The sequence below is a fragment of the Triplophysa dalaica genome, chromosome 1, assembly GCF_015846415.1.
Source record: "Triplophysa dalaica isolate WHDGS20190420 chromosome 1, ASM1584641v1, whole genome shotgun sequence".
NCBI classification, from domain to species: domain Eukaryota; kingdom Metazoa; phylum Chordata; class Actinopteri; order Cypriniformes; family Nemacheilidae; genus Triplophysa; species Triplophysa dalaica.
Window position 1 is genome coordinate 25,400,013 of NC_079542.1, and position 240,729 is coordinate 25,640,741.

General features: G+C 40.0%; 7 protein-coding genes and 1 long non-coding RNA gene across 12 annotated transcripts; 4 read left to right on the plus strand and 4 right to left on the minus strand.

Moving 5' to 3' along the window:
• The first annotated feature begins 19,579 nt into the window (after positions 1-19,579).
• nlgn2a (neuroligin 2a) lies at positions 19,580-198,936 on the plus strand. Of its 4 annotated transcripts, none has more exons than XM_056747239.1 (9): positions 19,580-19,644; positions 102,180-102,964; positions 138,108-138,161; positions 158,242-158,391; positions 189,126-189,311; positions 193,368-193,633; positions 193,923-194,082; positions 195,023-195,389; positions 197,257-198,936. In XM_056747239.1, exons 2-9 carry the CDS (start codon positions 102,493-102,495, stop codon positions 198,086-198,088), a joined length of 2,487 nt encoding a protein of 828 aa, XP_056603217.1. In that variant the 5' UTR covers positions 19,580-19,644; positions 102,180-102,492; the 3' UTR covers positions 198,089-198,936. The 4 variants fall into 4 exon arrangements, with proteins under 4 accessions (XP_056603217.1, XP_056603200.1, XP_056603226.1 ...); XM_056747222.1 differs by lacking the exon at positions 19,580-19,644 and adding an exon at positions 25,772-26,392; XM_056747231.1 differs by lacking the exon at positions 19,580-19,644 and adding an exon at positions 73,214-73,345.
• Positions 198,937-204,497: 5,561 nt separating this feature from the next.
• Positions 204,498-207,324, minus strand: si:dkey-85k7.12 (interferon-induced very large GTPase 1). The gene is given in 8 exon segments (XM_056742664.1): positions 204,498-204,623; positions 204,625-204,750; positions 204,752-204,788; positions 204,790-205,182; positions 205,184-205,318; positions 205,320-205,734; positions 205,737-205,901; positions 206,901-207,324. Coding segments are annotated over 8 exon segments (1,821 nt in total).
• A 1,370-nt stretch (positions 207,325-208,694) lies between these two features.
• On the plus strand, positions 208,695-212,399 carry si:dkey-85k7.10 (uncharacterized). The gene is made up of 4 exons (XM_056742680.1): positions 208,695-208,865; positions 208,994-209,531; positions 211,307-211,578; positions 211,818-212,399. Exons 1-4 carry the CDS (start codon positions 208,695-208,697, stop codon positions 212,397-212,399), a joined length of 1,563 nt encoding a protein of 520 aa, XP_056598658.1.
• Positions 212,400-212,679: 280 nt separating this feature from the next.
• On the minus strand, positions 212,680-214,416 carry ufsp1 (UFM1-specific peptidase 1 (non-functional)). Of its 2 annotated transcripts, none has more exons than XM_056749621.1 (2): positions 214,317-214,416; positions 212,680-213,752 (listed from the first exon to the last, which is right to left on the minus strand). In XM_056749621.1, the coding sequence occupies exon 2, from the start codon at positions 213,714-213,716 to the stop codon at positions 212,964-212,966; it is 753 nt and encodes a 250-aa protein (XP_056605599.1). In that variant the 5' UTR covers positions 213,717-213,752; positions 214,317-214,416; the 3' UTR covers positions 212,680-212,963. The 2 variants fall into 2 exon arrangements, with proteins under 2 accessions (XP_056605599.1, XP_056605600.1); XM_056749622.1 differs by lacking the exon at positions 214,317-214,416 and adding an exon at positions 213,828-213,896.
• Positions 214,417-220,388: 5,972 nt separating this feature from the next.
• Positions 220,389-225,830, plus strand: epoa (erythropoietin a). The gene is made up of 5 exons (XM_056744645.1): positions 220,389-220,750; positions 223,640-223,770; positions 223,873-223,959; positions 224,264-224,428; positions 224,660-225,830. Exons 1-5 carry the CDS (start codon positions 220,735-220,737, stop codon positions 224,810-224,812), a joined length of 552 nt encoding a protein of 183 aa, XP_056600623.1. The 5' UTR covers positions 220,389-220,734; the 3' UTR covers positions 224,813-225,830.
• Positions 225,831-226,294: 464 nt separating this feature from the next.
• pop7 (POP7 homolog, ribonuclease P/MRP subunit) lies at positions 226,295-227,711 on the minus strand. The gene is made up of 2 exons (XM_056744659.1): positions 227,613-227,711; positions 226,295-227,344 (listed from the first exon to the last, which is right to left on the minus strand). Exon 2 carries the CDS (start codon positions 227,324-227,326, stop codon positions 226,880-226,882), a length of 447 nt encoding a protein of 148 aa, XP_056600637.1. The 5' UTR covers positions 227,327-227,344; positions 227,613-227,711; the 3' UTR covers positions 226,295-226,879.
• Positions 227,712-227,905: 194 nt separating this feature from the next.
• Positions 227,906-232,170, plus strand: mettl3 (methyltransferase like 3). Its single transcript, XM_056744632.1, has 11 exons — positions 227,906-228,157; positions 228,497-228,684; positions 228,808-229,260; positions 229,353-229,528; positions 229,612-229,825; positions 229,960-230,147; positions 230,525-230,563; positions 230,645-230,753; positions 231,542-231,607; positions 231,765-231,877; positions 231,970-232,170. Exons 1-11 carry the CDS (start codon positions 228,043-228,045, stop codon positions 232,079-232,081), a joined length of 1,773 nt encoding a protein of 590 aa, XP_056600610.1. The 5' UTR covers positions 227,906-228,042; the 3' UTR covers positions 232,082-232,170.
• Positions 232,171-232,452: 282 nt separating this feature from the next.
• LOC130418482 (uncharacterized) lies at positions 232,453-236,817 on the minus strand. The gene is made up of 3 exons (XR_008906347.1): positions 236,635-236,817; positions 234,605-234,697; positions 232,453-234,188 (listed from the first exon to the last, which is right to left on the minus strand). It is a non-coding gene; the product is annotated as an uncharacterized LOC130418482 (long non-coding RNA).
• Positions 236,818-240,729: the final 3,912 nt, after the last annotated feature.

Genomic DNA, 240,729 nt, shown 5'->3' on the forward strand with positions numbered 1-240,729 from the left:
TTCTTAAAGAACCATATGCAACTAAAATGACATCAATTAGTTTTGTAATACAGTAGTAAATGTTTCTTTTGTGAATTCTTCATTGACATAATTATTCAACCCCTTAAAGACTACCACTCTGAAGAACAGAGGTTCAATGAATTGTTTTCAATCAGGTATTGAAAACACCTGTGGATATCAGGGAGCAGCAATAAAGCCTAATAAGCACCAATTAGGCAGCTTTAAAATGACTGTGATACTCAGCTCCTTCTAGACATTTACTGGTGTGGTTACAAACATGGTGAGGTCAAGAGAATGGTCCAGGAAGACAAGAGAACAGGTGATTACTCTCCACAGGTGCCTCTTTGATTTAATTGTAAGCAGGATGACTGAATGATCATAATCAATGTCAAACCGACCAAAACAATCAATTTCAGTGGGGGTTGAATAATTTTGAACAACTGTATGTTCAAAAATTAGGAACAAGTGTCAAGGGTTCCATGTTGTACGTGTTAGCGGACAACTTGGGGGAGCCCACTCGCAAGCTGGTTTCCAAGAAAGTTTCAATATTGATAGATTCTGCAGATTTTGACAGCTAGTCGCAAGGATATTGACTTGCATAAGGTCAGAGAGGGGGTGTTCCCACTCAGGACGATTGAAAGTCACAAACAGACCCTTGAGGAATTGAAGACAAATTCACTGGTTTCCATGGCTGGAGTAAAGAGAGACTGTGTTCTTGAGAAACTTGATTTATTTCCACACAGTTCAAGGGTTTCCTCTAGATTTTACGCATGACCTGTTTGAAGGTATAGTACCAAGAGAGTTAAGTCTTTGCCTAAAGTCCCTTATTTCCAAAAGGTACTTCACATTAGATGACCTTAATGCTGTCATCAAATCTTTTCCTTTCAAGTTTACTGATAAAACTAACAAACCACAACCAATTTCAAAGACATTTGTGTCAAAACATTCCATTGGTGGAAACTGCCATGAAAACTGGACTGTGATAAGGTTTCTGCCATTGATGATGGGTCACAAAGTTCCAGGAGGAGACAAAACATGGCAAATCTTACTAGATCTGAAAGATATAATTGAGCTCCTAGCTACTGGACAATTTTCTGATGAGACATTGTGTTCCTTGGAGTCCACAATATCAGAACACAGGTGCTTGATGAAAGAGTGTTTCCCAGATTTCCACATTCTCCCCAAGCATCACTTCTTGGAACACTATCCTGAAATGATTCGTAGATTTGGGACTGATTTTTGGACTATTCACTTTGAGGCGAAGCACAACTTCTTTAAGAGAGTTGTACATGACGGTAAAAACTTCAAGAATGTCTTGCTCACTCAGGCCAAAAAGCATCAGCTTGCTTTGGCTTACTTCCTAGACTTGCCAAGTGTTTTCAAACCTGATTTAGAAGTAGGAGGCGCTGCTGTCGTGTCACCTGACACACTTGAATGTTCAGTGAGGCAGGCAATTGAGCATAAATATGGAAACATTAACACTTTATTTCTTTCAACCCATGCATGCATCTATGGTACAAAGTACTCAGAGGGAATGTTTTTGTCTGTAGGGCACACCGGTGGACTGCCCGACTTTGGGGAGATTGTTAAAATGTTAATTGTGAACAATAAAGTGTCATTCATCTTTAAACCTTTCAAAGCCTGCTACATGGAGCATTTGCAAAGTTATGAGCTGACGAGTAATTGCACTTCTGAACTACAGGTTGTGGAACTCAATGGATACCATCCACTTTATGTAAGAGCTGGCAAGCTATACGTCACACCAAAAACCTTCTTGCTTCACTAAGATACATTTGTTGAAATGCACATGATTTTTAAGGTGTTCACATTATTATGTAATTGTCAATCAATGTACTCTTTTTACTTTATCACCAGTTGCAGAGAAACCCTTGAATTTTGAATTCCCACAACAAAATGCTGTTTCGTGTAATCATCTCCCCACAGAACTTTAAAAAAGTTAGACTTGATCCTGTTCCAGATTCTGTTGATGGCCTCCAATTTGAACTTAAAAGCAGGCTCCAGCGGAAAGACCCCTTTGACCTTCAATATGAAGATGAAGACTTCAAGGATTTCTGTAATCTTACATGTGTAGCTGATCTGCCTAAAGACAAGGTGACACTGAAGGTTCTTTCCACCCCCTGTCCAGATACATTGTCGGACTCCAGTTTAGACACTGCAATTTTAAGTGAATCTCCATCAACTTCTTCACCCAGCACCCATTCAGAGCCATATGCCGCCCGTTCGCAGCCATGGCCAACCGCCTTTCCCATTCCACTTTTTGCGTATGATGTTGAGCTGAGGCTAAGACAAGGTAATGAGGCACTTCAAAAGGATGGAACACTTCTGTCAATTCCCAAAGACATGAAGATTGAAATTCTTGAGAAACTTGCAGAAACTATATACTCATTCAAAGCCTATCCTGGCAATGAAGAGATTGAAATTGCAGCATCTGCCTTAAATGAAAAACACCCCTTTCTCAAAGAGCCAAGCTCCACATCTGGATGGTATGGATGGAAAATAAGTATCAAGTTCAAAATTGGCAACTACAGACAAAAGCTGAGAGATGCAGGTTGTCAGGAACTGAAAGTAAATTCTGAAAAGAGGTCTTGGGGAGACAAGAGGAAAGCGAAACAAAGTTAAGAAACCTAGACGGTGTGAGACCAATTTTCTGCCAAATCTACCTCAGGGCAAAGACCGGGAAAGTCTAGACAAGGAAAGAGCAAATAGCGGTGGAGATGACGAAGAGGACACCAGACATCACCTTTGTTGATGCTGATATGAGCAGCACGTCTTCTCAAAGAATACAAGAAGTCATTGAGGATGAGCCACCGGTGTCACAAATGAAGGTCCGATGGCCAGCACTTTTCACAGAGAGACAGGTAAATTGTGTTGATTCATTGTGCTTTGAATTTATCAGATAATCCAGGGCAATGAAAGTTGTACTGCTCTATTACAAGATATGGGCAGATTTAATATCCTTAGATTATATAACCGGTTCTGTCAAATTGAATGAAATTAAAATGTTTTAACTTCCTGCACAATATTTTAATTTAGTACTCTTAAAGACTGTCATTGAGACCCTGGCGCTTTGTTAAATTTGTAAATATATTTGTTTTTATAGATCAGCAAAGAATTCACCAGGCTTGTGTCAAAGGACCTGAGCAAGTCCTTTTTTGAAGGCCTAGATGGTCATCTCTCAAAGCTGATACAGTTATTTAGGTCAAAGCGTTATGAGGACATTCCAGAAGTGACTTCAATACTGGAGAGCCTTGATAAGGATGTGAGTATATCTAGTTTAAGCAGTCTTTCTCCCCTCAAAATGACAATTCTGTGATCATTTACTCACTTTCATGTTTGTCCAAACCTCTATAACCTTTTTATTCCATAGATCATAAAACTAGTGATAGTGAAATATTTTCTTACAAAAACAGATCCAAGATCCTGCAGAGATTAGCTTTAACCTCAATTAAAAACACCTAAACCAGCTAATCCTGGTGTTCAGTATAAACTTCTCATATAAATGTTGAATCAGGTTGGAGTTAAACTCTGCAATACATTATTGGCCCTCCAGAAGCAGGATTAGACGCCTCTTATTTAGGTGGCATAAGAATGTTAGATCCACTATTAAATCTTATTTTGGTGCTGAACAAAAAAGGTAAAAAACAACTGTTGTTGCATCACATCACTGGTTATTTATGTACAACCGAAGTATACAAGTGTAAATGTGCAAAAATTTGAAATTTATGCTTTTTGGAAAAAATAAAAAGAATCAGGATTGAAGGAACCATTCTATATTTTACAGAAAACAAACCATAGGATGAGGACTGCAGCATTGCTGGGCCTGCCGTGGTACATGCATGAAATTCCTTCAAAATTCATGAAGATTTGCGAGGTAAGATGAAACGTATAAGGGAAAATTGGACATTAGATCTCTTAATATGCAGGGGTCTTAGAACCTTATTTGTGTAATTGCTTGTAAGTAATTGTAACTTATTTTGTTTACATTCTATAAAACCAAGTTTATTAAAAATAAATTTCTGTCATCGTTTACTCACCCTCTTGTCATTTTAAACCTATATGACTTCTTCCGCAGAACACAAAAAAAGATATTTTGACGACTGTTGTTGACAGCCCTCCTATTCCCTTGCATTGGTTACAATAGTAGTGAATAGAGTGCTGTCCCTTCTATTGTGGTTCACTTCTATTGTAACCAATGCAAGAGAATGGGGGTCTGTCAACAACATTCTTTACCAAAGTTTTTCAAAATAAATGTTGTGTTCTGCAGAAGTCATACAGATTTATAATGACAAGAGGGAATGTAAATAATGACAGAGAAATGATTTTCATTATAAAGGTGAACTACTGAATTTTTTTTCTTACCTTTTCCTGCTTTATCTTTCCTTGTCATGTTTCCACGACTCGGAATTGAAGACACCGTTAACTGTCCAGTTTTAACAGCTTATTGTGAGTTCATGTATTCAAAATGTCTGATGAATGCAAAATAGTACAATATGTCTAATTGTCATTAAGATGGCTTTGTGCATGCATGGAGAAGTTTTTGTTTGAGCTGTTTTGGCTCTAAGAGGAAATTGTGCATAGAGAGTATTTTTTCTTGTTTCTATATCTTTGGCTAAATTGTATCTTGTTTAAAAAAATAAATGCTGAGATTGTCAATTTGGCTGTTGTGTTAATTTCTTAAAAAATCTGGTTCCAGATAAATAGCCTGAACTTCTCATCAAAGCAATTAAGTCCAGTTAACTAAATTAGTTAAGTTATGGTGTTGAACACAAATTACTATTTTATGTCAATAAGACTTGGTTCGTGGTTGTGTGAACCTGAAAAATTAAGTAAAAATGTTTTTTTAGTTGACTTCACTAAAAATTCTAAATGCTCATTAATTGATACAGTATGTTGGCTCAATTAACTGCAAGTTATTTCAACTACGACACATAAGTCAAGAGAACTTAACACCTAATGTTTGCCAAACTTGACTAAGTCAATGCAACAAGATGACTTGACTAAGTCAAGTTGGGTCAACAAATCATTTTTTACAGTGTACATCAAATGAACCCTAAATTAAAACTTGTATATCTAACAGTTAGAGACGATTTAAAATGCACGAGCGCCAACACACAACCTAGACATTTAGATAAAGGATAGTTTAAATCACATAAGTTCCTATTTGTTAGAGAAGCTTCTCGGGTTAGCCTCAGATGTTAAGTTCGAGATGAGACAGAAATTTATCACCAATGCTTTGAAGCCTAAGAGTCGTAAATATCCTACGGAGAAACCAAATGGTTATCACCACTTTGTGAGAGTTCAAAACCTAAAACAAGACCCCATGGAGCCAGGTTTGCTTTGGTCTTTTGATGCTGGTGTCTAGAAACCAGGACAATAGGGAGTGAGTCTTTTCTCTCTATGATCAGTCACTACAATACCCTCTTGGGACCTTAATGTGGTCCTGGCAGGCCTCTCTGGGCCCCCCTTCGAGCCCCTCGGAGGTTCCGATCTTCCTCACCTTTCAAGTAAAACGTCCCTCCTGATGGCGCTCACTCCCTTCAAGAGGTAGGGGACCTTTAAGCATTCTCTGTGTCCCCAGATTGATTTTAATTCGGCCCTGGCAACTCTCACGTTATCCTGAGACCCAGGCCCGGATTCGTGCCTGAAGTTCCCACGACTCTCTTTCTGGACCAAGTGGTGAACTTGCAGGCGCTCCCCGTTGGTGTTGTGTCCCGTACGCACACTGTGCCTCTACTTGGACCGCACACAGAGCATCAGCTCTGACCAGCTCTTTGTCTGTTTTGGATGACAGCAGTAGGGAAAAGCTGTCTCCAAACAGAGACTGGCGCACTGGATCATGTGGATGCCGCCATGGCGGCATACCGATCACAAGCATACCCATTGGCAGTGAGGGCTCACTCCACACGGAGAAAAGCCACCTTCTGGGCACTGGCCAGAGGCGCCTCTCTGGCAGACATATGTAGAGCTGCAGGTTGGGTCAGTGTGCTATCTACCTCTCTTCTTACCCAACCACTTGGTTAAGAATAGGCATCCCATCCACCTCCCTTCTTACCCAATCACATCACTATGAACAGACATTCCATCCATCACTAAGCAAGCAACCCCCGGTGGTCAGCTGGGCAGAGCAGCCTTCCCCCTTAGGCCGGGAGAACATATGAACTATGCACTATCACCCCCTCCGTGGGCTGTTCCATCTGATGTATCCTCATGAGATGGTTCCCACTCCTGGTAACCCATGAATTCCCCCAGGTGGACCTCAACCTCGCGGTTAACTACTTAGTCCGCACGTTCCATGTGATCTCCTCCAAGGGCGAGACCATATTATATTCACTGTATTCCTCCCCCCGGGTAGGATGTGGCCTCTGCAGCGCATCCCTAATTAAGGAAGTCGCGCTCACCCGGTGTAAACCCGATCCGGACGGCTTCTCGCCAGTAGAGAGATAAGGCCTCTGTCCGTGAAAGCTTACTGGTCAGGGCTGTACCCATCTTTCTCCAAGAATGCACTGGGACCCCCCGACCATCACACTGGAAGGTTACAGTTTCGCGAAAGCCTCGTGCTGACACGCCCAGGCCTGTAAAGCCGAGAGACCGACAGAAAGGGTACGTCTCGGTTTCTTCTGTAACCTCAGTTTCCTAATGGAGGGAACAAGACGTTGTGTCCCTTATGCCACAACACGTATCGTCCTCTGCTGTAATCGTGAGAGCCTCTCAGGCTCTTCAGAACAAAAGGTAAATGAATGCTGCACGCAGTCTTCCTTTTATATCGGATATCCGGGGGCGGAGACCGGCATGCAAATTTCATTAGCCAAATTTCATTGGCCTCTTCTATAGTAGTCAGAGTTGATAGGTTCTCAAGGGCGAAACCCATCTGTCGGCTCGACACAACGTCTCGTCCTCCATCAGGGAACTGAGGTTACAGATGTAACTGAGACGTTAGTTAGCATATGATTGTATGGATAGACAGATAGATAGTCTTCTTTCATATTCATATTTATCCTTGGTAAAATTTATCCTTAATTTTTTTGTGAATTTCACAACACCCATAAATCTTCATCCTTAAACCCGACAGCTTTTTCAAAAAGAGAGATTCAATAATAGATCAAAAATGAGGCGCAGTCACTTTTTTTGTGGCAGTTCAGCAGATGTGTGAATTCAGCCCCTTGTACAGCGTTAAATTATAAAGAGCCCTTGCAGAGTTCAGGAGACAACTCTGACCTCCTGTAACAGTAGGTCTGTGAAAGAGCACCACATGAGTTCTGCCGCAGAATCATCATAGTGCCAAGAGCTAATTCCAGATCAGTGGATTGTTTTTTAGCAGGCAGTGGGTGACTTAAATAGATTGGTGTGTCTCAGGTCTAAAATCAGCATTTTCAATTTTTTGTTACGTGGGAATAAACATTGGAGATGCACTGTAAGTAATCTGGCTTTTATAGTTTTGCTAAATCAAGCTGTGTCAGAGCTAGAAAGGATACCGCATATCAGCACGGCTCGAGCAGTTGCTTATTGGCTTGTTGCATTCTGATTCTAGGTTTTGAGCTTAATAACACAACATAACATCTGCTTTTTAAAGCGTCCTTTTGGGAAAATAATATAATGAATCCATAGTCTGCTCATATGATCATAATGTACCTTTTAACTGGATATTATAATATGGAATATCCAGGGATAAATACATTTAGAGATATTTAAAACCTGAGGAAAACTTTCCATTATTGTTTCAATTTAAATCAATGACAGTTACTCAGCTGGCGCTGGACTCGTGGAAATACTCATCTTTATTAATGACAGTTTATCACTTAAGCCATAAACATTCTTTACATATTAAATGATATTTACAGTTATTCACTTAAGATGGAAGCCTTACAAACTTTCGTAAGATCAAGATCTTGCTTAAACAACTCGGAAGGAAACAACCTTAACCTTTGCCGTGATGCCTTCTACAAAAGTATATTTAGATTTACTTTTAAAATTAAAGAATTTAATTGGCATTCACAACCATTTCAATTATGATTTAGATTACACACACACTGAGAGTGAGAGAGAGAGAGAGAGAGAGAGAGACTAGAGAGATTCAAGTAATACACTCTAATTCAAGCAATTCAAGCACTGAAATGTCAGATCTACAGCATAAATGTTACTATAAGTTAAAGTAGGAAGTATAAAAACAGAAAGATGTTAGCGATGGCGAGCAGAAAATAGGGGAAGTGATCAGTGGCGTTATTAGCAAAGCTTATCAGGCTCATCTCCATCCATCTTCAAAGGCAACTGATGCAAATTGACTGAGTTTGCCCAGCAACTCCATTCCGAAAGGTTCAGTGATGCACACCGGCCTGTTACACTCTAAATGCTGTTTAAATGTTTTTAATAGAAAGTTTCTAAATTTTATAGCAACATCTAGTATTCTCTTCATCTTCAAATTTGTTCATTATGGAATCTTGTCGCAAAACTAAACGAATGTGACATACAGTGAGTCTTTACAAAAATAGCTATTTATTTATGACGTACTGTAATTGTTAATCCACTCTGGAAAACAGTCAACTTCCTATCTAAATCTGAATATACACATGTACAAGACTTCACAACATACTTCTCAGACATTAACATATGATCATCATGTGAAGCACAGGGATTGCCACAGGGGTGGCACCTGGTTGCAGCTGCCACCCTGAAAATGTGCTTTGCCACCTATGTTGCCACCCCAATGACTTGGGTACTAATGTAATGTACAAATTTTTTTGGATTAGGTTTATGGAGAGCATTATTTTTTCGCAAATTGCTAATATAGAGACGCGTTTCTGTCAGCGGTTGAGCAGGCTGATCACAGGGTGTATCCTCAGACAGGAGTGGCAACTTAATTGCAGCGGAGTCAAAAGAAAAAGTTTCTTCTCCAGAGGCAAGTAGGTGAGAATGTAATTCATCAAATATTCCAAAGCAATAGTAGCAGGAAAACCTGTTAACTGTTACAATAAAAGCTGTGGCTGATCTGTGATCCGTATGGGACCCCCCAACTGTTCCAATGCTTGTGACCTGCGGATTAACTGCAAAGTCTCAAAGACAGTAAATGCGATCTCCCTACCTCAATGCGTTCAGTATGAAAGGTCATTCTCGCATAGCCTACAGTATTTCTTTATTGAAATCACTGCGTAAGGCACTGATCTTTTGGATCGCCATATTCTCTTGATTTCTTCCCCTTTAAATAGTCCTAATGTTTCATTGTCCTGTGTTCGGTCATTGTGTGTTTGTATGCCTTGTTTACCTGTGTCCTTACCGGTGTTCACTATGTTCATGCTCGTGTTCCTGCTGTCTAGATGCAGTTTAGATTATTTCAAGGGTTGTTTTGTGAGTCCCAATGCAATCCCCAATGTGGATTGTATTTTATCCAGTTTATTATTAGCTTTCTTGTAGCTCAGTGGTAAGAGCATTGCGTTAACAATGCAAGGTTGTAGGTTCTATCCCAGGGGATTGGACATACCTATGTATAAATGTATTGGATATTGCAATGTAAGTTGCTTTCGATAAAAGCGTCTGCCAAATGCATACATGTAAATATCTTTCTTTGTTTAATAAATCTGTCTTCCCTTCATTCCCTGCTGCCTGCAATTGGGTTCTTCCACACCGTTTCATGACAACTAAGTAGTTAGGCATATTTCAATTTTCTGCAGTTGTCTTTCAGAAACAACAATATAAATGACCTAAATTTTGATTGAATTGTTCTGGGAATCAGACTAGAGAGGTTACTGTTTATTAGGCACTATTTGTGACCTTTGTAAAACTGCTTTGAAACAACATGCGCAAATCCTCTGAGGGGTGAACACTTTTTATTCCTTTACTATTGTAAGAAAGAAGTCATCATCATAACCATCACCTAAACCCTCTGCATTTTTAAGGCAAACCTGGTAAAAGCTAAATGAAACTATTTTTCAGAAATGCTAATCATAAAGAAAATTTCTGAACCAGACTATAACATGGATCAATAATATTAATATTCCTAATCCTGACAATGCAACAGCAAAAATGAAGATTAATATGTTTAGATTGCCACCCCTCATTGTGCTCTTGTCCCCCTTTGCCAACCCATGTATAAAATCTTGGACACGCCCCTGGTGAAGCACACATATGTAGACGCTCGAAAAATGCATTTATATTTTAAACCAGCATGCAGACTTGCTGTGTGTTACAAATTAGCAATAGCACATTGACAGTGCGTGATCTACGTACTAATAAAACCAAAGACCCTCCCTTCGAAATCCAATCACAAGTGGTCACAGAGGGATGCGTGTGAGATGCATGTTAATACCTGATGTAAACAGTAATGCTTCTCATGACCACTTAAGACTGGATCACCCCAAGATGGATGTTTACACCAGGTGTTAACAGGGTCCAGGGATTCAGCAGTTGCCACTTGTATTTGTATATTGTCTGCCTCTCTTATCAAGATTATGTGTCTGTGAAAATAATGTACACAGTTATACGTGTGCATACTAATGGAATTGTGTTAATTATCTAAGCTCCAAAGTCACATTATATTGCTATAACAGAAATTTGCCAGCTGTTGCCCGGTGTTTTTCTGGCGATAATGCTGTATTGCCAAGCAGCCCATTTTGTGATTCTAAGAATATTTGGATGGTTGCCAGGTGACACTCTCCCCTAATCCTAAATGGTGCACCTCAGGGCTCTTAGAGGAAGGGTTTATTGCTCAGATGTTGCCGTTACTGTGAGTTTATGTGTGATGGGGCTTATTTTTTATGAGAGGACTCTTTAAGATGTGGCCTGCTATGCTATTCATTATGAACTCAACATTGAATATGAATTCTAGCAGAAATAATGTAAAAAGCAGACATATACATTTTCTTTTATAAGGATCTGTTTGGAGGTCATCATCTATATGATCTGACAAGACATACTTCACAACTCAGCCTGTACTTAACACAAAAATAATGACGTCCCTGCTGAGTTCTCACCATCTCTAAGATAAATTCAAGTAGAATCTGAAATTGATACTCTCAGATGATTGCCTGGGCTGTGAGGACCTCTTAAAGTTCTGATGCAGCCTCTCAGGCAACACGCTATTATCATTTGAAAAATAATACAAATCAAAGCAGCTTTGCTGCACCTTTCATCCAAATGGTGACTTATTATCAAGGTTAATTAATAGAGGAGAGAGCCTACTGTGTCCTGAGGCGTGCATGGATCATGCACACACATATACAGTAAACACACATTCATTAAACACACCTAACCACCAAGCCCACAGTACATACCAGAGGGGCATTTGCGGATTTGGAGAAAAAACATATTGTAACATGGGCAACAATCAACACCTTGTTGTTTTTAACCAATATAACTCTTCTACATTTTGTGAGCTCTGACATCAGCAGTTAAATTCCTTTCTGTGGTCTCATGACATATTTCTGTCTTTAAATTCATCCTATAGAATTTAAAGACAGACTTCTCATACCTTTTCCCCAGTTTTATTTCTGTTTTTTTATTCTTACATGCACCGACTAATCCCTCTACTTTATCTTTTATTTGAATGGGCACAGTGTTAAAATCATTGTTTCACTTTGTCATGATTTGTTTTCGACTGCTGCTGCTTCATTATTCATTCTTCTCTCAATTCTCCTTTGCATGCCTGTTTACTATTCAATTCCACTGTGCAGTATTGTGAATTCATCCCACATCGCACAGATGCAGTTAAGTGATATCACCAACTATATTAACAAATAAATAAATCAATTCTTGGAAACACGGGTCTAAACACGGGTTCAAAACAGTCACATGCAAATGTAAAAATAAATGCATATTTTTAGGAACACTTCTACAAAACTATGCCTGTATTTCAAGTTGGTAAAATATTTTTGGTTTATTTGAGCCCGCGCCCTCCCAGGAGTCTCTAGGCCACATTCCAATTTTAAAAAATCACAACCGCGCGAACTGCTGCATGAGTTGTCGAGATAGATCCTGAGAAGTTGAAAAAAAAATAGCTAGAGGAGATTGTAAAGTTGTCGACAATACTTCATCAAAACTCAAGTCCAGTGTGTGGTAGAAATTTGGAGTCATCTCAGATGAAGAAAGCAATATTGTGAAAGGCATTGCTGCATGCAAAACCTGCCTTAAAGTTTTCATTTTCGATAGCCGCAAATGTGGAACTTCGTCGCTGAGGAAGCACGCAGATACCTGTGCAGGTAACAAACTAATCACCAGTTCTATCGAACAGTATCTTTCAAAGGGGACAGAACTGAAGGTGCCTCGTAGAGATGATAAGGACACCACAACCAGGCTGTGTATGTAGCGTTTGTTAGGATTCGCATACAACTGGACTTTTCTTTCATTTAAAAGTAGCCTATCACATAGTCTACACTGTTGTTGTTATTGTTTATTTTAACACTGTTAAGTAGACTATGTGTGGTGTGCTGGGCGTGTTTGAACCCGAAATTGTCTGATGTAGGCTAGACGAAATTGCGTTTCTCAGTTTTGTGGTAACGTTAGCCATGTTCTTTATGTACCGGCTTTTTGACAACTTCGGCTGAGGTTGTCCTTGTGTTAAGGCCAAAGGCCTTGTAATAACTTCTGTATGACCTGGCAATAAAAATTTGAAAAAAGTGTGTCTATAATGTGATTGGCTAAACTGATTTGATTTCGGGTGCGGATCGGGTGTAGGTTCTATTTTAAGCGGGTCGGGTGGGGTGCGGATTTTAATTAGTGCTGCTGTCGGAAAACGGGTCGGATGCGGTTTTAAGCACTGCGGGTACAGGCGGGTGCAGATTTACAAAATCTGACCCGTGCAGCTCTCTGGCATAAAGTCTTTGTCAGGTCTACAGTAGTTTTACTATGTTTGTTGCTAATTCCGGCTTTATTTACTCTTGGATGCTCCCTTTTGTGTGGGTATATTACCTGTGGATGTTACCTGTTGTTCCTATATACCTACCCGTGGATGTTAACTGTTGCTGGATTGTCACCTGTCATCGGTTCACCTGTTCCCTACAATAAAATCATCATCTGTTTACGTCAGCTCCTCGTGTGTGGCAACCCGCCCTGTATCAATGACTAGCCAGCCACCACCCCTCAGCTCGGAGCGCTCACCTGACATCACTGCAGATGGAGAGCTTGACCCCACAGTGTCACCGATGCCAGCACACGACCCAGCAGCTGAGCGTGCGTTCTCCTTGGAGCTTGAACCCCAATACGCGTCTGACCAGGTGCGTGAGCCTGCAACACCGTGCGCAGCCAATGGGAGTTCTGATGGATTTTGAGGGAGGCCCTGCCCATGCTCCCCCTGCTGAGGGTGAGCTGCAAACGGCCTCTGGTCTCATGGAATGGACAAATGCCATTGATTGAGGCTGCTCCCTCCCCGCATGTCCCGCCCAGCCTTTTCATGCCCCCGCTAGTCCCGCCCAGCCTTTCCATGCTCTCGCCAGTCCCCAAGCTCAGGCCCTCCCTCCCACTGCCTCCTCAGCCTTCATCAGCCAGTGTGTCAGCACTGGGCCTGTTGGCACCCGGAAATCTCTCCACTCACCCATAGCACGCCAGCGCCATTGGGTCGGATGAGTCTCTGGATCTCCAGCCGCAAACAACCCCTGAAATGGAGTATCCCATATCTCCGCTTTCAGCCTCCGAGACCCTGGGAGGAACTAAAGCACGAGCACACAACACATCATCGCATTATCCCTGCATAACTGTTGATTCACTATACATTTGTGTTGTATTCCTCATGTACATACACGCCAATTGCCAAAAAAACAAAGACATTTGACATTTGGTTCACTTACCGGGTGCGGTTCATGTCTGGCATCTTCAAGCGTTGGTGCCACTCCATCTATCAGTTTCAAACGACATCCAAATCCAGCGTTATATCCACTGTTTACATAACATTCCTTACTGAAATGCAGTTAACAAACAAACACAACTGAACTTCAGTGAAGCACATTGATGGGCGTGATCTGGCACACACACTCGCGACAACGCGTAAACCAGTATCAGCCCGACTCCTGCATGGCCATGTGAAGGACCGGCAGCCGACTGGGAGTATGCCTGCAAAAGCACCTTCACACCCTCCCAGTAGGTTGGATCAGTGTGCTACATATCCTCCCCTCATGGTAAAGAACAGGCATTCCATTCATCACTAAGAAAGCACCCCCTGCGGGCGGGCTGGGCAGAGCAGCCCTGCCCCTTAGGCCGGGATCCCATATGAGTATAACTCTGACCGTACCTAGTGCTACCGGACGACTTTAACACCCCCCTTTGGGCTGTTCTGTCTGACGTACCCTCATGAACAGTTCCCATCTCTGGTGACCCATGACCTACCCAGGTGGACCTACCCAGGTGGACCTCCACCGCGCAGTTAACTGCCTCAGTCCGCACTTATTTCATGAGATCGCCCCTAAATGGCGAGACCATGTTGGTATCCCACTAAATTTTTACCCGCCGTTTTTCATGGGAACCCCATCTGTCGGTTCGAGACAACCTCGAGAGATCGACAGAAAGGGAACGTCTTGGTTACGTCTGTAACCTCAGTTTCCTGATGGAGGGAACGAGACGTTGTGTCCCTTATGCCACAACGCGTATCGCCCTCTGCAGCAGTTGTGAGAGGCTCTCAGGCTCCTCAGAATACAAGGTGAATGAATGAAGCACGCCGGCTTCATTTTATACCGGACATCCGGAGGCAGAGGCCGGCATGCAAATTTAATTTGCCAATTTCATTGGCCTTTTATTAAAGTAGTCAGTGTTGATAGGATCTCAAGGGCGAAACCCATCTGTCGGTTCGACACAACATCTCGTTCCCTCAATCAGGGAACTGAGGTTACAGACGTAACCAAGACGTTTCTGTTAAACTCTGATGAAGATTAATTATTCACTTTATATCTTTGAGACTTAAAATATCATAGTTTACATCATGATCACTGTGCCTGTATTTGGGTGCTTTAGTTGCAAAACTTTTATGTAAGAAATGTGTTGGATCATGACGATAATGTGTTCACTGACATAACTAAAATTACCGTTTTATATATTTTAATTTGCTGAGTGTATTTTAATTCCAGCCGGCTGGGATGATAGACTTGACACGTTACGTCATGGCGATTGACGTCATTACATCAGGGCGTAAAATAATCTTTGAACCGGTCTTTTGAACCGTTTCATTGAAACGAACTGTCCAATAGATCTGGTTCGCAGAAAAGAGACGGATTTCCCATCACTAGTGTGCTCTTTCTCTCGCCCTCGCTGGAGGATGTGTGGGCGTGCTTTTCCGGTAGAATTGCCCAATAAGGGACTAAGAAAAGTTGTTACGTTCTGTAATATAAACAAGTCTAAAAGAAGATAAATAATTCCATAATCTATTTTTTCTCACTTGCAGTATGTTAGAACACAAACTATCTCACACACTACTGTCTTATATACATCTTATATAATACCTAAACCTTTTCATTCATAAAAAATGACCATGACAAATAGATATCTTTCTCTCCTGCTTTATAATGATCTCCAAAGTCATCTGTTTCTTCTTTAGCTCAGAGCCTCCGTTTCGCTTCTTTGTCCTGCTTTCCACTGTGTGTGTATTTTGAGACCTTGTGCATATCAGTATTCATGGATCCACTTTCTATCTTTCTATTTTCCTCATGCCATATCCAAAATGGACTTCAGTTATAAAGTAAGACATTTAGTGTAAAACAAACACACACTCATTTTGGGTTTCCGTGTTTTATGGGGACTTTAGACGTAGGTTTTTAAATACTGTACAAACTGTATATGCATATACAGGCATATATGTATAGTATTGTATACCCTTATGCTCACCCTTCCCCTAACCATCACAGAAAACGTTTAGCTTTTTACATTTTCAGATAAACATTATTTAGTTTGATTTATAATTTCTTGTCATGGTCCAAAATTATCTCTGGTATTGTTATCTTTGTGTGGATACTTGGTCCCCACATTGTAGGGTTTACCAGTGTAACCGGAACGAACCACACCTACACCAGGCGGGCTTTGAACCGGGTCAGTTCGGCATGGGAGTCAGGCACTCTAGCGTGGAGGCTTAAGACCGCAGTCTCTAGCGTCTGTCGCTAGAGAGTCCTTGAGGTCGGGAAGTGAGGTTTACATACTGCACAGCTCTACACTAGCTTGCCTCCGTTACATTCACCCCCCTAAACCTCACTCCCAATCCGGGTCACGGCACCAAGTGTAACCGGTGGCTCGCGTACGTCCAGCGACACCAGTTATTAGAGACTTGGTCTACTTTGCGTTGTGTGGAAAAAAAACAGACAGGGGGCTGCAGGCTTCAGTTCACTGGATCTTTTAATCTGATCGACAAAGAAACATACAAGCAGCCTCTCAGATTTAAGGCTCTTATGGTACTCTCTCCCAATTGAACTATGTAGTAGAGTAGGCGGGGCGAGACCGTGGTTCGAGTCCGGTGAGTAATTGTGAATTAGCGCCAGCTGTGCGCACACCGGCCTCGAATCACGTAGGAGATGGGAGAATATAAAAGGAACGAGCGACCGGACCGTCGAAGAGAGAGGACCGGGCCTGAACTTGTGTTATGTTTGTATTTATATTATGTTTTGTTCGCCGGCGGTCGTCCGTGAGGGGCCGCCGGCTGTTATATTACTTTATTAAATGGTTAAATGTTTGCCGGTTCCCGCCTCCTTCCTTCCCTTTTATTGAGATTTGTTACATTGGTGCCGAAACCCGGGAGGAAGGAGAGACATGCTGTCGGAGAGTCCTCGCCGCCGAGTGGCCTCGCGGTGCCGGAGAGTTCGGGCGGCGCGGACGAAGGGCGTCCGCCAGTGGTTGCCCGAAGCGGTGGCTCTGGGGAAACGGAAGTGCACAGTGCGGCCACCGTCAAAACTTCGGTGGAATGGCGACCTTTGCTGCCGCGCCCCTGGGTCGAGGTGGGGTGGCTTTCGTCCAAGTGGGAGCGGGGGGGTTGCCGCCGTCCGCCAGAGGCCGGAGCCTGTGTCCGTCCCCCGAGGGGGAGGAGCAGGGGGCGGAAGTGCCGGGTGAGCCACCGCCTGCCAGAGGCCGGAGCCTGTGTCCGTCCGCCCAAGGGGGAGGAACAGGGGACGGGGAACCCGCCCCGACTCCCGGATAAAGGAGGAGCCACCGCCGGCCGCCAGGGGGCGGACGGTCGAGCCGTCCACCGAAGCCCCAGGGCCACCGCAAGGCACCGCGAAGGAGAGTACTCCGGCTGGTTGAGGAACGAGCGGCAGCATGTCGGGGAACCGGATTTTTTTTTTTTCTCTCTCCCCTCTCTCTTTCCGGTCGCTCCGAGGGCTCCCGTCTCCGTTGTCTCGTCTCGTCGCTGCATACCCCTCTCCCCACCCCCCCCGAGGGAGGGGGAGGGAGCTTGCACAGTCGCGGGGGTACCCCCCGGCCTGTGAGGGGTGATGGGGGTATGTAGTAGAGTAGGCGGGGCGAGACCGTGGTTCGAGTCCGGTGAGTAATTGTGAATTAGCGCCAGCTGTGCGCACACCGGCCTCGAATCACGTAGGAGATGGGAGAATATAAAAGGAACGAGCGACCGGACCGTCGAAGAGAGAGGACCGGGCCCGAACTTGTGTTATGTTTGTATTTATATTATGTTTTGTTCGCCGGCGGTCGTCCGTGAGGGGCCGCCGGCTGTTATATTACTTTATTAAATGGTTAAATGTTTGCCGGTTCCCGCCTCCTTCCTTCGATTTTATTGAGATGTGTTACAGCCATCCCTGAGAACTTTTACATTGAAAAAGTAAAGTAAGCGATTACTCTTATTTTTTCTGTAATTTAATTACAGTTTCATTTGACGTAATTAAATTAAGTACTTTGTGTAAAATTAACATGTGCAATAGTGGAATTGACATCAAAATTCAAAGTCTAACTTTAAAATCCTTGATTTATTGTATAATTCTCACATTTGTAATACTTTGATCAGTTAATAATACTACTTTATATAGTTTAATATTATTTATTTGAATGAATTATATAAGCCGTTTCAATCAAGGGTGATATAGGGTATAGAACGTAATTAGTAATAGGTCACTAAATACATTTTGGAGAGAGTCATTTGTACAGTAATCTAATTACACTATTTAATATGTAAATAGTAATTAATTATTTTTACAGAGTAACTTACCCAACAGGGGGGCATGGTGGCTTAGTGGTTAGCACGTTCGCCTCACACCTCCAGGGTTGGGGGTTTGATTCCCGCTTCCAACTTGTGTGTGTGTGGAGTTTGCATGTTCTCCCCGTGCCTCGGGGGTTTCCTCCGGGTACTCCGGTTTCCTCCCCTGGTCCAAAGACATGCATGGTAGGTTGATTGGCATCTCTGGAAAAAATTGTCCGTAGGGTGTGAGTGCGTGAGTGAATGAGTGAGTGTGTGTGCCCAGCGATGGGTTGGCACTCCATCCAGGGTGTATCCTGCCTTGATGCCCGATGACTCCTGAGATAGGCGCAGGCTCCCCGTGACCCGAGGTAGTTCGGATAAGCGGTAGAAAATGGAATGGAATGGAATGGAACTTACCCAACACTGGATGTCGTCAGTTTGTCTAAAAGAATACAAAACGTTACGTGCTGATTTGCGCACTGTTTACATGTGGTACGGAGCATGTGTACATTTATTTTGTACCAGCTAACATTTTGAAAATACGAATATGTTCATGAATCAAAAGATTTATATCAAACCGACTTTACGAACAACTTTACGTTCTGCCTGTGTTTAGTGAATGAGCCCCGTTGTGTGAACCTTGTTATGGAATGGTTTGTAACCTCACATCTGAAATATATAATTTCAATATTTAAGTTGTCCTTGCGAAGATTGTTCTGTTCGAAGTGTAAGAAATGAAACATAAGAAATGAATGCATAGGATTTCAATCACAATAGTGGTTTAATATCAATGCCTGTGGTTTAATATCAATCCCTAGGGAATAGGGACGATTCGCAGTATATGATGAACAAAAAAATTACTTAAGTATTATTATTATTAAAGTAATTTAATAATAAGAATTTGTTAAAAATTATTGCTGCAGATGATATTGATAAAAAAGGAAATGATAAAAATATGTTTATGCCCACAATAAAACATTTATATATTCAAGCACTATAATTTTTTATAAGATAAATACAAATAGATGTATATGTATGCGGTTGTACAAAATAAATATATACAAGTACAGTCATTTGTGCACATGTATGCTTGTGTGTATGTCCTTTTGTAAAGTAAAGCTCCCTCAGCTTTACTGTGCCCCAACATCACTGACATCAGTGAAGAATCTTATGAGGCACTTCAAAGATACTGGACACTACAGAGATTGAGACACATCAAAGTGAAACTGCATGAGAAAGAGAGACCATTACATATTTTTTTATAGAATGTGCTGATACCTAGGGATTTCCTCTCTGGTTGCAATTACATCCAATTGGAAAAATTGTGTATGTGTGTGTGATGCATGCTTGTTAATTTGCTTGTGTGTGTTGCAGATATAAAAGAGATTGTTTGACAACATTAACTCTGGCTGTGGAAAGATGTCAGTGTTGTCTGGTCTGGCCCATTACCTTTGATGGCTGATCCTTATCCACTGAGAATTGTCAACCTCCCCCCACTCTGCCCCCTACCTTGTTTCAGAGGAGAGTGGACATGTGAAACAAAGGTAATATGTCTCAGGGACATCAGGCAGCTTTGTTTCTGTCTGGGGTAGTTTCTTTCTTGTCACCATCTTGAGCAGTATAAATCACAGTCAACCATACTCTATATAGCCTCCCAAACCTATTTGCTCATTTCATGTCATCCATTTAAATCCATCAAACATCCTCTTCCCTTGTCCTTCTTGTTTTTCTTTTTTTTTTCATTAATAATCAATCATTGGTAAAAACATTTAGGCAAAAAAGCTATACTGTTACTAAACTATACTTGTCTTGAAAAATCATGTAGAGAATGACACAGTTCCCATAGTTATCCTGTTAGTGTTTACAGCTGAGAAGCCAACGTTCACGGTTATGTTCCTGTACACACATTCCTGTACACACTGCACTATTGTGTGCCTTTACATTTATGTTAGCTCATGCTGATCCTGGTATTGTATTGTAGATAAATGATTGTTTTATATGAACAGTTCAGGGAACTGCCTTTGTTGTTTGTGTAGTGTATGGATTTGTAAGGTGTGATACTGGTCAAGTTAGGCCAGAACGGTCCCCCTCCTGCTGCGAGAAGCAGGACGAATGAGTCCCTCCTCTGCCCACAGCAGATGTTATCGTTCCTTTAACAGATTTAGACACACCTGCTGTCTTCAGCTTCAGTTCTCCTCAGAAGATCTGTTTCATGATGAAGTGGATGCTTCAAGTTATTCAAGTCTTTTCACAACATTCTTAGAAGTATAAATAAATACACTGAATAAACTGCTGCTTTCACATTAGATGACCCCGACGACCTCAATAGTGAGGTAAATCTATTTTGAATATATTTATCGAATGAAAAACCTGGTAATAGGACCTAAAGCAGCAGGAGACTGCATTCATTCATTTATTTATTTATTTATTTAGAAATTAGATGTTATTTATTAGAATGAACTTACTCGTTGTATAAATACCATGCACTGTGCTGTGTTTTAACTTTTCTGTTTTTCCTGTTTGCCCCTGTAAAGCTGCTTTGAAACAATACACATTGTGAAAAGCGCTATATAAATAAACTTGAATTGAATTGAATTGAAAGCATATTGCACGCAGTGTTGGGTTAGTTGTAATTTAATTACTATTCCCTTGAAAAAGTAAAGTAAGGGATTACTCTTTATTTTTTCTGTAATTTCCTTAGTTACTTCTGATGTAATTAAACTAAATACTTTGTGTAATATGTGATTGTGCACAGTGGAATTGAGATGCTTTTATGTATAATTCTCTCAACTGCCAAACTTTGGTCAGTTAATGTACTATTTATTTAAATTAATGAAAAGAGCCGTTTCATGTCTATCCTTGAATCAACTGATCCAGGTTGATATGTAGAATGTAATTAATTAAATACTTTTTGGAGAGAGTATTTTGTGTCACGAATAGAGGACAGACCCAAAAGCAGATCCGTTTGAATAGTCTTTAATAAACTCAGAAAGTTCAATAAACAAATATAAACACTGCCTTAAAAGGCTAAAGTTAAACAGGAGAGAGCCAGAATCCGAGTAAAACGGGCGAAGGTCAATTGAGGAGCCATCCGGATCCGTGGGAGTGAAAAGAAGTCGGTGTCAGACAGGCAGGGTCAGGCGAGGCGCGAACGTCATCCAAGTGGAAATAGCAAAGCCGCAATAGAGCTGACAGAAAGTAGATTCCAAAACGGGTAACTGACGGGAAAGAAGGCCCGGAAGGAGGTGCGTTCAATGACTTGCTTTGGCCACAGACCGAGCACGCATTCACGAACCGGTCGACATCCTCCGCCATGCCTGGCCACCAGAATCGCCGATGGACGGCAGCAAGCGACCTCTTGATACCCGGATGGCAAGTGAGTCTGGATGAGTGGCATCAACGGAGAACGGCGGCGCGGACCGACACATGAACAAAAAGGAGATTCGCTGGACAATCTCGGGGAACCTCGACTCTATTCAGAGCCCGTCTGACGCGGTGTACGATTCCCCAAGTGACTCCCCCCTGCACACACCCCGAAGGCAAGATTGTATTGGGGGGAAATGAGTCACCCGGGGAAGTAAAGCATCGTGACAAGGCATCAGGCTTCCCCTTCTTGGAGCCCGGTCGATAGGAAAGAATGAAATCGAAGTGCCCGAAGAAGAGAGCCCAGCGAGCCTGTCTGGAATTCAGCCGTTTAGCGGTCCGAATATACTCCAGGTTCTTGTGGTCAGTCCACACAACGAAAGGGATGGTAGTTGCCTCTAGCCAATGGCGCCACTCCTCCAGAACCAAGTGCACAGCCAGCAGCTCTCGATTGCCGACATCGTAGTTTCGTTCTGCGGGAGACAATCGATGGGAAAAGTAAGCGCAAGGATGCAACTTATTGTCATGAGAAACCTGGGAGAGAACCTCCCCAACCCCCACCTCAGATGCATCAACCTCCACCACGCACTGCCATGCCGGGTCCGGGGTTACAAGGATGGGCGAGGAAACAAACCTTCTCTTTAGCTCCTCAAAATCCGCCTGGGCCGGCAGCCGCCAGGCAAATGTAACGTTAACGCAGTCAGAGGAGCCGCCACCTGCCCGAAGTTCCTTATGAAACACCGATAAAAATTGCAGAAACCCAGAAACTGTTGTAAAGCCTTACGGGAATCAGGTGTCGGCCAGTTGGAAATGGCTTTAACCTTCTCTGGGTCCATTAGGATCCCCTCAGACGAAATGATGTGTCCAAGAACGAAACCGACTGGCGATGGAAATCACACTTCTCCGCTTTAACGAACAGGTGATTCTCTAACAGTCCGTGAAGCACCCGTCTGACGTGCTGAATGTGCACCTGGAGCGAAGAGGAGAAGATTAAAATGTCATCCAGGTACACAAATATGAAATCAAATCACGGAGCACGTCGTTAACAAATGCCTGGAAGACATTTGAAAGTCCAAAAGGTATGACTAGATATTTAAAATGCCCCGTGTGTGTATTTAACCCTGTCTTCCATTCGTCCCCCTCTCTTATCCAGACCAGATGGTAAGCGTTGCGGAGGTCTAGCTTTGTGAAGAACTTTGCGCCCTGCAATAACTCGAAGGCCGATGACATAAGCGGCAATGGATACCGGTTTTTAACAGTTTTGTCATTCAGACCTCGATAATCTATGCAGGGACGCAAAGAGACGTCCTTTTTCTTCACAAAGAAAAACCCCGCACCAGCCGGAGATGAGGAGGGACGAATAACACCGGTGGCCAGAGAATCACTCAAATATTTCTCCATGGCTGTCCGCTCAGGAGCAGACAAGGACAAAAGCCAACCGAGCGGTGGAGAAGTGCCTGGGAGAAGGTCGATGGCACAATCATAAGGACGGTGAGGAGGAAGAGACGTGGCCCTGGAACTGCTGAAAACCGTTCATAGGCCGTGATAAACCTCCGGAACTCGAGTCAGGTCGAGTTGTTCATCCTGCAACAGAGAAGAAACTGAAGAATATGCAGAACCAAGACAATGAGCGTGACAGTACACGCTCCACCCAGTGATAAAGTTATCTGCCCAGTTGATGACAGGGTTGTGTAAGGAGAGCCACGGGTGGCCCAGAATAATAGGAGCTACGGAAGACTTAATAATAAAAAAATGTAAGCTCCTCTCGATGATTACCGGAGGTGATGAGCCCTACCGAAGTGGTGATGTAGGAAACCTCGCTGATAACCTTGCCATCAAGCGAGTGAGCGAGCACAGGTGGACGGAGAGGAAGAAGAGACAGCCCTCTGTCACGAGCCCAAGACTCATCAATGAAGTTGCCTTCCGCCCCCGAATCAATGAGAGCAGACTCACGGAAGCTGACATCATTAAAGGTGATCACGACAGGTAGAAGGGTGCCGGTTCCTAGGCCAGGAGAGATTGAAGTGCCGCTCGCCAGGACTCCCCTGGTTACTTACGAGTGTTGGCTTTTAGCGGACAATTAGCAGCTTGATGGCCTTGATCCTCACAATACAGGCACACACCATCATTGATGCGGTGCATCTTATCTTTGGCAGAGAGACACAGTCTAGCTAGCTGCATGGGTTCAGACTGACCCAGGGGAATCGGAAGATTGCAGGGAGGAGACCAAGGATCCATTTGAGCATTTACAGACTTAGCACGTTGGCGGACCTCCTTTCTAGCGTCTAGCCGAATGGCCAAATCAAGCAGTTCGTCGAAATCACCCAGGGACTCGGTTAGTGACAAGACACGACAAGACACGACAAGACACGACAAGACACGACAAGACAAGACACGACACGACACGACACGACACGACACGACAAGACACGACAAGACACGACACGACACGACACGACACGACAAGACAAGAGGACTAGTGGTAACCATGAGAGAATTAACACACTGGCAACGGAAAGGAAAGCAGAGGCTGACTATAAGGTGTAGGAAGATGATGAGAAAATAACGAACAGGTGTGCGAGAGTGTGAGTGAAAACAGCTGCGCGGAGATCGCCAGGAAAAGGAGAGGAATGTTAAACCCGAGACCTGACAAGTTTGTACATTAATCTAATTACACTATTGAATATGTAATAATTGTTTAGTAATTAATTACTTTTTCAGAGTAACTTGCACAACACTGATTGCAAATAATGCTATAAAAACCATAAATAAACACTTAGGTCGGCATACGATCGTCATGTTTATATTAAGCGTGTTTCCATCACATCACATATGGTTTTAATCGCATTTTGAAGTTTCGCATCAGAAACGAGCGATGTTAACGCTAAATTTCGAATGAAAAACCCTGAATTCGCCAAAAAAATACGCTCTTTTGAGGTGTTTTTTATTTTTGCATGACTCTCCGCAGCGCAGCACGAGCAAGTCAGGTGCACACAGCCTTGTTTTAAAGGTTGGTAAGCGATCAAGTTTATTGAAGCGTTGTGCATTTCGTGTTAATAGTTTTGATAAAAGTAATTTCAAGTTGAAACTGCGTTTAGAAGAAGACAACGCTATTCTCGCATTTTACCTTAAGTTTGGTAATTATGGCTCTTGCATTCATCCATGATTTAGCTAAAGACAAATAGTAGGCTTATTTTTTTGTTTTCGATTTACAAAAAATACTTGCTTAATCATATTTGCTTTCATAGCCAAAGTAATTACGATTTTTGTAGATGCGTGTCATCACTACATGGCTTTTACGGCATTGTTTCTGCCTTTTGTTTACACAGGGCGCTTAACGGGGACTGATCCCTTTCATGTTAATAGGTCCCCTTTCCGTAATCACTTCACCCTGGCCATTTTGGGCAATTTTCTGGGATAAGCGGTCTGTGTGAATAGAGATACAACTTTAAAGATATTTATATATATTTTTTAAGATAATACAATATTTTGTATTAGTTACTGTAATTTAATTACTTTTCCCTTGAAAAAGTAAAGTAAGGGATTACTCGTATGTTTTCTGTAATTTAAATACAGTTACTTTTGATGTAATTAAACTAAATACTTTGTTAAATATATGCGTGTGCAATAGCGTAATTGACTTCAAAATTCAAAGTCTTACTTTAAAATCTGTGCTTTAATGTATAATTCTCACATTTGTAATACTTTGGTCAGTTAATAATATTACTTGAATGAATTCAATAAGCCGTTTCATGTATATTCTTGAATCACTTAACTAATCAAGGTTGATGTGGGATATAGAAAGTAATTAGTAATGAGTAACTAAATACTTTTTGGACAGAGTAATTTGGACAGTAATCTAATTACACTATTGAATATGTAATGAGTAACTAGTAATTAATTACTTTTTCAGAGTAATTTACCCAACACTGGTCCTGACGTCATCATTGAGATGCAGAGCTGAAGATGACCTAGTGCTAAAGGAAGGAGAGAGAAATCTAACGTGCTTTTGTAATAAAATTCACCTTTGGTGTATTGAGAGCATCGTGGCCAACATCACGCCTTAATATGGTCGTCTGCTTGGAGCGTTCACTTCCGAAAAGCATTAAAGGAATGCGCGGATGCTGAGAGGCCGGATTGTGGAATGCGCGCGTTGTCACAGCGACAGAGCGGCTTGGATACAGAACGTCACGGAATGAGCGTGAGCGCGCCTAGGAAGGAAAGAGAGATAGCGAAATGAGCGCGCGAGGAGAGAGAGAGAGAGAGAGAGTGAGAGAGAGAGAGAGAGAGAGAGAGAGAGACGGGCAATCAAAAAGCACAGCATCTCTTCCAATGCAAAGGCTCCCGGAATCACGGGACCGCTGTAACAATCGCTGTCTCGGAGCACTGGAGCCGATGGTGGGCACCATGACCACCTAGCAGGACTGAGATGCTAAGGATTCCGATAGATTCACCTCAAGTCAGTGTGTAAAATCAGCTTTGAATAACCGTGACAATCTGAAAATAGTAATAAATGTCAGGAGAGTGCTGGTTAGACACATAGAGGATAAAAACAAATCGTGGACGCGAATTAATCTTCTATGCTGGGATGGGAAAGACAAGCTGTCGTTTGCTAACAGCAATTTCAAAGGGACAAATTCAGCTAGACTTAATTTACGTAACCTACACTTTGCGTAAATCGAGCGGCGCACGTACGCAGTTCTTCATTTCAACCGTTTTTTTATTAATGTTTCCGATGTCAGTAGAAACGGTGAATTATTTACAGCTGTTCTCGGAAAACGGAGAATATATTATCTTTCAGAGTGTCTGCATATAAGAAAATGCAGCTCATGCTGATGGAATTGCCCTGACAAAAACCGAAAGAAACGAGGAAATACCCAGATATCCTTATAAATTAACCGCGGATTTCTGCCTGCTGGTCATACCCAGGTAAGAACATTTATGAATTTAAATTTTTACGAAGTCTGTACTGTTTCAACGAAAATGATTTGTTTTTATTCAGTAGGATTTTTTGTTAGAATCAACCAGCACAGGTTAAACACATCATGTGTATCCATCCTATTGCATGTTATACATATACGTACACATATGATAGCATTATTTTTTTTGGGGGGAATGATATGATCATTTTTGTCATTTAATGTGTAGCATGTAAGCAACCTGTTCTGCTTTTCCGAGCATCAGACGTTTCATCCGCGCGCGTTTGAACTGGGGCAGTACGGGGACGCGCGAATGGTGCTTTCACATGCACGATTGTGTGTGTCGAGAAAAATGAAACATACCCATTGAACCATTTTAATACGCCCATCAGTAAAAAAGGATTTATATCTTTGGTTTATATTCTATTCCCGGGTAACACCTGTTTGTGTTTTGTGACGTCAGAAAAAGAGAAATTGGCAGAGAATCACTTTGTATCCTACCCCAAGAACAAGCTCTGTCTTTCTAACTCTCTCACACACATTGAAACTTAAACCTATCACCATTTATCAAAGAGGAATCGCTGGTTCACTGATGTAGCTACTGAACATCAGATGGGAGGAGAGGTCGAAGTAAGAGCTACCACACACACATACACAGTCGAAAAGAATGGGCCACATTTATATGCTATCCTGGTGTGGCCATTCCAAACCTAGTGGATAGCAGAATTGAGAGAAACAGAAGCTCTCTGTTCTGTGAATGGGGTATGCTGAGCTCTTTCTTGCTCAAATAGCAAATATGGCATGTCATTTAGGAGCTGTGAATGTTAGCAACTGTTACTATCCTTATGTTGTACTGATTTGTTACTGAAGATGTAGTGAAAACTGATTGGAAAGTGCTGAAATGCCCTGTTAACAGTGTTTTTGTTGGAATCTCTCTTTTGCACCGAGCAGGCTATATGTGTCTTCAAAAGCATATGTATTATTGACACGTCATTTCTGGTTTGCCTGTGTTGTCAGCAGACATCCTGTCTTGATTATTCATACAGAAGCAGTTGATCAGTGAGCTCTAATTGATTTCAATGGACTGTTTGAAGACGGAGAGACAGGAGTCTGAGAGAGGATTTATGAGTGTGTATGTGCATGTGTTTAATGCCTTAGTGGCATATAGAGTCAGTGATCTGACTGTGATTCAAAACCCAAGCATATGGGTGTAGGTGCACACACAACTGTGTGTATGTGTGATGGTCTCTTACCCTGTAACAGATGGGCGGGACTGAGCCAGAGAGAAAGTTGGACAACAGGCTCTTGAATTTCCATGTGTTGCTGATTTCACTGTAATCTAATGCTGAGATTTTGTACATATTTACCTCAGCATTTGTTTTTTCTGTGTGCCCGGAATCTGCTCATTCAGAGGAGTTTGATGGATTCGTTTATGCTTGGATGGAGCTATGACATGCATGTGAGTGTGTGTGTTGCATTGTTATGGAAGCATTACGATGGGAGATAAAAGGTAGTTTTGACAAAAGATGCCATTTGATGGTTTCTCTTGGTCACATATTTTTTCATCAGCCATTTTGGAGGGGGGTTTGGTCTGCTGAACCAGGCGTTTAGTGGTCTTAGATCATTTAAATAAGGAGGACCACAATGTATTCAGAGTATTGCTCTTTTTTTATATGCTTCATTGGAAGCGTTTTACCAAAGGGACTCCGGATTATGAGCAACAACGTCACGAGTGAAATAAAACAGGACTATATTACCTAGACTTGACACATACTAATCTAACATACACACACATACTGTTTAGCATTGGAAGAAGGTTGAAGCTGATGCAGAGAGGAGAATAGAGCATGGATTTATGGCAGTATATTATATTCAGAAGATCAATAGCCTGAACAAAACATCAGTTTCTTCTTGTAAAGCAACGTTGTTAAAAGGATTATTGATGCCCTATGTTTCCATTACTAAGACTTAGTATGATACTTGAATGTCTTGCCCATCAAAAGAAATAAACTGTCCTGATGCAGTTTGTTGAGGCTCCAGTTGATCTTGGCTGGAAGTGATCTGAGAGAACCAGTTTTATGCAGAGTATCTGTATCTGGAAAGACGAGGCCGCAGCCTGGCACAAACTTAGGGTCAAAGGTGAAATCTTCTTCTATTCCATCCTTTAGAGATGCCAAATGCAAGAACAGAGAGGAGAGAAAAAATGAATCCCCACAAACCGAAAAAACCTCAAGCGAAGAGACTCTTCTAGTGGTCTCTTTTAAACTATAAAGTTTCACATCCTACAGACGTGACTGACCCAATCAGGAGATGGCAACTTTGGAGGGAAAGTTAAATGTCTTTGTTTTCCAGCATGGTGTTTTGCATGTGTAAGCTGATTGGAAAAAAGAGTTTGATAAAACTAATATGAAAAGAATTACCAAAACACAATAAAGATTAACATTAAGGAAATCACAAATGCTCAGTGTTAAGAGTATTGCGTTAACAATGCAAGGCCGTGGGTTCAATCCCAGGGATTCCACATACTAAGAATCAAATGTATGGGATAATGCAATGTAAATCGCTTTAGATAAAAGCGTCTGCCAAATACATAAATGTAAATCTACTTATCATCTTGGTTAAGTGAGTTACATCTCCCTACATTCCATTGGGTCGTAAAATAGTCTTATCTTTATGGTTTGGTGTGGGTTGCTATGATCACCAGAGATCTGGACCTGCGCCTAGGTGTTAGTTGCGGATTGGGGGTAGACACCCTGGTGTGTAGCTAGCTGGTTGGGTGAGGGGTGTTGTTGTTATAATTAAGGATTATAACTAGTTATTACGTGTCGGATCGGTCTCAGGCACTACATATGGAATAATTCAGGTATTTTGAAAGTAGCCTGTGTTACCATATGTTCTTCAGATATCATTACAAAGTTTTGTGCATTGTTACTCCATAATTTACTACTATAATGACAACAAAGAACGGTAGACCCATTTTTTTGCGTGCATACGTTAGTTGTTCTTGTGTATGTGACGGATGTGTGTATAGGAACGGATGCATTCAACCTAATGCCATGCTGCGCTAATCTGTTGGTTACAGTATGTCATTAAAGTACCGCAAGAGTGATTCAAGTGCAGACTGCTCCATATGCAACCCAATAGCTCTCGCGGTACTTTAATGCCATACAGCAAGCTATTTGCCCAGCCCTGTATTAAGTGGAACACGTCTGTTACTAAAGCCACTGATTAGCTTGTTCAGATGTGTTTTATCAGTAATGGGGCTAAACTCGGCAGAAAAATGGATATCGCGGGCCAGGGTTGAGAACCACTGCTATCAAATTTCTGTTGTTTAAACTTGGCGAAGTGATATGGAAATGTAATGCGGTCAGCAGACCTGGAACACCTTCATAGGTGTGCAATTAACTGAAAGTTAATGGATACCCATAGAACGTTTGTCAACCAATCAGATTGAAACATTCAACAGCCCTGTGTTATAAACTTTATTATTAAACACCTGTTAGCCAGTTCTTCAAATAGTTTCTTCATTTTGTTTAAAAGAAATGCTTGTATGATCTAATATTTGAAAATGTAAACGAGCGAGTTTGGTGAATGGGGGGTTCGAACCGTGATAGTGTCAAAACTACTTATCAAACGTCTTACTCACAACACCATTTAACTATTGTGTGCCGGTTTTACACTGTTAAATACACATGCTGTCTAAAATATTTTGATTATCTTTAATGAGCATTACTATGCACACTTTGTTTCCACTATTTGTCTGAATGCTAGGGTATGACAACTGCCATAACAATTGGTCCTCACAAACCTGTGAACACACGCACATATATCCTGCCGTTAGTCTGATCATGCATCTCAGAGCTTTGAGTCAACGCTGGCCATCATGTCAGCACTCGGCAGCCATTTTAATGAGATTTGTGTCCTCACAGGGGTGTGATGATCCTCCTGTCTCCTCTGGTTTGTGTTTGCCTCTCTCGACCATCGGTAGATTGTTCCAGTTTTTTGTTCACAGCACCTCACTTATCTCTTTCTCATGGGCTATCCTTTTGAGGTTAAAGGAAGGTCAGCTTCTCAAAAGAGTCTTTCATGAAAACATGCACATCCACAGAAAATTTGACATCTAGACATCCAGACATTGATGTCCTTTCGACCACCAAAACACACCCACAATTTTGCACTTCATCAAATCACCATTATTTTGATCAGTGTTTGCTTTAGTTGGGCTCTTGACCCTTGTTTATCATTAAAGGGATAGTTTAGCCAAAGACTCCAATTTGCCATTTATTTACTCATCCTCAGGCGTTGAGTAGAACCATAAAGAAGATTGTTTGGTAAATCCGCAGCCCTCTCTGCTTCATATAATGGGAGTCTATGGGGTCCACCTGTCTAAGAGTTTCAAAAGCACATCATTCCAAAAAGCGGCTCCTGGCGACATGTTGATGTTTCGTGTAGCGAATCGTTTAATATTTTCATAAAACTGAACGTCATTTTTAATAATATTATCCATAATGTGTAGCCTCTACACACAATCACTATCTTCTTCTTGTAGTATTTGGTGGTGGATAGCGTTTAGCACCACCTGCAGAAAGGGAGTGTTGAGGCTGTACAGTATGGTTAATATTATTAAAATGATGTTCAAATTTATCAAAATATCGCGCGAGTCACTTCACGAAACGTCAACATGTCGGTGGGTGAGAAAACCTGTTTTCCAAAGCTGCTTGGTTGTTAAAATTGATCAGCGTTAAGGAGCCATCTAAAAATATGAACACTCAGGTGAGGCAGGGATACATGAATTTGTTGATTGTTGTTGTTTGAAAAACTGTTTAAAAAAGCAGTGGTTAATTCATCTAACCATCTGTTCAATGGAAATCATGTACATGTTGCAACGGGAATTGGTGCTTTGTCGAATGTAAATATATTCATTCTTTGCCCCTGTTAAATATTAAATATCTTTAAATTGCATTTATATGCACTTATGTTCTGTTGGCCATTACCCATTTCATCATGTGACCAGCACAATGGCACTGCTTGTCTACAGCCTCATTTTCTGATGTTGAAGGGATTTTAGTTAATCTACAGGGCATGATGATGCTCTGATAGATTAGTAGATTTATTATGTAAGAGACACACACACACACACACACACACACACACACACACACACACACACATGCAGTGGTTACATTTGTTACAGTTAAGTCTTAAAATTACAATCCATTTTGCAAAAGGATGACATATCAGTGTGACAGGTTAAAAGTGTATTAGTAAACCATTTCACACACACGGAATTAAGTTATCACTGTGTGCTAAAACAGATTTCCTGCAGCTCCGTGGTTAGAGCATGGCGGGCAAGGTAATGGGTTTGATCCCAGGGATTGCACATACTAAGAAACAAATGTATAATAAAAAACAATGTACGTCGCTTTGGATAAATGCGTAAATGCTAAATGACATTTTTCCTGGTTACTTCTGGTAACTATCATCTGGAATATTGATGATATTCTGGTTACATCTGATAGATGACATCCTGATTAGTGTTGGCATGATTCTACAGTTTTTTTGTATGGGGCGCATCACTTTGTGCCTCCCCCCAAAAAAGACTTAATAATATTAAACTTACAATGTTAATTAAACAAACAAAAAAATATTAAATTATACAGTGCTGGAACACCTATTATTTTGTTTTAGTTTTCTGATGTTTGATTACACAAAATGTATGATACATTTCTATATTTCATAAAATGCCATAAAAACTGTGCTCCCCGTCTTGGGTGGAAAAAAATCCTACTCCCCACATACATGTCAATTAACCGTCTTCCCTTGTTCACATGTCATGTTTTATGTGTGAAACTTTGGACTTGCGATATATCAAGGTGGGCAGCCCAGTGTGACACCTCTGAAGTAAATACCATTTGACCATCAAAATTAAGTTCTGGTTTTTGCTGTCGTGGCTGGTTAGACCAGAAAACTCAGGATCGAAGCGATAACTTTTATCTTTAATTTGTCGTGTCGGACCTGGTTAGGACACACCGCTACCCCCCCCTCTCTCTCTCTCTCTCTCGAATCAGGGTGCTTGTGCAGATAGTACTGTGTGTTTAACTGTTTGCGGTGGGTGCCTGGGTATGTCTGTGCCCTTGTCTGAATGATAATGGATAATAGGAACTGTTAGACAGCACACAGTAAGTGCCACCATCATAACAGCTAGCGATATGACAACCGACCGCCACAGACAGGTGTTGCCGAGGACAATAATGAAGCCCTGAGAATTCTATCTGTCTCTTATTATCGCCTAGCTCAGTCTCTCTCTCGCTCTTAAACCGAGACATGCATACACATGCTCACAAACACACAGTCCGCTCTAACATTCTCTCTCTCTCTTCCATTTCACTCCTTTCCTTTCTCCTGCTTTTTTATCTCCCTCTCACGCTCCATTCCCCCCTGCCTCTGTCTGTAGGCATGTCCATGCTCAGGACATGACTGTGTGTCATTGGCTGGCTGGTATGTAGGTTAAGGAGGGTAAGGAGTTAGGGCTGCAGTGCTGCATTTTAGGTGGATGATGTGATTCCCCCTCTCTAACTCCCCCTCCCCTCGCTCCCTCTTTCCTTTCAGAGCACTGCTGGTCTCAATACTCCTCGGCGGTACAGGGTTGGCCACTTGACCTTTGTCAATATTAGAGCACAGCAGCTAGTCCCAGATCAGTGCAGTAGGTGTATTGGTTGAACCTAGAGAGAACCATTACAGGAGATGATGGAGAATGGAGCAGCTAATCAAGGATCTGCACTCACTCTCTGATGTGAAGTGCACTTTGAGAAAGTACACTTTTAATGCTCTGTCTCTCCGGTTTCTCTGTCTCTTGCAGTTTTTCTCTCTTCTAAGCACTCTTTCTCGCTTTAGGGGGTGGCTGTTCTGTATCGATGAATCACACAAAGCGAGTGAAAGACATATCAAGGTGATATTTCATCAAAAAAAATGTTTTTTACCTAAAGAAAATTATTTATTATTAATTATGATTGCCTTTCTCAATAATTCTGAAAGGAAATTATATAATTCTGATCATAAAAATAAAATAAAAAACAATTATTAATTATTTAAATTGTAACGTCTGTGTACATCCTGGTATAGGATATGTTAAATACATGTTGTATTTGTGCCATTAATCTATGCTAATTTTTATGAAAGAGTTGTGATTGAAAAGTTCCCTTTCTGTCAGTCTCTCGACATTGTGTCGAACCAACAGATGGGGTTAGGAGAACATCTTGAGAACCTATCAACTTCTGACTAGTTTAGAAAAGGCCAATGAAATTGGCGAATTAAATTTGCATGCCAGACTCCGTCCCCGCAAATCCGGGTATAAAACGGAGACGGCGTGCTGCATTCATTCACCTTTGTTCTTCGGAGCCTTCACACATGATTGAACTATACACTGAATTACTGCTGGAATCTTACGACATGGTGCAGTGGACTGTCCCTTCCTGCAGCGACTTCCCCTGGGCATCTTGGGACTTCCAGGAGCATTCAAGTTTTTTCTCTCTATAAGAGTTAATATCTCTAGCATGGCGTCAAGCATCGATGAGTGCAACACACTCATCGAGAAGGGGGACGGACAGGATGTCTGCCTCAAGTGTTTGGGTTTCCAGCATGCTGAGGAGGCCTCCGTGGATACGTCGGGCAGGTTACGATTCAGATGTTGCATTCATAAACTCATCTGCATCCCGTTCCATGACAGCACTCGCTACGTCCCTGCTGTCTGCTATGGCGAGCAACGAGGGTGATATGAGGATTACTCTGAGCGTTAATCCGTCAGCCACTGGCTCACAGACCATTCGCACCTCGTCTCACTCGTCTGACTGTCCCCCAAGAGACAGTCCCACCCTGTCTTGTTCCTCAACCACGTATTTGGTAACGGTGCGTGATGATGATATGACCTTGCAGTATCGGAGGGTGACACTGCTTCTCCCCCAACGCTCGCGTCTGAATACATGGTTCCTCGGGTTTGAGCGCGACACCAAGCTGCGCCCGCACCAGTGCAGTGTTTCCCGGAAGTGCGTGAGGAACTCCGTAAGTCCTGGAACGCCCCCTTTTCAGCGCATGCACGTCAAACTAGTTCCGTCTCCCTTTCTTCCCTCGATGGTGCTCTTAAAAGATTAATTAATCAAGAGGCTTCTTCGTTCCCTCAAGGCTAAATACATCGCTCTGTAAAAAGAACAGAAAGCAAAAAAAGATGGGCGGATACATACAGTGAGCTGTTGAATAGAAGAGTTGGCACTACGTTAGAGATTCCCATGTCACTTGAGTATATAATGTTTTAACTTTGATAGTTACAGCTTTATTTAAATTACAAAAGAGACTTTGGAACTGGAGCCTCATGATTAGTATCTGTGGATTGTATTTGGTTGGCCACCTCTCCCTGTCATTTCTTGTTTTCCCTATCAACAATACTATATATTTTTCAATATTTTTTTTACATTTTATTCGACAAATAGGGTTTCTTGTTAAAGAAGCAATTTTAACCCGAGCTTTTGTTATATAAGAGGGAATCATATTCACGCGAACATCATGTAAGTGCTAGGTATGAAAATGCCCTTGTTACTGAGATTACATCTGTTATTGACGCCAGGTTGTGGAATGCACCCATCTATGACGATATTGATGGGTTGGATACCGCCTCAATAAAAAAATATCAACAACTACTTCTCTAGCCCCGCCCACTGGTTCGCGCATGACAATTCTGAAGTGGTGCGGAACTAGATAGAGCGAGCAAACAATAAACAAACATGCCGTTAAAGATGGCTAAATATGGTAAAGAATACAGTCACTGCATAACCTTGCTTCGGATTCCGACATTAGTAATGCGGGGTTAAAGTTTAATTCTTAAGAAGTTTCAGCTCATGTGGGAAAACATGAGGCATTTGTTCATTTCATTTCTCTGAGGATTCCTTTGTGAAGAAGGCAGAGATCGACACTGGATTTGTGGAATGACTCAAATTTAAAAGCAGTGATGTGTCGTGAATATTGGATCCGATAGGAATGGTGCAGCAATCTTATGTCAGTAAAATATATTTGTACTAAGTGTCACTATGCTTTGTTAGAGATCGCTGGATGTGCCCTGAGCACTATCTCATGAGATTAGTATTACCTGGGGACCTCTAGTCATTTGTAATACTTGCAGAGGTCGTCTGTGATCTTAAGCCAGTGCGAATCGCCATCTCTGTGATTTGGTGGGCTCACATATAATTTTTCAAGGTTTTATCCACCGTTTGCGAATAATGGAGGATGTTCTTAAGTGCTTTGGTATTATTTCAGGTGCTTGGTGATATCCATAAGTTACCGGGAGTCTCCCGTTTCTTTATTTATCATGGAAACTCTCGTAAAATTGAAGACCCGCAATCGCGGTGATCTTTTTTACGGTTCAGGATCACAGGTCTCAAATGCAGACAGGTACGGTCATATATCAATAAACGAAATACAACTATATGTAACGGGTCTTTACCCACTTACTATTAGACCAGACAATATTATCAGAAGACTACAAGGTACGCAAAAGGAGGTGGTTGTGGTGTTGAGAGATAGACAGAGGCAGAAGGTAAGTTTAACCATGAAAGATTTCTTTACTTTTCTTACTACTTTCTATACTAGTTTTTTGTGTTTCTTTTCTTCTTTGCTTTTTTTAATACTTAAACATAACAACAATGACCAGAGAAAACACAATAACTATATATATATAAACATACATTGGGTGTACCCTCTAATAGTAATTACAATCACAATCACTGTAATCAAGTAAACACATAAAAAAAAAAAACATTAAATCAATAATGTATGTTACCCACACTGAATTCAGCTTTCAAATAAAACAATACCTTTTTCAATAAGAACTCCTTAACTACTTTAGTTTGTTCCTTGATCGGTTCAGTCCCATAAAGTAGAAAAAACAGTCTCTGTGAATAAATTCTCTTGTCTGGAAAGAAATGATAAAATAAGAAGAAGTGTCGTTTACTCCAGGTCCGTCATACTTTCCACATCAAGGTGGGATGCTCGCCATCAATCAAAAGAATCCAATTCAGAAGGATATCCACACAGAAAAAAAACCTGGCCTATCTGCGGACCAGAATATATTTTCAATATAATGTAGCAATAAATGATTTACTACAAGATGTACAACACAAGGAACAAATACAACACATACATGTATATCATTGCCATATCAAGTAATATTCTGTTCAATTACCTGTCCATTCAAGTTCTCTCTCTTTTCCTTATTTTTCTTTACAGACACATGTAACCAAAATGGCGTCAGCCACTGCGAACATGCGATACACCATGCGGTCCGGCCTGCTCACCGTGTAATAACAAACCATCCCATACACAATCACAATATTGCATAATTTTCTCTTACACTTACAACAGATACAATACTAATAATCCTAATAATACTAATATCATTAATTTTTAAGGATAGCTATATCAGTGGTAAACTCACCGAGTCAACACATCAGTTTTAGATTTCCCGATTAACACCTGATGATCCAAAGTCTTGAAATGACAATTCGATTCACTCAGTTTATATGCAGTTTGCACGGTTTATGAGTTAGATTAGATAAGAACATGTCTCTCTGTCACTCTGTGTCTGTCTTTTAACTGCGCAACGCTATCCGTAAGCAAGAGGGCCGAATGCACTGCTCCCACTCCTTGTTGCTCAGATGTTCAGAAAAACATATTTATTTATGAAAAATTTACGATATATAGATGGGCATACTATTCTAGTCAAGCAATCTTATAAACCATATAAACAATTAACCAGGGTTACATATAGCCTATACAAAGTATACGCAAAGCCTTGCCATCACATTCGGGAAATAAGTCAGGAAGTTTGAGTAAAATCATGCCGTGCAAATGCATCACATGAAATACTGATGTGTGCAGGTCATTTATGATTCACAGGAGGTCTCCAGATAATACTATTGCCGTTCGAAAACTGTGAATGGTGCTAATGTGTAACCTAATGTTACGTCTCCAACCAAATTCACTGAAGGCTCCAACTTACCAAACTGCTATCAAATCAAAGCAGTGGTGGTTTATTCAAAAGTCTTCATTAAAATCCCATTAAAACCGAGCGTTTGCAGAGCTTGCCTCAAAACCTGTGTAGAAAATAGCCTATCACTTATTGATTTTGATGTTTTTGAATGAAAAAAACATGCAAACGTCATAAGTAGACCTCATATAACAGTATAAAACAATAAACAAGCACATTTCATGAGACCTTTAAAAAAAACTTATGGCCATGATTCTGTGGTATTGTTTTTGTTATTGTATATTTATTGTATTTGATATTTTTGTCTCTAAATGTGGCTTGTATTTGTTTTAAATGTAACTCTTTTGGACTTTTATTGGCCCCCAGGTAAAGATTATGATTGTTTATTAAAATAGCATACCTTCCTTGAGTTATACTTGATGTTACCAGTACAAACTAGTGCAAGATATGCTTTATGCAATACTAGGTTAGAGGATAGAACAAAGTTAAGTGTGAGCAATAAAAATAGAGATGCTTGCCTCAGGAGCCTTTTCACCCTTTTTTTCTGAAAAAAAGGGTGAAAAGGCTCCTGAAAATGATCAACGTACACTCATTCACCCCCACAAAGTCTAATGGATGTCTGGCAGTTAGTTATGGCATGTTAGATATTGCAGCTTGTCTTGCTAGCACAGCCAATTTTAGTATGACAGTCATTTGGGACCAGGCGTGCTTCAGAGACACAGACAAGTTAACACCCTGCTGGACAGCCGAGGATGTTAATGTCACTCACTGAAAGCTCACAGGAACACACATATGCGGTACATACTGTGATACAGGTTTTTTATTAGTAGCAGATCTGCACTACGTGGTGTCACTGATGCTGTCTCCTGGGCAGTCATGGTCCATTAAAACAAAGCAGAGTAAAAGGATGAAACAGATTAAAATAATCTTTCTCAGTTTCCAACTCAGATAATGATTTATGACAAAAATACATTTTACGAAAAAGAAAGTGATTTATAGAATTACACACTACATTTTATTTATGTATTTAAATATGAGAAAATATTTTACTCTATAATGATCTTTCTGTAAGTCATGAGTTTATTCAAATTTTATGTCATGTGGGCTTTGATGGAAGAAGGATTTTTCTTTCCTCCTACATAACCCATTTCAATTATTGAAACCTTAAATTATACATTTCTTGTAAGTTAATCGCGCAAAAGAGCTTCATACGTCGAGGAAATACTCAGGCAGCGACCTCAGAGCTTTGGGACGTAATTAATCATTTGTAATTCTTTTTAAATGACAGCCTGGTAATACCAAACTCTGCTACTTCGATTCTGTAAAGGCATAATTGACAAGCGTTCACTTTGTGGTGGGGGGGCACTTGTCTGAACCCGTAAGCCAATCACATAACGTTTGGTTATGACGTGTGTTATGCGCCGGCTCAGCCGCCTCGCACTTCCGCTGTAAACAAAGGTATGCGGCTAAAACAAATCCATCGAGCGAAATGCCGGAGTGAAGATGGCTGAGAACGACTTTTGCAGATTAGGTGAATTAAATCTACACATCCACGGTACAATTAGTGCATCTAAACCAATATTTGACAGTAGAGACAAACCAGAAAATATTTGCAGCCAACTGTTAAAGTTAGGATTAGTTCTGTTAAACACAGCTCTTCGTTCATTTCGAGTCTGTCGGAAATGCTGCAATTTAATTGCTATATTACACTACTTGAAAAGAACGGAGACACTTACCTGTCAAAAGGGTGCCAGTTCAAGCTTGACAGATAAAAGAGACAGAGATACAACCTCTAAAACTCCAAGGACCATAAAAAAGCAGAGGAAATCACCTTCATTCAAAATGTGAACCAAACACTCTTCTTGTTCGGCCTTCAGTTGGCAAATGCCGGGAATATTCTCCACAACAGAGCGTATAGCATCCCGTGTCTCCATGTTCGCTGTCGTTTTAGATTTCCTTAACCTAAACTACAATCTTAAATTCACGGCTCTCAACCAGCCCTCTTTTCATTGGTTGGACGGCTGGTGCGGAGCCAGAGATAATGTGGGAGCTGGTTTGCTATATCAGACTGAGTACAGAGGCGAACTGAAATTGAGCGGAAGTACGAAGTCTGAAGTAGTCAGGTATTTGAATGAAGCCCGTCAAAATAAATGTCAGCTGCTCGGTATTCATTTCAATGCCGGTACTGGCAATGTAAAAGATGTTGTAATTACAGAACACTACATTTCCCATGACCACCACACAACCTTGTAGCTTTTTCTGCGTTTCGCCTTCATCCTTTGTGCACTGTGCCCAGTCTCTCTCTGCTTAATTAACCATTGATCAGCATGCTCATAAATTAGACCTCTAGAGAAAGGCGTTCTAAGCCTCCTTCAACCGTTCTTCGCTGTAATTCAATAGACAGGGCTTGAACCACTGTGTTCAACTGTGGAAGTGTCATTTTTAATGGACCGGGGGACATTTTTTACTTCATTAAACTTTTCTTGTTGTCTTTGTTAAACCTTGTTTGTTGTTTATAGATAAAGGTACATAACTACAGGGGACACAAAAGGTTAACCATCAATGTTTTAATTCTTTCCGTTTTCTCTGGGCGCTGAGATGGGGGTTGGGGTTTGTGCTTGAGTCCAATTAGGATAGATCGGGCTAATCACAAAGGGAACCTGAGCACCCTCTGAGTCCCTCCATTTTATTCCTACTTAACTATTACCGTATTCTTCACTCACACACACATGCGCGCATGCACGCGCATACACCAACACACAGTTGTGTCAGAACCTAATGAGCCGAGCTGGTTGCTAAATGGATCAGGACCAGGAACATGTGTCTGTGGGGGCAATCAGCAGACATGATTTAGTGGGGTGAGCCCTTCCGGAGTTACTGAACTCAGGGTCTGACGCTCAGACTTCCTCGGAGAGCAATACAGCGCCGCCAAGCACATTAACAAGTCCATGTCTCTGAGTCTTTAATAAGGCAAATGTATGACAGTGTTGCTGTCATGTGTGAAGCAGTTATTTTCTTCAGTCCGGGAGGCAATTTGGAATGATGTTCGGTGCTGTTTATTGATCGTTGAGTTGGACCGTGCAAAAATATAATGAGTAAGCCTTGAGTGAAGCATTCAGACTGTTTCTATTACCACACAGTAGAGCACACGCTGGATATTTTATTTTCATTTGTTTATTTTTCTCCCGCAGAAGGATGTTATCTTGAGTACAAATGAGGGCGGTTCAATAAAAGTCCTATGAGTTGCCCCCTCATTGATAATTTCATTTCTTAGAGCAACTATTCAGTTCTGGAGAGTGCTAACTAAACATTCCGGTTAAGGAGAAGTATTATTTTACTTGCCGAATAGATTGGGCTGTTTGTTTTCTGAATTGTTGAGATAACTGAGGGAACAAATTATTTTCTTTAACTCCTCCTGTGAGTTGTAATGGCGTTCTGGAAAGAGTATAAATCTGTTGTGGCAATAATGTATGTAATGCTTCTATTATGGCATGTGTTAATTTTTTCTTTCATTGAAAATAGAAAGTGAGCCATACAGGAAAACAAATCAACACTACACACTGCATGTATACTCACATTTTCACATGTTTGATTGTTGGCAGGGGCAAAGAAGCTAAATTAAATCTGTCAAATAAATTCTGCATCACAGCTTTTGTTTGTGTTTTTAATGCAACCTCCCCCACTATACTAAAGCTCACACAGTGGAACCCTTGTGATGTTATTGCACACCCCAGCACTCTGTCCTAACCAGGCACGACATGGTAGAATTGCAAGCAAAAGGAAAATTTGTTGGTTGCTTGTTTTTTATTTGTATTGGGTAAATCCAACTCCCCTGAAAACTCACAGGTCGAAAATTCACGCCATATAGCTTCCTATTAAAGATATAGTTTACACAAAAAGTACAATTCATTCATCATACACAATTCGTTCCTAAACACTCACCCTCTTGACAGTTCAAACCTGTATGACTTTCTTCTGCAGAACACAAAAGATATTGTTGGCAACCAAACAACTCCGGTACCCATTGACCAATTTACATTGGTTTTGTGTCCATACAATAGAAGTGAATTGGTAGCACCATTGTTTATACAGTTATACAAGTCTGAAATGAGAAGGGAATGATTAAATGATGACAGAATTTTCATGTTTGAATGAACTATCCCTTTAATCATAACCAATGTTTAAAACAACTGTTACCGTGTCACCTTTTTGCTTTTAGTGTGGAAATTATGTGTTGCTTCTCTACTTTTTTGGACATGGTGTACCACACGTAATCCCTCTTCTCTCTTTCACTCCCTTACATGTGCCCTGCTGCAGCCCATGTTAAATGTCTGGAGAGTTGCCCGTGTCTCTGGGGAGCACTGTTCACTCTTTCATTCTTGTTTACTGCAGAGACCGGAGCAGGGCCACTCGCCTTCCATTACCAGATTGCTGACTGGTGTTGGAGAGGCCAAAAGGTTGAGATCTTTCCCAAAGATCTGTAAAGACATTATTAAAAGCACATGCTCTGGCTCTGCCCAACTAGAGGCATGTTTAAGCTTTAGTTTAATAAGCTTCCATAGAAATTGTAAAATTATGCTAACAAACAAACAATAATGAAATCAAATGGAATGTCAAAGTAGTAATGTGATCGATTTCAACATCTTTTATTGGCTGATGTCACCAAGACTAAAAAACGATAGCGATTCATCACTGGCAGTGTTCTGGGGCCTCATTTATAACCGTTGCGTACGCTCAAAACATGCCCTGAGAGAGGCGTACGCCACTTCCCACCCAAAACATGGGATTTATAAAAACAAACTTGACTGAAAAATTTGCGCACCTGCATGCAAACTCTGACCCATGCTTATGGACATTTTGGAGACAGAAGAGTGGTGAGATAGTGAACTCAAGTTAGATTGTATAAAGTAAGTGTGATAAAAACGATTATGAGCATTAATGCCTCACAGAGATTTAAATTTACCCTTAAATATCCTCATTATCATGAAGATTAAACTTAGAGTTATTTACTCTTGAATTGATTGATAATTGTTTCATGCACCATCTTGTTAAATCCAACTCAAATCTTAAATAAAAATTAAATCAAATATTTAATCAGCGCTGTCTCACCATCACACTATGAGCACATGAAGAGGAGATAATCCAACTGCGTAGAATATAGGACAGCATCAAAAACGATAACTGCAGAACACAGTGTAAATAATTAGGTAAACATATTTTCATTAAATACTGAAAATATAATCATCAAATGTCAAAGTCTGGAAATACAGCCAATAAGCTCTAGCAATCGTTTCAATAAATATCCTCATTATCGGTTCTAACTAAGTTCATAACAAAACCGGAATGAAGAAACACATCTTTTACAATTATGTCTTCAAATTTTATCTCAGGTGAAGGACACCACTAATGAATGATGTGATTGTTATGAGGTGTTAAGCATCAGTCTAAATGCTGTAAACATTTAAATGCAGCAGAGACCTTCTTTGGCTTTAATATAATTATAATAATAATTATAACAATTATTAATATAGAAATCTCAGTGAATCTCAAGTGTGGCCATTCGTGATTTCTTTACGGAGATAAAAGGATAGGATCAGGGATTTTACATAATTTTTTACATTTTCTATGGCATCTGAAGCGGTTGAACCTGGATATGGTTTACGTCCATAATGTTGCGTGACATCAGGCTCAACAAACGTATTGGATGCCATGCTTTTTAATATACGAATAAGCATTAATGAGGTGCTTTGCCTTGATTATTTATGGGTAAACTGGGATATGTACAGGGCAGGATATGAGGCTGATTCACATAAACACACTTGCAGGTAATCTGTGCATTTCAGGATTATAGGCGTACGTTCACTTTTAGGAAGGTTTCTACGCACAATTTTATAAATGAGGCTTCAGGAGCAGTCCTCCGTTCTGGTATAAACCCCACTTTTCTTAATGAATATTTTTTTCTCATTAAATATAGTGTTTCACATATTTGTTGTGAAGCCTCTTTTGTGGACATTAAGGAAGCCATTTTGAGTATTCGTTGTCATTATCTAATTTGTACTTAAATGACTGTTTGGGCCTATTGTTTTTCATTTGATTGATGTTCCGTGGATGCATTAAAATAGACCTAGTTGTTCTTGGTAAAACCATTTACTGATAGTTCTTATTGGCAGTGGTAATCCTGTTTTTGAGGGTCCGGTATTAGGTGAATGTGAACATATGGCAGACAGACTGCTCGTCATTGGACAGAACTGAATTCATAGCCAGTCTGCCCTGAGGGGGATTTATAGGAACCAACCCAGCATTACCACCTACAACCTAAAAGCATACAGGCACAGGAGATTTGATGCTTCATTGCTTAAATCTTACCAGATACTCGCATTTCTGCTGTCTACACATGCTTTCTGTCTTTATTTCTTTCGGTTGCAACAGTCATTGCAATGATGAATGAGTGTAATGCTGTATTGTACTGCAGGGTATTGGACAGTGAAGTTTCATTTGCTCATATGAATCTATACCACAGACTGCCGGCATGGGACAGGATTATAGCACATTGCTGTCAACTGAAAAAAACACTGGAATGAGATTGACTCTGCAAAATAATGTTCCCAAAGGTAAAGAGGATTGTTGTAACAGACCAAGACCCTGATGAAAGTTGTAAGGAAGAGAAGAAAAATGCTACTTTGTTTTTTTAGGGTGTATTAATATCTGTTAATGGTATAAATATCTGTTTATTGGTTCACTTAGCATTCACACTGACATTTTAAAAGTAACCCTACAGTGAAGACACTGAACCTGATTTTTTATGTGTTTTTTGTTGCTAAACTTACCGGATATGCAAAACAAAGTCTAGAAGGCTGTTGGATATTTTCAGTATAGCCCTCCTTTTCTTGTTTATAAATTCATGAAATCCTGAGGTAATTTTATATATGTATTTAAAGTCTAGAGTTGTGGGTAATGCATGTTCACTTTGGTGTTTAAAAACTAAATAAAAAATTGTAAATTACTTTTATAAAGCAGTAACCACATTCCAAGTTTAAATTAAAATTTTCAGCCTTAAAGTTCTGCATTTATATTTTTACTCCAGCTTGTTTCCCCTCACTGCACCATATTGACAATCACACACTGTCTTAACAACACACACACACAAACAAACGCACAAACACACACACACACACACACACAGGAAATTCAGTCTTTATGAAAATCATCATCCATTGAGTACCCCAGAGATGATTGTATGCAAACTGTTTTTGATGCTGCTAATTGTGTCTTGAAAACGGTGGTCGCTAACAAGTTGCTAAAAGAGACTACTTCCTTTGGCGGGGACGTTAGACATCATGGCGCATATAAAGCTCACAAATAGTGCAACATGGGTTAGAAATCCATTAAAACTTAGATGCGGATTCATTCACAGGTAATTATTTACCAGGGAACACATTTTTTATAAAGTTTGAAAGAGTTGTTGGAGGCTTGGTGGTGGTGATATCGAGCGACCTTAACTGTAGTCTGTAGCATCGTGTTAGCCTTTTACTTCTGCTGACTGTATTTCGTCTTCAAAAGTAACAAATGTTGTGTTCATTTGTAAAGATTATCTTGATAGACAAAACGTGTAAAAATAAACCTCTGTGTTATTCACAGAGCTTAATTTTTGCGATCTTCCAAAAGTCTATGTAAAAATACATAGGCTTTAGGTCGAGGGAACCATCGTGGCGCTTACTTTCGGGATAGCCTACAAAAATACGTCATCTCTGAGGTACTGGATTCATCTTAGAGTGGCTGGGCAGAGGAATTGTGGGTAAAGGAGTGCTTCCCTGTGGGCGTCTCATCTGTCATCCCTTGCATGCCAGTGATGGAGAAAGCGTGTGTTGCCGTGGAATCGCACGGGGCACGTGTCCCATACCATCAGCACGGCTTACAAAGAAAAAACAGCCCGGCACTTAGATGAAGAAAAATGAGAAGGCATCTTGAAGTGAGGGATTTAAAAAATGAACGAAAAGAAAGCAAAAATGAAGGGAAGAGATGTCCTCAAAGAAAAAAATACTCAGTGTCATGGTTTTGTTTATCGCATCATATGTAAACATGTAAATATAAACATTGAACATGATGTTGGTTTGCATGCTGAATATGTTTCAGTTCGGGCAAACACGCAGGCGCTATGTTAACACATTTCTAGGGATGTGTCAGACTAAATATAGTCAAAATTTAACAAATGCATATTGAGACCCCTACGTTCTGTTCTCTCCTGTTGCACTTTGTCTAGCTGTTGCAAAAGAGTTTTACATGTCTCTTAAGAAACTCAAATGACCTAAAACTTAGTTACAAAGAATGTCCGGAATGGTTTGTAGACTGGGTATACTATAAGTTAGTCAGCAAGTTGTTCAGGCAATCCGCTGACTGAAAACATAAAGTTTCTGTATTATGTACTCACATACTGTTGCACAGACTGAAGTGCATTTTAAACATTGATGCGGTTGACTGTTCCATAATTGTTCAATGAAGCAGGTGGTATTTTCAGTGCTCTTTCAATGCCAGGGCATCTCATAGAAAATGAGCAGTCTGACATGAGCATGATTCGCCTGCGGTTGATTGGCACTAATTATCCACATCTCTTTTTATTTATTTATTTTTTAAGGCTCTTGGACTAAATGCACCTGCCAATCAAAGCAAAATAACATCATGATGGCATTTTCAGTTGAAGCATTTAGTCTGCAATGAGATTAAAATTATATTTAATTTAACACACACATACATAAGATCACCCTCTTGTGCTGTCCTACATCTGAAGTGAGCTTCAGACAGGTGCAGCAACAGAGTCTGGAAAAGTGCAGTTTTGGTGACTATTTCTGGATACAGGTCGACACATTCAGACAAAACAACATATGATTCTCGAGAGCATCCATGCGTTTTGAGGATATGTGTGCCCTCCCTGTCTATCTGTCACACATATTCTATTTCTATTGCTTTTTTCTTCTCTCTAACCACATACAGCCATGGAAAAATTGAAGAGAGCATTCCAAATTTTCAATTAATCAGCATTTTTCTAGATGTGGTGTGGCCATTTCAGTCCAGTATCAATTGTCCAGTTGAATTTCAACAAAATCACACGTCAAGAGTGACAAAGTGATCCAACAGCAACATGAAAGACTGACAGCATGATAAGACACATTAAAACTGTAATAAAAATCAAGGTTATCACGCAAAAAATTATTGTAGAACTTTTCCTAAATACATGTAGAAATGTTATTACTTAAAAGTGAATATGAACTTGTTTTCTTTGTAGTATTTGAGGTCTGAACAAATACAGAGCATATTTTCTGTTATTATCACTTGTTTCTCCAGCTTTCATTTTCTGCAAGTAAGGAGTTCACAGAGCGAAACAAAAATTATTATTTTTAAACGTATAAATAATACATTCGTAAAAAAAACTTTGTAAAAATGGTTTCCTATTTTTTTCTGCGGCTGTAAAACCCATAACTTTGTGCTAAACACTATTTGTAGCAAATATGAATGTTTTTTTTTTTCAAACTGCCCAGTGGGGAGCGGTGACTTTTTTTAAAAAGGTATGCTGAGTGGTAAGACCAGTCACCTACTTTGCTATGTTTCACATGAAAAGATTCCTGCCCCTCCCATCAAATTGCGCACACACCAGTTTGAAGAGACTTAAGGCAAAAGTTTGATCAAAATTATATAAAAAGTAATTAATATTAAATTAATATTTATTTGAACAAAAAATTAAGTCTGCGTGTTACCTTGTCGTTACCAACGAAAATGTCCACACCAAGCCAGCAGCTGATGGTACCACGGTCTTCGAGCAACAAACAGCAGTGTTCTGTTACTGATTGATCAAGTGAGTCAATGATATAAATGCAGTTTGATCATATCAGTGGAATGAATGAGCTGGCGACAACAACTGGTCAGTTTAAGGGTCATAATTAAAATCAGGTTTTTTATCAGTATTTAAAGGGGTCATATGGCGTGAATACGTGTTTTTCTATTTCTTTGGTGTGTTATAAGTTGCCCATGTATGTATTAGACACATACAATTTCAAAAAATGAAAGTGTTGGAACAAAAGATGCATTCTATCTAACAGTGAATGCGAACCCAGACCTGCCTGAAACGCCTTGTGTAACCACACTCCGCGAATGTACGTCACTTCATAACATGATTTGACTAAGACCGCCCAAATCTAAACGCACTGAGGTGGGCGTACTTGTAAATCTCATTGTATCGTCACTAGTGGTGGGCGATACTGTAAAATTGGGTATCCAATACCAAGTAAATGCAGGGCCAGTATTGCTTTAAAATATACTTTTAGAAGCATTTTATTTTCAGTGGATAGTATTAAAATGTCTTATAAAATCTGATATAGTGCAAACTATAATAAATACCCTGTGAGTTTTGAGACCCCTGTATGCTGTATGTTGCGCTGGGTAAGCAAAAACTCACTCTCGCTGGGCAGTAGAAGTGAAGCAGAATGTTTTGGTTAATCGCCAAGGCTTATTCCGAAAGTAGCTAAATTTGTCGTTATCTAAAGGGGTCTAAATCTAGCGACAAAGTCACCAAGTTGGCAAAAGTGATCATAGCAATAGAGCAAAGGCGCCAAAACTGCTGTGAATCCGCTTTCGCGGAACCTTCCGTACATGGCACAGATTTACAAAAATGTACTGTCATTTGGCAAATAATTAACTTTTCTTACTTATTCACAACATTTCATCATGTAAGCTTTAAATTACAAGGATTCAATTTATAAACATATTAAGTGTCAGTCCGCAAACTCATTTTTGCAAATGGCCTGGGTATGAGGAGCATTAGCATATCTGGACGGATTGTCACTGACAATGCAGTATGAAAGTTCCAGCTAGTGTGTCTGATACATCCTCAAAAGATATGGATTTGTTTGCTGCTTTAGTATGATAACTTCTGCAACTGGTAATTTTTTTGAATGATTTGTTAAATAAATAAGTCTTTTGAATTATTTGATAAAAAATCGGACAGGCTTGGTTGTGCTTTGTTTGTTTTCATGCTCAGTGAGTGAAAACAAAGTAGAAAAACATGATTTCTATTTGTTATCTTTGTAATATTTAATACCACCGAGTCTTTTTATTATCCCATCACATTCAATTCATACCACAAAATTCCAACGTTGGTAAAATATCACTTATTTCTTCAGTAGAGCTGCAAACACACTTTCACTGAAAAAAAGTGCGTGAAACAATGCTTTTGTCCATTTACACACACACTGCTTCTGAAAACTCATCATGTTATTTTGTGTTTATTACGAATTCTCCATACAAGTGACCATTGCACGCTTAGTCATTCCAAGTTTGAAAGTAGTTTGTAATGAGAACTAGCATTTTAAAATTGTTGCTGTATAAAAGCTCTCCAGACTTTATCTTACTGACATTATGTTCACATTACTCTCCAGCCTGAGATTACATTAGATTTAGCAAAAGCAATTATCATATCAGGGGGGCACGGTGGCTTAGTGGTTAGCACGTTCGCCTCACACCTCCAGGGTTGGAGGTTCGATTCCCGCTTCCGACTTGTGTGTGTGGAGTTTGCATGTTCTCCCCGTGCCTCAGGGGTTTCCTCCGGGTACTCCGGTTTCCTCCCCTGGTCCAAAGACATGCATGGTAGGTTGATTGGCATCTCTGGAAAAATTGTCCGTAGGGTGTGAGTGCGTGAGTGAATGAGTGAATGTGTGTGCCCTGCGATGGGTTGGCACTCCATCCAGGGTGTATCCTGCCTTGATGCCCAAAGACTCCTGAGATAGGCGCAGGCTCCCCGTGACCCGAGGTAGTTCGGATAAGCGGTAGAAAATGGATGGATGGAATTATCATATCAAAGATCTGGCACACAAGTGGGCTTTAAATCTGCAAGCATGATCATTGGGACAAGGGAAATATGTAATGTCACACCTGATTAAGGGGACTTGGATATCATAAGTGAAGACGGCCGTTTTGTATTATGGTTGTACGATGGAAGCAAGTATGGCTGAAAGTTTGCAACTATGATATCACATTTTATCACATTTTCTAAATGAAGTATTCCTTTAATTCATACAGTATGTCCCTGAATGGGCTGTGTGTGTAATGTGCATAAGCGGGATACTCTTTAGAAGGGTATTTAAAATTTCCTAGTATTTCAAACGAGTCTTAAATCACTTTATTGAAATCTTTGTTGAGGAATAGAAATTGTCATTTAGAAGCCTGGAGTGCACAATAAAGGACATTTAGCATGCCATATCAGTTGTCACAAAATGACAATTCACTTCACAAATCAATTGTTGAATCACGCTAGAGTAAATGGTACCCCCTGAGGTTGTTTTAGTTTCTCCAAGAGCTATTCAGGATTGGTACTTGCTAATAGCTTTAGCATATAAAGCCTCCAGTGGTAACATACCGTGGATAGCCCCACCAATAAATTAATCCAGCAAACTAAATTAGCATCAAAAAATGTTTCTACGTGCTGTGATAAACTGTTTAAACTCCAACAGTCTAAATGTGCCAAAGCCTTCATGTTATTGTTCCTAATTTAAAAAAAATTACATTGGTCAAATGTGATTTAAGGAAGCCGATTTCCCAGGGTGCTGCTGTGGATTGCATTTGAATTTAAATTAGGTTGGTGGGTAGAGGATTGGTTTCGGCTATTAAAAAATGGAAGTAAATATAGAGGTTGAATGAAAAAGGATTATACTCCTTTACCATGACCTGTTCAGGAAAGGTTTGAAATGTGGGGACAGAAATGTGAAGAAAAGGAACATAACCTGGATGTGTGGGGAGAAAACAGAAAAATCTGAAGCTAAAGGTTAGAGGGTGTTAAAAAGTAATAAAAGGGGATTGTAGGAAAAGCACTTGAAAGACGGAATAGTATAAAGTGGCTTATCCACAGAATCTGATATGAACATTTGTGTAATTGACGCAGAGAATATATATTTTGTGGGTGTATGAATTTTAAAATGTAATTTAAAAATAACAAGTAAATAGTACTTCTCACATATACAGTATGTCACATATATGGGCATATTACCGTAATATTAAAGTGATGGTTCATCCAAAAATTCTAATTCTGTCATCATTTACTCCCTCTTGTCATTTAAAAAGGAAGATATTTTGAAGAAAGTCAGTAACCGAACAGCACTGGCCCCATTTACTTCTATTGTATGGACTGAAAAAAGAATGCAATTGAATGGGGACCAGTTAACAACATTCTTTAAATATATCTTCTTCTGTGTTGTTAGGAGGGAAGAAAGACATACAGGTTTGAAATGACAAGAGGATGATTCAAATACAGAATTTAACATTTTGGGTGAACTATCATTTTCAGGCTAATTCACAATGATCCAACAAACATAAACAAACTCATTCATTCTAGGTGTCATGGATCTCAGGTGAGGTGAGAGACAGAGGACTCAAGTGCAGGTGTAAGGGTACAAGACTTTAATAAAACACAAAACAAAAACCCACAAGGGGGTAAAATAAAATAACATAGAGTAGACATGAAAAGCAACAGGAATGAAGACTAACTTAACTAACAGGACTAGACTAGTAACACATCATCCATCCATCCATCTTCTACCGCTTATCCGAACTACCTCGGGTCACGGGGAGCCTGTGCCTATATCAGGAGTCATCGGGCATCAAGGCTAGTAACACATCATATAACTACAAAATAATTTAGACATACTGACATGAGAGGAACACACACACATGTCACAAACACACAGAAGCAATGAACCAGCTTAAGACAAGACACACAAGGTTAATATATAGGGAGATAAATCAAGAGGGGACAGGTGTGGGTCTTGAACAAATTAACAACCAATAATGAGACGAAAGGGCGGAAACAGAGACGAGACCTGGAGAGAGCATGTGGAATTCCAACTAGGACAAAATGCCTCTCTCCACATAAAACATGAGGTTCTGTCATGATCCTGCCTCTCCTTGTCATGATTTTCAGGACTGATGGGACAGAATCATGATATCTATGTATTTTTTGGTGTTCGTGGATCAGAGGACTGTATAAGTGAAAACTTTTTTTTTTTTTTTATTAGAATTTTATATAAATGTTCAAATATTGGATTCCTAAAAGGGTTCAGGAAAGAACCTGCAAATGAAAGATAGCAAGAGAATTTTAAAGAGAGGAGTACATTACTAAAGGGTTTATGGGAAAATTAATAGTGGAAGGAGAGAAGATGGACGAAGAGAGACAGTGGATGATTCAATCTGAGGTACTCGGGTCTGTGTCACTAGGTTATTCCTGACTATTCAGGATTTGGGTGGGGAGAGGGGTTGAATCATCATCGATTGTTACATGAGCACTCTGCAAAGTGCCCCGTACGATTCATTTTATACAGTAACCTTCACTCGTTTTAGTGGTTAATAGCCTCTTCAAACATGACCTTGGATACAGAAGAGAACCTACAGTTGTGACGATAAGTGTTATAGAGAAAATATAGACTATTCAGCACCTAGCTTGTAAAATGGCTAATTTGTTGGCTGGAAAGTTATTTTAAGTAACCTAGGTCATCTTTTTGTTAATACAGATTTTATGTTGTGCCGTGCTTTAAAGGACATTTTCATGCTGTTATAAGAGGTAAAGGGACACTTCACCAATTAACTCACATTCGAGTTATTCCAAGTCTGTATAAATGTTCTGATGAACAAAGAAGAAATATATTCGGAAGAATGCTTGTAACCAAACAGATTTGACTGTTTCAGAAAAAAAATCTTGGTGGTTTAGTGCCTGCAAATGAGGCAGTGCGATCATTGGCAATCTTTAAAGATTGATCTTCGGTGTGGAGTGCACCAATTAATCTTACCCCCAATGAATCCATCAAAGAGAGCACTTGAGCAGCCAACAGAGTCTCAGACTCATGATATCTAATATGAGAGCTCAGCATTGGTCATATCACTTTCTGGGTAGTTCACAACTGCATTATGGTTGCTTTGATCTCTATATTGGCTGAGAAACCAATTCTAATTCATTTACATATTGCATGCTGGTTCTCTCCGATTGTTCTACTATTTAAATTATCATGACTTTTAATGGTATAAGTTATAACTGTATTGTCATTCTATTAACTATTGTCCCTGCGACATTTATTACTTCGTTCAACATATACAATTTTATGGTTATATTCTTGTTGGAATTATTTCCAGTGATGTAAGCAAAACCATAAAATTAAATAGCTGTTCATTCTAATTGTTTATGAGCGTTGCATGAGACAATGGCACATTATAGCATGGCACCAGAGGAAATAAAAAAGTATCCACCTCAGTGTCTTACGCATATTTTTTTGTTCATACATCAATTTGTATTCAGAGGATTTTGCATTGTGGGAACATTTGAAGTTTAAAGCATTGAGATCATGACCCTTACTTATCCACAGGTACACCAGAAGCCATGGGAACCGGTTAATATAATCACAACTCAAATAATTACCAAGCATAGATCTGTGTCCAACTGAATAACCTTTGTTTGAATTTAGATCCTTCTGTAGTCGGACCAAAACTAGCCAGGCCATCTTCCAAAAAATTATGTCAGTGTGTGCAAGATATAAAGGAAGTCAATCAATAGAAAGAAAGAAACCAAAGAGGATATTGTTTAGACTTTAAACCTACTCAGAGGAAAATGTTATGGCTCGGATGTTGCTCTTTGGGGTTGGTGAAAGCTATGCACGGTCCTTGGGGACCTTGAGAAATGTTACTGAATCTCTTGCTTTTGATTACTGACTTAACTATGTTACAAATCAGAGCACAAATCAAGACATTTCCTTCAAAGTTCTAGTGAAAATGCTTTTTTTTCAGAAACAGGAGACTTAATTAAAGTGATAGTTTACCCAAAAATAAATTTCTGTCATAATTTATTTACCCTCACCCTACAAACTTGTATGACTTTCTTTCTTCAAAAGAAGATATTTTGAAGAATGTTGTTAACTGCCCCCCATTCACTTGCACTGGAAGTGCTGTTCGGTTACCAACGTTCTTCAAAATATCTTCTTTTGTGTTCTGCAGAAGAAAGAAAGTCATAAAGGTTTGAAACGAAATCAGGGTGAATAAATGATGAAAGAATAAAAAAAATTGTGTGAACTATCTCTTAAAAGCTCAATTTTCTCTAAGTTAAATGTCACTGCTGTCTAGGATAAACTTTTGAGATAATAAATTAATTTCTACAGAAAATGCTATCTTGACATGTGAAATATCGCTTATTACATAAAATGTAATTTGATTTAATTTATTTAAATTTACGGGTAACTCAAGGAGCTTATCCTAACAATATTTTTTCTGCCCAGGTGCTATTTATTTCAATTCATAAAGATTTCCCTTGCTCCTATTTTAAACACAGCATGTAGAGCATGTAGAGCTCCACCGCTCCATCCTGAAGGGGGTTTAATGGCCTCTTCAAAGCTCTTTTGCTTCTTCTGAGTGTGAGGTTTCAAATGGATGGGGGGGGGTTGGGGGGTGCTTAGGTTAAGATGACAGGTGAAGTAAATTGTGCAGAAGTGGCCATTTATCCTCTTTAGCAGTGATGATAATTATGACCAATTGACAACCTCCGTACCTCTGGAAACCATCTTCTCCAAACCCTCGTGAACGGCGAGATAGACATCTCATTTTCCAATGAAGACATGTTAAATTACATCAATGGTTTAGGGTCTTGGGATATAGACTTTTCTCCTTTTGTCAGTTCAATATTTCAGTTAGTCAAGAAATTTGACAGTTTTGGAAAAATAAATGCGAGAGTTTCAAGGTGTGAACCTCAAGAGCATGAACAAAATTCACCCAAAGTGAGGATGAAATGTTCTGAATATTTTCTGGGTTTTGTACCTCATCTGTTTTTTATTCATTATAACAGTTTGTCTCCTTCTGTCACATTCTATCATTGTATTCCTCACTCACTGTACAGCTCAATCTCTCTCCGCCATATGTCTTGCCCGTTTGCTCCTCCACTGATGATTTAGCTGGTGAATTTCTGTCAGTAATGCAATAGAGAGCGTGGTCTGCTGATTATTCTGCCATATTGACTCAGAGGTGTGCTTTAAATCAAAACAGCCTGTTACCATGGTGCCATCACTTGCTTCACCGCAGGGCTCTACCTTTTCATGGAGTCGCTATTTTTTGCTCTCTTTACCTCACTCTCTTTTGCTTTACTTCCATGTGATTTTTTATTATGTTTATATTTTTACCTAAATTATTTTTTTCGGACCAAAAAAGGTATATTTGTCCACATAGATTACTGTAGTATACTTTAGTGTTATGTTCAGTTCCTATATACTATAGTTTTCAAACCTTACTATAGTACACTACAGTTCTATTTCCGTCGGTCTCTCGACGTTGTGTCAAACCGACAGATGGGGTTCGCCCTTGAGAACCTATCACTTCGACTTGTTTAGAAAAAGACCAATGAAATTGACGAATGAATCGCATGAATCGAAAATTGCATGCCGGACTCCACCCCCAGAGTTGTGCCGTATCACAATCTCTAGCAAAGCGACGTTGACTGGCCTGGGTGTGTCAGACGTGAGCGCTTTCGTGAAATTGTAATCTTCAATTGGATAGGTAAGCAGAGGGTCCCAGAGCTTTTAGAACTGGTGGGAAGCCTATACCTTCGGTCCTCACGTGCGGCGGCCTTAGTTTCTCTAACAGCGAGAAGCCACCTGGTGCCGCAAGGCCACTGGGTAAGTACACTCCTCGAATGGGGAACGCACTACAGACACCACTTCCTACCATCGGGAGGAGTTATAGTGGGGACACCCACATGGTCTCACCGTCAGGGGAGAGCTCATGTGAAAAATATACAATAATTGAAATTACTTTAGCAAACCAAGACTAACACACTTAAACGCCAAGCCCTGTTTTTTTGAGTCACTCAAATATGGTTATTCATAAAAGATTTTCTTCAGAGAGTTTAGATGTGAATTTGAAAATGGAGATAGACCAGATTAAGAAAAATTACATTAGTCAATATTGTGGTTGTGTGTGGAAATCCTGCGTAAAATTCTTTTTTGACTTGTCCTAAATTGTTTATGCAACCATCTGTTTACTGTGTAATACTGCACAGTACTTTTAGCCTGACTTGAGCTTAACAAACTATATTTATTATCAGTGTTTGGGAAGCTACTTTTAAATTGTAATTAGATAAACTACAAGCTACTCATTAATAAAAGTAGTTAAGTTATAGATCAGCTACCTATCTTAAAAAGTAGTTAGCTACTCTACAAGTTACTATAAAAGTATAGCCTCTTTGAAACTACTTTTTATTTTTATTATCTCACATAAAAAGGTTGGTATTTCCCCCTCTTTCAAGGATAGTCTTTTAACATTGAACCAAGATTATTGAAGCAATCTTCGGTTAAAACCATTGTTTCCTCAGAAGTTCTTCCTTTGGTAGTTTAAATAAGATGCACTTAGTTTCCCAACATAGAACACAGGTTCTAGACGACACACGCATCACGAACGAGCTACAGTGTTTTTGGGGAGGAGAGTGATGTTTTCGCGGCAGTGCCAGCAAAACATAGGCGGGGACTATGTCTAGTGACGTAGATACGTGGCGGTACTAGTTCACGTCTCGTTTGCCTGATTCAGAGTCGACTCCCTTTTTTACAAGCCAATAACTTTATTTATTCACATTCGGGCTTTCAACTTGGCAGACTGCTGACTTTCAAACACGGCAACATAACACACTGTATGAAATGTAATTTTCATGATCTAATGCTACTTACTCTTTAAGCAATTGGCATGATGGAGTGCTTGGCTCGAAATTGCAACCATTTTAGTCGCATATGCTTCCTAAATTTAACCTGTGTGACCTCAAAATGTATTTGGGAGCATTTATGCGAGTGCACATTTTGTTGTGGTGCAACTTGTTTTGATTACTGTACAGAACACTCTAATAAATGCACAAAGTAGCCTATGTGCGTGCTGTGAGCTACAGTGACGGGGCCAGGCCATTCATAGACATGATTTTCCATCCTGTGGTGCTACTTTCCCAGTGTAAAAAAGCACTAGACGGACAGGTTTCAACATTCGTGCATGGCTCTCGCGTCAGCAGCACCTCACACATAAGCACAAGTGTTAACGGCAGTTCGCACTCGTCTATTGTACCACAAGTACAGTTCAGCAATTATAAGTTCACAGTACGTTATTTTAAATACATTCACAGGCAAACCTCTTTAAAATCGGATCATCTGTCTCTTACATATGTGCAATGTAAGCATAAAACATGATGTGCTTATTTAGGTTTTACTGTTTCTCTGAAGGCTATGAGGGTTCAGTCATTGGAGGAAGCAGAATTGACATTGTTATATAATTGCCACTTCTGCTAACACAAGCACTATGCAAAATAGAGAAAACAACCACAGCTCTTTACTAAAAGCTATGCCTCTTTACAAAAAGCATACATTTTGTGCAATTACTGCCTGTCATTTGAGTTTGTGACAAAACATTTAGCAGTGCTAACATATTGTTTATCACTACATAATATAATTAATTCATAAAAATAGAAGTTGAATGTGTTTCATAAAGTACAAGTTGTTTTTATAATGCCTAATTTTTTTTGCATTTGTTGTCAAAGGGGTGATTTTTATTCTAGTTTTACACAAGTGTAATATAAATCATAGGGGTCCACATAATGTATCTGTGAAGTTTCAGCTCAAAAAACACCACAGATCTTTTAATATACCATGGGCTACATACCCACTTTTGCATGTGAGGAGAAATGCGCTCTTTTGGTGTGTCTCTTTAAGTGCAAGGGAGCTGCTAGTCTTCCACTTTTCAGCAGAAAACTAAGCCAGCGCTGTGAGCCTGTGCTTCCAGCGACAAAACAATAAAGTAGTGTCACATAAAGCGCATGCGAAACAAGGTCTCGTCTTTGAACACCAAGCACATTGTTTTCAATAAGCACACTGGTTTACCCTGTGGCCGTTTGCAAAGCCCCTCCGGTCCCTGTTGGTCCCTTCACGACTGCTCGTAAGTTCGTAAGCTTTGCTACTTTTGCCATTGGAACTTCACACATGTGAAAACAACAATGGCTGCGGCGCAATGAGTGGACACTTTTAGAACAAGGGGCGGAAATATTATAATAAGAACGACTGTCTACGTCAGTAAGAGAGCGATTTTTTGTAGAGATAGGCTGAAATAAAAATAGATAATGATTTGTCATTTTTCATGTTTTCTGAGTTGGCAGATGCACAATAGACCTGATTTTAGCATTTAAACATGGAAAAATATGTTTTTCATGAATTCACCCCTTTAAGGTGAATAAAACTTAATAAATCTTGTATCTTTCTTGTGAACCTATAGTCTCGTGTTTTGTCTCGTGGGATAAGTGTCTCATCACACCCCTAGAAGCTAGTTTAAATTTTGGTTGATTATATGTGACACGTAACCGTAAAACCACTTAGTTGGCGAGAACCTAGAAGTAGCTTGAAAGTATCTTGGTAGCTTGGAAATCTACAACTTTGTTATGGCTCTGCTTTATTGTAAGCGCGCACCCCACACAGCTCAGTTAAGCAGATGAGTGATAATTCGAATTTTGCCTAAATTGGCTTTCATTTCCTCTATACTCGGAGCTGCATGTTGCAAAACAAGCCCAAAATGTCAAGATTTATGAAATGTGAGAGCATTAGCATAAATCTGCATAAATTTGAGCATCACCATGCTGTCGCAGTCTCTTTCCTGTGGCACTACAGTAAACATCACTGTGTGCTAATCTCATTGCCATTGTGTGGGTTTTCCTGTTGAGGATGTGAGATCATAAAGTAGTCATAAAGTGATCCCAAGGAGTTCACTGTGGTACCAAAATTATCATTGTTTTCACCTATATCTATTTAATAGGTTAAATAGACCAGTTTTGCCACTGCAATGAGTAACAATGCTTGCACCTTTGAAACTGTGGTTTGCTATCCTGGATAGTTGTGATTACTAAATTACAGTCTAAATTACATTGTGACATAACAGTTACAGTCTCTGTTCATAACAATTCATGCTGAAATGTGCTTTCCAAACAGTAGTCATACTGAAATAACTATAGGGACCTAAACTTAAGCCATTCTTTTTTATTTTGGTCTTTTGGACGGCTGTGCAGAACCGTAGGGGTTTGACTCTCTCAAGGGGGTCGATGATAAGCAGCGTCTAGGACAACTCACGGGTATTGCACACTGGTCTTGCACATTCTGTAAAAAGTGTACCCTGATGCAAGATGGGGCAGTTTAACTTAATTTTAGCTATATTTGTTTTCTTTTATCGGTTATTAATGTGGTAGAATTGAAAATCCTAAAAATGCTTTTTTGTCTGTAACAATGGACTGTGTTCACATTCTATGCAAAGAGATCATTGTGTCTCAAAGCTCAAAGTTAAGTCCGTTTGTAAATTATGAATTTATTTCATTTAATCTTATATTGAATTTATAATCACGTTTGCAATGATTTTAGCAATATCCATGGTTGAAGCTTTTTTTAAGATGCGATGCGGCTCTGCACATCTCATCTGGGTTTGCGGCCTTCTTCAAAAATTAGATTATTTATGTATTCCTCCTCTGTTTTTAGAAATAAAAGTGTGTGTAGTGTATTCTCCTTGTCCAACATTCTGCTTCCATTATTCTTCTACTGTAGACCTTCTCAATAACTATTAACTTTCTGTTTCCGCTCTACACTTCCTTTAATCTCTGCCCGGCTCCTAAAAATCTGAGATGAGTTCTGCAGTGGTGCCTCTCCTCTTTCCTTCAGCTCTGCAATATGTGTGTGTCTTCTAATACCCGTGAGCACAGGGCTGTTTCATCGACCACAGCAGTCACTCGGGAGAAGCCTCTGACGGCATAATATAGGGAGTGAGGTGGTAGGGTGTGTGGGGGCGGAGGGTTGTGGGTTGAAGGCCTAAAAATAGAGAGGAATAGAGAGACCAGTCGCTCAGAAATGGAATTGAGTAAAGACGCATCTGCAGGTGAAAGTGGGGTAAGAGAGAGAGAGTGCGTGAAAAATAGAGAGAATGAGGGATGCAGAATAGAGATGATCGGACGGCCTTTCTACTAATGTATGTGTTATATTTAGAGAAGAAAAGTGCAAAATAATTCATGAGTTCAGAAGTTTGTTGTGTGTGTGGGGGTAGTTGAAGTATCCAGACCAGGAATGCACAAATATTGAAATATTGCTGAAGTTTCTTTAATGGTCCAATGTATGAAATTTTCTATCACTGAGGTTGTAAATTGAAACCACCCCTCCATCCCGCCCTTTCAAAGCACCAGTGTGGCTGACACAGAACTAAGGCGTCATCACCTCGTTCAGCCATTCCCTTAATGAATCTATTTTTAGTTCTGGGACATCATCCACTACAATAGTAGAAACATTTTTTTTTTCTGTTCAACACGAAATTAGATGTTTTGAAGAATTCAGGAAAACGGTTCTGGGGCACCTTTGGCTAGCATTACATTTTTTTCTACTATGGTAGTCTATGATGTCCCAGAACTGAAAATACATTCTTTCTCTGTGTTTATCAGAGCAAACTGTTTATACAGGTATTAAATTACATTAAAGAGTACCTAGCATATGGTTTTTTAGGCCCTACTTTAGTTTATGGAGTGTCCAACAACAAGTTTATGTACATACAATGTGTTTAAACACTATAATGTCGTAATAATAGGCAGTTATTCGTACCTAACTTCTTGACTGACTCTCAAATGATTCGTTCCGCGATTCATCCGTCTAGGCTCCGCCTTACCTTGTGCCATGTGATTTGTCAGATGGTGTAGTCTGTTGTTATTGGTCAAACGCATTCATCATTTGTCGCAAATGGAACCCCACTACCATCATTACAGGAATAAGGTTTACATGTGGTTGGATGTCATGTACATTATATGTGTAGCTAGAGATGGAAGCGATTTTACCGTGCCAATTTGAGCACGAGTCTGACGAGGAAGCTTCAGAAGACGCTAATTCACAACAAACTCCACCACGACTGGAGCAGGATGTTTGTCAGTGGCAGGTGACAACTCTTATAAAAACTCCCAGTGTGACAACATGCATGTTGTGATTTTTTTTTTCTTCTTAAAATACTGCTAATACATTAGTGATACTATTATTTCGTCTTAACTGTGTGTTGTCATGGTTCATAGAGCATTTCAGAAAGTTGACGTTATGAAAAATGATATATATGAAACCCAAATATATCTATATAGGTGCACGTGCGGCAAATGTGTCAAAATGCAAAGTTAATAGCCAGATAAACAAACTGTAACACCCCAGAAATAACGGTACATACTAATGTTAGCGTTATATGCATAAGCTAAACACAGACATAAGGTACAAAAATATTTCTTGAAGTTAAGACAAAAATCAATAGTCACACTTACAGGTTTGGATTTGGTAGAGCTAACAGGTCCAAATAGAGTTGGTATTGTCCCCTCTTTCAAGGATCATCGTTTCACATACCCTGCAGTGAATGCGCCAATATTATTAAAGCAATCTTTGGTGAAATGGCGAGCGCACAGTACAACCCTGGGGTTATACTCCTTTGGTACCGTTTGAAAAATGAATTGTAACCATTTTTCCCTCAGACGTTCTTCCTTTGGTAGTTGAAATAAGACTGACTTAGCGTCACACCGTAGAACACAGGCTCTAGACATGATACACAGGCATCACAAACGAGCGACAGTGTTTGGGGGAGGAGAGATAAGTTTTCGCATCAGTCTCAGCAAAACTTAGGCGGAGACTATGTATAGTGACATAGATATGTGGGTGAACTATTCCACGTCCCTTTGTGTGATTCAGAGTCGACTCCCATTTTTACAAGCAAATAACTTATTATTGTTATTTCTTCACCTTCGGACTTACAACTTGGCAGACAGCTTACTTTCAAACACGGCAACATAACAGACTGCATAAAATGTCATTTAAAGTTACTCTTAAAGTTAGTGAATGATGGCAGATTTTTCGGGGGATGAACTATCCCTTACATATACTTTAAATCATACCTGTCAACACTCCTGTTTTTCACACGAGTCTGCTGTTTTTCACACCCATCTCCTGCCACCCTCACGTTTTGTTATTTCTCCCATGAAACTCGCATATTTCAGTTATTTCTCCTTCGAAAAACTGTCTCTTATTACAAGGTCCACATATTCCCCCCTTCCCGGCGGGTCTCTCGGATTTTGATACAAAAATGTTGACAGCAGTGGCGGCTGCTGATCTTTTAAAGAGGGGAAGCTCATTTTCGTCCTAAATCATAAAAATTGTCCATTTATTTATATGTAAATTCTGCCCTACGTCCCTTTTCAAGAAAATGCTCTGTAACCCTGTTGTACCAACTAGGCGTCTTTTCCAGTGACTTGACCAGTGTCCTCTCAATGGCCAGCAGAGCTAGGCTGCTTAAACGGCCTTGGCCCATTGTGTTACCGGTGTAGGACTTGAGCCGCTTTAAACAGGAGAAGCTCCTTTCTACACCTGCAGATGTAGCTCCAATTGTTGCCACTAATGAGAACAGTTTGTAAAGCTGAGGCATTGCACTGTCCAACTCCATGTCTTTAAGGAACACCAAGTAATCACACAGCTTTCCCCTGTTACTCTGCAAGTCCTGATCTGAATACAGGACTTGAAGTTCAGACCTCAGTCTCCCTGAATCAAAGTGATGGCCATAACTTTTCCGGACACTTTGGAAGGCCTCCTCTGGAAATGCTTGTCTCATGTCATCAAATTTCCCTGGATTGACTATTCTAATTCTAAGAAAAGCATACTTTCCAAATTTGAAAAACGTCGAGGAATCTGCTTTGATAACATCATCGTAGATTCGACAATGGATGACGATACACTGGATTGTGCCAAAGGCTTCGTGTGGAAACTGGAGGATTTTGAGTTTGTGTTCATGTTGTATACATATGAACAAATCTTCTCTGAGACTGATGTTATCAAGGATGGCCATGTTCAGATTTCTGTAGCGCTCTTGGGGATCCTGCAATTGGGTCAGACGGCGCTTTCTCATGGGCTCATCTCTTGGGTCTGATGTGAGATCTGCTGCTTTGGCATAAACAGCTTGGAAAGCCCCCTCTGACCTCTTCTCTTTGACAAATGCAAGAAGAGACTCAATTCTTTTCTTGCAGTAAAGAACATCCATCGCTCTCTGCTGGACAATATCAAAGACCACATCAGTCTCAGAGAAGATTTGTTCATATGTATACAACATGAACACAAACTCAAAATCCTCCAGTTTCCACACGAAGCCTTTGGCACAATCCAGTGTATCGTCATCCATTGTCGAATCTACGATGATGTTATCAAATGTCTGCAGGTGGCCATCATAATTGTTTGCCACAGTGCTCACTATCCGTGATGTGAAATTCCATCGAGTAGGAGCGTTTCTGGGCAACCTTGAGCAGCCTGCAGACTCCAGAAAAGACGTCCTCTTTGTGGATTTTGAGAAAAATGTGGCAAACCCAGAGAGTTATGCAAAAAAATTTCTGCACTCAGGCAAGCATTTGGCCCCCTGTGACAGCACCAGATTCAGTCTGTGTGCATAGCAATGCATAAACATTGCACTGGGGGCTATTGCTTTCACTTTGGCCTGCAGACCATTGAGAGCTGAAGCCATGACAGCAGCCCCTTCATACGTCTTAGCCACAAGCTTATCCTTAAAATTGTAGCCCTGCATGTTCTCATTTAAAACATAAAAAACGGACTGAGCATCTCGCCCCCCAGAAACATCAAAAAAATCCAATGAAACGCTCCTGAATTTTACCTGCACTATCCACATAGCAAACAATGACAGAGAGTTGGGCACGGAAGGATATATCAATGGTTTCATCCACCTGCCATCCAAAAAAGGGAGCATCCTGAATTTCATCTCTGATCTGATCAGAAATGGTGGCTGCAAGAGCAGAGATCAAGTCATTTTAAATAGTGTGTGACATACCAGAAAACACAGTTGAGGACTCGAATTGTGTGGACAGGACAGAGTTATATTTAGCTAATGTTTCTGTGAACTCTCTGTAATTCCCCTTGTTGGATGATTCACTACTCTCATCTTGTCCCCTAAATGACAGCTCCTGCCGGCCAAGCAAGGATGTCACATCAATAAGGTGGTTTACATTTACATGTACATTTAGTCATTTAGCAGACGCTTTTATCCAAAGCGACTTACAAGTGGGGTAGATAATGGAAGCAATTAGGACAGCATAAGTACAACAAAAGCATAAGTGCAATCAAAAAGAAGACTAGTCTCATATAACCTAACACAGTATACGGAACCATTCATTCATACTTTTTTTTTTTTAGAGAAGAAGAGTAGAGAAGAAAAGAGTAGAGAAGAAAAGAGTCAGAACAGATCAGTCAGATGTTGGCGGAAGAGATGTGTTTTCAGGCGTTTCTTAAAGATGGCTACAGAATCTGCAGATCTTGTAGCAGCGGGCAGATCGTTCCAAATATGTGGAACAGATCCGGAGAAGGTGCGCGAGAGAGATTTTTTACCTTTATGGGATGGCACCACAAGACGTCGTTCGTTTGCAGAACGTAGGGATCTGGCGGGTACATATGTCTGCATTAACGATTTAAGATAAGGTGGTGCCGAACCAGTAGTGGTCTTGTAGGCCAGGAGCAGAGTCTTGAATTTGATGCGAGCGACTACGGGAAGCCAATGTAGCTTAATGAGTAGAGGAGTGACGTGTGCTCTCTTTGGTTCATTAAAGATAACTCTTGACGCAGCATTTTGGATCATCTGTAGAGGTTTGGTTGTGCAAGCTGAAAGTCCTCCCAGTAGTGCATTGCAGTAGTCCAGTCTGGCCAGGACAAGAGCCTGGACAAGGATTTGTGTAGCATGCTCTGATAGGAAGGGTCTAATTTTCCTGATATTGTAGAGGATGAATCTACAGGACCGGGCAGTGCTGGCAACTTGATCAGTGAAGTTGAGCTGATCATCGATCACCACTCCCAGGTTTCTTGCTTTTCTGGAAGGTGTGATGGTTGATGAGCCCAGTTGAATGGAAAGGTTGTGATGAGTCTTCGTGTCAGCCGGGATTATTCTGTTTTTGGAAGGTTCAGCTGCAGGTGATGGGCGTTCATCCAGAGCGAGATGTCGGCTAGGCAAGCTGAGATGCGTGCAGAGACAGTCGGATCGTCAGGGCGAAAAGACATGTAGAGTTGAGTATCATCCGCATAGCAGTGATAGGAAAAGCCATGTTTCCTAATGACAGAGCCAAGGGATGTCATGTATACAGAGAATAGCAACGGACCAAGCACTGAGCCCTGAGGCACACCTGTGTCGAGATGATGGGACTCCGACACCTCACCTCTCCAAGATACTCTAAAGGACCTACCCGAGAGGTAAGACCTGAACCATTGTAGCACCATTCCAGAGACCCCCATTGCCTTGAGGGTGGACAGGAGGATGTGATGGTTAACGGTGTCAAAGGCGGCAGATAGATCTAGTAGGATAAGAACAGATGAGTTAGAGGAGGCTCTTTCCAGTCTCAGGGCTTCAATAACAGAGAGCAGCGCAGTCTCAGTGGAAGGACCGCTCTTGAACCCAGACTGGTTGCTGTCCAGGAGGTTGTTCTGGGTGAGGAAAGATGAGTGCTGGTTACAAACAACACGTTCTAGAGTTTTAGCAGCGAAGGGGAGTAGGGATACTGGTCTATAGTTTTCTAACAGTGCAGGATTAAGAGTAGGCTTCTTTAGTAGTGGGGTAATACGGGCCTCTTTGAAGAGTGTAGGAAATGTGCCAGTGGTGAGAGACGAGTTGATAATGTGAGTCAGAGAGGGAACAACCGATGAAGAGATGGCCTGGAGGAGATGGGTGGGGATGGGATCTAGAGGGCAGGTAGTCGGGTGTTTGGAAGAAATTACCTTGGAAACTGCCTCTTCAGATAGGCAAGAGAACGAGGGGAACAAGCATGTGTCAGGGGATTGACTGTGGTCCAGAGGCGGTGGCGCAGAGAATTGATTGCTGATGGTGCTCGTTTTCTTTACAAAGAACGATGCGAAATCGTCAGCTGTTAAGTCTGATGGAGGTGAGGGAGAAGGCGGGCAGAGGAGAGCAGAAAAGGTTTTAAAGAGAGTACGAGGGTCAGGAGAGTTGTTGATTTTAGTGTGGTAGTATTGTGTTTTCGCAGAGGAGACATCCGCAGAGAAGGAAGAGAGAATAGACTGGTAGAGAGAGAGGTCAGTGGGTTCTTTTGATTTGCGCCACTTTCTCTCAGCAGACCTGAGAGATGTGCGATGCTCACGGAGAACATCAGATAACCAGGGGGCAGAAGGAGATGCACGAGATGGTCTAGATCTAAGAGGGCATAAGATGTCTAAGCAGGAGGTTAGTGTGGAGCAAAGGGTACTGGTGGCAGTGTTAGCATCGAGGAGAGAGAACTGTTTAGCGGGTGGGAGAGTAGCAGAGACTGCAGAGGATAGGCGGGAGGGAGAGAGTGATCGTAGGTTGCGTCGGAATGTGACCAGTGGGGAGGCATGTGTAGTGTCTGGAGAAGTTAAGTCAAGATCAAGAGTGATGAGGAAATGATCCGACGTGTGCAGTGGGGTTACCTGGGAGTGATGGGTGAAGCAATAGCGTGTGTAGATGTGATCAAGTTATTTACCAGATTTATGGGTTGCTGAAGTGGGGACTCGCTTGAGGTCAAACGATGCAGTCAGGTTGTTGAAGTCAGCAGCCTGTGGTTTTTCCGGGTGGATGTTGAAGTCACCAAGTACCACCAGAGGAGTACCATCCTCGGGGAATGATGACAGAAGTGTGTCCAATTCCTCCACGAAGAGTCCAAGGTGCCCTGGGGGACGATATATAACTACAACATGCGTTTTAACAGGGTAGATGACAGTGACAGCATGAAACTCAAAGGCGGTGTTGTTGCATGAGGGTGCAAGCTGTTTGAATTTCCAGTCATTAGGAATAAGTAGACCAGTTCCTCCGCCCCTCCCTGATATGTGTGGGCTGTGGGAGAAAGTGCAATTATTGGAGAGTGCAGCCGGTGTGGCAGTGTCCTCGGGTTTGATCCAGGTTTCAGTAAGTGCTAAAAGAGAAAGACCCGAATGTTTGGCAATAGCTGTGATGAAATCTGCCTTGTTTACAGCGAATTGGCAGTTCCATAAACCAATAGGAAAGGTAATAGAGGTAGTGCTGGATGCTGAAAGAGTGCGCAGGTTGCTAGCATTAGCCATGCGTGGCCTTCTGCGAGTAACCGTTTGTGTACGAGATGTAATGACAGTGTGGATTTGGAAACACATAATAAAAAAGGAAGGAATGTACAAGACAAATAAAGATAATAGATAAGTGCAATAGTCAAAGTGCAGACAGTAATACTCAAGTGCCTTGTCTGTGTCGTTGCTCGGTGGAGTCGCACAGGTAGAGTCGATGGTCTTTACTCTCTTCGGTCTTCACACGATGAGGGCTGCACGCGACCGCTGCACGCGGTGGATAGTCTTACTTATATACCCGTTTTAGTCTAGCACTTGAATTCAGCAGGACACGCCTTCCAAAATCTCCCAATAACACGCCAATTAAACGCAACTGTTAACACGTGACTCAGCGTGACTCACCGGACGCACACAATGGAAACGGAACTGCGCTAGATTTGATAAGACACTCACAATAATCAATTAAACTTACGACTTTCAGATGATTCTCAAACTGCAACAAACTGCTTCTCCCACGAACTGGGCTTAAACAACAGTTTAAATACTTTAGCTGACGTTGGACACGCCTTCCAAAATCTCCCAATAACACGCCAATTAAACGCAACTGTTAACACGTGACTCAGCGTGACTCACCGGACGCACACAATGGAAACGAAACTGCGCTAGATTTGATAAGACACTCACAATAATCAATTAAACTTACGACTTTCAGATGATTCTCAAACTGCAACAAACTGCTTCTCCCGTTTAGGAAGGCCCTGTTTTGTTTAACAGTTTCATTATGTTTAGCCACTTGAATGCGAGCACCTTCATTGATTGCATGCTCAACCCTGATCCTGCCCATGCAACTTAATCTTGCACATGCACTCACATGTTCATTGCTATTTTCATGCCTTTTATATGCCCTGTCAAAGTTTGACAGATCTCCAATCCCCAATTTTGACCAAACAACACATCCATGAGATGGTTTCATCAAGAGACATGGCCAGCAGTACATTTTCTTTTTCACAGCACTTTCAGGCAGCCAGCTAACTTTGTCATACGAGGAGAGCTGAAAAGACCTGTTACTTTTCCCTATCTTTTGCACTAAATCAATCTTAGGTGTTGATCTGCCCTGCTGTTTAATTCTAAGTTTCTCCTCGTAAGGAAGACTTTCTAATGGCTTTGCCAAAATCAGGTCGACAATATTAGCACTGTCTGCCATCGTGTGAAGTTTGCTAGCTGGCTAGTTCAGACTATATGAAATAATGAACAAACGATCTAATATATATATATATATTTAACTCAACGGGAGGAAATGTGGGAATTATGTTAAACTGAAACAATGAATGTGGTGTGAAATTGTGTGAAATATATACGATGAAGGTTGCAGCAGTTTGTCTTTCAACTACACATGCAAAATCCGCAATGGGACTGAGTTGGAAATGGAGACACAGAGTGATACGCGTCATAATCTGAAGACCACACCCACACCAACCGTCTCTTTGCATTGCGAGAAGCTGCCGCCTCCTTGTCATTTATGATTTATAAAAAAAAAAGTGTCTAAAAGCTGATATGTGACAATGTGTATAGCAAACAAGCTAAAAAACCCCAAGAAATACGTTTTTATAAGCTGTCGACCCCCCAAAAAAAGCATTTTAGGACATAAAAGTGGATTAAAAAGAGATGACAGACCCTCCAATTATCACGCAGACGCTCGGAGTCCGGGCCGACATAATCGCAGCATTATCCAATGACCTTCTTGTTTCTAAGCACTGAAAAAAACTGTTTAAAGCAGCCCCATTGAAGTCAAATGTTAACATAATAGTACATATTTTTGACCATTCATTTTTTGACAATTATAGGGGAAGCTGAGCTTCCCATGCAGTCTTAAAGAAATCGCGTCTGGTTGACAGGTATGCTTTAATTACACTTTGTGTTGAAAGAGTGTTAGAAGAGAGTTTATTTATAAGCAAAAAAATCAATGATCATTATAATCATAAACAGTAATTTTTATTTGGTTTAGTAATGTATTAAACATGTTTGGATGTAGTTTTAGTGTTTCTTTTTTCTTGCCTCACCCCATGACTACTTCTTGGAAATGTGAGTCTAGAGCCCTGATGTAGATAGAAATCATTCTAAGTTAATAAACACATTACACTTCATTATGTAAGGTCTTTATATATGGAGGACCAGAAGAGTCTTTTGTAAAGCAATAAAACATTTCATTGTTTTATAACTAATTCTACAAAATAGGCATTATTCCATTTGTTTATTCAAATATAAATAGGCGCAATGATAGTCATTTATTATTTATTGTTTTGATGGGCAATACATTTTTTTTTGTAAAAATAATTTATAAATGAAGTATTAATCTATCAATAAATACTTCAAATTAAAAAGGGACTTAACAAAAACAAATTAAACAAGATAAATATATAATTTTAAAGTGCATTAATTCATTCCTTTATAAATAGTGGAATTTCAAAATGTATTTGAAAATGCAATTTAAAAGAGGAATAATGTTTTTTTTTTTGGAAAAGCAAACACACACCATACAGTAGATGCTACAGTGTACTGTCTATGAGGGACATTTTCTCCAAGAGTAGCGCACCACGCACCCTCTCGCGTTCCGGTTCCCCCGGTCTGCTTATGAACAGGGGCCCAACGGTGCTGAGGGAAGCAACTGTATCATGCTATCAATCCAAACTAAGCAAATCCTTGTCTTTTATTGTAATCTTTAGAAAACCACCACATTTACACGTTTAATTTGAAATTCCACTATTTATAAAGGAATTCATTAATGCGCTTTAAAATGATGTATTTATTTTGTGTTTTATGTTGTTTTTTAAAAGTCCCTTTTTAATTTGAAGTATTTATTGATGAATTAATATTTCATTCATTAATTATTTTTACAATCACGCTTTTTATTGCCCATTAAAGCAAAAAATAATAAATTACTTTATCATTTCGCTTATTTGTATTTGAATAAAAAAATGAGGTTAAAAACAAATGCATTAATGCCTATTTTTATTGTAGAATTAGTTATTAGACAATGAAATGCGTTATTACTTTACACAAGACTCTTGTGGTCCTCCATATTTATACACCTCAGAATTTCTGTCAAAAGATCCCCTAAAAATACACATTGGAATAAAACTGACCTGTTGCATGCACAAAGATTTCCCACATTTCTCACATTACAGGCACCGCAGCACACACATCGCTCTCCTCTCCTCTTGAAAAGGAAAAAAAACATGTTTTGTGTAATATGGCTACAGAGACAGTGAGGGGTTTATTGAGAACACTTCAGTGATCAGAAGCGGTGATCATACGCAACTGCCCTCTACCTTTCACTCCCTCACACACTCACTTCCTGTTACTCTGCCACAAGCTGGAGTATACTTAAACATGCTCCCTTGAGTATGCCCTACAGAATGACAGCTGCTTCAAAGGTTCAAGGGTACTCACTTTATCCCAGACGGACTGTTGACAATCTCAGATATTCAAACATTAAAAAATTCAGATGGTCCTTTCCTTTTCTGTTGCAATTTGTGATTCTTCCTCTCTGTGTCCCTCCTTCTCTTTTCTGTGTAAATCCTTTTTCTCCAAAAAATATTATATAGACTCAATTTTGAAATGTGATTGCATTGTGACCTTTAAACAAAGAAACAAAGCAAAAATAAAAATACAAGGGGAAAACAAATACATTGTTATTACTTTCGTTTATTTGATACAGAGTTAGCGCAGAGCGCTACTTCATTGGAAAAAAAAGCGAAAGACAGTATATATACAGTTGTGTTCAAAATTATTCAACCCCCACTGAAATTGATTGTTTTGGTCGGTTTGACATTGATTACGATCATTCAGTCATCCTGCTTACAATCAAATCAAAGAGGCACGTGTAGGTCAGACAAATATAACATAACATTTATAATGAAATAACCACAAATGTCTTTTCTGAGCTCACATCATTATCAGTTTTATTCAACCCCCAAGTGACATTCAATCTTAGTACTTAGTACAACATCCTTTTACAGTTTTTAAATGTGAAGCATAGCTTGACACAAGTGTCTTGCAGCGATCTACGGGTATCTTCGCCCATTCATCATGGGCAAAAGCCTCCAGTTCAGTCACATTCTTAGGCTTGCGCACTGCAACTGCTTTCTTTAAGTCCCACCAGAGGTTCTCAATTGGATTTAAGTCTGGTGACTGCGATGGCCACTTCAAAATGTTCCAGCCTTTAATCTGCAACCATGCTCTTCAAGCCCAAATCATGATTGACCCCCCGCCATGCTTCACAGTAGGCAAGGTGTTCTTTTCTTCATAGGCCTCCTCCAAAAATAGCGTTGATCCATGGGCCCAAACAGTTCTAATTTTGTTTCATCAGTCCACAGAACACTATCCCAAAACTTCTGTGGTTTGTCCACATGACTTTTGGCATAGTGCAGTCGACTCTTCTTATTCTTTGGGGACAGCAAGGGGGTGCGGCTGGGAGTTCTGGCATGGAGGCCTTCATTACGCAGGGTGCGCCATATTGTCTGAGCAGAAACTTCAGTACCCACATCTGACCAATCTTTTCTCAGTTCCTCAGCAGTCACACGGGGACTTTTCTCCACTCTACGCTTCAGGTAGCGCACAGCAGTCGAAGTCAGCACCTTCTTTTTGCCACGACCATGTAGCATTTCTACAGTGCCCTTTGCCTTGAATTTGCGAATGATGCTTCCTATGGTGTCTCTTGGTATGTTTAACATCTTTGCAATCTTCTTATAGCCATTGCCCTTCCTGTGAAGAATAATCACCTGTTCTCTTGTCTTCCTGGACCATTCTCTTGACCTCACCATGTTTGTAACCACACCAGTAAATGTCTAGAAGGAGCTGAGTATCACAGTCATTTTAAAGCTGCCTAATTGGTGCTTATTAGGCTTTATTGCTGCTCCCTGATATCCACAGGTGTTTTCAATACCTGATTGAAAACACTTAATTGAACCTCTGTTCTTCAGAGTGGTAGTCTTTAAGGGGTTGAATAATTATGTCAATGAAGAATTCACAAAAGAAACATTTACTTCTGTATTACAAAACTAATTGATGTCATTTTAGTTGCATATGGTTCTTTAAGAAGTCCTTGTAGGATTTCATTCTGAATACAATTACAAATGTACACTAAATTCCCTAAAACCATTTACAGCATTGGGGGTTGAATAATTTGAACACAACTGTATATATATATATATATATATATATATATATATATATATATAAACACACACGCATATATATATATATATATATATATATATATATATAAAGTACAGTATATATATATATTTACATGTGAATGCGCGTGTGTTTGTTATCCAAAATCAAGGGACTTTGTTTACAGTCTTTTTTAACACATAAAGATTCATCCTTCACCTTATAGACCTAAATTTACAAACACTATATACACATACATACTGCATCTACACAGCACACACGCAGAGTCAACTTTTATTGAAACGCTGTGCTCTGATTTTGTATAACCATGTTTTTGAAAGTGTATTTCACAGCCTTCATTATATACATACATACAAGTACAATAACGCATCCTGGGGCCATTTACACAGGTTGCTCTCATGTTCAACGTCACATCCATCTCTGTTAAAAGCCTGAAGTTGATGTATCTCTGCGTGTTATCCACCTAAATACGCTGTCAATATGCCACCATTAAACACATCAGATGAGATCAGACCGAACAAGAGAGATGGTAAATTATTGTTAGATGGCCAGGAATAGCCATGAAGCATTGGAGAGGATGAAAGTGCCTGTTATTCTCTTTGCATGCACCCACACATTTTCTTTTAACATTCACTCGTGGTAGCCAGCAAATGGGTTGAAAACCATTTTGAAGGATGTTTGTGTTTATGTTTGAGTGTGTGCGGGGGGAGCGTTAGCTACATTGTGGGGGTCTGACTGTTCCCACGAGAGAAACAGATTAATAAGCATACTTAATAAATTTGTAGTAAAATGCAAAAAGGTTTGTGAATAGGGTAAGGGAACGGAAAATATAATTAGCACGGTATTGAAACCCTAGTGAAAAATAAATATACTAAAATGTTTTTGAAATACATTTATTTCGTGCTATGGATACTGCAAATCCATTTACATCTTATGTACTTAATGAAAATGCACTGCGATTGTATTTGTGGTATACTAAATTGCTAAAATTGAGTAAAAAACCATATAAAAGTGACATTAGAACACAGGCTTATTATGAAGAAATGTTCATTTTGTGTAAATAGTACTCAAAATAAATGATAATAATAATATAGTTATTATTTATAAATAAAACAAGTTAATTATGATTTAATACAGTAAATCTGGTAATACATTTAAACTATACTTCGTAGTAATAAATGCATTTTAAATTAATTGATTGTTTTATTAGAGAACACATCAAATAAATGTGTTTTGTTTTTAGTGGGTATTTTATGCTTATAAGGTTTTTCCTTGTGAACATATGCACACAACCTAGTGTGCTGTTTGTTATAAATACTTGGGCCTTTGTGTTTATGTGTTTTTCACGTACTTGCTGCATTTCTTCAATGGGTCTTTAATGGCTGTGTTGCCATGGCCACCTCCTGTCTGCACGCTTAGAGCAATGGATTTTTTGTGCGACCGCTGAGAAAACAAGCCTTTGGAAGACATTTGCACGCATGGAAAATATTAAGACTAAATGACGACCCAGCACCAGAATGATTATGCATTTATCTATTAGAATTGCATAACTCTGAAGCATACACAATGTACAGCAGTGACATCTCAATGGATCAAAGATATGATTCATCAAAACGTAAGTTTTGCCTTTTTATTTTCTAGATCAGTGACCGAATATAACAATCAATCACAAGCCTAAAGTACAGCTTAATGGTTTTGTAAATCATGGCACATGGCAAATGAATTTGTAACTGAGATACCCTGCAGTAAAACAAGCTTAAATTGCGTTCAGATCGTCTCTTGTTGTTGATGAGATAGTAGCGATCCCGAATAGCTTGTGTAGTTGTTATTATTTTGCGAGTTTATTGGCTGCGTTTAAATTCATGACAGCTCATTATTGCAAAGAAAGTTGTTTGCTATAAATGAAAATAGTTCTTGTCTTTGTATATTCTGGCATCAGTTGAGAAGAAAGCCTGGGAGAGAGATATTTTAATACCGCGTAAGACAGAGTGTCTGTAATGAAATTTGCAACTCGTGTTCAGACGGGATCTTTAGGGAAAAGAAAATATTTAGAGTAGCTTCCTGTGCTTCTCTTGAAATAGGCCATCTTATAAGATACCAATTTAGGAAAACACATAAGCATTTGCACCGATTCACTTTCTGACGAACGAATGCCAAATACCATTAAGTCTGATACACAGACTGGCATTTTATTCCACAAGGGCTTACTTCTATGTGTGCCTTTGATTTAGCTGTATGTAATAACACGCTGGATGAAAAAAGCCACGAGGGCTGTGATCTATGGTCGCCTGCATCTGAACAGCAAGATGCATTTGTCTCAATGATTTTTTACTCTTATTTAGAGTCGAACTCCAATGGCCGTTCTATACCAGCCACGTGGAATGAATGGACCACATCGCCATTGTCGGAATACGTGCCAAGTCTTTGGCAGAAGTTTTCCTTTCTTTTTTATCTAACTTTTAAGCATCCCATAAATAGTTTTGCACTAGGGATAGAGTTCTCATTCTCAAGGAAGAAAAAAAATCTGTTTTATGGCTACCAGAGGCCAAAATGTCTGCTTAATGACTAAATTTAAATGTCAAATGTCAAACACATGCAGGGAAAGGGCGTTTAATATCTCGCCGTAGAATTTTGACCCACCGGCTGAAATACAGGTATGGTAATTCAATTTGATATCCAGTTTAGACAAGTTTTAAAATATTTGATTTATCAGAAGCTCTTCCAGCCATGTAATAGCGGTGAAAGGGGGTCTTGTTGCCACACAGGGAAGTTGTCACAGGGGCTGTTGCTTTAAGGCCCTTTTACATTTATTTTTGTGTTTTCTCCTTTGAACAATAACTGCACTGTTTGTTTTTGATATTAGTGTCTGATAACAAGTAAAAGTAAAAAGGGTAAGTTAATCTCAAAATCAAAATAGTGTTATTTTTTACCAACCCACATGACGTTCAACATGTTTTAAGACCTCCCATCGTCTTGGGAACACTAATAAAGATATTTTAGGTGACACCCTAGAGATTTCCATGCATCCTCATAGACATCATGGTTAAAGTTGTTGTCAAGGCCCAGAAAAGTACTAAAGACATCCTAAAGTTGGTCCATTTGCTAATAGTGGCTCAATAGATTTTTTTTAATTGACGTCAATATTTTAAGTTCAAAAAACAAATTAATATAACAACTTTTTGCTTGGAGAACTAAAGCATGTGTGCACCCATTGCTAACAAAACATAAACATATGACTCAGTTTCACTTACCATGTGCATTCATGTCCAGTATCTTTTAGCGCTAGGACCACTCCATCTATCAGTTTCAAACAATCTCCAAATCCAGCTTTGCGAACCCATTGAACTTTGCTAACCCAGTGCTCTCTCTCTCGCTCTCCCTGGTTGTATCTCTGGTTGACGTGTGGGCGTGCTTTTCCGGGAGAAAAATTGTTAAAGAAAGGTTTTTTTGTGTTTGAAAAAAAGTTTCCGAAACCTATACAAACGCTGGGGGAGTGTGTCGAGCACAGAAATACTACGACATGTCCAACTCGTTTTTTGACAAGTTGACCATGTTAAGCATGAGAAGTCAGCACATTCAACATTGTAAAGAAGTCTGAATGAATGTAACACGCTTGCACATCCACTTTAAGTAAGTCAACTATTGATTTTATATGTTTTTCGTACAATATATGATTTTAATTAAGTATGCATACACTGATACAAAATTTCTCCACCATAACCGATTGCCATTGCCGATTCTGAAGATCAATTTAATGTTGGTTAACCCTCTGAATGTTATTTATTCACATAATGACCGGGCCCGGTTCCTGCAAGGTGCAAAAGGGTGGGCTAGCAGATATCCTGGGTGGGAATTTACCACAAACATATAAAGCCACAAAAAAATTAAGAGACCATATCATGTTTTTTGATAAGAATGTGTTTTGGTAAAATCTAAATTTTTGTTTATTTCTGTGAACTTCTAACAACATTTCCCCAAATTTCATATAAAATGTTGTATTTTTTGCAGAAAATGAACTGAAGAAAAAAACGTGTGAACGATCTGAGCCAGAAAACGACGATCTGCGTTTTTAAAACAGAAAAATTGCCAAAAATCTAAACAAGATCTTATTTAGTTTTAAGCAACACAAAACTAATGTTTGTGAGTGTTAGAAAAAGTAACAAAAATATTTGTAAAATATTTTGTTTATCTCCATAAAATGGAAGGAAGGAGGCGGGAACCGGCAAACATTCAAAACATTTAATAAAGTAATATAACAGCCGGCGCTCCCTCACGGACGACCGCCGGCGAACAAAACATGAACATAAATATAAATACAAACATAACACAAGTTTGGACCCGGTCCTCTCTCTTCGACGGTCCGGTCGCTCGTTCCTTTAATATGCTCCCAATCTCCTACGTGATTCGAGCCCGGTGTGCGAGACCATGGTCTCGCCCCGCCTACTCTACTACAATATTTTTTTATGAAATAACCCTGTTTTTATTATTAGTTTATTGTCATGCTCTCAGGCTTTCATATTGCTCACTGTCACTCGTAAGGTTTACTTTTGTTGGAATTCAACAAACACTGCAATATATGACTTCAATACATGCAGGATTGAAATGATTTATGATGTTATAAATATAAAAAACACAGAGAGATTAAAACAAAAATAATTACCTTTAATAATTACCTAAATTATTTTAATTACCTTTTATAAAATAATTGTGTGCGTTTGATTTTACTGATGTTTTACGCATAAAGCGGTTATGTTAACTGGACACTGTTTATAGCAAAAAACTCCTGTTTTAATGAATGAATTTTATAACACTGCACAATGCACTTTACATCATATCTAACTTTGTTTATGATGACTGTGCCTGCTTAAAAAAAAATATTTTGCACAGTGTTTGCTACCACGTGCAGCATGATGTTTGAGATTGAGGGATATTTATTTCTGAAGCGGGAGCTTTGGAAGATGGAGTTTTCAGTCATTACTGATGGTCAACAGGTTAAAATCTAGCCTATTGCAACCAAATAATAGCGGTTTGTTAACGACACCAAAATAAGACCGTAAAATCTCCCGTTATAATAAATTAATCAGACTTTACTGCACAATTACTTTTACATGCGGTTTATAATAAACTAAAAGCAAGCGTGCAGTGTACCTAAGATTCCTTTTGCACAGTAATTTTCTTCCACAATAGCATTTACCATACTTCTCTGTTACAAACTAAAGCCGCTATGTGAATGAAGAGTGGCATTGCTTACAGCCAATAGAAAAATACTGCACTTGTTGTTGTTATTTTATTATTCTCATTGGGTGGGCAAGACAGACGTTTAGGTGGGCTTAACCCACCCCTGCCCATGCCTGGAGCCGGCCCTGATAATGACTTTTAATATTGAACAACAAACTGGGGATGTTTCTTAACATTTCTTTACACAGAGCACAACATTTCATGCATTTTCCTGTCCTCTTTTTTGATTGACAGGATATATTCCCTGAAGATGTAGTAAAAAATATTAGACCCAAATTAACTCTTTCACCACCATTGACGAGTTACCTTGTCATTAAAAAAAAGTTCCCCGCCGAAGATGAGTTATTACGGCAATCAGTGTTTGTACTGTTATACAGCAGGTGGTGCTGTTACACACCTTTGGGAAAAAGTAAAGAATCCCAGAACTTAGAATGTTTATTTCTTATCGGTTTTTAATGATTGGTCTGAGTGTAATCTGGGCGGAATCTTTGACAAAAAACGTTAATTATCTCAGCTGTTTAATCAAAGTGATGCATTTTCGAAGAAACCTACAAAGATCTTGTTCTAAAAGAAAAAATGAAGATTTCTTCTACGGTTTCTTTTGTTTAAAAACAGAGACTTTCATTGGACATATTATTTGTCTATATATTCTTTACAGAAAATTTACTGTGAGCCATTAAAGTTTGGTGAAAATGTTAAAGAAAACGCTGGCGTAGGCTGGCAACATTTTTTTTAAAAGCTGGCGGGGAAAGAGTTAACACAACATCTGTTTTTTCTGCGCGTCACATTATATAATCACACATATTTATTCATATAAATTGTACCGTGGCCGCTAGGTGTCACTGCGCTGCAACAGAAGAAAACACATGCAAACACAAAAAAACACAAGCAAATTCAGAAAGCATCTTCATTAGTTTGGCGACACATGCCCTGCAAGTACTCGAAACACAAACAAACACAGAAACGCGCTGCAAATTCTCGCAACACAAACAAACACAGAAACACGCTGCAAATTCTCGCAACACAAACAAACACAGAAACGCGCTGCAAATTCTCGCAACACAAACAAACACAGAAACGCACAGCAAGCTGCACGGACGACAACAAAAGTATTTCCGGGGGCCCCAAAAACTGATGCACCTGATTGGGTCGCGCTTCATTTTGACTGTTCAAATTCGTTAGTGGAGTCTGACTTTTTTAAACAAACACAGAGCCAGAAAAATTATATTTTATTTTCTAGAATATGACACGTTTATGTAGATTAAAAAATCCCAACAGTATATACAATTAACCAACTCCAAATAAAAAAACACAATCATTTACCAATAATGTTAATTCACAACATCATATATAATATTAAAACACTGAATTGACCGTTTTTGTAAATTACATACTTTTATTTAACAAAAGTTTTGATAGATGAAGCATATTGATGCTACGCGATCTGGTGTCATGAGGTATGGAGTCCCCCCTGAAATTCATTTCCCTTTAGGACCCCAACTGGTACAAAAATTCAAATTTTTGTGAATGTTCGGTAAGCGCTAGGGCTAGCTTTTTTTTGCAAGCTCTAGCTAACCACAAAGTTCTATGCTATGCTAGTGGATACGTAAGCTAGTTTAGTTAATTAGATTTCTTTTATCCACATTTTTCTGTTCTCTATCTGTAACACGAGTCATAGACCGATAAAGTATATGTTTCTGTGAGAAGAGAATATTCAATATATATATACAATATATATACAATATACAATAACAATATATATATTGTTTAATTTCACTATATGTGTGCAATTAATTTCAGTTAATCACACCAAAAGGGTGCAATTGATCGGAATTCAAATTTGTTTTATCTTTTGACAGCCCTAAATATAAGGTAACACTTTACAATAAGGTGCTATTTATTTACAGTTAGTTAATGCATTATCTCAAATGAACTAACAATGAACAATACTAATACAGCATTTTTTTTAATGTTATTTCATGATCATTTCGAAATTTACTAATATATTATTAAAATCAAACTTTGTCACTGTTAACATTAGCTAATGCAACATGAACTAACATGAATAATTGCATTGACGTAACATTAATTAATATATGCTGAAAAACTACATTGTTCATCGTTATCTAATGTTAGCTAATGCATTTTCTAATGTTAACTAATAGCATCTTATATGTTACTTTATAGGAAAATTATTTTAATGTTTAATTTATATTCATATGAATTAATTTTAATATTTTATTCCATATAAATAGTTCCCATAAATACTCTAAATGTCAAACACTCAACAGTTATTGATTCTTTGCAGAGGTCTACCGGAAGTTAAGTTTGGGCCACGTAACGTTTGTTTATGTTGTTGCTGCCTAAACAGTCTATAGAGAATGAAAACATAAATATTAACCTAATATGACAACTACCCTTAGTCTCTATTCAAAATCGTGTCCTTTACATATTAAAATAATTTGCATTTTAAATCTTTCTCAGTTATATCAGTCTATAAGAAGTATCAGTCGTCGACGGCAGGACGAGAACATACAAAATTTTACTCAGATTTTTTGAAATACCCAGTATCTTCACAACCCCATTTATTTTCTTTTTGATACCCTTTATTTCCCATCCTTCTTTCCCTGTATGATCTCTAACTGAACGAATTTGCAGTGCTCATAAAACAGTGGGCTGCTGTGTGTCTTGTCTTCTGTCACCAGGGAACATCTATAATATGACACCCGACGTTGCACTCCCCAGCGAAACCATGTCACAGCTCGGCACTATCTAATAAACACATGTCTTTATTGATCCAAAGTGCCATATCCCTCTCTTTCCCCATGCACTCAGCTGAGAAAAACTTTGTTAGCAGGCAGAGTAAGAGTCACGCTGGCTTAGACTTTCATATCTCCAATAACAGAGGAGAGTTGAGGTTGAGGTGCCGCTGTGTATTCAAAGGTTTTGCGGGGTCGGGACTCAGCAGAGATGGGTAGGTGGGAACTTAATAACTATGTGTGGTTATGACTCGGAGGCAAGGATATCGTCGAGTGGGTGTCAGCGTGACAAAACTGGAGATTTTTGTAGAACAGATGTGACTGCAATTTTGAACTGTGTTTGGATGTTTGGAAGGGGACTTTATGTGGACTAAAATAAATTTAAACTTCATGTATCGCCCAAAATGTAGCTTTTATTATTATTATTCTGACATTTTTCTTTAAATGAAATATACGTATAGACATGTAACATCTGTTGACACATCGTGTGATGTTGCTTAGGGCATCTGACATGTTTTTTAGAAGTTTATGATGTGTACACGTGTGAGTGTGTACTTGAGATGGGTGAAGACAAACCGTGCTAAGAAATGTTCAGGTTTATCATAATACCACAATAATTTTAGAACCCTCACAAATCAAACTTAAACCTAGCTGAATTGCACTGTACCGGGCGAGAACGAGATTTTTCAACTTGCGTGATTCGTGCAATTCGCGTGATTCGCGCCGCCTCATCATCCCATGACCAGGGCTTCATTCGCGCGATTCGCACCTCAAGTAGGTCTATCGCGTCTTTGCATTGACTTAACATGTAAGTCACTCGCGCTTGACGCACCATTCGCGTTTGGTCTGAACACAACATAACGTTACTGTGAAATTACCACATCAAACGTGACGTGCTAACATGGATGCAGCTTTGAAGCCGCCGGGTTTGCTTCAGGGAAAATTTATTTTTAAGAAGCTTCACAATGGAAACATCGACAAGACTAAGGTTGTTTGCACCTTGTGCAATGCGGAATTGGTTTAAAAAAAAACTTTCTCTCAACAGGTAGTGGTCTAGCTTTAGTTGAAACCAGTAAATTTGCATTGGCACCTAATGTATAATGGCTCCTGTATGACATATCGCTTGTTGCTCCCTAACTCTTTGTAAGTTGCTTTGGATAAATGCGTCTGCTAAATGACTAAATGTAAATGTACTGTAGGAGCTCTTCCAGTCTCAAGTACCACCTAAACGCAAAGCATCTCTTAGCTAATGCGGAAGTAAACACAAGTACATCTTATTGAACATCATTTATTTTCATCACCAATTATCATAGTAGAACAGCTTTCTCAAGCAGTTTGTGATGCATTTTGGAAACAGGAGATGAGCCCCTGGTCTAATGCGCCACCAGGCTTGAGACATCGGTTCTCAAAGACTTACTTTTAGTCATTATTTGGGTAGCACACATATTCTGAATGCCTTTGGCAGAATTCAAATGAGCCATTTTAATCTAGATTAAAAAAAAAATCTATGCCCACCACTTGTCTAAATGGAGCTATTTTGTTAATTGGCTATTAATTCATACAGACAAACAATTTAAAACTTAACCATTACTGGTCTGCTACTAACTGGCCACTTCAAAGGGCACTTCAGAATGAAGGATTTCGAAGGGTATGACTGATGGTCACTTCTGGCTCCCATGATTCTTTGCGCAGGTTCTTTGCGTGGTGATGCCCCCTCTTATGGGCGTGGGAGGATGACGCAGAAGGGCACTTTACGAAACAGTTGTTTGGTCCCCTGCACCCTTTAACCCTTCAAAGCTCTCACCCCTGAGGGTAAACCTTTCGAAGGGCTTAGGGTACAGGGATTAGCCCTTCGAAATGGAGCAAAGGGTTGGACTTTTGAGGCTGCGTGCTTTGAAGAACAAGTAATTACATTTTTGAAACAATTTTAACAGAGGGACGCCCTATTTGTCCTGCACAACCAACAAAAGAAAATCAAGCCTCAGGTTCACATGCAGCCGAGGGATAAAGGAAGCTAGACATCAACGTTAATTGCGCTCTCAATTTGAATATTTCTCCTAAACAAATGCTTTGATTCGCCTCAAAAGACCTTTGTTAAGGCCACATAGCTGTGACAAGGAGTTCTTTGATTGACGGATGCACATTTTGGAGCTTCAAAAAGTCGACTCCCATTCACTCACATTCTACAACTTGGAAGGAAAAGGATACGTGGTAATACTTTGACTGCATTATTCTTCAAGAAGAAATATTTAGTCAGGCATTGAGGGTGAGTAAAACATTGGGAAATTTTGATTTGATTATAGATATTCTTTAGCAAGTTTTCCCCCAAAAGTATAACTAGATCAGAAAAACAGAGCTAAATTCTAGACCAATTAGATTCTGATCTGTGAGGCAACACACAGACACAGACAAATACGAAGAACAATTTTTAACAATTAGACCCTGCCCTATTACAGATCCGTGACCAAGGTGAACAAACAGCCATCAGATGATTTCTCTAGTTAATTTTTACTATCATTAGACAGACAGAAGCTTTTACCGAGCGTAATTTGCCACAGTGATGTTTTGAAACAGGTCAGAACGTGTTGCCCGGATTTTGTGGGTTTAGCTACAAGTGTGTACTTGCTTTGCACTAATACCATAATCATGTGATTTATTCTGTGTATGTATGCGTGTGATGCTTTTGTAACTCTCTATTTCCTATAAGCAGCAGTGTCAGAAATGTTGCCCCACAGGTTATGGTTACAACGACAAATGCTCCTAAAAATACATAAGAGTTACTCCACAGTTAAAATAGGATACTCTCTTTAGTCTGTCCTAGATACTAACCATCATCTTGTTAGCGCTACAGCAGCTACTTTTAGCAAAGCTGTGACACGGATACAGTATCACGGATGAAGGAGGAGAATGTTAAAACCAGGCTAGTGCTAGTGAGCAGCAATGAGCTGAAATAACGTAGATCAAAAATACGTTGTAACGGACCAGCTCACGCATAGATTGGCATGATAAGTCAAGCAGCTGCAAGCCAACTACTGTCGTAAAAAGATCATACGATAATAAAAACACCATTTGACACAAACATTTATTAAATTAGATCTCTACTCGTATCAACCAACCAACGGGACTTTACACGCGGAAGGGGTGGCCCCCAGACTAGCTGCACAGCGGTACGCAGGCACACAAGAATGCCCGAACGTTCCCTTTTTATACGTTCCAGGGGGGCATGTGATTGGACGAACAGTACGACAAGCGCGGGAACTAGTTAATAGACAGCCCATGCTGTTTGTCCCACTACAATCTATCCCCCCTCAAGGATCGTCGCCCCGACTATCCAACAACCGGATCAGCTACTTAGTCCCATGGCCTAGAAAGGGCCATACCATACTTCCGACCTGCTGACGAGAAGCTTCCACCATGCTCGTCTTGGTGACAATCTTGTAACGCTTGGAAAACTGAACGTGGAGCATCAGCAACCTGCAGGAAATGTGTCCCTAGTAGGCCTTGACCACCAGTACGTTGCATCGAGGCACTACTTTCCCCACAAAGCTCCACGTCCAATTACACGTAAACTGCTGTTAAAGACTGGGTCCCGCGGAATAAAGACCAATCTATCTATCAATCAAAGCAACAGCAGTACCCACAGGGGATTCTGCAGAATGCAGATCCCCCAGAAGGGCCAGCCATCGGCCTAGATGAAGCAATAAGGCCTGGTTCTTGACATAACTGCTTGTGATGAGATCTCTCAACTCTCACAATTCGTCCTCCATCATAAGGTACCCACAAAGGTAAACACACAGGTTTGTTAGTGTAAGTCTCTTTTAAACAATACATCCATGCATGGACTACTTAGGCACATAATGCACACTTGCATTCACACATACACAATAGCAAAGTTTTCCAGGGACAGATATGCTAGCGACGGAGCCTGAGATTCCAAGTCACACTTATTACATAACCAAGTGCACAGGTCACACCACATAGTACATAGTAAGATCACATGGCAATCCACGGCACTCTGTGACATAAGGCGCACCACCATACGAGGCAATTTGTATGCCCAGGGCCAGTGAATCAACACTTCTGCAAAAACGCAAATATACTGTATAACAACAAATGAAAAGAAAAATAAACATTTCTAAACTAGGAATGAACAACGTAAATAAGCAAAATAACAAAATTCTCCACTGGTTTGCAGCAAAGGGAGAAATTAACAGCAGAATTGCACAGCAGTATTGAGTCCATGGAATTAATGAGAAATGTTTACAAAATTCTCTACATTTTGTTATAAGAATAAACCTTCTTGGTTTTGGGATGAATAAGTATCCTTTGTTTTATTCAGAATAGTACAGAATGATTTTGGCTACAGTATAAGAAAGTAAAAGGTGCAAGATTTTTCTTTTCGTGTTTCTGTTCATAGCATTGTTTTGCTATATCCGTAAAATTAGTATTAATTTAATTCAAGTTTATTTATATAGCGCTTTTCCCAATGTGCATTGTTCCAAAGCAGCTTTACAGGAGCAAATAAGAAAATCACAGAAAGGTAAAACACACCCCAGTGCATGTTGTTTTTATAGAGCAAGCAAGATCATTCTAATGATTAATATCTAATAAATAAATGCAGTCTCCTGGTGAGCAGGCCACCACTGCCCTGCTGTGGCGAGGAACCCAAACTCCAATGATTAATTAATGGAGAAAAAAAAACTTGGGAGAAACCAGGCTCAGCCGGGAGGGCCAGATCCCCTCTGACATGTCATAGCTGCACTCAGTGACCCCGATCAAAAGCCACCTAGCAAACATCCACGAAGATGAATGAGAGCCCACCACCCGCAACCCAGATTTAGATTTATTTTGCTTTCTTTCGTTTTTGAGCACAGCTTTTATACGTGCGCATCATTGCGTATATCTGGTGTCTAAATCATGTGTCAAATAAGTTTACCACTTGTAGCCACAAGGGGGCCCCCTACGCGTTTGCGTGGTGGTTTACAAAGCTACTGTGTGTGTGGGTGCCACACTGCAGTGTCGACAGTGTTTTTGCATTCCTTCACACACACACCTGCCAACTTTCGGATCACATAAAAAAATCATCAGACATGTCATAGGCAATAATATACTAATATACAGCCTGTTTTCTGACATTCAGCCACATTTGTTTGTGTGGGAGGAGACTGTTTGTACACTTCATATCCATTGCTTGGCTCAGAGATTGTGAGATGACACTGGTATGCCTCTCATTGCATACATTTCCATAACCACAGTTTATATGGCTTCTCACAGTGTGTAATATTAGTCTATATGGATGTTTGGGTGGGTGTCAGGGTGGGGCGTAAAATGCGTGGGAGACAGAATATTAATCAGATGATAAATTGAAATTGTGCCTACAGGGTGTGTGTTATTGCGGTAAAGATGGAGGATATGAGAGATGAAAGTGTGTGTAAGTGTGTTTGCATCTAAGCCCATCCTGTGCTGGTTAATAGAGCGTTTACTGGCAGCATTTGATCCCAGCAGAAACTGAAGGGCCTCAGCAGCAACCAGGTCACCAAAATTATGAGATTTTGTCGTGCAGTCACACTCCAGGTGACAGTAAATCCTTTTCACTTCCTACTGAGTTCAGTCTCGCTGGACCTTTTAAGTGAAAATTACATTACTGATATTCCACTCTCTGTGAGACGATACCCCACACATGACAAACACTTTGAGAATCACAATCACTTTCAAATGGTATGTTGCCTCCATCCTAACATGTTTTTACTTAACAAGAAAACTGTGGTAGAAAGTCTCCAATTGTGTCTACAAGGCAGTTACACTTCACAGCGATATATTGCTAAGAAGTTGCTCTTTCATAGATCGGGAGCTCTTTTGCTTCTTTAAGTAGAAGTGCTCTCTCAGATGTTTCTTTTAAAATTCCTTAAAATAAATTATATTTCAAGTTTTCCAGCCAATTGAAACAGTTCTTACCAGTTCAAGAAAACACGATTACATGTCCCCAATTTTATCATCGCTTCACTGGCTACCCATTAGGTATCGTATTGATTTTTTTCCCAATTTAAATCTAGATTAAAGACACATCTTTTTACCCAACCTTTCACTAATGCATAGTAAATGAACATCAGCGACGCTAATTATTCTCTTTCTGCCTCCGCCTCGGGATGCCCATCCTGAGGTAGGGAGAGATTCTGCCAGGCCCAGATGAACGACATATGCACATGCCCAACCATCCCGGCTCCATCTAAGGCAATTCCATCACCAACCAAGAGCAAAGACGGACTACTTGTCACATTAATGCTAAAAGTTACAATACTTGGTATTTAATGCTAAACTTACATCACATGACAGCAGTTTGAAGTTATAACTGCATTCAGTGGCTCTGATTGGAGGTTGCTGGGTGGGTGTTTGTAGGGAGTGGAGGTGCTCGTTGGTTGTGGTTGGGGTGATTTTATTTCTTGGGGCTGTTTGGTCTTGTTTTGTGGTCGATGTCGGACAGCAGAGGAATAAAGTTACATTATGTCATTACTATTTTCCCTGGTTGTTCCTCTGTTTTCTTGTGAAGATCGGTGGGACCAGGTTGGACCTGCATGGTTTCGGCGAGTGGGACTTCCTGGGGACTTCCTGGGTTGCGGGTGGTGGGCTCTCCCTATTCGTCGTGGATGTTTGCTCAGTGGCTTTTGGTCGGGGTCACTGAGTGCAGCTATGACACATCAGAGGGGATCTGGCCCTCCCGGCTGAGCCTGGTTTCTCCCAAGTTTTTATTTTCTCCATTAATCAGTCATTATAGTTTGGGTTCCTCGCCACAGCAGGGCAGTGTTGGCCTGCTCACCGGGAGACTGCAGTTATTTATTAAATAATTTATTTATTTGATATTATTTATTAGAATGATCCTACGTGTTTTATAAACACTAGGCACAGTGCTGTGTTTTACCTTTCTGTATTTTTCAGTTTTTCTTATTTGCTCCTGTAAAGCTGCTTTGGACATTGCACATTGTGAAAAGCGCTATATAAATAAACTTGAATTGAATTGTTCATCACACAGATTTTGACATTGATATCTCTTCTGAAACTCTATATTACACAAGCAAAGTTCACTAGTGTCTTTTAGTTCCTGTCTCACACAATGGGATCCATGATATATGTGGGTGTATGTGTGTATGTTCATTACTTTGGGATTGTGTAGTCTCATAGCTCTTGCCATTGTCAGTCAATTGCACAAATTCTGGGTTCACACCAAACGCGAATTAAGCGATACGAATGCCATGAACACGCATCAATTGCGTCTTCTGCGAAAGTTGAAAATATTTGTCAGATCGCGTCACTCACTTGAAAATAACTAACTTTTCCCCCCCCGAGTAATAAAGTGTGTGGAACTCGATTGTTTGCATTTGGTGTGAACCCAGCATAAGACTCCCTCATGGCCAGAATATTGGTGGAATGTCTAAAAATATGTCAAAAAGACGAGAGACACGTCTACCGCCATATCTTCACCTTCTCTCACATCGGCACACACTGGCATGAATATTATTAAGTGCCAGATTGACTGAATAAATTGTGTGATTTCTGGATGTGTAATGATGACACGTACACAAACTGTACACTCTCATTGTTTACCTCCAGGCCTCCACCATACAAATGCTGTGGCCATGGTGGTTAACAACCACTGCTCTGGCATTTAGGGCCGACTTTGTCCGGGCATAAACTGTCATAGTTAATATTGGTCAAGGTGACAATAGTTGGCGATCACGTCCAACCTTTCCTGGTTTAAGGCAACCCAGCGGCCCTTGTAATTCGAAGCACAAACCTCTGCTGTTTGCAAACTGGAGCGTACTGGCTGCAATCTCTTTCACAGAATCTTTTTGTTTTCCTACTATCCAAATGCTTTTAAATGAAAATCCTAACGCCATCAGTAAAGAGAGCTTGTATTTTTGAGATTGAGCACCCTGTGATCATTCTGTTAGTAGATGTATGTAACTAGGACAAGTGCTGGTGGGGCGGCTGCCTGCTTCTCTCTGTCTCGGGAGCACAGACTGTGATGGATAGACGTGACGAGAGATTGATGGACTGATCAAGAGCTATTCTTTCTTTGTCAAGAGGAATGAATGTTTAAAGCTTCATCAAACACCTACTCCCATCACCTGTATACTGCAGTATCTCTCCACACCTGGAAATATTTAGGTTTGTGCATTTGGGCACATTAAAACGGAAGAGTTCACAAACTAGGTTTTGAGATTTAAAATGCGTCTTTATTTATTCAAGAGTGTGTATCCTATAGGGGCATACTGTGTGTTGAAAACATAGGGTTTTATCTTCAAAGTTTAAGGACTAAACAAAATGAAGTCTGAATTAATTTAGGTGAAGACCTTATTGATAGTCTTTCACTTGATTGCCTTTTTGTTCTTTCTCGCAGGCAGCTGTTGTCAAGTCGTGTAGTATAGATCTATTTCACCAAAGCCTGTTTTTAAGCATAGATTTTGTCTCGTCTAAAGATATTGTGCTTTTATGTAGGTCCAGGTAATGCACAACAAGTTCTAGAGTGCTGCAAACCTCTACATTCCCTAGTTCATTTAAAATGCATTTCTTTCATACTAAACTAAGTAGTTAAATGTATTACCATTTACTGACAACTTAAAATTATAATCAAACTTTATTTGGAGTACTACTTGGACACAATGCACATTTCTTAATATTAAGGCTAAAATGAGTTTTAATGTCACATTTTATAAGGATTGCGTGATTTTTTTAATTATATCAGTCTTTCTCTGCAAGATATTGAAATGTGCTTGAAGTAAACTTGCAATGTATAGATGTATTTTACTATATTTATTTTTCACTATGGTTTTAGTATGGTTGGTGTATTGCAAGGTAGCATGACGGCCATAATCTGACTAATGACAGTTTTAGACAACTGAATCTAGTTAGACTTTTAGAGATTCAATTTGCTGTATTTTGAATTAATTTTAAACTGATCCCAGCTCCTTTCATATTGTCACAATGCATCATGTGCATGGTTTGTGTGTATTAGTGTGTGTGTGTGTGTGTGCTTGTCAATGTCAATTTCAATAGGAGCATTTGTGCATGCTGTCTGAATTCCTGCTATTGATTTTGTTAGTATTTAGACTGTCTTCAACGTTATCAAACTCAACCACTTTAAAAAGGACTATTGTTCGCGAAATGCTGTTTTAGCTTTGCAAACCTCCCGTGTAGCACAGCGAGCAAAATATACTGCCCATCATTTGGTCTTCATAAAAGGCTCTTTGGCTTAATGTGCTACTGGTGCTTTTTCTGCATTCTGCTGCTACCACACAAATAACTTAGTACAATGCACATAAACACAAACTCCAGTCAAATGTTCTCTCTTGCCCAATTCCATCCCCTGCTTGAGCTTTAGGTCTGTCCAGTAATCGTTTTTGGCCACAGTGATTCATTTGTATTGCGGTGGCTGTTATTGCATGGAAATGGAAGCTGAATGTGAGGGAGTATATTGATGTGATAGAGGGATGAAGTGAAAGTGCAGAGCGAGAAACTGCTGGAAAAAAGCATTAGGAATAATATATTGAGAAACCCCACATGGTGACAAGAGGAACACACACACACAGCAAAGGTTTAGAGTTGGGGACGTGCTCATAGCCTGTGCACGGCTTTGATATCGGTTTCATGGAAGGAGAAGAGAGGAATGAGAAGATGAAGGGAATGTGAAAAAGGGAGGGAGGACTTCGCTCTTTGACAGGCCCTCTCTCCTCTGATTATGCTATTGCTGAGTGGAGCACACATGAACATTTCTTGTATGGCACTGATCTCACAGAGTCTTTTTACTGTTGACATGAAATGTGGTCCACTTTTTTGCTTAGTCTAGTTTAGAATACACACTTGTGCTAGAAGATTCCTAGTTTACTGTATCTGTGTGTACGTCGTGAACCTTGAAACTCTGTAGTGGCTGTTGCTAATTCAAGCAGCTAGGGAGCATGACTTTGTTTTTTGCAGGGTACTTATAAAACTGGTGTGCACCCCAACTTTAAGGCGAGATTTAAGATGCTCTTGAAGTTCTGGTTGCAATTTTTTAAAAAGATGTTATAAAAGGGAGTGTGTAAATATAATTTTGGTATTTGCAATTGATTTTGTGAGGAGTATGGCTGGGACCTTGATTCCGCGGTTTTACCACATGATCATTACAGTGCAGACTCTTGCTCCAGGATGGGAGGAATATGTCAGCAGGCACTTCTGGGATATTTTGTCTTAATTTGTCTACAATGGAAGTGAATGGTGACAAGTCAGTTTACAGTCTATGGTCTGGTTAGCTAGCGGAGACTATTGACTGCAACATTGTCCTGAGTCTAAGCATGGCACCAGCAGTACTTGATGCATAAGCCACATCACTTGCATCAATCTTTGTACATTTGTCACACCATCTGACAGACAGCTAGACAGAGGAATAAGGGGAAGATAAAGAAGTGTGGAACTTACTGCAGCATTGCCCTCAGCCTAAACATGAACAGCAGCAACGGCAGTGCTTGATGCATAAGCAACATCATTTGCATCAATTTCTGTTCATTCCATCTGACAGACAGATGGAGAGAGAAATAAGAGGAAGATAAAGAGCGTACAACCTACAAATGACTGACAAACAGAAACACATTGCAAAACAGCAAACCCGCATGTAATGGCACAGTTTTGCATACTGTATGTTCACTTTGACACGTTATACACGAACTTGGTCATTTATCATTGATTAAGCTCTTGGGTTGTGTGAGCTACCCTGAGGCCTAAACAGTGCCATAGTCAGAAAGGGACATGAAAAGAATCTCGGTCTCTCTTTCGTGCAGTCTCTCACACAAAAAAGCATTTATCATTTGACTCTATACAGGGAATGTGGGGATTCTCACTTAAGCTCTATTCGGGTGGGACTGGTTTTCCCTGAGGAGGTCAGTTGAACTTTTATTTCACACACATACTTTGTGATTTTAAATCCCCCTAAAACAAAATGTGATTTTTCACACAGACAAATTCTGGAGTTTATTTCTTTTTCGTAGTTTGGCATTTAAGAAATAGGGATGTCTGTGATGCTGGTGTGTAATTTTTTAAGCAACCCTTCTTTTTTAGTTGTCTGGTGCATATTTATTCTCGATTTGGATCTATTTGCCTGAGAATGAAAACAGTAAGGATTAACAGCCACCCCTGTAAAAGCAGTGTTGGATGGGATCTTCATGTTACCTCTGTGATATCACTTAACATTTTAACAGAAGTAACTTGATATGGCATGCATTCTGACTTCTTAACACATTTGAACGTGCTGGCTTTTCATGCTTAACATGGTCAACTGTTTTGTAACGGGGATCATATTCCATTTATTGGGCAATTCTCCGGGAAAAACAAGGCAAAATAAATATCCCGCCCTCGCGCCAGCCGACGAGCATAGGAAGTCCCACTTATCATGATTGGCTGTGCTGCGTCAAGATTGGCTGCGCTATGTAACTCCAGCTACAGCTTCTTACTCTTGCGCTAGGCAGAGAAGTTTGAGGTGTGTTTGTTTGATCACTGCATTTCAGTGATGGATGTTTTATAAACGGTGGATATAACAATGGATTTGGAGATCGTTTGAAACGGAAAGATGGCACGATCCCAGTGCTAAAAGATTCCTGACATAAAAAGCACGCGTAGAGTCAAACTAAGTCATATGTTTGTTCTTTGTTGGCATCAGCGTGTACGTGCATAATGTAAAAAACACGAAAGGATTACTGCGATGATGTGTTGTTTGCTCGTGCTGTAGTTCCATCCCACTCCATGCCTCCAGCAGTTTGTGTTTTTCCTGAAATAATCGAACAGCTGTATATCTCATTTATAAATTCGATCATACTGAATACTCTTTGAAGATACAACGTAAGCAATACTACTGTTTACTGTGAGTACTCAAGATTAATATGAGATTGGCAGAAACTGTGTGTGTTACCTGATCTTTAAGTGATTCATTGTTTGGAAAGCAAGTCTCCTTTCTTTACCTCATCTCAGTTCTGCTCTAGATTCTCTCTTTACAGAAGACATTGTAATGGGCCAGGCTCTGTGAGCAGCACGTGTTGAATATGCATCATTTACAGGCTCTCTTGCCTTTAAATATTAATCAGGGAAATGAAATCGTGGTGACAGCTTCTATGTTTTTAGGAACTGCTGTTCTGTTGGTTCTGTGAGGAAAATAGCAGAATGACTGGAAATATAATTTCAGTTAAACATATGCACACACAGACGCACTGCAGCAGGCAGTGATTGAGCAGATATGACTGATGGTGAGTAATGCTTTCCGGGCTATGTAATTAGGCTGGCTCTGACCCTTCACAGGGCTACTGTGCCCCGGTCCACATTAAATCCCTGTTAATATTTGCTTTTAACTCTTTGTCTTGTATTGTTTCCAATTTTGTGGTCTGGTGGGCTGTGACAACTCATTCTTTCCATGGTGTGTTTGCCCGTGCATGCATGTGTTTGTGTGTGTGTGTTTGTGTCCCCTGTGCCTAGACAAAGGTTATACTCTTTATCACTCTAAACTGCATGGACAAAAATTAATTTAGGCAACAGACTGTGAGTGATCAGTTGGAATGAAGCCTGAATTTCAAACCTACAAATCTGAGATTGGCCAGCAAGCTGTGTGCTGGTTGTACAAATCAAATGTATATACAAAAATAATTTATATATGTAAATATACAAAGCTTTAAAGTTCTCTCACAAGGCCAATGTATCATAAGTTAGCTTACACACTTTCGACCAGTTAGTTTGCTAGCCTAGCTTGTACACCTCAGTTGCACTTAAACTACATATTCACAACAATCTGTAATGTATTTAAATGATAATCACAATGTTGTAATTTGTTGAATTATTAATATTATTACTAGTTATAATACTGTTGGGATAAATTTTGTTCGGACATTAAAGTTAGTGTTGCCTGTCTTCATTTACTCACCCTCAGGTTGTTCCAAGTCTGTATAAATTGCTTTCTTCCAATGAACACAGAGAAATATTTTGGAAGAATGCCTGTAACCAAACAGTTATTGGACACTATTGACTACCATATTAAGAAAAATTACAATCTTAGTCAAAAGTGCCCCAGAACTGTTTGTTTTCCTAGATTCTTTGAAGGTCTTCTTTTGTGTTCAACAGAAAGACATGTTTCCTAATATGGCAGTTGCACAATTTTAAGGGGGACTCGATTTCTCATGACACTGCTTCATAAGTACTCTTATATCAAACGTATAGTTTTTCTTAGAGGTTGACCGGTATGCGAAACAGAATATTGCTTAAATTAAACATTAATTGAAGACATGTCTCTTCAAATCAGTGCACTGATCGGCCACAACAAGAGATAATCTTTTAAAGCGGCCGTAACACACAGGGTTTCTGCCAATCGCATAATAATCTTGAGTACCTATAGAGTGGTATTGCATACGTCGTATCTTCGAAAATAATTTAGTTTGATCCCATTTATAAAAGTAAGATACAGCTGTACGATTACTCCCGCAATCATACGGCGTGTGCGGGGGGGAGGGTCGGGCTAAACTAAAGCACATTGTCAACAAAACACAGACATCAGTTTCACTCACCGCATTCGGTTTATGTCCGGCATCTTTTAGCGCTGGGATGGCTCCATATACCAGTTTCAAACAATCTCCAAATCCAGCATTACAGAAAAATCAACCAAAATGCATCTTAATAGTAAGTATAAACACAGTCCAACCCAAAGACACATTCAAGCTTTATTTTTAAAAAAAACAAATCGGCACGATTAATCGGCCGGGCGATCAATCTTTTGACCTCTAGTTTTCCTAGCCTGTAACTTTTTCCGAGTAGCTCTTTTGCCACCCCATCCCATTTTTGTTTGCACACCCACTAGAAGCCACACATTGTGGAGGAATAATCTTATTTTCAACGGTTGTAAAGTAAAATGAGTCCTTAAATATATGCAAAAAATCTAATTATACTCCACTATGTATTTATTCAGGAAGGCCATTCAGGATTGTAACCCAGGTCACTGTGATTTCATTTCAAGAATCTTGCCAATTATCATATAGTGAACGTCTTTGATCAGGCCGTCAGCAACTGTGTTCACAGTTGGCTGTTGTTTAAGACACACATACATGCTTTACACTCATTCTACCTGCTGTCATCTCACAGGGTACTGCTGAGCTGTTGCTGCAAAATGTTGAGCGGCTGAATGAGGTTGCTCATCAGAACCACCCACCCACACGCACACACACATCTGTCCTTCTTTTTGACACTCGCTGCAGGTATCTGTTCTCTCAGGCCTGGTGCCAGCATCTCGAATTCACACTTCACACTGTTCCCCCTCAGTGTCTGTGTATGAGAGAGAGGGAGACTTTTTTGCTCTGTGTTTATTTCTTCCATTCATCACTCTCAGCTACACCCGGAGGGCACACAGCAAGGCCACAACTGCCTAGTTTAAGCCTTGTAACGATGCCAATTAAGCAATTAAGGGCCAAACAATCTGAGCTCCTCCCCCCAGTCGCCCCGTCTGTGCCAGCTTTGTGCCCGCTCTGGTCACCCTGCTCTCTTTAGTCTCGCTCTCGACTGGGGGAGCATCAGCGGCTGCTGGACCGAAACAGTCATCTGATTAAACACAGCACACACTGGCTCACGATCAGGGCAGAAACAAGCTCATTAGCCTGACATAATCCTTAATAACTTTAGCTGCTGATTCGAGATCAGTGTGAGATGACACCGAAGATAGATATATTGGAGTGATATCATACAGTAGGGGAGTTGATTGGCATATGTCATGAACTGTCAGAGGGTAAATGCAGTGGTTCGGCTGAGATATGATCCACAGGATCTCTAAAAGGTACAACAGTTATATACGGTGACTGTATCAAAGATGTTCCGCCTTTCAGTAAAAATAGCCAATCATCAATTGCTAAAGACTAATGATTCTCTGTACAGAGTCGTATAAACCTTTTTGCATGCACAGTAGCTGGAGCAACCGGGGAAAGTGTTTTTAGCACAACTTATATAATATATATGTAAAATATAAGGTGGAACCATAGAGTAAGCAAACAGTTTGAGGCCTATTCTTACAAATCTGAATGTGAAGTACTACTGCGATTGCAAAATGAAAATAGGGCATCTCCGTCCAAGAGTTTGCACAGGAATAATCTGTAATTTTGATAAAAACTATATATTTTTAATTTTAAGGTTATATAAATTGTCCAATTGTTTGAATAAGAAAATCAAATTAGGGAAATTATAACTATTACAATGTCCTTCAAATTACATGTCATGCAGTGTGTAATGTTGCTGTTTGTAAGCAGTCGGCCAAGTTGTAAAGCCGAATGTGAACGAACAACAAAGTTATTGATTTGGGAAAAAGGAGTCGACTCTGAATCACGTGAACGAGTCGACTCGTCTGTCATTCTAATTTCAATTCCAGGACCAATTTGCGTTAATCCGTGTAATGCCATCTGCGACCCTGCACGCAGTAGACCAATTACAGCAGACTAGACCATCTGACCAATCAGATCAGAGTAGGCTGACAGAAAGGAGGGGACAGATGACAGATGAATCGACAAACAAAAAATTTGAGAGTCAGTCAAGAAGTAAGGTAATAATAACTGCTTATTATTAGAAAATGAAAGTGTTTTTACACTGTTGCAGTTTACTGCAAGGTGGAGGTCCACCTAAGGAAGGTCATGGGTTGCCAAGGTGGGAACCAATCATGAGGATACACCAGACAGAACCGCCCTTTTGCTGACCTCCAAAACAGACAAAAAGCTACGCAGAGCTCCTGAAGCTCTGCGTGCGGTTCAAGTAGAGGTGCAATGACCTAACTGGACACAACACAGATGGGGTTGGGTCTTCCTCCCCGGTGAGAAGGATGAGAAGAGGCGCCAATTATAGGCGTATAGCTGCCTAGTGGCCGGGGCCCTAGCCTGAGGGATGGTCTCAATCGCCGCAGGGAGTAGGCCACTCAGGATCTCATCGTCCCGTCCAGAAGCCAGACATGGAGATTCCACAGGTCATAACGTGCCCTTCCCCTGAGAAAGCAGGTCCTTTGTCAGGGGAATCGGCCAGGGGGAGTTGTCGTCAAGAGTATTAGCTCCGAGAACTAAGTCCGGTGGGCCAGTACGGCTCAACTAGTAGCACTTGATGCTCCTCTTCCCTGACCTTGCACAGGACCTGTGCAATGAGGCTCAATGGGGGAAGGTGTACTAGAGCATCCGTGCCGAGGGGGGCCTATGACAGGGATTACCATAGCGGGCAATGGGTAGTGTCCAGGGAGGCTAACAGTTCTACCTTACCCTGCCCGAACTGCACTCAAATGAGATGGACTGTGCGGAGGTGGGGTCGCGACTCTCCGCGAGGCGTTGACTGATGAGTCAGCTGTCTGGTTCAGGTTGCCTGGGATAAGTGTGGATCGCAGGGAGCGGATCACCTGCTGACTCCACAGGAGGAGGCGTCAGGCAAGTCGTGTTAACTGCCGTGAGTGAATGCCAGCCTGGTGGTTGATATATGCTACGGCAGTTGTGGTGTCCGACCGGATCAGCACGTTCTCTTCTTGCACGAGAGGTTGTAGCCTCTTCAGTTCAAGTAGCACAGCTAACAACTAGGCAGTTGATATGCCAGGGCAGGCCGGGGCCCATCCATCGCCCGACACTGCTTGCCCGTTGCACCCCAACCCTGCAGGGAGATGTCCATCATCACCACGATGCGCCTCGTAACCTGCCCAAGAGGGACCCATGTTGGTAGAAAGTGCACTGCAGCCCAATGCTCAGGGCTGCCCTAGAAAGCATGGCTGACATCGTAATGTCTGACTCTTCCTGGGCTCGACCCCCCCAAGAGGAATCGTCGGGATCGGATGCCAGCAGGTCGCCCTCCGATGCTGAGATAGACATCTCATCAGGATCAAGATGGAGTGGGACCGTATTCTGGGGAACAATCAGATGAGCTTGACGGGGTGCAAGCGGTCTGCGAGCGCTTTGCTTGGCAGATTTACACTCCCAACAACCCCCATATCACCCCAGCTGCTCGCAGTAGCGGACGGCAGGGTCTTAGCCACTTCTATAGGGTCTTAGCCACATAGGCAGGACCAGATCTCTGATGAACAAAGCAACCCACACCAAACCATCAAGATAAGAGTATTTTACAACTAAATGGAATGTAGGGAGCTGAACCCTCTTCACTCACTTTGGGGACATACATACAATCCTAAATACATTTATATGGAAATATATTCATTTATGACCTTTACATGAATTGATGTTCTTGTTGTTATGTTTGTTTTAAACATTAATCCAATTATCCAATATGTAGATCATCATTTGTGTCTATGAGCTACATTTGTGATTTTCTCAATGTTAATGTAAGTTGTGTTTTGGTAACTCTTTTATATTAGTTTTATTAAACTCTTAGAGGTTTATTTAGTGAACAACCAATCAGCTTTTACATGCAAAACACCATGTTGGAAATCAAAGACATTTAACTTTCCCTCCAAAGTTGCCATCTCCTGATTGGGTCAGTCTCGTCTGTAGGATGTGACATACTTACAGTTTAAAAGAAGCCCACCAAAAGAGTCTTTTAGTCGTGTTTTTCCAGGGTTTTTCAGTTCGCGGGGGTTCTTGCGTTTTGCATCTCTAAAGGATGGACTAGAAGAAGACTTCACCTTTGACCCTAAGTTTGTGCCAGGCTGCGGCCTCGTCTTTCCAGATACAGATACTCTGCATAAAACTGGTTCTCTCATCACTTCCAGCAAAGATCAACTGAAGCCTCAACAAACTGCATCAGGACACTGGGTCACCATATCTGGCTAATCGGTCACTTTCATTTTCAACATATCATCCAACCATACGACATACGAAGGCCGTTTGTCCCTTCCTCAAATACGACAAATGAGTGTTTACTAAATTAGCGCCATATCCGGCTGCACTCAAAACTATCACCTACCGTCATTATTAAATTTACATTTTGGGGGTTTATTTTGCAATAATAGCATGTGTTGTGGTTTGATTTTCATTTAAAATGTCGTGATAACTGTATTTACATTACAGACACACACATTTTCAGGAATTTTGAGCAAGTAACGTAACATTTTTTTATTAAATTTAAAAAAACACATGATACAAATACAAAACAATTAAAATGTTTAAAAAGTACAAATATTCCAAGTGTACACAGTAGATTTATATGAGGAACAGAAGCGAAAGTGATCACGATCAGCTGTCCCCGGTTTCGGCTGTGTTTCCTGATTTTCAAATCTGGCGTCAAGTAACATTAGCCTTAATAGAGAAATAACATTGGCTTTCGTCTGTCTCGTGACAGACAGCGTCATTGCGTCAGCGTTGAGTCTGAAATGCTACTGGCTCTCGTTACAGATTACGTCATTCTAATGTTCTGGTTGGTTTACAGATGTGTTGATGTCCGTTTTTGCATATCCATGTATCTGCGTATACTAATGAAGCTGGTTTGTACTTTCAAGCTATTTTAAAGTAGGAAAATATATTTTTCTTTCTCATGGATTGTACGGCTGCATGCGCATTACAGCATTGCATAAAAACAGCAATGTCTCGCTTCACTGCTGCTTTTTAGAAACAGTTGCACTACTGTGACGCTACTGAGAAATGTAGTTTAGTTATTAGTGTTGCTACTTTTAGTTTTTTCCCCTCAAACATTGACCAGAAGCTAGTCGTGACAGAGCACAACATTTTTCTCTCTCAAATAAATGTTTTTTTTCTTTGATCTTTTTCATGTTGCTGTGTTTCACTCAAGCCTTTTCTTCTCGTGATCATCTCCCATGTATGATTGTGTAAAGACGGAATGCTCGCTCTGTGCTGTGCAGTCTGTACTGTCTCTAAGGTTTAATTAAGGAGCAGAGAGACAATCTTGTCAGTAGTCCCAAGACCCTCTCTCTGTACCCCAGAGACACCTCCTCGATTTTACACTCCACAGAACACAGAGGGAGAGAGAGACGGGGCTGATAAAAGCTGGTTTTTAGTTTTTATTATTTATTGCATAAAGAACATAAAATAACGTAAATGTTATTGCCATAGAACATTTTCTCCTCGTGCATATTATAGAAGGGTATGGATGGGTGAAGGAAGACCCTGTGGCCTTGCATTAACATAGTTGCTAAATTAAGAGGGTGTCTTAACAACTAGTCTCACTGACTAGCAATTAGTTAGGACTAATAAGTTTTTCCTTTATAATTTTACTTCGACCAATCTACATTTTTAAGTGACTGATTTAAAGAAGATATAAAAAATTGGTTTGCAACTTGTAATACTAGTCAAAGCAGTTTATGCAACTGGCCCCAGGGCTGCGAAGACTTATAGTGTGATAATAAGACGGAAGGACAGTCTGTCTGTTTAACTCACTTCCGTTTTCTGTCTTACTTGTTAAATAGCACATTAAATATTCTCAAGCATTTCACAGACACCTGCCTGAATGACCCCTCGACAGAGGCTATGGGCTTAGTATATTTTATAACACAGTGTATATACGCTAAGAATTCTTTAAGTCCATTAGACAGCAGAATTAATTTTTCCCTGTTAGGCTATAGCTGCAGAACAGTTCTAAGAAAGGTAATAGACGGTTATAGATAATATTTCCATTTGTCGATTACAAACCATTCCTCACCAAAGTTGTCTTACCGTGCTAAATCCTGCTAGTTGAATGAGTGTAGTGACGTTGTTACTAAGTATTGGTCTGTTGGCTGGCTACCGGTTTCTCTCTTGCTGATCAAGCATGCTGTTTGGGGAAACACAGATCAGGTAAAGGGAGTCCTAAAAATAGAAATGTCTGATGCCGACTATTTGTACCAGCTGGCCTGATGGTGGAAAAGTGGCTCAAGTCTATTAGGTTTGAAACCATCTGTTCTCAAATTATATTATCAAAGTTAACTTTTAGTGTGTACACTAAAATGTTTTTTTTTTTATGGAGACAGAGGAAAACTGACGACAAGTTACGGTACAGTACACACTTTTATCCATCAAATTATTTTTTGAACGACAATGTCAACCCACAACCCTAATTAGTTCATGTAAAACCAGGGGTGAGCCCTTCAAAATGCAGAATCTTCCTGGTGCAATATGAAATACATTGACACAGGAATTTTCAAATTGAGTTGCTTTAAAGAACGACCACGCTCGAAAATATATAATTTATAGTTCACATATTACCTATCAAATGTTTCTCTTTCTTTCACAAATTGGACTCAATTGCATGCTAAAAGAGAAATACAGAATCGTTCTAACCATACCATGAGTAAGCGAGCATTCATGGTGTGCACAATGCATACACCTGCAGATGCCACTGTGAACACTGAGGGATTTTTTATAGCATTTAACCATTTATACGTGATAGAACTGTTCAGGCCCCTGAGCTGAATACTCATGGAGTCCTCACACCTTTCCTATCCTTTCTCACTCGCTCTCTCTCTTTCTTTTCAATTATATACCCAAATTTCAAATAGCTTTATTGGCACAACAATAGGACAGACGCACACACATTAACACAACGCTGTGCTAGAAGCACTAATGGCCACATTAAACAAGACTATTATAGGATAGTGATAAAGTAATATTACCTTAAGAGTCCATTCACCATGATGATTTTTGCCGCATTTACACTGATTATAATAATGATGAGAAAGCATTGTTTTGCGTATTAGATAGGCTGCCTTCCACATTTATGCTACATCCTTTTTCTGCCTTGCTGGGCGTGCACCTGTTTGTGTTTTATAAGTGCCATTACACAGCGGGGTCCAAAAGTCACAGACTACTAGAAAACAGTCTTATTTGGTAATGTAACATTATTTTTCTTTACACATTATTATAGCGGCATATCAATATGTGCAAAAAACTTTCTTGAAAAAAAGCATATGGATTCTAGAATGTATCTTGCTTTAATAATAGTGTGCACTTTGGTTGGCATGGATTTCACAATTAAAACTAAGGTTTCAAGTATATAATTAAAAATCCCAGATTGACAGAGTGGGCTCAGATCTGCGGACCTCATTATATGGTTTCTACCATCTCAGATTTGCTATGCTCTTCTTAGTGTTAGCCTCGGAGTAAACAGCTTATGCACAATCTTTTGCCCACTAACTTGTCCTGACTAGAAATCTAAAGTCACATTAAATCCAGTCGCATCGTATAAATCTCTCTCCTCTGTTTTTGCAAGCCATTAAAATGCTAACATACCTTGGTTATACACTCTTGACTAACTGCTAGCTCTATTTAAAATGAACATCAAAGTTTTAAAACATCAATCAGTTCGCCCAGCAATTAAAGGCTTTTAAAAACAAAAGATGTCTTCACGGGCGAAATCTGTGGTTCTTAATTAGACTTCATATCCTCACAGATGATATCCTTCAGGTTGTGATAAAACATTTTTAGTTTGTTAGTCATAACTGAGTGGTAGAAGCTCTTTGTGTGGGTGTTTTGAGATGTTTTCCTTTAAATTGCTGGCCCCATCTCCTATCTCGTCTCATTGTGTTTATAATCCGCATAATGTCTTGTACATGTCATCTGAGCTGTCATTGCCTGAAGTATGCCTGTTCTTCACAGGCTTTACACTTAAAGCTCTATGGGAGAGTCACTGAATATTTTAGCAGACAGACGAAACATCACTGAAGATATTTTTACACTTAAAACCTTTAAATAGTTTTTTTTTTTCGAATGCATAGCTCTTTTCATCAAGACCTGAGATGGTAACTAGGAGGTTGTAGATTCAATCCCAAACAATCCCTCTTGTGCCTTTTGAGCATCATTTAGAGTTCATAATGTCTTATAAAATCCAATTCAGTTTCTTAGTGAGGACTGAATTTGAATTAAAATGAAAGGGATGTGAAATTTCATATGACATATGATTCATTTTCTGTAAACGATTTAAGCATCTGCTAAATGTATTAACTATTAACACAAAACACTACATGGGATATTTCCAAAAACATTACATGATAATAATAAAAGTTTGTTTTTTATAGTCGTTTTTTATTTTCATTTAATGAACCACTTCCCATAATTATTTCATATTCATGCCAGTATTTATTTCTATTATGATGTATTCTAAAGTCAATATGGTGGATATTTTGGGATGTTGTTATGCATCAATTTGATTCAATTGCTGTGTTTATTGGTTTGACAATATCAGACTTAATTTGGAGAAATCTAATCAAATTTTACATACAGTGGATAAACAGACATAGGCCTACTTAGTCAAAATTAATTATTGTTTTGATGGAGAAGTTTTGTTTCAGTGTTGGATTTCTGCAAAATGAAAATAAAGTAGCTTTCTGTCATTTAGATTCAGTTCTACCTCATGAATTTAAAAGGGGCTAATTCATAAATCCTGCCTTTGTGCAAGACCTTAAACCTGGTTCAACCTATTCTTAAACCTATTTGATTTTTGTCCTATAGGTGATATGTAGAGTTCAAGTTATCCAAGTTAACATTTGACCCTCTCTTTTTTTTCTAACAGGCTCAACGATCATCTGCGTGGCAATTTTGACTGACCTGATGAGGACAACTGAGGGAGATGGAACGTAACAGACTATTCAACTTCACTATTTGCCTCATTTCAAAGATAACCCACTTGTGCTGAGCACGACTATAGCCGCTCGTCCACCCCAACCTTTTCACAGCCCCCATTCCTGTCCTCCCATCTTGTTCCCTCCTCTGAATCAAACAGTTTCACTTGTTTGTCCTCTATGTTTTAATTTACTTTACCCTTCACCTGTGACGAAACACAAAGGAGGTTAACCGGTGAAGTAAATAAGGAAAGAGAAAGAGACATGTATCTCACCTATTCTTGTAAACGTGACTGGGGCCATGCCCGCAATTCAGAAATTACCCACACGCTCTTCATTTTCTGGTTGACACTTTGGATCACAGTGGCCTCATGCCAACGCATCGATCCTGGTACGAAGTATCCCACTGTGACAACGAACTACGGCAAGTTGCGTGGGATCAAAAAAGAGCTCAACAACGAGATTCTGGGTCCAGTAGAGCAGTACCTGGGTGTCCCATACGCCACAGCGCCGATCGGAGACCGCCGCTTCCAGCCACCTGAAGCTCCTGGGTCCTGGCAGGAAGTGCGTAACGCCACGCAGTTCTCCCCTGTGTGTCCGCAGAACTTGCATGGTGTTTTGCCTGAGATTATGCTGCCCGTTTGGTTTACCGACAGTTTGGACGTAGCCGCCACCTACATCCAGAATCAGAGTGAAGACTGTCTGTACCTCAACATCTATGTTCCCACAGAAGACGGTAAGTGTCTCACACAACACAGCAAAGTATCATGGGAAAAATGGAACCATGTGGAACCATAATCTCAGATTAGTATCAGATCCTGTAGAAAACATGATTCTCTTGCTAGGAGTCACAATACAATTCCTGTTTTGCCTTGTAAATTGTAAAGATCAACATTAATACTACAAAGGACAGAATAATAAAAGTAGGCAAATTGCTAATATTAATGGCTTTGAACTACAGTGCAGCATTACCAGACCTTGACTAAGTGCATGTCTTTGCCTATACACAGTTATGATCAGCCCAATGCACTAAAGATCAGTATGTCAGAAATAGTTTAGCCTATGCTTTGCCTTTAGACATTGTCCTGATGGAAAGAGCAAAGTGTTGTGTGAAATGACTTGTGCCGCAGTAAAAGATATACATTTACAAAATATTGCAGTAAATTGACCAAGAGTAAAGAATTCAAATAAGTGAGTGACTTTTGAGACTGAGGTTAAACCCCTCAGTGTTTCCTTTTTCCTTCTTCTTTCTTTCTTTCTTGTACTTTTTTCTTTTTTCTTTTGAGAAAGAGCAAAGTGGACAGAGAGTCTCTGAGGATGGAAAGAGCTGATTCGCGAGAAGGTGTTTTTCTCTCGCAATTAAGGTTCCAGCCATAGAGTTGCCAGGAGAAACAAATTATTAGACATCAGCAGTAATTTGCCATCTCTGAGCCTTTTTCTGCTCCATTCCTCTCAGTTCTTACCTGTTTTTCCACAGCCAGTTGTTTTGTGTTTACAATGGTAATGACCCTATTCAAGCAATTTTTTGTTTGACAAACAAGTTTTGTGTTTGTAATTTGCAACCGGTTTGCAGGCCTGTTCATAGCATTTCAGTATCAAATTTGAAATATTTTCTTTACACACTTCAGCCAAACCGATCTTCAGCACTGAGTATCAATATTCCACAATAAAGGCTTGTTTAGCAACCAACCAAGGTAAATGTAACTGTCTATTAATGTACCCATAAAAAAGGGGGTCCCACACTAAACTTGAAGATGGCCATGTTTATTGTACATCAGCATCGACATGTTTTCTTTGTACACAGAAGTCAAACAGAACTTCTGCATAGGGCCATGAGTGTGTGTGGGAGTACGTGTTCACAGTGAAATGCCAGTGTTACTGTATTTTTATTTCATTTTGACACCACCAGCAATGTGATGAGTTTGCTTTCTTTTTCCTCTCTTTTCCTTTCTTCTCTTTCTTTTTTCGGACACTCGCACACATGCTTACATTACATAATTTCTCTGTGCCATGTTTCTTTTCCAAAGCCCTCTGCAAATCTGCCTATTCCCAAATGTGCTTGTTCCCATTTTCCCAAATTCTCTTTAATCCACTCAGTCGTTATTTGTAATAAAATATGTTACCCATCTTTCTGCACCAAATGGTGGATTAAAACCCAAATCCAAAGTAAGATGCTCCTTAAAACAGAGAACTGTTTAGAGCTAAGTAAATAGCTTGTTTCAGTGTTACATATAGTGGGTGCACTGCAGTATAGATTTAAATGATTTATATATTGAAGAAGAATTTGGATGCAGAACAAGAGATCAAAGTCACCACATCAGTTATTGTATGTAGGGACCTACATCCTTCCGCACTGCCTCAGGCGATTTACAAATTTTTCTCCTACTGTTTCGTCCTCAGACCTTATATTGGTTATGTATATAACTGGTTAAGCATCTAATGCACCCTTCGATTCAGTTTTCCTCTGACACATTCTCTGATTTCACAAGATATGCGTCAAAACGTTTTAATGGGGTGAAAACGTTTCGGATTAAATTTAATGCTGAAAGTGACAATCCAATTCTATCCGTTTTAGACACTTGTAAATGGTCTCAATAACAGTGTCTCCTTTTCATAACTAATTGTTTTCATACACGTTTAGTGACAATTAAATTATACCATGCAGTGACTTCCAAAGATTTTTGTTAAATGTCCAAAACATAATATACCACTGTAAACTAGAGCCGTACTATTTCAAGTTGGACGTTTGTCGCCATGCTCAATACAAGTAGTCCATTTATCAGCTTCAGCACAGGATCACAAATCTGTGGCTTGTTGCCAAATGTTGTGTAAAAATTCCACAAAAATATGTTTGCTTTAAAATAGCGGTAACACCTTACATTAAGGTTCCCTTTATAAAGCATTTGTAAATGTGTTCAGTAATGAATAATAAGACATTTACAAATGCATTAAAAAGCCCTTATAACTGCATAAAACATAAAGGGACTCTAACGAAATTCCTGCAAATAGTGAAGCATTTTAAACTCACATGTTATAAATGCTTAATAAATGTATTTATTTGCAAAATAGGCTGTCAAACTGGAGACTGTAGGGTGTTTTAGTTGTGAATGAATACTTCACAGGCATCCAATTTTCTTTGAAGTGCACTTTCATGGGCTGTCAATACTTCTAAATGTATGATTCACATTACTGATGTAGCCTTGTGAGCATGCATTCTGTTTCTACAATAAATATTAAATAAATGTTTTCTGGTTTTGATTAACTATTGGAAGTAATTGAATCATTAATAAAACATTGTAAACAAACAAGTTTACAACAACCTCTGAGCATTTAGTATTAAAAAGTTATCGAAAGTTTGATGAATTTATCTTGGTAAGCAAGAAAAAATCTGCTTTGGGAAAGTATCATGATCTGAAGGCATTCTGGAGCGCACCGTAAGACATTCGGAATCGGATCAGGTAAGCAATGTGGTTTGAAAAATGACATAAGATGTGAAATATACAATAATAAGAAAAACCAACATAACACCCCTACAGGCTCCCATCTGACAGCCTATTTTGCAAGCAACATCAAGATAATAACGAATCTGCTATCGAGTCAAATAAATAATGATTAAATACATTTATCAAGCATTTTTAACATGTGAGTTAAAATGGCTCACTATTTGGCAGGTATTTCGTTAGAATCTCCCTTGTTATTCATGCAGTTATAACTGCTTTGTAATGCATTTGTAAATGACTTTTTACTCATTAGTGAACACATTTATAAATGCTTTATGAAGGGAACCTTAAGTGTTTCCAAAGTAGCTTAAACAAGTATAACAGCCCTGTGTCATAGGCTGCTATGTGACAGTTTAATAACAGTGAAAAAGTTCCAGACGCATTGTGTTTTGGGATTTCTGGAGAAAACAATTTTTTCAGTTAACATAAAGTTTATGACACAGAACGCTGATTGTTTGTTTGTAAGATGTAATAAAAACGCTTATTCAGCCATTTTGTCTGTGACTGTAACCTATTTGAAGGCCCCTGGATATGTTCAAAAAACCCATATGATGACTACAATTTCGAGGACCGTGACGTCGCCCGGTATGGCGCAGCCGGGGCCCCACCCTGGAGCCAGGCCCGGGGTTGGGGCTCGTATGCGAGCGCCTGGTGGTCGGACCTTCCCTTATGGGGTCCGGCCGGGCTCAGCCCGAAGGAGCGACGTGGGGCCACCCTCCCGTGGATTCACCACCTACAGGAGGGACCGTAAGGGGCCGGTGCAAAGTGGATTGGGTGGTAGTCGAAGGCGGGGGCCTCGACAACCCGATCCCTGGACGCGGAATCTAGCTCTAGGGACATGGAACGTCACCTCTCTGACGGGGAAGGAGCCGGAGCTTGTGCGTGAGGTTCAGAGATTCCGACTAGAGATAGTCGGGATCACCTCTACGCACAGCTTGGGCTCTGGAACCACACTCCTCGAGGGAGGATGGACTCTTTACCACTCTGGAGTTGCCAAGGGTGAGAGGCGGCGGGCTGGTGTGGGTTTGCTTATAGCCCCCCAGCTCAGCCGCCATGTGTTGGAGTTTACCCCGGTGAACGAGAGGGTCGCTTCCCTGCGCCTCCGGGTCGGGGATAGGTCTCTCACTGTCGTTTGCGCCTATGGGCCAAATGGCAGTGTAGAGTACCCGGCCTTCTTGGAGTCTCTGGGAGGGGTGCTGGAAAGCGCCCCGACTGGGGACTCCGTCGTTCTGCTGGGTGACTTCAATGCCCACGTGGGCAGCGACAGTGACACCTGGAGGGGCGTGATTGGGAACGGCCCCCCTGATCTGAACCCGAGTGGTGTTCTGTTATTGGACTTCTGTGCTAGTTACAGTTTGGCCATAACGAACACCATGTTCAAGCATAAGGGTGTCCATCAGTGCACATGGCACCAGGACACCCTTGGCTGGAGGTCAATGATCGACTTTGTTGTTGTTTCATCTGACCTACGGCCGTATGTCTTTGACACTCGGGTGAAGAGAGGGGCGGAGCTGTCAACCGATCACCACCTGGTGGTGAGTTGGATCCGATGGCGGGGGAGGAAGCTGGACAGACTCGGCAGACCCAAACGTACTGTGAGGGTCTGTTGGGAACGTTTGGCCGAATCGCCTGTCAGAGAGATCTTCAACTCCCACCTCCGGCAGAGCTTCGACCAGATCCCGAGGGAGTCTGGAGATATTGAGTCCGAGTGGACCATGTTCTCCACCTCCATTGTCAACGCAGCCACTCGCAGCTGTGGCCGTAAGGTCTCCGGTGCCTGTCGAGGCGGCAATCCCCGAACCCGGTGGTGGACACCGGAAGTAAGGGATGCCGTCAAGCTGAAGAAGGAGTTCTATCGGGCCTGGCTGGCTTGTGGGACTCCCGAGGCAGCTGACAGGTACCGACAGGCCAAGCGGACTGCAGCCCGGGTGGTTGGGGAGGCAAAAACTCGGGCCAGGGAGGAGTTCGGCGAGGCCATGGAGAAAGACTATCGGTCGGCCTCGAAGAGATTCTGGCAAACCGTCCGACGCCTCAGGAGGGGGAAGCAATGCCCCACCAACGCTGTTTACAGTGGAGGGGGGCAGCTGTTGACCTCGACCGCTGATATCATTGGGCGGTGGAAGGAATACTTCGAGGATCTCCTCAATCCCGCCGCCACGTCTTCCATTGAGGAAGCAGAGGCCGAGGGCTCAGAGGCGGACTCGCCCATCACCCGGGATGAAGTCACCGAGGTAGTCAAGAAACTCCTCGGTGGCAGGGCACCGGGGGTGGATGAGATCCGTCCTGAGTACCTCAAGTCTCTGGATGTTGTGGGGTTGTTTTGGCTGACACGCCTCTGCAGCATCGCGTGGCGGTCGGGGACAGTGCCCTTGGACTGGCAGACCGGGGTGGTGGTCCCTCTTTTTAAGAAGGGGGACCGGAGGGTGTGCTCCAACTACCGGGGATCACACTTCTCAGCCTCCCCGGGAAAGTCTATGCCAGGGTACTGGAGAGGAGAATCCGGCCGATAGTAGAACCTCGGATTCAGGAGGAACAGTGTGGTTTCCGTCCCGGTCGTGGAACACTGGACCAGCTCTATACCCTCTTCAGGGTGCTGGAGGGTTCATGGGAGTTTGCCCAGCCAATCCACATGTGTTTTGTGGATTTGGAGAAGGCATTCGACTGTGTCCCTCGCGACATCTTGTGGAGGGTGCTCCGGGAGTATGGGATTCGGGACCCTTTGCTAAGGGCCATCCGGTCCCTGTACGACCGGAGCAGGAGCTTGGTTCGCATTGCCGGCAGTAAGTCAGACTTGTTCCCGGTGCATGTTGGACTCCGGCAGGGCTGCCCTTTGTCGCCGGTTCTGTTCATAATTTTTATGGACAGAATTTCTAGGCGCAGCCAGGGGCCGGAGGGCGTCGGGTTTGGGGACCACACGATTGCATCTCTGCTCTTTGCGGATGATGACATCGTGCTGGCCCCATCAGACCAGGACCTTCAGCATGCACTGGGACGGTTTGCAGCCGAGTGTGAAGCGGCTGGGATGAGAATCAGCACCTCCAAATCTGAGGCCATGGTTCTCAGCCGGAAAAGGGTGGCTTGCTCACTTCAGGTAGGTGGAGAGTTCCTGCCTCAAGTGGAGGAGTTCAAGTATCTGGGGGTCTTGTTCACGAGTGAGGGAAGGATGGAGCAGGAGATTGACAGACGGATCGGTGCAGCTTCTGCAGTAATGCAGTCGCTGTACCGGTCTGTCGTGGTGAAGAATTTGCTGAGCCGCAAGGCGAAGCTCTCGATTTACCGGTCAATCTACGTTCCTACTCTCACCTATGGTCATGAGCTGTAGTTCATGACCGAAAGGACAAGATCCCGGATACAGGCGGCCGAAATGAGCTTTCTCCGCAGGGTGGCCGGGCGATCCCTTAGAGATAGGGTGAGAAGCTCTGTCACTCGGGAGGAGCTCAGAGTAGATCCGCTGCTCCTCCACATCGAGAAGGGCCAGCTGAGGTGGCTCGGGCATCTTTTCCGGATGCCCCCCGGTACGCTGGAGGGACTATGTGTCCCGGCTGGCCTGGGAACGCCTCGGTGTCCCCCCGGAAGAGCTGGAGGAAGTGTCTAGGGAGAGGGAAGTCTGGGCATCCCTGCTTAGACTGCTGCCCCCGCGACCCGGCCCCGGATAAGCGGTAGAAAATGGATGGATGGATGGATGGATATGTTTGTTTGCAAATTTTTTCATGGTTTAGTCAATATGCTTCTCTATGCCAGTTTTTGCAGCATTGCTGTATCTTATATATTTATGCTTTATATATAATATATATATAACATCAAGATATATATATATATATATATATATTTCAATGTTTGTAGACTGATCCAGAATCATTTGAAAAAGATCATGATTGCAGAATTGTTTTTTTTCATTAATTGTATCTCTAATATTTATGTCCTGATGTTTATCGAAACACTAGAAGAATATCAATATAGAAATGTTTCAGATGTTTCTGTCAAATCTGAAGAAGAAACACAGAGTAAGCCTTAGTTGTATTTTGCTTAGTTGTGCACTTTCACTTGATTTTTTTTTTTTCGTATACAATGTTATTAACATAACTGTGTTTGTACAATTTCTAACTGCTTATCAAATTTTTATCATGTGGCTTCACACAATCTTTTCACCTATATGCACATCTTACATACAATTACGCTTACAAAACACAAACCCTAAGTAATTGAAGGGATAGTTCATCCAAAAAAGAAAATTCTGTAAGCAATAAGAAAGTCTGCAAAATTCATTTGAAGTACATATTCAAGATGTGAAAGTGACCCAGAATAAAGTTAACAAAATAAAGATACAGCCCTTTGTTACCCTACTGTGCTTGCTGTAACAACATAACGTCTGGATTCACTGGACGTTTTGCTGCCGGCGCATAATCCAAGTGGATGCTGCACATTGGTGGAGGTTGAGGAGATTCCACCTTCCATGTAAAGCGCTTTGAGTGTCCAGAATAGAGCTATATAAATGTAATGAATTATTATTATCATTATAGGCAATGGGTGAAACTGTTATTCATTTTCAGTCGGTCTCTCTGCGTTGTGTTGAGAGACAGAATAGGGTTTGATCTTGAGAACCTATCACCACCTCGTCAAGCTCCTTAATTGTTACTATAGAATTGATAAAATCCGAAGTATTTTAAAAAACTTACCCTCGCAAAAAATGGGACGGGATATACAGGGCTCCAGAATTTAGTAGTAATTTTTGTAGAACCTTCGTGATGTTTTACAATCTCCGTGTGGCACCAGTGTCAGCCCGTGTTTTACATGATACTAGCAGGTGAGACCGGCGACTGGGTGGGCCTCCGGTGAGTCAGTGCGCTATTGAGCCTCTCTACTTCCCCCACAAACTGACATCGCATCCATCACTAAGCGTTGGCAATATTGGTAACGGACCATGCATAGTAGTCTATTATACCAAGTCCGGTAATAGTAGAGTCACCCCTATTCAGGTCGAGCCCTATATTTGGACTGTGTCCCCATGCGTAGTTACTCCTCTGCAGGGTCTTCTCGTATGTTGACTTCCTCACTCTCTGTTCCCCTGTTGTTGACCCTGTGGCCACCCTCCCAGTGGGTCAACCCACCTGGGTCATGTGCTCGCTACTCGGGCTTGCGCATCATATCCCATGTAGTTCTCTTGACACGATTTTTCTACAACACTTCAAATGCTATTAGATTGTTCACGAGTTCACCTGAGCCGATAATGAAGATAGCAGGGTAGTAAAAGTATGCGTGTTTGGCATGCTGTCTGGGGAGCAGGTTCCGAGCTCGCCGATTCCATCAGATCCCGGAACGCTCCCGCTCCCCAGTAGGGGCGACTGCGCCGAGCTCGGAAACGGCCGAACCCAGAACTCACCCCCCGGAGTTCTGCTATCGACAACAGCTCAAGTAGAGGGGCCGGGAGGAGGTGGGATGTGTAATCCTTGAGAGATGGCTTCGGGTAAGAATCTTTCTCTACTTATGTGCTGGTTCGCTTGAGCTGATAGGGTAGAGTCTATGATTGCTGATTGCGAAGCAGCCGGTCTTAATTATATGCTCTGGCTTCTCCCGAACTTTGTTAATCTATAGTCATCCATTAACATCATTTCACGAGTTCACCTGAGGAGATAATGAAGATAGCAGGGTTAGTAAAAGTATGCGTGTTTGGCGTGCTGTCCGGGGAGCAGGTTCAGAGCTCGCCGATTCCATCCGATCCCGGAACGCTCCCGCCCCCCAATAGGGGCGAGTGCGCCGAGCTCGGAAACGGCCGAACCCAGAACTCACCCCCCAAAAGTGCAAGGATATGAGTTGGACAGCAGCCAGGTAGTGCAAACTCCCCAAAACAACTACTGAGAGGAAGGCTTCCTGGATGGTGGCTTGCGGTCGCCATGGGCTGGGGGGTCGTGCAGGTCCTGATGTAGTAGATGTTGTCATGGCCTCTGGATGTAGATTTTTGAGGGAGTTCTTCTGTGATCGTGAATTAGGATCATGTTCCTGGGAGCAGCAGAGCTGGATGGTTGGCTAGCTTAGGCAGGATGACTTTGCCTGTCTGCTGTGGCAGAGCATTAGTTGGAAGCACGGGCTTCTGCTGGGTGGTTGCTGTGGCGATGCTGGCTTTGAGGATGAAAGGCGTTTTGCCGAGGCAGAGTGTGGGTATGAAGCAGTGGTCCCCTGCGGGGCATTGCTTTTGCAATGTTAGCTTCAAGATGCGTGACATCTGCTGCGGCAGAGTAAAGATTGGGAGCCCTGGGGTGGTCACTGCGGTGACTCTGGCTTCTAGCATGGGTGGGGGTTTGGAACACGTTCTGCTGCGGCAGAGAGAGAAGTATACATCAATGTGCCCCTGTGGGGGTGTTCGCTGACGCGATGCTGTCTGCGTGCTGCTTGACGTTAACTGCTGTAGAACCATTGTTGGAAAGCTGGGAGTGATCACTGCGGTGACACTGGCTTTAAGCTTGGGTGGGGGAGTGGAACACGTTCTGCTGCGGCAGAGACAAGTTTTGAAGCCATGGTCCCCTTCTAGTATTGGGGGGGCGGGGGGGTACACGTACTGCTGCGGCAGAGAGAAGTATGAAGCTCGGGCCCCTGGTGGAGCGGTCGCTGCAGCGATACTGGCTTCGGGCATGGTAGGGGAGGGGAGAAGCACAATACTTCGGGGGAAGGGGTAAGGGAAGCATGCGAGGGATTCTATCAGAGGAAAGACATTCTGCGGCGGCAGAGTGAGGGATGAAGCACGGGCCCCTGCGGGGGCGGTCGCACAATACGATACTGACTTCGGGGGAAGGGGACAAGGGGAAGGAAACATGCAGGGAGGGGTCAGCTGGGGGTAGGAAAGACGTTCTGCAGCGGCAGAGTGAGGAATGAAGCACAGGCCCCTGCGGGGGCTGTCGTGTGGTGCGACGCTGGCTTCTGGGGAAGAGGAAGGGGTAAGGTAAGCATGCAAGGGGATTTTGGGAAAGGGAAGACGTTCTGCTGCGGCAGAGTGAGGGAGGAAGCACAATCCTTCTCGGAAGAGGTAAGGGACTCAAACAGGGATTTATCTAGGGCAGGTGTGTCCAAAGTCAGTCCTGGAGGGCCTGTGTCCTGCAAAGGCTTCAACCCTAATCAAACACACCTGAACAGCTAATCAAGGTCTCACAAAGTTGGCTAGAAACTTCCAAACAGGTGTGTTGAGGCAAGTTGGAGCTAAACTCTGCAGGACTGTGGCCCTCCAGGACCGACATGGGACACCCCTGATCTAGAGGGAGGAAAGAACATTCTGCTGCGGCAGAGTGCGGGATGAAGCTGTCTGCTTCTGGGGAATGGGATGGGGGAAGGGGAGCATGCGAGGGAATGATTTACTGGGGGGGGAAGGGTAAGCTCTGCTGCGGCAGAACATGCAGGAGCAAGTGGCATGGAGTGAAGGTGCCTCTGGTGAGGGGAGGCGCAATGATGATGCTTCATCTGGGAAGAGCTGTTTGGTGGGTGGGTGGAGGCTGATGTTGAACGAGGTGGGTGAGGAGAGTCCGGTGTGCTTTTCTGATGAGGGCACGGTCGGTCCTGATATAACGTTTGAATGCTTCAGAAGACCAACGGCCGAGCGCTTGGATCTGAGATTGCATGAGGGCCTTTTTAGGCGGCAGTGGTTGCCGCGCAAATGCGGAATGAATGGGTGGAGAATGGATCCGCTGGGATGCCTAGTTGTAACAGCACCGATTTTAGATGTTTTAGATGAACCTGTGACGGGGTAAGAGAATACGACAGACAAAACTGATAAGGCATAGCAACCCCGGTGGGGAATTTATTATAAAACATAAAATAATGTCCAAAACTGTGATGTCCGGGGTGCTCGTTGTGTGCTGTCGTCCGATCCGTGCTCGTGCAGTCTGGTGTCCTGTGTTTCCCTCGCTGGCCTCTCGCACACTCTCTCGTGGGGGATTTAGAAAGGACCCAGCGTTAGGCGTCTTATGAATCGGGACCCAGAGTGCTGGGAGCACGCTGCTTTTATGCCCGGCAGCTAATCGTCATCAGGTGATCTCAATCAGCACTAGCTGCCGGGCCGTTTCCCAGGTGACGCTGATCCCAGAACGGCACCTCGTCACATTCCCCCCCCCAAGCGTCAACCTGGTCTCCGGGCAGCTCCTGCAGGCGCCTCGGGAAGATAATCAGGGTGGGAGGGAAAATGCCGCCTGACAGTCCGACCCATACTGACTGGAAGACGGACTGTACGACGGGCTGGAAGACGGACGTGGTCGCTGGCTGATCCACGAAGGGGACCTCCACCTAGGCAGCGCTCTCGGACGGCTGGGCAGCGTCCTCCGTCGGCTGGGCAGCATCCTCCGGCGGCTGAGACGAACTCTCTGGCAGCTGGGCCACGCTCTCTGGCGTCTGGTCCGCGCACTCGGGTGGCTATACAGCACTCTCCGGCAGCTGGGCAGCTCGGTCGGTCGGCTAGGCAGCGGTCTCTGGTAGCTGGGCAGCTCTGTCGGGCAGCTAGGCAGCGCTCTCTGGCAGCTGGGCAGCGCTCGCGGTCGGCTGAGCAGCATTCTCTGCCGGTGGGGATAATCCCTGAACTTCGGCGCCAGCGATTTCTCTCTCGTCCTCGACTTACTTCCTCGTGGACCGTGGAGTGAGAGAGCGTGTCCGTCCTTCCTCCGATGCAGGAAACACGAAAATTAGGGGAAACCAGATAGCCGAGACGGTCTCTTAACTCCATGCCCGCATTCTCCACCAGTTGTGACGGGGTAAGAGAATACGACAGACAAAACTGATAAGGCATAGCAACCCCGGTGGGGAATTTATTATAAAACATAAAATAATGTCCCCACCGGGGTTGCTATGCCTTATCAGTTTTGTCTGTCGTATTCTCTTACCCCGTCACAACTGGTGGAGAATGCGGGCATGGAGTTAAGAGACCGTCTCGGCTATCTGGTTTCCCCTAATTTTCCACCAGTTGTGACGGGGTAAGAGAATACGACAGACAAAACTGATAAGGCATAGCAACCCCGGTGGGGAATTTATTATAAAACATAAAATAATGTCCAAAACTGTGATGTCCGGGGTGCTCGTTGTGTGCTGTCGTCCGATCCGTGCTCGTGCAGTCTGGTGTCCTGTGTTTCCCTCGCTGGCCTCTCGCACACTCTCTCGTGGGGGATTTAGAAAGGACCCAGCGTTAGGCGTCTTATGAATCGGGACCCAGAGTGCTGGGAGCACGCTGCTTTTATGCCCGGCAGCTAATCGTCATCAGGTGATCTCAATCAGCACTAGCTGCCGGGCCGTTTCCCAGGTGACGCTGATCCCAGAACGGCACCTCGTCACAGAACCAAAAAAAAGAAGCGGGGCGATCAGAATCGTCCATGAAGAGAGGGTCAGATGGAGATGTAACCTGTGACGTCCTGAAGGGGATGTATGCTGCCAGGGTTTGGAACGGCTGGATAGGTGAGCAGATGACCTCGTCTGGCCTGGTCTGTCTCGCTTGCTTGCTATTCTTGATCAAGAAAGAGATTGTGTCAGAATGGAGTATGGACAATTCAGAAATGGTAAAATGAACTGAAGGGTCGAAGTGAGATGTTGTAGTGAATTCCAACCTTGCGAAGATTAGAGATTAATTTGGTTAGGATCTCTAAGGTGATGGGTTGTCTGGCATCTCGGGGAGTGGGTTGGGTTCTCTGGATGGCCTTGAGGAACATGGATATCTGAGAACTTCCTATATCTGTGGAAGGTGTGTTGAACATTAATTGTGAAAAATTGGATCTCACTTAAGTAACCTTTGATGGAGCTGGCTTGGAGATGCTTCGTGTTATTGAGGAAGGATATGAATGACGTGATGGAGAGGAGAGAAGAATCTGGGAAGGGGAAGTTGTACGAGAGGTGAAACGTTTTGAAGTTCTTCCAAGCCGTGAGGTATGTCCGTTGGGTCCTGTGAGAAACGGCATGGATGATTGAGTTTCTGGAGGCTGTTAGCAAGGTATTTAGAGGATGATTTAATTGAATATTAAGGGCCGAATGGGGAGGGACCGGCGTTGGTGATTGGTCTGCCTTTGGTATGAGCCTCTCAAAGAATGCTTCTAGTTACCGATCCCACTGGAAGAATACGTCTCGCGGTAGTGCTCACTTGTGACTCGCTAGTCCAGTCAGTGTCGGTCCACTTGAGGTCATGATACGGTTCAGCACCGTGGCGTGTTGTATAGGACCCCAGTCTGTCTCTCAACACAACGTCGAGAGCCAAAGGGAACATCTCGGTTACAATTGTTACTTTTTTCCCTAACGGAGGGAGTGAGACGTTGTGTCTTCAGGTCACAGCGCTTCGCCGACCCATTGCAGTGACTGCAATGGTTCCTCAGGTTCTCAGGTTCCTCAGCCCAAACTAGAGGAATGAATGGGCACAGCAGTCTATGTTGTAAAACTCAGGACAACTCTTCTTGTATGAGTCTGTTTCAAGAAGTCTTCATTGTACATTATGACAACTAAGATTCAACAGTGATGTAACTTTTACCTGGGATCATGTGCGTACAGTGTGACAGCCATCAACATTTGTGAAGGACTTTTAAAAAATGCATAATGTGCAGCAGCGTGTTAAACTCTATGGTTTGATTGACGGACAAAATGACAAATAGCAGGAAGGGTCGCATAATATCGGCGTTATGATGTGCTGGGTGGGTATAAAAACAAAATGGCTAATTAAAACAGATTGGCAATACATACTGCAGTAAGAACATAAAACTACTCTCTCCTTAAAAAAGCAACAATAACATTATATAGTGAAGTATCCCAAAGGCCACAGAGGAAGAAATGAAAACCAAAGAATGAAATGAGAAACACTTCAACAAACTGAAATAAAGACAAAATTTGATGGCACTCTGTTTTCTATGCAAGTGATTTTGAGTGTTGGTGTGAAGGGTGATTTTAATTAGCTTGAGGGAGCTCGAAGGTGTTCTGAATATAGACGGACCTTTCTGCTCCTCTTTGAAGTTTTCGAAATGTGAGATAACACTGCAACACCTGACAAAAACAAATAATGCAAACACACGTTTCTGGGCTACAGGCAAAAGCTGGGGAATTTGAAATGTTACTGCTTGGTTTTCCTGTAACAGCATCAGTAGAGTTTATTTTTTTACCAAATAAGTGTTTGGAGGGAAAGCAGCTACTTATTTAGTTTTCCCATAAAGTATGTTTTTTTTCTACAGTATGTCCCTGTAGTTCTGTAAATGAAAGCCAAAGGGAGACTTAAAATTTGGCAGCAGTTTTTAACTACAGGAATCTGTTAAGGTCAATTTTACAGCAAAGAGATTTTGTGCAAAGTAATGAGAACTTTCCAGCAAAGTGTGTAATGTGTGCAGGCTTACGATATTTGCAGTTTTGTGTGAGTGTGTGTGCAGTGTGTATTTCATGAGGATTTTAGCTGTAAATATAGTGCTGTGCTAGAGTAAATGGAGACCTGAAGTCGTCCATCGTAAATCTGGGGATTTCTTTTTGATTTTAAAAGTTGAAGACTTTTTCCACGGGAACAAGAACTTTTCCAGCACACTCAGGAAGCCAGTGCAAGTATCTCAACTATATTCTAAATAGCTGCGTTTAAGCTATAACCCCTAAAACTAAGGAGACTGTTATTCATGTTTCATGCAGATGTAAATAGCTGTTTGTAATACTGCCACTCTTTGCTTTGTCTATTTCTTGCATTTCTGTACTGCTTTTGCGTTTCATGTGTTGTTTGTTTAGTGTTTGGTATTTGTTAGTTAGTTGATATGTTTTCCCTTTAGTGTGGTTGTAATAAGGTTCAATAAAAGGAAGGAAGGAAGGAAGGAGACGGGAACCTGCAAACATTTTATCAAAATAATAACAAAGTAAAAAGACAGCCGGCAACCCCTCATGGATGACTGCTGGCGAATAAAACAAACCACAACAAAAATCCAGGCCTGGTCCTCTCTCGTCAGCAGTCCCATCGCTCGTCCTCTTATGCTCGCTATCTCCTCCGTGCCATATGCAGGACTGGTTTGCGCACAGCTGATTCCAACTATCTATCACGCCACTGGCCCCGCCTCACGGCTCCCGTCACGTCTTCCTGACCACATACCCCCATCGCCCCTTACAGGCCGGGGGGTACCACCCTGTATGCCCCTGGAGGTATGTACAGACGAGACGAGAGAACGGAGATGGGAGCACCAGGAGCGACAGTGATGAGAGAGGGGAGAGAAAAAAATTTGGTCCGATTCCCCGACATGCTGCTGCTCGTTCTCAACCCAGCAGTGAGGGTCTTCCTCGCGGTGCTATGCAGTGGTGCTGGACCTTCGGTGGACGGCCTGATCCGTCTCCTGGCGGTTGGCAATGGCTTTCTTGCTGAGGGTAGCCGGCAGGAGTATCCTGTTTCCTGCTCCTCCCCTTTATATGGCGGACGGCAGCAGGCTCCGGCAGACGGAAAACAGAGACAATTCCTCCACTCCCTCACCTTAAACTGCAGCCATCCCACCTCGGCCCCAGAACGTGGCAGCAAGCTCTCCATTCCAATCGAATCTTCACTCCAGAACCACCACCTCGGGCAGCCGCTGGCGGACATCCCACTGCCCGAACTCCTCAGCACCGCGAGGCCCCTCCACAGCGGGGAACTCAGACAGCATGTCTCTCATTCCTCCCAGGTTTCGGCACCAATGTAATAAGGTTCAAAAAGGAAGGGAAGGAAGGAGGCGGGAACCGGCAAACATTTAAACATTAAATCAAATAATAACACAGAACATGCACACAGCTGATTCCAACTATCAATCACGCCACCGGCCCCGCCTCACGGCTCCCGTCACTTCTTCCTGACCACAGTGGTCAATAAACCTGCATTTGTCTCCACGCTCTAATTGTCTTTGTGTTTACTTATCACATATTAACGTCACTTAAACTGCTTGATTTCGTTATAATTTTTGAGCAGTACTGCACAAAAGTAAGAGTGTTATGTTTCCAAGGCCAGGAAAGTAGTATTTCTTAGAGTTGATATACGATCTGCTGATCACTCGCTGGACGAGGGCATTTAGGTGTTATTAGGTCTACTGAATCAGGTAAAGTGTGTAAAAATAGTTATGGTTAATCACCATTAATTCTACGTATTTTACTGTGGTTAAACCCATAGTTTTCCCCGAAATGCAATACATAAATTGGTGGAGAATGCAGGCTTAATTTTAAACGCTGTTGGTGAGCAAAGCCCAGTATCAGTTCATTTGTGTTGGCATTTGTGTGTAACGGTGATGGCGCTGAGCGAAACTCAAAACTCGCTCTTTTTATGAATGAATGGTGAAGTTAATGCGCCGAAAAAGACTTTGAGTTCCTATCCAGGAAGCCCCAGTTACTGTTATTGATGTTCAAGCTAACTGCTATTTTAAATGTCCCCATATAAAACGAAGAAATCTTTAATAGTGATTCACGAAATTGTTGATCGCCCTAATCTGAGCGAAGAAATCCTCTGTTAGAGCGAAGTAAATAGAGGAGCGGATTTCCTCCCTGTTTCATGTACACGATTCCGATAGCCTAGCTAGCTAATGCGTGCTTTTTGTTTCCTCGTAGACAAGGCGGAAGGATATTGTGTTCACTGTACTTCAATGTATATTGTATAGTTGTGTACAGTAGATGACTACCATTAAAAGGGAAGTGTTTTTAAAAATCTTGATCAAGTTAATTGTACGACGGCGAAGAAATCCCGTCGTGTTTGTCTTGTGTGTTATTGTGTGTTTTGAACTCAGTGTTTGGGCAGCGAAGAGATCCTGCCGCACGCGTGCAGGTAGTGAACTGACGTGTAGCTCAGATCTGCCAAGATCGAACGTCACCATCTGTGACGCCACCAAGCTGCCGATTTGATTTGAAGTTATATCAATCTGACATCAAATGCTGTAACATAATTGTCTTGTAGACCCAGTTCGGAAAGTAATTGGTTGCATTGTGTTTTGACGTTTATTTTTGATGTAAATTCTTTTCTACAAAAATTGCCGCTGGAATATTCAAATTTAAGTGATTGTTAAAGTCTTTGTGTAAACGAGAGACGTTTATCACATTGAAGTCGAGGATATGGTGTTATAACTCACTAACACCAGAGGGCAGTGTAGTAAGTGATTTGTTGATTTGTGATTTGTTGTTTGATGATTTGATTTGAAGAGTTATTCTCCCCTTTACCGTTTTGGTTTGCTCTATATGTGAGTTTCCAGCTGTGCCATTAATCCTACCCCTGTTCAGCCTTCGTGTTCCCTTATAGGGAGCACTTCCTGTAGGGCACCTGGGTAGCGAAGTGATGGCTCTCTCCTCAGTGGCACCTGGTGAGTGGATCCGGCTGTCTTGGGGTGCCTGGCTTTGGCGGTGGATTGCCTGGATACCTCTGTCCCCGACTCTAGGTGACGGCACGCAGGGAGACTTCAGCCACTGGCACTCCAATGTTAGTGGGGACCAATAGCATTGGCTAGTGCACTTCAGCAATTTTGGGCTATATAACGCCGGGAAGTCTGTTATGAGTGGCACCTACGGGTAAAACCCCAATTTTCTCTGTGCACACCAGTCGGTCACCCACTTGGTATGGCCAGGTTGGGCTGAGAGTTGCAATTGTTTGAGTGGTCACATCTGAGTGGAGTGTAGGGCAAGGGATCGGAGGTGTCCACCGCTGTGTGTCCAGAAAGGCCAGAGAGTAGCACCTGCCTAACTGGGACCCACCTGGAAGCCCTCACTTCATGCCCAGGTCTATTCAAATAAGGAACAGCCCCTACTGAGTTGCTATAGGCAGAAAGAGAAGCAGGAACGCTCCCTTCTCCCGCTTTTAAACTGTTTTGTTTGTGCCTGTTGTTTTGACTCTATCCGCCTCCCTAGGCTATATGACACAATAGCGCCCCCTACCTGCAGGCCCCGTCATAACCCTAGTGTTGCCAACCAGCGGGGCCAAGTTAAGCAACCCTCTCTTTCCCCTTTTCTATCTCTTTTATTTTTTTATTTTTGTTTTGTTATTGATTTAATTCTGTTTTACTTTTTGTTTTCTGAAAGACTGAATCTGCATGAGCCAACAGGGAATTCTCAGTAATATGTTGATGAAGTAAACTCCCCGGTCATTAGAATGACACCCTAAGTTTAAACCCATTGACACATTTACTCAAACTCTTTCCCTGTGCCCACACACTCACTCACACACCTTCTATCCACCCTGCCAATTCACTGCTAGGATAAATAGGTGATTGAGTTATGCCACTGACTGTTCACCCCAGTTAGCTGCACAAAACATAGCATATAAGTGTTATAGAGCTATCTGAATTTGTAGGGACTTGCATTGGCCTTTTGTGCTCTTCTCTCTCGACCCAGTGTGCCAGCATGTCCAGATCATCCAGCCCTGCCACCCACTGGGGCCAGCTAGAGGTCTGGCTGACCGCAATGACGGAGGCCCTACTTCACGAGGTGACCAGGGAACTGCAGGACCTGAGCCGTGAGCAGCTGGATGACGACTTGAACCGGCTGATGGCCCCCGATCCAACACAGAGCTACAAACACAATTAGCTTGCCAGGATCATCGGTGCCCTCGCCCACAACCTTATCGTCCAGTTGAAGCTGAGCGACGGAAACGTCACACTCCTGGAGCAAAGACAGCAGCACTAAAGCTTCAGAACCGTCTAGATCAACTGACCCTGGAGGCCCAGGAGCTGGCAACGGATGAGCGAAACCCAGCGCAAAAGGAGGAGGTGCAAAGGCTACAGGATACAGTGACCGGCCTCCGTATAGATGCTGAGCACAGAGAACGGTTGGGAAAGCAGGCCTGCGAGGACCTGGAATGCAGGCTCCTACAAGCAGAGACTCTTTTAAAATGGGCTGAATCCGAATTGAAAGAGAGAGAGGCAAAAACCAAAGCCTCTGAAAAACACCTTCAACCAACCCGAACTGAAGCCCAAGCCTTGGCTCAGCAACAAGACCTATCAATTTCAAGCTGAACCAAGGGGGGGTGGAGGGCCACCACTGCACTTCCCCCGACAAGCAGGACCACACTTCCCAGCCAAGCATCATCCGGGAAAGTGGAAGCTGGTAAGCCACTGTTTAAAGCATCACCCACCAGCGTCCAAGAGCCCCTAAACGCCAATGAGGCATGGGAGTGTCTCCAGAGAACCCCTACAATGACCGACGGCATGGCTCCCAAGGACCTTGACAAACTGGTCAGAAACATCCCCACGTCTACCCCAAACCCTGCAGGAGGACACGACGTACACGCCTACCTGCAGGATATTGACTTTCATTTGCAAACCATGGAAAAATGTTTCCGCCAGAGATGCTCTGTACTTCCTCAGGATTACCTCCAGCCGCGAGGTGCGCAGCTTCCTGGAGCGGCAGTCAGACACTGTCAAAGGGGATTACAAGCAACTGCATCAGACTCTAATAAAGGAGTTTTCAGACCCAGAGTCTGAACAGGGACTGGTTGCTGCCATGGACCTTAAACAGGGCCGTCTCGAAACCCCACAGGCCTATTATAACAGACTGAGATGAACCTACTTTGGGACCAGAAATGGAGAAGGAATTTAACTTTAGAACTCTTTACCTGCGCAACCTGGATCCTATTGTGAGTCACCACTTAGGAGTTATGGCATGCCCCGCACCATAACCACTCAACAGCTGCGGGACCAAGCCCATAAGGCCTATGCTAAGCAAAAGACTGTTAAAAATCCTGTTATTATCCCTGTCTCTGGACACTACCCAGAGCTGACTCTAGAGGGCACCCAACCGCATCACAATGATAGGCCTGTCTACAGAGAGGCAAGGGACTTTACCCCCACTCGTGAACGGTATGACTACACTGGTGCTCGACCCACGCATCCGACTGGACCCCCCGAGAGACCCTGGAGCAGACCAGGCTGGTCGGACACCCCAGAGGGCAGCACTGCATGGGAAACTAACCTGATCGAGCTCGACCCACTGCCAGTGCACCACAGCACTGAGGACCAATAAGACCGACCTGTCACCTTGACTATTACGATCCAAACAACCATCGTCCACCTAAGCTTCTACGCAAACCCTGCCGTCTGAAGGGGGGAATATGTAGGATCTGGTCGGACCAAAGCTGACCATTTGGGCATCGTAAAACACCATGGGCTCTCAGCAGAAATCTATCCGGCGCCAGCAAGTCTGATCCAACTGCCCTCTCTTAAAGCATGCATCATTTGAGCAGGATAGATTCCAACACACTCTCCTGGACTACAAAGGAGTCCCAACGAAGAGGATGGAATGCTCCCCGACCAAGAAGACCATATAGCCCAAAAGGAATGTGGCAACTAGTTTCATTCCTCTTGAATTTGTCTTTCTTTCTCGTTAACCACAAAAAAATGGTCTAAAGGGGTATACACCTATATCTCCACATTGTATGCTTGTCCACATGTTATTCGGCCTCACCTATAACCTCAATGACATGTGTGCCTAGTTGTATTCTGTTTATATTTACATTCTTCAACAAACTATAGGTCAATGTACTTATAATCCTTGCATGTTTCATATCTAAATGTTTCCCTTTTCATTCCTTACATGATGGTGTATAGCACAGTAATGTATTTTATACCATACTCATCTTTTGCTTATTCTAAGGCTAATACAGCGCCAACAGAACAAACCATGCTCAAAATCATGTTCTCGCGCTCCTTCCCGGAACGTCATCAAGACCTGTCTCTCGCCTTGGAGACAGCTTCTTCCGACTGCGGCTCAGGTGCATGGTAAGCTTTTAACAGGTTAACGTGACAGAGCTGTGTGCGCTTCCTACGGTCAGGTGTCGCAATGATAAAATTTTACTCAGATACCCATTCCACGGTCATATAGGGACCTGCAAACTTGGCCTGAAAAGGAGAACTCACTATAGGGAACAAGGCCAATACCTTGTCACCAGGACTAAACATCCGGCGCTCCGCACTCCTGTCATACTATGATTTCATTTTCTCCTGCAACAACACCAACTTTTGTTTTGCCAGCTCGCCTGCGGCATAAAGGCAATGTCGAAAACTGTTAACACAATCTATCAGGTTTGTAGGAGGGTCAGTATCCTTCCAGCTATCTGCCAACGCTGCCAATGGTCCACGTACTTTAGTGCAAAGATGAGCTCATTTAGGCAAAATCCCAAACTCTCCTGTGTCACCTCTCTGGGCGCAAGCATCAACCACGGGAGACCTTTCTCCCAGTTCTTACCCAGCTCAGTGCAATAGGCTGGTAATAAGGATTGGTGGAAACGTTCCAATGTTCCTTGACTCTGAGGAGGATAAGCTGAAGCTGGACATGACATATGAGAAGAGAAATAACTCCCTCGGTCTGATTAGATGGTCTTTGGGATTCCAAAAATGGAAATAAACTGTGAAAGAGCACGAACTACAGCTCTAGTTGTTATCGTGCGCAATGGATAGACTGCTGGATAACGGGTGCTCTGACAAATCACGGTAAGCAAATAATTTGTACCAGACCTCGACCTAGGAAGGGGACCTACATAGTGAATGATAAGATGATCTAACGCCTGGATCACTGCTGGAATTGGAATTAACGGAGAAGGTTTTAACGTTTGATCCGTTTTTTCTGAAAGTTGACATGTATGACACTTTTTAATATAGGCAGACAGATCTTTTTTAACACAAGCGCAAAAGAAATGCCTCAATACCCTGTCATATGTTTTATTAAAACCAGAATGACCGGACTCATTATGGGCCACTTTCAAAACTACCTCACAAAATTTTAATGGCAACACCACGCGGATAATAGAATCGCCGAGAACATTAGCTTTCTGGTCCAGCCACTTTCTCACCAACAGTGAGTTCTGAAGAAAATATCCACTTGCGCTGTCCAGTATCTCAGAATCGGGCTTGACGTGTTGAAACAACTCGCTGAAAGATGAATCAGACAGCTGCTCCGAAACTAACTCGCTGTGGGACAGAGACAAGGGAAAATCAGACAAAGGCAACGGAAGTTTCCCTAAGAATTTACCCGAACTAGACTGCGAAACAGGATCAACATCGGTTTTACTGCGCAACATAGCGCGCATTACTGCACAGGCAGTAAACACTTCCGTCAAATCTTGATTACACTCATCCAATCCCTGATCAGACAAAGCCACTGGGTCCATCGCCACAGACGGATAAGCCTCTGACCACATCCCAGCACCGGCTAACTTGTTTCTGAGAATGATTGAAACTCCTTCAATGGGCAATGCCAGACGTACAGCTAGCACCGCTTCACCCTGAAATAATTTGCAGTCAAGCGCCATTCCTCGAACTGGTACTACACAACCCAACTCACACTTCTCTGAAAGGGGCAACACTTCAGCCAGAATGAAGGAATCAAATGATCCAGTGTCTATCAAAATTCTTACCGGCACTTTTGTATCACTGCCTACAAAAGACACGAATCCCCGCCTAACAAAAGACAGATAAGTGTCATGATTCCGCCATCATGTCTTGTTAATTCTTGGTCTTGCTGAGGAGTCATGGCATAGCCTTATGTTTTGTGTGGAGAGAGAAAGATAGTGAACCTATCGACTTTCCGTACGCTCTCTCCAGGTCTCGGCTGTGTTCCTGCCCTTTCATTGTTAAGCGTTTCATGACCCACACCTGTTCTTGTTAATTATCTTGTGTTAGTAACCCTTTAAATAGTCATCATGTTTCATTGTCCTGTGTTGAGTCATTGTGTGTGTTTGGATACCTCTGTGCATGTTTCTCTGTGGATGATATTTCCCATGTCAAAGTTAGTCTAGTTTAGTCTTAATTTATAAGTGTTGTATTTAGTCTTTGTTAGTTTAGTGCAATCAGTCTATGTTCCTGTGTTTCCCGTTTATCGTGTCTTGTTTTCCCCATTGTGGGTTTTAGTTTTCTTCGTTGTTTGCTATATTAAAGTCTTGTTAACCCCTTAATCCCTCATAATCAAGACATAATCTTGCCTGTCCTCCGTAGTTGGTGATGAATACGCTTCCTGGGTTTTACCCCTTAATACTGTCTGAAGCATTAATGCATGGACTGTGTCCGGCCAGTTACGTGCATCGGTAATCCGTTCAGATAATACAAAGAATGAATCTGGATACTTTTCGCAAAATTTAGGCACCAATCTCAGATATCCTACCACATCAAAACCAAGATTAGACCCTTTTAAAGAAGTTGCCTGTGAACCTGTCGACTCGACAGGTTCCTTGATTGATTCAAGTTCACGTTCATATTCCATCCTGGCATGCGCAGTTTCCTGATGCATTCTCTCCACCACCAAATCCCGATCTATTTCTACCTTCATTTTAAACTTTTCATGCTCAATTTGTATCATAAGCAACTCCTTTAGCTGTTCAAATGTTAAACCGGAAGTTGACAAAGAGATTAGAGCTAATGAAAGTGACGGCTTTTCTACTAACACTTCTTTTTCAATTAGATTGCTTCTCAAGATAGCCTTAAAGCGTTCCTTGAGCCTATCAGGCAAGCACCCATTTGATCAAGAATTGTTTAGATATTTACTTACCCGGACTTTCACGCAGCTCGGTCATACAATAACGTCCCCAAAACAAACACCTTGCAAACTTTTCTACTGACCTGCTTCTGCACTAAACAGCGTGACAGCCAATCAGCCAGTAAACCGGCGAACGAGCCCCCATACGAGCCCCCATTTGTCACGGCCTGGATCAGGGTTGCGACAAAATAAAAGAAAGAATGCTGAAATCTAACCAGAAATATAATACATTTATTTAATAGACAATGAATCATCCAACAAAAACTGTCAAAGCAAGAACATAACAAAATATAGCGCAGAAGGTGGGAGCCCGGCAGGTGTAAGCTCAGCAAGTGAGAGCTCAGCAAGTGAGATCTCAGCAAGTGAGATCTCCTGATGAAGAGGACGACGTTCCTTTTATGAGGAGAGTTGCCGCCAGGGCCCAGGTGTCCTCAATCTCCATTACGGACTGCACCCATGCCCCCTGAAACACACAGACAAACCAGCACCGAGAGCACATAGGCAGCCCTTCACACATAAAACAAAACCCATGAGGGGGTAAAGGAATAATCACAGGCAAACAGAAGCGAAGACTAACTAAACACTAGACATGACTAAACTCAACACAAACTAAACTCAACACTTACTGAGACAAGACAGAATAATCCTACAACAGGAACACGAGCAAGAGGAACAGGAAAGCACATTGGTAAACAGGTAAGCGTAACGAATACAATGAAGCAAATAAGTTAAGTGAACTTAAAGGGGAGCAAATCAAGAGGGGACAGGTGCTGGGCAGGAACAAAGATGAGGCCGGACTAACATGCCTCTCTCCACATAAAACAGGACGCCCTGCCATTGTTCTGCCACAAGACCAAGAAAGACATGACATGATGAGGGAGAATCATGACAGAAGGTGATCCTGCCAAATTTGAGTCAACCGGTCATTAGGTCAAAAGGTTGACAAACAATTCCATTCAGCGCTGTGAATGTTTTCAAAAGAAAAAATAATTTGATGCAAAAAGAATGAGGAATGAGAATGTCAAATAAATAAAACACAAAAAAGCAAAATACAGAGAAATAGGCAGAAAGTGAGAGGGATAGAGACGAGAGCAGATATCTATGGATAGATAACGCTGACACAGAATGAGGGTTTGGAAGGGAAAGGGGTCGCCTTGGCAACTCTGCAGCTCTCTCTGCGTGTTGCTGTCAGGCAGCACGTCAGAGCCGTGTAAGCGCGTGTGTGCGTTCTTGCGCGTTACCCCTAGACTTTCAATGAAGGAATTAGCAAGAGCTTTGCCACACAATCTATTTATAGCCACAGAAGAGAGCACCACTTCAGAGAAAGTTATTAGGTGTGTGTGTGAGAGTAAAGTCTTTGACGTATGGTGTCTTTGCACAGATGGTGCATTGTGCTCGGTCGTGGTTCTTTCTTCCCCCGTCTCTCTCCCTTTCCCCCTCCCTCTCCTCTTAGTTCCACACAGAAACTCCTCACTTCTGCTAACAAGCTAATTGATTTGACATCAGTTGTCGTCGGATGTGTTTGTACAGTTGCATCAATCGACAGAATGTGCCCACAGCTCGCTAAAGTTCCTGCTTACTTCTGAGACTGCTAAAGGAAGTAGCGGTAGGAAATAAATGGACCCCATAAATAAACGTGTAGATTAGGTATCTAAAGATGCTGTTTTTTTTAGGACAGTGTAATGGCTTATGATCTAAAATCTTGGATGCTGCCTGGGCTAAAGGCTAAGGGGTGAAATCGCTAACAATCCCTTTTGTGAGCCAGGTTTGTCTACCAATCCAGCAATACTAACAATATAGTTTAGCTAGCTATTTAATTCATTGAGCAGTGTTTAAATTAATATTTTTTTTCATACAAAGTCTCCTCTTTATGTAAATTGGGCTTGTCAAAGACTCTCCCTTATCTGTAAAACTCATCACTGTTTGCTTCTATCATAGTAGAGTTTACAACCGTTAACATAAAATCGAATGCAAGAAGAGAATTGAGATGTGCAGACTGTGCTGAGCACATATTTTGTTTGGTGCATATGTGCCAATTACATTATTTTGTGTATCTTCACTTAAGGTTTCACTAAGGACAAAGAAAGAGCATTGGAAAAATGCTTTCCTGTGTATTTCCACTAACTCACAGAACCACAAGGAAACATGAACACTCACACGCAGAGCCATTGCCCTCTCATTCCACCCTAGATTTCACTTCAGCCCCTCTCTCTCTATCTTTCTCTCTCTGTCCTGCTGATGCTTTCTTTTCCACTTGTTTCTTCTTTCGCTCTCTCTCTCTCTCTCTCTCTCTCTCTCCGTGTTGCTCAAAGGGTCTTCTCTCCAGTGCCTGCTGCAGCTTAGGTGGCAAGTGGCTCTGAATGCAAATTAGATTCAAAAACAGACATACACGCTGGGCTTGTACCTCTTCTGGTCCTTTGAAAATGGATGAATGTGAAAGTAGGAACCGTGAGAGGCAATAAAAGAGAAGAAAATGGTGAGAAAGATGGAATAAAATAGGATATGATGTTTTAGAGTGCATGAACAGTGAACTGTCCTGATAGCTTTTTTACACTGTACAGCACAAAAATGACTCATGTTGGTGTACCTTGTAGTCAGGATGATTCAACCAATAATATTTTGGATTTTGTTCAATCTAGTTAGGTCCAACGCTACTACATGAAGTACATGTTTAGGTTAGCTGATAAAAATGAATGAAGCATCTATATCACAAAACCAAGACCATATACTGACAGTAAAGTGACCTTATACCTTTCAAATGTTGTCTTGTTTGTAAATCCTGTTAATATTTTTTGACAGTAATCTATATAGTCATTGTTAACGACGTCACTGATCCTGACGAAATACCGCACACAAACTAGTGTGTCTCAAGAGGTTAAGGTACATTTTAGATGCATGCTAAACTAGGTGAAAATGGAAATATGTCTGGCTGATAATTAAACCAGCAAGGATCTGAATACTATTTAAACAGACAGATCGAGAGACCATAAGACAATGCTTGAATGGTAGAACACGTGTCAGTGACATGTTTTAATTCGATCCAGTTGATTAGTCACTGTGTTTTGTATGTTTTAACAGGATTATGTCAATGTCAGTGTGAAAATGATGGAAACAATTGTCCCTTAAATTGAGCTAGATTACACTAAACCAGCAAGATTAGCCTGCATCTGTCATATGTGCCTCACAAACCAAATCTCTTTTATTTACAAACAGCCACACACATAGAAATTCAGCGAAAGAGAAGAGAAGTTATTAATAGGCTTCATAATCAGGTTGAATCCTAGCTGTCTTGAAGCAATATGATCATGACTGACTTATATATCACATCATATTTGTTTATTTTTTCTTCAAACAGGCTCTAGAATGGACATGAAAATCATACATGTGGGTAAATTGGCTAAATGGAGTATCCTTAAATATTATTCTGGTCAAGTCCTTTTCATTTTTTGGATTGAAAAGCATATTTTTATTCCTTTGAAAATAGGTATATTTAGTTGTTATCCTCTGCATAGGACGTAAATTCCACAGACACAAAACCAAGAAAAGACATTTCTCAAAATATTTCCACAAAAATGTTATTGTCATTTAAATAATGACAGAATTTTTATTTTTGTATAAACATTTAGTTTCATTTGATGATTCACATTTACTGTCAACATATGTTGGCATATTGAGTTGTATAGAACTGAGTTACTCTTCATTGAGTTTTAAGGCATTATGTTAGAATGAATTTTACATTTACATTTAGTCATTTGGCAGAAAATTGTATCCGAAGCGACTTACAAGTTTGATACACAATGGAAGCAATTGGGTCAACATTAGGACAACAAAAAGCATAAGTGCAATAAAAACATGTCTCACAAAACCTACAACATTGTACAGAGCTAAGTTTAGTTTATCTAAGTTTAAGTAAACATGCATTTTTTTGATAGTGTAGAAAAGATATAGAAATCAGAAATGATCGGTCAGGTGCTGATGGAAGAGATGTGTTTTCAGGCGATTCTTAAAGATGGCCACAGAATTTGCTGATCTTGTAGCAGCAGGCAGATCATTCCACAAATGTAGAACCGATCCGGAGAAGGTTTGTGAAAGCGATTTTTTACCTTTTTGGGATGGCACCACAAGACATTGTTCGTTTGCAGAGAATAAGGATCTGGCGGGTACATAAGTCTGCATAAGTGAATGAAGATAATTTGGTGCTAAACCAGTGGTGGTCTTGGTAGTCCAGGAGCAGAGTCTTGAATTTGATGCGAGTGACTATAGGGAGCCAATGTAACTTAATGAAGAGAGGAGTGACCACTCTTGCCTCTGCATTCTGGATCATCTGTAGAGGTTTGGTAGTGCAAGCAGGAAGTCTAGCTAGTAGCTGGAATAATGTAGCGCATTACAATTGTCCAGTCTGGACAGATCAAGAGCCTGGACTAGGACCTTCTTAGCATGCTCGGATATGAAAGGTCTAATTTTCCTGATATTGCAGAGGATGAATCTACAGGACCGAGTGGTGCTGGCAACCTGATCTGTGAAGTTTAGCTGATTATCGATCACCACTCTCAGGTTTCTGGCTGTTCTGGAAGATGTGATGGTTGATGAGCCCAGTTGAATGGAGAATTTGTGCTGGAGTTTAGGGTTGGATGGGATTACAAGCAGGTCAGTTTTTTCAAGGTTCATCTGCAGGTGATGGTCCTTCATCCGGAGTGAAATGTCCCGATGGCATACTGGAATGCGTGCAGAAATAGTCCTGACGTCAGGCTGAAATGACAGGTGGAGTTGTGTATCATCCGCTTAGCAGTGATAGGAACAGCCATGTTTCCGAATGACAGAGCCAAGGGATGTCATGTATACAGAAAAGAGCAACGGCCCAAGCACTGAGCCCTGAGGCAACCCTGTATCAAGATGTTGGGAGTCACCTCTCCAGGATACTCTAAATTACCGACCTGAAAGGTAAGACCTGAACCATTGTAGCACCATTCCGGAGACACCAATAGCCTTGAGGGTCGACAGGATGATGTGATGGTTAACAGTGTCAAAGGCAGCAAATAGATCCAATAGGATGAGTACAGAGGAGTTCAAGGCAGTTCATGCCAGTCTCAGGGCTTCAATAACAGAGAGCAGCGCAGTCGCAGTGGAATGACTGCTCTTGAAACCTGACTGGTTGCTGTCCAGCAAGTTGTTCTTCATGAGAAAGGAGGAGAGCTGGCAACATACAACATCCTCAAGAGTTTTAGCAATGAAGGGGAGGAGCGATACCGGTCTGTAGTTATCTAATAGTGCAGGATTAAGAGTGGTTTTCTTCAGTAGTGGGGTAATATGGGTGAAGTGGAGTAGGCGGGGCGTGACCGTGGTTCGAGACCGGTGAGTAATTGTTAATGAGCGCCAGCTGTGCGCGCACCAGTCTCGAATCACGGTCACGCCCCGCCTACTCCACTACAGCGGGCTTCTGTGAAGACTGCGGGAAATGTACCAATGGTGAGAGACGAGTTGATAATATGGGTCAGAGGGGGAACAACCAATGGAGAGATGGCCTGAAGGAGATGCGTGGGGATTGGATCTAGCGGGCAGGTCGTTGGGTGGTTCGAAGATAAGACCTTGGAAACATCACCTTCAGGAGGGAACACCGGGGATACATAAGCATTACAAGCAGTAAGCTCTACACAGGCATGAAAACGCCTAATGTCAAGCTTAGGACACCTCTCTATACCCTTTATGACTGAACAGGAAGGTAGATGTCTGGGCATCATGTTCACTAGAGACTCAGCTTTAATACTGAGCGCGGGGGTTACCAGGAAAACAGCTTTTACCTTCATGCTGTCTGTTTCTCCACCACCCCTAAATGTCATCCATCCGGCTTTGCACTGTTCAAACACTTCTGTTTCACACATTCACTCATCATCAGATACTTTTTCCTTTGTTTGTCCCATCATATCTTCCTTTTTACACCAAACACTTCACTTCCATTCACTCTCTTTTTTCTCTTTTTCTTCTGCGTTCTTTTCCATTATGGTCTAACAAAAAGATGTATTGGATATAAAATGGTGCCATAGTAATACTAGATTTCTGGGAATACCACATAAATAATACTTTTACATTGTAGCCTAAATATCCAATGACGTACGAATAGAGTAGGAGTGCTTTACTACTGTCAATCATAAAATGAGGCTGTATTAAAAGTTGCTTATCTCACTAGTGCGTCCTTCATCAAACCCCCACCCCAACTTTTTTAATTCATTTATTACTAACTTAAGCATTAAGTACAATTTAGCCCCAAGAATAAGCCCTTTATCTTTAGCAAGACAAATCTGTTTACACTCAATATACTCAAGAATTATCACAGATCTGTTTATATTATGGCTCAGTGTAAAGTATTTCGGCTTTGATTGGTAAGCATTTTTGCATGCTCCTGTTGGGGGGCATCAATAAGAATCTTTAATATTTTAATATGGTTGAACAATATTATATCACTGAAATTAGACAATATTTTGATCTTCAAAATCAAAGTCAAACCTTTCTTTCAACACTTTACATGCATAAGTCGTGCTGTACAATAGACAAATTATTGGCAAGCCCCCTTCTAATAAACATCTCTTACAGTAATTCCAATCAGAACAAATAAGAGTGCTATATCATACAATACTATATAAGATCATTTTGTTTCCATCTTTGTTGCAACACTCTGGAAGGGCCCTTTCTGTTCCCAAATGACTGTACCATTCAGCCATTGATGGGTTTGGGTGATGAATGTTTGGCTAAAAGCCTTTGAGTCAAACTAAAGGAATTCATGGAGAGCAGTCAAGTTCTTCCATCTAAGACTGATCAATCATCTCTTATTTAACCTCATTCTTTGGGCACTTGGACAATGGGTCTCATTTATGGAACAAGCGTACGACCGAAAACTGGGCGCGCGGTCATTTTCACGCAAAACTTGGAATTTAACAATATGGAAGTGAGCGGTTGCAACGATCAGATCTCACAACAGGTCTCAGTTGTGTACGCAAGTTTTGAGATAGGTTGAAGGTCTTTTTGTACCCTTTACCCTTTTGATTACCCACCCGAAAAGGAATAATGACATATAGAAAGATTCCGATGCAATTTCTTATTTTCATCACATTGATAAAGTGTTTTCCTTTCTAGCCTTATTACATGATAATTTTATTGTTTGAAATTACAAGGTTTATAGGTGCTTTGGTGTAAAACAACTGGATCATAGCTCAAGATTGCTTGGCTTTGTGTGGCAGGTTCCAGGTAGGTTAGTGGGGGCTGGAGACCACTGGTCCTTCCATTGACAGATCTGAAATAGAAAAAATGTATGAAGCAAACATAAAACTCTGTGTGCTTGATGCAAGATTAGCAGTATAAGTTTTTAAACCTTTATCCTGCTGAAAAACATACATCTGTCTCTTCCGCCAAAGACGGAATTTATATAAGCGTTATTATATAATTATGCCGCAAAAATGATCAGTTATTTACATCTACATTTGTTTTTACATTAACACATTATTGTAACTCAAACACAGTTCTTTAAGACTGAAGTCAGAATCATTTTGTCTAAATTTAAAATGCATTATACAACCAAAGTAGCCTAATTTTATGCAACAACGATACATTCAATGTAAAACTAATAGTGAAACAGTAATAATGAAATAAAATATATGGGCTCATATTCACAAAACATAAATGTCCAATAAATATCTAATAAAAAATACAAACCTCAGCTGGAGTTCGGTTGACTACAACTAAGCGGTTGACCGCAGCAGTGATCACTTTCCAAACTGTTTTTTTACTCCCTTTGATTCCGATTTTCATGGTTTAACTTTCATTCATTTTTAAATAAAAAGAGTTCCTCTTTTTGATCGGATTACATTTCTCCATGTCGCAAAATCTTAGAACAACATGGATTTATAGGGGTGTGATATGTTAATTACGATTGATTTCAGCCGCTGCATTTATAAAGGTATGATCATTCGTACAATGATATTGCCGGCATACGAATGTTTGAAGAATCACACGTAAACCCAGTTGTCATATGCAACGTTGGGGGCGTACATCCCGACTGTTACTGTCGATGTTATGTTGGGATGGGCCTCTTTTTCAGTAGTCTTTTGCTTGCACAAGATTTACATAAGAAGGAGGAAGCAATAGTGTTTGAGGCTAATATGTAATTTCCATTTACAGAGGTCTGATTATTTATGTATGCCTGGATATATACAGTTTTCCATTCTATGGCACCTTTAATGTTCAGCAATTAGTTTTAGGAAATTATTGGGACACACTGGCAAGAACAACATGAACGTTTAGCATTCAGCCATGTATGTAGTGTTCCTGTAACTCACCTGATGTCATAAAGTCATAAATTCCATCTCTTTTTTTCATTTTTATGTTAACTGTTTACCCTTAAAAGCACTGTGTTATAACCTTCTGATACATTAATGCACCGCAGTTCTCTCACGGTGCAAGAAATCAATCTCAGAATGCATTAAAGATCCATGCTGGATTGTGGCATTACTCTGAATAATTCTGCTTAAGAGAAATCCCTCTAATTCTAATTTGCATCTCCCCATGTTGTATAATATAAACTCACTTCACACCAGGTTGGGCAGGCATCTTTAATGCTCTTAAAAAGAGCTCATTTATATCCAGTCTATCAAAGTCACTTGGGTGTTCTCTTTCAATCTCTGCTCTAATTTCTACCCACTTCCACTCAGAAGAAGCTGAAAGGCATGAAAACATCAGGTGGAAGCCATCTGGCTATCTCGCTCCTCTTTCAAGCTGATTTTCGGAATAATATTTCTGTGAAGAGGGTGAGCCACAGGTAGCAAATTGGACTCATATCCCCCGTTTGGATTCAGAGGAGAGGGGATTCCTGCTAGAATGTTCCGGTGTGCAGACACCTGTGGTGGGCCTGATTACGAGCCCTGACATCTAACAATGAGGGAGTGTGTAATTCGATGGGCATCTGCTGATGAGGCCCGCATGTGTTTGTGTGTGCGCGTGTGTATAAAGAGATCAGCCACGTAAAACTGCGACCTTGTATAGCTCCCATCTACATCCGCCACGCGTTCGCACATTTCACGCGTACATGCATTCGCACATATGTGTGCGAAAGCTATTGCAAACATGTTAAAAGCCCACTTAACGCCATGATTTGTACGCATCCACATCTAAAATTATCTTCTAAGGCCCCCCTTGGCAGGGATGCCCTAGCACATCGAGGATGCCATCACTACGGTGCACGTGCTCACTCGCAGTGCCATAGGGGGGTTCCGTCTGATGTATCATCATGATATGGCTGCCATGCTGGTGGCCCATGACCTCTCCTAGGTGGACCTTCATCTCTTGTGGCACTCCCTAACAGTCCGCACATTCTGCAATGAGTTCTCCTCTGAGAACATCTGGGTGTCTCCACTAAAACTCTTCCCTGTGGTAGGAAGTGGCCCCCGTAGCACGATTTCTCAGTGAGAAAATTGCGCTTCCCAGTGACCCTTATGGTTCGGGTGACAGGGGCTTCCCACCTTTTCAAAGCTCTGGGACCCCCTACCTGTTCACTTGATGGTTACAATTTCACACTAGCGCTCACGTCTGACACGTCCAGGCCAGTTAGCATCACTTCACTATAGATTGTGATGCAGCACACTGCCGTGGCATTTTCCACAGGAACCCCATCTGTCGTTTCGACACAATGTCGAGAGACCGACATAAAGGATACGTCTCGGTTATGTATATAACCTCTGGAGGGAGAGAGAGGTTGTGTCTTTAAAGTACCATTTCTTTCTTTTTTATAATCTGAAGAAACCTTTTTTTCGCTACAAAGAACAGTTTGTGAAACAGAAAGGTTGTTCAGATTTTAAAGGTTCTTTATAGGACCAAAATATTCTTCTATGGCATGGGGGCACCATAAAGAACCTTTAACATTTTAAGAACCTTTCTATTTCACAACAGAAAAAGGTAGGCAAGAGAGGGTTCTTTAAAGAACGTTTGACTGAATGGTTGTGGTACCAAAAAATGGTCTTCTATGGTATCGCTGTGAAGAACTTTTATATTTAAGAGTGTTCTGTATGGCAAGTGTCAACTAATTTGCAATATACTTTAATATAAACATTGTATAAGTCAATATATTTTCAAATACATATGAAATGATTTAATGTTTTGAATGCTTATATTTAGGAAAATATATTATTTTTGTCTGAAAGCTATGCATATTTTCAGAAATAAAGTGAACTCTTTACCTTTTGTATCCCATGATAGTAATTTAGACAGGCCTTTACTGAATTCAATTACATCTTGTCATCAGTTAACCTTCTGTCCCCTGGTGCCAAGGGGCACTTACCGGTCATAGCAGGAATTGAGATTAAGTAGTGGGCTCAAGAATATGTTTTCAAACACAGTGGCAGATGGCACTTCCTGTCTCACATGTTATTGAATGAAATGATATTTTTCACAATCACAAAATCTAAAAACTGTCCCATGATTTCCACACCTGGATTTGGGGATCCTCTGCCATTCCTCCTTGCAGATCCTCTCCAGTTCTGTCAGGTTGGATGGTAAACATTGGTGGACAGCCGTTTTTAGGTCTCTCCAGAGATGCTCAATTGGGTTTAAGCCAGGGCTCTGCCTAGGCCATTCAAGAACAGTCACTGAGTTGTTGTGAAGCCCTCTTCGTTATTTCAGTTTGGCCGAACTTCCAGCTCTAGGAAGGGTTCTGGTCATACTAGACATCTTCCATTTAAGGATTATGGAGGCCATTATGCTCTTAGGAACCTTAAGTCTCTGAGCTCTTCAGGCAGTTCCTTTGACCTGATGATTCTCATTTGCTCTGACATGCTCTGTGAGCTGTAAGGTCTTATATAGACAGGTGTGTGGCTTTCCTAATCAAGTCCAATCAGTAAAATCAAACACAGCTGGACTCAAATGAAGGTGTAGAACCATCTCAAGGATGATCAGAAGAAATGGACAGCACCTGAGTTAAATATATGAGTGTCACAGCAAAGGGTCTGAATACACAGGACCATGTGATATTTCAGTTTTTCTTTTTTAATAAATCTGCAAAAATGTCAACAATTCTGTGTTTTTCTGTCAATATGGGGTGCTGTGTGTACATTAATTAGATAAAAAATTAACTTAAATGATTTTAGCAAATGGCTGCAATATAACAAAGAGTGAAAAATTTAAGGGGGGTCTGAATACTTTCCGTACCCACAGTATTTGATCAATTCTGAAAAAAAGGTTAAAAAAATATCTTCATGCTGTTACATTCAATGACACGCTCCCATTCTATTTCTTTCTTAAACTCTTTTTTTTAAGTTTCAAGAAACTTCAAAGTTTAAAATGTGTATATATATATATATATATATTAATAAACTCACAGATTTAAGTATTAACTTTGTGTGTGAGCAAAACACTCTCTGTTCATGTTTTTCTAGAGAGTGTTTGGTGTGTGTGTGAGAGAGAGAATAGTCTTTCCTTCTTCCCTCAGGTCCTCTCTTTCTGCCTCACATTTTCAAAGTGAGGGGTATGATATCTTGACCAAAACACCAGGCAGAGCACTGGAGAAAATGGTTCGGGAATTCTTGTTTTTCATAACACAGAGGTTAATTTTTCCTCTATCCCCATATGCCAAACAAACAATGCATCGGTAAAGTATAAAGCTCCAGTTAAAAACAGGGCTATGAGCAGATCAGAACAATGAAGAACGAGAATACAGTATTCACAGATCTAACAGTAAACCTCTGTGATCTTTTAGACAATCTATGTCTTTCTTTTGATTCTGTGTTTATGATGCTTTTTTGTTGTTTGCCTTTTCTTTCTTTTTTTGTCACCTTTTGAAAGAAATGAAAACAGTAACCTCTTGCTGATTTCTTGTTTTTTGCTCTTTCTTGTTTTCCTTTTTGATTTTTCTCTTACCACAGTAATCTTTTTTTGAATTTTCTCTTTTCTCTTTTTCCCTCCTTTTTGTCTGAACCCTAGGTCCACTCACAAAAAAACATGATGAATCAACACTGAACCGGCCACGAGATGAAGGTATTTTTGTTGCATGTTTTTCCTTTTTTCTTTTCTTTTTTTAAACAAAGAATTTTTTGGGAAATAGTAAAACATTCTTTCATTGGTAGATGAAGAGTATATGAGCCACAAGTCTATATATATATATATATGTGTGTATGTTTGTGTGGAATGAGGTTAAAAAACGTTCTTGTTTAACCCGGAAGATCTAAGAGTCTCATAAGTGCTAAATGTTTGTGATCACAGTAGCAAGCTGTAAGAAAATAAAACCCCTGTATCTTGATTAACTGAGTGAAGAACAGTGGTTTTGAAATGTAATACCAACCATGTGCTTTCTGAAGAACAATTTTATAACTTCTCGAATAGCTTTTATGATGTTTTTCAAGACTTAATGCGTATCTATGTATGTCTCAGAAAGACAACGAGGTGTTTCCACTATGTCTTGTCAGTGTAAAAAGTTCTCTAGATAAGCCGATAAATCTTCAGAATAAAAATTACATTGGGCACAGATAAATGGCAGTAAAACGCAGAGACGCACATGGATTACACACATGTTGCGATCATCTATCTTGAATTTGGTTATTTATACTCATCTTATTGGACGTTCTTGATCCTTTGAGATGTTTAGCAGCGATATTCTTTCTTATGTGTAACTTTTTCTTCTTCCCTATCAGTTTTGCTGTTTTTCTTTGTTTTTTGTGAATTGGACCATGATGTGCTTCAGAAAGCTCTTCAAATACATGCCCATAGGCCAATTTATACAATACCTATAAAGTTGGGCTTTTATGGCATTGATAATTTGCTGGTGGGATCATCTCTAGGTAATTGACTTTGTGGTATATCATTATTTTACACGGGGAATGTTATTAAATAATATTAGAATATCTGGAATAGATGTCAGAAAATTGGGTTTATGTATATGTTAAATATTTGTTGTGAAGCCACACACACCCACACACACATTGGTACACCTGTGTTTAGTTTTAACTAATTTCACACTACCGGTCAAAGGTTTTTTGACACATACTCGCTGACTTAGAGAACTATGAGGATTATGTTGTCATTAAAACAAAACAAAAAAATCAATAAGACTTGTCATAATGTAGTAACATTTTGCCTAAAATTTGCAGAAATGTTCTTTTGCCATTTTCTCAAGCAGCTTCTTTGGGTTTCTCCCCAAATTGTCTTTTAAACAATATCAATGGAGTTTCCATCTATTCTGTGCTTTTACTGACTGCTCTTTTTCATTATTTAGTCAAAGTCATGCATTTCAAAGTATTTTTTATTAAATAAAATTTTATTAGTTTACATGACAAAAAGTTTTCACAACCATTTTCACAATTATATTTTCCATTCCATTCCATTTTCTACCGCTTATCCGAACTACCTCGGGTCACGGGGAGCCTGCGCCTATCTCAGGAGTCATCGGGCATCAAGGCAGGATACACCCTGGATGGAGTGCCAACCCATCGCAGGGCACACACACTCACTCATTCATCATTCACTCACGCACTCACACCCTACGGACAATTTTTTCCAGAGATGCCAATCAACCTACCATGCATGTCTTTGGACCAGGGGAGGAAACCGGAGTACCCGGAGGAAACCCCCGAGGCACGGGGAGAAACAATTATATTTTTGTCTATAAAATTATTTTCAGACATTTAAGCATACACCTTCATATTAAATCCTAAAACAATGAGAAACATTTCATTCAAGTGTCCAAAATCTTTAGAGCGGTAGTGTACATAAAGTTGTACTAAAAAAATTGTCCAAAACCTCCCTCAAGCAGCACAGACAAAGACAAAATTGTCAAGTAAATAAAATAGCTGAAAAGTAAATGACTATGTAGTTATTATGATTGTTTTTTCAATAAACACAGTAGTCTTTGGTGTTTTCTCATTGTGTTTTTGTTTCGGCTACACTATGGGGATGGAAATTTAAGCAGCTTACTAAACACACTATATGTGTTTCTGTGTTAAATCAGGTGTTTAGGGGAAATGCTATTTTTGACATGTCAGTGTTAATCCCCAGATCTCAAAATGGGATTATTTTTTTTGCAAAGGTAGAGAGTGTGATGTCTGAGCATGAGTATATGTAACTGTTGGTACTGAATCTGTGGTGGGGAGGACTGTGATCTGTCTATGCGTCAGACCAAGGATGAGTGTCCAGTCAAGATGTGTGTCCACCTGAGCTCAGCTCATTATTCAGACTCGGTGTCAATCAATGCACACATCCACAAATATGTTTTAAATTTACAACTTTATACTTACTTTCTCTCCCCTGCCCCGCTGTCTCTAAACCTCATTCTCTATTTCACACGTCACATGCACTTTATAAATTGTTCATTCAGATGTCTTTGAGCAGGACCGTCTCACTCAGATCAGTCTATAAACACCTCATCTTAAATCGTGTGGCTTGCGATGCCAAAGGGCTTTTAGCTCCCAGTCCCCAATAGCCTAAACTGATGCGATAACAAGCCACCTTTACATGCAGAGGCTGTGGAGTTAATCTTATTCAGAGACAAATGGCCTCCCTTTTAAATTTGAGATGTGACTATTTAGAAAGAATTAAAGTCACTGCTTCAAGATCTGCCTGATGTGTCAGACTGATGTGTTGTCCACAGTGATTACTCAAATAATTTTTGGCTAATTTTTAGATTGACAACATTTACAAATTCTTGTGAGATTCACACTATTCAACAACAGCATAGAAAAATATTATATCTTTAAAATATTGTTTACTTCTACTAAAGAGCAATATGATTAAATGTTATGCAATTGGGGACTCATGCTCATGTGGTCAGATTGGCTGGGACATTTGCCAAGAGAAGTCGTTGATCTAGTCAATTTTTATTTCATTATGAACTCAAACATTTCCAATCACATTTTTCAAAACCAAAACTATCTGACTCATGCAATCCTCATAAATATTATAACTCTATCCTCACAGTATATCTGAATTAAATAAAGACAATATGAATTACAATAATTGTATTACAATAAAACTTTTCCCAGGTCAATATTTATCTTTCCTGTAGCTCAGTGGTAAGAGCATTGTGTTAACAATGCAAGGTTGTGGATTCGATTCCAGGGGATTGCACATACCTATGTATAAATGTATAGGATAATTCAATGTATGTCGCTTTGAATAAAAGCGTCTGCCAAATGCATAAATGTAAATGTAGTCAATTATTTGTGCATTTCATTTAGTGGTGGGCAACGCCGTTAACGCAGTGAGACTCTTATCGCGCGATAAAAAAAATGTCGCCGTTAATCTATTCTCAAAGTTGGGTTGGGAGCTGGGACTATACTACGCAAGCTATGATGACTTTCGCCTTGATATTTTAGCGCAGATGTATACCATCTTAACTGCACTGTACGGGGCGAGAACGAGATTTTTTAACTCGCGTGATTCGCGTCATTCGCGCCGCCTCATCATCTCATAACCAGGGCTTCATTTGCGCGATTCGCGCAGCAAGTAGGTCTATTGGCTCTTTGCATTAACATATAAATCACTCGCGCTTGACACGCCATTCGCGTTTGGTCTGAACACAACATAACGTTACTGTGAAATTACAACATCAAACGTGACGTGCTAACATGGATGCAGCTATGAAGCCGCCGGGTTTGCTTCAGGGAATATTAATTTTTAAGAAGCTTCCCAATGGAAACATCGACAAGACTAAGGTTGTTTGCACCTTGTGCAATGCGGAATTGGTTTAAAAAAAAAAAAAATCTCTCAACAGGTAGTGGTCTAGCTTTAGTTGAAACCAGTAACTTTGTATTGAGATCTAATGTATTATGGCTCCTGTATGACATATCGCTTGTTGCTCCCTAACTCTTTGTAAGTCGCTTTGGATAAAAACGTCTGCTAAATGACTAAATGTAAATGTACTGTAGGAGCTCTTCCAGTCTCAAGTACCACCTAAATGCAAATCATCCCTTAGCTAATGCGAAAGTAAACACAAGTACATCTTATTGAACATAACTTATTTTCATCACCAATTATCATAGTAGAACAGCTTTCTCAAGCAGTTTGTGATGCATTTTGGAAACAGGAGATGAGCCCCTGGTCTAATGCACCACCTGGCTTGAGAAACCCGGTCTCAAAGACTTACTTTTAGTCATTATTTGGGTAGCACACATATTCTGAATGCCTTCGGCAGAATTCAAATGAGCCATTTTAATCTAGATTAATCTAGATTAATTCCAAGATTAATCTAGATTAATCTAGATTAAAAGAAATTAATCTATGCCCACCACTAATTTCATTTCATATTACTAAAAAGAAGTGTTTAATTTGAGCGCTTATTAGAACTAGGTGTTATAATCCCACTATTTCAGCACAGTTGAATTCCCCAATAGGACATTTCCCACGCCTTATGCATGACGGGGGAAACAGGTCAAGAATATGAATATAAGAGGTCTGAGGATTCACTGGTTAGTCATCCTCTGTGTTTGGGGGATACTTGATTATAGAAATACATAGCATGCTTACCTTTCCTTGCCATAGTCAGAGAGACGTCTCATGAGTAGTGTGTATCACTTTCATCACATCCATTACCAGCCTTTTGGTGAGGTGCTGCTGATAATGCCTTTGAATGGTTCCCATCAATTTGACACATCATCAGTTGTGCACCTCAGCCTCATTGAGTGTTTCGGCCCTTCACAATACACCCTCAGCCAAGGGAGGCGCACCAAGTTGGCCAAGTGATTCTTTCTTTCAAATGCTTTGTTAATGGCCTCTTCCCAAGGTACAGTCAGCTCAACTATGAAGACTGACCTACTGGAGCTGTACCACATAAATATTTCCGGCCGCAGGCTTTGGGTGCAACTCAATTTTCAAAAGCAGTGGTGAAATTGTGCAACCAGCAATTATGCCTACCTCGAGCTGTTCCCATGTGGTGGTTAAATCCTGTGTGGTAATACAGAATTGGAGATCCTGAAAATATGCCTTAATCAGTTTTGTTACCTGCTCTGGAACGTGGAAGAAGTCAAAGGCTGTCCACAGCAGCTCATGTGGCACTGATCCAAGCCATTTGCAAAATCTAGAAAAATCATGTCTTTCTTCTCCTTTTTTGCCATTTGTAACTGGTGCCAGATGATGTCTGGAGGGAGCTCAACTCCTGTTACTTATCTACACTGATCACAAACACTTGCAATACCTATAGGAAGCCAAACGCCTTAACCCATGGCAAATCCGCTCGGCCATGTTCTTCACACAGTTTCATATCTCATATCATCCAGGTTCCAAAATTTATTGTGCTGATGCCCTCTCACGTATATCTATTCACAAGGAAGAAATCTCACCTGAAGAACCAGTCCTCCCCAAAGGCCTCTTTGTCAAACCCATCTGTTGGACCTTCAGTGAAGCCATCACCTCCGCCAATGCCCCCAACAACCGTCCACCAGGGTGTTCTCCAAACAGGATGTACGTACCACGCTCCGAATGTACTAACGTCATCAACTCAGTCCATAGTTCTCTGGGCACTGGCCAAACAGGGAGACTCGCCTCTCATGTAGAGCTTCTGGTGCTCGGGAATGGCAGCAGTCATGAGACGGTTTGTCCAAGCTTGTTGAGCATGTGCCATGTTGAAGATCTCCAGGAAAACTCCATCCTCTCCCGATTCCTCACCGACCATGTTCACTCCTTTCTCATGCCCCTTAAAGGTCTACCAACAGCAATGCAATCTGCAGAACCCCTTCATCATATATTCGGATACTTCGGCATCCCTGAAAAAATGTTCAGGGGAACCATTTGAGATACTTGTCAGCAACCACTGGTTCCGAGAGAGAGAGAGAGTCTGAGATGATGCTCCCCATCACCTTCAGAGAGCCATCAATTCAATTCAAGTTTATTTATATAGCGCTTTTCACATTGTGCATTGTTCCAAAGCAGCTTTACAGGGGCAAACAGGAAAACAGAAAAGGTCAAACACAGCACAGTGCATGGTGTTTATAGAACAAGCAAGATCATTCTAATAAATAATATCTAATTAATAAATAAATAAATGCAGTCTCCCGGTGAGCAAGCCAACACTGTCCTGCTGTGACGAGGAACCCAAACTCCAATGATTGATTTATCGAGAAAAAAACCTTGGGAGAAACCAGGCTCAGCCGGGAGGGCCAGATCTCCTCTGACGTGTCTTAGCTGCACTCAGTGACCCCGACCAAAAGCCACCGAGCAAATATCCATGAGGAAGAGGGAGAGCCCACCATCTGCAACCCAGAAAGTCGCACTCACCGAAAACCATGCAGATTCAACTCGGTCCCACTCCATGATCGACACCAGAAAACAGAACAACCAGCGAAAATAGTAATGGCATGTTGTAACATTATTCCTCTGTTGTCCGACATCGACCACAAAACAAGGCCAAACTGGACCCACACAGCCCCAGCAGATGAATCCCCACAAACACCCACCCAACAACCTTCAATCAGGGCCACTGAATGTAGCTATAACTTCAAACTGCTGACATGTGATGTAAGTTTAGCATTAAATACCAAGTGTAACTTCAGCATTAATGGGACAAGTAGTCCGTCTTTGCTCTTGGTTGGGGATGTAGTGGTCTAGGCTGGGATGGTCCGATGGTCGTATTTCTCTTGGGTGGTGGTGGAATTGCCTTAGATGGAGCTGGGATGGTCACTCAGTCTGCAGCTGTAGCTGGCGTAATCTCTAGGTGGGGATGGGCATATGTCGATCATCTGGACCTGGCGGAATTTCTTCCTACCTCGGGATGGGCATCCCGAGGCAAAGGCAGAAGGAAAATAATAAGCGTAGCTGCTGTTCATCCGACGTTAAAAGATCCAGGCTGCTGCTAGACGGAAAGAGACCCCGTAGTACCGACCTAGATGGATGGTCTGGCTCTCAACAAAGGACATCCAGCTCAAACTTCTATGCTGCAAGTTAAGTCTCAGATTCATTGGCCTCTTACCTATAACCCGGTAGAATAATCCAGTCACCTACATCCTCAAGCTCCCTCAATCTTACCCTATTCTCCCATCATTTCACCCGTCACTCCTAAAACCCTACCCCTCACCCGATTCTGATATCCCCACACAGCGTGGCCAGTCTAAAGACCCCCCCCCCCCACAGCTGGACTTGGAGTATGGCACCATATACTCCCTAAAGGGAGTGCCGCCGTGGTGGTCGATTTGAGTATATGGTCAACAGGGAAGGCTAGAGGAATGCTCCTGGGTCCCAAGAGATGACCTACTGGATCTCGCTCTTCTCACCAATTCCACCATGCTCATGCCAGTCGACTCCACCACGCTCATGCGAGGTCCTCTGCCCTCAGGAGTGGTTCTTGGATGGGGGTACTGTGACGGAGGCGCCAGGCTCTCTCACCACACCTCCACCACGCTCAAACTCTGCAGAGTTCTGATTACCTGCACCTGCCGCTCATCACTAAAAAGTATGAGCACATTCCCCAACTCTTAGCTTCACAACACTGGCTTCCTGTCTGTTTCAGGATTGATTTCAAGATTCCATTGTTTGTTTTTTAAGATTTTAAATGGGTTGGCGCATGCTTATTTATCAGTGCTTTTACATGTCCACGCTCCTGTTAAAGCACTGAGGTCGTCCAATCAGGTGCTCCTCAATGTTCCAAGAACCAGGTTGAAAACTAAAGGAGACTGCATTTTTCAGTGGTGGCACCTAATCTGTGGAATAGTTTACCTGTATGTATAAGAACTCCTCAGTCTGTGGGAATCCTTTAAGTCAGTACTTAGAACACACCTGTGTTCCTTGGCTTTCATTTTGATCTGAGCTGAGACATTCTGATGTTTTTACTGTATTTACCTTAGTCCATGGATAGCAATCCATCTGAATAGGGTTGACTCTACCACTACCGGACTGCTGCCAACATTGCCAATGCTAAGTGATGGATGGAAGGCCTCTACTTTGCACTGTGGGGGAAGTAGGGAGGCTCAATAGTGCACTAACTCACCGAAGGGGGGATACCTGCTGGTATTGTGTAAGACACGGGCTGACACTGGTGCCACACGGAGATTGTAAAATCTCACAATAGGTACTGGGCATAGCCCCACCCATCAGCTCTAAAGATGTCTGCCAGAGAGGTGCCCTGGGGCAGTGCCCACGAGGAGGCCATACCCCCGAATGGAGTGGGATTTCACTGCAAACGGGATCAGGCATTATTGGGACCGGTGTACCAAGGTAATGTCATCCACGATCCAGTGCCCCAATCTCTGTTTGTAGACAGACCTCCCTTGAGCTGTCCCCCCCGACAGATAAAGAGCTGCTCAGAGCTCCTAAAGCTGTGTATGTGTTCCAAGATGAGGCGCAAGGCGCGTAATGGACACAACACTGTAGAGGTTGGGTCTTCCTACCCAGGGGGGGAGCGCCTGCAGGCTCACCACCTTGTCACTTTCAGAGTGGACGGGGAGAGGTTGTTCTCGAGTCTTTCTCATAAAGGACAGCACTGACCCCCGGCATCTCCGTGGGTCTTCACCTCGGCAAGAACACCAGGACGAAAAGAGGTGTCACTTAAAGGCATACCCCCGCTCGGAGGAAGTCTGACCAAGGGGTGAGGGTGCGAAGGCACTGAGACGTGATTATAATATGCCAGGTGCCGGTGTCTCTGAAGCCAGATAAGAGATTCTTTGGACTGGGTATGCTCTGTTCTTTTCCCGGCTGAGCCAAATACAGAGACTGGGGGATCCCAGGGGAGGTTGCGGAATGCAGCCCAGTGTTGACTCGCCCGAGTCACCGTCCTACTGACAGTGCTGCGGGTAGAGGAGAAAACCCAGAGAGAGAGGAAACTCCGACCCGTCAGTGATCGAATGGCCCGATGTTACCCTCTCTGGGTTCATCCCAACTGTTGACGGGAGCAGAAGCCTTCCTCCGTGGGGGTCTGGATCTCTGGCGGGCAGGGACGGCACCGATGCCGGAGGGTTCTGCCGGGGGGGGGCTGATGGGGGGAAGGGGATGCTCGAGACCTCGACCACCGATAGGTGGCCGGGTCACGTCGGGGTAGGATTTGTGTCTTTGAATAATGTTTTAATGTATATGTTTCATTCAATAACTTGACATTCATCATAACTGCCATACACATTTGTTCAAGCAATAGGTTTGCTATCGCCCTGATCACATACACACACACTTCCTATTAGGTTTTGTGTGTGTTGACACACTCATTGTGTGTCGGATGAAGGTGCTGAGCCGAAATCACAGAGAGAGTAATCTGTCATGTTCTCTGGCAGTTTGCCGATCACTCACTCAGTCTCTCTCTCTCTTGGTCTCTTTGCTTCCTGTGTGTGTATGGTGTTTTTCCCTGTTGCCATTGATTTATGCTGATGCCTGACTATTCTCCTTCATAAGCATTAGTGCCTTACCTCCATGATCCCTCATCCACAGACACTTAGTTCTACATCTGAGCCTTACGGTGCCCCCTAGGGGCAAACAACTCACACATTACTTATACATCACACTGTAAAACAGGACCTACTGGTCTCCACCTTCTGAAGTAGATATTAAAACCGATCATATAAATCACTACAACACTGAAATTAGGAAGAAGTGGTCCAACAGGAATAGATATGTATAAAAAAATAAGATTATACACAGAAAGAAGGTTTTTAAAAAAGGAGAAGGCAGAAAAAAAAAGTTTTGTCCTACTTATGTCTGATCACTGTCTTATGGAGCAGGTTAGATGAGCTGGCAGGGAAAGACAGAGAGAGAGAGAGAGAGAGAGAGAGGTGGGAAGAGAGATATAGAGAGATTATGAAGCAAAGGTTGAACAAATCATAATCAGTAATAGTACAATGCTTGAATACCATCGGTGAGTTTTTGAACAGAAATTGTTAAAAACTCAAATAGCACACATGTCATTCAAATGTATTGATTACATATAGCAATGCGACAGAGATATTAAGCCTCACATTTGTTCCTTTAGTTTTCTTTTTATTCTCAAATAAGAGCTTGAAAAGTACAGAGAAATTCCAGTTCTTTCTCATAAAGAGACAGATGTGTAAAAATGGTTGTAGAAAAGCTCAATAAAAGGAAGGAAGGAGACGGGAACCGGCAGACATTTAAACATTTAAGTACATAAAATCAAAAGTAAAAAGACAGCCGGCAGCCCCTCACGGTCAACGGCCAGCGAATAAAACATAAATATAAACATGTTCGGGCCCAGTCCTCTCTCCCGGTCGCTCGTTCTCTTATGCTCCTGATCTCCTACGTGATACGAGACCGGTGCGCGCACAGCTGGCGCTCTTTAACACTTCACTCACCTGCCTCGAATCACGGTCTCGCTCCGCCTACTCCACTACATAAGATTACCCCCATTGCCCCTCGCAGGCCGGGGGGTACCCCCGAGACTGTGCTTGCTCCCCCCCTCCCTAGGGGGTCTCCCAGTCTCAGTGACGTGACGAGACAACGGAGACAACGGAGACGGGAGCCCTCTGAGCGACCGGAAAGAGAGAGGGGAGAGAAAAAAAATAATAATAGTCCAATTCCCCGATAAGCTGCCGCTCGGTCCTCAACCAGCCAGGGTACTCTCGCGGTGCCTTGCGGTGGCCCTGGGCCCTCGGTGGACGGCATGAACGTCCACCCCCCTGGCGGCCGGCGGTGGCTCCTCATTTAGCGGGAATAAGGGGGAATTCAAGATTATCTTGATAGACAAAATGTGCACTGTAAGCATCAGTAATCGTTAAAAAAACGTTTTTAATTACAAAGCCTTTTTTTGCGATCTTAAAACAGTCTATGGGGAAAACCCATAGTTTTTGGTCAAGGGAACCAGTGCAACTCTAACTGAATTGCTTTAGTAAACAATTTTAAAGTAGTCAGTGTACAGCTTGTAGAACAGTGTTAATTTTTCTGTCCCTTTAAAATAGCTCAACACACAGCCATTAATGTCTAAACTGCTGGCCACAAAAGTGAGTACACCCCTAAGTGAAAATGTGCAAATTGGGCCCAAAGTGTCAATATTTTGTGTGGTCACCATTATTTTACAGCACTGCCTTAACCCTCCTGGGCATGGAGTTTACCAGATCTTCACAGTTTTACACTTGAGTCCTCTTTCACTCCTCCATGATGACATCACAGAGCTGGTGGATGTTAGAGACCTTGTGCTCCTCCACCTTCCATTTGAGGATCCCCCACAGATGCTCAATAGGGTTTTGGGTCTTCACCTTTACCCTCAGTTTCTTCAGCAAGGCAGTGGTCGACTTGGAGGTGTGTTTGGGGTCGTTATCATGTTAAAATACTGCCCTGCGGCCCAGTCTCTGAAGGGAGGGAATCATGCTCTGCTTCAGTATGTCACAGTACATGTTGGCATTCATGGTTCAAATAATGAACTCTAGCTCCCCAGTGCCAGCAGCACTCATGCAGCCCCAGTCCATGGCACTTCCATCACCATGCTTGACTGTAGGCAAGACACACTTGTCTTTGTACTCCTCAACTGTTTGTCGCCACGCACTCTTGTCACCATCTGAACCAAATAAGTTTATCTTGGTCTCATCAGACCATAGGACATGGTTCCAATAATCCATTGTATTCAGCAAACTGTTTGCGAGCTTTCGTGTGGATCATCTTTTAGAAGAGGATTCCTCCTGGTACGACAGCCATGCAGACCAATTTGATGCAGTGTGCTAGGTATGGTCTGAGCACTGACAGGCTGACCCCCCACCCCTTCAACCTCTGCAGCAATGCTGCCAGCACTCATACGTCTATTTCCCAAAGACAACCTCTGGATATGACACTGAGCATGTGCACTCAGCTTCTTTGGTCGACCATGGAAAGGCCTATTCTGAGTGGAACCTGTCCTGTTAAACGGCTGTTTGGTCTTGGCCACCGTGCTACAGCTCACTTTCAGGGACATGGCTATTTTCTTATAGCCTAGGCCATCTTTATGTAGAGCAACATTTATTTTTTCAGATCCTCAGAGAGTTGTTTGCCATGAGGTCCCATGTTGAACTTCCAGTGACCAGTATGAGAGAGTGATAGGGATAACACCAAATTTAACACACCGGCTCCCAAGTCACACCTGAGACCTTTTAACACTTATGTATCACATGACACTGGGTGGGAAAATGGCTAATTGGCTTATTTTCACTTTGTACTGCCAGCGGTTTAGACATGAATGGCTGTGTGTTGAGTTATTTTGAAGGGACAGCAAATGTACACTGTTATACAAGCTGTACACTCACTACTTTATATTTTAGCAAATTGTAATTCCTTCAGTGTTGTCACATGAAAAGATATAATAAAATATTTACAAAAATGTGACGGGTGTACTCACTTCTGTGCGATACTGTACATCTCCCTCATTGCATAATTCCACATAGCAGCACAAATATAATGGTTCTCTTCTTCGTTTACTTATGGTTGAAAGCCGTGCATGAAAGAGCATCTTTGCTTCTATTCTAGTTTTCCAGTTCTGATATTTTCTTTCACCTGTCCAAAGCTTCCTTTAATGTGTTGTGTGTATTTTAATGGACCTTTAATTAATGCCGAAACTCAACATTTTACAGCAGAACAGTAATCAACATCTGTCCGTATCTCCTGCGGGAATGGCCTTTGTTATTTGGAAATGTCCTTAAATTGCTAAAAATCTTTAAACAAAATTAAGATACTTCAACCAACAGCACATGCCGATAAGTTTTTCTCTGAAACGATTTGCTTTATTGAGTTCATTTCTCAAAACATGTAGGTTCCAATCACAGCCCTGCTACACAATGCTGTTGTTTCTGCTTCATCAGTCAGCTATGCTTCAGTCTTGTCAACAGGCCAAACAGTAGAGCTCTTCACAGCATTTCCCTATTATTTAAATGAGAAGAGGATAGAGATACCGTAGGTTTAATGAACGTCGCACAGTCAAGCACCCCACCATTTAGATTCCCCCAGAATTCACTACCAATTAAATGGGCCTTGCTGAGGTGAAGGGAAGATAATGCAGGAGGGGAAGACAAGATTTAACAAGGTTAAATTAGGACACACTATCCACACACACATATAAATCCTCACGACTGCTAGAAGAGTCCAGTCTATTATTGTTTGTGTTGCCATTATCCTGAAATAAACTGGAGAACATCGGAGAGGGTGGGGGTTTCTCTGCTGAGAAGGAATGAGACAGAAATATAATGAGCGAGAAAGGGATTGACAAATAGAGTCTTCATGTGTTTTTTCTGTAATTCCTGTGCGGCTAAATTTAGGTGTGTTTTAATGTGCGTGTTAATAAAAAATAAAGACTTTAAAAATAAGAGAACAACAAATACAATCAGCAGAAATTAGGAATTCTCATCGCAAGAAGTATTGGAGAAAGATGTCGAGGAGAGCACGTGGGAATATGCAGAAGAGGAAAAGTAGTGGAATCAGGATCAAAATCAAATGAATGGAAAATTTGTTGAGATGAGATGAGATGTTAGAGTTGGGGATTGGGTTCTGAGAAGGCCAACAAGAATAGTTTTCTTGTTTCTGGATGCTGTGCTGAAGCTATCAGAATAGTAAGATAGGGTTGTCTTTGTTTCACAGAAGACTTTCTTCACTCACTTTTCTCTGTATTCTTCATTCTCTTTTCAGTTCAAGGAATGGGGATTTTTCTCTCTTGAATTAAAAAATAACTTAATGGTTCACATTCACACTAACACGGACTATTAAATTAGCTGCCATGCTTAAATGAGCTTGAATGGATAGCTCTTCCAAAAATTCAACTTCTATCATCATTTGCCTACCCTTATGTCATTTTAAAGCTATTTTTTCTTCTACTGATGAAAACCAAAGGGGATACTGTGATGCATGTCCACAGTTTTCTTTTCTATTCATATCAAATAAATGTCCTGTTTACGGATGTAGCCTCAGTTCCCATGATGGAGGGAACGGGACGTTGTGTCGAACCGACAGATGGGGTTCGTCTTGAGAACCTATCAACTTCTGACTTGTTTAGAAAAGGCCAATGAAATTGGCGAATTAATTTTGCATGCCAGACTATAAAATGGAGACGGTGTGCTGCATTCATTCACCTTTGGGCTGAGGAGCCTGTGACCCCTCTTGACTGCTGCAGCGGGCGGCACCTGTTGTGGCATGAAGGACACAACGTCTCGTTCCCTCCATCAGGGAACTGAGGTTACATCCTGTGATCAAGACGTTCCCTTTCTGTCGGTCTCTAGACGTTGTGTCGAACTGACAGATGGGGTTCCTATGGAAAACACCACAGCGCTGTGCCTTGTCACAATCTCTAGCGAAGAGACGGTGACTGGCCAGGGCATGTCAGACGTGAGCGCTACAGTCCCGGCCTCAACCACTGCAGGGGGTAGCCCACTCAGTGTCTCCTCGTCCCGTCCAGGAGCCAGACATGGGTGTTCCAGAGATCTGGTCTGGGATGCCATAACGAGCCCTTCCCCTGAAAAAGAAAAGGTCACTGAAGACCAAGAATTTAGGGTGCGTCGGCAGAGAGGCGTGTCACCATACGCCTGCTACCCATGTGGCACTTTCTCCATGGAACCCGACTCTGTAGCCAGTGTTGGAGCGGTCTCATGTGCATAAACCCCAGGGGGATTATCATCGCACCCTTCTGGTCGATTGCCATGAACCAATCCTGAAATCTGATAGACGTCAGGATGCGCTTCGGCGTCAGCATCCTGAATGGCAGCTTGAGTATGGGCCTGTTCAGGGTATGCAGATCTAGCAACCCCCGCCTTTTTTCGGAGCGATGAAGTACGGACCGAAAAACCCATTGAACATCTCGGCTAGAGGGACGAGCACAATCACTTGCTTTGCCAGAAGGGTGGAGACCTCGGCCCGAAGCACGGGAGCCTCCTTGCCTCTGACTGAGGTTGAGGGGATGCCTCGAAACTTGGGCGAGTGTCTGGCGAGTTGGATCGAGTAGTCGAGACGGATCGTATCCCGTAGCCACCTTGACGGTTTGGGACGCACTTGTCAGGCTCCCAGGGACCGAGAGACAATCTGCTTCATCGACCTCCCAGGGTTGGTTCGATGGTTGGCAGTGGTGATCCTGTGATAAATACCCACAGAGAGAGGAAACTATTTTGTGAGAAAGTGGGCTGTTGGGACGGTCCCGTCCCTGATCGACCAACAAGCGATGGAATTGCTGGAGTCAGGCCCAATGGTATTCTCGATCTCCCTGGGGTCCTCTTCCCCGCCGCAGAGGCTGCTGACAGGGAAGAGGACCAGGGCTGCCTGGAAGCAGACGGTTCATGGGTTCTCGATGGCCGGAAGGCGACGGGGGAGGATTTGCTTGATAGCCTCTGTCTGCTTCTTTAATGTCGAGAACTGCTGTTCGACAGTATCACCGAACAGCCTCCCTTGCGAGTTGGGTGCGTTGAGAAAGCGGACTTTCTCTGCGTCACTCATCTGTGCAAGGTTCAGCCAGAGTAGTCTCTCCTGGACCACAATTGTGGACATCAGCTGACCCAGGGCCCATAGACCTTATAAAGTACATATGGACTAGTAAATAAAGAGGGTGTGGTTTTAACTCATCCTTTTTTTTTAATATGTACTCACATAAGTCATTTATTCACCAAAAAATAAGTACCCTCTTGACAGTAGCAGGTTTGTCACCGTTTGTCAAGCTCGACAATGGACAAAATAAAACTATTTTAGTTTGTAACAAAAACAGTAAATACTGACAAAAATTGTCATTTGGGGGTGAACATTACCTTGGTACCTAATGGCGCTTTACCGCTGCTTGGTACCATCATGTTTAGTACGACTCGGCTCAGTTTGCTTTACCCCTGCAGTTTAGTACCGCCTCAAAGTGGGTGGGATTATAAACTTGTCGTCATAGTTGGGCTTCTCTACTGCCTTAGCATCATTGTAAGCGTGTCACAAACAAACGCACAACACAGGAGTAATGGAGCTTATTGATGGCGGATGGGAGCAAAACAAAATACTGCTAAAAATTCCACAGCAAAGAGCAGACAACAATTATTTGGTTTACTTGACGGTGCTCTATATTTACTCTATATTAAATTCACAAAGCATAAGACGAAACGCCAATATTATGTTATAAAATGCGTGTTCTTGTGTTGCAAATCCTAGGACACTGGTAATGATTCTATCTGCCCAATCAGTGATCTGTGTGAAAACATGTCACATTTTGGTATTGGTACCCTTGGAACCTTAACCGAAGTGGTAGTAAAATAAGTATCAGGTACTGTAGCCTACCCAGTAGCGTACAGTCCTATGCAGTGGAAAAGAGCCATCATTTACATGGTGCCTTTATGGGATTTTATGGTATTTCACAGCTTGACAGCCACTTGACAAAATCTACTTTACAAAAAGAGAAAAAGAGCTGACGAGTGACATGAGGGTTAAAAAAGAATGACAGAACTTTCTTGTTAACTGTAGTATATCCATGTAAAAGGCATATGAATGTGTGAGAAAGCAACTGTGCATATGTGCATATGAACATTTGAAGATGCATGAAATATTCATAACATCTCAGCAGACTGTTTTAAATGGACATTAAAGCAAATTTTCCTGTCTGCCTTTGTCACTGAAAGTGACCATTTTGATGGATGTGTAGGAGCCTCTAAGTCTATCAAACACCCTGTTTCTTTTGCCCGCTTCAGCACATTATTGGTTTTGTGTTCTGTCTCCCTAGAATCTCTCTCCTTTTCTTCCTTATTCTTGCCATTGCTTGATGCATCAAACTTTATGTAATGATCTATCACACAGAACAAACAAATTCTGTAAATTTTCACAGCAGCAGAAGCATGTTGATGTCCCCTGCCCTGACCAAATGAGAGTTGTTTTAAACATTATATTGTCTCCACACAGAAAGATATCTTACTTCACTAAAAAATACAAAAAATCTATGAATATCTATTTATTTATTGGATATACATCATGTTTTTCCTATTTTTGGTATATTTTAGTCAAATAAGTATATTTCAATTACTTTTAATTTAATACCGTACCTTTAATTATATTCATAATTAAATTTGAATATTAATACCATGGTATTAATTATTCAGTTGGAATAACATTAAAAATCTTATTAGAAATACCGTAGAAAATGTTCTATAAAAATTCTAAATGTTAGACAAAAGTAGGTCTAAAAAGCTTAAGACATAAAAATACATTATTATCTTTAGATTTTTAATGGAGAAATTACTGCACAACTAGTTACGTTTAAATGTATTCATTTAGCACATATGCTACTTACAAGTTAACATCAGCTGTTAAAGGAGTCAGATGGTGCGAACACGTGTTTTTCTGTGTCTTTGGTGTGTAATAAGTTGCCCATGCATGTATTAGACATGTAAAATTGCAAAAATTAAAGTTAAAGGATAAGCTGCCATCAAGGCTAAATAAAGCTCAATCCAGTAAAGGCTACAATGCTCAACGCTGCAAAGCACGCTGCAATTAGAAATCAGCTCATCATGCAGAGCTTGAATACAAAATAAGCAAAGGACCTTATAAAAGCAGCTTCGTATCAGATGATTGAAATAGTCTTGGCCACTGGATCCGTGTTTTGTCCCTAGCGTATTATTTCCCGACCCGCAACCGAACCCCAAATGACACATCGATAATTATTTCAACCGTTAGCTACATCAAATATAAGCGGTTCACCCGACGGATGATAGTTTTGACACCATTCTGCCAAACAACGCTTCATGAGAGAAAAAAAGGGCTCTCCTGTTTTTGCCAAGTGGTTGATATCCTTAGCACAACATTATGTTGACCCTGGGACAACATTTAAATCAAGCAATCAGATTTCAGAAATAAGTTTATATAAAATCTTCCAATCAGGATTAGGTGATTCTAGAGCATTGTTTTTCACTTATCATTTCCCTCTAATTTTATGGGTAAGTTATGGTTAGGGTTGGGGTTTGATGTTGGTTTAGGTTTTATTTGTAAAAGTGTTGTCCTTAGGTCAACAAAATATTTTGTCCATAGGACATCAACCACTTCGCAAAATCAGGTCGAGCGGAAAAAGACGTACTTTTAGCTCATGAAAAGCAATAACACGTGGTCTAGACATGGATGAGTTTGTGACAGAATTCTCTAATTGACCAGAAAGTTAATGCTGTGAATATTATAGTAATATGAATAGCTCTTTTTATGTTTTCATCAAATCTAAAGTTACTAAATTGTAAAATGTAAAATATAGGTAAATGTAAAAAAACATGTATATAAAATTATAAATGCATAAGAGTGTAAAAATAAAAATGCTATGCAATATTAAACTACATTTAAGAATAATTTACGATAGTTATTTTGTAAATAGTTTGTTATATAGTCAACCTTAAGGTGGCTGCCTGCCTTTTACTTCCGTGTTATTGTTTGTTTATTTTGATTACAGTTTGATTAAATGTTCCCCATTTCCCGCCTCCTTCCTTCCCTACTTTGAACTTTGCAACAGTATATATATATATATATATATATATATAGAAAGAAATTCACTTGGCCCACCTTTCATCTCATATCTGGAGCCTGGCCTGGTCACAAGTGAGAAAAACAATATTGAATTTTAGCACCATTTTAATTGGATGAGGGTGACAGAAGAATAAAGAAAGCAATTGTGTATGTGGCTGTGTCTAATGGATTCAGAGCTAATTAAGTTCACACAAGAGATAGAGAGTCCCCACCATCAGAGGGACATAATGGCAGGATGCTTATGTGGGCTCACACCCACACATGCGAGCACGCTGAGCAGTAAACACAAGTTTGTTTCTAATCACACCATTGTCTCTGTTGTGTATGAGGGGATCAGGGGTGAGCTGCAAGCTCCTCTGGGCCTTTCTTTTTGTCTGTGAGTGTTTATGCGCATTTGTTGTTTTGTTGTAGGTTTTTTTAACACTATTCTTTTACACACCCTCTCCTACCCTTCCTCAGTATTACCCCTTGTTTCTTTAATTTTAATCTCAATGTTTTTCTTTCTCTCCCTCTGTTCTCCCATTATGCGCCCATCTATATATAAATTCATGCATTTTCTAGGTGCGTTTACCCATATGAGATCCTTAGGAATCAAACCAGTCATCATGGTGTTGCTAGCATCCAGCTCTAACTTTTGTTGCATTTGCAAAAGTCAATGTGCCTAAAATGAGAGGGATGCCAGGATGTGATGATTATTGGAGTATTTCATTATTTACAATGAATTGATAGAATGAATGACAAGAGGTCTCATTCAACAAATGTGTGCAATAGCATTCTTGTTTAAAAGCAGTGTGAGAACATTTTATTTTCCAACTGCAAAAAACGCAGTCTATCACTGATTTATCAACTTGATCAACTATTAATTTATTAACTGAAATAAAGTGACCATATGATTTTAAAGTAACAAAAGATAATAAGCATTATAAATCAGTTTGAGGTTCTGCTTTAAAGCATATAGCAGCGTAAGTTGCTTCTATACAGTCAATCTTAAACATTTGTTTCTCTCTATGGGTAACCTGAAGAGCAAATATAGAATTCCTAATGTCTTCCAAATATCTAGGATCGCAATACTGTGAATGAATCCTTATGTATATTTATATTATGTATTTTACATGCCACTTGGATCAGTCCAGTAACACTATGTGTGACAGATTTCACCTTTGAGTGTGTTTATTTCATGGGTGCAAAGTAAGTGGTGCACTCTGACTGACCGTCTGTTTGATGGCCCGCTTGAGTAAGGCGTTTCATTAGTTTGTGTTTATTTGTGTTTGTGAGCACTCCGTCTGCATCTTGAGCATCTGACTTTATCAGTTATCTGCTTTAATGAAATCGACTGAGATTCAGGTGGCAATTGAGGGTGTCAAGGGGTTCGAAAAGTGAAAGTATGTCTGTCTCTGTAATAGATCTCCATGGCAACAGTCAATGAGAACGAGTCACATTGATGGAATGGCCTCTGTTGGGTAGATGGGGAAATCAAAATGAGGCAGTTACTATAGCGACGCTCCATTGGTGCTGCCTCCGCATCTGTCTTGGTGTGTGAGTGTGTGTTATAACTTTAGAAATAAGAGCTTATTGGTGTTTAAAGTGATCTAGAATCCAGTATCAAAAGTCCATTTCAAACCAAGGATCCAACCATCACTCTCCTTTAATACCATGCATACTGTGACTCATACCTTTCTGATTTCTAAAGCCTTAACTTATAGAACAACCTCAATCTTCTTATTTTGACTTTCCTCAGACATCCGTGACCGAAGGAAGAAACCTGTCATGCTGTTCATTCACGGTGGCTCTTATATGGAAGGAACTGGAAACATGTTTGATGCCAGCGTGCTTTCTGCATACGGCAATGTCATTGTAGTCACCATGAACTACAGACTGGGGGTTCTGGGTAAGTCCACTAAAATTCTGTCTTCATAATCTTTTCATGCAGCTCTGGAATCAGTCTGTACAGAAGATCAGTAAATATTGTTCCATACTCTGAGGACTCAGGAGACTCAGCAAGCCTGTGGGTTGTTACTCTTTTGAACTTAACATATTGGAACATATGAACTTAACATATTTAGGTCATGCTTTTAACTTCTATACAACACTTGTAGCAGTCTAGTTATGAATGGTTAGTGAAATGAGTTCACCCGAAAATACTGCATTCCTGGATCAGAATATCTGTCTAAAGAAGCTTCTTTTGTCATTAGTCATAAGTTCTTTCATCATGGTTGTAAAGTTAAATGCAGGTGGATCAGAAGTGCGAGCAGTAAATGAGAGTTTCTTTGGGAGGTCTGTCCTGTGAGAGTGTTTTTGAATTACAAGCGCTAAATCCTTTTCATTCCCTCTCTCTAAGACTATTTTATTCCTTTACAAGACTGAAATATTGAAGTGTGATACATTCATGCAGATCAGCTTTAGCTCTGACGGTTTTATTGGCCGAGGCAGTTAGAATTATATTTTTCCATTTCTCACGGGGCACGGTGGCTTAGTGGTTAGCACGTTCGCCTCACCTCAGGTGGCCCAGAGCATGGGGTAAAGCGCCCTTTAGATTTGGACTTAATATATTGAAGGAAAAGGGAATAAAAAGAAAGGCGGTTGAGACGTTCAAAGCATTACTGCTAAACTGCAGATTTTTGCTGTAGATTCGTATTTGTAATATGTTGTAATAAATAACACACACAGACGCTGTTGGAGAGATGCATGCTGATTCAGTTTGTTATGATGCCCTGGGTGTGTGGCAGTGTTTGGAATTTCTTCTGCATCTCAAGGCATTATGTTCTCGGCTCTGAAGCTTAGAGATTTCAGCCTTTTAGCTCTGTTTGCCCTGCCTCGGAGAAGAGATTGCTTATGTTTGTTTGTAAATGTCTTTCTCTAGTTAAGTCATACATTCAAGTCTAGCAGGCTGAATTAAATGTATATATACATCCATGGAATATGGAGTATAGGTGAAATAGCCAACTATAATATCACTCTGTCAGTCCGTCACTCGTTTTAAAACATAAACTAAACTAGCTAATTATATGGCATATATACATTGAAATCATTGGATAATGTATGGTCCCTGTTTAATTACTTGTGGTGAAAATAAGTTTGTGGAAGTTCTTGATGGAGTTGATTTGATATAAACTTACTGACGTAAGTTGCATTCAAAGGGTTTCAATATATACAATTATACAATTTTTTAATACAAAATATACAATTTTATAAAAAAAACTGGTGCCTCAGTGCATAATCATGCTGCACATTGTAAATCTGTAGTTTATGCCCTGCCCTGAAACCAACCACACTGAGGAAAATAAAGCTACACTGGGAAGGCCATTTAAAAAAAGTTTTTTTCAAAATAAATATGTACAAGTAAAAAATAAGAATAGACTATTGTATGTACAAGGTACAGGCTATATACAGCAGAATGAAATATATTTTTTCTGAAAAAGTTGTATAAAAAATAGATGGTGTATTATCTGGAGGATATAATTAATATTACACTTAATTATTATTGCACAGAGTTATTAAATTGCACGGTGGGTAAAAAACATTTAACTGTTCAAGAGGTAGATGACCTGAGGGAAGAGGATGTTTTAATTCTGGTTGTTTTGGTGCTCAGTGCTCTGTAGCACCTACCAGACGGCAGCATTGTGAAGAGATTATGGCTGAGATGTGAGAAGTCCAGGGTGAATTTCTGAGCCATTTTCCTAACTCTGGATGTATACACGATAGACTTTGCCGTTTTACATGATAGACTTTGCCGTTATATTATAATATAACATTTATTTTAAATCTTATGTATATATATATATATATATATATGCTTTATTTAAATGTTAAAATAAAATAATACATTGTCGATGTAAATATTGTAGACATTCCAGTTGAGTGTCTGTTGAATATCAACTAAATCAAACCTCAGGAGTTTCATCCAACAGCAATGTGAAAGACTGACAGCATGACACGGCACAAGAAAACTGTGATAAAAATCACATTTAAATCTTTTTTTAACTTTTCCTAATACAAATAATACTGCTGTATTGCTTAACGGTGAATATGAACTTGTTTTCTTTGCAGTATTTGAGGTCTGGAAAAATACAGAGCATCTTTTCTGTTATTTTGACCCGTTTCTTCTCTTTTCATTTTCTGCAAATAAATGCAAATATAAACAATACTTTTAGTTGAAATATGCCAGAAATGTTGTTAGTATTTCACAAAATGATCATTTTACCTATAAATATCTGTTTGCATTCTACCTCCTGTAGTTGCTCTCAATGCCTCTAGAGGCCCCCGCTGTGTCCCTAAGCCTTAGCCCCTTCCTCGGGTGTCCTTATTAGTTCTATCCAGGTCACCTGTGCCCTGTTACAACTAGGATATTTAAATTGTGTTTTTTACTTTGCTTCTTACTCAGTTATTGGGTCTTAACTGCTAGTCTGACTTGGTACCCACAGTGCTTCCTCCCTGCTTCCTCCCTGCTTCCTCACTGATTCCTCACTGATTCCTCACTGCTTCCTCTCTGCTTCAAGTAAGGTTCCTGAGTAATTGTTTTTCTTTATGCTCTCTGGTTTGGTTTTCTCCCCTTGTGTAGTTTTTTCTGTTGAAGTTAGTTTTTTCCTAATTTTATGTCTCAGTCTGAGAAGAACTTGTGTTGGATTATTCTTTTTTCTACTAAAACCACTTTGCCTGGAGAGCTGTCTGGAGTGTTTCGTTTGGGTCCAATTAAACTGCCCCTGTGGCTTAGAGGCAGATCTCCTAACTACCACACTGAAGACCCGAGTTTTAGACCAGCTGATGACAATATCAGTAAAACTCTAAATAATCTCTTTTTTTTCCGGCTCTATACATATGTGTGTTACCTACATTTTTGGAACCAAATGTCTCCATAAGGATATTAACATATTAAAAATGCTGAATTTATGTCAGTTGTGATAGACAACGTGTGGTTAATGGTGACCCACTTTATTTAAATAAAAACCTAAAGAAGAATGTCACATGAAATGTTCATGGGCCATGTAATGCAAAAGGGGTATGGTGTCCTTGTCAAATAAGTGAAGGACGGGTTGGGGGCAGGTCCAGAGGTGCTGGGCTATGAGGTCATCATATTAGTGCCCATTCAACTGAGTCATGTCATACCAGGACCACAAGGACGGCTGTTGGAATGCTGAATTAATGGAAGACGTGACAGGACATGATTAACATGTGGCCACTCCCCACGTTTTCTCATTAGTTTCTATCATAGGCTGGACATGGGCCAAATGAGCAGCAAGGCCACAGTGATTTAAGGAAGTGCAGAGACTCCATCATCTGACATAAGAATGATGGATGTCATATGGATCATACTGTAATTTAGATAAAATCATCAGCATGAGCAAAGTCTGTCACACATGCTTTGCTACGTTGGAGTTATGGATTTAATTTACAGTCAAACCACATCTAACGTCATCCAGAATTCATTCATTGTTATGTATTCATGTATTTTTCTCTGCTTACATTTATTTGTTTAGTAGATGCTTATGCCCAAAGAGACTCAAAAGCAGAGGCTATTATTGTTTTGGGGCAGTTTTTCTATTATTATTTGAATGAGGCAAAAGGTGCAATATGGTTAGTTAAATTGTTTAGAAGAGGCAGTTTATTGTATTAGTTGTCATTTTATGTACAGTACATGGCCATTGGAAGGTGTGTTTAATACATTATACAGTAGCAGCTTTGCTTCTCAATCCTTTCCGTTGTGCAAGCTACAGGTGCAATTATCTGCTTCTATATCCTCATATTCCCCAACACATACAGTCATGTTGCTTTTCCCCCGCTACCATGGCGACGGTTGCCGTGGTGGCAGTGATTTGGGCTCATGGCTTGCACGGTGTCTGTCTGGCCGACAGTGAAAACGGTGTCGTGACCCCAGCCATCACACAGCAGTATACACACTTCTGAAAAGTGCTGATATTTTTTTCCGCCTTTCACTTCTGTTGTTTGCTTTAGTCCCATGTGATTTTAGTGACTTAATCTGTATCTCTGCCCATTTGCTGGCTGTCCTTTCTGCTGTGTCTTTCATTCCTATTTTTCTCTTTCCCTCTTTCATTACTTACTTTGGTGGAAAGTGTATTCTGGAGGGAATACACTCTATCTCTCTCTCTCTCTCTCTTTCCCTGTCTGTTTCTTCTCCGTTAAATATGTGATGGTTGAATTAGAAATCATTTAGAGCTTGACCTTGACTTTGAGGCAGAGACAAAATAGAAAAAATGGGGAGAGAGATACCATAGTGTTATCAGTTTTATTTACCTGCCTTGGCAATGATATGGTGTTCAACTGCTTTGGAGTCAGATGTTAATACAACAAACATCTAAATGGAACAAAAATAAATTAATATCACCAAAACATTTTGCTCATATTTTACTCCAAAATATACATGCTGTGGTAGTGATTAGATTTTTTGGAGATGAGATGACGCTTTTATCCTTCAAATTCCAAGGTCTGAAGTTGCTTTCATTAAGGTCATTTCAGTTTGGCCTAAACGTTATTGAAAGAAAAAAAAAACTGACACAAGTTTAAGGCTCTGATATTATTATTATTAGTATTATTATTATTATTATTATTATTATGAAAAACTTAAATAAAAATCTTATATATCAACATGAAATTAAACAAATAATGAAATGAAAAGAAGATATAACAAAATTACTAAAAATTTGAAATGAAAACAAAATCTAAAAGCAATGCCTATTTTTAAATGTTAATACAAATAAATAAAATATTTATAACATGTATACTATTTGTTAATTAAGGAAGGCCCTTGCACCTAGCAAGGTGTCTAAAGGCAGAGACTTAAAAATTACTGGGGAGGGTGGTATTTGTGTTTATATGTGTATGTGTGTCCTAACAAGGTTCATGGAAATATTAGGATGTGCACAAAAAGCCAACCTTCAAATCCTGACCATCCGGATAGTTTCCGTAGCAACCAGAGGCAGAGCAGATAAGCAGAGGCCTCTTCACTCCACAAGTGTGAGTGAGTGAGAGACGAAAAGACTTTGGTAAGGATTTTGGTTATCCTTTTACAGTAGGGATTGATAGCCCCTTTCCACTTTCATTGAAGAACATCTCAGACATTTCTCTAAACATCTCCTTCAGAGAGAAGTGTTCAACTCAAGAAAGAAAACCATATAGGCTCAAAATGGCATGAGGTTGCATAATTTGTGACAAATGATGAAAGACAGGATAGAATTCATTCTAATTTGAGAAACTTTTTGTCAACTTTTGTGCTTATAGAGCAAGCCTGTTCTGAAAAGTAGAGTTTTCCAACTACTTTAACCTCTGGGAATTACAGACAGAGTGGGTAAAGATTTCTCATTTTTCAAATTAGGAATTCCTACATGTATTATAGAATAGATATTCTGTCTGCTTTTCTTAGTTGAACACAATAAGAGTTATGATAAATAATATCTGGCCTGTTCCCAGCTTTGTAATGCCATTTAATGGGGTCATTGCTTTTGATCATAGTGCTCTGGGCTGGAAAACAAATATGACACGATGCACACTTGCATCAATACCTTTGAAACTCATTGGTTCTTGGATGTCCTAGCTTTAAAACGGGTTGCCCAATTAAATGGCATTACAAAGCTAGGAAGAGACAGGTTATTATTTAACAGAATACTTATTGTGTGAAGTCATACAGTATACACTTAATAATTAAATTGCATTGCTCTAGATGTTGTTGACTGCCTTTTGTTTAAATGCAGGGATGGATTTATGTTATGACATGTGGTAAAACATGAACTTTAGCATTTAAATTAAACCTTCAAGTATGATTTATTCCTTAGAATATTTAAAATTATCTGTAAACTTGTGCCTTTGTAACCTCCATCCATGTCCTCTGTAAGGTCATAACTGTGGAGATCAGCTGCCCCTCCTTCTCCCATTTTCCTACCATGCAAATTTGATTAAAAACTGTTCCACAGTTAAAATTAGTGCAGGTTAAACCCACATGCACACACATGCACAACATGATGACTGATGCTAAATAGCATATGGTGAGAGAAATTTGTCTGAGGTTTGATTCTGGTTGCAGTTTGTGGTAATTGGGTGCGCACATGCCATATTGCAGGCGCAAAAGCGTGCAAAGCTGCTTTCCCATGTGCACTAGTGCATGTGCCCTTCATTTGGTAAAAAATGATTGGTTCACAATTTGCTCATGCTAATAAACTCATTAAGTCATTAACCAATTAACTAGTGCATTCTGGGGAAGCAGCCCATTTCCTGTCAGCCTGTTTTCACACTGGTCTGCCAGCCGCAAAGGAAGGTGATATCTCTGCCGGTCCTTTCATTGCATTGAGTGTTAAATAAACCTCCCACACACTGCTGAGCAGAGACAAAGACCTGCAGCACTATTATTAGTGCTTGTTTATTCCGGCGATGCTGTTCCAAAGAAGGAATTAAGAAAATAGCAAACACGTTCACTCCCGACCCATCCGCTACGCTTCGATTTGCAGTGCTCAGTGAGGCGTACTTGCTTCACTCCTTTCTGAAGTATCTAACAGCAGTATGCTGCCACGAACCATTTGTTTGTGTATTTGATGGGGAACCATCACAACTTGAAAACTAACGGAAGGCTTTAGCAGCTGGACACTTCTAATGCTGAGTCAATCATCGGTTCCGGGGCCCCATGTTGATGTGGGATTGGATGGAGCGGTGGTAGAATCACTGGTATGTGTTTGGAAATCATCGTGTGTTTGTTTTGCCCATCCTTAATGCTGACAGAGTAGTTGTTGGGTAATGAATTCAAGCCTGCGGCTTCCGCATACAAACAGTTTAGAGGAAGACAGACACTGGCTAGAATCCGCAATGAGCTATTCGGCTTTACAAGTCTGCTCTGATCTCATTTGTTTTCTTTATAATATGTCCGCCTCTAATTGTTATTATTCAAGCCCCTTGCTAGTCGTTTGGCACTCAGAATATGATTCCGGATAAACAAAAACCTTTTGGCGATTGTTTGAGTGGTGACTGTGAGGTCATATTAACATGTTTATTTTTTTCATTTGTTAATTTTTTAAAGTAGTGGCATCATTCAGTTTCAATTTTTCTTTGTTCTCATTTCTCAAGTAATCACAATTATCTTTGCATAGACCCTTGACCATCAGCATAAAGGGTGGTCCAACTTGCAAAATCTTTTGGTCCACCGACACATCACGATGGCTTCTGTTTCACATGTCAAGGGACTAACTAAAGTCAATTTGGTTATTAAAGGAGTAGTTCCCCTTCGAAATAAAAATTCTGTCATCGTTTACTCACCTTCTTTTCATTTCAGACCGGTCTGACTTTCTGTTTTCTGCAGATATTTTGAAAAATGTTGGTAACAGAACAGCAAAGCCCCACATTCACTTCTATTGTAACCAATGCAAGTGAATGGGGGTCTGTCAACAACATTCATCAAAATATCTTCTTTTGTGTTCTGGGGAGTAAAACCTGTACGTAAAGGTTTGAAATGACAAGAGAGGGAGTAAATGATGACAAAAAAATATTTTAAAGGTAAGATAATCTATTAATTTGTTGTTATTATAAAAAATTGCACTGCAGTGAAATGTGGAACAAAAGAAATAACGGCAAAATTTGTCTTTAATGAATTGATAAATTGGGTGTTGCACACCGTACTCGTCAAGCTATTTTTAAAATTCCACCACATTGTTTTCTCTGACTATAAACACCGGTGGCGCTTCTCTATATGTCTATATGTATGCTGATAAAAATCCTTCCGCGCCTCAAAGTGCCACCCACATAGAATAACCTAAAATTTGTCTAAAATCACATTTTATGTACAAATAACTTCATGGAGACTGCAAGATATATTTATCCGTTTTGGAATTGCGGAAAAAAATTGCCTATTCATACAGAAAGCAATTTTTGTTTAAAAAGATAATAATAAATATATTAATCGACTTGCTCCCTCCCGTGACCCGAGGTAGTTCGGATAAGCGGTAAAAAATGGAATGGAATGGACTTGCTCCCTTTATATAGAGCTTATTCACTAAATAACATTCAAGTACCACCTAGTAAAAATAACATACTGTAAAAAAAGAAGTTAAAATTGGTCCAACTTACATGAGTGGACTTGATGTAGAGTAGGAATTCGAGTAGGATACAGACATTTCCTTTGGCAGTGTGCCATACATGTAATCTATTTTAGACGTGACGGCGATGCGGTGCTGCGCGTCGGATGTTTGACCGCTTTAGTCAGATTTATTTACCGTTGTATTTGAAGATTATACTTTTTGACATGTTTTCCCTAACCCTAATTTTCATTTTCCACTTGAGTAGACATTTGAAGAGGTGACAGTGTATAAGATGATGCACTAGTGTCAGTTATGTTTGTGTGCCTCAAGCCAGTGACTAGTCCTTCCTCAGACGCCCATTGAATCAACCTTTTAAACATATTTTTCCCTTAAACACTAAACACTGTAAGAGCACTGCAAAATACAAAGGCTGCCTGTGAATTCCTTTTTTTTTCCAGAGAATGTACTGAATTTCTGACATTCTTCAAGTACATTCTTTTATGCACAAGGGCTTAATTTCCACTGGGGACAAGGGGAAAATGACCCCTCCACGATTCAAAATCCCTGTCGTCCCCCCACCACTTTCCAATTTGTAATTTATGATTTTTAACCGCACGCCGTCATCGCCACAGAGAAGTAGGACTGAGCTGTCTGCCTGTGTCAATGCAGGCGTCACGTGCACACTCTAAAAATAGCTCACTGAAAGGTTGTTTTCAATCACGTGGACAGCAACAAGTCATTTTCTCCATTGGAATTCACTATCACAAACTCAAAGTACTTATTTTTAATGACCTGAACATCTTAAAGGTAAGCCAATTTTTTTTTCAAATCCTCACTTGTAATAAACAGATAAAGTTTAAAAAACTTGCACTAAGCGTTTCTTTCCTAAAATTAATTATAAGGAAACAGCTTAACGTACAAAAACAACAACCACGGAAAACCAAATTAAATACATTTTGTTTATCACTGATATCAAACATAAACATCATAACAGAAAAGTTTTATGCTCTCAATTTGTTGCTGCCTTGAACCACGTTATGTGGTTTCTTTAAATAAACAAGCTTAACGTGAGACTATTGTTATCCCCAGATTAAGTGCCTGTTCTTTTAAGAGTAGCTAGTGTTTATTACAATTAAGGTTTAATAGAAATGTGGTTTTGCATGGTCTTTGTTTCGGTAGGCTATGTTAAGCTGTTTCCTCGATCAGACTCGTTCTTTTAATAGCAGCTAGTTGTGACAAGGCATGACAGAAATGTGGGCTTCCCTTGTCACTGTTTAGGTACGTTAAACGGCGTTCTGTGTTTTAGAAAGTCAACTTGTGTTCTTTCGAATTGTCCTACCCTGTCAGATTTTCCCACCGCAGTACAACATTTTATATAATCTAAACAACATCGACAAAATAAACAGGAAGAATGACCTATATGCAAAATACTCTGTCAGACAGTCCTACCAGTTAAAAAAAAATAAAGAATAGTTTACAGTGTAAATACCCTGTCAGAATATCCTACCAGCATAAAATAAACATGTAGGATTAATTTACTCAATTAATTTAATTCAAATTTTTCTACCAGTATTAATTAAATATGTAGAATGATTTAACAACGAAAATACACTATCAGATTCCCGTAGCTGTATAAAATAAACATGTAGAATGATTTTATAGTGCAATAAATGACGTAACACTGATGTACGCATGCCTGGTAGGATCTGATGGGAAGGATGAAATTTCAGGACGTCTGTTTGTCTCCTCCAGACCGCAGATTCAGGTTCACAAACCGTTTCTCTGTCAATACTCACATTTTTCCCCTCTCCAAAACATCAACTTTTGCTACACAATAAAAACATTATGTGTTTTCATGGTTTAATCCATTTAAACAATGATACAAAACATTGGTATTTTGAGTTTGTGTTGGTGAATCACCTGCTGCCCTCCATCCGCACTTCGCTCACTTCATGCAGAAAATAATTTTTTGTATCACCATAATGCCTAAATATATGTAAATGCAGAAAATGGGATTCAGATCAAAATTTGTGGCCCATCACACTTCTCAAACCAAAGTTACACCATTGGTTATGCAGGTAGGTATAGAAATATATTCCTGGATATACTATGTCAGTTTAGCATTGTCCTGTGACCTATTTGTTTTTTTTACTTATTGTGTAGTGTTCTAATAGCAACTGCAAAATAATTTACTTGGGTGCTGTTTAACAATTTAACCTTGAGGAACACCAGTAGCTCTTATAACAAAAGAGAACCACCTGGTTCACAGTTCTTTTATTTCATTCCTGAGCTCCCGTGGCCTTATGAGATTCTTCGATGCAGTAGCCTATGTCATTCAGGTAATGTTCACTCACTGTATCATTAACACGGAGTTTCTGACATTCTTATTTTAGTATTTGTGTAGCAGCAAAAGACATTTAGCCAATACGGTTTGAAGTTTTTAGTTTGTTTCATTTTGTTGTTTAGTCAGGGTAAGGTATTCAAACACTTTACACATTTCAGCATTCAAAATCATTTAACTTGCAGCAACTGGCTGCTTTATTCTCACTTTTTCCTTTTACTGAGGTAACACACTGAGCTTGTTTACTCACGAAAGGATGTCATCATGTAATCACAGCCTTATTCACATAATCAACGCCACCAATGAATTAAATTCTTAATGAGAGCTTGTTAACTCATGAAATGGCTGCCAAAGGCACAGTAGCCGTGAGGTCCGAGTACTTTGTCATTTAACCGGCTGATCTGGTTGCCAGGTGTTTGGTGCTGGGTTGATACATGGGATTTCTACAGGGTATCTTTTGATCTTTTATAGATGAATGATTTTGCGATAGCAAGAAAAGCTGATCCGGAATCATTAAAACAGGACATCGCTTGTTGCACAGTGTGGAAGGAAATGCACACTGGTTGGGCTGATCAAAGTTAATTTGTAAATGACATCGAAAAGATGTGTATGTGTAACCTCTCAGATTTAAGACTTTAATAACCAAAGACATGGAGAGTCCTGGCTGGCTGACTTTGTGTTTGTGTGAGCCTATAATTAAGATGCTCTTGCAGGCTGACAGTTTAGCTGCATTCCCTTGATTGGAGGAGTCCTCCGCAGCGTCTTATCATTCCAACAAGAATTCTCTTGCTTCACTTCCAGATTTGCTCGTTTAATCATTCTGGATTTGCACCATATTTCTTTACTTCTTAGGGTGAAACCAGTTTCGACAAAACAGTTACAGATCAAAGTTCACTGAGCTAGAAATATATAGTGCTAGAAATTGTGTCTTATTTTAAGCATTTTATAACCTACAAGGACAGCAATAAGCAATGTGTTAAATTAAAATGATGTCAATTTAGCTCCTATTCCCTCTCCTGTCGCTCATAATTATTCTATAGCTTTTAGTACTTACACACGTGATCAGTACTTCTGTCTGACTCAATCAAATATACAGACCTTTTTTATTCCATTAAGTGTTTCGCTGTGTCATAGCATTTCTTTTGAGCATACATTTTAAATATGGTTATAATTGATGTATAATTCAAAATGGACCTTTGATCTGGCACTTCATTTCAACACTACTCATTTGAAGAAAATTACAGTGTGCCAGACCGAGAACTGTTGCTCTAAACTAATGTTGTCATTTTCTAGGATTACCTTGTGTTGAACCTGAATGGGTAATGCTGACTCATTTTGTGCACGTGTGAATGCATTGTGTGCACGTGTGTGTTTCATGTGCTGCCCGAAGGTGGTTTGTATCATACATATCGTTAAGTTATATAATACCTGCTTAGAATGCTTTGTGAGCGACAACAGTGAGCTGTTCAATAAAAAATACACTGCAACTTTTTGTGATTCATTTTCTAAAAACCATTTACCAAATGCAAAGTGTCAGTAACTGTGCTAACTTTTGTTTTACAAAGAAACATTTTTACATATGCAGTCTTTTGAAATCTGATATTTTAAAAAGTTTTGTAATTTTCAAAATCCCAACTCGCACAGCATAAAGGCCTAGTCATGTTTTTCGTTCAACGTTTGAAAAAAAAACTTCTTCCACACGAAAACGCAAAAACACGCTATGAAGTGCTGTCAAAAGCATGCCAAACCAACAGGTGGCGATATAACCCTAACTATGAAGCCGTGTTGGTCAATCAGAAGCCTGGAATATGACTTCAAACAAAGGAGATAGTTGCACCCATTCCAACGTCATGAGTCAAATCTTCGGTTCCCTTTCTGTTGGTCTCTCGACGTTGTGTCGAACCGACAGATGGGGTTCACCCTTGAGAACCTATCGCTTCGACTGGTTTTGAAACAGGCCAATGAAATTGACGAATGAAATTTGTATGCCGGACTCCGTTGGGTTGAGGGGGGAAAAAACTAAATCAAAACAAACAGACACAACGTCACAAAAACAACAGGCAAGGTAAGGGATCCAAAGATAAGATATAGCACGGGTAAGACACGACACAACTCGGTACGATACAAACAAGGTACAATTAACAAGCACAGGACAATGAACATGAGGATGTTTTAAGGGGAGACAGAAGAAGGATAATTAACAAGGACCAGGTGATAGGGATGAACACTCAAGGAAAGCTAACGAGGAAACGAAATGGCGGGAACAAAGACGCAGACCAGAAAGAGAGTATAGCAAGCCGGTAGGATCACTATCTCTCCCTCCACGCACAATCTAAGGCTGTGCCAAGACCAAGAGAAGACATTACATGATAGCGGAATCATGACAATGATACTTAAAGGAAATGTAGAAGTGTTTTAAGATATCTTAAAGATCGCATATCACTGGTGGTTTCTGCCAATCTCACATTAATCTTGAGTTCCCAATACAGTAGTATAGCATACGTCATATCTTCAAAGAGTATTTAGTTTGATAAAATTTATTAAAGAGAGATACAGCTGTACGATTATTTCTGGAAAAACAAGCTGCAAGAGGTGGGACTAGTGGGGAGAGTGGGATGGAACTCCAGCACGAGCAAGCAACACATCATCACATTAATCCCTTCGTGTTTTGCACATTATGCACGTACACGCTGATTGCCAACAAAACACAGACATATGACATAGTTTGACTAACTGCGTGCATGTCCGGCATCTTTTATCACTGGGATCACGCTATCTATCAGTTTCAATTGATCTCCAAATCCAGCGTTATATCCACAGTTTATGTAACATCCATCGCTGAAATACTGTAAACAAAAACAGACACCTAAACTTCACTATCGCAAGAGTAACGAGCTGCAGCGCAGCCCATCTTGATGCTGCGTAGATAATCTGGATGGTAAGCGGGTCTCGCTCAATGGTTGGCTCGTTGGTGAGCTCTTTCTTTCGCCTTGCTGTGCTTTTCAGGGAGAATGGCCAATTAAAGGAATAGGATCCAGAATTATAAAAAAACTTTCCGAAACAAGTTGGAGTGCTGAGAGGGTGTTTCAAGTACAGAAATACTTTGTCATATGTCCGTTATGCCAGCTATTATAGACCTCCTTGACCTTCAACACCCAACCCGCTCTGCAACCTGTTAAAATTAAATGGCACTGCAGTATACATAAGGTAATATCCTTCACAACTTTTTCCTGTTTTGACTGATGACACTCATATTACCTGAGCTTTATTAAAGATGGTAATCAAGAAATTAGTTCTTTTTCAAGGACAGAAGATCTGTCTGTAATGAAAACCTCACAGGATATTCGCTGAAGCCTAACAGTTGAACAGATTTCCTGGCGAGGGCAAACGTATCTACCGACGAGACAAAGCATCATGTGGTCTCTGTATTTCATTTTCATTTCATCGTTCAGTCCTTCCCTCTATCGTTCTTCTTGCTGCACTTTGCCCTGCTGACCGGTCCAAGCCTGTCTCTGTTATGACAGTCTGTCAGAATACATTCAAAACACTCTCCCTCTTTCCATAGTTCTATCTCACGCTCTCTCTCTTCCAGTGTCCCTCTCTAGGAAATCATGTTATTCACGCTCACTCCTCTTATGCTGTTGTACTGTTCCGTCCTGCTCCTCGTCCTCATCCATCATCTTATCATTGTCTTCTTTACTTCCGTTTCCATCGTCTGAAACATTAATAGCGGCCTGTCTATCAACATCACTACAGTAACATCTGTCTCTTCTCTCTGTCTGACTGTGTCATCTGTTTATCATTTTCTTTCCCGCTTTCGGTTCCTCAAGCCTCAATGTTTTAAGAGGCTTTAAGTCCCCTAACCCCTGGATCATTTATCTATGTCTGTCTGTTGCTCTCAATTTATGGTTGTTTCTTTAACCATGGCCACTTTTGAATATATATGCCCCTCGCAGGTTTCATTATTTTGTTTTTATTCTCATATGTAATATTTGTGAACATACAAATATACTTTCACAACCACTCATCTTATGTGTTTTGATTGATAACTCCCTGATTTGCTATAGACGGTTTCATCAGATGCATGCACCTGGCCCGAAGTTAACTTCCAATCTGTGTTCGTTGGTAAAAAAAATAGCTACTTATATTTCATTTAATTTACATTATTATTAATTTATATGAATATTGTATTGTAGAAACATTAAAGTACATAAACAAATTGTAAATGTGTATTGTATGTTAAGTTTATTAAATAAACAGTTTGTTGAATGTGTTGTGAACTTTGTAGCGTTTAAGTTTAGCCAAGTAACGGTTCTACTTGTAATTCAAAATAATACTGGCTAGACATACTTTTAACTTGATAGCTAATGTTATTTACCTGTTATTTCTTTTGTGTTTTCATCAGAAATAATCTACAGTTTTTTTTTGCGGATCTGTTCCAGAAGTTAAGTTTGGCCCACAAAAGTGTGATTGCACAGTAACGTTGGTTTATGTCGTCGCTTTGAAATTATGGCTAATGTCATAGCTATAATGTTTTGTGACCTATAAATACACACAATAAAATATATTTATATATATATATTTTTGCATTTCGGTTTGATAAAATAGCAATGCCTCGTTTCAAAAGTTAATTAAAAGTTACATTTACTCTACAATCCTAATTTAAAATACAATACAAAACACAATACATAAAATAGATTAAATGAATATGTTTAAATGAAAAATATCATATAACTATAAGATTTTGTTTAAATCTGTCATCCAAATTTACTCTGAGGCAGAAGTGCCACCTCGTTCATATATGCTTGTTCATTCATATCGCTCTTTTTTTTACATTTACACAGTTTTCTAACACCTCTGACACTCACAGCTCAGGGCTGAGCGCTGCCGGCTTAGACCTGTTGTAGATTCTCACCCTCTCAAACTGCTGCTATACTGAAATGACCATGTGCAAATTGTGTTGCATAATGATCGACTTCTGTTTAACCAAGACACACTCCAAATGTGAATGTGTGTGTTACTGGCTGGTTCAGACAGAAGTAAGCTTTCGCTCGTCAGCTTCTGTTAGCTGCTGTTCATTGCTGGCCGTCATATTTGGTTAGAGTGAGTGACAGCAGGAGTGTGCACACGGACGGACATGCACACTTTGAATCATGGGTCCTCTAGCCATTGTCCAACATTAACATATTTCTCAGCTTTTTATTCCACACACACACACAGTAAAAGAAATGACCGGCTGATCCACGCATAAGAGAACTTATGAGAATAGTATAGTAAGAAATGGTTAAGAAAAGTGCTTCCTTTCAATCGAGTGACAATTGCTTTATTGGCAAATGTATTGCTACATTATATTTTTTCAGAACATGAATCCACAGTAGCTTGAATCATTTTATTTGGAAATGGGTTGTATTGCCAATATCTTAAGGCTTGCCTGAAGATCATCAGTAAATTTGCTCTTGGATATGTTTGTATGTTTGTTTTAATGTTTTTCCCTGAACTTATCACTTTACAAAGTATGATGGAGGATGGACCCTTTATCTCAGCATCCATGGTTATTTTTCTGGGGGTGATGAACTGAGAGAAAGAGATTAGGAAGAGACATAATATAAATTGAAAGGTCAGATGAATTTGTTGAACTTGAACAAGGTGGCACAATGCATTAGATTCTTATCTCACCTGTGTCTCTCTGGGGATTGGACGTACACGCATTGAAAGAGAGAAAGAGAGCAGGGAGGTGATTGACGAAAGTGAATAAGACAGGTTTGGAAAGCGTGGGAGTTGCCACTCACCACCTTGTGATTGCCTTTACAGCCTCCCTCAGTTTGGAACAAACGTGCGTTTCTGTGTGTGTTCTGGTTAAAATACTGTCCAGCTTCAGATTATTATGTTATTATACAGTTGAGGATCGTTTGTGTGTATTAAACTGCTTTAGGGCTTTAAAACTGGTTCTCTGAATTATTAAAAAACCTGGTTTGTATCACCTTTGTTCTTTGTACCATCTGTCAACTCCTGTTCTCACTTTCCCGAGAATTACAGTAGCAAAAGCAGCGGGGTACTAAATTATTCTCTTTAAAAGTGTTGCAAATTCTTACACACATATATAAAGAGAGAGAACAAGAGGCTACTGGTACATTGGTTAGAAGCAATTAAAACAATAAAGTTCATATAAACCCACTGTTTTTCTAACAGGAGCACACCTGAAAGTGGTATTGCTTTAATATTTATTAATATTTATATACTGTATATGTCATGGTTCCACTATCATGTCATGTTTTATTCCTGTTTTGAGTGGAGCCATGGCATTGCCTGATGGTTTTATGTGGGAAAGACATGGTTCTTTCTCGGGTCTTGTCATTGTTCCCTACATCTCGTTCCTCGTCAGCCTCTCCTTAGTGCTAATCCCCAGCACCTGTTCCTCGTTATGATCCTGTGTTTGTTCCCTTTAAAACACCCTTGTGTTCATTGTCCTGTGCTCGTTCATTGTATATCATTCCTTGTAAACTGTAGCTGTTGTGCATCGTCCTCGTCTGAGCTGTATTTACATTATCCAGTATTGCCTTGTTCCTGTTTCCCCGTGTCTAGTAAGTGTTAGTTTAGTGTTTGTATTTGTAGTTTTAGTCAGTCAGTGTCCTTGTTAAAGTTTATTATTCATCCGTTCTTGTTTTCCCCATTGTGGGTTTTGTTTTTTTCCTTTTGCCTTTTTTTCCTGTTTTTGTTAATAAATACCCTTGCTACCCCTACCCTGAGTCTGCCTGCAATTGGGTTCTCTACCTTGAGTCATACCGTGACAGTATATGTTTGCCCATGCTTGACTTTTCAGGTATCAGGTAATATAGACTTGCTACATTCTGCATTTGCTCTGATTTCAACATTATCATTATGAGTATGAGTGAAATTCTTTTATTAAAATATTTTTATAAGATGAAAAGTTAACTAAATTATTACTGTTCTTTACAGACTTAAAGGGTATTTTTATTTAGTCATCCGTTCGTTTGTATTTTTCTATTTAGTAAAAAGGACTGGGCTGAACGTTGCTCCAGTAGTAAAATCATTGTAATTTTATTTTTCTCGGGCATTTCAAAAAAAGGATCATGTGTTGACTGCAAATAAGTATCATTAATACAGTTGGTTTATGACTAAATTTACAGCATTACAATTCGTAATGCTACATTGGCCCTGGCCTCCCCAATTGTTGAGAGTTGCTATTTCTGTTTGTAACTCTTGATGCTATCACTGAAACAAAATAATTTGGTATGTTCACCTCAAACAGAATGGTCTGTTTATTTATCGGTTTATAAACTTCATTTTGTGTGTGAATGCACATAGCCCACATCTTTAATTGTTCTGTTTATTAAATTCATAAACTCCAGTGTTTTAGATAAAGGGCAGCTCATCTTATTTTTTGAGAATTTTAAAGATTTTATTGGAGAAGGTTGAAGTTCAGTATGACCTGCTGAGACCTGGCATGAGAGCCCGTGGAGCAAAAGGACTTCATCAGCTGGTGGATGAAGTTAGAGAGGTGCACCTGAATTTAAATTTAAATGAGACTGGAAATACGGGGGTTGAGATTGAAGTGTGTGTGTGTGTGTGTGAGAGAGAGAGAGAGAGAGAGAGAGAGGGGGGTGGGGGAATCGCTTATAAATCAAATGTTCAAATCCAGGGGAAAGAAAAGGATGCAAGTTTGTAAAGTAAAATATTCATTATGTCTATGGAAAGATCCAATAAAACATGAAAACCGAACATTTAAGAACCGGTAGGCCTATGTTTTTAATAATGTACACTTAAAGATCTATGCGAGTATCTATTCATCTTTTTTATCGTATGTTCTCATGGTGCTTATGTATTCATGTCTCCATGAATATGTGTGCCAGATCCAAATTTAGAACTGGCAAAAAAAATGTCGAGGCCACACTCTTTTTCCCTTTTCCTCATTATTGCACACCAATTCCCTCTTTCCTGCTTTCCTTCTACAATTATAACGACCATTAATTATGAATCCTTCCACGGATGAACAGAGCGGTTGAGACGGTGATCAGAGAGAGAGAGAGAGACAAATGCCCTTTTAGATTCACTCATTCTTAAACGGTTACCATGGCAAGAAAGCCCGTTCTGTGTTCTGTGCGCTTACGAAAGCGAGATTTCATTTTCTCTTCATTAATTCAGGTTGCTACCCAGTGGAGCAGGAGCGGTTTGAGGGCAGGGTTTTCTTAATTATTTCCACATTATTGCTGCTAATAGTCCTAATACTGATAACAGGGAATTTGTTTGGCCCCTCAACCTCATGCCAGAGCAGGTTTCTGAATGTGGATTATGTGATCAATGCATGGCAGCAGAAAGCATTCCTAGAGAAATGACAGCAGATTCCAAAAGTTGTTCAGTGTTGACAGGCAAGAAAATGTTCTTTTTTTGCAAAGAGAAGTGGAGGATGAACTCGAAATGAGCGGAAGAAATTTTTAATAAAGTAAATTCTACTTATTAAATACATTTAGCATTTGTTAAAATATTAAGTAAAAATTACTTAAAGTAAACTTAAAAAACATTACTTTGAACAAATAAATGTCTCACTCAAACTTTACGGTTCACTTACTTACATGTTGAAATATACAAAAATTTACAACATACTGTAGATGGTCAAGTGAGAAGAGACGGTGGTCTCCGTACTTGCATCACCACAGTTACTGCTTTATAAGTGAAATATGTCACAAACTACGCAAAAAACACACGGATGACGATCCAAATGCAGTTTATTAGAAAGGGATAATCCAAAAACAAAATCCAAAAGACAGGCCTAAATCCAAACACAGCAAAGAAATCCACAAGACAAATGCCAAAAACCAGACATACAAAATGCTAGGAATTGCAGTACAACTTGATACAAGACTGCGCAATGAATGACTGAGAAAACCGGGTGTAAATAAGCAGGCAAACAACAGTTAACAGGACACAGGTGAACGTAATGAGGGATAATGAGTCCGGGCAGTGGTTTATGGGTAATGTAGTCCAGTTGAATGGCAACAGTCTGGTTGAAGGCGGGAGGACTCTCTAGTGGACCTGGGAGGGCACTTCAGTAGGTTATTATGAAAAAATAACACAATACCTGGCTAATACCTACCTCATCCTTGGCACAAGCACCGCCCTTCTGAACAACGGTAACCACTAAAAAATAATAGCAAAACTCTCCTAGATCTCAAAGATAAATCAACACAAAACACGAACAAGTCTTTCACTGCGTTTTACTGAAAAACAATTAAAATGATAGTTAAGCTGGAAAATGAATCTCCTAATGCAGTCAGATACAGAGCATGCTGGGAACTACAGATCAACTGCCAAGGTTGTTATATCTACAAAGAAAGGGATGCAGTCTCAACACAAAATAAAAAAGTTAACTTAATTTTACCAATTTAAATGGGTTTAACGTAATAAAATTGAGTTGGATTTACTTGATAATTTGTTCAATTAAAATTACTCAAGCAAAATAATACAAATCTTAACAACCAAAATTAGTAGATTTTATTCCCAGGATTTTGATGTTATTTTAACTTTTTGTTTTTTGATTAATAATTTATTTTCATAAAATCTACTAAGGCACATAATCATTTTTTTCAGTGTAAAACCTTGCCGTATGGGAATGAAAAAGCAAACAATTCTACTATTAAAGTGAAAACATATAGCATAGCATCTTCCATTCATACCTGGAGATATGAAAAACAAGACATGGACAGAAAACATCAGCAAATCATGTTGTGCTTTTTTTTGTTTTTCTTTACATGCACAGTCTTTCTCCAATTATTCTTAATTACCTGACAATTTTAAGTGTCATGGAAACAAATTAAACTGTGTTCTTGGATAGATAAAAAATAACCTTAAATGGTACCAGCAAAATACAATCAGCAAATTACTCTGATTTCACTATGCATGTGTACACCTTTACGGCTGTTCTGGTGGCTTATTTTATGTATCCATATTTTGTGCACCTATGTGTGTATATCTGTTTATGTTATGATGCCAAAACTGGGAAAAGAATGTTTCATCTCAAATGATCATTTATGCTTTGACAGGTATTTATAATTAGCAGGCGTCATCACCTGCGTTTCATCCCCGAAGTAGTCTGTAGGTCTGCAGAAACAAACCACTGTCATAAGCCGCAAGCCAGGATCATTTATCTTTCATCAACCATCCTCAAACAAAACACTTTTGAGAAATTTGTGCACAGCTGAATATAATTTAGATTCAATGGCAATTTATTTTAACCTAAACATTTAAGGGAACTTTCGGACCAAAGCTTATCATCCACATCTCCCCTCCTGTAACATACAGTAATAGAGCTCTTGCACATTGCCATGTGCAAAAGAGCTGTGCCCGTTTAATTACTCCTCGCATCTGGCGAACACTTAGGGCGTAATAGACAAGCTGCAGTGACAAAATTATGTTTAAAATAATGTCTCAGAAACGTCAATCAGTACATGTATATTTAGAGGCTCAGTGAGAGCTTGTCACTTTGAATACTTGTGAACACTGCCTTAGGGAGGAGAAGGTGCTTTGTCAGGGCCTGGAGTCAAACATTGTGAGCGGAACATGAGTTTTATTTCAAAGGTCTTAACCTTAACATAGTGGTGCCACTCTTACTCTGCTCCTTCTTTTAAGCAATTGAGCAATTTAAGCAATTGAGATCCTTGTTCAAGGAATCTTATAATTGAATCAATAACAAATCCCTTTCAGGAAATTTTATTTCGATTTTAAACTGGCATTTCAGTAAAGAGAACATTGACATTCACATTAGATGTTAAATATGGAATTGACCGTTTCAGAGCATGAAAAAGACAGTTTGTACCTGGAATGCATTTAACACACTGCAGCGGATGCACATGAGTTGGAACAGATCGATCAGGTAGGCTATGTGAGACTTGCACACGTCAGAAGGTTGCAAGCTCAGGCTGGACATAAGTCTTCATTAGAATCCAAGACATCTAGCTGTCTGCGTGAAGGTGATATTAAACCTCTGATTTATTTACCGAAAGACACCTAAAGGGCTGCAGCGTCAGGGCTAAATTATTTCACATCAGCCCCCATTTGATTAAAGCGTTTTCTCCCTAATGATTTGAGTTTGCGTGTGTTTGATATTTGTCGATTGCTTTGAAGTCGTTTTTAGGTCTTAACTGCTTCAAAGCAGCTCTATGCATAATAACTCTTCGTTCTTATATATGCCAGAAAACGACATTGCCTCTGATCATCTGCATGTGCTTTGGGTTAACTCTAGCCCTAAAATGAATTATGACTTGCCAGAATATTTCTCATTTCAATGACAAATGACCATCCCAGAGCTGAGTCCCTTCCACACATGGATAAATACATTTCTGTCTTTTTCACCTGTGGTTTGGTGCACACAGTGACTTGATAAATCATTAACTTGGCCTATTTCATAATTTTTGTCACGTCTTTTCCCCATTTGCCTAAATTTACTTTTACTGGCACGCTCTACATTTATTTTTAGTCTCTTTTGTTTCTATGTACTTTTCAGTTTCCATCTCCCTATTGTTAAGGTCTTTTCAGTTAGCGGCAGAGCTGATCCTTCCTATACACAAACCACGCAAGTTGCGAAGGGCCCCTGCAAAACTAGGGGGCCTCCTTGAGTACCAGATCAAAAAAACTATATGTAAACAAGACACAGATTCAACTTTCTGCCTTCGGAGTTTGTTACAAACTGTACAGGAATCATTTCGAAATTTAATTTTAATACTTGATTCATTTAATTACTGTGACATACTCGGACATAATGAAGTGCGCATAATGTGATGATGCATCTTTACATATGGCCATGGCTTCAAAACGAAGTTATCCATCTGTAGTGGAAAAAAACAGGAACAACATGAAGCAAAAGAGCAAGAAGGCATGTGTTTTTGTACTATTTCAACGACTAATTTAGTTTTGCCAAATTATACAAGAATAGATTTACAAATTTAGCATTTGACCACTGGCATACAGTTGGTTTGACTGTGAACGTTCGATAGTTGTGAATTTAGGGACCGTATCCAAAGTTACATACACATTAATTTTCTAACTTCAATAGCATTTTCAGGGAATGACTTAAAGTCACAAAACCAGCTGTACAATGTGAGATGTGAATCTCATCTATAATGCACACCAATTCCATTTCGATTGTCCATGATAACATGGTATTTTTGAGTCATCACATTTAGAGAATCATTTTTTTGTTATTTCATCTTAGCTTTCTTGAGTAAAGTATGTTTATCATGTTTTTATTTTTGTTAATCACTTATTTGATAAGTAAAAAGCTGCACTAAAAATTTGATCTAGTCTAATAATCTAGTCTAAATCTAAGAATGGCCCAGAAGCCCAGAATGTAGGCTACTAATCGAACTTCATAAACAAAATTAAAGGTAGCTAAAACAGGCATATGTGTTCCACTTTCCTTACATTATAATCATTAATATTTCTGCATTTGCTGATGCTCCAACACTGACTGGATCGTTTTAGCAGCTGAAAGAAGACTCTATGAGCATTTGTTTGATTTGGCTGGTCTGTGTCTGGGCTTAAAATGTGTTGCCTGTACAAAATCCATTTAATTTTCTCCTTTAAGTTTTTTGGATTCTAATAGTTAAATTAAATTGTAGTAAACAAATTAAAATTAAGAGACTCTTACACAACTATTACAATAGATATTCAGTGCTGCCCACAAAGTCAACACTATTTATTTAAAGACAGGTGGGTGTAAACCTCTGAAAATGGTTTTGGTGTAAAAATATATATATATATAATTTAATTTTGGTGTAAATATAATTTACACCAAAACCATCTTCAGAGGTTTACAGCCACCTGACTTTAAATGAATCGTGTTGACTTTTTGGGCAGAACTGAATGTTTCTATCTATTGTTATAGTTGTTTTATGGGTCTCTTGATTGTCCTCAATGTAAAAAGAGGAATCTCAACATCCTACAGTTACTGATGGACATGAGTAAAATATCCAGAAATGCTGAAAAAGCTAAGATTGTGGAGGACCTGGGTGATTGTTTTAAAGATCAGTGGACAGTCTAATTACTCATGACAAACAAGTAACCCTTAAACAACTATGACTAAACATAAAAACTGTCATTGATTGTTTAGGTAACATCATACAGAATTAAGAATCAGGGGAATGTAAACTTTTGCCCTGGGATACTTTTAGAAATCCTGTTACTATTCTTTAGTTGAACTGTATGTTTACATTTCTTTAGTGAAATAACTTGCTCAAGGTGGACTTAATTAAAGATGAACCTTAATTTAAAAAAAACAGCTTCAATAGCTGAAACAATTTGGAAAAACAATTCTCAGATTCTGCAAGGGGTATGTAAACTTTTTAACACAACTGTATATATCTACAAAAAAATATTGATGTAGTCTCAGCACATAATAAATAAGTAAACTTAATTTGACCAATTTAAATGGTTTAACATTTAAAAGAAGAGTTGGATTTACTTAATAATTTGTTTTAATAAAATTACTTAAACAACATAATTAAAATCTAAACAACCCAAATAAATAGATTTTATTCCCAAATTTTTTACATTAATTTAACTATTTTTTTGTAGATTTTAATCATTTCCTATGATAAAATCTACTAAAGCACAAAAAAAAATTTTTTCAGTGGGTTTCAGAGACCCATGTGTTACTTAAGGTAAAGGGTTAATTACATGTGAATCAAAATGTGAATTACATTTTATACTTAAATATTTTACTGTCAGTTTTAGTTTTTTAGTCTTTTAGTTTTAATTCAGAGTGTGTTTATTTATTTATTTATAAATTTATTATTAATAACAAATTTTAACTATTATGACAAGCACCCCTAACAAAGGTTGGCAAAGGACCCCCAGACGTCTAGGATCGGCTCTGGTTGGAGGCTGCTTTGTTTACATTCACATATTACCCAGAACTAGGACTGTGAACCTGAAAAGTCCATTATTTAAGTCTGTGATAAATTAACATGTTGTCCTGTAAAACAGAAATGTTTCTGAAAAATAATGTCAGTGTTGATGGATGCTCTTGATGCTGCCATAAGGTCCTTCTATTGGCAGATTTTTCTGTTAAGAGAATTGAGTTGTGCTTGAGATATGCTTATCACATGATGAAAGATAACATAAGAGAAAGTCAAACAAGATTTTAAAATAGCTGAAAATAAGTGGAAGAGAATAAGAGAGAGGCGGGCTGGATCTTTTCTATCTAACTTCCATTATCGGCAGCTTTTAATGTGGGACATCAGCAAGCTGGCAGGCAAGTAAGATTTAAAGAGAGATTGCAGAGGCTGTGCACACAAATTCATACACACACCACCCACTCATCTTATCCAACTGCTTAATAGTCAGGATTGCAGTACTATGCACCAAGTTTAAAAAATCTTACAGCCAAATGATTTAAAAAGTGACATTTGTTTGCTAAATATAAATGGAGTTCCTAATGAATGTTTGAAAGGATCATTTGCAAGTACTCCTACCCATCACAATGATTAAACTGTGAATTTTCCCAAGGTTCTCCCATAACCGTCAACTCATTCACCATTACCATCAAAAACATAAATGTATGAAATCCATTATTGTCCATGATTAGCCAAGAATTTGTTCATGTATTAACTGTAAGTAATTCTAGCTGGCCAGGCCTTAGGAGTTTGAATCTTCGCACATATTAATCCACGTTCAAATCAGTTTATGATGATGGGACAGGCTGTGTTTACATTTACATTTATACATTTAGCAGATGCTTTTATCCAAAGCGCCCTACAATTGAGGTAAATAATAGAACCAATAAGAAAATGTGTTTTCATTGGCTGTGTAAGGCTATTTGAATGCAGCATAGTAATTATGAAACAAGATTAGATGCTAGCTGCAAATCTTCAGCGATTTGTCCCAACACCGCTATTTTGGCTAAACACTGTGATACATATTCACTATTTTACAGCTACTAATAATTATAAAACTGATTATGTTTTTTAAAAAAATTAAGAATTATGCATGACAAGGGATGATGAATGTGCCAATCTCACTCTCTTTCCGTCTCTTTCTCTCTCTCAAACACACAGACACATTGATTGGATATTGAAGATATAAAGCCTTTTTAATCCTGATGTAATCAGTATCATCAGCATATTTAATGATCGTATCATAATTTTCTCATTATAATCAGAGGCTGATTTAATATTTGGGTGAAAAAGAGATATTCGCATTAGTACTTCTAATTAAAAATTTAAATATTAAATTGATGGAAAAATGTTGAATTTTTAATTTTCATAAAGCAGAGGTTGAAATAAAATCTGTTTTATAAAGCATGATGTAAGATTCATCATTTTAAAACGCAATATTTGTCCGGGTGTGTGTATATGTCTATAAAATGGAAGAAAGACTAGAGGATTTCCATACACACATACGAATAGATCTATAGAGCACGTACGCTCCTTCTGGAGGCCCTCTCACAGCTTTAACTATTGATGAGTATCTAGAGCACACACTACTGTGTGCCGTCGCAAGGGACTCACGCCTCCATAGGGCCTTGCACCTCGACGGTTAATGGGTCAGATGAGCCGCTCCTTTAAGAAACGACATCAGTTTTTCTTGGTTTAAATGAACACAGAACAGAATCGAGGTATATAACATAAGAATAGAAGATATTTTCTAACCGACAACTGAATGGACAAAATAGACGTTGTTTTGATGCATGTGCGTCTGATGACACTGTCCCGTTTCTCCCACTGTGCGCGCACATATATCACAACCGTAAGTGCATGGAGTGCACTTTTTACATTTCTGGTCAGAAAACAAGATGAGTAAAAGCCATTGCACATTGAGTCCGAAATTTGCATCGGAAATTTCTGCACGTTAAAGAACGACCTTACATTGTGTCAATCACATTTACAAACTGCCTCCGATATTTTCGTCTGTCATAAAAATATTCGGACTGGGTTGGATTTTCAATGTTTTTCACAATTCAACATTATATGATATTATATTATATTCAACATTGCCAACCATTAAAGTTTTTTTTGTTACTATTGACTCACTGCACTTCTTACTAAATCACTATTAAACCTTGCACATCAAATTCGCATAGGGCCTGGCTCCCCTCTTTGTAAACAAAAGCTTCATGCCATACTATTATTACTATATTATTGTTATTATTTTTCTGTTTTTAGTACTAAGGACTGCAAATTTTAATTCAACTAATTAATTTAATTAATATAATTGAGAACCCCATATCTGGTGTACTAGGATTGAGCAATATTTGAGCAAAGCAATTTTTCTCTGGGCACACAAAGAATAAGAGAGAAGGCAGAGACGTATGAAGTCTGACAAGAATTGTCTTGAGTCTCTTCGTAGCAGCTTTAGAAGGTTGCCAAGCAACAGTGATCTGTGGCTGCCATTACTGGCCATTACTGCCACAAAGAAATCAGAACATTTAAGTATACAAGTTCAGTCATAATAAATAAAGTGAAATGACACAGGGAATAAGTATTGAACAAATGAAGGCAACAAGGTGCAAAATGGCATAGAAAGCCAGGAGATCACCTGAAATTTCTGTGCTCGATACACTCCCCTAAGGTTCGTATAGGTTTCAGAAAGTTTTTTCCGAACATGAAAAAACATAATGTAACAACTTTTCTTAGTCCCGGCAAGGCAAAAGAAATAGCCTGCCCACACGTCAACCGACGATAGGAAGACCTATTTATCTATGTTTATTAAGTTATTGTTCCAAGGGGATGTAGATATACAGTAAAGTGTAGATTGTAGAGTGTAAATTTATTTGTTTGTGTTTGTCTGTATGAAATAGAAACAAGAAGTGTGCATAGTCGTCAGTTTTTTGGTTGCACTGGTGCATTGCACAGTTCCCTACACACAGTGGGCAAACACAAAACTCAAGATCACTCCCAGGAACCAAACTATACAAACTCTGCATCACTCTTTTCTCCTCCTCTCTCTGAACTTCAGTGTGCAGAGTAACATTAAAGAAGAACACAAAAACAAAATCTTTCTATGTTGTAAAACTCCCATATATAATGTAATTTCTGCACCTTACCTCTGTGCCTTAAGAGTCTAAATATTTACCCGAACCTTCTCTATCTGTATAGAACAGTATATATCCTGATCACATTATGTCTGTAAGGTCTAGTGTATTGCTGTTATTCTCCATAGAAATCTTCTCTCTCTCTCATATTGTTAGATAAGCGCGGTAAAATATTACCTTTGAAATATGAAACAGTGGGGTGTATAATCTGTATTTATGAGCCATTTGTGTTTATAGATGATCATTTATAAATGGCAGTTGCAAAATATTATGAAAGTTTTGTGAGTCCTGGGATTTTGTGTGTATTTTCATTTATATAATGCAAACATATATTTTATGCTCATATTTAAAATTAAATCTATGGTACTGTTTATATATTAGTATTTGCTGTACTGCCTTAGTAAAACATTTAATAAAAAATGTTGTAGGCACATTCCTGATTTAAGATGCTTGTGATGTATATTTTTTATGATTTTAGGGTTGAAATATGACCCAGTAAAAAAAATGCATTCGCAGTCTATCATTTTGACTTTCAGCCAGCCTAATGTTATTTAGATCCTCCCATCTTTCCACAAATCAGACGACTATAATCCTCATTCGTAGACCCATTTTCTTGGCCCTCTTTGTTTGGTAATTATCGAGGCAGACAGCTTGTTATCAGACAGATTTATTTGAGTTTTCGCTACATTCAGCACAAACTTCCACTATCTGCGCGATCGAATTGAATTGTACTTTATTATATAATTTGCATTGTTTTATTATGCTGCAAGGTAAGAAGGCATAAGAATGAATGAGCAAAGTAAGAAAGAGTCAACTGACTATTTGAGCGTTTGTTGGCCTGAGCGGCGTATAAGACGAGGAAATGTTCAGAGCTGTGTGAGGAAACACAGCGTGGGATCAAAGGAAGTCTTGCAGTCAGTGAAGCATGTTTCAGCCCAGACGCTCTCAGGGAGGTGGTCACACGGGGTCAGTCTGTCGCATTGCTGCTCAAAATGTGACATTAATGCAAAAAAGTTCAGATGAGTTCTAGAAAGACAAGCTCATGATGTTAAGCGATGGTATTTATAGTTCAACCCCCATCTGTTATACACAAAGAAATGAATTGTTGGTAATTGTTAATAATAAATTATCCTCAATTCCACCCACAGAGTTCTATGATCTCCAAAGAAATTGAATTTTTATTTATTATTTCATTTAATAAGTCACAAAATTTACCCAATACACCCCTTCTGTTTTCAAGCAAAGACATACAAATGATGAAAAAAGAGTCTGTCTGACTGAAGAAGAAGAGGTGTGGATACGGGCACAAGGGGCATTGTAAGACGAGCCCAAGAGAGGCGCAGGGCACCAGCATGAGCTGAAGTACATTCATTCGAGACAAAAATGGGGAATAATACACACATACTGTATACACACATCACTCTAACAACCACATCTGTTCCTGAACTGTGCAACCCTGCCAGATTGTGTTTAATTAAGAGTTGTTTTTATCTGCAGTGCTTTGTGTGTATGTTTAAATGAATCATGCCTTCACTCTGTTATAAAGCTTTGATACCACACACAGACTGTGGCTGCCTCACTGGCATTTAGAGCACCTGTGGAAGTATGTGTGTGTGCGACTCATGTGTGTTTCATCATGCAGTGCCGAGCTACAAATGCCCGCTGTCACCCCTATTTCACCCCCCATTAACCTAGGCAGGAGGGCCAGTAGAATGAATGAGGGCACAGCAAATGAGAGTAAATAGAAGACGGAGGGAGGTAGGGAGGGAGAAATAAAAGAACAAAACATAAAATGACATAGTAGAAGAAAAAGATCTTTATTCGTTATTTTGGATCCAATCCTGGTGACATTGCAATAGAATAATTATACAAATTTGCACACACATTTCTGTATCTTCGTCCAGTAAACAGTTTCTACAGCAGTCTCGTGTATGTAGCTTATCCTCTCCATCTGTGTGTATGGTAGGGTGACTACAAGTGCCATTTATCCCGGATGAGTCCTGGCCAGGTTTTTATGAGGTCGCATTTGTCCGCCACATACGTCATCGAGGTTTATTATTTCAGGTTTTATTTCAGGAATGCAACCATTTCACTTCAAGGTAAGAATGAAACTGCAATGATTGTCTTCAGAGAACAAAACGACTTACAACCCATCTGTGAATACTTGACAGAAACATAGAAAAGAAAAAAACATAAAATCATTAAAAAAAAACTCTTTATCTCAACAAGTAGTGGTCTATCTTTAAATGAAACTAGTAACTTTGTATTAGCACCTATTGTATTATTGCTCCTGTGTGACATTGCTCATTGTTGCCTAAACTATATGTAAGTCGCTTTGGATAAAAGCGTCTGCTAAATGACTAAATGTTAATGTAAATAAATCTTAATTCTATTATGTTTTTAACTCAAATAAGACAACCATGAATGACATGTGCGCCCAACAAATGAGACCTCTGGAGGACACAGCCTTCGAATTGATACGCAGCTATAATTATCCTGGCCAGGAAGTGTCTGGGAAAAATGGCACTATGTTCACACTGGCATGGTCACCGATGTATGGGTTTGTGACTGCACTCAAAAAATGTATTTGTTGAAGCAGCGTCAAGTGGTTCCACCCAACAATTTGTTTTGGTTACAGGAGCATCCATTACACAGAATCAGCAACAACACACAGAGACCATCAAACAATAGGATATTTTAATGTCCATTGAGGAGTAAACTTTCACCAAATTCCTTTTGAATGTGGACTGCATGCTAAAACAGTCCTAGTGTATTGGGGTTAAAAATAGCGAAAACTTTCATCGTTCATTATCATTTTTTGATGTTATAGTGTAAATGTTATAGTGTAAATTCTTCTATTTTTACAAAGCCAAACTAAATTGAACAAAATTATTTACAGTAATGAGTTTAGTTATTATTGCTGTAGAGAATTGCTGTATCAAGCAATTCTCTTTAACCTCACAGTTTTATTGCATGATTTAATGCTTATCCTGCTAAACAGTTCCGGTCACTTAATGGAGCCCAATTAATGGATCATTGCACTAAAAGATGTGGGGTTTGAATGAAGTGGACGTTGCTTTGGCTAAAGGCATCTGTCAAACATAATGTAATCATTGCCAAATTCCATAGTGACACATTGTAATACAGTCTTCATTAGCAAATCTATCTGCAGTATTTCTTACCCAGTTTTGTTTTTTTTCTTCCATTTCTCTTCTTTTCCACTGCAGGTTTCCTCAGCACAGGAGATCAGTCTGCTAAAGGTAACTATGGCCTGTTGGATCAAATCCAGGCCCTGCGCTGGCTAAATGAGAATATTGGACACTTTGGTGGCGACCCTGAGCGGATCACTATCTTTGGCTCTGGTGCTGGAGCATCTTGTGTCAACCTGCTAATCCTGTCACACCACTCTGAGGGTAAGTGAGATATGTGTGTGCAGGTTTGGCTTTACCTACTTTAGGTTTAAACATACTATAATAAAGTTCAAACAATAGGAAGAAATGAGACAGAGTCAGAGTGGCTGGGAATCTGAGAATCTTTTATTGAAAATAAAATATAAAGGCGCCACTGCGCATTCACTCGTAAATAACTCAGAATCAAAGTTTGGTATCAGCTTTCAGTCTCTCCTCCTGCAGACAACAACGTCTTGTCGACTTCCCAGCCGGTCTCTCTCTGGCTTTTAACCGTCTCCTCACAAATCACTGGAATGCTAACAATGTGCACTTGACCTACTTACACACCGTTCTTCTCCTGCCTTGCATTCTCGGTGCAGACCTCGCTAAACCACGCTCCCCTTGCCACATATACATTCTAAAGCAACATTAGAGAACATTTGTTTATGGTTCCCCCATGTGGTGTATAAGTGCAATTGTCTGTTATCAGTGTGGTAAATACTGTCGCTGTATAAACTTCCCCGTGGGCAGGGCAATACACGTGAATTTGTTGACTAAGCAGAAGCCGCTGTTACATCATGTCACTTCATAAACTGTGCATGTATTAAAGCACTCTTTTGGCTCCAACTTTGTATACCACTGGGCTAGACTAAAAGCTCAAATTGGATTCTGAGGTAGCAGCTGGTTGTTACCTCTTCCCTCATACAGCTAAAATGCTAACGTTAGCTACATAGCATATTTGCATTTGTTAGCTGTTGGATAACTTCAACCAGACTACGAGTGAAATGTGACATATGCCCTAAAGCAGGTGATGGGGGGGTTGTGAACCTACCCGCATAACAAAGTAACAAGTTTGATTTCAGCTGATAGAGGGCTGCTTAGGCAGCAGCGGCAGTAAAATTTGTCCAGGTAAGAGTTGTCCTACCACTAAAATAATTTTAGAGAGATTCATAGATTTAGGTCGAAAAACTCTCTAGTGTTGCTTTAATTATTTTTCACTTGTGAAAATGTTTGAGATTTGGAGTTTGGTTTAGGGTTAGGCTATAATTATCATTACTTTTATATGAAAACATGTCTAAGTAGTGTCCTCACTAATACATTAAAATTAACCGGTATTTGTATATTTGTGTGTGTATGTGTTTTATTATTGTAACAGACTGTGTCTGTCTTAACAGTGTATGTGTAATTACCTCACAAAGTGTTGTCCGAGTCGTCTTAACTTTGCTTTCTGCATTCCCTGCCAAAAAAGTCCACCTTCACCCCCACCATATTCATCATCATTGTCATCCTCGCCTAACATCAGCCCTGCAGCCCTCAGCTGTCAGTCATGCAAGGTAAGCCATGACAACCACTACCCCTGAAGACACCAATTATGTCATCTCAAGTCAGTTCCCTGTATGAAAATCCATCCTAACAACAACAGTAAAAGCAGATATGGGTAAGAAAATAAGGTTGCTGGTTTGTTACTACATTTCACAGTTACATTTAGTCATTCAGCAGACGCTTTCATCCAAAGCGACTTACAAAGAGTTTAAAGAGCAATAAGCGATATGTCATACAGTTCCAATAATACAATAGGTGCCACTACAAAGTTGCTGGTTTCAACAAAAGCTAGACCACTACCTGTTGAGAGAAATTTTGGGAGTTTTTTTTTTTTATGTTGTGAGAGATGTGGTTGACCGGACCAAGTTAGGAAGAAAGAGCTGGAAAGCGATGTACTGCCGTTATGGGAAGGCAGTACAAGACACCGCTGGTTTGCTGAACGCGGGGATCTTTATGGGTTGTAGGAGAGTGTGAAAGTAAGCCGGTGCAGATCCAGTGATAGTCCTGTAGGCAAGCATTAGTGACTTGAATCTGATACAGGCTTCAACCGTTAGCCAGTGGTAAGAGATAAAAAGGGGTGTCACATGATCCATTTTGGGCTGTTGGGCTCCTGCTGTGTTCTGAACCAGCTGGAGTGGTTTGACAGCCTTTGCAGGAAGACCAGCAAGGAGAGCATTGCAGTAGTCCAACCTTGAGATAACCAGAGCCTGGACAAGAAATTGTGCCACATGCTCAGTGAGATAGGGTCTAACCTTTCTTATGTTGAATCAGGCATATTGGCATGACCGCGTTGTCTTTGCAATGTGATCTTTGAAGGACAGCTGTTCATCAAATACAATTCCAATGTTCCTGGGTGTTTTGAAAAGGAGTGATTGTGGTATTCCCAAGCTGAATGGTGAGATCATGTTGCACCGTGGGGTGTGCCGGAAACACATGTAGTTCTGTCTTTGCCGGGTTCAGCTGGAGGTGATGCTCTTTCATCCAAGCTGAGATGTCCTCTAGGCAGGCTGTAATGCAAGCTACTACAGTGGTATTGTCTGGGTGAAACGAGATGTAGATCTGGGTGTCGTCTGCATAACAGTGATATGAGAAGCCATGTAGATGGAAAAAAGCAGTGGTCCAAGCACCGACCCCTGAGGGACCGCAGTGATCATTTGTTGAGCAGTGGACAGCGAGACACCCTGAAAGATCTGCCGGAGAGGTAGAATTTGAACCGGTGGAGAGGAGAGCATGAGATTCCTAGAGATGAAAGGGTTGCTAGCAGTATCTGGGGATTGACAGTGTCAAACGCTGCAGATAGGTCTAGCAGAATCAGGACCAAGGATTTAGATTCCGCCTTGGGTAGTATCAGTGCTTCTGTGACCGACAGCAGTGCAGTCTCAATGGAGTGGTTTGTTTTGAAGCCAAACTGCTTGTCATCCAGTAGTTTGTTCTGGGATAGGTAGGATGACATCTGGTAAAAGCTGCCCTTTCAAGTGATTTTGCAATAAATGGGAGGAGAGACAGGTTTGTAACTGTCTGTAGTAGAGGGGTCCAATGTGGGTTTCTTGGTAGGAGCATGACCTGAACCTGTTTGAATGTGGATGGAAAAGTGCCGGTGGGCAGGGAGGTGTTGACGATGTGTGTGAGTGCAGGTGTAAGTGTGCTGGATATGGCCTGAAGTAGATGGGAGGGGATTTGGTCAAGTGGACAGATGGTGAGGTGGCTGGAGAGAAGTCTAGGGACTTCAGTGTCAGTCAGTGGGGTGAAAGAGGACAGTTCAATGTTTGAAGTGAGGCTGGTGTACCAAGGTCTGGGGTGCTGAGAATTGTTTGCTGATGAATGATGTTTTCTCAGTGAAAAATACAACGGAGTCCTCCGCGGTCAACGATGAAGTGGGTGGGGGAGGAGGGGGGCAAAAAAGAGAGGTAAATGTCTTAAAAAAGCTGCTGAGTGTTAGGTGCAGAGAAAGAGGAGAGTAGTGACTGGTAGTCCCCTAGGTCAGCAGGATTCTTGGTCTTGTGCCATTTCCTCTTAGCAACCCTGAGTGTACTCAGGGTACACTCCGTGTTGTTCACGGAGGATGTCAAATAGCCAGGGACAGGAGGGGGTGGCACGAGCTAGTCTTGAGGACAAAAGACAAAGGTTATCTAGACAGGATGTAAGTGTTGAGCAAAAGGTGTCGGTGGCAGTGTCAGCATCTAGAGATGCAAAGTTGGAGGGAAGATAGGATGTCACTTTAGCAGAGAGGGTGCTGGGGGAGAGAGAGCGAATGTTCCGCCTAAAATAAACGGGTGGTGTGTGGGTGTAGTGCTTATAGGAAGGAGCATGTTGAAAGTGATGAAGAAGTGGTCAGAAATGTGAAGGGGTGTGACTTCAATGTTATCTGTGGTGCAGTTACGGGTGCATGACTTACTAAAGAAGTAAGGTAAAGTATCATTGATGAGATGCAAAAAAAAGAGAAAAATACTAATAATAAAGTCTGATATTCTTCTCTTATTTGTTTTCATATTAATGCTTTTTGCTTGTTGGATCTGACATTCATTGCTTTTATTAATTCCATCCTTCTAACATCATAACTATTTTATAATATTAATTAATAACTATGTCTGTTATCTGGATGGGCTGCAAGTATGTTGAACAAATTACATAACCTACCATTAAAACAACTGCACCTCTCATCCTACCCCAACTGTGTAATACAGATACTGTACGCGATATGTATTTCTTTTATATGCACTGTTGTTAACAGCCTGCTGTTGCTCTCTTTCACCCCAGGGCTGTTTCAGAGAGCCATTGCTCAGAGTGGATCAGCCATCTCTAGCTGGTCCATCAATTACCAGCCCTTGAAATACACCAAGATTCTGGCACGTAAAGTGGGATGTACATATGGGGAGACCCCAGACCTGGTGGACTGTCTCCGCCGAAAAAACTTTAGAGAGCTGGTGGATCAAGACATCCAACCAGCCCGCTATCATATTGCATTTGGACCTGTTGTGGATGGAGATGTTGTGCCAGATGACCCTGAGATCTTGATGCAGCAGGTGATAATGAAATTACAATGAATTAAATTAGCCATCTAGTCTGTCAAGGAATTTTGTCATGGTAAATCTTAAGAATTAGGGTTAAACAAGTCCAGTTAACCATCCTTTTTTGTAGTTTTTCATCTCAGATTTTAGGATTTTGCATATATTTGCTTTAAAAAAATGCATGTAAATGACATCGTTAGGAAGTAATAATCTTATATGAAAGATATAGTCTATTCCAAACTGTTCATTACATTTTTGGGGTCCAAATATACAGCATTAAATAACTTCATACTTTTACCACTAGGGGGAGTTCTTGAACTACGACCTTTTGATTGGTGTTAATCAAGGTGAGGGACTAAAGTTTGTGGATGATGGGGGCACTGAGAGTGAGGAGGGAATTTCAGCGGCAGCCTTTGACTACACCATCTCCAACTTTGTAGACAACCTCTATGGATACCCTGAAGGTGAGGTCTGCAATCTTAAGAAAGTGCTTTAACATATCACCTACCTATCAATATTATGTAAACACACATGTTTTTATATACAGTATGATATAATGACCTTATGTCCTTTATATTACATTTTAATAATTTCCCACTGCTTTTTCAAGCTTTTTCGAAGTTAGACTTGGATTTGTGTGTCTGGACAATACACATGTTACTCAATACAATGTCACATCTGTTAATATATCCAGCTTTGATGCAAGTCTGGTGATTAGGTGCTATTTTTATCCACCAGAGGGCGATAAAAGACAAGTTATCGACTGTTGTCAGTGTCTTGCGCTTACATTTTGATTATGTGCCTACCTTTTTATACCCTATGTACTCTTATATCTTTTATCTTATTTAAACAACCACCTCATTATCACCTGATGACCTTATATTTTACTGGATATCATTTTGTAGTATTAACGTATTATTAACCTAAATATTATTACAGTAAATCACTTTTTAAGTAGTAAGTTATTTACTTTCTTCTTTAGAACACACACAAATTCAGTAACTTCAAGTTATCCATAAAGAGTTATCCATATAACTTCAAATTCACGACTTGTGTATATACTGTACAGACAAATGACAGCATATTTATATAAAGTTTTTAGCAAATTAAGTGCAAATGTAAATGTGGTTATGATGTGTTATGTGACGTCGGTTAATTATAGTTCTGATTTTAGTTTTTATTGTTGGACCCCTTTAAATCCTATTGTACAGTATGTAAAAAATGCTAATATATGTTTATGGATACAAATTTCCACAGTGTATGCTAGAGATTTTTCAGAATTTTATTTTACTTATTGCCAAAACCTTACTCAAAATTGAGTAACCTGATTTAATTACCCTTTTACTCTTTCTCTGTTCCCTCCATATACTCATATCTTTTTCTACACTCTTAATTAATTTCTAGGTAAAGACATTTTGAGAGAGACTATTAAGTTCATGTACACAGACTGGGCAGACCGAGACAACGGCGATATGCGGCGGAAGACTCTTCTCGCACTATTCACTGATCATCAATGGGTGGCGCCAGCCATCGCTACTGCCAAGCTTCATGCTGAGTACCAGTCTCCCGTCTACTTCTATACATTCTACCACCACTGCCAAACAGAGACAAGACCCGAATGGGCTGATGCGGCACACGGGGATGAGATTCCGTATGTGTTTGGGGTGCCCATGATCGGTGCTACAGATCTTTTCCCTTGCAACTTTTCCAAAAATGATGTCATGCTTAGTGCTGTAGTCATGACATACTGGACCAACTTTGCTAAGACCGGGTGAGTGTGCATATATAGTATTATTATAAACAATTTATATGTACAGGGGCGGACTTAGTGATTTGGGGGCCAAAGCGATTTCAATCATTATTTTTTTGTTTAATGAAAACCGGGGACATTTTCTAGTTAAATGGTCAAAATATAATTGAAACTCATTTGTTATAATCAATCAATTAAAACCAGGGGACAAAACATTTTTGTCTTTTTTTTATGCACATAATTATTAATGAGTTTTTGTACCATTGCAATTCATTAAAAAATGGTTTTGATAAAGTTAGCCAAACCTCTATAGAAAAGTAGTCCAATGAGAAATACTGACCATTGCAAATAATCAAAGTAATAGTTGCATGTATTAACACAAAAATTCCAAAACACTTAAAAAATGTAACAAATATGAAAACAATGAAATTGCTTGGATAAATACTTTTATTTGTTTATATCGCTGCGCACTTTCACCAACTTATGTGTGGGAATCACTAGATCAGTAGTGGTAATTCTGTGCAGTGACGATGGAACTTAATGGTAAAGTTAAACATTTTGTGCAAAACAATCCAGCTCCCTGGCCTGACCCTGTTATATAACACATACAAACAGTTTTACTTTAATAAAACATAATTTAACATGTGTAGTTAGTACTTTAAATCCGATAACTTTAACTCTAGTCTTTTGATATTTGATGCTTGATGACGCTTTCTCATGTCTCATCATACATTCTTCATCGCTAAGCGGCGCAACCAAGAAATTACTGTAACTTACAGCCCACTCTGCTGGTGTAAAAAATCACTATATGGTTGCTCTGGTACTCCGCAGGATATGGTGTTCGGGCTTTTTCAGTGTATTTTCTGGTTGTTCGGACGTCCTGCAACACTTGCACATTTCCAGGGACAGGTCCAGTCAGGGGCAGAACACCAAAAACAGGTCTGTCCCCGGGAAAATGGGGAAGTCTAGTCAACTTTTCTTGGGCTGCACTCACCGGAACATTGTCATTTTCCGGGGCCGAGAGAAAACACACCTCTGTGTCTGGCGAGAGAGAAGCTGCTTCTGCAGCTGCTGTGGGAGCAGCCCTCACTGATTTAGCACATAGTGGAAAAAATAATTGACTTTTCGAAGATTGGCCAAATTCTATTCTTCTCTTTTTGTCTCCGCTGGGGTATATTTACATTTATTTATTTGGCAGACGCTTTTATCCAAAGCGACTTACAAGTAGGAGGGGTGTTACATGGGTTCGTTTAGGCTGGTTGAAAACTTGACATGCAGCTGCATTCTGGATCATTTACAAGGGCTGGACTACATCGGTTGAAAGTCCGACCAGTAGAGAATTGAAGTAATCGAGTCTTGATATGACCAGAGCTGAGAGGCATGCTCCGACAGGAATGGCCTGATTTCCTGATGTTGTAGAGCATACACATGCAAGTTCGAGTGGTTGCTGTGATGTGAGAGGTGAATTTCAGCTGGTCGTCGAACATCACCTCCAGGTTCCTGGCAGATTTGATGGGTGTTATAGTTGAGGATCCGAGCTGAATGCTAGGGGGGTGTTCAATTTATGGGTAGACTGGTACAACCAAGAGTTCTGTCTTGGAGAGGTTTAAGTAAAATGCGTTTCATTATATACTTAATCTGCTGCTGGCCAATTTTCTCTTGCTCAACTCTGACCATTGAGCTTCTGATACTGGTTGTATCTTGTCCATACAAAATATGATAAAAAACTAATATGTTATACATGCTTTATATAAACTTCTGGGTATTTGTTTGGGGCCCCCTGGTTTCCTGAGACCCGCTTAACTCGCTTATTGGTAAAGTCTGCCCCTGTATATGTATTCAATTTATAAATCATACATAAAATAACATTAAGATCTGTTTTGTCTAGGGATCCCAACTTACCTGTTCCTCAGGACACCAAGTTCATTCACACCAAGCCCAATCGCTTTGAGGAGGTGATCTGGACCAAGTTCAACTCTAAAGACAAGCAGTATCTCCACATCGGCCTTAAACCTCGTATCCGTGACAACTACCGTGCTAACAAGGTTGCCTTCTGGCTGGAATTGGTTCCACACCTCCACAATCTCCACGAGGAGCTCCTGAGCTCCACCACAACTCGGTTGCCTCCGGGGGCTGCCCGTACTCCACACTGGAAGGGCCTGGTACCTCGTACGACACGCCATCCCTTTCCTACATTCCCTTCAGAACCAGATCCAGACGGTTCAGAGCCTCCCAGATTTTCACCCTTCCCAAACGACATCCGGGACTACTCCACTGAATTGAGCGTGACGGTAGCTGTTGGTGCCTCTCTGCTCTTCCTCAACATCCTTGCCTTTGCGGCACTTTACTACAAACGGGATAAACGTCATGAGATGCGACGGCACCGACTCTCCCCGCAGCGTGGCGTGGCCGCCAATGATTTAGCACACAGCCAAGAAGAGGAGATTATGTCACTGCAAATGAAGCATTCGGAGCATGACGCGCATCATGACATGGAGCCATTGCGGCCACATGATATTTTACGACCTGCGTGCCCACCCGACTACACGTTGGCCCTAAGACGGGCGCCTGACGATGTTCTGCTTATGACCCCTAATACCATTACCATGATTCCTAGTACCATCACCGGCATGCAATCCCTTCATGCTTTCAACACCTTCCCCACAACCACTGGCCACAACAACACCTTGCCCCACCCTCACTCTACCACCCGTGTATAGTACCGGCCCGAAACAATTGCATATCCAGATTTCGCTATCTGTCCAAACTTTGAACAAGTGTATTCTGTTCTCTGCCGTCGTAACAGACAAATATCAGAGGACTGCTATGCGTTGTGCACACTTATAGAGGTGTGTTTGTTGACTCTACAGTAAGCATCAGCAAGCAGTGACAAGTCATTTGTCTTTTACTGGATTTCAAGTTGCTGTTTGTTTATCCACAATGCCCTTAAATAGACAGGGATATTTCTGAAGTAGTGACTGGTTGATGAGTGACAAATAATCCGATATAAGGGGAAATAATACAATTTTTCCCCACTTCTCTTACTGAAGTGGCAGAGTGCAGATATCATGTTTTCCATATACTTTCATTGGCTTTTATCCGTCTTTGTTATTCCATCACAGTGCTGTCACTACCAAATCATGCGTCTCTCCTGTGAGCACTGTTTGAATGTGATCTGTAATCTTGAATTATGTCGTACATGAGTTGTAGGGGCATTCGCTAAGAACAAAATGTTGTGTTTACCTGCAGTCTTGTGTCAAGTATTCAATTATACCTTGTAACAACAGATACAGAGAATGAGAAAACATGATAAAGTCTGACAGGAGACAAAACAAAAGTGCCAACCTACTCTCTCTTTCTCTCTCTATCTCTCTTTCTCAAATGTTTTTATGACATTACATCACACGTATTTGATTTACCTGTGTGTTATTTCGTAGGCTGATTTTTGTATGTACAGATATATAGACAAATATATAAAGAATGATATATATTTACATGGATTTCTCAGTGGGATCTATGCATGAAATATTTTTAAAGCAACAAATACACTGAGCTGAAAACCCTTAAAGCACATTTTTGTTGCATATTTGTTTACCTGTTTTAATTTGCTTGCTCACAACTATTAGAAAAATGATGTCAGCGTCATACAGGCTCTCATCACGACGATATTCTCTCTTTCATCCAAATTCAATAAGGCTATTGGCAAAGTTCTTTCAAAGGCTTTTCTAATATTCAAGTTGTTCGAGTTTGTGCCATACCATTGTGCTGTACATTTAGTGCACAAGTGAATGACCAGAGCTATCGGTGATGGTCTTGCCAGTTTGTTTAAAGTACCACACATGGCAAATTCAGATGTAGCTTTTCTACCTCTCTTTCAATGGCCTGTGATAGTGTATATAACATTTAGCTTCACATTATCTTCTTTTTCAGAGGGCAAATTCAAATTCCTACACCTTACTCTCCTTCTCCTCTCTCTCGCTGTACAGATGCTCTGTTTGGTATTTGAGGACCCAGTTCAGATATCATATTTTTGTGTATGTAAACACATTAGAACTATTTTCTAGCCACTGTCTTTTACCATGTACGTTTGTTTTAATGTAAGCTTGTGAGTTAAAGCTGGATGTCAGCAGTTTTGCAGTGGTAACCAAATGAGTGCATGTGACAGAGAAAGAGATGAACAAAATATTGTTTTGAAAAACAACAAATGAGCAAAGGCTTCTAGTAAAAAGTCTTGTTTCTTTCTCTCTCTCTTTGCCACCAAGCATCTACCCACCTTCACCACGGTACATTCAAAATTTTTGTGTGATGTGATCTTACGCTATAGGTTCAGTCTAAGTTTATAACCAGCTAATGTATGTTTGATGGGTCTCACATCTATCTGCACTGCACATCTGACTTTGTTTTTGGTTACAACAAGCACAGCAAAAAGAGGGGGAGTGAACCAGCTTTACATATATAAAAATCTTATGTTCCCAAAATACATCTTCGGGATAAAGAACTAATGGCTTAAATCAGACCATGTCTTTTCAATCTTTGTTAGTCTTAGTTTTCTATCACTGCTGTATCATGTAGGATGAGGATTCATCACTGTTGGCTCAGCTGCCAGTCTGTTGAGTCAGATGCCTGGATATTTCTCTCTGCCATACACGGGACCTACATAATGGAGCAAGAACTAGTGTCAGTATGCTGCACAAAACACTACAACATGAAGAAACTCTTCATTTCTAAGAGATCATTCTGGAGGTTCAGTACTGAACGACATTAAATGCCCAGTGGAGGAAAATAACAACACAACAATAAATGAAGGAGGAGACTGTAGTTAACTTCAGACACTACAGGAGATTATTTCTGGATGTCTAAGATTATAGATCTGACATGTGGATACGTATCATCTGTGGACTTTTATGTGGTTGTAGGTATTACTGGTCCGTTTTAATCCAACTATAGGGAGTTAACTAGTTTAACGTACCAAACGACTCAATTCCAATAATCAATGCCGATTTACGGGACGAGTTTAGAATGTTTTGTTATTTTTCTGGTTTGTTTTTGTACGCCCAGCCACTAGTGTTGTGATACATACAGAATAAAGACTCTACATCCGTAATGAGCCATTCATTGGGTCTGCAGTTTGGGTTTACAGGGAGAGAATGAGAAATATAAGTTAACTGTACAATTTAAGTGTAAGAACAAACCAACCAAACTATTTGTAAATATTCAGTTACTTGTTTGTTTGATGTTTTGTTTTCTTCTTTGTTTTTTATTCTGGTCAAATAAAATATGAAATACTTTGTGACCAGGACAACAGGTGCAAGTTCTAATTAAGCCACCAGCAAAACTCAAAATCTCATTCATTGGAGGTTACATTTTATTTCTGCAGCTTCTTTTTATTTTTTGGATCTGTGGGTCGAGATCTATTGCTCTTGTATTTAAGCATAAAAGAAATTTTTTATGATGTAACATATCAATGTCACTTGATTCATCACAGCGAGTCAAGTTTCCAAATATTTACGATACTAAATCTGACAGTTCACATTGGACAAATCTTTTAAAAGGAGATGGACAGTAACTGGAGGCTATAAGCGGTATCTATACTGCAGTGAATTCATTGTAGCATTAAATTCTTACCAAGAGACAGTAGAGAAAATAAAGAATAAGGGAAAAGTATCCTTTTTACATTTTTTACACTCAAGTTTACATTTCGTTAGTTGAATGAATTAATCATCTGGTGAAATAATGGCATAATAAGAAAATGTATAGCCATGATCTCATTGTGTGAATTTTGATTCTTTACAAATTACTGAATAAATAAATGAAGCACATGTTATTATTAAGAATATCAAAACATTATTTACACCTGTTGCCCTGTTTACATATATATGTTCAGAAACAGAAAGCCACACTCAAGATAAATAATGAACGTGTTAATAATGGGTTTTAGAAAACAAAGGATAAAAATCTATGAGGTGATGATAGTTCTCTTTTTTTAGAGGTTATTAAATACTGTATGCTGTGACTCTGATCTGGGGAAAATTAAAGACATTGAAAGCCAGAGATCAGACTCTTTCTTTTAATTAATCTCCAAATTATTCATTTATTGAATATTTACTGATAGTCATTTATTGGTGTTTAAATTTTAAAGACATCAAATTAGTAAACTCAGTTCACTGTAACATAATAGTACATAAAGTATGTAATGACATGATAAAACAGAACATAACATTTGCATTTAAATTTATTAATTTAGAAAGCAATTGAAACCAACTTTAACATTTGTAATAAACAAATAACATAATCAAATGGAGAAAGAGTATTTATCAGAGTATACATAAATATCTCCTCCATTTAAACAACCATCTACAAACTGGAGATAACAGAATTAACTTATTGATTAGTTAAATATGTTTTTTATATAGAGACACAAAAGTATTAAAGTTTTTTACTTCTTCCAGAACTGTAATACAGTGCTACACCTTCCACAGTTAATAGCATTTATATGCAAATAGAAGTACACTTTTAGGAATCATATCTGCTACAAACAACAATGTTACCTTATTATGTCAATTTTTCATAATCTTATTACGATTTTTCTTTCAATTTCAATTGTTTTAAATTTTACTAAATTTTTCAGTTTCATTAAATTTCATACATACAAATACTTTTGTAAGTTTTATTGACTTGATGTTATCATATCATGTTTTCAGTGAAAAAGAAACCTTTTTGAAAAGAAGCTTATTTGATGTTGAAAGACTCTTTTAGACAAGTCAATGTTTAAATATTTGTGATCAATTTCCAGAAGAAGGGTAAATCATCAGGGAGGGCATTGTATTCTTCAGCAAATTTAGTGTTGAATCGATTCATTACATATTTCCAGTAATCTGTGGCCTTTATGCTGGTATCAGCAGGGATGTGCCAGTCAGGAAAGATTTCTCTGTATCTTTTGTAGGGATGGTATGTATAATTGGTCTCAAGGCACCAAAACTGTACTTCACTGTGGACATCTTTTGAGAAGATGTTAGTCACCAATTTCTTGTTTATATTTCTGTACAGGCCGAGTCCCTGAGATCTGTGTACTGAGGCACAGTGGTCAGTGTGAGGACCTCCATCCGCCTCACTTGGAGATTTGCAGAATGGACACTGTTTGGCACATCCAAACACTCGCTTGAAGATCTCATCCTACGGGTTTATCTGGAGCTTTTGCAATTTGCTCTGTATTTTGCTTTCTTTAAGTTTTGTCTTCAGTGACTGTTCCATTTCCTCTACTGATATGATTAGCCAGTGCGCAAATGGGTCTTGACAATAATTATTTAATGCCATCACCGTTTCTAGAGCATATTTGAGAACGACAAGTTTTTGTCCAAGCTTCCTACATATGCTGTGTATGAAACCTTTGATGCCATTCTCATTTGTTTCATTCTGTGTCATTTTGACAGCTTCTAATATCCCCTTGGTGATTCCTTTAAGGCAGGGGTATTCAATTAAAGTTCCATGAGGTCCAGTCTTTATTTTTTCTTCCAAACGGGGGTCCAGACAACATGATTTTTGAGAATAACAATAGAAAAATATTTAATCAATTTGGCCCACATGGATATATTTATTTAAAACATATAATATTTTATCAGGCCGTTTGTTTTATATTTTGACATTATCAAGTCTGATAATTAATATTGCTAAATAAAAAGCTATTGACACCATACAGACAACAAATGTAATTATAGCAATTAAAATGCTTTCATAATAACCAGAAAACAAAGTTACTTACTAAATTAGCCTTTCCATATCATTCATACCAGAACTACTTCCATCTTTAAAACATTTCCAAATTAAAACGTTGTTCATTACAAAATGTGAACCTGCTTATGAAACCCAGCAAGAGTTTTTACTGTTTTCTACACAAATTCATCCTACAGAAGGAATATTCTGTGAAAATAAATAACAAGAAAATCTTCATTATTGACTGAACAATTTTAAAGATTGAAATCTTAGTGAATTTCATGCTTGATTATGATTCTTTAGCCTGGGTTTTCACAGGGTCACAAATGTTTGCATGCTGATCAATAATGCTAATGCTAAATGTAGGCTAGATAAAAACGTTATGTTTCATAAAATATCGCAAATCTGGTCGAAAGGTTGGAGACAAACAGCAAACAGTAAAAAGACTGACAGACACAAAAAATTAAAAATCGCTGCCTTTTGTGTACTGTTGTGAGTCAATTTACTTGCTTTGCGTCTTCACTACTGTTGTTAAAATGTATCTTCTGCTTTTCATGCTGCGCGTCTTTGGCGGGGGAGAGGCATCGCACGCAGAGCGGAAAGGGTTAAAAGTGAGTACTGGAAAAATGCACGAGTGCTGTATTGAAATGCATTTTTACCCTGAAGCATTGCATCAACAATGTCTGTACCAAAGGAGATGTAGATTAATTTTTCAGCTGCAGAACTGAAGCACAGTTGAGTGAATTCTTCAGCTTTTCTCTGACACTGATTACGATCATGGAAAATATCTTTGAAATCATTGGAGTATTGTCTTAAAATTGATCAAGGCACCTGCGTCATTATTCATAATGAAGTACTCATGCATGCTTTGAAATTCTCTTGCAGGGAACCTGCATGTTGTCTAATTATGTTTAAGATCTCCAAAATGTAGTTGTCATGATAATCTGTCTCAGTCTTTTCCACAACTAACTAAGCATGTGTTTATTAAATCATCTGTCACTACCTGTAGACACATAGTGGAGTTATCACTGAATAACCGTTTTCACTATTTTTTGTTTAAGTGTTCTTTTTTTACATTAAAGGTCCCTGTGCTACATTCATGTAGATTCACTTGATTTAACTGCTCTGTTACAAAACCTCCCTTCGGTTTCATGTTCTCTTGAAGGCTGAAAACATAAATAACTATGTCTCTTCTCTTCAAGCCAATAAATGAAAGCTTGCTGACAGTTTCTTGACATATTTTTATGAAAGAATTGTCAAGTCCTTGTCAGTTGTCTGTGTATCACCTCTTGAGATGTTATCTCAACTCCTCAATAAAAAACAGCACTTTTGTCTTCATCGCATCACTAAATGTTTTCTTGATGTTGTCCAGATTATTCTTTCTTCTCCTGATGTCAAAACTGTTGCCTCAAGATGTGTTCACAGAGAGCTCAGAATTTCCCTCCTGAGAGATTTTACACTGCTCACAAAATCTTCTCTGTATTTTTCCACAAGTTAGACTTGACCTTCTGTTTGTTCAAAGTATTTGGAAAGGTTTTCCATAGTGGACTTTTTCAGTGTGTCTGACAGCTTCTGGTTTCAGTCTGTGTAACAGGTCTTGAAGGTCTGACTTGTCTGATTTCAGTTTCATCATCTCAAAGTTTGACACCCTAGCTTCAGCTCGAGTTAACCAAAGAGTGCATGTGCTTCTTGAACGACCATTCCCATTTATACATATCTCATGTATGTATCCGCCACCAAGCTATTTCTGAAGCTAAATATGAACATTTAATATTTCACTGAATTCCACAAGCTTTTTGTCCACTACAAAAACTCAGTTATGTTCTATCTTGTGATTTGTGTTTTCTGTTTCTTAATCAAAGCAATCATTTTCTTTTAAAGGTCATAGACAGCCTCAGAGTAGCCAGCATTCACTTGTGCCATTGGAGGATTACCATGCCAGAGTCCGGGTATGTACCAGTTGCCAGTGTCTCGATCGTACTCCATCACATCACTAAAAGTTTTATACTTGCTCTCTGCTTTAGCTGCTGCCTATGTCTTGACATTCAGATCTCTCATGTTCTTATCATGTGGTGATACATCGGCAACATTTTGGTGGACAATTTATTTTGACTATTTCCTTCGTCCTGAGGAAAGCATGGGCAACAATCTGCAGAATTTCCTACATTTCTGTGCAGTTCTCCATGACAATATTGATAATTGTGATATCACTCAGCTCAACAACAAGGGTGGCTTATTCAAGGGTGACTATCATCTAATTTTGCCAACCCTTGGTCAATTATGACTAAATAATCACAGTCAAGTTCACCTCTGATATCTTCTGTGACCTTGATCAGTTGCATTAAAGTTCCTCTGGTGCATCCAAACACAGTGTTCAGCAAAGTGGACTTTCTGGTGCTCTGGACTCCTAAAACTTTTACCATCATGACTTTATTATTTGGCTGCACCAAAGAGTTTAAATGCTGAAGCACATCATTTACCCATCTGAGAGGAATATTCGATGCATCTCCTTCAACCAGCTCCAAAGGGAAGCCATCCAACATCAGCTCAGCACATAATCTGGGTAAGTGAAGCATTTGTTTATGTGATTCTACATTTTCTGGAAGTGACACCACAGCTTCTTAAAGTTGTCCCATTTCACACAAAAAGTGCTTTGTAAGGAACTACTGGAGATTTGTTGGTCCAGCTGTTTAATTTACTCTTTGTTTTTTGAAAATGTACTATTTTCTTTCTTTAGCTCTTGGAACCAAGAGAGGCTTTATCGGGAGACATTGTCAAGATTCATACACATCCACTTCAAGAAAAAAGATCTCCAGGCTTGAGCTTGTTAGTGCAGTAACAAAGCAGGTCATTGCCTGTGAGATGTCATATTTACTCTGTTGTTTAGTTCAGTCTTTTTCATCTGGAGATTGCTCTTGTACGTCTCTGTTTTATTGAGTCTGAATTCCCCTTTTCAAATTTTGCCAAATCTTTCCAGATTGTACCTTGAATTGCAGTGTGTTCTGAATGTTCTTGGTAATGCCATGCAGGGGCGTAGCCAGGAATTTTGGGCCCCCTAACAAAAAATCTAACTGGGCCCCCTCTGCACAGCTGTTGTCACCGCATCTCTAGGACCTAACTGTCCCATCAAAAGCTTTACATAACTCTAATTAAAGGCTCGCGGCTGTCTTGCTTCTTGTAGTTCAATACTAGTACTAGCACAATATTTACTGCTGGGGATTTGTACATGCATGCAAATCTAGAATGCAGTTCACTATTTGATGCAAGATTAAAAGCAACCATGAAAAATGTGCTGAAGGTATGCTTTCTTTTACAGTCTCAATTTATTTTTATTGCAAAATTCTCTTAACAAATTTTTAATTCATTATTATAATTAATTATTACTAAAATTATTAATGAAAGATTAAAAAAAGAAAAACGAACATAATTAAATATATATCAACTTTTCAATCAAAATAAATTAACATCATCCTCTCAAAACAATGAAAACAGCAGATTTTTTTTACTTAGCTGCACATATATGCCAACAAGAAAATCAAGTAGACATTTAAAATGGAATTTCCACACCAGGGTTATTATATTGCTAAACGTTTCCCTGCACTGATTAAATGGTGATTAAATGCAGGCTAACACTAGTCTGTTGCTAGCTAGCTTATTTCACTATGGACATTAAGCCAACAGTTAAATACAACTCACAGACTATAGGCTACCGACCTTTCTTGGTGAAAAACTGGGTTACAGTTTGACACCCTTTCCTTTGTCTTTCCTCTCTCTCTTTTCTCTCTTTCCTTTTTTGAAAAACAGATTTTGATTTAACGTTACTGGCAACATTGTGGTCACTGTAGTTCTGGCGCAGTAGATATGCCAACACAGGCGGGATCCCGTCCATCGACCCGACACTGCGTGCCCGTTTCACACTGCACCCCAACCCTGCAGGGAGGCGTCGGTCATCATCGTGACGCTCCTCCCTGACAGGGGGACTAGGAGTACAATCTGCTTCATCGTCCGCCCAGGGGGTGGTTCGATGGCTGGGTCTCCATGGGGTCTTCTGCTTCCGCCGCTGCTGCTCCTCTTCGACATCTTCTTCAGGGGGGGCGCCTGAGTGGGGGGCACCGGAGCGGGTCATACTGAGTTCCTCATGCACTTCAGGGAAAAGCCCGTTACGCAACGTCTGAATCGTGAACTGCCCGCAGTATGGGCAGAACTTATCCACAACGGCTGCCCCAGCGTGCTGGAAACCCAGCATTTGAGGCAGCCATCGTGTCCGTCCCCCCTCCTCGATGAGTGTATTGCACCCATGAGAACAGTGGGACATGCCACGCTGGACAAATTTGCTATTTTAGCGAAAAACTAGAAAACTTCTGGAACTGCCGAGACCCCCAGGGGAGGTCACCGCAGGAAGGGACAGTCCGCTGCATCACGTCGTGAGAATCCAGCAGTTATTCGGAGTAGAGTTGAAGTCTCGAAGTCGATCATGTGTGAAGGCTCCGAAGGACAAAAGGTGAATGAATGCAGCACGCCGTCTTCATTTTATACACGGATACAAAAGAACTAAAACATAGAACAGAACTTTCAAATAAAGGATTAAGAGTTCATTTCTCACTACCGCAACTATTTTTGTCACTGCAAAAACAATGATGCCCAGTCATACGTTTCGTTCGTGACTGTTTCAGGAGTGACCATTTTTTAATACTTTTGAGCAGAAAGCACAGTTCTGAACAGATGTTCACACATAATTTTTTTTTTATGAAATAACGCCCCAAAAAGTTTGCTTAATTGCAGGAAATGGCTGTTTGGTAGCGATGTTGCTTAAAGTTACACACAGATATTCAGACTTTTTAACACATTTACTTTAAATGATCAGACAGATCTACTCACCATGTAGCTTATTAGAGAGAGGGACACAGTACTGATTCTTGTTCCAAAATGTAGGGGTGTGGCAAAAATCAGTCTCAGCCAATGGAGTAAAACATACACGGCAGTGACATGAAAATTCGGGATACATTTTTTTACATAAAGTTTAATCATTAAAAAAATTAATTAAAAATTTCAATAAAATCAACTTTTTATTAAAACATTAAAAAGATACATAAAAAATGATATATATTTTTTTAGAAATTGGAATTTTGGTTTGAAAATTGAAATTAACCAATAATTAATGATTTTATATATATAAAGCTGACAATTACTATAAATATTATTTTGGGATTCAATAGATAATAGAAGAATCTTAGTAAGCAACTAAGATTTGAATACTTGAATGCTTTTTAAGTGTGACAGCAGTTTGCCTAAATTATGTAGAATGGCCGATACACAAAGTAAGGCAGGATAATAGAGGCGATGATTTGCATATGTTGGCTTCAGTTTTTCAAGTCAGGCTATCAGTCTGACTTAGAACACCATGAAGGAACAGTTGGATCAGCCTATATTAAAGTCTACATTCAAATATTAGAATTTTTTTCACACCTCATTATTTCTATTTCTATTTTATTGATGGCTTCTTTTAAAAACTCTCTCTTTATACTTTTTCTATTTTCATTGTGGCATCTAGCAGACAGCACCGTGTCTGACAGCTTCAAAGAATGTAATGAGTTCTTCTATAGGCATACAGCACCCATGGGTATTCGAGGCAGAAATCTGAAGAGGATATGCCAGCGCTATGGAGATAAACTACGTTATGCAACACTGTATGACAGCAGTCGCAGAATTGCACTTTACTCAGCTTATTCCTTCAAAAAGTCAGATGGACAGAGGAGGATGGACACACCCTGGATGTATGAACCACAGGTATATGCCATTAGTTTAATTAACTGGGTTTCATTAGTAACATTGCAAATGAAGCCTATTAAAAATTCTACATTATGTTGTTTTTACATAGTCTATGGATGCATGTTATTGTACCTTATCTTCCACAGCTAGTTACTGCTGATGAAAATGGGAACATGAGAGTGCTGCCCTCTAGTGGTGAAACAGACCCACTAATTGAAGAGAGCCAGGCTCTGCTTGCCGATTATATTGATGCAGTACAGTACGAGCGTGGGCAACTTAACCCTGATCAGCACCAGGCGGACAACCAAGACAAAGCGTCTACCTACACGCTCACAAATGTGGTGCCTCTAATCACAGATCTTTTGGAAGGCCCATGGAGTGCATATACCGATATGTTGCGGCGTCGACTGAATAACTTCTGCCATGGGGTTGCTTATGTGGTGACTGGGGTAACTGTTTCAGGGTTAACAATCCAAAGAGAAAGAGAGGATCGTATAGCTGTCCCTAAGCACCTATGGTCGGCTTACTGCTGCCCACGATTTGACAACAACTCACCCTATGATGTACGGTACATGTTTCCCACCTATGCGGCATATGCTTTCAATGCGATAGGATACAGTGTTACAGAAGTGCCTTTGAAGACTTTGGAAGCTTTTTTGAAGAACCAGACTGACGTGGATAAAAGTGCTAGCATCTTTTTCAAACATTGTGTCTCAGAAAATACGCATAATTACAATAAGAAAAGAAAATAGACTTTTGAGGTTTTTTGCATGCATGCTGCTCTGTTGTGCTGTAACCTTATATAATGTAAACAAATATATAAACTGTGTGCATAAAAAAGCTTTTATATGAAGGGCATATATATTTGGAAAGAACATTCCTGTCTGCCAGAACAAAGCTTCCTGGGTGTCTACAATGAGCAGTGAATAAAGTTACCTATCAGATTTTCTTCTACACTTTGTGGTTGATTTACATTCTTATCATACGGCAGAACAGACTATGTGACATTAAACTGCCACACAAGAGAGAAATTATGCTCATAAATGATATCCAAAATACATTTACAGTACATGTAAATCTACAGATAATTTCTGTTTTATCATTCTTCTCTCTTCTCTCTGTGACTTGTGCCCCATAAAATCAAACATGTGGACGTTGAACCATCTTCAGTTGTCTACATCACTTTTGCCACACCCCTCTCTCTGCCTCATAATTTCCTGTCAAGATCTGTCTACTGTCCTTTCAAAAAAAAGAGCCATTAAAGCCCAAAAAATAGCCTGGGTGGTCAGTAGTTTTTTAATGCTTTGCCAATTTGTCTTTTGTTTCTGTGACCTAAACTCAAAAAAAATTTGTTGAACGAATTTAATTAAATTATGGAAAACTTTTCCACGAAATTCAATAACATTGCTCCAACTAAATCTAATTTGTTTGAAACGATTCTTTATAATCTTGTAGTATGAACTTAATTTTTACAGACGTCGTGATTAAATTTATTTGTGTCATATCTACAGAATAATGTTTTGCAACGCAGAATAGAAAGAATTTTGTCAGGTTAATTATGTTTTATTTTACCATGCCTACTACATAAAATAACGTTAAACAAACATGATTTTTATATGTTAATGTTTCATAGGTTCATTTAGCGTTCTCAACATTGGTGTTTTTAGTTAATGTGACATAACATTTTATTTTATCTCTAACAATATATGAAGTTAATCAAGCTTAACAGAAATTCTAATTCAAATACTTAACAGCCCACTACTTAAGCAAAGGCAAAACTCAAAAATATAACAAACTCTTCAAAAACTTTAAGATAAATCAACATTAAACACTAACAATTGTTTTTTTTACTGAAAATGCATAAAATAACACTTATTTAAGAAAATAAATCTCAAAATGCAGTTATACGCAAAGCATGCTGGGAAATAAGTCCTCTTCCCAATCATAACTATTTTATGTTAAGACAACATTTTTAAAAGTTGTGTTGATTTAACTTAAACAAGTTAAGTAAATTTAACAAGGAGCAAAACATATTTTTTAATCAGCTTCACAAGACACAAAGTTCTTAACATAATGTCTTTTAAATATAAGTTACATTTTTATTTTAATACAGAATTATTTTCATGAAAAACTTGCTCCGGTGAAAGACAACATATGGCGGTACTCATTTGACATTATGTCGTTCATGGAGATTTTTAGTTAGATGGATAATCAACCTCACCAAACACAGTTTTGCATGAACTTTAAATGCTGCATGAGCACTTCAATGACTGGTTAATGAAGACCAATCTGATCACATTCTCCTCCTACCAGTGACGTCTAAACTACTAATGTACATAAGTAACAAGCATCTGCAAAATAATTTGTTTTGGCATTGTATGGGCAACCTGGAAATTACAGACAACCACTGAAAAGGGATAATATGAAGCTCACTGTGTATGACTCTTCTTTGCTTCAAGCCTTGCTTACATGTTTGATATTGAAATCACAAGCAGCAGTGGTGGAGGACTTCAACCACGTAGACCGCTGTAAGGATTTCCTTTACATGGGCACTCCACCAAGAGCTTACCTAAGTTCTTCAGTTAAAAAGATCTGTCAGCAATATATGGACAAGCCCCGCTTCATCTCCTTCTATGACCCCCAAAAACACATCCCGATATACTCAGCTTACACCTTCGAGAAATCAGACGGGGACAAGCGAGGAGATGTCCCCTGGATGTTTGAACCACAGGTGAGTGTATCTTAAATTCCTAATATTTATTTTTATATAAATATGGAAACCTGACCAGTCTTAATATAATTTGAACTGAAAAAAAAAAAATACTACAAATTATTGAATGTAATTATAATATAATATAATATGTCCTTATTGTGCTCTAATCATCTTAACAATGCAGTTGTTCCCCATCTTCTTTCTCTACACGCTTAAATCTATTTAAATCCTAAACTTCATCCACTCATTTTGTACAGCTGGCAACTGAGAAGAGTAGTAGTAACATGGAACCCTTTCCCCAGTCCTCCTTAATGCATAAAAACTTTGAAGACACACAGGCTGTGCTGGATGACTATGCTGATGTGATCCAATATGAACGTGGCCAATTGAACCCAGATGAGCATCAGGCTGACCCGATGGACAAGGCTGCCACCTATACCTTGACAAATGTGATTCCTCTGATAAGGGAGTTTAGTTTTGGGCCCTGGAGCACACAGGTAGAGCTTATCCGCAAACGACTTAACAACTATTGTCATGGAAAAGCTTATGTGATAACTGGGGTTACAACATCGGGTAACATGATCCGACGTGATAACCTAGATCGAGTGGCCATTCCAGAGTACATTTGGACAGCCTATTGCTGCACAGATTTTGATCATAATGCGCCTTATTCAGAGCGCTATAAGCTTCCCGTGTTTGGGGCTTATGGCCTTAATGATCGGGTGAACAACCATATAGTGGAAGTTCCAATTAAAAATCTAGAGAAGTTTCTCAAGGGCAAAATGGATGTGGATAAGAGCTTCCAGATATTTTACAATGACTGTGTGCCAGACACATAATGTATCACAAACTAATCTACCTGATTTATCACATTACATTGAAATCTAAAATGTATAGTAATTGTATTCGATGGCTGTTAAAAAACAATTGTTTAAATGAAATTCAGGAGATTAAGATGCTTTCATAATATTGATTATGTTACATAAATGTACACCAAGCTCACATACAAACCAAGATGCTTTTAACATAGAATTAAAAACTATACCAAAAGAGGTGTCTTCTGCTGAGTCACACATGCTTTATTGATTAATTTATATTGTCATAGTTTAATAGTAAAATGATGGTACAGAATATAATTGTTTCTTTCTTTCTTTAATTAGGCAATGAATCAATAGGTGTGTGTGTGTGTGTGTGTGTGTGTGTGGTAACTTTATTTAACTTGTTTATGCATGACTGGATAAACAGGCAGAAGAGCAAATAAACATACTTCATCATGAGTTTACATGTAAATAAAGAAAGTACAACATTATACAATGTCAAGAGGCAAATGTAGTCATTCGGAATGTGACTTTACAGTTAAAAAATTCTGATGGCTAACACTTACATTATTATTGTAAACACTTTCACTTCCTAAGATTAAGAGGCAGACAAAGATTGTAGAAAGAGCACTGATCCAGAGAACCAACTGGTTTCCATGAAACCCAACCATGCTTTTGCAACAAGTTTTTATCTAAGGGACAGCCAAAGTAATGAGGGTCCATGACAAGCAGATAGCTACCATTTGTTCCTGTGCACACACCTAAGATACCTTTAGAAGAATTGTCCCGGTCTCCTCCCATCATAACAGGTGACCCATGAGTGCAGAAGTGGTTATGAAGATCCGCTACAGCTTGCACAAGCTCCTTTCCGTGCCGCACATGAACTATGCGGCAGGGAACATCATAAAGCTGGTCAAGAACAAGTACTGCCTCAATTGTGCCTATCCACTCTCTGGAACCCAGGAATGACTTAGGTTTGTCCCCTATTTGTATCAAAGTTTGTTGTATTTCTGAAAGATTGGGTGGGTGTCTGGGGCTCACACTGGTAGACTGTAGACACAGCCACGAAGCTATGGTCTGAAGGGTTCTGTATCCACAGCCCCAACCTCTGTCGTCCTTTCCATCACAACCATAATGGTAATAGAGACACTCTCCTGTTATCACTGAGCATCTGTCACAGTCTGGTGATGGCAGATTCAGGCCTTCATGGGCATTCTTAACTAATGCATCACTCCAGGAGTTCTTGTGGACCATCAATTGAGTCGGTCGAGAAACCTGACCACCCCAGTCTATGCCCTCGGTTTCATGACTGAGTTCCCTTTGCTTGGTATCGTCCATAATAATGCGTAAATATTAGCGAAGTACAAACGAGCACTGAAAATATTGAAATACAAACACGTCAAATCAATTGATACTGTAGTACAAATATTTAAAACGATTAATAGTCACCGTTTGCATATCAAACTAAAGACAGTGGAAAGTTTACTGTCACGACTTAACAACGTTCTTCCACGAAACCCTTCCCTGTAGAATATGGGTCGGAACGAAGAGTTCCGCTTCAAAATCCTCTCAGTTCCGCTCGAATCTCTGCCTGGTTCACATACACTTAAACAGTGACGATGATACGTAACATTATAGAAGCGGGTTTTTTTTACCACAGGGTTTCTGGCCAAAATAACAAAAGTATGCTGGCTTGTGTATACATTATTCAAATTAAAGACTTTTAATAAAGTTTGAAGATTAAATGATTTGAAGTGACCATTCAAGCGGTTGCAAACGTTAATAAATAATAATACTAACGAATAGTAAAACATTTCTGTTCTCAACAACTCCCATTTGTCTTATAATGTAAAGATACGTGACTTTGATAAGCAGCTAACGTTAGCCTGTGACACAAACAATCTTCACACAAATATAGCCAGTAAAACGGTGTTTTACCTGTGTGTTTATGCTTGCCAAGTCTGCTGTTTTTCAGTTGAATCTGGCTGCTTTTTAACTGTTTTATCACGCACACCAAAAACTCACTCCGGGCGGGAGAGCATTTGCGGAAGACCCATGGAAAGTTTTTTTTAATTATCGTAGGTTTATGACAATCGTGTGTAACTTGAAACGTAAAATATCAGATTTTCTCGTCGTCTTTAACACATTTGTTTATGTTATTGTATATGAATTTTGTTTATATCTTTTAAAATTTAATATTTTTTAATATTTAAAAAAAATGTCACGTTGTTGTGGCAACCAGGTGAATCGTTAGTTTTCAGTAAGTACTACAAGCTGGAAGCCCGACACCAGTTTTTGGTATGACTAATAACTTGCGCTTAATCCTCGTTGATCAGTTAGATGGAGATCTGCTGTCAGTGCACCAGCAGGGGGAGCCAATGCTTTTGGAAGCATATCCTATCAACTCTGCGGGATAAGGACCCAGCTACATCTGACTTAAGCTATTGCACGCATATTGTTTTCAGATTGGAGGTTGCAGCTTTTTTGTTCCACAAAAATGTTTTTACTTATGTGCAGAAACATACAGTACCCTTTAATTTCCTTGACATGTGAAGATAAACAATACCTATGCATGCCACTAACTATGCACACAACACTTAAAAAGTATCACAAATCAATCTGGCAAAAGGGTCTAAAGCAGGAACTAAACCAAAAATATCTCTGTCTGGACAGATTAGATGCTATTGGCAAAGAAAAGAAAACATATCAAAATGTAAACAAATGGTTTGGTTTTGGAAACATTTCTGGCCATTATTTAGGATAAGTCCATGCATATTGCTGTGTGAGGCACTGTATGTAGGCCTTACATCACTTGTGCTAAAGGAATTGTGTGATGTAGTTTCTAAAAATAGCTCCGGGAAATTAATATATGAGCCTTTGGAAGGGAATTGGGCAGAAACCATTTCTAAAACAAGGTCATAGATATGACAGGTAGATAAAAGCAACACTGAAAAACACAAGTATGTATAAAAACAAACCACAAGGTCAAAGAATAGACCACAATAAACATTGATGATAAGGGATATATGAATACTGGCAAAATTGTAGTGTTTTGACTGAAGATGAACACTTCAGATCAGGCACAAATCTGGAGAGGGAAGGCAAAGTACTGTGGTCAGATTGGAATAATACTCAATATATAGAGGTCAAGCTGTTTGTAGATGGTTATGATTCAAGCTGTACCAATAACTGTAGGTAAGTGGAAGCTGGCAGTATCATCATAAATGTGCAATTTAAATAGAGATTGTATCAGACTCTTTTTTTTCATGCTTTTTTACATTTAATTGACAAATATCTACAGTGGTAAAATAACTAAAAATAGAATGTGATTCAGGAATATCAACAATATTCAGAAATTACTATTTAGAGGGATCCCACCAATATATAGGACTGGCACCGTAAATCATTCATGCCTGCAATTGAATGCTTAATAATTATACTATCCAGTTACTGCACTTTTAGTCTTTTGTATGTTTTTTATATCTTTTGTATTTATGTGCTGGATATGTGTTGTTTATGTGTTAAGAATGAATGTGGCTGCTATTATTGTAACAATTTTAATTTCCTACGATGGATCTATAAAGTAGATAATGATAATAATAATGATACTAACTGACCTATTAGTTGATCCAGGTATTGCCAAAAAGTGGACTGAAAATGTTGTTGCTAAAATCTAACATAGTTTACATTTTTGTTTTTGTGTATTACGAACATTTATGTAATATTATGTTAGGTACTTGTAACTGCATTATTGGGTTTTCTGTCAGCTTTAGTTTAGATACTGATGTGTTCATTTAGGAAATGACACTAGGATTTATTTTTGTCTGCTGGCTGGCTGTCATTCATTCTCTTAATGGTTTAACTGTGAATTTGGCATAGTTACATGATTACCGTGCATCTCATATTTAAGTTCGTGCAACGGCCAGAACAAGCGGTACTAATTTAATTCTACAATAACTATGCCAGTAGTACCATATAACAAACAAGTCCTTCAACCAGTGTTTGTTGGTTAAGAATTAAAACATCATAACTGCATTTCTAGTTTTGTGGTACTACCACAACGAATTTGCTAATTATATATGCATCAGAGAAGGAAAATCATTAAGATAATGGACGATGTGCAGATTGTGCAATAAAATGTAAGTATTGAATGCAAGTTCAATTACTTCAAATAAAGGATTCACATTCCAAAGCTGCATTCACTTCTGCCAAATAGCATTTCTGTTTGTTTCCTGGCTGTTGAGGAATGCAAAAGTCAAAGCTGGAAATATCTTTCCAGTCTATTTAAATCCCTACACCTCCTGAAGTGCTGTGTTAAATTTATCGCTGAAGAGCAGGGTTAGATGGTGGGCAGCAGGGTTTAGAGCAAGAGGTCTTCCTGAAACAATCAGTCAGACATGGAATTGTTTAAAGCAATAGAGCCACCAGTAGGTTAGGAGAAGCCTGCCAAAAAATCTGGTATAGCTGCATGTTTCCTCTTTTGGTCAGTGGACTTATCACAAAGCAGCTTCACCTTTTGACACCAATACAATTAACATAACAATGTCTTTGTTGTGGTGCAAGGCATAAAGATGTGCTTTTGGTTATGAGAATTAGATATAACAATTAAGAGACATTTTTCCACTGGTAGACTAAAACATTATTGTGACCTATAGCTGATACAGTATTATAATGTATTGTCAGTCCTTGCATAATGTTTTGCAAAGTTTTTGCTCATTGAGCACTATATGCCGATAAAACACTGCAGTAAAAATGTTGAGAATAGGACTTTTTTCAGTGTACATAACATGTTTGCCCACAACATGAAAAAGACACCAATTACCTTTTCAGTAAATATTTGCTAAGTTAAATGAACATTTAACTTTTGGGGGCCTCTTAAAAAATCTATGTAATATTAAAACAGACATCTTACTGCAGAGTTTGTCTTAATAAAGAAATGGCTATACCCAAAGATCCTGTGTTTATTAATACTGAATGCCTCTTATTCTAAAACAATAACTTCCGACAGGCCACCTTAGTGGCTCCGACCTCCCCGTCTCCCATTCTTTCATATTAGTTTCCTGTCTTGTGGCGCGCCACTGAAGCTGAAACAAGGAGCCTTATCTGGCTCTGATTCATGGAATCAAGACAGTTGCCGTATAGTCAGTCTCTATCAAGACAGTGGATGTATAGTCATTCTCTATTTACTATGCAGGGCTTCCTCTTATTCTCACTCACTCCTTCTCACTCTCTTTCTCTGCATCACCAGCTCCTGGCTGTCTTTGTTTATTATAAGTGGTTGGGGTGTCATTGGGTCTCACTCCCACTCATAACCCCCCTCTCATTTTGAATCATCCCAATTTCAGAGACAGGGTCCAAGTTTCGGAGTCACTATGCCGAGACGCCCCCGCCCTTGCCCCCTTCCCAGCCATGACACATGTTCCACAGCACGTACCTTGTCTCTCCCTGCTCTCAGTTTGGCTCGCAGGGAGAGAGCAAACAGTAGTTTGATCAAACAAGACAACAAACGATTCGGATAGGCTTAAAGTCATAAAAACAAACATGGGGAATGTAGGCAATACAAAACTTGTCTTTGTGTGTAAAAAAACAGTATTATTCCAATGTTTACTAAAACAGAGGAAATAATATACAGGAATATCTAAATTGCTTTTGTAGTTCTGTGAACTACAGGGTCATAAGAGCAAACATGGTGACACTATGTTTTTTATCCAAACGTTTTCTATTATGAACCCCCACAGCCCAATTATCAAAGTTTAGATAACCCCTCTCATCCAGAGCAAAATTGCTCATGTGTTCATTTTATCCCATACTTGACATCATTTACCATTGGTAAAAAGAATATTAAAGTCACTTTTAAATCAATAAAATTATAATATACCTCCAGGGCCTACATAAGTTTGGAAATCTATAGAAATATATATTGTACAACTGTTGCCCAACCAAATCTTTTTCCTTCTTTCATGTGTGCCTAGTTAATAATAGATCAATAGAGATTTCACAGAGGCATTTCTATATTATCTTTCTTAAAAGATCTTTTTTAAATCAAGTTTCTTCAAAATCACACTTATTGGTCTTAAAACTCTCTTAATTTTCTCTCAATATTTAGTCCACACCATATTGCTTTGTGTATAGAGATGATACATATGAAATTATTCAACACGATATAATTCTTATTCTGGCAAAATCAATAGCCTAAATAATTCCAGCACGTACTTTAGACAAATTCATTGAGAATTATTTTAAATGACTTCTAGATGGATATATAGATAATCTTTATTGATCCATGGGGGTAAAATGATAAATCTAGGAGCTTTGAACTCTGCAAATGTTTTACCTCTGCTCTTGTTCTACCAGTAACCAGTAAGTTGTCCTGGATAAACTCACAGAATCTTGGTTGATTATATTGATAACAACATTTTAAGTATGATATAGTAGTTCTATTTATATTTTTCATTCCTGTTTCCCCCTTATTTTGTATTGCACAAAACTGTTTCCATTTAAAAAAAAAAAGAATAAAAAGCCTTACTATGGTGATCTATTCTTGTTAACATCGAACACTATCTATAACAATGTCCAAAGACTTTTAACTACAGGCTTGAGTTTAAACAAGTCAGTCTATGCACAAGTTATCTATTTTAAAATAGGCAAATAAACATGGGTTATGGATGTGACAAAAAAAAGGACATGGTTTTTGGGAGACGACAAAGTTTGTAGGATTTCTGTGACTTAAAATGCGCAAACCTGATGCAATTATACCCAAAAAATGAAGGAGGGATGGTTCTTTATAGACTTTAAAATCTTTACTTTATTTGGATTTTCATGTGTCCATTTATGAGGAATATGTACCGTTATGGATATGACACAACTGAAAATGGCACTTACCTGACTACGAAAAATCATGCACAACGATGAAAACAAATGTTTTAAATAAATTGAAGAGAGACCTGGCTAGTTCAACCACAAAATGTTATTATACTGTATTTGCTGTTAGTATGCTAAAAACCCTTGGGTAAAAATGTGACATTTTCACAGAATTGCCAGCTGTTAATATGTCATTGTGTTTTTAAAGATCAACAATATCTTCTCTAACTTTTGTTAAGAACTCTATTACAAAATCATCTTTACTTTTAACTTAATTTGAGGCTTTTTCATTTTGTTGTCACTTTAACATCTGTAAACTTAGTTTCCATTGATCAACAAGTTTTAAATCTGTCATTCTGTTTTCATTCTTGGCATTAAAACCCCACAAGTTACTCCAACGTTCTAGAATGGCACAAGTGTAATGTTAAAGTAATAGTTCAACCAAAAATGAACCTTTTTATCATTATTTACTCACCCTCTTGTAATTAAAAACTTGTATGACTTAGTTTCTTCTGCAGAACACAAAATAAGATATTTTGAAGAAAATTGGTACGAACAGCGCCGTATTTTCTTTTGTGTTCTGCAGAAAAATAAAGTCATAAAAGTTTGAAATGAGTAAATTTGAGTAAATTATGACAGAATTTTCATTTTTGGGGGAACTACTCTAAATATTTAGATTTTACTATGTTTAATTGTAGTAAGTATTATTTTATTTCTTTACATTATCACCCTGTTATTTGGCAGTATGCCTATGCCATGTGAAAATGCACTTTTCATTTGCAGAAAAATTACTTTAAGAAAAAAGTAAGCCCTTTTTAGGGCACTGTAGGCTACTTCTGTGGCTTCATGGTGAGATTACGTGAATAACAATGAAAGACCAAATCCTTCCAAAACAGGAAGTTGATCAGATAACTATCACTGTTATATTTAATTTTTTCAAAGTCATGGATAGTGAAAATAAATAAGTTTACGGAACCGATGAGTGTGTTAACAATACCTTAAAAAGCTTAGGTTGCAATTAATTGGCCATCGACGTCAAAACGGAGAGGATCCTGAAGAGACTGGATTCTGAGATGCAGATACCCAGTGAGTAAAGTATATGACCTCGGGCTTTATTAATGTGGGCGATGTCTCATTGATAAAAGGTCTACCCTCCACCTCTCACATGGTGTTAGAGAGAGCGTTCCAGCGTTTCTGCTTAAATTGCGATATCGCTTTCGTGGAGTGAGTGTACATTTAACCTACATTCATTGAAAGCTTGCCAATAGGGTGATGCAAAGACTGCTGGGTCGCTGTACGTGCCTCCTAGTAGAGGACGATGTCATTGTATTTGCTCGCGTACGAGTCTCGCTGAGAGCACTTGAAAGCAGCGCGCAGGGCTGGATGCGTCTGTGTTTCAGTCTATCGATGTCTTTTCTACTATCAGCTGAGCTGTCTTTGCACGATATTTGTCCATTTTAATCATGTGTTTGAAAAATGCCAAGCTGTTTTGCGAATGTTTCACAGTTCAGGTAAGATTTCTTAAGATTTCGCTTATTTGTTTTTAGTTTGTAACATTTCATTAAAAGCGCTATTACTCTATGAAATATTTTAAACCACTAACAATAAATCTCTTACCAGTGCAAATGTGCTGTTTTTGATACATTTTGGATCAATACTTTTTAATCGAGTTAAAATCTTAACTTTAGGATAAACCCTTTAGTATTCAACTTTTCAGTAGACTTTTGATATCTCTGCTGTTGTACAAATTAATTGGCGTGTTTATTGGATGACTATTATTATTTTGACATTGAGACATTTAGCACGAGACACGCGACACGAGGGTAGGTACGTGTCTTGCTAAAGCGAAGACTGAGAATTAAATCAACATATCGTTCTTTAAAGGTATTTTGCTTATAAGAGAACAAGTGAAAAACGGCGATGACCCCACAATTAGTAATTAAAATAATGCAGATGTGTGATTGGACAACTGAAATCGTTTCCCTTTTAAAAGTCGAGATTATTGACATGTGATGCATTTGTTGAGGACTTTCCCACTCAGGATCTGGCAGCTTTTAAAGCATGAGCTTGTACATTATAAGGGGAGCTGACTCACATAATGTAAAAATTGCTGCATCATGAAAACTTTACAATAGACCAGCAAAATGTTTCTGAAAGCATGAGCGTGACTTTGCAGAAAGAACTCTGCTGACTATAAATAGCCTCTGAAGAAAGAATGATATATTTCATTTTACTTTACCACATCATATAAGAAATTAATAGTGGGATTGTACTGTAAGTGATCAAGCTTTATCTCTATTTAATAAATAATCTTTGTTTTGCAAATTTTTTTATTGATTTTCATTGTCAAAGTCCATGTTACGAACAAAAAAATTGCTGTAGTGGACTTTTGTAGGTGTTGAAATACATAATAATAGGTCAAGGGCCTTTGTTTAACCAAGGTTAAGATTAGCTATTGTGTCAGTGCCCACTTTTGCAAGGCAGAAAATAGACTCTAATTGCTGGCATTTAGTTTTGGCACTTTCCCTGTTACCTTTAACATTGGCCAAGATCCTAACTTTAAGTCTTTAAACTTCAAGCGCTTAAACTTCAAGCCGAACATGCCCTCTGTTGAACAGTGAGGGTGGTCTGGACAATCTTTTACCCGCTTTCTTCTTCAACCACTTCTCATTCAGTGTGTTTGTGTAAGAATATAGAGAGTAGACGCATTCTTTTTCAAATGGATTTCTTTTTTAAAGTGGATTCTGTTAAAATTAACCCTTTGTATCCAACTGTATTTTTGAACTAAGGAGCGGTTCCCAGACAGCTTAGAAATTAAATTAGGACATTTAAGTAGCCTTTATAAAAATGCTTAAAAAATACTGGTGTGCATCTTGAGACCTTGTCCATAAATTGGGGGAATACGAATGAATGAATGAGGCATTTATATAGCGCTTTACACCCAAAGACCTTTACAATTATATGAGGGGGACTCTTCTCATCATGAAGGAGATACAGGAGCTGGTAAAAGAAAACAAAGCACTGATTATAGAGATAATAAAGATCCATATGTTGAGGTGCAGGAGGGCACCAACTGCGTGCATTAAATTATGTAACAGTGAAATTCAAGAGGATCGGTCACACAAAATATAAGACAAGTTCCAGGAAAAGCTGCAAGGGTTACATGGCGGACGTGCATTTTGTAGCATTCAGGCACAGTCTTTGTCTCTAGCAGTTGTTGGTTTTTGGATGGGTCACAGTGTCAACAGAACTTGCCTTCATTACAAGGCGCCATTGTCTGCCAAGATCAGCAGTAAAGTGATTTGTGAAACTAGGGTCAACTTAAAGACAAAGACCCACATGCACTCTTGTCCCGGAGGGTTGTAAAATCAAAATGTTCACCCTACCTTGTAATCTCTCATGATGCTCATCATCACTCAACGTGTAGTGATGCTCAGGTAGGGCTTTAACCACTGTAGACATTGAGTTGCGCCAATATTTGATTTGCTGCACTCCACACCGCTGTATCCAGTTAGGATGGCGAAAAAGATGATTTGCCTCGGTCTGACAGTGCTTGTTAATTTAAAAATGACTCAAAAATCGCCAAATCAAGTCAAAGAAAGTGGGATTTACTGTTAAAAGAAGTCAAGTGGTTTAGAAGGTAAAAGTTAATTTTATCAACTGTTTTATGATAGAAAAACATTAACAGTACAGAACATTAGAATAAAAACAATTGTGCACCCAACAATTTTCAAGACATGGTTACAGCCTTGTGCTCAGGATTACCTTAGGACAAGAAGAGCACATGTACAGCTTTGGTTTAATTTCTGCGTCATAGCCTGCCTCTGCTGAAAGAGTTCATTCAGAATATTCCAAGAATGAATTAAATACAAGATGTTCACATGACTATAGCAACATAGGACAAATGTGACAATATTGACGTTGAACCCCTTCGTTTAAGCACAGCAGATAATAAGAAAGTAACATGAGAAGATTATTTATGTATTTTATCACTGCATTTTTGCTTTGACACATGCCTTAGCTTTTACACATGCATGTGATAGAGGATTAGATATTGCAAACGAGACGCACACAAACACTTTCTTTTTGTAATCTGTATGTTCATTACATGTAGACAGAGGATACACTGTTTGGAACCCTCTGTTCTTGTTGTTTGCTTGTCACGCATGATGTTTTTTTTGTGCATGAGAAATATAGATATAGAAACCTTTTATGTATATTTCATACAAATCGTAACTTTTTTTTAAAGTTTGTTGTTTGATAAAGTTTACCATGAAAGAAAATGACGTCTGTCATCATTGAATCGTCCTCTTTTTCTTCAGCAGAATGCAGAATCAAAATCACAAATATAAGCCTAACATTTGAAAAGATATTTATTTTATATGGTCTGTTTATTTCAGGACTCTTTGTCTTACTGCTGATGGTGCTGGAGGGGACCCATCCAGGCCTATCCTCCCCATTACGCCCCATCTGTGACCTTCGCGTCCTTGACCATTTCACTAAGGAGGCCTGGGATGCAGAGGCTGCCATGGTGAGATATGCACACAATGACTAAAGTTGTGACCTTTAAAATACACACACACACCTATTTATAGAATGTTTACCTTGTCATCCTTCTGTCTCTTTATCTCAGAAAGCTTGTAACGATGACTGCACCATTGCAACAAACCTCACTGTTCCTCTTACACGAGTTGATTTTGAGGTGTGGGAAGCAATGAATGTAAGTTTTTCTATGCGTGATCAAACGCCAAATAGATATAACGTTTTCAATGCAAGAATTCAAATTTAGAAGAATTCTGTGCTATTGAGGGTCATGAGGATCATGAAATTAATGAAACTAATTGACCTCATCACATGTTTTTTATGAAACTTAAAGGACGGATTAAAATCAAATGCGCAATGCTGCCTTATTTTAAGGGGTCAGCAAAATCATAGCATAGGTGACTGATTCAATAAGGCGCTGTTAACAGTCTACTTTGTGTATAACCGAGTGCATTTTTATAAAAACTTGTCTGTTACTTCAGATACTAGAGCAAGCTCAGGAGGTCCAGTCAGGCCTGTATGTGCTGAATGAGGCCATCAGCTCACTAAAGGCATACAACCAAACTGACGAAATACACTCCCACATAGATTCCAGTGTTAGTAACATTGCCAGCATCAGACAGGTGTTGCGAAGTCTCAGCATTCCGGTAAGTCGTCCATTAAGCATATAAGAAATTGGAATAGGACACATGCATGTTGTGCTAAAATGCCTTATACATAGCTTTATAAATATGGTTGTTTAAAAATAGAAAGCAGTGGAGAATGCGACTTAGATAAATGTATGTTGTAGAATGGTGACTTATGATTTGTGTGGTATAGTAATAACATTTAAACAGTTTGAGCATTTAAAAAAGCTTTCCCTTCTCTCTGTTTCCCAGGAATATGTGCCTTCAAGCAGTGAAGATGAGGGCACGGAGATGCAGAAAGTGTCCTCAATTTCAGAGCTGTTTCAGGTCCACATTAATTTTCTGCGAGGGAAAGTGCGCCTTCTGATTGCCAATGCACCTGTCTGTCATCAGAGTGCTAGCTGATAGAAACTCTAGGACAAGGGCTTAAGTAGAGCTCCTCATATGGACATGGACTATTGTTGCAGTCACAAAGGATTGAAGAAATGACCAGGACTTGTAGCACTTTGTGAAAAGAGATTTTTTAATATTTACTATAAAGGGAAAAGGAAGGAGACAAACCTCTTACTCATCAAACACCACATCCCCAAGAATGGCTTATGATTACGGCGGTGTACACTATGTGTGTTGAGCATTCACACGCCCACCTGCATTAACTGAAAAAATCAAACCAAAAAGGAATCAACCACTTGCCAGAAATCACTCCTGTTTCCCCATATGACTGATGGCACTTGTCACCCAGCTCGATTAAGAAGATTTATCCAGGACGCTTTACATGTGTTTTGTATCGCTTTTGAAATTGTCATTATTTATATGATATATTTCTTAGAGTTGGAATCACTGGCTTTTGCAAATTCTTCTCTGAAGACATTCAGGTGAAGACAACTTTTTCTATATGTACTGCTGCCTCAAGCAACTCCAAACATTGAAGTGTTCATAGAGAAGACTATTTATCAATATTAATTATGCACTGTGGGTTTTATAATAATATCAGTGTATGAAATGTATGTGTGTGGTTCTTTTAAGAATGCTGCTGGGAATGTTTAAAGGGTGGGAAGTTGTAAAACGGGGAATTGTTACAGGTCATTTGGGGTGAAATGGAGGAAGGACTGGATTGCGCTTTTGTTGGGAATTGGAAAATTTCGTGCGAGCTGATGGGTCTCTGCGTTAGTTCACGTCTGAATTACGCTGTGGAGCACGCTGTTCTGAAGATAACACTGCTGCCAGGAAAAATATTGATTGGTGTGTGACGTACATCCTTCCTCACTTCCACTTGACTCACTAGGCTGCATATATGCCTTTGGGTAATGATTGTAGGTCGATATTTTTGTTTGTATGTTGACATGTTTGTTTTGCAAAATACCCTGTTTTTTTACATCTGTCGGTCACTGCCTGGATGCAACAAAGTATGTTTGTAGCTGTTTCTTCCTGTTGCGTGGTTCTTTAATCACAATGTTATTTGCTGTTTAACTACAAAGTATTCATAGTTCAGATGATAAAATCAAGGAAATAGGAAGTTCGTCTTTTTGTCTTATGAAGCATCTCTCGTGACAATGATTTAATACACTGCTCACCATTTTGTAGTATACACGTGATTTCAAATTGATTTTTTGAAGAACCTGTTGATAAGAACATTTGTAGGTATGGGGAAAAGAGTGTTTGGAATATATTATGCCAAAAATGTAAATGGAGTTTTAAAAAAGAAGCACAAAAAAAAGATTTTTTTATTTAATCCCACTTCTAAACATTTCTGACCATTTTCTTATTTGTAATTTAAACCACGAGTCTTCACCAATATCTACTTTTTCATTCATTACGTACACGAGCATCTTTAATAAATGATTCACCCCAAATCTAATCTAACACAGTTTAACCCAACAGCCAATGAGCCAAGGCAAAACAAAAGTTTAATCATGCTGTTCTTTCTCAGTACAGCAAAGCATTCTGGGTTTTCATAGTGCGTCTATAGGATTGACTTGTTTTTTAATTTCCGGACAAAACAGGATCCTCTTGTATCACTGACAAATATTTATTGGATAACTCCTTTTCAAGTCTCTCCAACATCTTCTGGATGACTGTGGGCAAAGCCATAATGTTTTATACAGAATAAAATGTATTACAGACATTTGTATTTATGTTGATTCCCACTTTCTCAAAAACATCTTGCAGTCAAAAATCTTATGAATGAATTGCCACAACACCAAACAAAATGAAGATATAGCCGTTAATTTGACCTTAAATTGTATTCTAATGAATGCTTTACAAGCATGTATAAGGAAAATTAACATAAATATACAAACTTTATGGCTATATGTATGGCACATTTTCCATTTCTCTGTACTTAAAAAGCCCTCTGAACAATAACATAAATTATATCAACATGCATTAAACAAGACTAATAAACGCCATTAACGTTAAAAGAATGTTCATGAACTGGTTGTTCCAGGTATTTGGTTGAAAATTATGCTGGGTTTATGAACTTGGATAAAACACTTTGATATGGATGGCTGAGTTATTACGGGTGCGTGTAAGCGGCTCTCCCGCCTCATCCGGATCCTCTGGATCTAGATCGTCGATCAACTCTACGGTGGAAGTGTTGGCCGACAGCTCCAGCGCACCCTGACTGGACGTCTGAAGCTGGAGGGCTATGTTGATGGCCCGGTTTATAGCAAGTCCCAGACCGTGTATACATATTTCCCTATGGGCGTCCAAAAGCTTTTGACACCTCGCCAGCTGGGCCTTGAAGTCTGTTTTCATATTGATATAGACATCGTTCCGTCGTTTGGGTAGTTTGCGGGGCAGACGCTTACGGAGCGTGTACTCCATCGGGTCCATCTCTAGAGTCGAGCCCTCGGGGGTGGGCATCGAGATCGGATTGTGGGGAAGTGCTGCAGACACCGGGCTGCGTGGCTCGGCCATGTCAATATGTTTATAATGCTGGAAAACCACCGTTAAGCAAGGTTTAATAATTTTCTGGTTAATAATACAGCTTTTACAGTGAATATAATACACGGCAGAAAAATGTATAATCTAATTTGTGCAATTGTGGATTGAGACTTCATCTCGATCTGAGATTCTAGTACAATAATTATTTTAGAAATGTTAACGTTATAGCGAAGAACACAGCTAGCCATATTATAAAAAATGTATGATAGCGGAGAGATAATTACAACATTAATTTTGTTGTTTTATGCATAAACAGTACCTTGAATTGAAGAGGTTGCCTTTAAAAAGAAGAATAAAGATTCAGTAAACGTATTTGCTCTGCAGATCTAATTTCATCTACCGGAAATGTTCACTCGAGCCCCGGAAATGCTTCCTAAAGCGCCTCTGTTTTGCTTCATTGAAAAAAGTATATTTATCATTTTACTCATTGTAAATAAAAATGGGTACCATACGTGTATATTAATAAAGTTTTCATATATATTTTTTTACTATTTATTAGTACCATCATAAAGTTGATAATGTTACATTTTATTTGCAGTGGCACCAGTCTTTTATTTTGAAATACCACTTGTTTGGCGGTATGTGAACGAACACCACAGTCTCTCGACAGTTATTAACTCTCGTTTATGTAAAGTCATATTTATTTGTAAGTTCTGCTGGTGTATTATTTGTGTGTTTGTGAACAAGCTATGTCGGACACATGGAGTCACATCCAGGCGCACAAAAAGCAGCACAAAAAGCAGCTCGATTCCCTGCGGGAGAGGCTGCAGAGGAGAAGAAAAGAACCCGCTCAGCTGGAAATCGGTAACGTTATGTTGACATGCAACAAATCTACAAAACTACCAACTGTGTCTTAAATGGTATTTTATTGACTTGCCTAATAATATCTGTTTACTATGGAAAGTAACCAGTGCAAATTGTTACACCGTGTCACAAAGCTTGCTAACTTGGTAAACATACAATATTCTGTCACAAATGTGCAATTTTAAAATTGCATTAAAACTAAAACGTTTCCTTTATGAAAAGTTTAATGTATTCAAACCTACGGTTTTGTCAAAATACTTTAGAATCATAAACTACAAATTTATAATGACACTTACTGTATTTTACAACATTATAATCCTTGTCCTATGTTTTTAACAGAAACTGGAGGTGTTGAGGGAGTGTCTGCAAGGAGTGATAGCCCTGGACCAGCCCTCCAGAGTCCATCGCAGGTGGAAGTAGAGCAGTCTCCAGACCCAGAACTAGAGAGGAGGCTGCTGGGATACCTTTCTGAACTAAGCCTTTCGCTGCCAACAGATTCCCTTGTAATCACCAACCAGCTTAACACAGTAAGACGTATTTGCAAATGCATACACACATGGATGTAGTTTTTATGAATTCTCCAGAAACACCCAAAGTATATATTCATTCTTGCCTATTTTTCTCTCATCTTTCTTACAACCCTAACACAGTCCGATTCTCCAGTTTCCCACCCATGCATACAAAGTCTCCTGCAAAAATTTTCTGCTCAAGAGCTTATTGTGGTTCGGCAGCCATCCGCCACAGCTTCCTCATCCTCCTCTTCCACCCTTGTCACTTCTGTCGACCACACAAAACTATGGGCTATGATCGGAAGTGCAGCACAGCCACAGAGAACTGCCATTAAAAGAAAAGTAGATGACATCATTCATCAAAAAAGAGCTCCAGGCTCCTCTCCCTTGCTTCAAGCCCAATCCTCTCCTCCTAGGAAATCTTCTGCCTTGCAGGTTCCTGTCTCAAACTTGCATCTTACCGGATCGTCTGGAGGAGGGGGGGGTGGGTCTGAGAAAAAAGGACGTAGCAATAAGGTGCAAGCATCTCACCTGGACATGGAGATTGAGAGCCTACTGAGTCAGCAGTCCACTAAGGAACAGCAGAGCAAAAAGGTCAATTTAATTTATTTTAAGCAGCTAGTCAACAGAACCTTCACAATGTTTAAATGGTTAAATGTATTTATACGTGGGGTCTTGTTTGTCAGGTGAGCCAAGAGATCCTTGAGCTGTTGAACACCAGTTCAGCCAAGGAGCAGTCGATTGTGGAGAAGTTTCGCTCTCGAGGCCGAGCTCAAGTGCAGGAGTTCTGTGATCATGGGACTAAAGAAGAGTGTGTGCAGTCAGGGGACACACCTCAGCCCTGCACCAAGCTGCACTTCAGGTCAGCTTCCTATCGCGTACCACGTTTTTGTGGCTGCTCAAGTTGATGAATGTATAACTATTGAATGTTATGTGTATTTTTAGGCGAATAATCAACAAACACACAGATGAAAGCCTTGGCGACTGCTCCTTTCTTAACACTTGTTTCCACATGGACACTTGTAAATATGTGCACTATGAGATTGACAGCCCTCCAGAGGCAGAGGGTGACACAGCGGGGCCACAAGCAGGGGCTATTGAGCTTGGACTGCACTCCACTGATGGAGACAGCAATGTGGGCAAGCTGTTTCCCTCGCAGGTATCAAATCCACCGACCTGCTCCACACCATTTCATGTCATTGCATCTAAAACCAGTATTCATAAAGAATATTCATTATAAATTCAGCAGTAAATGTTAGTAGATGTTCAAATATGACCTCTTCCCAAACTCAGTGGATTTGCTGTGATATCCGTTATCTGGATGTCTCCATCCTGGGGAAGTTTGCGGTGGTGATGGCAGACCCACCGTGGGACATCCACATGGAGCTTCCATACGGAACACTCACAGATGACGAGATGAGGAAACTCAACATTCCTATTCTGCAGGATGATGGTTTCCTTTTCCTCTGGGTGACAGGAAGGTAGAGGCTCTGGGAAAATGCTGCACACAAAGCTTATCTTTAAGCATTCTAGTCATGGTGTAGTCATTGATCTTGCCATCGTACTTCAACTCCATAGCTACTGGGAATGCATCACAAAATATCACTTTGTCATTCAATGGTCATTAATCATGCTATTTTTTAATTTAGCAGAATTACACCTTTAACAGCTCTAAACACTCTCTACACATTTTTCATACACACTCAACCTCTGCATAAATGTATTTGTATACATAGTGCCTCTGTTATGTGCGTGGTGTGATAATAAAGGATCTGATTACGTTAAAAGGAGATGATGTAATGTAGCTTGGCAACAATCCAAGTTTATGTTAGCAATTGTTTAACTTCTGTTTTTGCAGAGCTATGGAACTGGGCAGAGAGTGTCTAAGCTTATGGGGGTAAGTGCTTTTACATCTAAAAAATGCAAACTGAGGTACCCGTTTAAATATTAGTGAAGTCATTTCTTGTCACTCAATCAGCTATGACCGGGTAGATGAGATTATCTGGGTGAAGACCAATCAGCTTCAGAGAATCATTCGCACTGGAAGAACAGGACACTGGCTGAATCATGGCAAGGAGCATTGTTTGGTATGTGCATAATACTAGAAATGTTGTTATCTTACACTTAATCTTAATAGGAACAATACAGGTTTTTTAGGACGATCTATTGACAGAAATGCAATATAATATACAAAAGTATTTCTTCAGCTGTGTATAAAGAATTTACATAATGAGCCGTTATGTTTCTCATACCTTAGCATAAGATGTTTATATCTACATACTGAGCGGCCCTAAATTGAATTCGCCGGTATGTTTTGTACAGCAGCCCTAAACGGACAAACAACTCTACAACGTGCGTTTCTTCTCCCTCTTCCCTTTGGTATAGTGGTGAAACGGATCGCGGATGATCAGTGATCCGTACAGATCGTACTCTAGCGTTGATAATCAAAAACTGCGCCTTCAAGTACAGCAGCATAAAATACTAGATTTTGACTGGTTATATATGGCTGCGGAACCCACTCTAAAACTAATTTCAGTTTTTCTAAATATGCTATTTTTGAGTATGTGTTTTAAGTTAAATTATTAATTTTATCCCCCAAACTTCAAAATTAGAATGTTTATATTTGCAGAAAATTTTAACAGGGTCAAAATGACAAATAAAATGTTTTTGCAGATTTTTAATACTTAAGAGAAAACAAGTTCATATTCTCATTAAAACAATACTAATGTTTTGATAGTCCCTCAAATCAACATTCCACTGACTATAAGTAATTTTGAAACTACTGTACATGTCAACTTAATCTTCTAACCCTATACCCAACTCAACTCTAACTAGATTGACTAGTCTTGACTTGTGTTTTTTCTCTGTTGTCTAGGTGGGAGTAAAAGGAAATCCACAAGGTTTTAACAGAGGCCTTGATTGTGATGTCATAGTGGCAGAGGTAAGCCATAACCAATGATCATTAAACAAGATGTGTGTTGATGAGCTATGTGTATTGCTTGATTACTTTCATAGTTCATAAGCTGTAGCTTAAATAAATTAACAGTTCTACTTAGTAAACTGTATGATCAAGAACATGCCATCTGTCGACATAAAAGGTCCGCTCAACTAGTCACAAACCTGATGAAATATATGGAATGATTGAACGTTTGTCGCCGGGCACAAGAAAGATTGAGATGTTTGGCAGACCACACAATGTGCAGCCTAATTGGTAAGTCTGGTTTTTAATTCACATACAAAATAACACAAATTTTTCAAGCATTCAATTATTTGTTATCTTACTCTCCCATTATTGCTTTCCAGGATAACTCTTGGTAATCAGTTGGATGGTATTCACCTTCTAGACCCTGAAGTTGTTTCACGTTTTAAGAAGCGCTACCCTGATGGAGTAATCTCAAAACCTAAAAACATGTGACGACTGGACTGACTGGTGTACATTCAGATGTACAGGTTATTGGATGGGATCTGCCAAAGGTTTTAAGATTAAAAGTTGATTTAAAATAATATCAACAGGCTTTTGTATCACTTTGTTTTTTTAATAAAAACACTGACCCATGTTTCTTTGCTACATCGAATACTTTATCTATTGTTTATGGGTAGTTCTTCAGAGACAACATAAAAAATCAAGACACTTATTTTTAAGATTTGTTTTTCCAGCTGACAATTAAACAAGGTTACATGTTGTGATGTTTCACTTTATTCTTTTTTATTCTTTATTTTTTGTTAGTTTTTTATTTTACTTTTTGTGAACATGTATTAACATACTTTATTTAATACAAAACATACAAAAATACATTTACATTTATATTTAGACATTTAGCAGACACTTTTATCCAAAGCGACTTACAAAGAGTTTAGGAGCAATAAGCGATAGTTCATACAGGAGCCATAATACATTAGGTACCAATACAAAGTTACTGGTTTCAACAAAAGCTAGACCACTACCTGTTGAGAGAAAGGGTTATTTTTAGTGTATTTTTTTTTCTCATTTGTTTGTCAAGTATTCACAGAAGAGATGGGTTTTAAGTAGTTTTTTAAATGTTGTGAGAGATGTGGTTGAACGGACAGAGATAGGAAGAATATTCCACCAGGAAGGAGTTGTGAATGAGAAAGAGCGGGAGAGCGATTTACTGCACTTATGGGAAGGCAATACAAGCCGCCGCTGGTTTGCTGAACGCAGGGATCTTGATGGGGTGTAGGAGTGCAGGAGAGAGTGGAAGTAAGCCGGTGCAGATCCAGTGATAGTCCTGTAGGCAAGTATTAGTGACTTGAATCTGATACGGGCTGCAACCGGTAGCCACTGAAGAGAGATGAAAAGGGGAGTCACATGAGCCCTTTTGGGCTGTTGGAAGACGAGGCGTGCTGCTGCTTTATGAACCAGCTGAAGTGGTATCTGAAGAAATACCTTCTTCAGAAATCTTTTACAACAGTATTAATTAATTGACTATTCAGGAGTGTAATATTCTCAATTTTTGGGTTAGGAACACAAAGAAACATATTTGACTTACAAAAAACCCTTAACATACACAAGAAAAACAAAATAAACAGAGTTAGAAAGACAAACATTCGCAGCATAATAAATAAGTGAATCTTGACAAACACCTCACTTTGTATGCGCAATACAAAAAAAACATAAAATTTCAAACTGGGCCTTCTGCATACTAGTACTTAGGTAGTAAAACTAAAAGTTCTTGGAGCCTTCTTATCTTAAAATTATTCTAAAGTTAGTAGTTCTTGGTGTGGAACACTGGTGTAGCTTCTAGCGGTTCAATTGCACTTATAAGGAAAGCCATGTAAGGTTTATAAACCTTTCTATTTATGTTATAGAAAAAAAACGTTAATTCGCTCTTACAGTGTACTCTCAATTTATGATCAAAAGGAGAAATACGTTGACACTTATTGTATCTAGCCCAGCGTAAACTTGTTGGATCCTTAAAAACACACAAACAAAAACCAATACGTACCCAGCTTAAATTAGACAGATACGTTAGATACATGTGTAGAGAAGAAGGCAAGTGCTACACAAAACACACCTTGCTGACATTGTAAACACCAGTCACTCAAGTTTTTTGAACCATTTTCCCTTTCACCAATTTATACTCAGCTGTACCATTATGTAGAGGACTCAAAACACGGATCTTGACATTGTTACAGTACAGCTGACATTATGTCTGCCAGGAAGCATGCTCAGTGGTACTGCACTATATTACAGCACTATAGCTCTCATGCTGGTTATTCCATCCTCTCAACTCCTTGTCCTCTAGGTTCCCCCATAACTCTCAGTGTCGAGATGTAAACTGAATGAGACTGAAAGAGAAGTTCACATTCAAGGATTCTCTATTGACAGCTTGCAGTAATAAGTTAGTTTGTTGCGTCCACAGCATTGATGTTGCTATCCATCTGGTGTCGGAGAGAGAGCCGGGCCTTGTGGGAAAAATATGCATGTGAGCAGCTGCTGTCCCCTTCACTGCCCCAGGAGGTAGTGGATGACAGTCGAGTTTTCACATCTTCACGTGTCTCTGCTGAAGAAATACAGTAATAAGGAAAAGATGTTTTTAGAACATTAGAATTAGTTAAGTTGTCTGGCACATAACAGATTCACTAACTTTTTTAAGATTATGTTTACATTTAATGTTCAACATTTCATTTTAATTGGTAATTTACCTTTGTTGCTATTTTCCCTAAATAAAATATATACATTTTGTGTATACAAATAAAATAATAGAGATCAAATTTTTCTCATTTTATTGTTTTGAGCAGCTTAACGGTAAATACATCCGTACAGGCAGTAAAAGCAACATAGAAAAATAAGATATCATAAGATGTGCATCAGCCATATTATTAAAATAGCTATCTTATGAAGAGTATTGCAAGAATACCATGCATTCTATAATTTCATACTTTTCTTTTTCTTACACAAATTAAGTAGGCTTGTTACCTGTGTCTGGGGGGGGTTGTCTTTTGCAACTTTCTTTGCAGCGTCTGTAGAAAGGAAAGCACTCAAGCATTTTCATACCCATATTAGGGGGCGCTAAAGGACAAGAAAAGCAAAGTCAGAAAATCTTGCGCAGCTTTCGAGTAATTCTCGCGGTACTGTGATGTCATGAACCCATCTGTCAGCGCAGCTTCGCATGTTGTCACACATTTTTTTCAATGCTGTGCTAATAATACCATACAGCGACGTCAGTGAGCAGACTACACTACATCCGATCAGTAAATCCTTGATAGATGTTACACGAGAGGTCAAATTATCTGTCAGATAATAAATATAACACAGTGGCTTTGTTATAGTAAAAGTGAGTGAATTAGGGAGATGGATTACCAGTTACAAATATCAGGGTTAATTTTTATAACTGAAAGTTAGGCCTATCTACAAAAAGCCTTTTGTAATTGGGTACCAGAACATTTGTTGGGCTGGTGTTGCCAGGCATAACAGTCGTTGATAAAATGTCAACTACCCATGTTTCTCACACACATACTCAACAATAAATAATCAACAAAAAATAGAACTAATATGTGCTGTCACATGACCATGTGCCACACCATTATGAACATTTTTTACACAATGTTTCCTCCCTATTCCCTCTTTAAATTATGTCGTATACTCAATGTGTTTTTGATGGTTTCTTAGCTTGTCTAAAAAAGACAAACATCAGACTTTGTTGCATTTGAAAGTAGAACAAGATTCTCACAGCTGTAGTAAATGAGATGTATGAGTTGCAATAACTGTTGGTTAATTTGGAATAACTCTGCAGCTTTTTGTATTTTGAATTTAATATATTGCTGTCTGTTTGTACACATGCATATTTTTTCATGAGCATTTGAATTGTCAACCACAAGAAGTGGCTCCCTGCTCAACACGTAAAACATGTTACAACAAGCTCATGGTTTAAAGCTCATGGAACACTGAAACTTGTGTGAACTGTTTACCATTCCGAAGATCAAAAATCATCAGAGATCATCAATAAATCTGCAAAATCGTTTACTAAATCACAGAGCAAGAATTTCCATTTTCTTTTTAATACTTTTGTGTTGGTAGTACATTTCTGCTTAAAATCTTGGACACAGATGTTTCACCAAAAAATAATAGGTTTGGAAGGTTTGAATAGTTTATACTTTCGAAAGCAAGAAATGAAAGGATGTTTTAGAGTTGTCTGCTAGTAAAGTGGTCATGTATTATGTATAAATAAATATTTACAATGCTTATAGATAAACGATTATACACACACACACAGAAAAACTCCTTATATGGTGGTTTGTGACCCACGATTGACCAAAGAGTTTGTATATGTGCAAGGCAAGCCATAAACAATATCACTTTAAAAAGTACTTTATTCGTTAATTTTACACACTGAGATTTTTTTCATGATGTCATAGAAACTGTAAGAGAATATGGCCAATTTGTCAATCACGTTTAATAAATGAACCCATCCAAGTGTTGTTTTGCGCTCGCGTACACGCTCCTGCCCATTGACTCGTGTAGTATGTGTTGTACGTGACGCTCTGTAGAGGGGATACAGGCGAATGGATATAAATATTTAAGTCTGAAGTACTTCGCGGTGCTGTCTTTAAAGCACTTCGTGACATTATTCGTAGGGAAATACGTTAAATAAAATCTCTAGAGATCAGTTCAGAAGGAAATTAAATCTCATGCAAAAAGACACTCTGAATTGTCAACGGAATATGTTACCGAGAACGAGACTAACAAAACGTTCTTTTTTGATGAATTTCTATTCTACTACTGCCTAACGTGGATTGATTAATAGCCGAATATACACAACGTTGTTATTGTTTTATAGTTTGCGAAATGTGTATGAGACACACCCACTTTGACACACCTCCAGTGTCTTTAACGTTACCAACCTTTTTACAACTCGCGTTTTCTCAACGCATTGGGCAATTTTAAAATAATAACAGTAAATAATACATTTAATAATATATGAATAATCCATCTATAATCAGACTTACCAGTAGTCTCGTAACGCACGTATCGTGTGCAGAGTTCCTCAAATTCTAAGCGATTTGCGATGGTTTAAACGTTCTGCAGTTCACACGGACGCGTCACTTTCGATGGACAGTATGTCGGGGCGCAGCGTCCCGGTCACCTAAGACAGCTTGGAAAGCTTCAGGTCTGAGCGTTCAGCTTTAAATAGATTATCTGAGTAGCACGTCCTCCTTCTCTTTCTCGCCCTCCTCCCTTTTCATCCATTGGCTTTAGTGTTCTGTCAAGGCTTCAGAAAGCATGTGGTTAACATTCTTCATGACAGGGACAATTTACTAAACTATTTAGACATTTTAAAGTTAATAGTAGGTTTAATGTCGACAGTTTGGTTGGATGTTTGTGTTATTGGTAAAATACATGTGTTAAATTTATTTTTTTTACACAACAGCACATAGGAGAACGTGATTAATGTAATTAGGGTAGACATAAAGAAACTAATTGACAAACCCTAAAAGAAAGATAGCAATAGATGGGATTATAGATTTTTTTAAATCCCTTCTAAATGAGCGTCATTTCACACAGTTAAGTGCTCTGCTACACTTTGTATGCAAATATAAAACAGCTGGAAAACGACAATCTCCACCTATCTAATTTTTTTTACGCGGCAAAAAACTAAATAAATATTCTGGAAAATATATTGTAATATTTTAAATGAAACATGCATATTGGAACCAAGTGCTTATGTTTTTCAATGTATGATAAGTGGTGTTTCCTTATGTATTATATATTATTATAATTACAATTTTATGTTTTCAAATATAAACTGATATTTATCAGGAAAACATTTTGAAGTTGGACAGGACAGTGCTGGTTTTGATGCACTAGCTGTTAAAAGTGTGTTTTAACCTAATTAACATCTCTAATGTTACAACTACAATGTTTAAAGTACTTTGAATGGAGCATGCTTTATTTTTCTTGAAGTCATCATGTTTCAAGATAAATATAATAATCTTTAGTGCCCTGCAAAAAAACAGCAACACAACACCACACAGGAAATGTATAGTTTCATCAAGATTCTTTTCGGACTGTTGCCATTGAATTTTCACCAGTGGAAATTTACAGAGGCAAATTCCAAAGGAGAAACCGTTTAGAATTCTGAACAGCAAGCCTGCTGCAAAATCTGGGTTACATGGCCCCCCATTGCTGGTAATTCCAATTGTGTGAATGCACCAATAACTACTCTTGGCACTGAGCAGTTTGAAGTATGTCCTTGTTTTGAAGGACATTGGAACTTGAAAGCTGGTCTATACTAACAGTGTAAAAATATGAATAAATCATATTCTTGTAACTTGTGTTTCATTTTCATATTTCTCGCTCTTTCCTTGTCTTACCTGTTTCTCCTGTTTAGCTTCTCCCCACCTTCTTTCTAATTTTGGCATGTACGAGAATCTGATGAAATAGAATTTCGCTTTTCTGAACTGGGGCACTATCAGTGAGTGACACACATAAGTAAATTAACCAAAGTCTGAAGTTAACATATAATGTGTACTCAGAACTGCATAAGGAACTGATCTCAGATCTGCAATAAAGATTTTTTTCAATGAGATTAGATATTTTGAAAACTATTTCTGTTTTTAATATGCTTTCCAACCTTTGGAGAACTGTGAATTCATCATGACACTTTAATTTCTTGTTTTACACGACTATGCAGTTAAACAGCCAAATTAACATCTGTGCATTTAATTTAGCACTCAGCGCATACATCTTAAACCAACTCGACCCCATATAAGGAAAATAATGTTTACGTGCATTATTAGCAGATAGTAGAGCCTCAAGTGCATGATATGCTTGGCTCAATAAACAGGACACTTCCCATCAGCACCTCACAGGCCTTATTGGTTAGATGCCTCCATACTGCAATTCATTGGCTGTAAAAAAACAATCCAGCGCACTGATACTGCACGTTCAGTGACACTTTAACCCTCTGGCTGTTTAATGAAATGGTGTTCACAAACCATCAAAGTTGTTGCAAACTATCACGGAAGTGAGATGACACAATTAAGGTTACAATTACAGATATTACTAAATAACACCATACTGTAGCTTTTAGAGGGCACACTGATGCTAGGATTGACTATGTGTGTTTTCTGATACTTTTGTGAATTTTCACATAAAACGTTGTCAGCATGTTATTTTAATTACCATCCATCCATCCATCCATCCATTTTCTACTGCTTATCCGGGGCCGGGTCGCGGGGGCAGCAGTCTAAGCACGGATGCCCAGACTTCCCTCTCCCTAGACACTTCCTCCAGCTCTTCCGGGGGGACACCGAGGCGTTCCCAGGCCAGCCGGGAGACATAGTCCCTCCAGCGTGTCCTAGGTCTTCCCCGGGGTCTTCTCCCGGTGGGACATGCCCGGAACACCTTACTGGGAAGGCGTCCAGGGGGCATCCGGAAAAGATGCCCGAGCCACCTCAGCTGGCCCCTCTCGATGTGGAGGAGCAGCGGATCTACTCTGAGCTCCTCCCGAGTGACCGAGCTTCTCACCCTATCTCTAAGGGATCGCCCGGCCACCCTGCGGAGAAAGCTCATTTCGGCCGCCTGTATCCGGGATCTTGTCCTTTCGGTCATGACCCACAGCTCATGACCATAGGTGAGAGTAGGAACGTAGATTGACCGGTAAATCGAGAGCTTCGCCTTGCGGCTCAGCTCCTTCTTCACCACGACAGACCGGTACAGAGACTGCATTACTGCAGAAGCTGCACCGATCCGTCTGTCAATCTCCCGCTCCATCCTTCCCTCACTCGTGAACAAGACCCCCAGATACTTGAACTCCTCCACTTGAGGCAGGAACTCTCCACCTACCTGAAGTGAGCAAGCCACCCTTTTCCGGCTGAGAACCATGGCCTCAGATTTGGAGGTGCTGATTCTCATCCCAGCCACTTCACACTCGGCTGCAAACCGTCCCAGTGCATGCTGAAGGTCCTGGTCTGATGGGGCCAGCACGATGACATCATCCGCAAAGAGCAGAGATGCAATCGTGTGGTCCCCAAACCCGACGCCCTCCGGCCCCTGGCTGCGCCTAGAAATTCTGTCCATAAAAATTATGAACAGAACCGGCGACAAAGGGCAGCCCTGCCGGAGTCCAACATGCACCGGGAACAAGTCTGACTTACTGCCGGCAATGCGAACCAAGCTCCTGCTCCGGTCGTACAGGGACCGGATGGCCCTTAGCAAAGGGTCCCGAATCCCATACTCCCGGAGCACCCTCCACAAGATGTCGCGAGGGACACAGTCGAATGCCTTCTCCAAATCCACAAAACACATGTGGATTGGTTGGGCAAACTCCCATGAACCCTCCAGCACCCTGAAGAGGGTGTAGAGCTGGTCCAGTGTTCCACGACCGGGACGGAAACCACACTGTTCCTCCTGAATCCGAGGTTCTACTATCGGCCGGATTCTCCTCTCCAGTACCCTGGCATAGACTTTCCCATAGACTTTATTTTAATTACCATTTCCAATAAACAGTATGGATTATATTAAATCATTTTAATCATATTAAAAGACTTTGGGGAAAACATAATGTGCTACATGCTGTACGTTAACCACTGACCATCTCATACAGCTGTACAATTTTATGTCCAGCATGTTTTGCTTCCTCAGGTTTTCTCTGCATGAAAATCGGCAAACTTAGTCACAGATGAAAGAAGTTTTAAAGATCTTTTTTTGTGCTTAGTGCTGCATATTATTTGATATACTGTACGTGATAGCCATGAACAGAGACTTTCTGTAATGCTTTTTAAACTCCAATCAAATTTGTTTGTGGTTTTGAAGCTGAAGCGTAAATAAGAGATATAATATACTGTATATCAATGTAAAGAGGATGACACAAGCTTTTGCAAAAATCAAGAAAGAATACGCCTGCATGGCAATTCATTTGGAGTGGTTACATTTACACACACTTAGAGGAAGCTGAGTGATATATTTACTTTCCCATGAACACTAAAGCCACAGAGACGTCTCACATGCATCTGCTTTAGTGCACAGAATATCTGCCCTAGTCTGGCTTGATTCACTTTCTACTGGTTCTTCTGCCAAGTTACCCTAAAATATCCCCTACC

Coding starts and splice junctions, on each gene's coding strand:
- ufsp1 (XM_056749621.1), bottom strand. CDS start 213,716: ATGGACGATACCAAGCAAAGGGAACTCAGTCATGAAACCGAGGGCATA.
- mettl3 (XM_056744632.1), top strand. CDS start 228,043: ATGTCGGACACATGGAGTCACATCCAGGCGCACAAAAAGCAGCACAAA. Junction 229,261..229,352: donor AGGAACAGCAGAGCAAAAAG/GTCAATTTAATT, acceptor CTTGTTTGTCAG/GTGAGCCAAGAGATCCTTGA. Junction 230,564..230,644: donor GAGTGTCTAAGCTTATGGGG/GTAAGTGCTTTT, acceptor TCACTCAATCAG/CTATGACCGGGTAGATGAGA.
- nlgn2a (XM_056747239.1), top strand. CDS start 102,493: ATGTATCTCACCTATTCTTGTAAACGTGACTGGGGCCATGCCCGCAAT. Junction 189,312..193,367: donor CCTGTCACACCACTCTGAGG/GTAAGTGAGATA, acceptor CTTTCACCCCAG/GGCTGTTTCAGAGAGCCATT. Junction 194,083..195,022: donor CCTCTATGGATACCCTGAAG/GTGAGGTCTGCA, acceptor ATTAATTTCTAG/GTAAAGACATTTTGAGAGAG.
- pop7 (XM_056744659.1), bottom strand. CDS start 227,326: ATGGCCGAGCCACGCAGCCCGGTGTCTGCAGCACTTCCCCACAATCCG.
- epoa (XM_056744645.1), top strand. Junction 223,771..223,872: donor GGGATGCAGAGGCTGCCATG/GTGAGATATGCA, acceptor TCTTTATCTCAG/AAAGCTTGTAACGATGACTG. Junction 223,960..224,263: donor AGGTGTGGGAAGCAATGAAT/GTAAGTTTTTCT, acceptor CTGTTACTTCAG/ATACTAGAGCAAGCTCAGGA.
- si:dkey-85k7.10 (XM_056742680.1), top strand. CDS start 208,695: ATGGGTATTCGAGGCAGAAATCTGAAGAGGATATGCCAGCGCTATGGA. Junction 209,532..211,306: donor CCAGACTGACGTGGATAAAA/GTGCTAGCATCT, acceptor CTTTGCTTCAAG/CCTTGCTTACATGTTTGATA. Junction 211,579..211,817: donor CCTGGATGTTTGAACCACAG/GTGAGTGTATCT, acceptor CATTTTGTACAG/CTGGCAACTGAGAAGAGTAG.